Source organism: Hydractinia symbiolongicarpus, chromosome 13 (genome assembly GCF_029227915.1).
Source record: "Hydractinia symbiolongicarpus strain clone_291-10 chromosome 13, HSymV2.1, whole genome shotgun sequence".
Lineage (NCBI taxonomy): Eukaryota > Metazoa > Cnidaria > Hydrozoa > Anthoathecata > Hydractiniidae > Hydractinia > Hydractinia symbiolongicarpus.
Genome location: NC_079887.1, coordinates 18,357,329 through 18,622,960, shown reverse-complemented (window position 1 = coordinate 18,622,960; position 265,632 = coordinate 18,357,329). Strand labels below are relative to the sequence as shown.

The following is a 265,632-nucleotide window of genomic DNA, read 5'->3' as shown; positions in this document are numbered from 1 at the left end:
CGGAGTTCCCCAAGCTGTACAATATTTTCTATCAAATAATAAGAGCTAGTGTGTATTTGCGAGGAGAGCAATAGCGTAACATTTATTTAAGATGCCACTCCGGCAGTTGCGCCATTAAAGAAAAGAGGAAAAAATTTTAGAGTGCACGAGTTCTTTGGGAGCCTAATTAAAGGGACTAATGCACTATGGGGAAAAAAGAAAAGAGGTAAAGGTTGCTGTTAAATGCAGAGGGGTTTAAAGGAGAGGTTTTTGGGGATACATAGCTTAAAACCTTTAGTGTGGTGGAGATATATTGACGACATTTTTATGTTATGGCAACACGGTGAAACTGCCACTATTAAATTTACGGCTGAATACTCCGGCAAAAGCAACAATTTTTTAGATAGAAAGGTCATTAAGCAGGGGAACCAGCTTATCAATGATTTATACACTAAACCAACTGATACGCACCAATACTTGCATGCGTCTTCTTGTCACATTTTTCATTCTTATAAAGCTATTATTGCTGCTGCTGAGGCACAGCATTGCCAGCGTTTAGGCACCCCTGGAAGATCGTGTTTATATTGTAGTGTGTGTATAGTTTTATTTCTGGTGTGTGTTCATAGCCTTAAGTTTTATGTTAAATGTTACACGTCATTAACTTTATGTTACATGTTAGCATTTTAATGTATGTTATTGCTGCCTTGTTCCTCTGTTCTTATGTCTGTTAACGGCCCATTGTCTTACTTGTAAAGTTCTTTTGTTTTTTTATTACTTTTGTTGCGTTTCACATTTTTAGCATATAGTGGATTCATGTGTGTGTGTTGTTACTTAGTATGTGTGTATAGCTTGCGTGTGATGTTGTTTGGTGGTGGTTTGTGAAAGTGGTTTAGTAAGATATTTGATTTTGTTTTTATGTTTCTATATCTATTTTTGTTCGTGCGTTTTTGTTTGCTTTCTTTTTATTATTTGCTCTTTTTGTATTTTTAAGTAAAGTTTTGTGTTTTTATTTAGCGTTTATGGTTTAAAACCTGTTGTTTGTTGCATTAGTCCATTTCCGTTTGAACCTAAGCAATAGTGCCGACTTGTGTGTGTGCGACATTAATAGTAAACTAATATTTAGTCAGACAACGGAGACATACCTTGTGCAAGCATGTCATTTGAAGTTCTGACTCCGAAAAGATCTCGAAAGTTAACCGAAAAGGGTAGACAGTATGAGATTGGCTTACTCCAGGAGAACAGAAAAAGCCAGGAAAAGTCCACTAGACTCCAGATAAGTGAGTTAGAAGTACTTGTAAGGTCGGATGGAGATAAGAAATTGTTTACAGACAAGTTTAATTCTCTAAATAAGCTTTTTGAGAATTTTATGAGCACCCATGCAAAATGTTTGATTCTGATGAACCAGGAAGGTAGAGTTTCTTATCCAGTTTTAGCAGATTCTACACCTTCTTAGTAAAGTTTAAGGCTACATTGACTTACAGTGGCATTAGTTGGTACGATAGTCCAGAGTTGATTCAGATCTTGCATTCAAAGTTGCATATCTACTTGCTAGACAGATGGAACAGACAGGCTCTAAAAGTGAGAAAGACTACTGGCGCAAAGTTGATCTCATTTATGACCCACTCTGTTAAGGGAGGCAAACATAGAGACACAGACATTGTCAGAGAGAACATCTAAGAAAGAAAAGAAGGTATTCCGTTTTTCAGCAACCAAAAGTACTTGTCCATTATGTTCACTGGATCATCACCTTGATGATTGTGTATGTAACACAATCATCAAGGTCATGATTTATGTGTCATCAGCCTGTGCGTAGTACCTGTAAGTTTACACAACAAAACCAACACATGCCTTATTAGACAATGGTAGCCAAGGGTCGTTTATTAGTGAAAGAGGAATGAAGGAACAAGCAGTAGATGGTATTGAGGCGATGGTTTCCATCAAGACAATCAATGGAGAAACGTCGAACAAGTGCAAATTAGTTAATGGTTAATATGCATCAAGTATCAATGGAAGAGAATCAAGGATTAAGTTACCCCCCTGTTCCAGTCAAAATGAACTTCCGGTAGATAAAGAAGAGGTGCCAAGACCAAAAAAAAGATTAAAAAATGGAAGTATCTGGAGGCTATTCAGCGATACCTGCCGCGAGATGGGTATAATATAGAAATTGGGATACTGATTGGTAGAAATTGCCCTCTGACATTAGAACCCAAGGAATTAATTGCGAGTAAAGATTGAGGTTCCTATGCTTATAGGACGAAACTTGGCTGATGTATCATGGATCCCATAGCAGAAGAAAGTCCATCAAGTATGAAATGTAAAAGATAGTTGTGAAAAATATTGCTGACCTAGAGATTGCTTCACACAACTTTTGCATTCCAAGCAAGGTTATAGATCAATCGGTGACTGATATGCTAGTAACAAAGTATCAACTCGACTTCGATGATCATTCTATCATCAATAGCATGTCACAAGAATATTTCATATTTTTACTTTTGGAAAACAATGTCAGCAAGATTGATGGACATTACCAACTGCCTTTGCCCTTTAGAGATAATAATGTAACCTTCGTCAACAATAAGTTCCAGGTACTTCAACGAATGAAATGGTTAAAAAGGAAATTAGTGCAAAGCTCTAAGATGTTAAATGATTACAAAGATTTTATAAAAACACAGTAGTAGTAGGGAGTGAATATAAGTACGTTTTCGCTCCTTCCACACCTTTACCCCCCAAAACCCCGCTTCCACCACTTCCACCACCACCTCCACCCAAAATCGGTAAATCATATGCTGATAATAACACATAATAATATTAAATGCCAATAACCAACACATAATAATAGATACCAGAAATACATGACATCATAAACGCATGCGCAATAGCATATATGCTATTATACAGAAAATGAGTAAAAATTATTCAACTTTCCCAGAAAAATTGTTAGTTGGAATCAAAAAATTATATAATGAATTAAAGAAAAAAAAGATGGAAAAAATTGGTTGAAGAGGATCCTCCAGTGGTAACGTATGTTCCAGATCATTTCAAAACTCAAGAAATGTGCAATGGTGCTGTTCAAAAGAACCCCTGGCTATTCAAGTATACCCCGACAGGTCCAAGACGTGGGATATGTGCACTATGGTGGTTGGAGAGTATCCAGGGATGCTCAGACATGTTCCAGATCATTTCAAGACTCAAGAAATGTGTATCGAGGCCGCAAAGAGGAATCCAAGTACCCTCGCGTATATTCTTGATTGGTTCATGAATCAAGCGATAAATAATGAAATTGATCCCGAAGTACTTGATGCGTACCGATCGAGGAAGAAGGAAAAGTCCATGATTAAGGAAGAAATACTTCCTATTGCGTGGCATCCCGATAGAGTTATAGGCTGGTGCTTCTCGGAAGATGAAAAGGCGGACTTCAAGCTCTTGTGGAGTAAATAAACGATGACTGAGTATTGCGACGAATGCACTTGATAAATATGATAGATGCGAGAAGTGTGGACGGAGGCTAAGCATAAAAGGAAGGATGCTTTGCTGGCAGCACTATATCATGTGGATCACCTATGATGGTGTATATTATTCCTAGTTGGAGTCCAATTTCTATAAATAAAGGGATGTTCAAATTTTGCAATGAATCTGTAGAAACAAGGAATTTTTATAGCGAACCATCTATACTAAGCATAGAGGAGGGTCAAATTGAGAATATTGTAGTTAGCAATCCGATTAATGCTAATAAAGGCAAGGATGAGCGTTTTGTCATTGGTTATGAAGATATAACAAGATATCATCATTGTTAATCATAACACCGAGAGGGTTATATAGCAATGGTGCATCCAAATATGACGATGGATCGTCGCTTACCATGTCATTTGACATACATCAATATCCTGAATGGCTTGAAAAATGTAAGTGTATCCTGGCCAGGATAGAGAAATTATATGGTAGTGAGTTCACGACCTCATCAGTGAAGAATGGTAGATACCTGAACACAAAAATTAAAGAATGGGATGGTAAAATAAACACGTATTTCTATGATCTTCCAGTACCTATGCGACAACCATGTTCCTGTATCTGTATACTAAAAATATCCACCATTTATCGACAGGGATCCAAGCACTATCTGCAGGTCCTACTCGAAGAGTGCAAATACAAGCCGGTACCTGTAACCTTTGGAAGTACGGCTAAAATCTTTGATTTTTTACCATCCAGCAAGCAATCATCCTCATCTAACTGGGGACAAACAAGCCTCAGTCTTTGGTATACGTCAGTTCTGTAGAATGACTCATAGTCACCTTTCATATAGTATTTTTTACTGGGATCGTAGGGTAGACCTAAGAGCTCTTGCAGTTGTCGATGAATTACCACAGTATATCCGTCATTGACCCGGAGCCTGCATAGTCCATTTTTCAGAACAAACAGCTTAATCCTATCCTGTGCCTGACCGTTCAGAATGGCCGCCAAATCCTCTATCCTATACAGGCCGTTCATGATTTCAATCCTAATCTCCCTCTGATTGGGCCCTACTTTACGGATGGTAAAATCACAGTCTTGGTAAAGGTTCAAAAATGTAGGTCGAATGCTGATGGATTTAAGAGCGATCCTCGTATCCTGCCCTAGGTAGTCCTCAAAAATCGTAGGTTTATCTATGTTCGTAATGTATAACTGCTTCATGTTTGTTATAACAAATATGAATATCTATTTGTACAACTCAAGAACAAAATATACCCCTACACATGGGCGTTATCTCGAGAGACTCAAGGGCTCGGACCTTACCCAGCAGGACATTGTTGTTGATGCTCGCGGATCGTTATTTAGGGTAGGGTTCCCTAATATTTTCGTTAACTATGTTTTCCACAGTAATCCTCCGGTCAATACTTGGAGCACTTATCCATTTAGCCTCTGGTCAACGCAGCTAAATTTCGCTGTATTTTGCGCTACATCAGTTTGTGGGATATCAATGCAACACATAAAGTCTCCATTACCCCTTGTTCGCGCTGTTTATCGATTCCATGTCTATTTCCAAATTCAAAAAATATTAGAGGAGCTTGAGGTATCGTTGCCTAAGATGAAATGATTTCGCCATGAATTCTCTATCCCAAGATTATCATCTCTAAACCTATTCCATGTATGTACGGCGTTTGGATCACCGCATAATGGATGTCTCTCGATCATATTAGGATACATCTCCCGTAGGGTGCGGAGTTCATCATTTAAGGATCTACGCTGGCAACGAATAATGTAATGAGGATGTTGGCCCTTTTTTCCACATTCATTAGGATAGTTCTTGTCAATAACACATATCACATTATCATACGGATAACCATTAGGTACGTATCGATCACGAAGCTCCGCATTTTCCAATGTTCGTAGATCGAGCTGCTTCTCTCTCTCACGAAGATCCTCCTAAAGGTTGGTAATGGTTACGTCCCTTTCCTGAAAATCATCGTTGAGTATTGCAAGAGCTTGATGATGCTCTTCGATGGTTTCTTGTAATTTTTCAATCCCTTTCGACGCCAGCATTCTCATAATTTCAAGTGACTTTGGTTTTCTTGAATGTACACAAATCTCTAAAGCATCATCCAAAGAGATGAATACATCGTGAGCATTTTAGTTGCCTTTAGCCCGGCATGGTATGCCGGGTTCTGAGCATTTAGCTTCCTACGCGTCTTCTCCGCTATATTAAGCGCTCTACAGGATGTTCGAATATCAGTAATACCTAAAAATCTCCCCAAATCAGCACGCTTAAACATTGGTTGGCCTTGATTGTTTAATAATATCTCAATGGTAGGCAATGTGTTAAATAATGTAATTGAGGACATTTTTATTATTTACATTAGCCTAACCAGGGACCATATCATTAGGACAGATATAAAAAAATACTTATTATTCTTTTCCCTTTCTAATGCATCCCTTAGCTCTTCGTCAAGAGCTTCCAATTGAGATTCAAGATAGGGTATCCGATCCATTTCTTGGTGGCAGGAAGCCAGCTGATTTTCCAATTCCCACTTTTCCTCATGTAATCTGTTGATAGAAGTCATTTATTTTTAGTTGAAAGTCAAGGCTCCAAATTTCAAGTGTATGTACGCCCAGGCCAGTCCAAAATTTTCTAAGTCCGAGGGTGCTCAAGCCTGATCCAGAGACAGGCATGATTGGATTTTTTCAAGCTGGTCTTAATCGATTCTCAATCCTCTATAAGATTCGTTTCTTCATCAATAATTTTCATATCAGAGCGCTCCGAGGGAAACCACATGAACAACTGCTTTTTCTGTCGGTGGAGATTCTTGGGTAGGGCAGTATAAGACTGCGTTAGCAGCCAGAGACTGTGCTTTCAATTTCTCCCGCTGATAGCTAACTCGAGCAAGGGTTGACGTTCTTATTCATACTCTCGTCGGCTATCATATCATCTATAATGAATAGGCTTTCTTCGCCTGCTAAAAGCCTCGATAGTTGTTCTATCCAGTAAAAGAGTTGATCTCGTGGATCAATAAAGAATACATATTGATCTCTCCAAAGTGAAGATCTTTCCAAGTATGTTGTGTTCCAACGGATGGTGGGGCAGAGTATCACGATTTTAATAAAATGACCCTTGTACTCATTTTCCAAAAGATCGAGGACACGTTGGGTCCTCCCACATGAGGTGGGACCGGTGAATATTGTCGTATGGGGTTCTTTAACGATGTCTAGAGTCATTTATTTTTTATGTATACCACGTGGTATACATGAAATTTGCATGTGCTTATTCTGTAATTTTTCGATTACCCTTGGACATGTTCTCGTCTGCTCACATTGGTTGAGTATTGGTGTAGTGGAACCGTCTCGCCACTTCATCAAGCGACGTAGCAACACCATTTTTCTTATATTGTAGTGGAATTTTATGGTGAATATGCCAATCTCCATAATTGTCCCAATTCATACCTTCAGTGAACTGAACTTCGATATGATCCCTCAGTATAGCCATATTGCACCCAAGGTACTCTTGAGATATGAGCTCTTTGCTCCTATGTAGGGTATGGCTGACCCGACTGCGTACAACATGGGCGGGATGGCCAGGGGGATCATGAATTTTACAGATCGATCTTATCCAACCACATGGGCATATTTGACTGCCTCACAATCTTTACATCTGGATCTTATCTTGTTATGTGGGCATATACCTCCACTTCCACAATCTTTACATATGGATCTTATCTTACTATGTTCGATGCATATTTGATTACCTCCGCAGTCCTTACATTGATATCTTATCCTACCATATTCAATACACCTATTTCGTTCCCTTGACGCCTTCATGCGTCTAGGCATTTGATACATTGTTTTGTCCATTGCCCATTACGCTTGTTGATCTTAAAATTGTTTAATGTAAAAGAGCGATTGCATTTATTGTATTTCTTGGTCCCCATATTGTTTGTGTACACCGCCTGATATACACAAATTTTTCGCTGGACTATTATTCTATTTTGGAGGCATCATGGAACGCTTATACAAGGGTTGTTTTATTGTATAATCGTCACATAAGATCGCTCCTGTCATATCCAGCGAGCTTAAGCCCATCCTCCAGATCCATCTTCGCACCTGGTCGAGAAACGCCTAATGCTTTTTTGGCACCCAGTGCCAAGACGATTGTATATGAAACTAGTCTGACAGACTCCCATAGGCTATCAACAACTTTCTTCTGATATTTTTTGCCGCTCATGCTTTTATTATAGGCTCATCGCATCTTGAAAATGTCAATATCTGCCTTGGGCTCCTGCCTCGCGATTGGTTGATGAACCGCTGGTGGAGGCTGCTGAGTAATCGCGGATTTTTTACGAGTAAAATATAGGATACCTCCAATACATGCGATCGCGAGTAGGCTTCCACTACTGTATATTCCATTTCCTGACTGTATACATCTCACTTCAGAAGAGGTTTTGACTGGAGATTGTACAACACCCTCTTGTTGTCTAAGATCTTCTTTTCTCTTCTTCATCAGTGCGGCCAACTTGTGGCCTTGGGCTACTCTACCAGGATGCTTCACTGGTTCTGTTATTACCATCTCTTCTTGTGGTTGTTCAATACTCATTTCTTTATAAGCTGCGAGACTTATAAAATCTTCCTTTATAATGGAGAGCTTGTACCATTTACCAGTTCCTCCGAATCGGGGGAACCCTGTTTGGACAATTTTGTATGATTAATGGTGTGCGCCGCAACGAGCAAAGGTGCCAGGAATCAACCAAAGGCTGTATATATGAGGATTACAATATCAGTCATGCTCTCCCTGATAATAGGATCGTTTTCTAAATCATGACGGAGGGCTTCAGAACTATCCAGTGGTATAAGTTACCGATATCTTTGCTATATAGCCTAAGGGCGTGAGTTGACAATGCCTTTGCAGTCTTCTCTCCTTTCTCATGGAGTTCCTTTTCGACTACCTCGGCGTGTATTTTCTCAATAACCTCGGTGATGCTTTGTCCAGGAATGTCTCAGTACATTTTTTTCCTAAGAGGTGTGGCTTGGTCTTTCGTATATCCTGCAAAGCCTGGCGTTTATCTATTTTTTGTTCAACAGCTTCTGCTGGTGTATCTACAACATCAAATATCTCCGATAAATTGTGAGCCATGTTTATTAAAGATCTGTATCTGAAATAACTGATAATAATCAAGACATAAGGTAGTAGCACTGCGATCAGTAGTAATAACTCCATTTTGATCTACAGCTTTGTATAAGGGTGGTGCCTCACAACACCTTTAATGCTTATCAGCGCGCATAAGTCGTAATATTTACATCCCAGGCCTCGTGACATGTGGTATGTCCCGCGGTACAACAGCAGCCTGTACTACTGGTTTCTTTATTTCTGCACTGTCGGGTTTACTGGATGGTTCAACCCATATCCAGCGCCCTGGGTGATCACAGTTACCCATACAAAAGGATCGCTCGCAATCTTCTTTCCAAGGCATTTTTTTGTTGTTGTATATACTATCAGTATATACAATTGGGACAATAGTCGTCATTTATAAATCTAAATGCTTTGTGTGTATACGATCCTCTAGCACTACCCTCTTATCGTAGAACGCTGATAGACCCAGCTTGTTTTGTTGATATGTGACCATACCCTGGTTATGTACGCGGAAGCCCACATTTTTAGCGGTATCTAGCTCGCCTTTCAGTGCTTCCATGTACCTTGACCATGTCACCTCATTTTGCCTTTTCGACATTCTTTTGCAGGAAAATTTCGTGCCGTCTTTTCCTTTAACGAAGTAGCATTTCGCGGTCAATGCAATCATCCTCGAACCGATGAATTCTTCTTTGAATAACACTCCAATAACATAGTACCCCAACTAACGCATTCGTTAGTTCAGGTCCTTGTAACAGCTTCTTGTTTAACAAAATTCCTTTTGACGTAGCACTGCAATCGAAAACAACCTTTATTTTGTCTGGTTTCATTGGATGGTAGACACCAAAATGTGGAAAGTACCAACTTTTTTCCTTCCTAAGGATACAATTGATCAGTTGGTGTTGGTCTGGCATAGCCTTTCTCGAAGAGTGTTAGTAGTAGTAGGGAGTGAATATAAGTACGTTTTCGTTCCTTCCACACCTTCACCCCCCAAAACCCCGCTTCCACCACTTCCACCACCACCTCCACCCAAAATCGGTAAACCCGACGTCATACGAAAATAAAATCCGAGAAATACCGATTCCGATAATACGCATGCGCAAAGGCATATATACTATAAATAATAGTATACAGAATATAAGGGAAATTCCCCAATTATCCAATCCTTGACCAAATCAAAAATTTTTCTGGTTGGAATAAAATGTACCTATAATAAAGGGATGATTTTTTTCAAAAAGGCAATCAGTACACTATATGATACAGTATCAGCACCAGTAGCGGCAACTCGCGAAGCTCTCGCTAACCAAATAAGGAACGTGAAGGATACCGTTAGTTACTATTTTAACAAGGTCAGGGATAAATTTTCAGGAACACCAACTCTCCACAATGAGGTTCAACGGGTCACCATCGAAGATGAATACCAAGGAATTGAGGACCTCAAACACATGTTCGGGAAAAAATCTAAGCATGCCACCAATACTGATGTAATTGAGGATATCCATAATATTTTTGATGATGACGCGGAAATGATAGAAGACGGAAACCGCATGAAAATATGGCGATTTAATAATAACCTTAACCAGCCATTGACGGAGGCCATCATGCGAAAAATCACACCACACGTAGACATGCGTGTGAAGGTGGTATACAGCTTTAGCTGCGAAATTTACCGAGATGGTGGAGATGTGGCCAATTACCACAAAAAAAAGAGCTCCGGGTCACTCTCAAGCATGGCTGAAATCAAGGCTTTTATGGATGAATGCGAGATGAAGCGCCTGGATCTGGAAGATGCCGAATTGAGACATCAGGAGCATATGAAGGTAAAACAATATTCAAGCACGCTCAGATCAAGATAATTTTTACGAGAGAACCCCTACTTGGATGTGGACCTTTGCCAGGCTGGCTGCACATCAAGAGGTGCATTTATAGTTTTGACAAGACAGACGAAAGAACTGACAGCCTATGCTTTTGGAGATGCTTGGCCGTTCATTACCGCGAGAATCGAAAGCAACGTGAAAAACATATTACGCAAGAGGCCCTCAAATTAGCCCGCGACTACTACGAGGACCATAATCTAAAGAGCGAGGATGTACGTGCTACGAGGCTCGTGGACTTTGAGGGCATCGCTAAAAGATTTGAAATTAATATCAGAGTCTTCGAACCAAAGACAAACTCCGACAAGACTCCATGTCGTCTCGTCTATGGACAAGCCCAATACAAAAAAGACTTAGACACGATCAATACTGCTATGCTGCAGGGTCATTGTTTCTATATCAAGAAGATGGATGTATTGACGCAGCATTGGGAATGCGAGGTTTGTACACAAAGATTTACCAGATCCGAAAATCTCACACGACACAAGAATAACGAATGCGAAGGCATCAAGACAAAGATCATTTGCAAAGGTGAAAAGATCGAGCGCATGCAGAGTAGCTCTGAAAAGGTATTCTATCCCGATAAGGGTTTCAGTTACGCGGCATGCCAATGGATTGATGCCATGTCAGAGCAAACAGGTAGGCATGTACATCATGCGCTTTGTGGACATGGAGGAGAGCGTGTGATACGCGATGGTAGTAAGGCTGTATACAAGATCGACGGTTATGATCCTCATACAAAGACAGTATACGAATATCACGGCTGTAAATAGCATGGATGCCCATGTCAACCAGAGCAAACCAACGTAGATAAAAATAATTTCAATTGTACCAAATTCACATTCACAAGGATCACATTCGAGAACTCGGTTACAATCTTGTCACTGCATGGGAGTGCGAAAAGCCTCCCAAGGCTAAGAGGTTATTCAAGAAAAAATTCGACCCTATCCCCACTTCATTGTCTTTAATTTCGAGGCTCTCCTGGCACCATTGAACCAGCAGCAAACGTATGATCTAACATATATCTCCGAGCATATACCCGTCAGCGTAGCCATCCACGATAGCTTGCAACAACATGCTACCTTCATCATGAATGAAAAGGTGCTTGTGCAAAAATTTGTCGAGCAAATAGAGCAGAGACAGATACGGATTGTCAAAGAAGTCGAACGTATATATCCCAAGCCGGATAATTTTGATATGCTCACGGAACAAATCCAAAATGCTTGGTACGAATGGGTAAATCAAGTGACAGTGATGGGTTTCAATAGCGGCAAGTACGATATAAATCTGATAAGGCGGTATTTTGTCCAACAGATTGCGGATGATGACAATATTAAAGTGGCGAAAAAAGACAATGATTACATGTTTCTAACCACATCGAGGTTCAAATTCATCGATATAAAAAATATCCTCGCACCAGGCTTGAATTATGAAAAATGGTGGAAATCATTGGAGTGCAATCTCGTGAAGCTAGTGTTTCCGTACTAGTGGCTAACATGCTACGAAAAGTTGAACCATGTGGGCCCAGTAGATCATGAGGCGTTTTATAGCACTCTCAGTGGTAAAAACACACTCTCACCCGAAAATTACCAGACGTTCAGAAATGAGTTTTTTAAAAGCGAATGCGTCACGATGCTGGATTGGTTAGCCGAATACAATATGGCGGACGTAATACCATTTATCGAGGCCGTCGACAAAACCCGCAATACATACTACGAGGATGAAATTGACATTTTGAAAGATGCTGTTAGCAGCCCGGGTGTGTCAATGCGCTACGTTCTGAACAAGTTTCTGCGGTTGAACCCAGATATAAAGCTTTATGCCCCGGGTGATCCCTGTAGGCATAAATGTGAGGCTCGTTGCACCAAAGCCTGATGCGAGCATTGTAAACAGGTTCAAAACGCTTGTACAATATGTACAAAGAACGAGGCCTATGAACTCCTCCAAACAGGCATGGTAGGTGGCCCAGCTATCGTATTTTGTAGGTACCATGAGAGTAATGTGACGGGTATCAGATCGCATATTTATAACGAACCGAAAAAGTGCAAGACTATACTGGGCTATGATGCGAACATGCTCTATCCAAGCACTCTGCTACAAGATTTTCCTTGTGGTAAGGAGAAGTTCATAAAAAGGGCAGACCCTGCTGAAGAATTAGATGATCTGGTGCGAGACATTCTTGATGGATCGCTATTCGGGTTTGCCCAAGTTGACATTAAAGTGCCTACTGAGTTGTACGAAAAATTCAGTGAAATGTCCCCGTTATTTGTGGTTAGAGAGATCGCTGAAGCTGTTGGGAGTGATAAAAGCTGAGAAGATCCTGCTTTGTAATGACCTGCTTAAAAGGTACCTAAATCATGGATTAAAAATTACGGCTTGTTATCAAATACTCAAGTACTCACGTGGTAAACCATTCGCTTGGTTTCCTGAGGAAATAGCGGACGCGCGTCGCAAAGCAGATAAAGATCCTGATAAGCGCATCGCTGGCGATACTGCAAAGCTGAAGGGGAACTCTTTCTATGGAAAAATGATCGAGGATCTGGCGAGACATAACAATGCCACATTTACAAAGGATGAAAAGGTAGTAGATGCAGCAATGAGGAGCCCATACCTGGAGGATCTTGAAGAAATTGGAGATGCGTACGAAGTAAGACGGAGTAAACAAGGCGTTTCAATTAATACAGCGTACCAATGCGGGATATGTGTATATCAATTGGCCAAGCTGCGGATGCTCGAATTTTACTATGACTTCCTGGATAAGTACGTAGATCGACAAAATTACGAGTACCTTTATATGGATACGGACTCCGCGTATTTTGCAATCTCTGGAGATAACTTACGTGATGTTGTTCGTTCTGAATTAATCAAGCAGTACGATGAGGCTGTTAAAAACTGGCTAGTCACCGATAAATATTCAAGCCGCACCGGAGTGTTATTCAAAGAAGAATTCATCGGTTCGAGGATGATTGCATTGACCGCGAAATGCTACTTCGTTGAAGGAAAAGACGGCACGAAATTTTCCTGCAAAAGAATGTCGAAAAGGCAAAATGAGGTGACATGGTCAAGGTACATGGAAGCACTGAAAGGCGAGCTAGATACCGCTAAAAATGTGGGCTTCCGCGTACATAACCAGGGTATGGTCACATATCAACAAAACAAGCTGGGTCTATCAGCGTTCTACGATAAGAGGGTAGTGCTAGAGGATCGTATACACACAAAGCATTTAGATTTATAAATGACGACTATTGTCCCAATTGTATATACTGATAGTATATACAACAACAAAAAAATGCCTTGGAAAGAAGATTGCGAGCGATCCTTTTGTATGGGTAACTGTGATCACCCAGGGCGCTGGATATGGGTTGAACCATCCAGTAAACCCGACAGTGCAGAAATAAAGAAACCAGTAGTACAGGCTGCTGTTGTACCGCGGGACATACCACATGTCACGAGGCCTGGGATGTAAATATTACGACTTATGCGCGCTGATAAGCATTAAAGGTGTTGTGAGGCACCACCCTTATACAAAGCTGTAGATCAAAATGGAGTTATTACTACTGATCGCAGTGCTACTACCTTATGTCTTGATTATTATCAGTTATTTCAGATACAGATCTTTAATAAACATGGCTCACAATTTATCGGAGATATTTGATGTTGTAGATACACCAGCAGAAGCTGTTGAACAAAAAATAGATAAACGCCAGGCTTTGCAGGATATACGAAAGACCAAGCCACACCTCTTAGGAAAAAAATGTACTGAGACATTCCTACTTGAAATGAAGTAAGTAAATAAATACTTCCGCGTGGTCCCACACAACTTTGTCAGCTGGCTTCGTCAGCCGCCGCCACAACAACGACAACAACAGAAGAAAATATAGAACATATATGTATTCAAAACAGGATCAGTTTGAATTTAACAGGTGTTCATACAGCAACACAAAACCAAAAGTTAAGAGATAAAAATTTCGAAAAAACATCTAAGTAGAAAATTTTAAGTTGTACAAAGCTTACAAAAACTCACGTTTGAATCATCTTATGACTTTCATCGTAAATAAACTTTTTAAAATCCAAAAATATTTTTACAGGTTCAGAAGTTTCGTTTAAACTCAAATCCTCCATTTTCTTCTCTCTACCTCTTTTAGTTGTAGCTAGTCTTTCTTTCGTCGAATCCGATAGTCCGTTTGAAACACGGATTTTAACCTTTCCACTCAGTCCAAACGTCCCTTCAATGACACCCTGCTCTCCGGTGGAGAGAGTTACCTTCATGTTTTCAAACAACTTCATATTGGTTTCCTTTTTAAATAATGATTTTACTATTACAGTATAATCGTCCATCATCCGCTCAACAATTCCATCTTTTTGTTTCGTTTTGTAGATTTTTAAAAACGGTAGATACGTTTTCGCGTAATCTTTACTTAAAAACGGCACCTCAATCCGACCATAAAACGCCAAACGACATGTATTTAAATTGATATCAGTATCCAACCGTGAACCAATCAACAGTGAATCTTTCATGCACGTGATAGGTTTATCAAACTCTAATATAACATACTGAAGAAATGATGAAGACTTCGAGTCTACAACACTTGCATTATCGTTTAAACCAAGTTTAAATATATACTCTAAATCCGTATTTAAACACTCTTGGTATTTATCTGCATCGTAAGTTGGTGGCGGGCCGAAAAATTGTAATTTCGCCATTACAGTTTCGTGGCCAACAGTGATGTGGAATTTCGTTTTGTTTATACAACTTCCTTTAAAGTATGGGATTTTATTCACGCGCACCACAGCCCCGTACAAATACACTAAGTACCCAGGGGTACAAACTACACCTCGCTCTAAACGCTTGGGATCGAATTGTGTCACGCAAATTCCAGAGCGGTCTCCTTGGACAATTGTTTTAATCGGCTGACGAAACATCTGCATGGATTTGACTTTCTTGGTCTCCTAAAACAAAAAAAAACAAGAAATAAAAAAAAACAAGAAGACATTCGTCTCCAACCATCAGTGTGGAGCATTATGCTCTGTTCCTTCATACGAATGTTGAACGTATTTTACAGTACAGTAGGCAGACGAAATGTACCTTAGCCAGCCACATTTCGCCTCCCCCTACCCCGTTAGTTTCTACTCAGCTTCGTTTGAACAAGCATTTCTTTCATCTTCGCTAAAAACGGATCGCGACAAATAAGAATTTTTTCGCATTTATGTGCGTAATATCAATAATCGAAAAGGCACCATTAAAAACGTCAACAAAAAAAGATCATGGACAGGCCAGTTTATCTGATTGTCCAATAGACATTTTTCAAAGTTACCATTAACTTTAGCTGAAATAAAAACACAGTTTACATTTCATTGCTACCCGTCATAGCAGAAACAGTCCACCAATCTCTTTTATTTTTTGGAAAACGTTCCTAGGTAAAATCTTAAAATTGGTTTGTTTAAGATTTATACATGGCTAGAGAACGTGGTAATATATTTATCATATTCTCATAGAGCTATATCATGAGCAGCTATCATAAGAAATATAAAGCGGTAAAACGTTAAGGTGTAGTAAGTGCTTCAAAAAAATAGGAAAAGATGGGCAAAGGAATAAGTGTGTAAAAGCAATGTAACACCAATCCGTCCTCGTGGCCTCGTGGTTGCTTATGTATATTCTGGTGATGTCGTGGAGGCTCCGGCCAAAAATTAAAGGCAATGACAACATGAAGTAACACCGCTTGATACCTTATTAACATAAAAACTCCGACACACGTTCATTAAATTACTCCAACCAAATGGATCCGAAAGATGAACCCTCATTATCCGACACCCTCTCTATCGTTACATAACAAATACATATTTTCTCTGTAGATAAGCCATAACCAACGTAATATCGCATAATATTGCATATTAACCTTATAATACTATCCATCGTTACATAACAAAGACATATTTTCTCTATTGTTGAACGTCGTGTGTCGGGTCCACTTAGCCCGGTGCTAAATGGAGTCGTTGCCAAATTAAACGCCATAAACAAATTGAAATCCAAGTTTACGGGACCGAAAAAAAATCAAAATCGTACGATGAGATCGCGAGGCTCAGATAAAACCATACTGTGTTTCACACAGATGAAATAATAAAAATAGTAACATATATCCAAAATAATATGCTAATAAATTACAGTAATTAGTAACAACACCCCCAAGAATTGTATTTGAAAAAAGTAATTCCTCAAAAGTAACTTTCTAGTAAAAGAAATTTTTCTCAGAACAATTTTAATTGCAGAGATTGAACATAAGATGTGCGTGGTGGTATTTTTGTTTATTTGATGAAATATAAATAAATGCAAAATACAACTTCAAAAATTGAGAAGAAATAACAATAAGTAAGCGAGTATGAGTAACAATTTTTGAAAACTCCCTCAACAAAAAAATCTTCATAATAACAGCTACGGTTTTAACTCAATAACCTTATATCAAGTACGAATGTATGCCGGAAGGTTATAAATATTGACAAGGCTAACATAGTTGGCAGAGGGGTCAGAACCCATTCATTTACCTGTTGTTTTGCGAGCTAAATTACGTATATTACACGTCTTGTTTGTTATTGTTGTTAAAAAATATATGTAACCTACCAAAAAGCGATTAATAGTTAAATAGTTCTAACAAGTTACAACTCTTGCTACTTTTATTTGTCTACTTTGTCTTCCTTGCACAGCCACCAAACGTGACTAAAAACACCTGGTATTTTTAGAATTTTCAGCAAGATCTCTAATGCAAAGACAAGCCCCAGGCGGAAACATGGATTTAGATATATTAATGAATAAACAGCATGTAACTTTTGAAAGTAAGAAATAGAAACTGGCTACAAACTAAAACAATACAAAAAATGAGCAATTGCTGTTTCCAGGCTAAATTAAATTATCTGTCTTACTTTAAGTAGGTAATCTAACAAGCAATAATTTACTCTGGAATACAGAGCAACCCCACTTTCTTTTACAACAACCCCCTATTTTGCTCAACCCACCCTTTTTACTGGGAAATTTTTAACCCGTCTATTGTCGCTAAATTTCAGAAAGTCGAAACCCAACTATGGCTAAATAACTTTGTTTCAATAGTTTAGGTATTTAAAGGGGGAATGTCGAAAAGTGTTGTATAGCTACGTAATGCTCGTATTATATCTTTCCTTTATCACTATATACCTTAATCGAAACTTTTAACAATGAGTATTCACACAGATTCTTCCTAGAAAAATAATGCAATAACATTAGGGAACAAAATAACAAAGGGAAATGACTTCTCCCTTTTCTGTCATCAATAATAAAGATGTTGGTATGCAACATCTTTATCCAATCCGGCCTTTTTTGAGCCGTAGCATGGACAAAACGGTAATGTTCAAGTTAGTAATATGGTGGCTTAGTGAATGAAAGACGTGAAAAAGATAAACAAAATAAATATAATCTCGTTATGGGTCCTGTAAACTGCGCTGTTGTTGGTTGTACGAATAATACAAGACATATTGACAAGTGGAAGAAGGAATCTTGTATGATTCACGAAGGAAAGCTGAATGCTGACTGTGAGTGCCCTCAGCCATTTCGAATGTTTTGTTTTCCTGGGGAAGTAAGATACAAAGAGAAACGAAATCAGTGGATAAAGTTAGTGAGACGAGAAAACGATAATAAAACTTTTTGGAAACCTACAAGGTATGATAGAATTTGTAGTGACCATTTTGTTGATAAAATTCCTACAGTTGAAAATCCTAACCCTACGCTTAAATTACAATACGGACTAACAACTTCAACACCAAGAAGAACTCTTTTCAAACAGCCGATACCACTACCAAAAAAAGAGAAAATGTTAGAATCTTTACCATTTTCCTCACCACCCTTGTCTCCAACTGGAAATTTAATGACACCAACAAATGTATTTACATGTTCAACATTTTTAAATCATTCGTACAGCCTTAAACCTGACGAAGAAAAATGCTTATCTTGTGTTGATAAGAATAATTTGATTCAATCAATGTCAAGAAAAATAGAGCGTTTGACACTAAGTAACAAATATTTGAAAAAGCAAGTACGTTTGAAACCAGACAAAGTACCATTTTCGTTCCATCAAATAAAAACAGACGCAAAAATAAATTTCTACACAGGAATTGTGAGCATCCAGGCATTCCATAAAATATTTGAAATTTTGTGGCCATATGTTTCACAAACAACATATTGGAGAGGTGTTGCACATCTAAATGTGGTTTCTACTAAAGTGCGTCGACATTTTAAACCAAACGTATTGAGAAAGCTGTCACACAAAAATGAGTTTCTTCTTACTTTGATGCGATCACGGTTGGGAATATTAAATGAGGACTTAGCTGACCGTTTTGGAATTAGCCAAACAGTTTGTTCAAACACATTCAAAACGTGGATTAGATTAGTGAGTATGACACTCGGAAATGCCTTGGTGAAAAACATTTCTTGATATATTTTGAAATAGTGGCCATAGTTCAGGTTTTTGCCCTTTTTCAATTTTATTTATTTCTGTTTTTACTTCATGTGCTTTTGAACCTGTGATGACGCCTTTCTGAATGCATACCAGGCTTCGTTTTCACTTTGACCATGAGTTAAAATTTCAATTTTCTGTACTACGCTTGGCTAAATTTTCAAAACATATTTCTAAGTATCCTGACATAACTATAACATCATGTACAGTTGTCACATTTTCATGCAATGTATGCGCTTTAACAATTTCACGTACAAAGTCAATTTTGGGTAGTGGTACTGTAGTGTATAAAATACTGTCAGGGTTTGCTAGACCACACGTCACGGCAGCATCAACACGAAACAAAGGCTGTGACATGATTACAGGTTTCCAACATTCCTGCCATACAGGAACAATGTGCTGTCTTTATCACACCATCCTTTTTATTTACACAAACCCAAAGTTTATGAGGAGGGTCACGAAGACACTCTGATGCTCTGCAATCCGCTTTGAGTAGACAAAACTGTGACTCCTCAGAAATAGGATGATACGATACATATCCAAACCAACCATTCTTAAAATAGCTATATGCTTCGGTTGTTTTAGTCATTTAAATCCGTACTGCCAAGTTCACTTGGAAAGAACACTATGAAGTTTTAAAAATGTTTGCATATGTTATCATAGGCCAATTGGTTATTTCATCTTCTTTTGTGATCCAAACATCAATAACTTTGAAGGATCTGGAATGACTTCATTTTCGACAAATAATTTTGATTTTTATTCTTCCCGTAGGGTAACCTCTACTTCAGCAGCCGTAAGAATCGGTTTTACGTTGTTCTCACAAGCCACAAATACTCGAGCAACCAACTCTGACTTATTACCTGTTACTTTCATTCCACGTTGTCTAGATAACTTTTTAATTCTTCGTTTTTCATTTTTTGTATCATGTTGTAATCCATTTTCCGCCTATCTCTCCAGTTAACTGATTTGTTTACAATCAAATTGTCAATGTTAAACTAGATACCAGTCTTTTCTTAACGCGGTATCCATAATGGCAGAATCCTATTCCGGATTGGTGTATTGCTTCTTTATGAAAGTATTCACCCCTCTGTAGGACATTCGTTTAAAGTTTCACTGGTTAAAGTAATAGTTATCCTTGGGATTAAAAGAGGATTTGAAAGCAGGAATAAACAATCGTATAATTTTCCAGATCGTATCGAGCAATTGAATATCGATTTTGTCCGTAATTAAAACCAAAACTTCTAGAGTTAAATGCAAATCCGTTTGTTTAATAATCTTTTAAGCATCACTTAACATGTGAAAGTTGAAAATATGTTGTGTACTATAAAAGTTGAAAATATGTGTACTATAAAAGTTAAAAATATGTGTACTATAAAAGTTAAAATATGTGTACTATAAAAATTGAAAATGGCTTATTACTAACCTTCAGTGCAGGTATCTCGATAGTATCATTTATAGAAACAGAACCAGATAGAACAGTTCCAGTCAAGACTGTACCTTGTCCACGAATTGAAAAACAATGATCAACAGAGAACATAAATGGACCAGTGGTTTTTCTGTTTGGAACATAAGCATGTTCTTTCAAACAGTCAATCAAATTCTGTATACCGATCGATTCACTAGAATCAGATTCTGCACCACCAGTTTTTGCTGCCACAGCAACAACAGGACTGTTGGCAAACCTCGTGTTTTCAAGAGTCTTTAACATTCTTTTTTGCATCTAGAATAAAAACACACAATTAGCCAAAACATTTCTAAGGTTCCTAAAAAAATGTTGCTTAATTTCGAGACACTTAAACAGAGGGTAAAGGGTAGTAATCTATTAAAAGTAAGTCAAGGTAAACGGAAGAAAATTCTCTTAGAAAACTTTTGGTTTTAAAACTTTAACCCTATTCGGTCCGGGGTTTTTCGAACATACTATGACCAATAACTTTTCATAGGATTGTTCAAATTAAATCAAACTTGGCACACTTATAGTACGTCATAAAAGGAACAAAATGGCGCCAATAAACTTTTGCTTGCGTCAGCACATTTTCTGTGACGTCATCAGAAGCTTGAAAATTGTCAAAAATGCCACTATCTGCTTAAAATATAATTACTTTCGTTCTAGAGCGAATTTTTACATTCTGTTTAAAGTTTCTGAAAGCTAAATAAAAGTTATTTAACATATTTTCCGGTTTTTACATGGATCGGATAAAAAATTGCCAAAAATTGCCCGAAAATCCGTTTTTTTCCGATTTTCGGGTGAAATCCGACAAAATCGGGAAATCGGATTAGTCACGTGTTCAAATTATTCAAAATGATTCTTCTTGATGAAATAAAGTTGTGTTGCAAGTTTCAAGTTCTAAGAATAATTCTAACAGGAGTTATTATATTTTCCCCATTATAAGGATTTCATAGAGATTTTTAGGGGTAGTTTCGAGTAATGGCCAATATCAAAGCCTCTGAAAGGTATGGGACCTAAAAAATTAGCATGCAGGTGTCTAATAGATAAATGTTGAAACTCAGTAAGTATCATAGCCATATAACAAAGCAATCAGGAGTTATTAAAAAAAAACCGTCAGGGGGGGCGGAATCCGCCCCCCCCCCCCCCCCCCCCCCCCCCCGGACCGAATAGGGTTAAACCTAGTTGTTTAAAACTTTAAACCTAGTTGTTTGCCCATGCAAATTAATATATGGTAGGATCCAAATGCACAACACATTTCCTTGAAGCGTTATCTTCATAAAAGCACAATAAAAAGGAAAAATTTTTATACTTCAACAGGTATGAAAGGCAGGGGCGATTTACACAATCGCCAAATCAGCGCTCGCCCAAGAAACTTGGATGCCAAATCCGCTTTCTTGAATCTTTACAATTGGGTTTCTGTTTCATTTTGCTATTTAATTTTTGTTGTTGTCTCTCCTTCTGAGGGCTTTGCATAGTTTGGACGATTTTGCGGAGTGTACGAGTACTAATTTAACATTTGGTCCTATTAAAAAATTCAGTCCTACACCTAGCGGGTTCTATCCGGTTCCATTATATATTCTCACTACATAGGGGTTGTTTATATGAGAGGTGGGATGGGACGATTGCCGGGACGGGACATTTGCCGGGACCCCCCTATCATTAATAATTATACTAAAAATTACTTTGTATTCATATAAACAATTTTTGTCCCGGGAAAATTTTGTCCTGTCCCGGCCAAGCGGGACCGATTCTGGCTCAGGCAGGACCGATTCTGCCTCAGGCAGGACCGATCCTGGCTCAGGTGGGACGTTTTTTTCCATATAAACACACACTGATTCATTTGACTATGAAGTTCACTTTGTCCATGACTGCTTAAAAGACTTTACTGAGTTGTTAATTTAATCCTTAAAATTTTAATATAAGGAGAAAGAAAGATTGCTTGCTTCTTATTGATTTCCGCCAGCGAAGGCGGAATCTTTAAAATCGCCTGAGAAGATAGATTGATAGATAGAGACAGCGCGGCTAGGCTGGACGCCCGAAACTTATCCAGGCTAAAGATTTTTTTTCTGAAAACGAAGTTAAAATGAGCTTTAAGCCAATAAGAATCCTAACAGTGCAACAGATTGTTTTATTATCCAATGAACAATACTATATTTTAAAGTTTATATGCTATCAAAAGTTAAAGCTTGTGCAGTGTAGCATAATGAAGATCGTCATTTCTTTCTGTCCAATTTTGCAAGCACGTAGACTAAAGCTATATTCAGCAGAACTAATTAATTATTCATGAATTTTATTTTTTATTTATTGAGTTGTATTTTAACATTGCAGGTTAGTTACAATAATAATTGAGAATATTCAATGATTTGTTTACCCCATAATTCTCCGTTTTCAAGATCAATTTCAAATTTTAAAATCTTTAAGGCTAATGGCGGAAATCTTCAAGCTCCTGGGCTTCCTGTTATAAGCCTTGATTACAAAAAAAAAACCCCGTAGAGTTTTACAGTAACGTATAGGTAAATTGGCCAATACACCCCCCCACACCCCCAGCTATAGCAGTACGTGCATTTTTCGCTTCGCAAAGGATATGTAAATGTTTCGCTCAAAATTTTCCCTAAAGAGAAAATCCTGTATCCGCCCCTGGACGCTATGTTTTGGGATTGTGACACATGCTGATAACGAATTTAATCTAGTGTTATTATATTGTAAGACCAATAAACATTTTAGAAACAGAGAAAATATTGTTAAGAAAATGACGAGTTAATCTATAAAATCTAGGATTACTCAATCTTTAAAAATAATGATATTTACCTTTTCAATAACAGTCTTACGTTGCTTTTCTTCCACCATGTCTACTTTGTTCAAAACAACAACCATCTTTTCACAAAGAATTTCACCAATCACTAAGCATTCAGCAGTTTGTGTTTGCATTCCTTTGGTAATATCAATTACGAGCATCATCATGTCAATTATTTGTGCACCGCCTAAAATAACATTAAGAAATCAAGCTGCCAACAATATTTCATCACTAAATAAATGTTTGACCTGAAACCATCTAAATTAGATTTTGTAATTTTATTTTACTGACACATAAACAGTGACAAAAAATGTAAAGTAGTATGGACTTCCAACCTCGTCCCCAGGCCCATTTTTCTCTTTCTGACAATCTCGGACGGCGAGAAGAAATGACACTGGGCCACACTGGTCAGTTCTGAGATCTGATTGGTTTCTCAAGTTTCCGTTAATTATGAAAATAAATTAAATTAAGCGTAAAAAATTGAATGATAACAGAAAAACAATAATGGCGGTTAAGTTTATGTGCGAAAGGGACGCTGGAATGTTTAATGTTCTGCTGGACTGAATTTATTTTTGTGAAAAATAAAATATTTGGCATTGTTAGTATATATAGCATAACGTGCAAACAAAATTAAATAGCTTTTAGTTGTACTCACAGGCTGTTAAAGTAAGCTTTTGTTTTTTTGCAGTTCAGATCAGGAGGTAGCTACTAGACTAGAAAGGTAGCTATGCTAGCTTTTGTGCACAGGGTATAGTAAAAAACACAATGAAGGTTTCCTTGAAGACGTGTTTAGCAGCTATCTAGCTAGCTCAAATACAACACAAAGTATATACAGGTATACATAACTAATCCTATTTCTCCCGAACAGACCTTCTTTTACACTCTAGCTAATATTCTTTGGAGGCAGAACACACAAACATAAAAAATAAAATCATATGCTGTTGATTTGATTGAAAAAGATTAAAAACTGGATTAAGAGGTTCATACCATTTAATTAACTAAATAGTTATACGCTTAATTAAATCGGTTACAGATTAAATAACAATTGATTTTACAGATTAAAAAAACAATTTTCTTTGACTGCGTGAAATGCAACATCCTATGTTTTATGACTTTTAATCTCTTAGTAAAGCAACAAGCATAAATTTATTGAAAAAAGCCAATTGATTTGACATAGTGGCCATTTAGTTGTAAATGAGTTTCCAGGGACCCGTTTCGTAAAAACCGAAACTGTAATATGATAAAAAAGAAGGATGAAAAAGAAAGATATTGAGTTAAAACTTGTTAGGAGATGCTTTTAGGCTGGTCTGATGGAATTAGCATAAAAAATGATTCTGTAATAGCTATACTTTTCGAATTTAGGCATTCGAAGCAGGGCGATAAGATTTTTTTTAAAGACAATTATAAATTTTGACCTAACAATTGTAAAATTTTTTAGGCAATACAATTTTATTTAGGTGTATATGCACGATACGACAATAACAGACAAAAGGAGCCAGTTATTATATACGTCAAAACAGATATATCTGATCTGTATCTGACTTACACATGGTTACGTTGATGACTCAATACTAGTATAATATATAGCTACACCACGCCACTATAATGCCGGCGTGATAAAGCCTCAACTTAGGTTTATAGAGGTTCACGTCAGCAATAAGTCGCCCGCAAGACAAAAATGGAATTAGAAAGACTGCATGTGTCTAAAAGAATACTAAAAACTTAACTAGCTAGCCTTGTGGAAGAGCGTTCGCTTTCAGTGCGGAAGGTCTTGGGTTCAAACCCCAGCCGAGTCATGTCAGAGACTATAAAAGTGTGAATCTATCCTTTTTCTTTAGCATCCAGCATGAGAATAGGATTGATATCTTAGGCGGTTGTCTAGTTGAGTGATTGCTGTGCTTCAAATGCGCTAGGACCCCCTTCGCAGGATCCTTGTTGATAGCAGTACCAACAGGAACTGAAGAGGCTATCCTAGGTAAATAATTTTAATAATAAAATAATAATAGGCATCTTCAGTAATTCTAATCACAAAACCCTCTGAGAATTCTGTGGCTTGGAAGCTAGCTATAGCTAGGTAAAAGTACTTTCACTTTTAACTATAATATGAAATAAAGATAGCTAAAAACGTGTATAGCTAGCTACCTTGGTTTGCACAACCTTTGTAGCTACTAAAGTACGTCTTTGACCTTTGCTAGCTAGCTAGCTAGCTATAGATGGCTGAAAACTTTAAAATAAATATATATTTAAAATTTCTATGTAGCAAAAAAAAGCGATGGCAGCACTGCAATCAGGTTTTCTCGAAGCAAAAACTCAAAACACTTTAACAACTTGTTTCTGATCCAAGATTGTTTTGCATAAATTATAGCAATACGGTGTTCTCGGCGGTCCGCATGCAATTCTTAACAAAATGACCAAACTATGAATAAATTAAAAATCAGCATGAATCGTGCTGACTTTAACCAGCCTGGCCCAGGGTCATTTCTTTGCGCCGTCTCGAATATCAAAAAAGCGAAAAATTGCCCTGGGAACGAGGTTGATGGACTTCAATTTTGGCCAAATTTATGGCAAAGAGGTACTGTCATCATTAGTATCATTCTCGGCTTAATGTCCATTTTCCATGCTATAGTATGGGTTTTTCATCACATTGATTTACAATCCAGATATTTGCAATACTTAGTTCATTACTTAAAATTTTAAATTTGTTCCTGTTAATTTTTACATGGTTTCGAAATATTTTTTTTTGAAAAGCCTTCAGTCTTTTAATCAACTGTTGCATAAAGCCTGGATCACATCATATAAAATAAACGTTTGTTTTTCTCACAGAAGAAATTTCAGCTTGATAAATTTATATTTCTTCCATTCGTTTTTATAGTTGATAAAATAATGGCAGCCCTGTAGGATATGAGCAAGTTAAAATATAGACTACCTTATCTCCTAACATTTCGCAAAAGTAAATTCATGAAAAGTAATGTAATAAAATTCTTTCTAAAAATCTCCATATGACGAAATGAATTTTTTTAGACATTGCAAAAACAATAAGGGTTCACAAAAACTAATCTTATTAATGAAATGAATTTTTTTAGACATTGCAAAAACAAATGAAGTCAGTATTTGTCGTGCAACAGTTATTCTGAACCTCTATTGCGTTGCTTTGTACAACATTTGTTTCCAAAAAGTCGTAATGGCTATTGTTTTACAACTGTTGTGTGACTGTTATACAACAGTGGCTGCAAAGAGCTCTAAAAGTAGGTACTCTTTTATCATATTTGGTATTTTAAGGTCATGAAGTGTTGTGCATAAAAAGCAACAACTTAGGGATGCCATTGCTGCCTTATTTGGAGTAAAATTGATAAAAAATTGCTTGTTCTCTGGTGGTTACTTCAAAATACTACTGGTTCCTATTTTTAGTAACCTTTTTGAAAACGCAAAAAAATTTTGAAACAAAAAATATGGGCATAGAACTTTTTTCAACAACCATAGTTTCATGCACAATTTTTTATAACCTTTTGCGTAATGTTTTGATGAAAAGAAAGTATAAAATAAAATGATGAGATATCGCGACGATTTTCGCGATCCGCCATGGATGTTTGCTTTCTTTTAAATTGGATCGAGACGGCTTCGCAATGAATCTGTCTCGATATCATTTTCGAAGTTATTGAGGTCTTTAACACTTTCTTATCTCTTGGATTAATAACTTTGCTGTAGCAAACAATTTTTAATACATTGTTTGTTTATAATGTACCCGCTTGGAAAGTACAAACATACCCTTTTTGTACTGTTTTTTATATATATAACTAGATAAATATATTTATATATATATATTATATATATATAAAAAAAACATCGCCTCATATAATCCGCCTGTTGGATAATACAAAAGATTCTCTTGCCTGGTTACTGTTGTTTAATGTTCTATTGATCCTGATTTATTCACTGGACAACCTTAAATGCATAACTAAAGGATGACAAAGACAGATTGAGCCCAGCTGTGTCAAAATCATTTTTTAAAAAATAAAAAATATTTACATGAAAAGCAATTAAAAAAATAAACACTGCAAAAAAAGTTCCTTTCATCAGGCCTGCCTCGTTAATTGCATCTTTACACTTCTTCCAAACTAGAGCTTTCTCTGCAGCAATCATCTGATGTAGTGAAAAAACGTATTTCTCTATTAATCTGAGTCTACTAGTCTCTTATTATTTTTTTCCCTTTGTTCCAGCACAATTGCGTTCTTTTCTTTCTTCTCTTGTGAACAGTTGCTCGGACAAATGTTTTGCAAAGTTTGGAATAGACAACAACTTCCGGTTCAGCATTTGTAATTCAGTGTATAGCTTCGACTTCTATTGATGGGACTCATGCGATGAGTGCGGCCAAAGAAAGATATTTTACCCATCATCCTCTCTTTGTTAAAAACTTGTTCTAGCAGCGACTGTATTTAGGTTTGGTTTTCTTCGATTTTTTCCAATCATTCATTAAAACGTTCCATCACTACATCATGTGCCCGCCCATACAAAACAGAAAATTAATATTTTTATTAAACAAATGTTTTGCGTGGAAACCAAATAAACTAGCGAGAAGGCATTGTTGGTTGTGCGGGTTAAATAAAGCTTTTAGGCGATAGAAATTATTTTATTATAACAAAGATTAAAACTTTAATTTTAATAGAAATGTTTTATTAGATCGCATTTTAAAAGTTTTAAAACGGAAAACGGCAATAGAAATGTTTTTTTTAGATCGCATTTTAAAAGTTTAAAAACGGAAAAAGGTGATAGAAATGTTTTTTTTAGATCGAATTTTGAAAGTTTAAAACGAAAAACGGCGATAGAAATGTTTTTTAGATCGCATTTTAAAAGTTTAAAAACAGAAAACAGCAATAGAAATGTTTTTTAGATCGCATTTTAAAAGTTTAAAAACGGAAAACGGCGATAGAAATGTTTTTTAGATCGCATTTTGAAAGTTTAAAAACGAAGAACGGCGATAGAAAAGATTCATTATATCACATTTTAAAAGTTTAATGACGAAGAGCGGCGATAGAAATGATTTTTTAGAAAGTTAAAGAACGAAGAACGGGGATAGGAAAGCTTCGTTATCAACTCTATCAATGTGACACGGCGAGCCATTGTTTGATAGTTTAATAAAATAAAAGATTTGCGTGGAAACTAAATAGACAGCGAGATGCATTGTTTAAATCTTTTAAGAGATAGAGCTGTTGCGCGCTAAAAAAACAAAGACAATGTTTTTAACAATAAAATGTAGCGTGATACTATAAAACGTCAAAAGTTATATTTTTAGATTTTTTCTTTCTTTGGTATTAAAATTTAATTTATTTTCGAAATCTTATTGAAATCTCGAACGTAGGGTTTTTCCGTTTGCGTTGCTAAAGCTTTTTATAAAAATAACATTTAAAAGTTTCGCATGTTAAAAATATATTTCGACGATAAAGAAATATTACTAAAAGTTTTAAAAGTAGCATTAGTTTTTTTAAAATATTTAGATCATTTGATTTGTTTTTTTTTAAAAGAGCTTGTGTTTTTTAAATATATCAGATTAAAATCGTGTTACTATAATTAGTTTCGTTGTCGTTACATCTGGACTGTACTGTATGTATCATTTATTATTATATAAGAAGGAATAGGCGAAATCAGTCAGCTTATTATTTTATATTATACTTTTGAGAAATTGTTTGCAAAATATTGTTGGCGTAATTATACATACACAGTACCGTTTAAATGTAACTTTACATGTATGCGAGTTTTACGACGTTGTGTAACGATGTCCTGTCTACATAAAGAACCTTTGCATATCTTTTGTTTACACATGAACTTTCTATTGTTATCGTCATGCGCGAGTCATAACAATAAGATTTGATGCATCCTTTTGTTCTTACATGTAACATGCATGCTATTGTTTAAAGTGTTAACGTTCACGAAAGCTATTTAAAGATATATATTTTTTAAAACATGAATGTTGTGTTAAATGTAAAATCATGTTTATGCGTAGAATGTAAAATCAAAGATTTCATACTAAAACTTTTTGTAACAGCTTTGTAACTTGCGCATTGCTATCTGTTTTTTTTATTTCCATTTTGAGAACCCTGTTTCGATACTCATGTGCCTTGATTTTTGTGCATGCAGCTAAAAATAGTAGTTTCGAATACTAGTTTTGGTTTGGTGAATTTGCCATTTTCGTTAATCCCAAGTTTCAGTAATTTTTGTTGTGTTTCGTTTTGTTGCATCGCCGTAGATGGTTAAAAAATGATGGAAACAGCATCGTAGAAAGCAAAAAGATTGCCGTAGATCGTTTAGAAATGATGAAAACAGCATCGTAGAAAGCGAAAAGGTCGCCGTAGATCGTTTAAAAATCATGAAAACGGGATCGTATAAAACGGAATTATCATGAAAACGGGATCGTATAAAACGGAATTGTAGAAATCGAAAAGATCGGCATAGATCATTTAAAAATCATGAAATCGGGATCATAGAAATGATCGTTTCAATTGTATAAATGTTAAACGATGATGGAGATGGTCCCTAAATAAAATATATACAACATTTAGGTTTGTGTAAAAACACGAGATTCTATCAAAGTATCATAATAAATCATATGTGAAAACAAAGGTTAAAGCTTTGTTAAATTTTATATTTTTCTTCCGTTGATCCCTTGACAGCTATAGCAATTAAATACAACAATGAGTTACGCGAAGTTTACATGAGCTAATTAAAGTTCGCATGTGAGACATGAACTCTATTGTTTTCAACATGCAAAAATAGCTCATGTATTTAACAATGGGTTAACAATAACAAAGAAAGTTCTGACGCTACCGAAGGTTCGTGTGAAGGTGATAAAAATATTTCGTGCACATGTAAAGCTAAATTTAAGCGGTACTGTAGGATATATTTGTCATTTACGCGAGCATTTGTTCGCTTATTATTTTACCCGATATGCGAATATAGTTTACATAATTTTCTATATATGTAGCTATAGAGTATAACGATTTTGTTCTGCCCAGATTGCGAAAACGGTCTGTTTACAAACAGGACGGTCGGATTATGTACGCATGGCTTGATTATGTTTTTTTGTCCTGATTATGTCGTGAACGCTGATATAATGGCTGGCTAAGGCAGGCCGTGATTAGCATTTCCTTCGAACTTTTGTGAATAAACCATTGACGAATTATTGTCACATGCAATTTTTGTCTGCAAGATAACACACCATTAAAAACTCGGCATAGCGAAAGAAAAATGTCTCGACGTAATTTTTCTCTGCATGATAAAACACCATTGAAAACTAACTAGATTTTGGGGATGGGTGGGTTCATTTTTATTTTTCGCAGGAATTAAATTCTGGGGATGACCTAAGCTATTCATTTTGCAGGAATTAAGTTTGGTGAAAAATTAACTTGCGAATCCTGAAATTTAGTTTCCACAAAATTTTGTTTCATTTGAGAACAACAACTTTGCCACCAGGGCTATTGCTTGTCACGAATGATATAAAAGCCGGTCGGCCCCAATTATGTTCTATCTATAATAGGTGAGAAATAATATAAAAATGTTGTATATAAGCCGACCCGCCCCTATCATGTTCGTTTTATAAGTCTCAAATAATATTAGACTGTCCTACATAAGTCAGCCTGCCCTGATCATGTTTGTTTTTTAAGCAACAAATGATACTAGACTGTCGTACATAAACCAGCCTGCCCTGATTATGTTCCTTTTATTAGTGCCAAAAAATATTTTTTAACTGTCGTACATAATAAGCTGGCCTCTGTCCTGATTATGTTGCCGTGAATATATATTTTCTGCCCTGTTTTTAACCGGGGCAAGCTGCCGTACATAATCTGGGCAACGTTTATTATCCGGGCAGAACAATTTTGCGTAATACACCTTTTCACAGTGTCGTTTGGTCATACGCAAACTCACGTTGCTATAGTATCCAAATTAAGTATGGCTACCTATGGTAGGTAAACAAAGCTAGCAACAGTCTAAAGTACTGAATAAGTTAGTAGATTTGATGCGATTATACTTGTAAATGCCATGTCAATTAATCGCTGTTCATGCTCCTGTTCTACCATTTATGTTAAAGTTTGTTTTTATTATACACGTTAATGCGCAATATTGGCGATGCTTTTTATCTCCTGAAGAATTAATTGGTTTTCGGCATTAATTTAACGATTCTCTGTATTGGCTCATATTGCGGGCGATAACTAGTTCTCAGTGCATGTTCCACAAAATAAAATTCCCTGGGAAGTAAGTACTAAGCTTATCAAATCTACCAATCAGATGTTTTATACTCGAAAGGGGAGCGCAAAAGTGAAAGCAAAACACTCCGCATAGTAACATTTGCTGAGCGCATGTTTTTTAAAAAATATGAATAAGAATATTAGCTCTGATCATTTCCGTTTGTGGTCTGTAAACTCCTTAAAAAACTTTAAAAAATATTTACAACTATTTTGTTTTTTCAAAAGCTACTGACTGCTACCGCCCTTTGAAACCAAAATTTACCTACCAAAGCTATTTGATCACATGATATATTGTGCGATGATTGATATTTTAAGGAACGGAATAGCGCGGAATATCGACACTGTGAAGAGGTGTATTATCCATTATATATGATATATCGATATAGTGAGCGTAATACGCAAACGTCTGCCATCTCGTATAGTAGTTTTAGAAGAGTTTTTGCTAACTTAGCTTTACTTTAATTTATATACTTGTAGTTTTTCTTTAATCGAAGCTTCTTCTGTGAGAGTTTGACTTTAAAAATACCATGTTTTACCTCGACCGAAAGTGTGGTACCACATACATGACAATATGAACACATTAAGCATTTTTTTAACATTTATACACCTACCTATTATTGTTTTTATCAGCGAAGCATGGCCAGGGCAATCCACTAATGTAAATTGCAGCTCACTAACATCGTAGTTCAGTTCAGAAACTTGAGAGGTTAATTTTTTTGGCAAGTCAACCAGAAATGAGCTAAATCCAAGGTCAAGCGTGATTCCTCTGTCTTTACTCTGTGGATTTTTGTCAAAAGCAGCTGTAGAAGCTGTAGTACTTAGTGCCTTTGACAAGGACGTTTTCCCACTATCCACGTGGCCTAAAACTCCAATGTTAAAATTTAAAATCTTTTGCTTTGTTTCTTGGTCCGCCATCTTTTCACGGGTATCGAATTTTTATAAAAACTTAGCGGCTCTGTTCTGCCCAGATTGCGAAAACGACCTGTTTACAAATGGGACAGCCGGATTATGTATGCATGGTCCGATTATGTTTTTTTTTTGCACTGGTTATGTCGTGGTGACCGGATTATGAACGCTGATATAAAATGGTTGGTCAGGCAGGCTGTGATTGGCATTTTCTTCAAACTTTTGTGAATTAAACATTTTCTGGAAGATAGAACACCCCTAAAAACTAGACATGGCGAAAGAAAAAAGTCTCGACGTAATTCTTAGTATACGAGACGATGCTCGCGATAGTTAAGCCTTGTTCCTAGAACAATATCTTGAGCTTTTCCAGCAGTGATGTATCATCTCCAGATATTCATCAGAGTCTCTTTGATCGCTTTCAGTTGGCTCTGAGTCTTGGAGGAAAGTAAACCGTGCGCTTTTCGTGCTTCTTCCTTCTTATCCTTTAGTTGGTCTAGCTCTTCATTGGCCTTTGCAATGTCTTCATTCCAGATAGCTAGCTGCTCCTCGGATACTCCAGGCGTGTTCTTTCTGTTCACGAGCCTCTTCACCTTGGCTTCCGCTTTATCGATCTCGCCATCGTAAAATATCATCTTACCCTTCAGGTGCTTCCGGTTACCTCGCAATGTTTGAAGCTGGAGGTCGAGCCCTCTTCTTTCACGCTCTTTGAAGGTTCCATCCCCACCAAAGGAAGTATCTTCGATAAGACTCTCCGTCTCGTCTAGAACATTTCCGAGCAGTGGCATCATCTCGATGTCATCGGCCCTTTCCTCAATATGATTCAATTCGCCCATACGTTTCTGAGCCGCTGTCTTACTGCCCCTGTTTGGTGTAGTATAGTCGGTAAACCCCATGGCTCGCATGCGATTCGTCCCCAACCTCCGTTGTATCTCGGCAACGCTCCTCAGTTCACCATTCCTTTTCGTGAGCTCTACACCATCGCAAAGAAGCTGGTTCCCTTTGACCTAAATGTCGTTGTAGTATCTAGCGCTAGGCTGCCCCAGCTCCTCAAGATGCTTGTAAAGGCTATTAGCCTTTGACTTCAGTAGCTCCCCCTTGCCGTGAGAGTCGTGATGTCAGTGAGGCCACCTCGTGAAGGTGTTGCGGGCGTGGTGGTGGACCCGGAAATATCCTCAGGTCTACCGAAAGATTCCTCCTCTTCCCTACGGTCAAGGTCCTCCTACGCCGTGAAATCGTCATCAAATCCAGGATTATCTGTCATTTATTCCACTCTCATAACGCTACTAATAAAGATGTACGGAATTGAGCTAGATCCATATGTATAAGTCGATATACGAGGACTTATACGTGGACATTCCCAATATGAGCATGAATAATGTCATTTGCCCCGGCTCTTTCAAACTCCTCTTTCACCTTGAAATCACGGGGACCAACACGAAGCGCACGATCGTTAACAACATTGGTAAGGCCCTGGTGCGAGACCTTCGCATCACGCTAAACAGCAGAGAAGTACAGAACTTTAGCGACTACAGCACCTTTGCAGTGTACAGGGACCTCTGGTTGCCCAAATTTGAGCGCGAAAACGACTTAGTACTCGAGGGCATTGGCGAGCCGGATGGTGCAACCAGACAACTACAAGTGAAATCTACATTTAAAGATGGAAATGATGAAAGCCATCGCAACACCTTTTGCTTCCCGCTCGGCAAAATGTTCGAGCTGACGAGAGACTTGCCCTTCTATCAAGCGGGCCTGCACGACAGACTACAGTTTGTGCTGCACTTTGCGGCATATAGCGCCGTCATCAAAGATGAAGGCACACCCCGGTCGGGGTCTGGATCTAGTGTGGTAGCGGCTAAACCCGCGGATGCAAGCTACAAAATTACCAACATCGCGCTGGAGTTTGACAAGGTATACCAAGAAAGCCTGGCTAGTGCTATGGTGTCGAGGCTGGCGCTACCATACGAGCGGGTGCTCCGCAGCAAAGTGGTGAAAATGCAAATAGCGGATACTAGTTACAATTTTCTGATTGATACACCGGCAAAGTCGTTAAAAGGTGTGCTATTACTGTTTCAAGACCCCGACAGAGTGAAGACATACTCCGGCATAAATGAGACGTTCTACAACCCCGGGATTGAGTAGGTCGGGATTACCGTGGAAGGCGAACCGAACGAACTATACAGCCACACCATGCTACCCAAGGACCATTTCGGGCAAGTTGCGGGGCTGCTAGGAGGTGCACACTTGACAGAAACAATAGGCCAGTTTTTCAACGAGAGATACGAGCTCTTTATAGACTTTAGAGTATCCAACGATAGCAAGTTGCATGGTTCAGGTAGACCCTTGCAACGACTTAGTGATGGGATCACTTTGCACATGACGAAGGAGGCCGAGGGGACCGGGGATATCACATGTTATGTATACCTCCTGCAAGACGCGCAGTTGAACATTTTGGATGGTAGACTGAAAGATGTAATGTATTAGAAGACCACAATTTTTGTATTTACCATGTTGGATAAATACAAAAAAAATAGGGAAAGCAAGAGCTGTCAAAAGTGTAAAAGGAGTCTTTTATTGGATGCATTCAAGGTGATGAAAAATGGTAAAAAAACAAAACGGTGCATCAAATGTCTAGATTCTGCCAAGACGTCACGCGGTTGTGCAAAGTGCCCTCATGAAAGACAGAGGTCCAGTTTTAAGGAATGTAAGGGCAGCCAAATCTGCCCTCATGAAAAACGGAGGGCTAATTGCAAGGAATGTAAGGGTAACCAATCAGCCCTCATTAAAAACGGAGGGCCTATTGTAAAGAATGCAAGGGCAGCCAAATCTGCCCACATGAAAGGCAGAGGTACCATTGTAAGGAATGCAAGGGCATTCAAATCTGCCCTCATGAAAAACAGAGGGCCCATTGCAAGGAGTGCAAGGGCAGTCAAATCTGCCCTCATATAAAACAGAGGGTCCATTGCAAGGAGTGCAAGGGCAGTCAAACCCGCGCACATGAAAAAAGGAAATACAGGCGCGGTGGGTGTAAGAAGGTCAAACAATAAATGGCTCGAGGATATAATATATTAGAAGACCATAATTTTGTATTTACCATATTGGATAAATACAAAAAAAAATATGGAAAGCAAGAGCTGTCAAAAGTGTAAAAGGAGCATTTTATTGGATGCATTCAGGGTGATGAAAAATGGTAAACAAACAAAATGGTGCATCGTATGCCTCGAAGCTAACAAAGCGTCAAAGAAACACAATAGATGCCGGCATCAAAAGCAAACATCTCGTTGCAAAGACTGTGGGGTGTGGAAATATGCAGCAGGCATGATAGGCGAAGATCCGATTGTAAGGACTGCGAGGGGAGTCAAATATGCAAGCATGAAAAACGGAGATCAAGGTGTAAGGACTGTGGAGGTGGGGGAATATGCAAACCGCATGGCAGGATAAGATCGGAGTGTAAGGACTGCGGAGGTGGTAGTAGATGCGAAGAACATAATAGGCTAAGATTTCAATGCAAAGACTGCAATCCCACCGGCCATCTGGCCTGTTGTTGTACGCAGCCAAACCTTCCGGGCCCTGAAGGAAAACAAGGAACTCGGTTCCCAGGAATATCTTGGATGCAATATCGCTACGCTGCGGGCACATATTGAAGCGCAATTTTCAAAGGGTATGACATGGGCTAATTACGGCAAATGCTGGCACATAGATCATAAGGTGCCGCTACAATACCGAGAAAACGGGGTGGCTCCATCGCTTGTCGAGGTCAGCAGAATACTGCATTATCTTAATACTCAATCCATGTTGGCGAGGGAAAACATTGCAAAAGGCAATCGTTTTATCTCAGAATAAATGGCAACTATCGGTGTTCTTGTTGCAGGTGCCGCAATTAACGCATTGGCATTCAGCGGTTCAAATTACCTATTCTCCAAGCTATCTGGGCATGGTGAAAAGGAACGTAAAAGACATGACAATGCTGTGGAACAGCTGAATGCTGCCCAGGCACAATGGATCCGGGACAGGCAAGCCAAAGTCGATTGGTACAACAAGCAGCGCGAGCTCAAGCGTCAAGCGGGTGAGAGCTTGAAAGAGCTCCATGAAGGCATGAGAGAGTACTATATCGCGACGATCGAAAAGGCTCCAAGGCTCTCGGACTATTATGTACCTTCACAGCAACAGAAGGACGGCGAACTGACGTTCATCGTGGGTCACTGGCTCTACTAGATTTCGCGGTGTACAAGTATGCTTAAGCATTTTGAGATATAATAAATATGTCAAAATCATATATCGTTACCGAGGAAGAAGCGGGGAAATTGAGCCAAATCTATTATACCCTGGAACATCTCTGGACTGGGCGCAAAGCTATCAAACTGCTCGCCAAGCAGAGTAGTCTATCCAAGAAGAGGGTTACTCATTGGCTGACCCGTCAATTTGCTTGGCTCAGACATATTCGAGGCCCCAAGCGTATCGACTACCCACATTTCACCATCACGAGACCCAACGAGATGCATCAGTTTGATTTGCTGTACATGCCGCATGACAAACTCTATGGAAGCACCTATAAATAAATTTTAACAGGTATCGACGTAGCTTCGCGCTACAAAGTGGCTAGGCCCTTGAGAACCAAGAAAGCCAGCGAAGTCGCTGATATGATCCAGGACATTTACAAAGCGGGACCTCTCCGCTATCCAAAGACATTCCAGTGCGACAACGTTAGTGAATTTAAATCAGATGTTACGAAGCTGCTGGAGGGAAAATGGGTCGAATTAAAGCGAACGACTACCAAGCACCACCATATATTAACAGCTTTTGTCGAGGACTTCAACAAGGTGCTCGCGGAGAGACTGATGACTGATCTAACCTCAAGATGCGCAAGAGCTTGCCTCGGACGAAACTAGTACCACATGGGTTAAACACTTGTACACTATCGTCAAAAGCATGAACAATACCAAGTCCGTCATGATCGACATGAAGCCTTTGAAAGCCGTCAAGTGTATGGATTGAACGTATTCTACTAGAGGAACATTTTGAGCCATTAGTGGATATGTGAAACTTTCATCTTCATGTAATTTACAGCGGGCAGAGTATTCTAAGTGGGCAGAATATTCTACGCCACTTAGAATATACGGGCCCCTTTGTTGCTTTTCCAAGCACAACATCAACAATTTCTTTTGTGTATAGATTGAACATACTGTACTAGAGGAACATTTTGAGCCATTAGTGGATATGTGAAAGTTTCATCTTCATGTAATTTGCAGGGGGGGGGGGGGGGGGGCAGAATATCCTAAGGGGGGCATATTGCGCAAACAATTTCTTTTGTGTACGGATTGAACGTACTGTACTAGAGGAAGATTTAAAGCCATTGGTGGATATGTGAAATTTTCATCTTCATGTATTTTCCAGGGGGGGGGGGGGGGGGGGGCAGAATATTCTAAGGGGGGCAGAATATTCTACGCCGCTTAGAATATGCTGCCCCCCCCCTCCCTGGCTGTTTTCCCAGGCATGTTGCACAAACAATTTCTTTTGTGTATGAATTGAACGTACTCCACAAGAGGAACATTTTGAGCCATTAGTGGATATGTGAAAGTTTCGTTTTCATTACTTTTGGCTAAACCCAGTGTACGTAGTAATCACATTTTTTTTTGTTTTTTTCGGTTTGTCTTTTCAGATTCATATTAGTATTGTAGGTTTATCATTCCTTGAAAAAACTTTAGTAGGTGTAGTTTGCTCTCTTCTCTAAGAAAATAGGTTCAAGGTTCTTTGGATTTCGTTTTCGTTGAATTGGAGTGATAAAATCTTTTTCTGAAGCCTTTCTTTTCATCGTTTTACTTTAGTTTTGTTTCTGTAGTTTTTATGGCAATCAGAAAAATATGAATAATCCCTTTCAAGAAAATTGACCTCATTGAATTTATTTAAGACGTTCTGAGCAGCATTTTGTTTTTTCATCTTCAAATTCAGCTCTTTCTTTAATACAGGCAAAAAAATTCTCCATAGAATTCATCCTTGGATTTGCCACAAACTAATTTGAAAATAAAATTAATGGTAAACAGTATGGCTATATGATGAATTCAACATCCTAACATTTAAAATGGTGAATCATAGAAGATCCTCCCGACATATGATACATCTTGATGAGTTGAACTCTGCAGACATTATTCTCTTTTTCACATCTGTTCCACCTTCCATTTTCCACTTATGTTAGTGTTTTTTTTTCAACTTAGTAAAAAGTGTCCTTTTCTGAAAAGGCGATTAAAGTGGCAAATTAAGTATATTGTGCATGAATCTAAAATTCCATCTCATTGACAAAAGATAAAATATTCCATTTTCTTTTTCCCGGATTTATAAACATTTCGTGGTCATAAGTTATGCGGGTTTAAAGTTAGGAGCACTCAAGGATGGAAATACTCCGCTAGCGAAAGAATTGAATTATTGCATAAGGTGTATCTTTTTATCCTATAATGCTCTAGTTCTGAAATTTTGTATACGGTTAGCTGAAGATATTGTTTACATCATAATGTACTATGTCAAAGAACACCCAGTCCTTAAATATGACTTGCAACAAGATCACATAAGCAGGTATTTTTGTTTTTGAAAAACATATCCAAGAGGAAAAAAGAAGTTTCATTCCTTTTGGAGCCATCAAGGATGCTGTAATTCCACAACCTCGATCACAGGACAAGTTGTCTCTTTTTGAATATCGGACGGCGAGACGAACATGGCCCTGGTGGAGGCTGGTCAAAAATCTTTGATTTTCGCAGATTTTTAATTAATGCACTCGTGTCTCGTTTATCAGGAATTTTATACTTCCTAGTCTTTGGTAAGCGAGTTTCAATTTAATTATTAGGGTCTGGATTTTATCGTGATCGATGGAAATAGAACTTTTTAGTGAAGACTGGACCTTGAAGGCTTTAGGTCGTGATGGCTCTAACGTATATTGATATTTTAAAGCGAATATCTTTCGCATTAAATAATTACATTTTTCAGTTTTGCCTGAAACCAAAGCAAGTCATATGTTTGGAAGCTTTGTTAAAGGGGAATGATGTGGTGGCAGTTCTGCCTACTGGATTTGGAGAATCAATTATTTTTCATTTACTTGCTGATCTCTTCCCAGTTAAAAATGAAAAGAATATTGTTTTGGTCATCAGCCCTTTAACTTCCATTATAAATGATCAGGTGAAATACTTGAATGGGATTGGTTTTTCTGCTGCTGTATTGAACTTGGAACAGAGGAAGTTTGAGGCAGATGAGAGCTTGTTTGGAAGTAATGATGCAGTGGAGGACGACCATGATGGTACAAATATTACAATTGATTGTGGTATTAAAAACGGAGATATTAAGATTTTATTTGCCCATCCAGAATCCTTTTTATCTGATCAAGGGCGTTCAATTTTAAAGAGCAAAATTTATCAACAAAATGTGGTAGCTTGCGTGGTTGATGAAGCGCATTGTGTTGAAATGTGGTAAGTAAACTAGCTCTAGCTGGCTATTCAAGAATATAGATTATAAAATTATAAAAAAACTTTGGTGGTTTTTAAAATTCATTTTATAAAATAATAATGAAGTACTGTAGGTATGTATATAGCACATATCATATGAAATATTTAACAAAACTGAATATATACAGTATAAAAATCTGTTATATATATATAGCTATATGTAATATATATATGAAAATATATAATGAAACTAATATAAACGAACATATCTTTTGACAAGTTGATAATATATATCTGTTGGTACATAGTATAATAAATTGCTAATATATTAGCTATACAAAATTTTAAAAAAAACACTCCATTTATATGTTTTAGGGGTGCTGAATTTCGTGAAGATTTTGGAAAATTATGCACACTGAAAGCTCTTTTTCCAAGCACACCCATGATTGCTTTGACAGCAACTGCACCCCCAAGCAAAATAAAAAATTTAAAAGAGAAACTATGTTTCAGTCCTTATTGTAAAAGGTTGTTGTTGCAAATCCAAATAGAAAAAATATATTTTTAAAGAAATTGCCAAGACGCGGAAACAACTTTGGCTTAAGAAGCTATGACGATATTTTAGTTCCCATTGCTAAAGAGTTAAATAAATTACGGGATGATTATCCCATGACAATCATTTACATGAAGCTAAAATATTGTGGCTATGCTTATTCGTTATTTCAGCAAACAGTAACTCCAAATAACACAAAACTATTTTGTCAATTTCATGCTCCTCAAACATCTAGAATGAAGAAAGAAATCTTAGATGAAATTACAAAACAAGATTCGTCTATTAGAGTTGTGTTATCAACCACAGCACTCGGGATGGGTGTTAATGCACCAAAGGTTACTGAAGTTATCCACATAACGCCTCCAGCCAATATTGAATCTTACATGCAAGAAATTGGTAGAGCTGGAAGACGTGGGCAAAACTCAACTGCAACATTGTATTACAATAATGCAGATATTGCTGTTAATAAAAATAATGTTGACGATAGCATGAAGTGCTTCTGCAAAACAGATCTGTGCTTAAGGAAATTTATTCTAAATTTCTTTGGTTTTAAAAAATATGAACAAGATAATTGTTGCTCAAATTGTACAAAGTCTAATTTGCTGATAAAAGAAACAACATTACCTTGCCGTGATTTAGTATCAGAAGATGCTTTTAAATGCTTACAAACTGAGCTGAAAGAAATTATTGAAACTTGGAGACTTTCGCTATTGACTACCCTTGATCAAACTTATGAACTTCCATCTATCAATAAAAATTTGGTTCAAACACTATTGAGTAAACTTCCATTTATAAGATCTAAAAATGATCTGTTATTTGAATATGATGTTTGGGATGATCAATATGCTACCACCATATACGATAAAATAAATAAGTATGCCCCAAAGCATAAATAATTTAGGTATATATATAAATATATATAAACAAACTTTAAAATATATAGTATATAATATTCACTTCTGATAAAACAAACTTGTAAGATTAAAAGCACTCAGTAGACAGAATTTAAAAAAGTTCTACTTTTTCTGGAGGTTTGAATTATCAGCAGTCAATGTTAGCATAAATAATATATATACGTTTATGGAACTCACCTTGATATAACAGATTCTTACTTTATAAAATCCTAGGGAACATATAGCTGTAATTTATGTTTTTCTAACCATTTTTGATGTTCTACAATATTCAAGTAACGTAGTGGGGAACGTTTAATATCAGGAAAACTTTGATGAGCTCTTCCAACAATGTGGCTAAATGGGTGAAGATTAAGCAGGTCGTTTGTCATCTCTTTTTCATCAGATATGGACTCTCGTTTAGAGTGTTGGACCGATGTATCATGAATATTTAGGTTTTGATCATAATTTTCTTTGATTTCTTTTACACCGCTCACAGCCTTGCACACTTTGCTAATGGATTTTATTGTTTTATTTGCTCCCATTCTTTGCACGATGTGTTTTCCTAAACGATTACTGATTTCTTGTGATAGATCATCTTCAATGTTTTGCCCTGCTCCACCTCTCCAATTTGAAAAGTATCCCCATTTGAACTCCTCAGACAATCTAGGTGTCAACAAGCATTCTACTTGTGCAATGCTTACAAACATCTCTATCGCATATTTACTGTATGCACCAAGTGATCGAAATATTGACAACAAAAGCTTTTGATTGATGAGGTTTCTGTCACCATCTCCTTCTTTAGCTGGATCTTTCATCTGAAGGATGAGGACTGTTAAGAAAATGATACACAGACCGTAATTTTTCACTTGATCACCATCTTCAATTGATTTTTGGAGAACAAATTGATCGACAAAATTATCCAGTAAAGTGTTAAAATATTCTTTTTTTACCTCTTTGCTAGCATGCACCAAATTTTTAGGAAAGGGATGTCTTTTTGGTTCATCTTCCAATGTATCCATCTCCAAAAAAGACATTGCTGCTACAACAACATATGCTCTACCAACACTTAAAAACAGATCTTCACTACCTTCGTATGAGTCTAACACTTTACCTGGGGTTGAATTCCTTCTATTCATTTTCTCCCTGAAATACTTCAGTGTTCCTATCTGGTTGACAGAGTTTGCTGAGTAAAGCAGAGCAAATGAATATTGAAGTAAAGATGCCTTACAGTGCCACATTGCAGCTTTGAAAGGGGAACAATGCTCCAACCGGTCTGTTGGTATGTGATTCCCAGCTAATAGGGATTTCGCACCAACGAAACGGACTCGTGTCAGCTGATCACCACTAAACATTATTTTCATGTCCTTCATTGGATCTTCGTTGGTAAACACAGTATGAGAATATGATTGACCTGGCTCAGCTGTGTTTTCAGGTAATGGTGTATTGTCGATAATTGGCATGTCAGTCAGTTTACCAGCCTTTTGGTATATCTCTGCAATCCATTTCTCATATGTTCGCAGGATCTCGACACAATCTGCATACCTTGCTTCATTTGCATCAATGATTGGCATTGAAATTATTGTTGACTTTTGGGACATTTTGTCACTAAATCTGTTGTCAATATGATCTGGGATTACTTTTTTTAAAAATTTAAATTTTGGGAAAAACTCAACCAGAATTCTTCCAATCAGAACCTTTGTTGTCTGTCTGTAACATTCCCATTCTGCCATATTGACAGCAAATTTCTTCCTGTCCATATACCGAATATCTCCAATTGGCTGGTTGTTTGGAAGATGGTCAAAAGGAATTCTGTTTGCGATTAGATTTGTTGCAAAAAGATGGTAATCTTTGTTGTCAACACCCTTTCTTGTCTCCACTAGTACTTTCAGATCCCAGTTATCGCCGCTTCCTCTGAGTGTTGTGTTGTTTTTCACTAAATCAATCGCCTTTTCCATATAGTGGCTTCCAATCAAGTTTAACAGATTTCCTTTCATCTTGTGTGACAGGCATACTCCTAGTTTGTTGAATCTTTCTTGTAACTAGAATATAAGTACCCAACATAGCTTAATTTAGTTGTTCGTTATGTTTACTTATATCCAAAAACATGTTTTAATGAAAAGTTTTAATATATATATATATACATTTAGAATTTTTTGGATAAATTTTCACCTTTCTATAAAAAGCAAAATAAGAACAGAAACTTTTTCTATTAGTCGGAGTTAAAATCTCAAGAGCATTTCCCATTATTTACATCTTACATCTACTGACTTATATATTACCTTTTTGCTGCATCCACCCTCAATGATCAAAACAGTGTTGACTCTCTGATATAAACTAAGTTCATGCCACCGCATTTGCATCAGTATGGAATATATGAAACAAAATTTGTTTTTAGTTTCAAGTACAATATCCTTTTGCCCACACACAGCACTAAGAACATCAACAAGTAATGGATGATTTTCTTTGATCTCAGCCCACAGTTTTTCAATATTAAAATTTTGCATCTCTTCATACCCTTTTTTGTGTAAAATTGATGGTTTTTTTCTTGTGGCAAGTTTTTTACAGGAACTTTTCAAATTATTAATATAATTATTTTTCAAATATGTAGATATAGTTGGACAGTGGTTAATGATTGTATTTGCTACTACCATATTATTATTGGATTTAAGCGCTGTTTCCAGTTTTAATTTTTGCATTGCTGGTATATTGTCTTCGGGAGAAACAATATTGCGTGGTTGCAGTTGTGTGGTAGGAACTTCAGTTAACTCCTTGTTTTCAGCAAAGTTAAGTTGCTTTCTAGATTTTCCTTTTTCGTTCTTTTTCTCACTTTCAATAGTTTGATTTTTCTCGTTATGCGGAGACAATATGCCACGTTTGACAGACACGTTTTGTCGTAACTGAATTTGATTCAGTTGAACATTTTTCCGAAAGTCTGACATTTTCTCGACAAAGGTGACACAAGACTGACATATAACAGTTGGAAGAGCATCCAGTTCCGTTGTTCTTAACCCACATGTTAGACTTATTTTGTTCTCAATGTTTTTGTTTTTTCCAATATTGCTGAATATTTTTATAAACAAAGATTTTTGTTTTAATTTGGCACATAACCTGCAGAAATTTCCATCATTGGAAGTGTTACGAAAGTAAATCTTCTTAGGAGTAGCTGGCTTAGCCATTCTTCTATACCTTGAATAAAAAAAGAAAATTTTTATATTTAGCAATATAGATGTATATATATAAATATATAGATAGCTTTGTGTTTTTATCTTATATATAAGGACGTGGATATTCTGCCGGTACCGGCAGAATAAGTAGGGGTGTTTATTCTGCCGGCAGTAACCAACTACCGGCAGAATAAAGAGAGATAGTCTGCCGGCAGTAACTACCGGCAGAATAAAGGGGGCTATTAATTCTGCCGGCAGTAATCAACTACCGGCAGAATAAAGAGAGATATTAGTCTGCCGGCAGTAATAACGGAAATCACGATAAATACACCAAAAAGGTATTATTTTGCAAAAAGTAAATATAGTACATAATCGTGGCAAAAATACAAAAAAACTCAAAGCAAACAAAACTCCGGTTTTATTCCACGACATGACGGAGACAAAAAAAACGTGTAAAGTGTACCAAACACTACTAAAAACTGTACTATTAAAATTGCAGTATATAAAGATAAAGATCTCCATATACCAAACTTTCTGAATTTTTACAAAATGAAAGTTCTTGAACCAACACAAGTAAGTTAATTAGAACAAAAATAAAAATACATCAGTCGTGTTACCGGTTCATGACTTATACGCATTGACGAGTCGCATAACAATATGTTCTAATCTAGCACAGGTAGTTTTACCAATGTCAAAGCTCTCCTTATAACCGTGATGGACAAAATGTAAAATTTTTTCCTTTGGTTCAGTTTCATCATTGGCATATAACTTATACTCCTTTTCGAATTTCGGAAATGTGTTGAATAATTCTTCCAGCGCGTGGGCGTACTTTTTCCCTTCGTACTTACAAATCGCAAGTAATTTATTGTTATCAGGATCACTTGACTCTTGCACAATATCCATCAAACTTCCGTCATGTGCCATTTTTCTTAACAGCAGCCGCCAATGACAAAACCACCTTTCTAGTTCTTTTTTTCACGTTGTTCTAAGAAGCAGAAGTGACTAATAAATAAAAAATTAAAGCGAGTTAAGTGGCAAAAAAATATGATGCCGGCTATATACCTTCTTCAATTGCTTTTTCCATCTCCTCTTTTCCTAATGGAATATGGTAACATTATTTTGAGAATGTAATGACAAAATAATTATAGATTTCTGTATTATAAACTTTTGTAAAAAAACTTACGTTTTTTCAAAAATTTCTCACAACTAAAGCAAATATTTCCATCTGTGCTATTAAAACAAATGTCGTGGTATCTGACTAAGCACCTTGTACAAGAGCGTGGTTCGACCAACTCTGCTTTACAATTTCCACACAAACTTTCTTTCCGTGATTCAACTGCATCTTTTATGTATTTGCACAGCTTACCATAAGTTTCTTTTAGGCAAAATCTCCTAATTAGTTTTATATCGAATGATTCGTCACTTATGCAATTTGGAAGATCCTGTTCGACCATCCTTCGAAACGCATCTTCGTCTACACTTTCGTTTTCATTTATACAGTCGATAGCAAATTCGGGGCAAAACAAAACAGACAAAATCATTTTAGCCTTTCCTTCTTCGTTCATCTTGTTAAAGTCATAAGTTTGCAAATCACCTAAAATATAAAGCAGATGGAAATTTTTTGTGACATTCAAGTATAAAAAGAAAGAAACTGTTAATAAACGCAATAGATTAGACTAGTCGATGGCCCGTGGAAGAATCCACGGGTCCGCCCATCCTTTTTATACCACTTAAGCGCGTCTCGCTACTTACGGTACGGTACCATTTTGCGTGACAGACAGACGCACACGGGTATTATAATATAGATATTTACTTGAATTATGGTGTTCCTCAGATAGTGTGCCTGTATCTATTATCGAAGAAGCGCAAGATTTTTCTGAAACGCCAGCATCCTAAAAGATTTTGGTAGGTATTAAGAAGTTAGTTGCTTCAAAATTCATGAAAGGTAATAATTAAAAATAAAGAAACGACAAGGTGACATTTATGACATATGACTCACAGGAATAGTTGTCAGATAATTGATTTTCTTAATCTGCATGCCACCAATTCGATTGCTGTTTAGTTTCGACAAAATCCAAGATATGTAATTGTGTGTGTACGTCATACTGCAAGTCAAAAGGTGATAAAACCATTTGCGTATTTGTATCATGTCACCAGGATAAAAATCGAATTCGGCGTCCTTGACTATGTATAAGAAGTACATTACCGCAAATATGCCACAATCCACTCCGTTTCTCTGCCTTGGTAACTTTCGCGAAAAAGAAAACTCAAATCTCTCTGATGTGATTATGCACCAGTCTGGTATGGATTCCGGTATTGGCGTTTCCAAATTGTTATTGAGAATATTATACCAAATGATGTGGTTTATAACATTGATATCTTGCTTGAATTTCGTGTCTGGAACATAACCATACATAGGGTCCAGATAAAGAATATTCTTTTGCACACAATCAATCAAAACCAAGGACCAGTGGTTGGAGTAAAAAGAAGCAGACACGATTAAATCGATATCTTCACAGTCACCAGGCAAAACTGCCTCAAGTGTTGAATCTCTTTTAACGCGTTCGAAAAAGGAAGAAGGCAAAATGAAAATATTTTTCTCTTGAAATACTGTTGATGATATCAGGATAAATAAGCCATCAATAACTTCCCCTAACACCATAGTTCGTGGACTAAGTGACTGTAAGTCGTCAAAGTACAACTTAAATGGAGAGCTAGACGGGGTTAAAACCGTTTTTGACGACATTTGTTGTGTACAAACTGTTTCAAAAGCCATGGAAAAACTGCATGTGCACGAATTTGTGTTGACATTTAAATGCATTTCACCACGAACTTTGAAAACTGTCCCCTCTTTATGAACATTTCCGACATTTTTCATTTCTTTTAATTGGTTCAGCACAAAATTTAAGGCGTAACTTGTTAACAAATTTGAATATTGGTATTGAGGGGTTGAAATATTAAATGGTATTACTTTGCGCTTGAGTAATGTTGATGCAGCTTTGTGATCTCGTTCGTTCCTTAAGGAGTACAAAACCGTGAAAAAACCGTCAATAAAGTCTTCTAACGGACTGTACAACTTAATGACAGATTTGAGTTTGCCATTTAAGCTCTCAAGTCTATTGTTCGTCGTATTTAGGAAGCTATTGACATTAAGGACATCACCTAAAACCCACTCATTCTTTATATCGTGCCAATTCTCTGTAAAGTAGCTTTGAACCATTTCTGGAGCAGCCTTCATAAATAGATCGTATTGTTCACGATATTCACTTTCCGTTTTGCTGTAACACATTTTCTGAAAAAGTTCTTTTAATACCACTTGTTGGCATTCTCGTAAATTAAATGATTGGTTAGAAATTTCACGCTTAAAACTACGTAGTGTGTGAAATAAACAAATCAATAGTTTACAGGTGGGGAAAATTTCTTTAACCACCTTTCTCAATGTCAGATCTTTGTCGGCCATTACGATGCGAGGAATTAACCCATTATTATTTTCTTTAAAAGTGTTTAAAAGCCAAGTAATTGACTCCTCATTTTCAGATACAAGAAGCCCCACAGCAGCAACCTCGGTTCCACCCATGGAATCTTCAACCACCAACAAATAAACAGGAATTTTTAGTTCTGTCAACTTATATGTAGCATCAATGAAAAATATTTCAGCATATGCTGCCGTTACAATTTTCATGAAATCATCTTGAAAGAAAATCCCAATCAAATTTTTTTCTTCATCAGCATGAATGCTAACAGTGCAACCTACAGTAGATTTACAAATTGTTTACAAAGTGAAAATTTTATTGCAATCATGTTTACAGTATCAATTTGTAAGTCAAGAGTTAAACCTCTGTATTTTTAGAAATTCTCTTTCAAAATAGAAGCATGAAGGCTAAAAAAACCCAAAAGAGAAACAAAGAAGACAATAACTGCCCCATAATACAGAGTTGATAAATAAGTAAAACCAACCGTATTTATTTGTTAAAATATCTACAACTGAGTTTAGGTCGTTACGAGTTTTTTCTCTTTTGTTTTCTGCAGCGATGTTGGAAATATCTCGGAGTGTTACAACTTTCCCACATTCTCTCGAGAGTTCCTGCTGCAATAACTTTTTGTTGACATTCATCGAGAGCAGGTACTTAGCCTTTTCCTTGCTTTGGTCTGTGAGACGCCTTTGTTTTGGCAAGTGGTTGAACAACTTCTATGAAAAATATACCATTTAAATGTATTACATTATAACATTAACATTAAAAATCAAATTTATATTAAAAAGATTACTTTTAATTTTATTATGTATATACAGATAATAAATGAAGGCAGCAGGAATTGAACCCGCAACTGCAAGGCAAGAGCCATGCCGTTTTTCCGTTAAACTATACCTTCGAACATAACAATTTTTAAGTTGACTTTGTACATTATTTTTACGTCTTAAGTTATATATGACTGAACACTTTATTATTGTTACTATTATATTATTATTATTATATTATTAGGTTTCAATATTTTATTGTATTTATTATATAGTAGTCATTTATATGTAATTGTCCGTGTACAGCAATGTTTAATCTCTGAAATACGCCACAACAGGGTGGCGAAACGTCATAAAGGTAAATGATGTTTATCATAAAAATTGTACCACTGTGTGTAGCTAGCAGTTACCTGGTTGAGTTCATGATTATGTTTATCAACTATATCTTTTACTTCTAAAGTTTGGCCATCTGCAGATGCCCTAATCTTGATACTAAATGGGCAGTTATTCTTCAGTGTTCTGCAATAAAGAAAAAAGAACAGTAGCTAGCTAGGCTAGGTGAACACAGAGGAACAGAGCTTGCTAAACTAATACTATGCAGAAATTATTTTCAATAAAAAGCTAGAAATAAATAACTTATTGATATCTACTTACTGCGAGGAGCGTTTTCCTGAACTTTCTGAGTGAAATTTACGACCACCATGAACACAAGACAGTTTTAGCTCATAATATTTTAACTCAGGATTTAGTGTTTTCTTTACTCTCCCTTGAGAAGCTTTTATTGTCCGAGAATCTCTAATCCATAAATCTACAAAGTGTGATGCTTTAAAACGTTCTAATTTATTACATAAATCCTTATAGCTCGCAAACTTTTCACCAACAGTAAATGCACCATCAACATCATCCGCCATTACGATTATGTCTGAATGATGTTAAGTACGCGATTTGGCGGGAAATTTACTGCCGGCAGAATAATTTTCTTCCTTAACCAGCCGGTACCGTCCGACTAACGCGTGTTACTATTTCCGCCGGTACCGGCAGAATATACACTCCGTATATATAATCCCTTACCATTTTAAGAGTTAACAGAATTCTTGCAATATGTAAAATCTGTGTAATTAGCATGGAAAATACATCCAATCCTTTATCTGTTTTTGCGTTGATGTAGCTAACTGCGCTTACTTTGTATTCTGATGTTCAGTAGTAATAATAATAATAAATAACTAGTAGCTATCTATCTGTAACTATATATATGTCTACACTTCTTGTTTTATAACTAGCTAGCTCTAGACAATCTCTTGGTCAGTTGCTAATATTAATTTGAGCATAAGTAGCATGTAGTTACATACAAGCACATCTGGACTGAGAGTTAACTAGTTAAAACTAATTGAAGCCATAAAAGTTTCTTGCCAAAATGTATTTTTCAAATATTTTTTTCTGATACAAAACATGTATGCACAGTGTCGGCCATCTTTATTGTTTACAGTTAGTTTCAGCGTGAATATTTCACGGACCGAGTGACGTTTTATCTTTCGCATAATTAGGTGAAATTCTCGACCAATCACGGCTCGGAATAAAACCAGCCTCCTCCAGGGCCTTTTTCGTCAGACCTATCAATAAGCGCAGCGCCGATGAGAGACAAAAAGCCCTGGGAACGAGGTTGGTAATTCCATTTAAAGAGAATGAAGAACAAAAGATTTTCAGATTTACTGTCTTCAATGAAAACCTTATTGCTTTTTTTAATACCAAAATGAGCTTCAACTTGTCTCAAAATCAACTATTACACAAATTTAAAAAAAAATTCTTGAAAACCTAGCTCTGTTAGAGCATTACAGGATGCGTTATTCCATTTTCCCCCTAAAATGCAAGCAATCAAATTTAGAATTTCAGATTACACCGTGCTCGCATTTTACAAGATTTAATATTCTAAACGCCATAGTTTCTCCTGAAATGAAAATTTTGTTGAAAAAGGAGCATAAAAAAAATTCCATCGAAATCAATCAATTTTACATAAATAAATTATTAGAATTATGTTATTACAACTGTATTACTGTTTTATGAAAACACACTAATTCACAAGGCTAAAGATGTTGTGATTATTAAAATCAACCAACATACTGAGTACAATCAATTGTTATTTGCAAATTTGTGAATTTATGGTCAGTGTTTTTGTTGATTTCTGCCATTATAGTATTCATTATGTCTCATCTAAGTATCACACACTAGCAATTGATAAGATCTACCAACGTACCTAGTTTGAAGCTTTAATCACATGTTATTATCGAGTTATTGCAGATTTAAGATACTGGTTTGCGAATTTCCGGTCTGTATTTTACATAATTTAAAACTACTATAACTTGAGAACCGTACATTTTGAACATATAGTTTTTATACATTTTTTGTTCCGATTAAAATTATCTATTTATTCGTATCAAAATGTTTAAAAAATATTGATTTTTTGTTTTGCTGACTGTAAAATTGCTGACGTCATCAATTTCTACTTAGGGGCGTGTCAAAAAATGCCACCACGATTTTTTTTGCATATTTACCACCTTATGAATTCATTTCAATCGAAAGTTTGCTTCTAACAAGTCTGTGCACACGGGATGACAAGTTGACCCCCACTATTTTAGGTGCAAATAAATTACAATACATGGAAAAACAATCTGGCAATACTTATAGAAATAATATTACTGGCAATACTTATAGAAATACTACTGATTGACAGAACAATTTGTGAATTTAAAAAACAACAACAATTTTCTGTAGCTGCAACTGTAACATTCTTACAGGCAATACTTATAGAAATACTACTGATTGACAGAACAATTTGTGAATTTAAAAAACAACAACAATTTTTTGTAGCTGCAACTGTAACATTCTTACAGGCCATAATTTTTAAAAAATCAAGGCTGAAGGGTACTTATGAGTAAGCATGATTTAACCTTGCGTGATTGCAATACTTTTATTACAATTTGTTGAATATATAACATACAGACCAGTATTCAGCCGAAAACCACCAACACAACATACTTAGGATAGCCAAGTCATAATGTTATTTACAGATGTTTAAAAAAAAGATATCCAATAACAAAGAATAAAGTGTATATATATTTTAACAACATTGGTTAAAGCTCCAACTAGCTAACTAGTAGTAACCAATGCTAGTGCTAGTGTAACATATAAAATCCAGACCAATCAACACTAGTAAAAAAATAAAAACCAGCAACTTTAATAAGCCCAATGGGTATAAAATAAATGCCAATTTCTATTTCTTTTACCAAAAGTTTATAATTTGCCCATTTGACAAGGTAATTTGAGAAAAAATAAAGGTAAACAAACTTTTGTGCATCTCTTCGCTGGAAAATTAAAATTGTCTCTAAACTAACCTCGTTTTCATGTTAGTATGTCTATTCCGACTGTGTATTTTGCGGAATGGAAATGGATATTGAAATAGGTCTATTGACAAACAAGAAATCGATATGCACACTTTAATAAAAATGTTAGAGATAATAACGTAACTTAGACTGGATCAAGAAACTGCTTTGCACAGATGGGAAAATCAACGGAAATTCGTAAGCCACTACTTGCAGTTACATCTTTGTTTCAATAAGTCGGCATTTGCCTAAGTAGAATTTTCCAATGTGAAAATTCTGTGTATTTAAAACTAGTTATTGGTCTAAAAGCATTGCATAATTTTATTATAAGCGTTTAATAAGGTTCCTTTGCGCCCAGGATCCGAATTATTGATTTTATCTCCACAGAAGTGTTTGCTGAGGCTCGACTCTCCTTCCATGTGCTTTGCCGAAGTACTATGTTTTTCACGGTAGTCGACATTGCCGCATTTCGCTGATTTTGTTGCTCTCTATATTCCTTTTTTCTCTGCCGTAAAATGTGGTCTCTTCGACCCCCTTGAAACTTAAAAAATTTGTGACGTCAAGAAGAATTTCACCGAAGTCGTCGAAATTTACGGTAATAGAAAGATTGATATTAGGGGATGGGTGCGTTGGAATAATTAACTCTTCCTACAGACTCTGAAAACCTGTTTAAGTTGGCAGTACTATTTAGCCGATGCCGTGTTACCTCTGTGATTTCAGAAATACTTAGGCTAATTTACAAAGTGTTTTCTAAAACGACAGAAGAAGTTGAATAGTATGTCAAAAACCTATAGATTTGGTTTACCCTAATGTATTGGTGCTGTTAACGGTATGCATATGAAAATCAAAAAGGCCAACGTATTATGCTAGCAGAAAAGGTAATTTTACATCAAACTAGTCGGTTGCATTGCAACTTCGGTTTAAATAAAAACACAGGGAACAGCCTGTCGTTACTCGTCCAGCCAAAACAATCGCTCAGCCATTTCATTTGCAGAAAAAGTTTGCAGAAAAATAATAAAATATGTAGCTATACCTAGCTAGCTAACTGCATTTAGCATAAAAATTATATATTGCTTAAGAATATTGTTGTAGCCAAACTGCATTTTTATACTTTCACTTTTTAAGGAGCTAGCTAAATAGCCACAGCCTCAACATAAAAATAAATGTTGGCTAGGATAAAAAGCTCTTATACCATACAGAATAGCAATAAGTGAGGCTCTAGCTAGCTAGTAGCTATAGCTAGCTAATCTTCGTTCCTAGCCAAACATCCTAAAACTGGTGCGTTTAAGATCTGTACGTGGCTAAAAAACGTGACAATATATTTATCCTAACATTGAAAACAAACAGAAAACAAATATTACAAATATATAAGGCTTTTAGAAGATAAAAAAGTCAAACAGGCCTACAAACCTCACACACTGACCACAAACACGACCATTATCAAAATGGCCTTCGTTCCGCGAAGATCTTGGATTCTTTCTGGTCGCGAAAATCTTGGTTTTTTTTTAAAGAATCAGGCGTTGTGAATGGTGTTCCACGCGCGAGCGGTCAAAACAAAGTCAATAAAAATATATCGCATTTGGTATCGGCGCGTAATTTACAAAATTTCGTGTTTCCGTTACGGGACGCATCTTTCGCGGACAGACAGACAAAATACGGCTATTATTAAAGAGACTAGACGTTAGCCCGTGGAAAAATCCACGGGTTCGCCCGTCCTTTTTATACCGCATTGCGCGCGTGTCTTGCTAGTCGCGCAGCTAAGCTACCATTTTGCGTGACAGACAGACGTATACGGGTATTTTAATATAGATATATAGCCAGGAAACCCAGCGTCGAAACGCTGAGTTAAGCCACAAGTAAAGGTGTGATCCGGCATTGAACACTCTGTGGAGCGCTTAATAAGAGCCGTAAACTGTCCCACACGTCAGGTGGAGCGCTTTAGTACAGGTATACAGTATGTCGTTAATCATTTGAAGCGCATACACCATTATAGTGTGCGACTGTAACATATTTTTCAAAAAATAACTTTCCCGCAACGATAACTGATATAAAAACAGAGTTTACAAAGTGTTGTTACTCCATCATAGCAAAAACAATCGGTCAATATTATTTTATTTTGCGGGATAACTTTTTGCGCAAGTTAAAAAATTAATCGTGACACTGAGCTGAACGCTTAGTACAGTTAAACCGTGTTGCACAGGCGTAAATCAAGTTAAGCGAATACACCATTATAGTGTGCGACTGTAACATATTTTTCAAAATATAACTTTCCCGCAACGATAACTGATATAAAAACAGAGTTTACAAAGTGTTGTTACTCCATCATAGCAAAAACAATCGGTCAATATTATTTTATTTTGTGGAAAAGTCTTTTTAAAAGTTAAAAAATTAATCGTGACACTGGGCTGAGCGCTTAGTACAGTTAAACCGTGTTGTACAGCGTATAGTAATAATACCCTTTTGAAAAAAACTTTCTCGCAGACACAGGGCTGAGCGGTTAGTCCAGGCGTGATTCCCAAGAAAGTTTAAAAATTAATTGTCACAGTGGTGGGCTGACCTTAGTATATACAGGTAAACGGTGTTGCACATGCCCATAGGCGTAACAGCCTTTTACAAAAAACAGTCTGTTTTTAACACTGGGCTAACCGCTTAGTACAGTTAAACACAGTTGAACAGGCGCATAAGGCATATTACCCTTTTCCAAAAATGTTCATTGCAACTTTGGTTTAAATAAAAACACAGGGAACAGCCTGTCGTTACTCGTCCAGCCAAAACAATCGCTCAGCCATTTCATTTGCAGAAAAAGTTTGCAGAAAAATAATAAAATATGTAGCTATACCTAGCTAGCTAACTGCATTTAGCATAAAAATTATATATTGCTTAAGAATATTGTTGTAGCCAAACTGCATTTTTATACTTTCACTTTTTAAGGGGCTAGCTAAATAGCCACAGCCTCAACATAAAAATAAATGTTGGCTAGGATAAAAAGCTCTTATACCATACAGAATAGCAATAAGTGAGGCTCTAGCTAGCTAGTAGCTATAGCTAGCTAATCTTCGTTCCTAGCCAAACATCCTAAAACTGGTGCGTTTAAGATCTGTACGTGGCTAAAAAACGTGACAATATATTTATCCTAACATTGAAAACAAACAGAAAACAAATATTACAAATATATAAGGCTTTTAGAAGATAAAAAAGTCAAACAGGCCTACAAACCTCACACACTGACCACAAACACGACCATTATCAAAATGGCCTTCGTTCCGCGAAGATCTTGGATTCTTTCTGGTCGCGAAAATCTTGGTTTTTTTTTAAAGAATCAGGCGTTGTGAATGGTGTTCCACGCGCGAGCGGTCAAAACAAAGTCGGTAAAAATATATCGCATTTGGTAATTTACAAAATTTCGTGTTTCCGTTACGGGACGCGGCTTTCGCGGACACACAGACAGACGGAATACGGCTATTATTAAAGAGATTGTAAATTCTACCTTAAATGAATTGTTTAGAGATGGAACTTGTTAACATGATGGAGGATTGAACACAAGAAGTGACACCAAGAATTATAAGTACGAATGTAAGTCTTATGCAAAAGCAAGGTCTACCATATTGCGTAGAACCTTCTAGAACAAACTAAAAATGCTTAGTCATCACAACATCTAAAATGCCGTGACCGAATATATCAACACCCCCTCTAGAGGTCAAGTTTCTGTCCAAAAAGATATCGTTCGAATTTCTGTAAATAGTGTCTCTTCGAAAGTTTAGTATAGATGTCAGCGATGTTTTCATCTGACGGCACGTGATCCAAATAAATGCGGGAATCACGGTAACAATCGCGAATAAAATGAAAGCGTATATCGATATGCTTCGATTTCGAATGCTTAACAGGATTCTTAACCAAAGACAATGCACCTTGGTTGTCATTCATAAGCATCGGTGTTAACATGGTAAACGGTAATAACTCGCTAACCAATCGACTAAGATAAATAATTTCTTGGCACGCTGCGGACAGTGCCATGTACTCTGCCTCACAAGTTGATAACGCGACAGATGTCTGCTTCTTGGATTTCCAGCTGATAGGCGGTCCAAGCTCGTTTAGGCTAATGTGGTATCCAGTTACACTGCGGCGGTCATTCGTTGATGATGCCCAATCAGCATCACAAAAGGCGTAGATTCTCGGTTGTGCAGATGATGCGGTGAATGTTAATTCATACGCTGTTGTTTTCTTGACGTACTGGAATACATGCTTCAACATTGCCCAGTTAGCAGGTTCAGGACAAGACAATTTTTCTGATAATTTCGTTACAACAAAGGCAAGGTCTGGTCGTGTGCATGACATTGCGTATATCAGACTTCCAACCATTTGACGGTATTTTCGCTGGTTATCGATTTGAAGGTTGGCTTCCATGTAGGCATTAACGTTTTGCTCACCCGGGGTTGATCGTGGTTTGCAGTTATGCATATCAAAAGCTTTCAAGATGTTTTCAAGATAATGTGCTTGAGACATTGTAATACTTCCATTTTGTTGACTAAATTTGATTCCAAGGAAAGTTGATAGAGTTCCAAGGTCCTTCATATGAAACTTCGATGACAATTGACTTTTAATCTCGTTTATGACATCGGTTGAACTACCTGCAATAATAATATCATCTACCCATATCAACAGAAAAATAATCTCACTCTCATTGCGTTTGAAGAAGAGACATGGATCTGCTGCTGATTGTTTAAAACCAAGTTCTATTAGGTAGTCATGAAGTAAGTTGTGCCAGTTTCGACCACTTTGCTTCAGTCCATAGAGCGATTTGTTTAGTTTCCATACTTTCCCTTCGATTTCATACCCGGCCGGCTGTGTAACATATACTTCTTCGTTAAGGGCAGCATGAAGGAAAGCACTCTTCACATCCATCTGGTGTAGGGTAAGGTTTTCTTGCACTGCGACCTGCATGAGTGACCTAACTGTCTCCATGCGTGCGGTTGGTGAAAACGTTTCGACATAATCAACTCCCTCGATCTGGCTAAATCCTTTTGCAACATATCTAGCCTTGTAAATAGGTTGTTCTGGGTCTCCTTTGAGGTTAAATACCCATTTTCCACCGATAACTTTGCGATCTTTTGGTGGGTCTGTCAACGTATAGGTGTCATTGGTTTGAAGTGACTCGATTTGTTCATCCATTGCCGCTTTCCACTTGCATGAGTCATTTCGGTTAATAGCGGTCTGATATGTTTGCGGTGTGTCCATTAAATAACAATAATCTATATAGCTCACATGGTCGTTGTCATCAGAGTTTTCGCTCTGGTCATAATCTGCTAGGTACGATGGTGGCTGTCGCTGTCTTGTCGGGTATCGCGATTCAGATTGCTCTTTCGGTTCTGACTGCTCCACTGACACTTCAGCTGGTTCTGGTACTTCAGCTGTTTGAGGCATGATTTGATCATCGTTTGTTTCTTCGTTTTGAAACTTTTCAGTGAAGGTTACAACTCTATGCTTCATCACGGTGTGGTTATCAGGGTAATAGACAAGATAAGCTGGACTTTCTCGATCATAACCGACAAAATACCCCTTCTTGCATCGTGGGTCCAGCTTTTTCGTGTTAGGAGTGTAAGCATAACATACAGTTCCGAAGACATGGAGTTTGGAAACATCAGGTTTGCGACCGGTAATCAAACTGTATGGTGTACTTTTGATGCGTTGAACATAACAACGGTTTCTGATGTGCGTAGCGGTCATCAATGCATAGGTCCAGAGGTATTTCGGCAACCCCGATTCAATCAGCAATGCACGGGCCATATCAAATAATGTTCTCCAATTACGCTCAGCAGTTCCATTCTGGTGTGGTGAATGTGGAGAAGATAGCTCATGTTTTATGTTGTTTTTCCTGAACAGCGACTTAAACTCGTTAGATATATATTCACCACCATTATCACTCCTCATGCGACTCACATCACCGGTTGGAAATATATCAGCATGGAAATTGAATGATTTGACTTTGCCATATGGGTTAACATCAGCAAGAAATTTTTCGGTCGCTTTCAGTGCATCTGATTTTTCTTTCAAATAATAGGTAAACGAGCACCCAGAGTAGTCATCGGTAAAAATAATAGCGTATCTGAAACCGTCCTTTGCAACAGGATCAACAGGACCTGCAAGGTCTGTGTGAATTAATTCAAACGGTTTGGAGGCACGGGTATCAGCATCTCGGTTACGGGTATCAGTTTTCTTCGCGAGGATGCATGTTTCACAATTGAATTGACTTGAATCAGAAATGGTCATACCTTGAACGACATTTTCAAGTTTTCGAACATCAGCAATGTTGCAGTGGCCGAGTAATTTATGCCACATTTCAAGACTTTCTAATCGATTTCTCCCAACAGATGTTTTACACAGATAGTATAGCCTACCATGTTGATTGATAGGAAATTTTACATTATCATGAGTAGTTAATGTCCCACGGTTACCATCAAAAACTACTTTCGCACCCTTTTTTGTTGCCGACTGGACTGAAAATATATTTTGGGGAAATGAAGGTACAAATAACACATTCTCCATTTTGACATCAGCAATATTCCCATTGTTGTCTTGCAACGAAATTAAAACTGTCCCCTTCTTCTTGGCAAGGTTGTTAGACTTTGAGCCATCTGCTAGCTCAATGTAGTGTTCTTCCGGCTTAAAAGATTCATCGGTATGGATGAAGTTTGCATCTGTGTTAACGATGTGAGTTGTAGCTCCACAATCTACTAAAATTTTCTCACCAATGTCACTGGTTAAATGGATGCTATCACTAATTTTGAAAGCATAAGAATGATCATTTTTTACTTCAGTGTTGTCATTGACAGTTTTAGTCGCATGTTTTTGCTTTCTGCAAACTTTGTCAGTATGCGAAGAGGTCTTACATACCGAACACCACTTTCTATTTTTGGTATTTCTGCATTCAAATGATTTATGTCCTGCTTTACCACAGTTATAACAAATCAATTTACCCGGTGTCTGCCTCTGGTCAACAGTATTCATAACATTGTCGCCAGCCGGTTTCTCGGTACGAGTACGTTCAGTATCCTCAAAATTCTTGAGTGATTGCTTGAACTTCTGAAAGTTCTGAATCAAATGTTCTGATTGAGAGGTTACAGCAATAAATGCTTTATATCTATCTGGCAACCCCTTAACTACCATCGCAACAAGTAGTCCGTCACTAACAATTTCGTCAGCATTTCTAAGTGCATTTGCAGCAGATTCAGCTCTCAAGATGTAATCTGTTATCGGTTCAGTCTCACTTTTCTTTAATGAAGTTAGTTGGGTATACAGGGCTATGATTCTTGGTTTCCCACTTCCAGCATAATGATCCTGGAGAATTTTGAATGCTTTTCTACCGTCGTCACGTGCGTCTCTCATTATAAGTGATATCGAACGTTCATCGAGGAATTGGATCAATTCAGAAAAAGCAGTTTCATTTTCATCAGCAGATATGTCCTCATTGCCAACAAAAACATGTTTCAGTTTGCGTATCTTCATGTATCCAAGAAATTTAACTTCCCACAATTCAAACTTTCTTTCATCTCCATCGAAACTAATATTCTTCCACTGGCTGGTGGCACTGGGCCCATAACCTGTTAACATGATGGAGGATTGAAAACAAGAAGTGACACCAAGAATTATAAGTACGAATGTAAGTCTTATGCAAAAGCAAGGTCTACCATATTGCGTAGAACCTTCTAGAACAAACTAAAAATGCTTAGTCATCACAACATCTAAAATGCCGTGACCGAATATATCAACAAACTATCAAAAAATACGAAAGAACCATTGTCGAAGGTGAGCCTGCAGTACCAGTTTTCATGTTAGGAGACCCAGCATATCCTTTACTACTATTTTTAATGATGAAATTTTCGAAAGAGGGAAGAACTCTAACGAACTTTTTTTGGGTCAACGTTTATCCTCAGCAAGAATAGCTGTCGAGTGCGCATTTGGGCGATTAAAAGCTCGGTTTGGCTCTTTAAGGAGAGAAATGGACATAAATTTTAAGGACTTTCTGTTGTAATTCATTCCTGTTTTTTTCTACTACATAACTTTTGTGAAATTAGACAAGAGGTAGTTAATCCAAATGATGTGCTAGTTGCTCAAAACTACGATGCTGAATTTTAGCCTTTATCAAATCAATGATAACAATGGCGGGTGGTTAAAAAATCAGAATTATCTTTGTTAAATATTTTGAAAAAGTAACAACATAAAATACAACTTGTAAAGTAAAATGTTATAATGTCACTGAAAGTTGAACTAAGTGCGTTCGTTGTCTTCATTCTCTTGGTTTTTGCTTTTCTCTGGGAAGGGTCACCATATACTGCGGAACTGACTGATGATGGCAGCAGGGGGGGGGGTTAAAAGAGGGTCGATATTGTTGGGGGACTCTCCCACTGATTTATTTTTCTTCATGTACTAAAACATGTATTTTGTGACAACAGTATCAAAGTTTTCCGCACAGCCTTTTACCCAAGGTTTGTTTTAAAACAGAAGTCAATAAAGAATTATCTGCTGACTCAGCAATTTTAAAAATTAAACAAAGATTAAACGGCTAATAAAAGGTTACAGATACCTTCACATGAAGAAGTCATTATTACGTGTGGATTTTGCAAGCAATTTATTTTAAAGTATTCATTAAAGTCCCATACTAAAAGAGGAAGAACGAGTCATAACATTGCTGAAATCATTGAAGAATGAAAATAAAATTTCCCGAAGTTTGTACAATAAGCTGAAGCCTATTGGCAGTCAACCACCAGTTCCAGTACGACCAGTCCTATCAATGCCAGACTCTGCCTATTTTAATATTGCAAACCAAGTAGCTTAATGGATTTCTCTAGTCACTGATAAATTTAGATGAGTCAAATGAAACTTAAAAAGGTTTTTTTTACGGTGCCTATGGGGACCTCCTTTAGGGAGTCATTAAGAGCACATTAAAGGAGTCAAAATAAGTGCTCAAATGACTCCTTTTAAGTTGTCATGATTAATGACTCCTTCTTGTTACTCATTTCGACCTATAAATTTAAAACGACTCCTTTGCAAGAGTCAATTTTTCTATGACTTTTTTTATGTACTCCACACAGGCCGTCAATAAGTCCGTAAAGGGTTTCAATGAGTAATAATAGTTCCCGTTACGCGTTCATTGCGTAGAAAAAAACATCAGATATATCATTGGAGTTTTTATTGCCTTGTTAATTCAGGCTTAAAAATGTACATTAATTTATTAATACTAGTCGTCAGCCCGTGGAAAATCCACGGGTTCGCCCGTCCTTTTTATACCGTATTGCGTGCGTCTCGCTACCTGCGCAGCTAAGCTACCATTTTGCGTGACAGACAGACGGATGGACGGACGGACGGACAGACGTATACGGGCATTATAGTATAGATATTGGGAACAAAAAAAAATTAATTATTATCAATAACGAAAAATAAATAAATGTTAGGAACGAAAAATATTAATTATTATCAATAACAAAAAATAAATACTAGGACCGAAAAATATTCAAATTGTATTACACCTATGGTCGTGCGTGGACAAACACTAACTCAGAGAACCTAAATTCGCACAAGCAAATTTCAATTACAAAGCCAACACTCTGAAGATTTGAGGAAGGACGTCTTTGGGTGACAATTTTTAGAAATGTTTTTCGGGAATTTATAATATAAATGTACAAGTAAAAATACTAAACACATAAGTAAAACAGTTACTACAATCTTAAAAATATGCTACATAAATATTTTTTTTTCTTTTTTCCTGTGAATTTTTTTGAAAAGCAGCATAGAGGAATCTCCCCACTATTAAAAATCTAGGGCAGTTCTTAAGATATCAAATTTCAAAAACTGGCATGAGCACATAGGAAATTGACATGTTTTTCACAGGTGTAAATATTTTTTATAATATATTAAAGATAAAAATAGTACTATGCAACTTTTTTGTATACATTAATGCAAGAATAATTTTAGAGTGAAACTTTTCAAGCAGGTTTTTGTGTGGTATGTATATAAAATATACAAGTAGGATGTCATACTCATTGCTTTTTTGCTGAGACGTTGAAAGACAGAGATCGATAGAACGTTCACACGAGCACCAGTGTCTATTTTATACGTAACCATTGTATCATTGGTTAGGAGATCGATTAGCCAGTCTGGATGGTCAGATGCAGTTGGATCGGATATTTCGTTGATGTTGTTCGCTTTCGGAGGTTGGTTCAAGTTCGATTGATCTCAGAAAGAAAAATTGCTCAAGATTTCTAGCTGTAACGTTATTATGTTAACAAACGATGGTTACTACCGGCAAGTTGATGGTTTAGCGATGGGAGCCCCTCCTATCGCAAACGGTTGGATGCACAAATTTGATAAGATCGTAAAAGGGGATGCTAGTCTATTTACAAGATATATGGATAATTATTTGAGAAATATAAAGATGAACCAGATTGAAAACGTGTTACAGAATATCAACAATCTTCATCCATCATTAAAATTTACGGTTGGAAATGAAAGAAACGGTGAATTGCCGTTCTTAGATATGTTAATTACCGTAAACAAAATGGATTGCTAGACTCAACTTGGTATAGCAAAAAGACGGACACAGGTTTATTAATGAACTTCCATGCCTTGGCCCCTGATAAATATAAACGTTCAGTGGTGTCAGGAATGGTACATCAGATAGAGCTTGTAGTACATGGTCATAAATACACGAAAGCTGAAAAGATATTACATGGTTAAGAAAGTTGAAAACTGTTCTTCCTTCCCTGAAACAACCAGTTGATAAGGCCTTTAAAAGTGGTGTGGTCTATGAAATTTGTTGCGATGTAATTCGCGCTATGTCAGTGGCATCTTATCACCCGCATAAAGGAGCATTCAAGAATTTCCAGTCCGGTGGGCTTACATTTTAATAGTTGCGAATGTATGCTATCAATGGAAAATTTAAAATTTTATCGACCTTGAAGTCTCAACGGCACTTATTGATTTTGAAAACTCTTTTTATAAATGACATTAAGCCATCATTAAATACAAAACACGAGTTTAAAAGTCACACTCTTTTGATAAAATTTTAATATAATTTCAATATTTTTTAGTATAGTGAACGTGAAGTGATGTTGTAGATACTTTTGTTTTAATCTGTATTAACTATTATTTTAGATTTTTCCTGATGACGACTGTAAAAGTCGAAATATATCGTTATTGATAAAAATTGTTGGTCACTTTACCAAAAAATATTCATTAAAGCTCTCACACATTTTTCTATCAAGAGAGCTTCTAACAATTTTAGCAGATCTTTTGTAAGTTTGGTGCTTGATGGAACGAACACGTTGAACACCTATGATTCGTGCGTTTTGCGTTCCGTTGAGGGTAGCTCTGGAGACTTATCTTTTGTGTGTTCAACATTTTGATTGCCTCTTTTGCCACGCCAGCCTTTAATTAAGACATTTTATTGTTTCACGCACGTGCCGATTCATTTCTTCTATACCGTATAATTAAAGGGAGTTAAAAAAACATTTCATGGATAGTATATGTTTTAATCACTTTTATGTTATTATATATAACTTGATGTCTACGTTGATTATTGCCAACTTACGCTTTTAGTCTCTGGAATAGCTCACAAGACTATCAGTCTCCGCAGAAAGATTAGCTTTATTATGTTAGTATTGGAATTATTAAAATTACTAAAATATACGAAACATATCTATCGAAAAATATCGTAAATGTTCAGTCAAAAGATGTTTATTTGTTCTTAAACGAGCATGGAAAAACCTAGACGATGGTCCTTGTGATTATATTTCTGCTTTTGTGACAGTGCGCAGGCTTTAGTGTAAAAAGCAGTCAAATAGAAACGGGACTTAAAGAATATTTTTTGTAATAGAGTTTATATATTTTTGCTGGCTATAATTTATGTTTTGCGGGATTTATTTTTACGAATCTTATGTTTTTTTAAAATTTCTTTCTTCTTATTTGTATTTGCATTTGCACTTAACTACAAAATAAGTCGAGCAACATTAATTTCGCAATTTAATAAGCAATAAAATTAAGTAATAAGCCTGTTTCTGGGCTAAAGCCTGGTTTTTACCTTTCTTTATTCCAGATCATTCCTCATCATTAGTTCCGCGCCATCTCCAACTACTGCTTGTTTTAAAAAAATCAATCGTTCTGTAGCTGATTTTCTGGTTATACTCTTTTTATTGCCAACTTAATGTTTCAACTTGGTAAATTCTCGAGATTGCAACATAAGGTTAGTATGATGAAAACATGTATTCTTTACCAGCAACATGACAAATATAATGCATTTCTCATTGGCTATCGAACTGAAACAATAATAAAGTTCCGAATAATAAAATTCGCGATTAATTTCCGATGTCGACGTCCAGTGAAGAAGGGTAAACACAATTTGACAATTAATGAAAAAAAGAATGTCTTGAATTAGGCGTGTTTTCTGGTTTCGATATCGAAAAGTCAACTTTTTTCGATTCGAAGTGTAATTCTTTAATCTACAACCTTTCCATATTCTCTAGAAAACATTTAGAAAACACGTGCAGTTCACTCTATAAATCGTTCTAATTTAAGTCATACCTTCCTACGCAAAATTAAACCCGTAAGATTTCCAAAATTATAATCAAATCAATTTTGTACTCGCAGACTGGATTTTAAATAGAAATCCTTTTTGCGGACCTAAGCCAGCGAGCAAAGCAATTTGAGCCCAAGCGTAGCTATTTGCCATTTTACTCAAGTTCTGATTATGACTTCCGATTAAAAAGTATTTTACCTACTTGTGTGTTTCAAAAAAATGTTCTTTAAAAATCATTTTTATGTTTGTTTTTGCAAATTGAATTAGAAATCGAACGACGGTTAAAAGTTAAAAAATCACGCAAACAAGAAAAACTACAGAGGAAAGTTATAAACGCTCAAAGTATTGTCATCTTGGTAGAGAGAGATAAAAAGAATATAAATAAGGTTATAATTTTTGCGTGTTTTATGGCTCTTGAAATAAGATGGAATACGCTGTCTGTGATTTAAAGAGGGAAAAAGGAGGGATGGATTTAGGTTTGTAACGATGTTATTTTAATTTTTTTAGCTATTTTTAAAAAATAATTAATGTAATTTAACACAATAGAATGCTATTTTTACAGTATTTATTGATGACTGTCAATAGTCAACGCACGCAGTGTTGATGTAGTAGTTTGATGTTGTTGGCGTTATCTAATGAAACGATATTTATCTGTTACGTTGCAGCCAAAAACACAGAAAACGGAAGAAATGTTTCCCTTATTTACAAAACATCGGTGAGAAAAAAGCAATAATGTAGGGAAAACTTTGTATAATTAATATAATAATGCTGTTTAAACTTGCTGTAAAACAAATGCGTTTATAACAAAATTAAAATTTTTATGAAGAAGAGAGGAGAGCACCTACACACCTACTTTAGGGCGAAGCAAAATATGAGAGTTTGGTTTAGTCAGAAATTTTGCCTTACATGTCTTGTTTTTGACGACTGGCCAACTGCACGATAGTAGAAATAACATGTAAGGTAGCTTTTCAATTAAGCAGATGTGACTACGAAGAGGCAGATAATCAAGGCACATATAAATAAAAAGGCGGTGTGTGTTGGTGATGGGAAAAAGCATTATAAATCATTTATTTATCGTAAGCTATGCAAAAAAAACCTGCAATATATTGTTGCCCTACCAAGCGGCATTTCCGATGTTCGCAAGAAAATCGGAAATGGAGTTTCGTTTCGGCTCTGCGAGGGGGAAGGTGTATGGGGAGCATGCGTAGTAGGATAAGGGCGGGGTATAAAAGAAGACTGAATAATACAGTCATTCTGGATTTGACTCAGATGTACGGTAAATTTAACATATATTTGAGTCATGACTCCCGAACAGGGTCCATCGAATTCTTCTGCGTTCAACGAATCCATCAGGCAATCCGAACCAAGAATGATCGAGTTGGCAGCAGCTGCAGCAGCAAAAGTGATGCAACAAGTCGTAGCAAAACAGGATGAAATGCTGGATTGGTTGACATCAAACCTAGAAAGTAAAAGAAAAGAAGAAAACAAAATTTAACAAGAAAGGAAATGAAAAGATGCACGATTACAATCTGGAGGTTTTGGAGAATATGGAAAAGATACAGACACGGTTAGACGATGGGAAAATAAACAAAGCGAAGGAAACACTGGAGACGGCTAAGAGTCTTGGAAAAAAACGAATGAAATTAATTAAACTAGCGGATAGAGAGGATTGGGTAACTCTACAAGAATATTTGACCGATGAGGGGGCCTCTGATACTGACGACGAAAAAGAAATATCGGAAGCTATCAGGAGTGCTAATGCAAAAAGAGAGAAGCGCAAGAGAGAACGAAATCCTTATTCTAGAACCTCTGTCGTTCACGATTACCTTACAATTCACCTCATAGCACTAACAATAACCGCGAGTATACTCAGCAAAGGTTCTCATTTAACAAAAATTCACGAAAACAAAACTTGTTGGTCGTATGGCCGTCAAGGATATTTTTAAATGTATTGCCCATTTTCGAAAAACAATCAAGTAAAAATACCTGACAGGCCTAATTAGAATGTTGATATTATGTGAAATGTGTTGATATTATGTGAAATGTGTTGATATTATGTGAAATGTACGTCTTGATATATAATATATATATTTAAAATTTTTTAGGTCGTAATTGGGAATACGAGAGCCAAGAGAGTGTAGTTGCCGGAAAAATAAAAAAGTGTTTACCTTTTTGGAAAACTGTCCTTTGTGTTGAATGTAGTCGAGAATTGTTATCAGCTACCTTTCAAATTAACTACACCTCCATTATACGCCAAAAACAATGCATCTAACAAGGAACAGAGAATTTGTAGAAGTCTCTACTTCGGATTTGATAAAAACTAATTGTATCAAGAAGTGGCCGAAGCCCCATACTGTGTTAATCCTGTAACTGTGGCAGAATGAGAAAAACCTAGATTGTTTTTAGATTTAAGACATGTCAACGAACATTTAGAATTAAAAAAGGTTCGATTCGAAAATTTAAAAACACTGGATTTTGAACAACATTTGAAAAGCAGATACCATCATGTCAAAATAGCCGCATAATTTAGAAAATATTTAGGCTTTGCTTGGAATTTGGAAGACGGAGTGACAAAATATTTCCAATTCTTAGTTCTTCAATTCAGATTAGCAAGTGGTTGTTACGTTTATACAAAACTTACAAGGCCCTCTGTTAAGAAATGGCGAGGAGAAGGAATAAAATGTGTTGTGTGTCTGGACGATGGTATCCAGGCGACCAAGGTTATGAGCGTGTCTCAAAAATTCTGGAAAAAGTCCAACAAGATCTACTTGCTGTGGGATTTACTCTAAATTTACAAAAATCGAAACTCTATCCATAAAAACAAGCAAAATCGTTAGGTTTTGTAGTCGACACAAACGAAATGGAGCACAGAGTCCCGCAAGAAAAAATAGTGAAAAAATTGCGTTTAATTAATTTTGCGTTATCAAAACAATATTCTAATGCTCATGAAATCTCAAAAATTGCAGGGCATCTAATCTGTTTTATTTACACGTGGGATGTACAAATTTATAGAAACTTGAATTACGTGGTTTCGTTTTTTGGAAATAGATGAATTGACAAAATTTGAGCTGGAATTTTGGCAAAGAAACTTATCTAAAAGTAATGGTTTTGCTATAAAACATAACCCAACTAGGGTGGTTTATTCAGACGCAAGTGGTTTTGGATATGGTGGATACGTTTTACAACGATTAGGTGTTATTGCTAGAGGAAATTTCAACGAATACGAAAAAACACGTAACACGTAAATATTTGCTTGAGTTACTTGGAGATTTCCTACGCAACGAATTTGTTCTGTGGTTCTCTGATAATGTCACTTGGTTAAAATTATTGATGCGGGAAGCACAAAAGTTAATTGCAGCAAATTGCTTTAGACATTTACGACCTTTGTTTAAAATTAAATGTTACTCTTAAACCAACTTGGCTTTCAAAATTAAACGATAATGTTAACTGGAGCATCGATAATGAGTCATTTGGCTATATTTAAAGTATGTTTTGGGAATTCACATGTGATAGATTTGCAGACGAGTTAAATCATAGAGTGAAGAAGTTCAATTGGAAATTTTTATGCCGTAAGTCGAGCGGAATGAATGCTTTTACATTTAACTGGGAAAATGAATTTAATTGGTTGTGCCCTCCTATCAGCCGTATTAGCAATGTGCTGCGTCATTTACAGTTATGCAAAACCAAGGGAGTTTTATTTGTGCCAGAGTGGCGATCGGCATACTATTGGCCTTTATTAACCGGAGACGGTGTTTGTTTTGACACGTGCATAAAACAATGTTTATTAATGGATCCTTATTTTAGTAACAATTGTAAATGTGAATCAGTTTTTAAGGGATTTGCTAGATTTAAATCGTTAGCTTTGTACATCGATTGTTCGAAATAAAACGTTAATTTTTTCAATTATTTCATTGTCAAACTAACGAGCAGCGTAAAATTCAGCGCCTTAAGAAGCGGAGAAGCAATTACCAAAGCACTGGTTATACGTTTATAACGCCAAGGTCGGGCAGGTGATTGACCAGTAATTTAGCTATAAGAGGCAAGAAATAAAGAGTTACATGACGTAAGTTCACGAATGTTGATAACGCCCAAATGTGGCGCCCGCTCAAATGTAGCGGTGACGTGAAATAGCCTGCGGGGCTGAAATATGTTTAACGCCCAAATGTGGTGGAAATGTATTTACATTTTTAGTGTATGTACGGCATACTTGCAAATGACATCTTAATCGATCAACGAGTTTTCGGTATAATCTACAAAACAAGCCGCAAATTTTCCTTGAAATATCGAAATGTGATCAGATAAGAAAAGGAAACATCGTTTATATAAGAGAAACTCGTTACTGCCCTGTATTTTGGGTAAATAAGTATTTGCACGAGACAAATTTAGTTAACGAACCAGATTCGTTCCTTATTTGTCGCCTGGCCAAAACTTCAAAAGGCTACAATGTTCACGGTTAAAAAAGATTATCATACACTAGAACCAGAGAAATATTTATGGAGCAAATACGAGCTTTGCTCAGAGAAGAAGGAAAAATTATGGATTGCATTCTCTTCACTCAGGAGGGGCGACTTCAGCAGCCAATAACATGACATGAGGATCGTTTGATAGGAAAACACGGACAATGGTCGTTAAATTCGAGCAGAGACGGTTATATTAAAGATAATAAAAATAAAAGGTTGTCACAATCATTAGGCTTGTAAAACTCTTTCAAGTTCTTTTTTACTCTGAAACCAATAGAAAAGAATGCTATTTATCAACAAGTGTAAAATGTAAAACGATCTAGCCACGTGTTGCTGCACTAGAAACATTTTCATGCGCATGCCCCCTTAGCTTTATAAATGAGCAGAAAGTTATTCAGAAGGTTGTGATTCGATGAGTTTCTGTACTTTCACCATTTTTTTTACAGCTTAGAAGGAAAAAAGTCGAAACAAGCAGCTGCTTTAAGTTTTAAAAATGTGATGTTTATGTTATCAATTGTAATTTTATAGTTTAGACATCAAGATGAAGACACTCATCTCTGAATTTATAAATCACATACAATTGTTTTTTTCTCCCTTTTTTGCTCGACTAGCGGAAATCACTAAATGCTTTTTAGGGGTTCTAAGCGGCTATAAATAGAGAGGCTAAAGAGTCCTCCCTCAAAAGTGAAAATACAGACATCGTATTGTTTGAAGGAAATTTTGGATGAAAAATAGTCTTAGCTGGCGTCATCAAAGAAACATCTTTCACGCAGTGTTTATTTTACTACGTATACTTTATTCGATTTTGGGTAGAATTTCAAAGCAAAACCGTGCACGTTGTTGCTAGCTATTTGGAAATGAAAATCTTATTAAAAATTATTACGCAAATCAAGTATAGATTTTAATTGGCTGAAATGTTGCTTCCACAAAGTAGTCTGTCCAACTTTTATTCAATCGTCCCGGCGCATACAAAAGCGCGAGTTCAGCGGAATTATTCCGAAAATGCGTATGCGTAGATCAAAAGTTGCGGCGCTTTTAACGACTGGGCGCTATAATACTGCTGTATGAAAATAAGCCTTCCGCAGAAATATATCATTGTAATTTTTGTGTTATTCTCTATAAATATCAAACATTTGTTTTCGGAATTTCCCACTTTCAGTGTTTTAGTGAAACCGCTGTTTAACGCCTTGCATAGACGCCCTGTCCTATTTATAAAATATGTGCAATATTTTAAATTGCTCTCCTCGCTTACTTTCTAATTACAATTTCTCTGGCTAATAAAAGCAACTTCGAGTTCCCATTCTTCACCTGCACATGAAGAGGGCGATGTATCTCGGTTGTTTATGTTTTTCAACGCTTGACTTTAAAAAATTGTAGGTGCAAGATAATTATGTGTTTCCTAGCCCTGTCCAGGATTTGAACCTGGATCTCTCATTTGCATGAGTGTCATAGCCATTAGACCAGCAGGGCATAAATAAATATATATATATACATATACGAAACTTTACAGGTGAATATTATATACACTTAGGAATTTACAGCACACAGCCTAGATAATTAAACTTTTGAGAAATGCTGGTTTGAAACAGTTAATACAAATTGTAAATTGTACCACACATTCAGGTGGAGCGCCTTAGTACAGGTATGCAGTATATCGTAAATCGAGTGAAACACGCACAGCATATGTGATTCGGCGGCAATATATTTTCCAGAAAATAACTGTCCTTCAACTTTAGCTGGAATAAAAACACAATTTACACGTTGCGCCCTGTAATAGCGAAAACATTTTGCCAACCTTTATTTTGCAAGAAATGTTCCCGGTGAATTTTCAAAAGTTTATTTTAATCCTATGTAAACGCAAAGTACATATAGGCGTAACACTCTTTTTCAAGAAAACTTTATCAAGAAAAAAATTTAAATAAAAACACAGGAAAGTACCCCTTGTTAACACCGGGCTCAGCACTTGTTAGATGTAAACCCGGGCTCAGCACTTGTTAGATGTAAACCTTGTTGCAAATACGTATAGCCTTGCCAAAAAAGAATCCAACTTTCATTTAAATAACAACACACAAAAGAACCTGTTGTTACCCTGTGCAGGTAAAACAATCACTCAGCCATTTTATTTTGTGGAAAAGTTTGTATTAAATTTTCAAATAAAAACACAGTTTATAACTATGTAATTATCGGGACATTATTTGTATACATATTGGGAAATTAAATAAGACAAGAAGCCCTGTGGCTTGAAGATTTTCGCCTTAAGCAAACATTTTGGAAAGCAATTATATGCGTTGCGATCGAGGACAGTATTAATTTAAAAGTTTAAAATGCCAAAAAAAATAAAGGAGGTTAAAAACACGAAGAAAAAAGTTGTTTGAAGTCGTCTGTAAAGGTTGTTTTTTCAAATCAGAGAGAGAGAGAGTTTAAGCCTGATTGCATCGTGATCACTGAAATAGACAGTTTTAACGAAGGTCTCGACTTTAAAAGTATTAAAAACATTCTCACGGATATAGACATGGTCAATAAGTAAACCTGATATATGAGTTGGCGAGGTTACGACTTGTTTATATCCAGTAAGAAAATCAGGGAAATAGTTTTCATCGCTAAATGCATTCACATTAAAATCTCCGAGTATAATATCAACAGTTTCATTTCCCAAAAAATATTGAATAAGGTATAATGACTCATCTCTATTGAGGGAATTTTTACGATATAGAAGCAAAACATTAATAGCGTTTTCGTGAAACGTTCTTTTTGTCATTCTAAAAAATATTACACCAGGAATTTTTACAATATCAAACAATTGTATAGTTTCATTATGACCAATTAATAGACTAGAAAATTTGTCCACATTGTTGTTTGGAATTAAAGTAAAGTAATCTAGTTTTGAGTCGCAATGTGAGTTCAATGGTATCTGAGTTTCCGTTAGGCATAATAAATCACTTTCCATGAGAACGCGGTCGGATTTAATATCGTTTTTATGCTTGTTGTAGGATCTTGTATTAAGCAAAGTGACCATAATAGAATTTTCGCTAATTACACCAGTTTCTTTTTGTGTCAATTTTGAATGTTCTCGCATGTAATTGTATTGCTCTGTTGCTTGTGTGTCTGACTTAATGGTTGACTTAGCAAATGTACCCGTTAGGTATAAACCGTCTAAACTTGTGACTCGACTTAATGCAACATAGATTTGTCCTGAGTGAAAGGCTCATTGTTTTAATAAATCAAAACAGACAACAATTTTATCAAACGTTTTTCCTTGAACCTTGTGAACAGTGCAGGCCCATGACAGCATTAGTGGGAATTGCAGTCGTTTCATAGAAGGTGAAGATGGATTATGTTTGTTAAATTTGATTTCTTTCTCTACTCTGTTAATTGGAACAACATTTTCTTGAATAGCATATGGATCTGTTCTCGAAGCTTTAAGTCCAGTATACATGTCAAAATATATTCTTGTTACATTTCCTGAGCTATCGGTTTTCAACCGATGAACAGTACCTATCTGTCCGCTAATGAGTTTATCAGATACATCAATATTTGACGTCAACATGACTTTTGCATGAAGTTTTAACAGAAGGTTTCGCGCAAGTCCACCTGTTTCCATTTGAGTGCGAGAATTAAGATTTTGGACTAATTGCACGGGTATATTTTCTGGAATTTTGTCAATAGCTTCGATATTTATTTCGTCCGATGTTATGCTATTAAGCATTTTTTTGTTCTGCTCAGAGGCGGGTTGATTTTCAGCAAATATATGAATTGCATTTTTGGGGTAATGTGGGTCATTTGGTGAAATAAATTTAGATTTTAGTAAATCTTCGTGTTGCCTTTCTAATTTTCCCACTCTGATATTGTTTAATAATTCAATCAAATGTTGATCATCACGCTGTCCCATAACTTTCGTTAGTTCAGCAATCTTAAAATGCTTCCAGCAATGTGAAAGATTTAATAATGCATCTTTGTATTCTGCGTAAACTGGCTTTGCTTGAATTGGTGGAGGTTGGTAGAAATCGCCACATGCTATAACAGATATTCCTGCAAATGGAATGTCATCTGCGCATCCAAATATTTCGGTTAGCCGTTGATGAGTATGTAAAAGTAGCTTGTTTGAAACCATTGAGATTTCATCTATTACAATAACGCTTAGTTCTGAAGGCTTGTTTCGCAGCATACATTTCTTTTTATCACTTAACTTAGAAATGTGTTTAGTGAAACTTCTATCCGCTGGTATACCTAATGCTGAATGTATTGTTTTTCCCTCTATATTAATGGCAGCAACACCGGTTGGTGCTAAAATGAGAATTTTATCCTTTTCTAAGTTTCCTGCACGATAGGAAAGTGCTTTATTTAGCATGTCAGAAATTGTTGTTATTAAATGGGACTTTCCACAACCTGCACTTCCTGTTAGAAAAATGTGAATTGGCTTAATTTTATGGTGTGCGTTACATGCTAAACCTTTTACGTAAGTTCTAACCCAATCATTTACCACTTCAAAAATTTGCCTTTGTGTTTTATTTAATGTTCGAATCTTTTCATGGAGTTCGTCTTCGGAAATTCCAGGCTCAGTAATAGATGAAAAAGTGTTTCCAAAAACTGGGATGTTTTCGGTTTCACTTCGAATTTCGTCAGTGTCATGGTTGTTTATACTACTAATCTCATCAGTAACATCGTCGTTTTCCTGTTCGGCGAAAGAATCAAGATTATTTACATTTGCGTGAAAATTTATCATTGCTTCTTCAACAAGTTCACCAAATGGTTCGCATATCCTTTTATTTGTATTTATAATTTCTAATACACCGTTTTCCAATAATTTCTCTGAGAAAGTACACGAGTTTTCGCTTAGCAATTCTGCTTCCTGGCGAAAAGGATAAAACATAAAGAGCAAATGATGTGCATATCCTTCTGGATTTTTGTCTCGACTAGGTACACATGGTATCTTAGAACACATTTTTCTTTTCGCAAGTTCAACATTTCTTTTGATGACATCAGAGGTATAATTTTTGGATAAGGAGATTCGACTTGAATCTCAGCTATTATTTCTTTAAGTACTTCTGGTTGCTTGTCATTTTCATCTTCTGGTTTCGGTTTTATTTTCATGGAATAGCTGGACAAGAACTCAGCATAACACATTTGTTCCAACATGGGGTATCTGCCTTTTTTAAATTCTAAATTTGGTCTATCCATGTATCTATCCAACATGTTTCGTTTAAAATTATCCGTACTGTCTGGTGGTAAACTTAAAATTTCTTCTTCCTTACGACAAACCCTGTATCGCTTCTCAGGAATGTTACTATTTGCAAAAACTACAGCTGGAAATGTCTTTCGTAACCATATTTCTGGCATTATGGTAGCTACTGCTTCTTGAACTGACATTTCGCGATGATTTCGATACGCATTTGCATTTGACTTCATCTGTTCAAATAATGAATCACCAGTTTCTAGTGCCTGCGATGCAGCTTTTTTCATTGCCTCTGAAGATTCATTTTCAACTTTCGACAAATAAGCACACATGTAAGAAACTGCTTTATAATAATCAAGAACAGGTTGAATGTCTATGTTAGCTTCCCATGCGTTCAAACCTTCAGTAAAATAATTATTGATAAAACAAGAATCTGGAAGCCTTCGGAAGTGAATTTGAAATCCAGTGTCAGGTGAGATGCTTAGTGCGTTTTCATATTCTTTTTTTGTTATGGCTAAACTTTGAAGGATTTGTTCAATTGTTCCTGGTTGGTTATAATTCGGTTCATCTGGATGAAGAATATTGTTGAATCTTGGATTCAAATTTGAATCTATGTAAGTTTTAACTTTTTCTAGTATAGCCTTTCTTTCTTTTAACCGTGTTTCTCTTTCTTTCTTTGAGATGTTATCAGGTAAAGGCTCAGCAACAATTGTTCGGTCTGTAAAAAACTTGCCGAAAGAGTATCGACAATTCTTGTTTTTATATTTACGACAAGATTTAGAATGAGAATGTGTTTGATATGTCGAAACTAGTTTGTAGAGATCTGGGTTGCTGTCTTTATTAGGAAGCTGACATTTAACTATGTTATCCACAAAGGCAATATATTCTTTTTTGTTATCGCTACGTGCATTAACAACCCATAATAAAGAGTGGATGTGTGGGCTACCTCTAACCTGAAATTCAACTCTAATCGCGTAGTAGTTTACATTACCTAATGGCCCGTTGACAAATATGGTTTTAAAAAACGTCTCAACTCTGTATTGGAAATGTCTTGCTAGAAGAACTGGATTACTGTTAAGAATCTCTGTTCTTTGATAATAATTTAGATCTTCGATTTCTTCTTCAGATATGTCATTACCTTTTAATTTAGTAATGATTTTAACCAGTTCATTCCATCTTAAGTCTGCACAGGACAAAGTCATAAAAAATGTTGGAAGTCCTAGCTGTTTTACCATAGCCAAAACTTCAAAGAGAAATCGTTTCCAATATGCAGGAGTTCCTTTCAACGTGTTCATAAACGTGAAAGCGTCGTCACTGGCTATAAACGATTTAACTCTTTCTTTAAAATTCGCAGACATCATTTCTGCTGTAAGACCATCTGCTTTAATTTTTTGCATAGCGATGTTTATGCGACTATTTAAATTAAGATGTTGAGTCACTGCATGAGCAAAGAATATATAGTCAGTATCAGAGGCAAACTTCTGTCTATAGTTCAGTAATCTTTGGTTGAAATACTTGGTCGGGGAAAGTGGTACTTGTCTTTTCGTGTGATATCCGAATTTAGCTGTTGGAAATAGATAGGGGTGGGAAAGTTCTTCACAATGCTCATCAGAAATTATTGCTATGGGAAATTTGTTCTCTCCTGGAGCAATAACAATATTTCGGTCGTCAATTTGTTCATGTGGAATAGTTGGAACAAAAGACGTTTCTTGGCAAGGCAAGCGATATTCGTTTAACGGGTTTTCATTCTCTTCTTCGCTATTGTCCAGGTAATCTTCAATCTTGGTTTTTACATCACCAATATTATTATTTGTTGTCGATTTTATTGCAAAATCAACGTTCATTTCATTTTCACTTTCCCCAATTTTATGTTCAGATGTAAATTAATCCAGGAAGGTGATATGTTTGTGAGATTAATTTCAATATTTGAGAGGGTTAACCAGTTTCAGATAACAAAGAACTTCCCGAATAACATCTGGCCTTACGGATTCTAAATAAACGTTAGATTTGAAATTCAGTTTTTTCTTTAACGCAACTTGCACTACACCATTATTATCCATTCCTCTTGGTAAGACATTGCTTATTTCATCCGCTTTTATTGGAACATTACATATTGCACCTTTTATTCTAGGACACTGACCTTTAGGCATTATTGCAATTCGTTTAAATAAAATTCTTTTAGATATAATGATTTTTTCTAATCGTCGTAATGTGCTCATTGATTCTGGGAGATCAAACATTTGGAGATTATTAGATACAGCCTGGGAAGGAATTTTTCCTTTAGTAAGTTTTGAATGGCATGTTGCACATATGTATTCTTTGCCGTCAAAACTTTGTACTCTGAAGCGAAAATGCTCTTCTGGAATGGCAGGATAATTGATGTGGCGAAAAAATTTAATTGACAGCTTATATAAAGAACGATTACATATGACACATATATAAAATGGCCCATTCCCAAATGCATTTTTTAAATTGGTTTATTTTTTCATCAAAATCAGGCAGATTGTTAACACGCTTCCGTTTTGTTGCTTTACCTTCCCCTATATGGCGTTTCTTTGCAGTTTTTTGTGCCTGTTGGCCCTGCTCAGTTTCCCGATATTTACCTACGGACTCCCTTTGCTTCACTTGGCCCTGTTCCGTTCTTTTGTATTTACTTTTCGACTCTCTTAGCTTGGATCGACCATTTACTGTATTTTGATATTTGCCTATCGACTCTTTTATCTTAGCGTGTCCCTTTTCTGTTTTCTGATATTTGGCTATTGACTTTTTCATCTTAGCTTGCCCCTGTTTCGTATTCCGATATTTGCTTATCGACTCGCTCAACTTAGCTTGGCCGTGTTCCGTTTTCTGATATTTGCCTATTGAATTTTTTTGTTTCACTCGGCCTCTCTCTGATTGATCTAGTTTTCTTTTTATGCGAATGTTAAGCATAATCTTACCAGTTATCTGTTCAGTTGTGAGTATTTTGAAATATTGAGTTTCAAGACACATTGCTTCGCCAGGGGTGACGTATATTTCGCGTATGTAGTTTTCAACATGTTGCAAAGAATCAAATTTTAAAACGACTGACGTACCCTGTTCAGTTATTTGTCCTAAACTAGTTCGGCTATGAGGATCAAATAAATAAATTTGTGGGTGGTCCCAAACTATAGCAAAACTAACGCCGCTAATAATGCCCAGCATTCCTTGCCCTTTATCGGATTCAGATGAATTATGAAAATTGCGTAATAAAGTGCTATCGTCTGTAATAATATGAGAAACATTTTCTAAACTTTGTATTTGTATGACCTCATTTTCAAGAACCAAACTATTTGGGAGCTCAGTTGCGCTTTGTTTGTGTATCCTAGGTTTGTGTTCCAGTTTGTTCCTTTGTAAAGGATATGATCAAGATCACCTGGATTCCAAAAAGAAACTTTTTTAAGAGCCGACAAAACGATTGCAAACAGGGAATTACACATACATTGTGTACCAGTAAAATTTCCAAGCCTAACATCCTCTTGATGAAAAGATCCCTGTACCGACTTTAGAATAGTGCAAGGCCCGGGATTAGTTTTAACATCAGAAAGTAAAAGTACCATACGGCGACAGCTTTTTTATGCGGGGTTCATATTAGCGATGGTAACGTGTGATCGAAAAAAAAAATCTTAAAAGCTAGAGAAACCTCTGTCATTTTGTAATTTCACCGATAAATTCACTACTAAATTCCTGACACAATGGCGTCATTAGACAAAATTATCACTTTGCTAATAATGGTGACATGCTCAAAAGTTGTAACTGAGGACGTCAAATCATTCATTGAAGAAGAATGCAAAGATTTTGATTCTAATAAAAAAAGCAGTTGGGACCGAGGGACAGTCATGGATGGATGGATGGATGGATGGATGGATGGATGGATGGATGGATGGATGGATGGATGGATGGATGGATGGATGGATGGATGGATGGATGGATGGATGGATGGATGGATGGATGGATGGATGGATGGATGGATGGATGGATGGATGGATGGATGGATGGATGGATGGATGGATGGATGGATGGATGGATGGATGGATGGATGGATGGATGGATGGATGGATGGATGGATGGATGGATGGATGGATGGATGGATGGATGGATGGATGGATGGATGGATGGATGGATGGATGGATGGATGGATGGATGGATGGATGGATGGATGGATGGATGGATGGATGGATGGATGGATGGATGGATGGATGGATGGATGGATGGATGGATGGATGGATGGATGGATGGATGGATGGATGGATGGATGGATGGATGGATGGATGGATGGATGGATGGATGGATGGATGGATGGATGGATGGATGGATGGATGGATGGATGGATGGATGGATGGATGGATGGATGGATGGATGGATGGATGGATGGATGGATGGATGGATGGATGGATGGATGGATGGATGGATGGATGGATGGATGGATGGATGGATGGATGGATGGATGGATGGATGGATGGATGGATGGATGGATGGATGGATGGATGGATGGATGGATGGATGGATGGATGGATGGATGGATGGATGGATGGATGGATGGATGGATGGATGGATGGATGGATGGATGGATGGATGGATGGATGGATGGATGGATGGATGGATGGATGGATGGATGGATGGATGGATGGATGGATGGATGGATGGATGGATGGATGGATGGATGGATGGATGGATGGATGGATGGATGGATGGATGGATGGATGGATGGATGGATGGATGGATGGATGGATGGATGGATGGATGGATGGATGGATGGATGGATGGATGGATGGATGGATGGATGGATGGATGGATGGATGGATGGATGGATGGATGGATGGATGGATGGATGGATGGATGGATGGATGGATGGATGGATGGATGGATGGATGGATGGATGGATGGATGGATGGATGGATGGATGGATGGATGGATGGATGGATGGATGGATGGATGGATGGATGGATGGATGGATGGATGGATGGATGGATGGATGGATGGATGGATGGATGGATGGATGGATGGATGGATGGATGGATGGATGGATGGATGGATGGATGGATGGATGGATGGATGGATGGATGGATGGATGGATGGATGGATGGATGGATGGATGGATGGATGGATGGATGGATGGATGGATGGATGGATGGATGGATGGATGGATGGATGGATGGATGGATGGATGGATGGATGGATGGATGGATGGATGGATGGATGGATGGATGGATGGATGGATGGATGGATGGATGGATGGATGGATGGATGGATGGATGGATGGATCACGCCATTATACTGTGATTCCATTTTTAAATAAGTAGCACCATAAACAAATTATTACAGCCTAAAGATACATCCTCAAATATTTTATCAACAACAACCTTGGACCCTAGTTTTTCTAAAAACTCTTGCACGGGTACAAGTATTTAGAGAGATTACTAACGAAAAAATACATGGCTATATGGTTTCAGGAGAGAGCTTCGACAATTAAGAGAGAGGAACTTTATCCTTCATTGTGAAAAGTTTTGTAGTTGCTTCAATGAGGAAAGATAGATACACTGTTTACGTACATTTGTGTCAAGCACAAAAAAAATTAAAAAACTAAGCGATGATTTTTTTGCTTTGGGTCAAGGTGTTGCTTTTGCCAATTTATTGGAAAGTAATAATTATGTCAATTGCGGCATATAATAATTTGGAAGTAGACCAAATAGAAATTAGACAAGTTGTCAGTGGAGTGGTAGAATCATTAAATTATTCTTTAGAACTTAATTTGCGTAAGTATGATGATCAAGATTTCGTTACACGCAAACTTCAGATGTCACATGTAGATGTTGCTCAAATTGAATCGACCACGTTGCAACAGTCATTATCAGATACTTGGTACGACGAAAGAATTGTATTGTTTATTATGTTGGCTACAACTACATGAATGCATTGCGTATTTATCGCATAGTGGGAACGGGGAATTCTAAAGCCGTGTTTACAAAAGATTGATAGTGTGTGTCTTGATTTTTATAAAGCATCCATACACAAAAAAATGCCTTAGGAGTATTGTTAACAAGAAGTAAAACATTGCTACTTCGTATTTAGAATGTTGTTTTTCCTATTTCAGCTGGTTAGATAACTCGATCGAAGAAGCTTTTTTGATCCAAATAACATGTCATCAAAATAAAAAAAAGTTAGCTTGACATTTTTCATTATGAGAACCGATAAAATAATTCTGAACCTAATCTATTGTATTCTAAGCTAATTGCTAGACATATCTTTTTTATTTATATAATGGAAAAATGAACATGTTGAACATGAACAACATGTTGTATTCTGAAAGTTGACCTGGGACAACTCTAAACACATTAGAACGGTCTGTAAAATTTTAGGTAGCTGATTTTGAAATAAAAAACATCCTTTCTACGTATGTTATTCACGGAAACAAAATAGATAAAAATAAAACGCATTTGCCCTTTCTTTATAATCACATTTCGAGTCCGTAGCAGTTATGGAATTGCGCCAAAACAGTTGTGGTACCATTTTTTGTTAGACAAAGGAAATTAGGGTGATATGTCAGAATTTTTTTCCGTTAGAAGCGTGTGGATTCAGCTGCAATATACCAATATAAGAAACAGGTCAGCAACATTCAATCAACTTGAGATGTTCCTGGGTTCACAAGAACCGACTTGAAACGCCCCTGGAATGAGCATTACTGACCACGTTTCTCACATTAATCTCTATAATAATACGCTAATTTCGTGTGTCTGTCTGTCACTTTTGCAAAGTGGATTACATTCTTCAAAATTTTCTTTAACAAATTCTATAAAACATCGCCTATAAAATTGTTCTGTAATTTACCAAACTTTACCGATAAAATAGTATTGACGTCAAAGGAAAGTTAATTAAGGTTAGTGAAGCCATTACAATGCACTTAAAACTTTGAGGCCAAATAACTTGGAAACGAGGTGGTGACGTCAATGTTTTTCACCGCGTGGGTAACTAGGGACAACCTGGGACCAATTTGGGTAAGTTTTTCAAACCTGGGTCCCCAAATCCGTTTTGGAATGGGTGGGTTGATGACGTCATCAAAAACCTTTAAACCCTAATATCTCTGCAACCGTTTGTCAAAAGTACATAATCCTATACATTTTCTTGATCAGCGTTTCAAGATCTATACGATAGAGGCAACAGGTATACAAATTTCTTAAAAAAATTTATCGGTTTTGACGGGGCCATTGCTGACGTCAGCAAAATCTTTAAATTCTTATATCTCATTAACATCAAAATTTTTATCCTGCTTTAGTGGATTTTTCCACGGGCTTTATCGACTAGTCTTTTATAATTGCAACTTTGAACAAACTTTCTACGTTTTTGGGAAAGATTCCGGCTTAAAACATTGATGTGATCAAGGTTGGTTCGAATTTTGTGAAAAGCCAAGTAGCGCGGTCTCTCGGTCACGTTAAGACTTGGGAAAAACACAAGAAATATTTGCAAACGCTGGTTTGTTTCCTTTTTGTAAAAAAATTACAGTTTCATTAAATGAAAATCAACTACGACTTTACGAGTAAACATCTGAATGAAAAGATGGTGCCGTAACGCCTTCCTTTACCTTTTTTGGGAGATGCAGAGCGTCTTTATAAATATTTTGCTGGATAAGTGTAAATCGTTTAGCGGTATCTGCGCGACAGGAATACGAAAAACCGACAACAACTGGTTCGTAAAACTCATTTTTCTGTCGTAAGCATATGTTATCTGGAACAATTTGATTATGCAAAATCCCTTTGCGATGGATATACAAAATGGCTTCGCTTAAACTTGAAAGCATGCGTTTAATAACCTCCAATTCAAGAACAGCAAAATTTCGCAAATAACTCATTAAAGTTAAGTCAGATTCATAACTTAATACTAAAGCAGAAATTGAATCTGTTGAAGTCAGCCCATGACATAATACGACGTTAAAATGGTATCCGATCAGGGTAAGTATTTTTGTTTCGTAACTGAGGACGGTTAAATCTTTACCATGTGAAAAGTTACCTGACGGTTGTTTTAAAACCACAAATTCACCGTTTTTAAGAGCTGACTTGAATAAATTATATCTGTTCGTTGACGCTATTAACTGACGTCCGGTATTGTTTGGGAAATCAATTATATTTGGTTCTACATTCAATAAAACGTCGTCAACATGACATAGATAATCCGAAAAGTTTGCAGAATCCATCATTAAAACTGTTCTCGACGAAAAGTGAGAATCTAGTTTGATCTTTGCTAGTTGTCTGCTACGCTGCGCAAGGAACCGATTCTTGCATAACCATCTTGCATTCAGGATTCTCTGCTTTCTCAATCTTTTTCTTTCTAAAATCAGCTGTTCCTTTAGATCCTTGTCACGCCTCGATTCAACAACGCTTTCCTAAAAATACAACGAGTATTGTCGTACTTATAACAGTGCAATTATCTCTTTCTGTATTTATATAGAGTTTTTCTCACCTTGGAGGTTGGTGTACGGTATTTTTCACTTATTTGAGCAGTTAACATTTCCACGACTTCATCTTTTGTGTGTGATTTTATTAAATCAGCAACTTGCTTCTAAAATAGTTGATTACATTTTTAAGAAACTGCTCATCTACATTATTAAATTTCATGTACGGAATTTTTTTTATCGTTTAATATCATCGACCTCTAAATTAGTAAAAAATACTTACATCTAAACTTTTTCTCAAACGAGATCTTATACGACAAAGGTACTTTTTACGACCAGAAGAACAATCGTCATCACTCTTGAATGAGCCACAAATTATCTCATTAACTATACTAGATGTTTCCATGCTAAAATGAACATAAATATTTCAAAATTATGTACACGAAACCAGAAGCTCAAAATGTAAATAGGACCAAATTACAATGTAAGCTGCAAATATATATAAGGAAAATAACTTTTTTTTAAATTTATGCAACTTGACCCCTATTTTTAACCTTAAAATTGTAAAATTTACTTAAATATTTCATTAATTAAAGTGAAAAACACAACATCGGCCTCATATTTCTTTCTAAAATCATGAAATACAGGAAAAAATGACCCATTTTAATAGCATAAAAATACCATATTAATATAACGTGTAATTTAAAGATCAATAATTAACAAAACAACTGCAGAACAGGCTCGCTTTTGTACATACGAACGCATATAAATTGTATGTATTGACAGTTGGTGCTACTCATTTCTATTAAAAAATAATAGGTGTAAAAACAATACAAAGTTTGGCAATAATACAGTAACTCAATACATTCTATTGTCGATTTACACAGTCATTGACATATTTCAATGTTTTAGCATATAAATCAATGCCATGGCTTTCTGACTCTGCCATAACATCAACATCGCGTGATAGCAGTTCCTGCTCAGCAACAGTCAAAGGTAACGGATACCGAGTTAAGACATACGAAACGTTAGAAGGTTCCACCAGCTGATTATCGGTGCGAAAAGTGTTGATTAGCTCAGCAACTGTTTCTTCCTCATGCCTTCGATAAATATTGTTCATCGATGTTAAATTACGTTCTGCATTGAAGGTGCTAGCACCATACCAAAGTTGACGGGGTGTTTGGTTTCTTTCTGTTCGAATTTTATGGTTGTTCCATCCTGCTTTCCAATCGTCCAAATCTTTCCTGATTCTTGGTAGGAAAACACGATGTAAACAAGCCATATGCACACTATTAGAGACATCAAGTATTTGACTGTCTTCCATATGTTTAAAAAGCTTGTAATACTTATCAACTACTTTTGTAGCCACATCTCTCCACAAACGCTCTATTCGGATGTTATGTACTGATTTTCCTTGGATAAAGCTTCCTCTATCTCCACCGTTAGCATATTCCATAAACTTACAAACATGTACAAATTCACTTCCTTTATCTGCCCGTACACGACTTGGAATACCATAATTAAGAGCACCTGTCAAGAAATCGTTAAAAGCTGATGTAGCTAGATTATCAGTGTTAATAGTGAGATATGGTATCAGTCTTGAATACCCATCAATGCAGCCATCAATTACAAAGTTCCAACTGTAAAAAGTATAAAAATTTATATTTAACTTTAAAGCAATTTAAAAAAGGGTATCATTTATTTTTAATTATAATATAAAACAATTGTAAAATGGTGTTACTTACATAATAAGCGCATGGCATGTATCAATATGTCAAAGTGAATTTGGAGTCGGAACACTATACTTTCTTCTAGAAATTGTCTGTGCCCATCTTCTGGCAGTGCCAACTGAATCAATTTTGGACAGAAGTTCTGTAACTCTTCTTCTCTGAACAATGACAGGGGGATCTTCAGACCTCAAGAGAGCTAACATTTCCTGAACACCAGAATTAGGAAATCGGGAAGACAAATCATGCAACTTTGAAGACAAATCATCATCAGTTATGTCAGAGTAATGTTGTCTTGGTGTCTGTATTTGGTTGTTACGGATGAAGTTATGCAAGGTGTTTGGATGCATTTTTCCACCAAGTAGTCCCTTCTCTGCAATTGACTTTACGGTAAAACCAAGTGACAAAAAATGGATAACATTTTCCTTTTTAATGTCACAAAATACATTGCCCTTTTTTTTGTTATTTTTTTTTCTGGGCATTTTTTCAACTTCTTTTGAATTGTTACCTTGTATGCTCTTTAAATCCACTTTATGTCTCACAACTTCTATTTCTGATGATATTTGCAAGTATACGTCGTTGCTAATGACAGAATTCAATCTTGTTAGATTTCTTTGTATGTCATCAAGGTGTTTTCGACTTGCGTTTGCATTAGCATCTGTAATATTTTCATCATCTGTAATTCTTTTTATCTGTTGAAGTCCATTATGAATAAAGTCCAATACATTTTGAACAGATGCAACCGCAGATCTCTCTAAACGATTTTGCATAATGTACTTAAATATAATCTAAAAAAATAAAAGCAGATTGTAACCATCTAATTTTAATACAAAAACCTTATTCTTAGAGAATAAAATTGGATTTCAGAAAAAGCTGTTTCAATCTAACACTAAATAAATTTTGTGCTAAATCTTTTTTTAAAACTAATGTGTTGGTATTTCTCATAACTTTATTTCATAATTTTGTGAAAACCTTCACTTTTTGACAATAAAGTACATTTTGCATAAACAACTCTATTTCTCAAATCAGCTGTTGACTTTGAGCAAATTTTGTGACTGATCGCCAAAAACAAACAACAAAAATTCAAATACATTATGTTTTGCAACAAGAAATATACAGAATGTTTGTAAAAATACGTTCTTAAAAATTTACAAAATGCAATAAAAAACAAAATCTTTTTATAAAAATATATACAAAATGCAACAAAATAATCATTTCCTGATTGAAGGTATGATTCTTTAATATCAGACTCTACTCTTCCAACAAGTGGGTATTTTGGGAACGTTGCTGTTATTTGTTCCATGCATAATCCTGACATCACAGCATCACACCACTAGCTAGTCTGACACTATATATTCAATGAGGTGTTTTTGTCATGATACCTCCGACTCCACCAAGGGTTATCGGTCCAGTACACTCTTGAACTGCACGTTGTCCAAGCTTATGAACAGCATTGAGTCTGCTTATAAAATCACCACATCCTGTATCGTAGAACATCGAGTATTGGTGATTATCAATCTTGATTGTTTGTAGCATATAGATTGCTTTATTGTCTTTCTTTTCGTTGATTAACGTTGATTTGTAGCTAGAGCTTTTGGTTGCTTCAACATGGTGTGACAATTTGATATCCTTTGCAAAAGAAGGTAATTCAACTTGATATCGTCTCAAAATACATCTGGTTTTGTAGATGTCGAGTACATCTTGATTTTCTTCGTTGTCCTTGTGTTCTTCACACACAAGAATATGTTTCTTTCTTGGGTACTTACCATGCAAAGGATGCTTACAAATAAAGTCCTTTTGACAATGACCTTCTTTGTGTTTGCCTCTATTCATTTCTGCACCTGGAAAAAGACACTGAAAACAGAGGCCTTTAGATCTCAGCACTGAAAATCGTTTAGCTGGTGACCTATTGACAAAGCGTTCACAAACAAAATACTGTACAATTTCTGTGCCTGCGGGACCATTGGTCATCACATGATCAGATTGATTACAGATAAAACAAGAATTTCTTTCCATTGGAACCAGTTGATCATGAACAATAACCATGTTGGGATTCCAGTTTTTTAAGTAGATAAGTGTTTGTGATCGATGGTCTTCTCTGTAAGATCCACATCCATTATAAGTAAGATCTTGAGTAAAAGCCAATTACACAAAATTCAACCACTAGTAAAATCTGTGCAACACTTTTCTACTACGCTAGAGTTACAGCAAGTGTCAAGCTAGTAAAACTGATAACTGGCACCAACAGTCTTTTGGCCGTATCAACACTTTCACAGCAAGTGGTTAGCTGTTAGGACTGCAATAACCGGATTTGGAAGCCTTAACCGTTCACTTTGTCTACATATAATTATATATCTATAAACTTATACTCAGTGACTGAATAGTAGTTTGAGTTATTTTTTGTTTTGTAAAACCAATAACACACATGCAAAAGTTTATTTTTTGTAAACAGACTAATCGAAAAATTAAAAAGCACACACCTGGACATAAAAGCAAGTTGCTCCAGATTAAGCAAGGTAGCTATAGCTACAACTTAATTTTGTCTAAACAGGCTATTAAACATACCTTCACAACAATCGCCGTTTCATAATGCTTTAGCTCTACACAGTTGCTGGATTTGTTAACTTTCTGACCACTAGGTCCTGATCCCCTGACAAACCTTTCTTCCAAATCGCTTTTATTGAGAGAAAAAACCGTTTTCTTTTTATACAGAAAATTTTTACCTTGGTCGTTTGGTTTTTTTGTTGAAGAGTAATGTCATTATGCATTGAAATTTTGGCCATATAAAGTGATAACGTTCCCCTTTCAATCGCCATCCTGACACCTAACGTATACATCTAAAATGGTACTTTTCATTCACAAAATACCATATTTTTAAGAACCAAAAACGTGTCAGCTTATTCCAGAGGGTTTTGATGACAAGTATTGGTGTAACTATTCTGACCCAACTTAGAACACGGCCCGTCTTAAGACGGGACGGACCATCATTAGACACGGTGGCCCATCTTTTGACATGCCCTGTCAATTTAACATGATATCCTTTTACAACTGTTAATGAATCTGCGTGTAACCAATGCTAAATCGTAATATAAACTTAAAATGATAAAAATGATATTTACTATTACATTATTATAAAGATCTTGAACACATGGTCCACTTAAACTAAATTCCAACAAGGAGTTGCTGAAAACTAGCAGGGAAAACGTCGATTTGTAGGATTGGAAAATAGAATATTATTAAATTTTGCTTGAGACGTTAATGATTCAAATGTCACATTCATTCATAGGAGCAGGTGCAAACTTTCGACATCTGGATCCTCTTATGCATATGGTAGCACTTCGAATGATGCTAAAAAATGATAATCTCCTCTTGACATGACAGGCTACCTCACTTTTAGTTCGGTTCCTTTTGATGGATATCAGTTCTGAAATTTTAGACAAAAATGTTGATGTCTCCCTAGACATCCCACCATTACTCGAGAATACTAGCGATGTAAACGATCCGTATTCGTGTTCTAGAACAGCTTTGTTATACTTTCTTTTCTTTTCCTTTTCCATTGATTGGAACAGCGTGTTCATATTTTGGCTTACATAACTTGGGGCGAAAGGGTGAAATACCCGCACATCAAAAAATGCCCTTTGCAATGGCTGCCAAAATCCTCGCGCGCTTACATCAGCTCGTAACTCTATTGACTTCTCATTTGTGCTTGAGATAATCGGTTCCACAGCTACATTTTTACAAACTTCCGACAACATTTCTGCCCTTAGATCACGTAACTCGTTGTGCCTCAGACTGACTGATTTGCATTGTAAAGCATGTTCAATGGAATTCTTCCTTGAACACACACATATTGAAGGTATTCGTGACATGTTCCAACCATAACGTAAATAAATCGCATCATAAAATTCTCTTTTGTTGAGTGCGAAGTTCTGATTTTTCCTTGGTAATGCAGGTAACCATGCTGAAGCGCCATCACTACATGCTATATCATTGAACTTCATTTGAATGCCGTTCATTCTCGATCTCAGATTTTCGATCAAATGCTTGTGATATTCATGTTTCGTAGTGGGATTAGCATTTCTATCATTAAATATATTGAAATGATTATTTTCCTGATTTACAATTGCATTTTGTAAGTCCACTGTTTTACGCTCTGAACTATGATGTTCTAAATCTGCGATATCAGTTAATATGAGAATGCCTAAACCACCAAGTCTTATAGGAAGTGATATTAACTTTTTTCGTTATCACTACATTCTCTATTTTCACATAATGCTGGTATCCAGCTGTAAAACAATGCCAAAACTCTTTATTAATGGCCGTAAGAACAGTTGATCAGACAAACTGCGTAAATAGGGCTGGAACTCTGAGAAGTGAAGGTGTCGCGCATGGTAGGACAGATGTCAGGTGTGAGCATCGTCAGACCGTTACCCAGCTATCACATCACAAGGTAGATAACACTAGGTTGAGAATGGCTAGTTTAAATGTTGGCACTCTGAGAGGTAGAGCAGGTAAAGTAGTTGAAATGTTAGAACGTAGATCTTTTGATATGTGTTGTGTTCAGGAAGTCAAGCGGAGAGGAGCTTCAGTGAGATATGTGGAAAGTAGGAGGGCAAGGTATAAGCTTCTTTGGATTGGTAATAGTGATGGATATGGAGGAGTTGGCATATTTGTTGCAGAGAAGTGGGTAGAAAAAGTAATAGAGGTTATGCGTGTTAATAGTCGGATTATAGTGATAAAATTTTTGATAGGTAATAGGATTGTCACTTTTCTGTCAGTTTATGCTCCACAGTGTGGAAGATAAAGATACGTTTTATGATGAGTTAACAGCAGTCACATCAGAGTTTGAAGACACTGAACTTGTCATGGTAGTCGGCGACTTTAATGGTCATGTTGGGAAGTCATCTGAAGGTTATAGAGGTGTGCATGGAGGCTATGGATTTGGGAGCAGAAATAAGGAAGGGGAGAGACTGCTTGAGTTTGGAATGGCGACGGACATGGTGGTTTGCGACACATCATTTAGTAAGAGTCAGAGTAGGCTAATAACATATGAGTCAGGTAGTTTTAAGACACAGATAGATTACTTCCTGGTTAGAAAGTCAGACAAGAAAGTGGTGAAGGACGTGAAGGTTATATCGGGGGAAGAGTGTGTTTCCCAGCATAGGTTGCTGGTTTGTGATATTATCTTGAAGAGTGTTAAAGAAGCCAAGGGAAAGTACAGGCCCCGTCGTGAAGTCTGGAAGCTGAAGGAGAAGATTGTAGCAAGACAATTTAGTGCAAAAGTTCAGCAGTTAGCCTACAATAGTCAATGTGATAGTGACAATGTTGAAAGTACTTGGGCTATTTTGAAGAATTGTCTTCTAGAAGCTTCTGATGATATCTGTGGGTGGAGGAAAGGACCAGCTAGACATAGACAGACCTGGTGGTGGAATAATGAGGTTGACCAGTGTATAAAGGAAAAGAGGAAACTTTGGAGAGAGTGGAAGTCAGGGGGGAGTAAAAATATTTACTTAGAACCTAAGCTTTGTGCTCGTACAGCAGTGTATAAGGCAAAATCAGAAGCAGAGAGAAACAGATTTTCAGATGTGTTAAGAAGGGAAGACCAGCGCAATGAGGTATTCAAGATAGCAAAGTAAATGAAGAAGACTAATCAAGATGTTGTAGGTGAGAAGTGTATACGTAATGAATCAAGATGTTGTAGGTAAGAAGTGTATACGTAATGATGAAGGTGTTTTGGCTAGCACAGAGGAGGAGAAAAGGGTAGCTTGGAAGAATTATTATCAGAGGTTGCTTAACACTGAGTTTGATTGGGATGAGGATAATTTGGCTGATGATGATGTTGTAGAAGGGCCAGCTATGCAGATCAAGGCAGAATGGGTAGTGGAGGCTATTAGGAAGTTGAAATTGGCAAGGCTGCAGGAGTATCAGGTATTGTTGCAGAGATGGGTATATTGGAGTTGAGCTTATTACAAGTCTTGCTAATCAGATTATAAAGGATGGAGCTATTCCGAGTGAGTGACAGTCGAGTGTAATAGTGAATTGTTTCAAGGGCAAGGGTGATGCATTAGAAAGAGGTAACTATAGAGGTTTGAAGTTGGTTGATCAAGTAATGAAAGTTATTGAAAGAGTGATTGATAAGTTATTTAGAGAAAGAATTGATATAGATAAGATGTAATTTGGTTTTGTTCCAGGGCGCGGCACTACAGATGCAATAATTTTACTCAGACGGCTTCAGGAAAAGTATTTAGGAAAGAGAAAGAATCTCTATTTTGCCTTTGTAGATTTAGAGAAAGCTTTTGATAGAGTGCCACGTAAAGTTATTTAGTGGGCTATGAGAAACTTAGGTGTGGATGAGTGGCTAGGTACGATGGTACAGTCTATGTACAGCAATGCTAGAAGTGGTGTCAGGATTAACGATTCACTTAGTGATGAATTTAGTGTAAACGTTGGTGTATATCAGCGTTCTGAACTTAGTCCTTTGTTGTTTGTTCTAGTCTTAGTAACGCCAGTCTAAGAGACAGAAAGAGTTCAGATGAGCTAAGAAGCAGGCTAAGTATCCGTAGAATTTAGGATGTTATACAGATAAGAAGATAGAATTGGCTGGGGCACTTGGAAAGAATGGAGGAGGATAATTGGGTAAGAAAGTGTAGAGATTTGATAGTTCCTGGGGCAAAGCCCAGAGGCAGACCGAGAAAGACTTAACAGGAGGTTATAAGGACAGACTTGATACAGAGGAAGTTGAGTTTAGATCTAACACAGTCTAGATCAGATTGTAAGAGGGTCATTAATATACCCCGTCCAACCCATGCTAGCATGGAAAACGGACGTTAAGCCGAGAATGATGAATGATGATGATTAACTTATGTCTGATTACATCTTCAATGGGTTTCAAAAGCCGCTCTACATTACTAATAGTTCTCATGACGTATGTGAATTTATGGACATAAACTGCTGTGAACGCGCAGTAAGCAGACTGCGGGAAGATTTTTGCAATTTTTGAGAGCATAGTTATCTCTGATACCCAAACATGCACCAGATCATTCACGTTTTCTTCTTTGTATATATCACTGCCAATTACAGCCCCAAGATGTCGTTTCCTGTCAATGGTGATGTTGATATTTGTATTAGAGAATATTCTTTCAGCTTCTTTCGGTTTTTCAGGTTTAACTATGATCCATGATTTAAATGAATTTGGGTAATATCCAATGCTTGGGCCTTGAGCTACTACTGAATCCCACCATTTTCTCAAGTCACCAATCTTCCCAGCACCACTCAGATCGTCTGCGTATGCAACATAACGAACATTTTCAGTTTTTATTACAGATAAAAGAGGAAGCGTTGACAGGGCGTAAACTACCATAGATGTGGGGTCACCTTGAGTTGTTCCCTGTTCCGACCAAATTTCTATTCTACCAATGACAAACAAGCGAGCAGATGCAGTATAACAATTGACAACAAATGTCGCTATAACAGGACACGTGATTCGAATGTTGTGAAGCATGACATGTCTATTTAAACTATTAAATGCATTTGATGCATCTACAAGGATTACGGCATCCGTACTTTCATGCTCAAAAACTTTCGCCATAGAATGTACTGCTGCTTCACATCCTGCTTCTTGACCAGCGTAAAGTTGTAAATCACCTGTCGATTTCAATGTGCCGTCTTTCAATGTCCGTACAACAGTTTTTCCTATTATTCGTCTCAAAATTTAGTTTAAATTTAATTCGTCTCAATTAGACGAATTCTAACAAAATTTAATAGATTTTGTTTTAGATTTTGTTTTAGATTAAAGCTTATTTGTTTCTTCTATCATTTTTGTGTTCTGGGACCGAGGTTGCTTTCTTTTTTTAAAAAAAACTATCGAATTCGAATGATAATTTCGAATGATAACTCCTATTTCGAACTTCGAATGATAACTTCCTATATAAATGTCAATTGACGGGCCAGGACCAACTTTTTTTTCCTTTTTTTTTGTATAACAAATAAACTTTTTTATTAACATTAACTGTGTTATACATAAATTAGGTTGTTATCTCACATAAATAAAATACTAGATGTTTTTTTTTTTTTTCTTACTCCATCACTCTTGATGAATTGTCGCGTTGTTAGCGAGTTCAAATTCTTCTATGTTATTGTCCGCATTTCTCGGTGATCTTGATCCTCGAATGCATCTCAATGTTGATCTTATGAGCGAAAAGCTGATTTTCGTTCTTATGACATTGGTTGCGACCGAATTTGAAATGCTGCGTTTTTCTGCAATCATATCAGCTAACCGATTGTAGAAGGCTTTGCATTCTTTTGCCATTGCACCATTCGCAGCGAACACCAGTGGTGTGAACGTATCATTCTCGATTTGCAACACCCGTTCGTTGTACTGTCGCTTCTTCTCTCTTTCGTTCATCTGAAAGCATCTCTCATTTTCTGAACGCCTGTACCTCTGAGCGTGTAGGTTAAAACCCTTACGTCAAAGAATACTCTTTGGCAAGGCGTCCAGAAACCGAGAGCACCAGGACCAACTTGCGACATGGCGTTAAAAGGTGTTTGCAAAGATCAAGACCTTGTATTTAACGTAAACTAAGCTAGAGTAGTACACCCGCATAAGTACAGTTTAGGTTTTCGACGGTCAAAACCCTATTAAAAAACGCTGCTTTTAGACCCCTTAAAAAAGCTGTGACGTCACAGATTTCATCATGCCTCAAAAGTCACGTGACATCATGACGGCACTCGACAAAACTGCTGACATCATGACGGCACTCGACAAAAACTGCTAACATCAACAAATCTGTTTGAGTAGGGAAATTCCCTACTCAAATTGCGACCGTTGTTAGTTGAAGTCTGAATGTACGTATAATAAATGTTAAACAACAAGACACCGCAAGATTGGTACACACTTTTTATACTTTTAACGTTTTTTGTAGGTGTGGGAGCTGTCCTAGCCCTCACCTCTACCGCGCTTGTGATAGTTGCCCTAGCCCTCACCTCTACCGAACTTGTGCTGAAAGATATGAAAGAAGAAGAAGAGTGCGGGAGGGTTATTAACGCTATAGTAAAGAGAATTGACGATCTAGAAGAAATGGTGCGCAAAAAACTAAATAAAATTGTTGCGAGAAAAACAAACGTATTACTGGTATAATAAATGTCAAGCAACGACCGAAGACCTAAAATGACAGCGTTAGATTGGTACACACATTTTATAATGGTAACTTTTTTGAGAGAACTATTCTCTACCGTAAAGAAAAGTGAGAAAGAAGAAGAGTGTGAGAGTGATATCAACGCTCTAGTAGAGATAATTAAAGAACTAGAAGAAACAAATGGACAAACTGCGACAAGAAGCTAAAGTCTTAGGTCTCAAAGGGTACTCTACGTTGAAGTGAGTAGACCTTGTTAAAGCTATACGGAAAGTCAAGTATAAGGATGCGTCGACACAAACGGGCACTGCGAGCCTGTGTTAAAATTGCATGGCAGAAAAATCTTGAACAATATTTGAGGGATCTCGCTCAGCGACATGTCGTACATGATGGCGACTTGCTCATAGATCAAGATACAGGAGAAGTAATCGTCTAGTATGTTGACCAACATATTAGACTTTGTAAGCAGGTGGAGACTCTAAGTAGCGCTGGCATACTGCGCAGATTGCAGTTTTTTAAAAATTTCATCTTTAGCTTCTTGCCTGCCTTGTGCTAGCAACTCTGCGCGTTCATTGTCGTTGATGGATTTCACAGCCTTTTTCATTCGTTGTCGAATCTGCTCCTTGAGCACCATAATAGCGCTGTTTTTCCTGCATGATCCATGTAAACTCGTAGTCTGAAATTATACCATCTTGGATCGCCCTGGAAATCTTATCGTATACAGTGTCTAGTTTTGATTCAGCTAGGAGTTTGATGCACTCATGTTTGTGCACCTTATACTGTATCCGTTTGAAAGCATTCTTCAAACCTACTTGGCCTATGCCCACTGCAAGAGCCGCGGCTTCAAGACCAATTGCTATAGGGGCTGCGAATCCAGTTGCAAGCGTGGCAATACCTGCTGCGGAGGTGATGACTGTAACAGCAATCATACCATGATCAGCATAGCGAAGCCCCATCCCCCAAAGCTTGAACTTTTTGCAGAGTTTTTCTCTCTCTTTGATCTCAGACCGCAGGTACTGCTTGATTTCTTCGATCTTTTTTAGTCTGTAGACCTGACTTTCTTCAGGCTCATGCTCAGGCGCACTTGGCAAAGTTGGGTAAAGCTTATCAGCCATTTATTCTAGGAGTAAATGCATCGTAATTCCGACGAACGAAACATTTTTTTCATGATGATGCTCGTCCGTCAGCATGAACTCCAGTCTGTCTGTTGAGCCTTTCAAAGGAAGGTAGATTAGACTGTCAAAATTCCAAGTTAACATGTCTCCCCATGCGTTTAATTCTTTCGTTGGAAGCAAAGCAAGAATTTTTGATTTCTTCCTATCCAGCAGGCAGTCATCCTCATCTAACTGAGGGCAAACGAGTCTCAATCTTTGGTACACGTCAGTTTTGTAGTAGCTGTCATAGTCGCCTTTGGTAAAATACTTTTTGCAGGGTCGTAGGGTAGCCCCATAACACTTGAATGGCTCCGTGCCTCTCATCAACAGTATCTTTAAATTCCACATCTATTACCACATGCGGCGTGAAGTAGATGGTGATTTCATGAAGGTACTCATGCCATACGATGACGTCTTTTCTCAATATGAGAACCCCTACTCTACATCTGGATATGCCCAGATTTGTCGTAAAAATGGTGCCGACCCAAATGCCCAATACAAGTTTAAGGCTCTTATGTCCTCGCTCACAAATGGTAGATGGTGGCCGCAAGTAGATGGTGATTGGGCCAAGTTTATCATGCCTACGAGCCAAGGCCTGACATCGGAAGGTCTGACGAAGCTTAGCGAGAGTATTCGTGTTTACGTGATTTTACTACTAGGGTCCCAAGCTGATGCCAAGGCATCCCTTATAGGTTCGGATGCTGACAATTTCACAGCGAGACAGATACTACTACAGAAATTCGAAGCTATGGTACAACGTGAGGAGAACGTAGGTCATGATATCACCGAGTTTCAAAAGGTGCTTCAATATGCCAGGACCTCAGTGAATTTTGCCGTGATGCACCACGTGTACATGCTACCATCCGATATGAACCTGCGTATTGGTAAAATTGTGGGGTATAACAACAACATCTTGATTGCGTCGGCGAGTGCGATGATTGACATAAGGCTAGACCTAAACAACAAACCCACACAGCCTCGGTTTTTAAAACGGGTCAGGTCACCACCTGGGCAAGAAATATCGAGGGGTGCCCTAAAATCTGAAAAGATACCTCAGTCAGGTCTAGGAGATGGAAACCCTCACGAGGACACCAAGGCCACCTTGGTTACTGCTGGAGTATTATCGATCCTAATGTACATTTGGTTAAAGAAATATTAGTGCTTCGCGGGAGCACCAATATTTACGATAGTTGGGAAGGGTGGCAAACCCTTCCCAACGTAGACCACAACAAAAGCGACGGCAGCAGCGATTGTCATGTAGAGGTGTTTGGCTGCGTATTCAACAACTTTTGCAGCCAATCTGAAAAAGAACGAGACAACCGTACCAATAATCCCTGGTAGCGCCGCACCTGCCTTACCTGCTAGGTATTTCAAAAATTTTCCAAGCCTTTCCAGCTGTTTTGGCAAAAAACCCTTCCCTGCGGCACTTCCCCCTGCGCCTGTTGCGGAACCTCCACCTGCAACTGCGAGTACGATGGTGGAAATCAGTAAACCAACAGCCGAGACGATGCTAGCTATAGTAACACCTTGCTCGTTGAATAAGATTCTAAGCTTTTCAGCCAGAGATTTATCGCCTTCTGCGATTTTCATCAGCGTTTCCTTAATAGATTTCAGTTGGCTCTGAATGTCAGATGATAGTAAACCGTGTGCTTCTCGTACTGCTTCCTTTTGATCTTGGAGTCGTTCTAGATCTTCCCTAGCCTTTCCAAGGTCTTCGTTCCAGATAGTTTGCTGTTCCTCTGATACTCCAGGTGTAGCTTTCTTCGTCTCAAGCCTTTTTACCTTGGCTTCTGCTTTGGCGATCTCGCTGTCGTAGAAGATCATCTTGTTTTTTAAGTGCTTTAGGTTACCCCTTAGTGTTTGAATCTCGAGGTTGAGCCCTCTTCTTTCACGCTATGTGAAGGCTTCGCTGGCGCCAAAAGGAGTCTCTTCTATCAGGCTTTCCGTTTCATCAAGGACGTTCTCGAGCAGCGGCATCATTTCGATATCATCGGCCTTCTGTTCAACATGAACAATCTCGTTAAGGAGTTTCTGAGCCATTGCTTTACTGCCTTTGTTTGGTGTAGTATAGTCGGTAAACCCCAATTCTCGCAAGCGATTTGTACCTAATCTCCTCTGTATCTCGGCAACGCTCCTCAATTTACCATTCCTTTTAGTGATCTCTATGCCATCGAAAAGAAGCTGGTTTCCTTGTGCCTCAAACTCGTTATAAAATCTCGCGATTGGCTGCCCCAGCTCCTCAGCAAGGTGTTCGTAAAGATCGTCGACCTTTGATTTTAGTAGCTCTTCCCTCTGTCTTGTCGTGGTGTCTCTTGCGGAGACGGTAGGCGATTGACCCTGATCTGGCGTTATTGTGGAGCTGGCATCAGGCCTACTGAAATCCTCGTCTGGAATTTTTTCCTCTGACGTAAAGTCGTCTCCTTCGTATATTGGATTAATCGGCATTTATTTCAGCTAAAAATAAACATGAGTAACATATTCGGAACTAAGCTCGATCCCTACGCGGAGATTAAAACAATGATGGCTATGAAAGGGAAGAAGCAGCGTGTAAAAGTAAGTCATGTCCCTAGTACGATTAACCAGAACGAGGACTTGTATGTAGACATACCAACATGGGCCAGAACGACGTAATTTTTCCATTCAGTATCAAACTCCTCTTTGATCTTGAATTAACGGGTACCAATACCAAGCTTACAATTGTAAGCAATATCGGCAAAGCCCTGGTACAAAATCTTAGAATCGGCCTGAACGGTAACGAGGTGCAAAATATTAGCGACTACAGGGTGCTCGCTACCTACAAGGACCTATGGTTGCCCAAGCTTCATCGGGAAAACAACTTGATCCTAAAGGGGATCAACCCCAATAATGGTACAATCCGCGCCTTACAGATCAAAGCGACTAATCATGTAGGCACGGATGAGGAAAAAGCGATCGTCGCAGCATACGGCAACACCTTTTGCATCCCTATCGGTAAAATGTTCGAACTCACGAGGAATCTGCCCTTTTACCAACCAGGCTTACACGATAGGCTCCAGTTTGTAATACATTTTGCATCATATGGTGACGTTATAAAGGATGCCGGTACGGTGTCTTCAGGAAGCACGGCAGCTAAGCCTGCAGGCAGTGCGTACAAGATCACTAATATCGCACTAGAGTTTGACAAGGTTAATAACGAGGGTCTCGCGAGCGCTATGATGTCACAGTATAGTCGTTTGGCGCTTCCCTATGAAAGGGTACTCTGTAGCAAGGTCGTCACGATAAAAAGGCTGATACCAGCTACAATTTGCAAATTGATACTCCAGCAAAAAGTTTAAAAGGCGTCTTATTATTGTTCGTAGATCCGGGGAAAGTAATGGCTTACTCGGGCGCTAACGAGGTCTTCTACAACCCCAAGATTGAAAAAATCTCGATCACTGTCGAGGGTGAGCCTAATGAGCTCTACACGCACGCGATGCTCCCGAAAGATCACCTCGAGCAGATCGTAAACTTATTCGGTAGCCACGATTCAAAGGTGACAATTGGGCAGTTTTTTACTGAGAGATACGCCCTGTTTGTTGATTTCCGAGAATCACCTGATAACAGTCTCCACGGTTCCGGAAGGCCATTACAGAGATTGTCAGACGGTATAACATTGCATATGACAAAGAAGGCAGACGGAACAACGGGGGATATTAAATACTACGTTTTCCTACTTCAAGATGCTCAGCTGAACATCTTAGATGGGCGTTTTCACAGTGTCGAATATTAAAATAAAGATGGCAAGCATATTAGTACTCGCAGGTGGGGCTATAATCAATGCTCTAGCATTCTCGGGGAGTAACTATCTGTTCAGTAAGCCGTCAGGCCATGGTGAGGCCGAGCGTAAAAAGCATGATAAGGCAATTGAAAAACTTCAAGCAGCTCAGCAGCAGTGGATAAGAGATCGGCAGGCAAAGATCGATTGGTATAACCATCAACGAGAGCTGAAAAGGCAAGCTGGAGAGAGCTTGAAGGAGCTCGATGAAGGTATGAGGGAGTACTATATCGCAACGATCGAGAAGGCTCCTAAGTTATCCGACTTCTACACGCCCAGCAAACAGCAACAGGACGGTGAGCTAACGTTCATCGTTGGATCCTTAGCCCTCCTTGGTTTTGCAGTGTACAAATGGAGGTAATCGACATGTAATAAACATGTCGAAACATATCATTACTCCAGAAGAAGCGAAAAAATTAAGCAGTATTTACTATACCCCTGAAAATTTATGGACTGGTCGAAAGGCTGTTAAATTGCTCGCTGAGCAGAGCGGACTATCTAAAAAGAAAGTCGTACACTGGCTATCTTGCCAGTTGCTCTGGCTCAGACATATCAAGGGGCCCAAGCGCATCAACTACCCATATTTTACCATTAAAAAACCTAATGAAATGCACCAATTTGACTTGCTCTACATGCCTCATGACAAAGTCTACAGCAACGTGTACAAATATATCCTCACAGGGATCGATGTAGCCTCGCGCTACAAGGTAGCTAGACCATTGAGAACGAAGAAAGCCAGCGAAGTCGCTGACATGATCAAGGACATTTACAAAGCAGGACCTTTGCGCTATCCGAAGATCTTCCAGTGCGACAACGGTAGTGAGTTCAAGTCAGACGTAACAAAGCTGTTAGAAGCAAAAGACGTCGAGATTAAGCGCGCAACCACCAAATATCATCATACGTTCACAGCCTTTGTCGAGTCCTATAACAAGGTGCTCGCTGAGAGACTTTTCAAGTCCCAGGATGCACAAGAGTTGGTCACTGATGAGACCAGTACCACATGGGTGAAACTTCTGTACACTATCGTCAAAAGCATGAACAATACCAAAACTGCCATGATCGGTATGAAACCCAACAAGGCAATCAAGCTAGATGAAGTCCCACTTACAAAGGACCCGCGGCCTGAAGAAAAGCCGTTACCTGAGGACGGTCTTTACTTGTACCTGCTGCAGCCGGGGGAAGAGCATGGTGATGCTAAAAGACGTGCAACAGACGCTTGGTGGAGCAAAAAGACGTATAAGCTCGATCGCATCGAGCAGAACAGCCGTGTGCTATATTACTTGCAAGATGGGCCTGATCGAAGCTTTGTGGCAGAGGAGTTGATGCTGGTGCCGGAAGATGTTGAAGTACCTCCGGAGCATGTAAAAGAATGGTAAATTTCACGATCCATTAGTTCCCCGCTACGGGGGACTTGCTCAGTTGGCATTGTATAAGCGTAGTTAATGTGAACCTGTGGCTCACATTAATACAAAAAATGTTCGGTATCCCTGGAGGAGACTAATATCTAGTATATAGTATTTTAAAGAGTACGTCTAATGGTTCATTCTCTAAATTTTTATTCGGATCCCACAAATATAGTAAAGGGGGCTCTGTATAGAACGGATATCCGTACACGATACCTCGAATAACATCAGGCTCGATATCAAGATCGATGTCAACTAAACGTCTATCTTCAATAGGAAATTTGAGTATTTCACTTATTTTATTCAAATCAGCCAGATCCGAGAGCTTTAACTCAGGATCCTTAATGACCTCGTAGCAGAGCATGCCCCACTTGTTTCTTTTAATATTTACAATATGCAAATCCCGGTCTTCAATATCAACCTCGATCCCCTCATCTTCCTCCTCACAGGGAATTGTTGCCCACGGCTTTTCACCCGATGCTACTCTGTCTAGAAGCTCGTCATCATCTGGATATACAAACCCCTCATAGTATGCACCACCCCTAAATCTAAAATTTTCCAGACAAGTGGGACAGTAACCAGTGGTAGATTCTGCCTTTATGAAGCATCTCAGCACGGGTACCTTAATACTATAATTTTTTTTGTTGACCCTGTACATAGGTTTCCATTTTTTTTCTTAAAGTGTTAACTATCTTTTAACACTTGAAGTGGTCACGAAAGCTTCGTCCATAGCCTGGGTGTATAATATCAGGGCTTCGCCCGTCTCCGCAGGAGCACGGGTTACAAAAAAATCCTAGATCTCGGCAAGCTCCATCAATCTCTGATGTGTATAATTACGACCTAATCGAAAGTGCCTTGGACGTTCGGGATTTACTTCGATGCATCCACGCTCTCGGAGCCAGTTGTAATGTACAATGGCATTTGGAGTTTCTGCAAGAACGACGAGTTGACCGTTGGGATGATCTGTTAACTTGTTGCTAATTTTTTGCTCTACATAGCCTTGTTGCCCACATATAGCGACATACAGATATTCATCGTTGTTATTCTTTTGGATTATAACCATCCCGTTATCCTTTCTAGGGTCTTCAAGGTGAGGAACAGCTCGCTGTCGTAGCTCTGTGATTACTTGCGCTTGTACGGCTATCGTTCGATCTCTGTCGTCAACATCTTCCTCTAGGGTAAAAATTTGACGATCCTTGTCCTCTAAATCGTCGCTGAGCAGAGCCAGCGCCGCTTGATTTTCTTCTACAATTTCAGCAAGCTTGCGGACCTCTCGAGGTAAAACCTCTTCAACAACCCAATCCAAAAATGGTTCTGCTTCAGGTCTACCGCACCTCAAGAGGAAGCAATAAAGGCCTGGTTTTGTCAGTAAAACTGTATCTTGCTGGGGGTGGACAGATCTGTCCACCCTCTGGAGCTCAACAACAGCGTCACCTTTCCGTATTTTGTACTTGTTGGGAACAAGTCTCTGAATAGCTTTTACTCCCGCTTCTCGCTTATAGGCCGCGGCTCTCCAAACATCGGAGGCTACGATGCATTGACCTTTATCCTGAACAAAGAATGATCGGACTTGCTTTCCTTCAAAATAATCAACCACAAGAGACATTTTGCTTGTGAGTTTTTGGAATTCCCGGGATCATGTTGCATGGACGGTGCTCTTGATTTTGAAACAACATGTGCTAGTTAATGTGAACCTGTGGCTCACATTAATACTTACTTCGTCCCCAGGGCACCATCTAATAGGACGAAGCCGTCGTGCTATCTATAAGTGCTCGTAGTCTACCTCGAATATCGGGGTCTCTTGTATTGCTTTCCATCCACTTGAGTCCCTCGAGAGAGATGAAGATATCGTGGGGATTGCCGTTGTTATTCCTGAGCTGGTTGCGGGTTTGTTTAAAACGGGCTGGAAGGGATCTGAAAAGACGATTTATCTCCATATTTTTCATTTTGTAGTTTTAAAATAATTCCAACCAGATTGCTTGGGACAGAACTCAAAAAATTTTCCAAGTCCTGGGGTGCTTAAATCTGATCCAAAGGCAAGCGTGCTTGGACTTTTTCAGCTCAGCCTTGATAGTCTCCCAGTCGTTGATCATGTTTGTTTCCTCGTCGACGAGTTTCATGTCTGATCGTTCGTGGGGGTACCACATAAACAACTGCTTTTTTTGCCTTCGAAGGTTCTTCGGGATGGCCGTGTAGCTTGCAGTGAGTAGCCAGAGACTGTGTTTGCGATGTCAAGCAAGGGCTGTCGCTTTTTATCGTGATCCTCGTTGGATATCATATCGTCAACGATAAACAACGTCTCTTCGCCCGCCAGCAATGACGACAGTTTTTGAATCCATTTGAACAGCTGCTCCTTGGGCTCCACCAGAAACACGTAGTCATCCCTCCATAGCGAGGATCTCTCTTGATAGGTCTTGTTCCAGCGGATTGTAGGGCATAGAATAACAATGTTGTCGAAATGGTGCTTGTACTCGTTCTCAATCAAAGCCAGGACACGCTGCGTCTTGCCACAGCTTGTCGGTCCAGTAAAGATTGCTGTATGCGGTTCTTTGACAATGTCCATTTTATTCTGAGGGTATTGCAGCGCTTTGTGTTTGTCTTGGACAGACATAAACCTTGTAGACTTACATAGGCTTTGGTACGATAGATGCCGGAATCCACCCCTTTGCTACCACAAATTCCCGCGAGCCTCGACCCGCTGAAAAGTAAGCAAACATCTTCAGCACGTCGCTGGTATCCATCTTGGTGCTGGGGCTAGAGATTCCCAGAAATTTCTTCCCGGTTATGGCGTAGGTGAACGTAAAGCCTAGATCCACGACTGTTTCATAGATCATGTCGATAATTTCTTTCTCCCGAGGGGTAACACTCATTTATTATAGGTTATCGCATCTTGAAAATGTCAATATGACGCCCTTGCTCCTGCGGAGCCGCTAGGCGATCGCGTTGCTTTTGTGTGTGCTGCTGAGACGGCCCTTCCGCTGACATGGGCGCACGTACTCCTGTGGAGACGCTAGGCTTTTCAGGAGGCTTCTTACGTATGTAATAGACTGCCACGCAAGCGGCAAGTACGGCAGCGAGACCTCCAGCGACATAGAGATATGCACTGAACTTGTGAGGACCTGCGATAAGTTCCTGACCCTCTTGCGAAGTACTTTTGCCCAAGTTCTTCTGTAAGTCAGCCTTGTTCTTGCGATTCCATTCAGCAAGTCTCTTGCCAGCAGCAACACGACCCTCATTCTTCTTGGTTATGACTTGGTTAGATTGCTCCTCACTCATTTATTTAATTGGAAAAATAGTAGTTTTAAACGACCGAAGGCACGTTTGGGCTAAATATCTGACTGCTCCCCATTTCTTTTACATCAAGACGGCTAGATCTTTATCATACATCTGGAGGCCTTCAAACCGTTTCTGCCAGCGTATCTTATCGCGTTCTTATACGAGGTCCTCACTAAATTACACGCCTGTGGTGGAAAGCGATCAGCTCCTGGTGTCAGGATTACCCAACCGCGTGAGCAGGAGTCACCGTAAATGCTGCACCAAGCTGTGTACCGTGCTCTTGTTCTACCCATTTTCCCCTTGCTTATACGATCAATAATTTCACGATTGCTCATATGAAACTTCGAAAGACTGTTTCCCATCTTTTTCTTGCTGTTCGTCATCTCGCTTTTCATCTGTCTTGGACTTCACGGAGAGCTGAGTGTGATTAATAGTATGAGCAGCAATCAATAGTGGCGCTAGATATTTTCCAAAGGCAGAGTACACAAGGATCCCCAAATCTGCCATGGAGTCTTTAATGATGGGGTCTTCTTCGATGTCTTTTCTAAGTCCTTTGACAGAGTCGATTTTGACGTAATTTCCCACAGCGTTAGCGTACAGGTTGATAGCATGCGTAGAGAGTGCTTTGGCGGTTTTTTCTCCCTTATCTTGGAGCTCTCGTTGAACATAGTCGGCGTACGCTTTTTCGATCGCCTCCTCAGGAGCTTTGTCGACAAATCCTTCGGTACATTTTTTGGGTAAGAGATGCGATTTCCCTTGCCTTATCGCATCCTTCAAGGCCCGGCGATTGTCTGCCGGTTTTTCTTTGGCTTGAAAGGCTTCTGCTGGTGTGTCATCAAATATAGCTGTAATCTCACTCATCTTTATTAATACCCTTCTATAGCGCAAAAAGTAGAGCACGATGAAGACGTACGGAAGAATTATTGCTACGGTGAGGGCTATGTCGTTCATCATTTTTTATTTTTCAAAACAAAACTCTCGCAAGGGAACCCTCTAGGTTTTTGTTGTTTTTGTTGTTGTTTGAACCCAGAGGGTTTTTGATTCTGTGAGACTCAAAGCCTTTGGTTCACCATATCCGAGGTGTTTTTCAGTGCTGTCCTGCTTTGCAGGCCTAGCGTGTACTTGCTCTTTATACTCTATACAGAATGTCGTGCTTGTACTACGCATTAACGAGACCCACCTTTTTAAGACTTTCAGAGGCCGTTCCTGCACTGACATTTAACCGGCATTTTGGCACAATTTTTCCCGTCGTGGCACAGTGTGGGAGAAGCCGGGGCGAGACGGCCGCTTCCAGTTAGGACGTGCTCTCGCTCGCGCACTCCTACCCTTCCGCCAGGATCTAAGCCTGCTCCCACAATTTTACTATAATTCGAGCTTCATATATAAGCTATTCAGTATCACCTTGAGTACTACCTGTGTGAAAATTTACGCATCACCGGTTAGCTCGTTTGCACATCATACAGAAAACCTCTTGCTTATTCAAAAATGTTTATCATTTTTGAATGGATGAGGCAAATGAGTTTTATCTTGTTTCTACCGCTTCATACTGAAGAGGAGTGACTCGAAGTTGCGAGAGAAAAAAGAAACACAAATATTTTTTCAACGCGACCTTTACCCAGATATATATCGATCGCCCTTGCTTTGATTATCCTCGGTCCACAAGGGTTGCATGTTGGTATAGTGGAGCCTTGCTAATTGCACCTCCTCGCTGAGGTATTCTCCGTTCTCTCTGTATTTTAGTGGCACCTTGTGATCAAACTGCCACTGCCCTCGGTTTCCACAGCACATCCCATCTTTGAATTGATCCTGGATATGACCGATAAATGTGCAGATACCGCACCCCAGGTAATCCGTAGAGGCTATCTCCCTATCATACATTAGAGCCTTGTGAATTCTATTTAGAATGAGGTTATACTGATAAGCAGGGTGATCGCATATGGAGCATCCGTGTCTATGTTTTTTATGCGGGCATTTGCTACGTTCCCGTGACGCCTTGACAATTTTGCGGCATTTGATGCACTGTTTTGTTCGCTGGCTTTTGTTTTGGATTTTTAAGTTGTCTAGTGGTTGATTTCGTTTACATTTTGTACACCTTTTACCTTCCATTTGTTGTTGCTTTTTGTGAAGTGGTACTTCACAAAAATCCGGACAGGGAAACCTCACTATTCACAACTCTAGCGGTACTGTGTGGATGCCATCCTCGAGTACCTTCCGCTTATCATAAAACGCCGAGAGGCCCAGCTTGTTTTGTTCGTACGTAACCATCCCCTGTTTGTTCACCCGGAAACCTACGTTTTTGGCTATGTCAATAGAGCCATTCATCGCGTTCTTATACCTTCTTTGACATACCCTTACAGGAGAATTTTGTGCCCTCTTTATCTTCGATGAAATAAGACTTGATTGAGTCAGCAATCATCCTAAACCCGATAAATTCCGGTTTGAATATCCCTCCTGTTCGACTTGAGTACTTATCAGTGACGAGCCAGTTTTTCACGTCTTTGTCGTACTCGTCAAGCAGTTCAGGGCGAACGACATCTCGTAACTCTTCTCCAGAGATGGCAAAATACGCGCTATCTGTATCCATATACACGTACTCAAAGTCTCGACGATCCACGTACTTATCCAAAAAATCGTAATAAAACTCAAGCATGCGCAATTTGGCCAGCTGGTACACCGCAATGCCGCACTGGTACGCTCTGTCGATATGCACCTTTTTCTTTCCTTCTCGGATCTCGTAAGCATCACCTATCTCTTCAAGATCTTCAAGGTATGGTGATCTCATCGCTTCATCCACCTTCTTTTCATCTCTCGTAAAGGTGGTGTTCGCGTGCCTCGCTTGGTCCTCGATCATTTTTCCATAGAACGAGTTCCCTTTCAGCTTGGCCGTATCTCCAGCCAGACGCTTGTCAGGATCCTTATCGGCTTGTCTTCGTGCATCAGCAATTTCTTCTGGAAACCACGCAAACGGTTTACCTCGCTTATATTTGATAAATTGGTGAAACGCTGTCACCTTTAGGCCATGGTCAAGGTACCACTTTAGCACCGAAGTGTACAGCAAGATCTTTTCAGCTTTCATCAACCCTAGGAGCTTACGTGTGCCTGAAATACGTTTGCGCCCTGTTGCTTTTAGGTACTCGTGCATGTGCTCGGGGACTTGATCGTCGGGTATCTCCTTGACCACAAATAGCGGAGCCTTCTCGTTGAATTTGTCATACAGTTTCAGAGGGACCTCGATGTCGACCTGCGCACAACCAAAGAGGGATCCATTTTGCATACCTTCTATCAACAGTCTGATGTTGTGCTCAGCCGTGGGTGGGTTGATCTTGATCAGCTTCTCCTTCCCACAAGGAAAGTAGTTCATCAACGTACTCGGGTACAGTATGTTCGCGTCAAGCCCCAAAACAGTTTTGCACTTCCGTGGCTCCTGGTAGATGTGGGATCTGATACCCGTCACGTCTCTCTCGTGGTACCTACAGAACACGATGGCAGGCCCTCCCACCATCCCCGTTTGAAGCAGTTCATACGCCTCATTCTTCGTGCACTCAGTGCAAGCCTTTTGCACCTTTTTGCACGCCTTGCACTTCTTGTTGAAGCATTCTTCATTACACTTATGCTTACAAGGCTCTCCTGGAGCGTATAGCTCTAGCTTTTGATTCAGTCGTAGAGACTTGTTCAAGACGTAGCGCATCGATACACCTGGTATGCGCACTGCGTCTTTTAAAATGTCTATCTCGTCGTCGTAGTACTGCAACCTTGTCTTGTCCACAGCTTCGATGAAAGGTTCCACGTCGGCTAAAGTGTACTCACACAACCAGTCCATCATGGTGACGAAGCCTCGCTTGTAAAACTCTGCACGGAATGTTTCGTACTCATCAAGAGAGAGGGTGTTTTTCCCAATAAGACTGCTATAGAAGTTCTTGTGCTTCACGGGGCCGACGTGGTTTAGCTTGTCATAGCTCGTCAGCCACTCGTAGGGGAACACCAGCTTTTCGAGCTTGCAATCCAGAGACTTCCACCATAGGTCATAGCTCATAACAGGAGAGAGAAAATTTTTGATATCGAGAAATTTGAACCTCGAGGTCGTAAAGAACATGTAGTTGTTGTCTTTCTTCGCCACGTTGATCTTTTCGCTATCGTCTTTGGCAATTTGATCGACAAAGTACCGCTTGATCATGTTCAGGTCATAATTGCCACTGTTGAAGCCGATCACGGCCACTTGGTTTACCCACTCGTTCTATGCCTTCTGAGTCTTATCTGGAAGCATGTCAAAATCATCGGGTCTCGGGTACATTCTCTCCACCTCTTTCACGATGAGGGCGTGTCTCTTTTCAAGCTGCTCCACAAATCGTTTAACCAAGATCTTGGGATCATCGTGCTCCAGGAACGTTGGATCTCCGTTCAGACTATCGTGAATAGCGATGCTGACCGGCACATGCTCCGATATATACATCAGGTCTGCTGTTTGCCGCCGGTGTAAAGGTGCTGGGAGGGCCTCGAAATCAAACACGATGTAGTGAGGGTAGGGTCGAAATTCTTTCTTAAAGTACCCCTTGGCTTTGGGTGGGCTCTCACACTCCCACACGGCTTCGAGGTTGTAGCCAAGTATTCGGATGCCTTCCTCCTTTGATTTGGTGGCCGTATATCGATTTTTGTTTGTTCCTTGGCAGGGGCATCCGTGCCACTTGCAGCCGTGGTACTTGTAGACTGTCCTGGTCTGAGGTTCATAGCCGTCTACCTTGTAGTCCTCATTTTCTTTCTCCCCGTAGCGAATCACGCGTTCTCCCCCATGCCCACAGAGTGCGTGATAAATGTGTCTTCCAGTTTCCCTCGACATGTGCTCGAGCCATTTACAAGCGTCATAGCTCAAGCCCTCACCGTAAAAGACCTTCTCTGACTTGCTAGGCATGCGCTTGACCTTATTGCCTTTGCAGATAATAGTCGGCTTTTTTCCTTCACATATCTTCTTATGTCTCGTAAGATCTCCGCTGCTTGTAAACATTTGCTTGCAGGCTTCGCATTCCCATCTCTGTCGTGCTAGTACGTCTAAATCCTTGATGTAGAAACAGTGTCCATCCAGCATACCAAGGTTGATTGTGTCTAAATCTTTTTTGTATTGATTCTGACCGTACACGAGTCTCCATGGCGCTTTCTCAGAGTTGGTCTTGGGTTCAATGACTCTGATGTTGATCTTGAAACGCTTCGTTATGCCCTCGAAGTCAACAAGCTTCGTAGCACGTACTTCTTCCCGCTTTAGTTTAGGATTCTCGTAGTACTCGCGTGCTATTGCGAAAGCTGGTCTCGTGACACGTTTCTCGCGCTGCTCTCTTTCTCCACGGTAGTGTACGGCAAGACATCTCCAGACACACAAATTGTCGGTTCTCTCATCCTCCTTGTCAAAGCTGTAGATGCACCTCTTCTTTCGCAACCAGTCTGGTAAAGGTCCACAGCCTAACAGGGGCTCCCTTGTGGAGATGATCTTGATCTGCACATGCTGGAAGACAATTTTCCCTTCGTACGATCCTGGGGTCTCGATTGTTCTTTCTGGTGGTAAGTACGCCTTCCCCCAAAACTCATGATCTCCTAGATCTAAACGCTGCATTTCGCATTTTTCGATAAAGGCTTCGATGTCAGCTAGGCTCGTAAGCGATCCCTCGCTTCCCTTGGTCTTGTGATACGGAGCCGTGCCACCTCCTGCTTCGTATATGGTGCAAGCAAAACTGTAGACTACCTTGACTCTCATGTCTATGTAGGGCCCAATTCTTCGTATGATGGCCTCCGCCAGTGGCTGATTAAGGTTCTTGTTGAACCGCCATGTCTTGACACGATTTCCGTCTTCCAACATCTGTGTGTCATTTTCATCAAAAATATGCTGAATGTCTTCGACTCCTTCGGATCGGTTTTTCTTTTGTGGGAACATGTGCTTGATGTCTTCGACTCCGCTGTATTCGTATGGTATGTCTCCAGCATCGTAAAAGTCCTCTCGCGCTTCTCTCTCGATTTCATCGTGCAGCGTTGCCCTTCCAGCAATTTGCTCCCTCGCCCTGTTATAATAATACCTAACAGTATCTCGCACGCTCTGTAGTCGACCTGCAAGAGCATCGCGAGTTGCTGCTACTGGCGTTGAGACAGCGCTATATAATTTACTAATTGCATTCTTGAACCAACTCATTTCTTTTATTATAAGTACATTCAGACTTCAACTAACAGCGGAAATTATGTATCTTTTATGAATTATGAAGGTATTATGCAGTATCATGCAGTATTATGTGATATTACGTTGGTTATGGATTATTAACAGAAAAAATATGTATTTGTTACGCAGCGACAGAGAGTATTATGAAGGTATTATGCAGCATTATGCGATATTACGTTGGTATGGCCATCAACAGAAAAATTATGTATCTTTTATGGATTATGAAGGTATTATGCAGTATTATGCGATATTACGTTGGTATGACCATCGACAGAAAAAATATGTATTTGTTATATAGAGAGGATGTCGGATAATGCGGTTTCATTTGTCGGGTCCATTTGGTTGGAGAAGTATGACTGAACGTCTGTCGGACTTTTAATATCGATAAAGTATGAAGGGTGCTAGTTATGTTGTACGTCGTGTGTCGGGACCACTTAGCCCGGTGCTAAATGAAGTCATTGCCAATAAAAGACTGGGCATAAAAAGAAACATTCGAACGCGGCAAACAACATCAAAACAAACACGGGCAATCCAGACAGGAGTCAAAACAAAGAAAATCGTTGACGAAAGCATTGTGAAATGCAAAGGAAAAGCAGAGGTATTTACCATGTTATTAAGTTAAAAATTACTATCATGAAAAATAAAACAAAGTCGTGTTTCTCTTTCCAAAAACTTAATCACGGATAAGAAAAATACTTCCATTAGCAAAATATGTTGTTATGTTTCAAACAATGCAAAAATTTCGAAATTCTTAATTTTTATATCATAGAACATGGTGGTAGACCTATTGTTCCGATTTTTGGTTGTCGAAAACGTCAACGCCAAGCTGTTTACGCTGATCCACTAGATCTACGAAGTAACGATGATGATGATGTTATTTTCTTTACCAACAGTATACCCTATCCCGAGCAAGAAATTACAGCCAAATCCAAGGGGAAATTTATTTACAACCCATCTGATAGAAGAACAGAAAATCATTTAATAAATAATAATAGTAAAAACGAGTTCCATTTTCCGGCTAAGAAGAACCAAATGACAGAAAGAGAGAAGTTTTCATATCAGCCACAACATAATAAATTGCCGTTACTTCCTCCTCCCTCAAGAAATAGAAATAATACATTGCAAAAATTCTCCTCAAACAGGTACATTAATTTTTAGATAAAGAAATGTCCTAATAATGTTGGATTTCTGACCATAAAAAAAATATAACCATGATTTTTTACATGTACCATTGTCTACATAGGAATTCTTGTTGGAACTTCAAAACACCAGAACACATCCAAACAAACATCACAACAGGCAAGGTTTGGGAAAATTTATTTACTGGAGAATTTTTTACAAAGTTTGAGAATTTTAGCCACATTCATGAAAGACTGATTGGCTAAACAAAACCATGCAAAGTTATAAAACAAGACTTATAATGAAATATATTATGTGATCAATGAGGATCCTGCGAAGGGGGTTCCATTTGAGCAGAACGCGTTCAAGTACAACAGCCGCTCAACTAGAAAGCCGCCTAATATGTCAATCATATTCTCTTGTGACTTTATTAAAATATGTGACTTTACTAAAAATTTTTATGAAAAGTACAGACCTTCCTTTAATAAAATTAGTAAGCACGTACCTTTGATAAGATTTTTCTTCTATTGCCATGGTGCATTACACGTGCATGCATCCTTAAGTTTAGGGTCGGTTTCGATTGCCATAAAAAGCAGTTGAGCAGTTGTACAACAGTCGAATAGTTGTACAAAAGTTGCTGTTACAACTTTATTGGAAACACATGTCGAAAAAGTAGAATATCATTAATGAAAAGGGTTTTTTTCAGATCAATAAACCAATACCAGCAACCAACGATAAAAAATGCGTATTAAAAAAAAGAACAACCATGGTGACCAGAGTCATAACATCGTCAATACAAGGAATAGAATTGTGGAGAGATTTAAGCGACAAAGCTTTGTTGATGTTTGAAATATTCGGTAATTATATATAAGGCTGATTTCCACTCAACAAAAGCTGAACAAGTGGGCAGAAAAACATACGCTGTGATGCAATGTGTCTGAATTTAGCCAGGAGGATAAAAATAGAGATTAATTTCGATCTTCCTAGGTAAAGCCTATCGTCATCAGCAGCCATGTTTGTGTACATTTATTTTTTACGCTCCCACAGAATATTTGAAATGGAAACAAGAAAATTAATCGGTTTGAGCACTCACACAATCCAAACTTATAAATCAACCAAAATATCGCCATGAAAATTTGTCGATGCAAGAAAAAGAACTTGTACAGGAATATGAAATAAACTTCATAAGATAAACAATTTTAATACACTATAATAAATACAACATTTTTTCCTTATTATAACTGTACGTTGTATTAGAAATAAATGAGCAGCAAAAACTTCTTTTCATTTCATGCATTCTTGCATTGGGCATTATGGCCTAAATTTTTTCTTGTATAAATTTGTGTGATGGAAGGGTACATATTGTAAAATATTCAAATAGCTTGTAAAACGACAAAAGTTAATTTCAACATTTATAATTGTTAACGCAAAGGCAAAACTTACTTTTGAAAAAAAGATAATAGTTAAATTTAATTTCAGTGTTGCATTTAAAAAATCTAAAAATAAGGAATTTAAGCTATCCATATAGCTTAAATTCCTTTTTTTGGACTTCTACAAAATGCTTGAGCAAGCACGAAAAAGCAGGTGTAAATCAAAACTTGTTAATAGCTATATAGAATCTCAAAGTATAGCTATATATACATATTTTTGGTTCCAATACTTCTAAATTTAGCTAAATAAGTCAGCATGATTCTCTGGTGTTATTTTAACTTCACATCATATTTCCAAATGTATCAAGAGATAATCAATACACATGGCAACATTGTTCTTCTTTTTCATCGTTTTTCACACAAGAACTTTCAAAGCTCCTTAATTGGTTAAAAGTTACAATCACCTACGCCTTTTAGTTTCTCCTTTGAAATAGTTTAACAATAAATTCCATAGTATCGATTACACTTTGTAAGCTTTATTGATTAAAACAAGGTTCTGTAAACATTCTTGGTACAGAGAATGTAATACACTATTCGACAAAAAACAGATTGTGTACACTTTATTTGACAAAAAACAAATTGTGGAAACCAATGTTCCTAGCTAGCAATCCAACACATCACCATTTCTTCTCCTAAAACAAAAAAAACACATACTTGGCCAGAAGCTGTAAAGCAGCTAGCTACCTAATAAACTCTTAGAAAAAAATATTGGAGTCTGCGAAAAAAATGTTTTGTTAATGTTTTCTAAATGGGAATTTATTGTATTGTTGCTCAAACACAGTTATTTGATATGCATTCAGGGAAACTGCTAACTAAGGATCCCAAAAATGGTGGAAAACGAATGATGTAATTCGCCAAATTAGAATTCAATGATTTTGTATTTGTTAGATTAGGCATTCTTCATCCAAATAGGCTGGATTATTCTGCTAATTAGGAGTAGTACGTCCAATAAGCAGTGTTCGCTTAGGGGTCGTCTACAAATTTCGTATGGTATTTTATACGAATATATACGAATTTAATTGCTTTTAATTCGTATAAAAATCGTATAAAATTCTTATAGTGTTAAATAGTTATACGATTTTTAAAAAATTTAATACGAATTTTATACGATTTTCATACGAATTGTCATACGAATTATACTCTTTTATTTATACGAATTTTCATACGAATTATATTTTTCGTTTTTAAACCTTTAAAATGCGATCTAAAAAAACATTTCTATCGCCGTTTTTCGTTTTTAAACTTTTAAAATGCGATCTAAAAAACATTTCTATCGCCGCATTTCGTTTTTAAACTTTTAAAATGCGATCTAAAAGAACATTACTATCGCCGCTTTTCGTTTTTAAACTTTTAAAATGCAATCTAAAGAAACATTTCTATCGCCGCTTTTTAGTTTTAAAACTTTTAAAATGCGATCTAAAAAAATATTTCTATCGCCGCTTTTTGTTTTTAAACTTTTAAAATGCGATCTAAAAGAACATTTCTATCGCCGCTTTTCGTTTTTAAACTTTTAAAATGCGATCTAAAAAGCATTTCTATCACCGTTTTTTAGTTTTAAAACTTTTAAAATGCGATCTAAAAAAATATTTCTATCGCCGCTTTTCGTTTTTAAACTTTTAAAATGCGATCTAAAAGAACATTTCTATCGCCGCTTTTCGTTTTTAAACTTTTAAAATGCGATCTAAAAAACATTTCTATCGCCGTTTTTCGTTTATAAACTTTTAAAATGCGATCTAAAAGAACATTTCTATCGCCGTTTTTCGTTTATAAACTTTTAAAATGGGATTTAAAAAAACAGTTCTATCGCCGTTTTTCGTTTTAAAACTTTTAAAATGCGATCTAAAAAAACATTTCTATCGCCGTTTTTCAACTTTCAAAATGCGATCTAAAAAAGCTTTTCTATGAAAATTAAAGTTTCAATCTTTGTTAAAATATAATAATTTCTATCGCTTAAAAGCTTTATTTAACCCGCGCAACCAACAATGCCTTCTCGCTAGTTTATTTAGTTTCCACGCAAAACCTTTGTTTAATAAAACTATTAAACAATGGCTTCTCGTGTCACATTGATAGAGTTGATAACATTTGCAATTATGCTATTGGAAATAGTTAACACTATTTAACAATAGTTACGCGCAGTTATAATAAGCTATTTTTCTTCAATAATCCCTTGTTTATTACGCGCAAGTTAATGACTTACAAGACTCGCAAGATAATTATTAAAATCAAAAGACAAACAACTACCGCCTCCGAGAAAAAGGTGTGAAACTTGAGCGTACGCGTAAGCTTACATCTGGACTGTATTATATACGATTTTTTTTAAAAAAAACCATACGCATCTAATTATAAAAACTCAAACGAATTTTATTTTAAAACTCATATACGAATTTAATACAATGTCAAACGATTTTCTTTTTTTTAAAACCATACGCATCTAATTAAAATCTCATACGCATTTTTTGTTAAACTCGTACGAATTTAACTCATACGAATTTAATTTAAAACTTATACAAATTTAATTTAAAACTCATACGTACTTTTTTAACTCATACGAATTTAATTTAAAACTCATACGAATTTAATTTAAAACTCATACGAATTTAATTAAAAACTCGTACGAATTTTATACGAATTTAGAAAAATTTCATACGAATTTAATTACTGTATGGCAAAAGAAAATTCGTATAGCATATACGAATTTTTTTGATACGAATTGCTACGAATTTTGTAGATGACCCCTTAGTTAGTTTTCCCCTCTGGCTGATACAGTGGGTTCAATCAGACGCTCTCCCCTGTGCTCGCAGGTCAAGCATTAACTGTTTTTTTTTAAAAAAATTTTTACAGTATAGTAAGCTATAGCTAGTTAACTCAAAAAGTCAACAACATCTAGCTAGCTAGCTATAGCAGAGCTATGCAGGCTATTGGATATATAGTTCACAAACACTCTGTAGCTATATTCTAGCTAGCTACTAGTCAAAAATACAAAAAAATTTCCCTTGTTTAACAAAATATGTGTTAACAATATTTATTTGCTACTGTAACTGGCTCTACGGAAAAAGTTGTATTTGTGCCATTATTTGTCGATTTTTGAACAAAATCTGGCCTCGTAGTAAACGATACTTCGCTAGTCAATGCAAATAAAAAAGTTTCGGGAACGTTAGTTCAGGGGAATAAAAAATTATGCTAAGAGCTTCACATATGAACGCATCAGCACAAATGCTCCATTTTTCGGAGACGCCGAAGAAAGGTCAAACGAAACGCACATTCCTGCGGATTGTGTCAGTAAGAAGTAATCTTCTGCTCAGAGGAAAGCATCCGCCACGCCCGCTCAGTTTTCGTTAAATGGAAATCGGCCTTTAGTTCTTAAATTGTATAGTCCAGGAACTACCTGATCTTTTGATGTCATTTTCCTCAGAAGGTTTGATAGTCTCAATCTATTGTTTTTCAGGTCAGTAATTAAAATTGCTTTGTCAGACAGAGTTTTTAGGGTTCCTCTAGGTTCCAGGGACAAAAATTATCACTCAAAAAGACCCTAATCTTCAACCTCGTTCCCATGGCCTGTAGCGTGTTTTTGATATGAGGATGAAACGCGTACGAGGCCCTGGTACAACAGACTTACTTAACCAATGAGATTGTGTGTACAGCTTTTTGAAATTATGTTAAAAAGATAATGCAGAAGTTTTTTTGCAAGCACAGCATTTTTTTATCAACAACAAATATGGTGATGAGCATTACGAAGATTTTTATAGTTACTTGTTTGTGAAGAAAATATTTATTAATTCACGTTATTTTTGACTTTCCTTGCATCGTTTACAAGTTTATCGAAGCTGTTCAAAAATTTTAAACATTACTTTTGTTTTCTCACTGATGGTGAAAAAAGGCAGCTGACAACTCAAGTGGATATAGGTGAATATTTATCATAGCACATCCGTATTTCATTCTCAACAGAGAATACTTTACCCCGATCAGACCTCTGATCATGACGGGCGAGTATAATGCGTGTAAGTCATATTGAAGAAGAACTACTTTGTTCAACACTAACATACTGCCAAGCAGTGAGCGGGATTCGATCCACGGTCCCCAGAACTGGGAGCCGCAGACGAAACCACTACACTACGTGCGGCAATATGTTAGTGATGTACTCAGATGTTTATCCGGATGGTGTGTATACATATAGGTGAATATTTATCATAGCACATCCGTATTTCATTCTCAACAGAGAATGCTTCACCCTGATCAGACCTCTGATCATGACGGGCGAGTATAGTATAGTATAATGTATTCTGACAATAATTTCAGGTTACAACAACCTCTAGGGTCAGCTCATAATAAATAGATAAAAAAAAACAGAAAATAAAAATAATTAAATAATAAACTCCCTGGACAAGAATGGAAGCTCGGTAAAGAACATGGATAAGATTTGAATAAACCTTATAGCAGCTACCTAAAAGCAATTGAACAAGGAGGCTTCTCAGTCAATTTGAGTAAATACTTTTACACTGCGATTTCGAATACATCTGTGTACCAGGCATGAAATACTATGATTTTAAATTTTTAATACTTTTTAAAATGTAATTGGTAAAATATTTAACTTTGCTTTAGATTATAAATAAAATTTGAAAAGAGTATGATAATAATGAAATTAGTGAAGTTAATTTAAAAAAAAAAAAAAAAATTGTTTAAACACCCCATTCACAAAGACACTCCTCCCTATCTAATATATGAAATTAGTAATATCCAGATCATAATAATATAATTGGTCTTTATCAGACCATAATTTGTCTAGCTTCATTTTAAATTGATTCACTGTGTTACATGACACTGTGTCCTCAGGTAAAGAATTCCATAAAGTCATTACACGATTCGTGAATGAGAACTTTCGCAAATCCAAGTTACAGCTTCTTTTAAAAAGTGCTTTATCGTGTCCTCTGGTGTTAGACAAAAGTATAATGCGTATAGAGTATAATGCGTGTAAGTCATATTGAAGAAGAACTACTTTGTTCATCACTAACATACTGCCCCCGCTCACTGCTTGGCAGTATGTTAGTGATGAACAAAGTAGTTCTTCTTCAATATAACTCAAATGGCATCGTGCGATCAAAGTAACAGGTACTTCTCACCTTTTATTTGTGACACAATACTTTTAAAAAACTTCTCATATGCTAAAAAGTAAAGAAAAACTTGGTGCAAATGTAACTGTAGTGTGTATGCTGAGTACCTGGCTAGATGCTTTTGGTTTGAAGATGCACAAACAATTACAACAATGACAAGTAAACACGTGTTAACGATATCTTTTAACAAACTTGTAACAAATTAGGAAATAAAGTATAGCTAGTGTTAAACAAAAAGAAATAAATACAAAAAATCACAAGTAAATATATATTTTTGTTTTGAGGCAACAAGAAAGAAAATATCACACAACATAAATTATGGTGGATGTGCTGAATGTAGGCTGTGTGCTGAAACTTACATAAACGGTTTAGTCAACTTTTCAGAAGTATTGGCACCTAGAAACAGCTTACGAAAAAATACAAGATGTTGTGGGTATCGCAATTTTGCAAACTGATAATATTAATGATATAATCTGTCGTAAATGTAAAAGACAATTCAAGATTTTCTGCCAGAATGCACAAATAAGCTTTTAGAAAAATTGCCGTGTGAAGAGCGTTATATCATCACCTAAAGCTCCTTAACGTTATTTTGTTTCAAACACCTAGTGCTGATATTATGCCCAGCATAATATAATCTTGCCTATGCTTACAGCCTTCATCGACGCAATTGCTAGGGGTTGTTATGTTTTTAATGTATGTGTTTGTTTAATACATTTTTTATTGTAAATTTGTAAATTGTCCACAAAACCTTAATCCACTGATCAATTCATATTTTTTACTTTTACAAAAAACCTTTTTGAGGGGTCTGACTTGGACATGAACCCAAATTTGATGTTAGACTTGTATTTTTTGTATTCATAGGTGTAAGTGGGAAATTAAGGACCTGAGAAATTTCAGCCATGAGGCTCATGACATGAAAACAAACCATTTTTATGGTGCTATGTTAGTAGTCTGACACGACCTAGGAACCCAAATTTTATGTTAGATTTTGTATTTTTGTTATCACAGAAGATAGTAGTACTACTACAGCCTACTATTAGGGTCTTTTGAGTGTTATATTTTGGTCCCTGGAACCTAGAGGAACCCTAAAAACTCTGACAAAGCAATTTTAATTACTGACCTGAAAAACAATAGATTGAGAGTATCAAACCTTTTGAGGAAAATGACATAAAAAGATCCGTTGGTAGCTCCCGGACTAGTATGGTCTCTTTTTAATTTCGCGCCCCCCAATTTGCTCACATATTGCTCCGAAATATTTCGCGCATAGTATTTTTTTGTCGCCAGCATTATGTTTTTTTAGGTGTACTTGATTCGACCATACCATATCACGCAGCAGATGCAGAGAAAATGTTCACCTTGAAAAACAATACAGCCAATATTAGGTGAGTTTATATGTCAAGATCGATTTTAAATCAATGCTTTTAAGTAACTACATACTAATTTAATTTTGTTCCATTTTTAGGTGTAAATTTTGGGAAATAGTAAGTTTTCAAAGTCTTTCTTTACTTATTTATTTGATCGTTTAATTGTTACACGACGTTAGCACATTTCCACTATTTACTTATTCGTAAGGAATAAGTAAATGCAAACAATTCTATAGTTTTACTCCACATTTCACATTTTATATTTCATTCTTCTTGATTTGGTCAGAAGGTTATTCCAAAAATGAAATCTACATTTACCTCGAACAGGCGTATAAAGAAAAAAACAATTATCAGAGTAACTACTTAAGTTGCAGTTTGTTCTGCAAGAACTTTTTATGTTCACTGTGCCTCTTTAAAGGAGAGGCGAACTGCGCTGCGGCATGGCTGCTTGATAAAAGTTCACGATGCCGGTGTTGATTTTGAAGATCAGACCGACTGGCTTGTTTTGCTCCATTAAAGGTTCTCACTATTATTCGATTTTACGTGTAACAGCTATTATGGTACGAAAGAAGTCTTGAACAAACATTAAGAATGTTTGTATATTAAAAATATTCGTAAAGTAATAAAAATTTGATGTTTTTTGCATAAACATCAGTGAATTTTCACCTGAAAACTTTGAGAAACGACAACACAGTAGAGCCAAAGGATAAATCAGTCTGTTATAGATACAGTATACTCTCGTTAGATCAGACCTCGGATAAGTAGGACGCCCCCTATATAGTACACTTTTTTGCTCCCTTGAACTTGCGAAACCTTTTCAAGCAAAAAACTACGCTTAAATCGGACCCTGGATAAGTAGGACACTCGCTAAGTATTACACTTTCTTTGGCCCCTTGTAGCAAAAACTCCGCTTAAGTAGGACTGGATGTCCTATGCAATCATTTCATCAGAGGAAGGTGATAATCTAGTTGCAGCTCCTGTTTTGGAGAAACCAACCACATCTCAATTACTTGATGCCATTGACATCGTGATGAACTACTCTATGACGATTGATACGGCTGTACTAAAATCGTTAACGGTCAAAGTTTCCAGATTGGTGGGAAATGAAGTAACAGCTCATTCTAGGTAAGGAGGTTAAAAGAGAGGTTTAAACCCCCTTGCTCTAAGCAATTTGTCTTGTTTTGAATGCAATATAAAAAGTAAACCCGAATATCATTGTGTCTTGTTTATAAGCTGTGTTTAGTGAGTCCTCTAGATTGAGTTTTACAAAAATTTTGAAATTATCTCGATAACTAAGACAAATTGAGCCATTTTATGAAAATCTTACTTACAAGGAGATTCGATTAAGTAGGACGTTTCTTCTAGCTCCATTGAGCGACCTACTTAACGAACGAGAGTATACTGTACCAGTTTTGAATTATTTATAATTGAGTATTTTTACACAATTGCCAAATGGGTAGCTAAATTAAAAACAATAGAATATCTTTCTTTCTATTGTGATAGCGACAAAATAATTGAACAAGAGAAAGTTGAAGTCCAAAACGGGAAAAATGTTGAATAACATGTAAAGAACAATTTTTATTTTTGTACAAATCTGTGATAAATATCTGGCTACATTACATACAAGTATTCATTTTTTGAACATTTATTTTCTACTTAGACACTAAAAAGTTCGAGTTATCCGAAGAAATTAACTTCAGGGGGAACTTAGACACTAAAAAGTTCGAGTTATCCGAAGAAATTAACTTCAGGGGGACCAAAAAGTGGTTCGAGAATACGAATGTTCGAGTTTCCGGGGTTCGAGTTAACGAGCAGTTTTTATAAGGAAGTATTAAGAAACGTCCAAGGGACCGTAGAAAACAGTATGAGCTAATAAAAGTTTCAGTTAACCGGTGTTCGAGTTACCCGGAGTCCACTGTCCTAGTGGGCACAACAACGTTATTTTAACTTTAAATTAACGTCCATTCGTAACGTTAGAATAACGTTAAAAGAAGGGATCTTGGAAACAAATTTGACGTCAAAATTAAACGTTAAAATAACGTTATCAAAAACGTTATTTAAACGTTCATATAACGTTGTATTAACGTACGTTAAATAAACGTTAATATAACCTTTTCGTTTGCGACGTTATTTTAACGTTATCATTACGTTGAATCACTCTCCAAAGTTCGTATGCGACGTTACTTGCAAAACTTTACTTTAGGAAATAAAGGAGTCTATGAAAAAACAATTCTGAAAAAAAATATATTATCTTTAAATATATGCAAAACATATATTTAAACAAGAAGCCCAGGGGCTTAAAGATTTCCGCCATTAGCCTAAAAGATTTTAAAATTTGAAGTTGATCTTGAAAACGGAGAATTATGGGGTAAACAAATTATTGAGTATTCTCAATTATTATTGTAACTAACCTGCAATGTTAAAATACAACTCAATAAATAAAAAATAAAATTAATGAATAATTAATTACGCTCTGCTGAATATAGCTTTAGTCTACGTGCTTGCAAAATAGTACAGAAAGAAATGACGTAACATCAAAGATGGCGCATTATAAGACGATCTTCATTATGCTACACTGCACGAGCTTTAACTTTCGATAGCATATAAAGTTTAAAATAAAGTATTGTTCATTGGATAATAAAACAATCTGTTGCACTGTTAGGATTCTTATTGGCTTAAAACTCATTTTAGCCTCGTTCTCAGAAAAAAATATTTAGCCTGGGTAAGTTTCGGGCGTCCAGCCTAGCTGCGCTCTCTCTATCTCTCTATCTATCTCCTCAGGCGATTTTAAAGATTCCGCCTTCGCTGACGGAAATCAAAAATGCTTTCAAATATGCATATAAAATATGGTTAAAAATTATCTTGAAATGGTCATAAAAATATGATTAAATAATGTCTTTAAATATGTACATAAAATGTCTGTATTTACTGTTGTTTCCGACCCCATTTGCTCGATCTGCTCTATTTTAATGTGCGTCATGATCACCGATTATAGTTCAATTCGATTACCATACTGTAAGCTGTTAGCCATAAGCCTATAAACAAATGTAATCTATATTTAGTTGACAACATGTCAAGAAACATAATAAACTCACTAGCAAAGCTTTTTTCGGCTAAAATTTAATAAGGATATTGATAGAAGAGGGTATTTAACACTTATTGGCAAGGGTATGTGCTTAACCACGGAAATGTTCCATCGAAATGTGCAAAAACGTTTCCTAAAACCTTTCATTGTTACCGCGAATAATGACTTGAAGTTACAAAAAGATGGCAGTATGGTGCATCTTAAGTTTTTCTTCTATCTCGTTGAGTTTTTCGACAGTTTCTACTATATCTATTTTTACTGCATTATCTTCATTTCAATTTGATTGATTGTTTTTATGAAGTAATAATTGTTCAATTTTGACAATCTTGAAAGTACTTTCATCTTGAACTCTAGGTGAAAAGGAAGAAGATTTGACTGATACAGTACACACAAAAGCACATCTAACACTTGACCTGAGCATGTACCATTATTTTCTTAAAAAACCTGCAACTATAGAAAAAATGGTATTAAATTTACATTAGAAAAAAACAGGGTATATTCTAAAAAATATGGTCATAATAAGACACAAAACTTTTTCATATCCAACAACATCCTCATCCCAACACAAAGGGATAAGAAATGGATAAACGTACGATCATCTAACACACTACGCAAAGCAAAAGGACCTGTATAAAGTAAAAATTGACGCAATTCAGTTGTTTTCCAACGTTTTAAATCTGCCAAACTTCTTGGTAAAGGAAATGAGGTACTTCATTTACTTTACTGTCATAACTTAGGTAAACAAAAACAATTTTGCACTAAGAAAATACATACAAAAGATAGATAAATACACAAATTAATGCAAACAAATAATATCCAAATTCTTACTTACAGATAATGAACTGAAATGTGTGTGTGCAGACAACTTCGCAATTCGTTGTGATAAGAAGTTCGTTAGCTCTTGCGCGCCAATTTATGTCGTGGCCACACTAGCCATGTAAAATTTATAATTACCTTTTGAACAAACCTCCAAGTGCGATTGGCCATAATTAAAATTTTGCGCTCCATCGAATGTATTATTTGTCTCTCGAAGAGAAAATCTTTAACTACCTGAAATGGCCCCTATGGGATTTCGTTTAGAGACAATTATAGTTTGTGTATGAGTTGTCCCTTGTGGTGCGCTAATGTCATTGTGTGTGTTAGTCGTGCGTATCGTAGCTGTGCAGTAATTGTTATGTTTTTGTGTCACTTTTGTGTATAAAAAGAGTTGTATTTCTGTGTAAAACAGTTGCTTAGCGTTGTGAACAGCGAGAACAGTTTACTACGGATTTTGAGGATTTGTACTTTATTATTGGAAAGAAACTGTTGAATCTTACAAAATTCTGTCTTTTTATGTGAACCGAACAACAACGCGCAGTAACATAGTAGTAAACTTGCTGTAGTAGTGGTTCGAGAAAATTTATACGTGGTACAGGACGTGATAAGAAGAATTTACTCTCGACAAAAAGATGATCATCAAAGAAAGCAAAAAGATATTTCGGTGAGCAAATACAACAATTTTCTTTTAGTTTATCCGAAACAGAAGTCAGCGACTAAAACATCCTTCGTTTTTATTTCACGCCTGGTCACCAAACCCCTGACGTCACCTTATCTCCATCATATCCACATTTCGACGTGCTGTAATCTTGGTATTCCCGTCGTCCTGTGCTGTAGTGAGGCAATTTGTTTGTCTCGTGTTCTTCAACCAACGTTCATTTGGTTCTTCTTGGTTCAAGCTGCTGTAGTCTTGGTGACGTTATCTCCGTCATATCCACATTTCGACGTGCTGCAATCTTGGTATTCCCGTCGTTCTGTGCTGTAGTGAGGCAATTTGTTTGTCTCGTGTTCTTCAACCAACGTTCATTTGGTTCTGCTTGGTTCAAGCTGCTGTAGTCTTGGTGACGTTATCTCCGTCATATCCACATTTCGACGTGCTGCAATCTTGGTATTCCCGTCGTCCTGTGCTGTAGTGAGGCAATTTGTTTGTCTCGTGTTCTTCAACCAACGTTCATTTGGTTCTGCTTGGTTCAAGCTGCTGTAGTCTTGGTGACGTTATCTCCGTCATATCCACATTTCGACGTGCTGCAATCTTGGTATTCCCGTCGTCCTGTGATGTAGTGAGGCAATTTGTCTGTCTCGTGTTCTCCAACCAACGTTCATTTAGTTCTGATTGGTTCAAGCTGCTGTAGTCTTGGTGACGTTATCTCCGTCATATCCACATTTCGACGTGCTGCAATCTTGGTATTCCCGTCGTCCTGTGCTGTAGTGAGGCAATTTGTTTGTCTCGTGTTCTTCAACCAACGTTCATTTGGTTTTGCTTGGTTCAAGCTGCTGTAGTCTTGGTGACGTTATCTCCGTCATATCCACATTTCGACGTGCTGCAATCTTGGTATTCCCGTCGTCCTGTGCTGTTGTGAGGCAATTCTTTGTCTCGTGTTCTCCAACCAACGTTCATTTGGTTCTGCTTGGTTCAAGCTGCTGTAGTCTTGGTGACGTTATTTCCGTCATATCATGTCTTATTCAGATACTCTCCCACTTGCTCGGACCAAGAAAATGACTAGCAAGGGAAAGGAATATATATTCCTTGAAGGAATCATTCAAGCGAAAGGTGCTCCTTGAGATTGATCGACTGATTGCAGAAATGGATATTGCCTTATCGGATGAAAATTATGCCTTCATCTTTAACAACGTGGACATCCTTGGCGTAAAACTGTCTGAATTTAAAGCTTACAGCCATGAATGTATGGCATTAGCGAATTCAGAAGAACTGAAGGAAGATTTAAATGCAGAATTGACTAGACTTGAGGATAGGGTTCGACTCTTTCAGCATCATTGTAATGATTGGCTAAAAAGAAATGAATGGGCGTGGAACCAGTATGAAAAATCAAAGCTTCACGCTGACGAAAACACAAATGCTCTGTTGAGAGATGACGCTCTTGGATTCACAACTTCTAAATCATAAGTTCCCCGTTGTTGATCGGGCAACTACCAGCCTAAAAGCTGATGTTATTATTCACCCGAAGTCAGTTGGAAAGTCGCATAGATCGCACGGATCGCCCTCGACACGTTCGAAAGAGACAAGATCTTCAGGTCGTTCGCAAGTATCTTCCTTGCGTAGTCGTGCTGCGGATCAAAAGGCTGAGTTAGCGCAACTGAAGACAAAGGCGTCATTTTTAGAAGCAAAACTGGAAGCTGAAGCAAGCATGAAAAGATTGGAGCTTAAAGAGCAGTTTGCTTTGGCAGAAGCAAAACTCAGCATATATTAAGAAGCCAAGGACGAAGATGAAAAAAGTCATTTCTCAAGACCATTGGACACGGATGATGAACAAATCCGCTCATATGCGAAGTGCCAATCTTGGGTGAATCATGGTTGTATAGGTGTCATTGGCTCCGGTTATGAAGGCGCTAGAAGTCATCCAAAGTTGGTAAAGAAAATTCCCAAATTTCTTCCTGATGTGCTACAAAACACCGCGCAATCGCAAGTGGTCGATAATTCAGTTGATGTTAACAAAGACTGGAACATTAACAATGAGCAGGAATCTCCAAACCCATTTGGAAATAACACAGAAAGGGTGTTATGCGAATTACTGCTACAGCAAAGTGCATCAGACATCAAAATTGACCCATTTGATGGAAATGTGCTTGACTTCCAATACTTCATGACCACATTTGAAGCAGTTGTTGAGACCAAGATCAAAAGTAATAAAGGTCGATTGACTCGCCTGATCAATTACACAACTGGTGAGCCAAAAGAATTGATCAAAAGCTGTATATATGATACATCAGAACATTGCTACTCAAGAGCAAAGGATCTTCTGAAGAAAACCTACGGTGATCAATTCAGAATTGCAAATGCCTACAGAAAGGAGCTCAGAGAATGGCCCACTCTCCGTGCTGGTGATTCTGAAGCGTTCAGAAAGTTCTATACGTTCCTCATAAAATGCTACGGTGGTTTGGAGAGACAAATAAAAAGCGAACTAAACTCTCCAGAAGTCCTCAGACAACTTCAATCAAAGCTCCCACAAGCCTTGCAACAAAGATGGAATCGGACGGTTCTCAACGTCCGTCGGAAAAACCATCACGAAGCGGAGCTGAGGGATTTTGTTGACTTCATGGAGCAAGAGACAACGCTTGAAAATGATCCCCTCTACTCTAGAGAAGCCATCAGTGAATTGAAGAATAAAAAGGATAATGACGTGAAAAACAAGAAAGATCCACCCAAACTTAAAACAAACCTGACGGGCGTCACCAGAGATGTCTCTACTGTTCGAACAAACATAAATTGGAAGATTGTCGAAAAATAATGAAAATAGACGTAGAGGAAAGAAACAAATTTGTTTGGGAGAAGAAGCTTTGTTTCGCGTGTTTGGAACCAATTACCAGCAATCACCAAGCAAGAAATTGCGAAAACAAATTGTCTTGCAAGACGTGCAAAAAGAGGCACCCAACGATTTTGCATGGTTTCATCCGACCAAAGAGGACCAACAAGAACGACAAGGAAAATAAGAGGAGCCTGAAATCTCAAATGCATTTGCAAGAACGAAGAAATCTGTTTGTTGCAAGACAGATAACAACGTAGAAATCATCAGCATGTCTGTAGTGCCTGTGGTGTTGTCGCATCCAAAGTCTGCTGAGTCAATCACCACCTATGCTATGTTGGATAATTGCAGTCAGGGTACGTTCATAACCGATGAAATCGTTCATCGCTTGAATTTAACCGGTATTTCGTCGACGATCGTCGTGAACACTCTCACAAGCGAGAGTCGTGAAGATTCTTCTCTAATAACCGGCTTGATGGTAGAGCCCATTACACGAGATTTCAAAGTAACAATACAGAGTTGTTACAGACATCTTCCAATAGATCCCATGGAAATACCTACTCGCGAGAAAGTTGCTGAATGGCCTCATTTGCGACATATAAAGCATTCCTTTCACAAATACGATCCTGGAATACCGATTGGTTTGCTTATTGGAGCCAATTGCCCACAAGCGCTAGAACCGATAAAGGTAATTCCATCCGATGGAAATGGACCATATGGGTTAAAAACAAGGTTGGAATGGAGTCTTGTCGGACCTGTGCTTCGTCGCAAAGGGGAGAAGCAGAAAATTCGATGCAACAGAATTGCTGTGAAAGATTCCTCCACTGACAAAGTTGCTGCACTTCACCTAATTCAACAAGATGAATTACGGGATGTAACAATTGAGGGGATGCTGAAAAGAATGTACGATGCTGATTTTTCAGAAATGAACGCATTCAAGAATATTAAAAGTGATTACGTATCCATTCACGACCAAAAATTTTTATCACTAATGGAAAAGGAAGTAAAATTTGTAAATGGAAAATATCAACTCCCGCTGCCTTTAATAAACCAACTTCCATTTCCAAATAATAAATGTCAGGCCTTGGCAAGGCTGAAATGGATCAAGAAGAAGCTTGAAAGTAATTCGATCTTCAAAGAGGATTACCTCACGTTCATGAACAACCTGACGACCCAAGGTTTCGCGGAGATGGTTCCAGAGCAGGAAGTTGAAAGGGAACCTGGTCATGTGTGGTATATTCCCCACCATGGAGTTTATCATCCGCGTAAGCCTGGGAAGATCAGAGTAGTATTTGATTGTACTGCTACATACAAAGGCGTCTCCCTGAACGGACGACTCATGCAAGGCCCAGATATGACAAATCTGCTAGTTGGAATTCTGTGTAGATTCCGGTTGGAACCAGTAGCGTTTATGGCGGATATCGAGTCCATGTTCTATCAGGTTAAGGTGCCGCCGAATCAACGGGATTATTTGCGATACCTTTGGTGGCCTGATGGGGATACCTCTAAAGATTTGGTAGATCATCGCATGACTGTCCATATATGCGGTGGAAATTCCTCCCCAAGTTGTTCCAACTATGCCCTGAAAAGAAGTGGAACAGACAACGAAAGTGAATTTGGTGAGGAGGCTGTGAAAGTTATTATGAAGGATTTTTATGTCGACGATCTTTTGAAATCCGTGAAAAGTATCGAAGAAGCCATCAAAATCATCAAATCAACGATACAAATTTGCAGCAAAGGTGGCTTCCGCCTCACAAAGTTCATATCAAATAGCAGAGAGGTTATCAATTCCATTTCTACTGAAGAACGCGCAAAGAACATAAGTCCCTGGACTTGAAAAACGAATCGCTGCCGATCGAAAGGGCCCTCGGTGTTCATTGGTCGATAGAGGACGACAAACTAGGTTTTCGCATAACCATGCAAGACAAACCTCTGTCGAAGAGAGGGGTGTTGGCTACCATAAGCTCAATTTATGACCCGCTTGGATTAGCAGCGCCGTTCTTGTTGAAGGGTAGAAAAATTATGCAAAATCTTTGCAAAGAAAAAACATCATGGGACGAAGAGATCTCTGAACCTCTTCGAAGCGCTTGGGAAAGATGGCGATTAGATATCGTCCTTCTTGAAAAACTGGAAGTTAACCGATGCGTCAAGCCACTTCATTTCAAAGAGATCGAGTCAACGTCCCTCCATCATTTTTCAGACGCATCCAATGAAGGTTACGGAACTGCTACGTATCTTCGCATCAGAGATGTAGAAGGAAACGTTAACTGCTGCTTACTCCTTGAAAAATCGAGAGTAGCTCCAATAAAGATGGTTTCAATACCAAGGTTGGAGTTGACAGCAGCAACTGTGGGCGTAAAGGTCGGAGTAATGTTGAAGCAAGAAATGCCTGTCGTAGACTACGAATGTTATTGGACAGACAGCAACGTAGTACTGGGTTATATTAATAACGAATTAAGACGTTTTCATATTTTTGTGGCAAATAGAATTCAACAAATTCAAGAAAATACTTCGTTGGATCAATGGAATTACGTTCCTTCCCATGAAAACCCAGCCGATGATGCCTCGAGAGGCATAAGTTTGAAACATGTAGAGAAGAGTAGTAGATGGTTCAAGGGACCTCAGTTTCTCTGGGAAGAAAGGGAAGCATGGCCAGCTGCCTACGATCCAGCGAAAAACAGTGTCACTGATGATCCCGAATTTAAACGTAGCGTTTCAGTATTTGTTTCAGCAACTGATTCTGGAATCTTATGTACATTCGAGAGAAGAATTTCCAGGCTACAGAAATGCATACGGGTCATGGCCTTGGTCGGTCGATTTATCGACATTCTGAAGATGAAAATAAAAGCCCCAAGTCATGGGATGACAAGAAGAAGCCAGAAGGCGAGTCCCCCAATGCTGTGCGTTGAAGATCTTCAACGAGCCGAAAAATGTTTAATAAAATTAGTACAACAACAACACTTTGCCTCTGAAATTAAAGCTCTTGCTTCAAAGGAATGGAGACAAGATCGACGAAACGACAAAATTAAGAAGTGCTTTGAAAGAATGCAGCAAATTATACAAATTGAGTCCTTTCATTGACGATGATGGAATTCTCAGAGTTGGTGGAAGATTTTGCAACATGGATGAAGCGTATCAATTCAAATATCCTGCTTTTCTTCCCAAAGAAAGTTGGTTTTCCGAACTTGTGCTCCGATGGTGCCACGAAAACACTCACCATTCGGGGAGAGGAATAACATTGCAAGAAATTCGGCAACGTGGATATTGGATCATACACATCAACTCAGCAGTACGACAGTTGATTCATCATTGTGTACGATGTAGAATATTAAGGGGAAGAGCTGGCCAGCAAGTCATGGCAGATTTACCCAAAGATCGAGTAGACGCATGCCCACCTTTCACATACTGCGCAGTGGATCTCTTTGGGCCATTGGTCATAAAACCATATCGAAAGCTTGTAAAAAGATATGGCTGCCTCTTTACCTGTTTGGCGAGCAGAGCCGTCCATATTAAAGTTGTCAACACCTTGGAAACTGACTCCTTCATTCTAGCTTTGCGACGGTTTGTTGCTAGAAGAGGAAACATTCGAACGATGAGAAGCGACAACGGCACTAACTTTGTCGGCACCAAGACCGAGTTCATAAAGGCATTAAAACAAATGGACAATGCGAAAGTTAAACAATTCCTTAAAAGTGTTGGTTGTGATTGGATTCTCTGGAAGAGGAATACACCTGCTGCTTCGCACATGGGTGGAGTATGGGAGCGCCAGATTCGATCTGTGCGCGCAATATTAAAAGATCTTTTCAATCATAATGGCTCGCGTTTGAGTGAAGAATCGCGGCACACTATTTTAACAGAAGCAGAAAGTATCGTTAACTCTAGACCTTTATGCGTCGAAGCAATCAGCGATGCAAACAGTGCAACACCAATTTCACCACTTGCTCTTCTAACGATAAAATCAAAGGTAGTTTTACCGCCTCCTGGTAATTTTGAAGAAGCGTCGTTATATTGCAGGAAACAGTGAAAAAGAGCTCAGTATGTGTTGGATATGTTCTGGAGACGATGGAAATGCGAATATCTGTGTTCACTACAGACACGAACAAAGTGGAATAAAAACGAACGAAATTTTGCTGCCGGTGATATAGTGATGGTGCAAAATGAGGATTGTGAAAGAGGACGGTGGCCACTGGCAAGAGTGGTGGCTGTAAAAACGGGTGCAGATGGAAAGGTTCGGAGTTGTAGCGTGAAGCTTGGTAGCCGTGCTGGTACAATATTGGATCGACCAATCACGAAATTGATACAATTGTTAGAATATCGAATCCCCGACGAGGAGCCACAATTTTCAAGATGAACTTGAGGGGAGCCAGATGAAATGGCCCCTATGGGATTTCGTTTAGAGACAATTATAGTTTGTGTGTATGAGTTGTCCCTTGTGGTGCGCTAATGTCATTGTGTGTGTTAGTCGTGCGTATCGTAGCTGTGCAGTAATTGTTATGTTTTTGTGTCACTTTTGTGTATAAAAAGAGTTGTATTTCTGTGTAAAACAGTTGCTTAGCGTTGTGAACAGCGAGAACAGTTTACTACGGATTTTGAGGATTTGTACTTTATTATTGGAAAGAAACTGTTGAATCTTACAAAATTCTGTCTTTTTATGTGAACCGAACAACAACGCGCAGTAACACTACCCTTAATTTAATTTTCACTGTAAGTGACTGTTAATGTCACGACGGGAAAATTTCCGTGACAAAAAGTTCTTTTTGTGATAATTTTTTATATGATTTTACCAGTCGGAGATGTTAGCTTAGGTCAAAGATGCTAGCTGACCGGTAGCTGTCATTCAACGTACTGTACAAAACATCACGCAAACGTTATTACAACGGTTATATAACGTTACATTTTCACGCTCAGATTAAAGTTTGACGCCGTCTTTCAACGCCGTTTGTTGTCTTTCAACGCAAACGTCTTTATAACGTTCCTTAACGTTAGTATTACGCCGTTTTGAACGTTACTTTAACGTTGAAGCAACGTTACCAACTTGGTGCTCGGTTTGAAATTGGTCGCCGTCTTTCAACGCCGGTCGTTGTCATTCAACCCAAACTTTATTTTAACGTTGATATGCGTTAAATTTAAACTGTTTTAAAACGTTGCAACAGTAACGTTATCTTAACGTTAAAGCAACGTTTATTTTAAAGTTATTTAACTAGCCCTTAATTTGCAAATGCTTTATCAAATTTGAAACGTTATTTTAACGTTGGAATAACGTCATGGGTTTGAGACGACAACGTTAATATAACGTTACAATTTGGGTATATAACGTTACAACCAAAATATAACGTTTTTTTAACGTTTTAATAACGTTATGTGCTCACTGGGGTATTTGTTATAGTAGTTTTCTTAGTAGATTTTAGGAGTTAGAAATCTTTATATATTTTTTCTCTCGCCTAAAATTTAGTTTCTGGCTACCACAAAATAATTGTTTGTTCGCCTTTCCTTTACATCTAACAACAGATTATAGACAAAGTAATTATCAGTGAAATTAGTAAGAAACTGTAAAACTTGAAATCTTGCTTCCGTAACGGTTTGTAATATTAAAACATTTATTTTGCAGAAGTCACATCTTTGGGAGCCATTCAATAATTACGTAACGTCTGAGGGGTGTCGGTATGAACCTTTTTTGTTACGAACTGTTACGAAAATTTAAGTGGGGAAGGAGAAAAATTTTATGTACTACGGATATTTTTAGTTATTTTAGTGTATGATTTACATTCCTGAATTTGTTTCTTGCCTCTTTGCTTACGCAAAAATGACATCCCGTGTGCTGAATAAATGGCCCTGTTATATCTTTTTCTCATATTAGAGCACTAGTTTGCCTGATTATCCGTTACATGAAGGTTTTTGTTAGTATAGGAAATGAATAGATAGGGTCTTAAGATTCGAAATATCACGTAACAAGGGGGTGGCTGAGTTGTACTAGATTTGTAAAGATGCGTTGAAGGGTGGGCGAGTGGTAAAAAATCGCACATTTAGGTGTTACGTAATTATTGTATGACCCTATTAGATACCTGTCAAAGATACATTTTAATTTTCACTTCTGGTGGCATTTAACATAATTTCTGAAGTTTTATGTATTACCTTGATTTTTTCAACCATAGTTAAATGTTGACGGCGTTAGACAACTAAATAACTATAGACTATAATAATCGTTGTGGCAACTGTTAAAAATCGCTTTTTTTTCTTTCTCTTTTTAGGATCGACGATTGCCGAAGATAGGTAGAGGAACAAGAATAAGGTTTAGATATTATTTTAGACGTGTATAAATATTAATTCGTAACTGTTTGTGCGTAATATTAACTAATGGTTGTTCAGGTATACGGGGTAACTATATCTAGCAAGAGTTCTGAGAACACTTAACCTGCCACGAAACACAAACACAAACTTTTAAAACCCTGAGCTATTACAATTCGGATGCAAGTCATTTTGTTGTAATGCGGTTGGACTTTATTGTTAAAAAGATGCACAAACTTACACAATATTTGTAAAATTGTCTTTCTTTAGATGTGTGGGAAAATTAAATGATAGTTATTTCCATTGTGTATCTTTACGTGTTGCAAATACAACTGAACTGAGAATACTACCCACGTTGCTACAGAAGTCTGATCACGTATTACATGATGAGATTTTAACTGACAGAGAGATGTAAATCGTAAATTCTATTATTGTTAGCGCTTTTTTGTCTGGTTCTGTAAACGCTCCGTTATATCAAGTGCGAGTACAGTACCGGAAATGAGATTACTTTAAACTTCAATTTCGCTTCAAGATAGTAAATATAAGGTAGAACATGAAATTTTCTACGTAATTGTTTGTAAAAAGTAGTACGATTTATATGGTTTTCTTTTCTTATTCTGCATTGTTAATTATTGTTGCTGTGACCATTTCTTTCCGGAATCCTGGTTCTCGAATACAGAAAGTTTTAACTGTGACGGATATTAATTTCTACCAATGTTATTTAATCGTCGCATTTTGAAAATGTGAAATAAATTGTTTCTTTGATGTTACATCTGTTAACGTTAATTGTGTTATGGTTTGAATGATGATTTGTCAAGTCGCATTGTTGCAAAGTCTTATCTCCATTAGACAAAATAATGATGATAAAATTATCGTCAGACAATCATATAAGCCTTGTGGAGACGAGTCTTAACGAAATTGCAGCTAAATTTAAAAAATCTATGAAATTCAGAACAGAAAAAATATGTAAAGCTGATAGCTTAAATTGTTTAATCCAGATCTTTTTCATGTGTTATTTGTTGTTGTAGTTATTTTTGCTATTGCTGTTGTGTTGTTATAGCAAGTTTTGCAAGAGTTTCCAAACATTTAGCTTAATAAGTATTCAATATGCCTGAATCTTGTTATCCTGTTTTATGTTGAGTTATATTTTTAGCTAAGCGTAGTTATAATTGTAAATACATCAAGATAAAGTTCTCGTTTGAAAAACTTAAACGGTAGTCCGCGATTATTACGTAAAAGCGAAATTAACAGGGAAAATCCAACGGAAAGCTCCTCACAACTCTTACACGCCTCTACTATACCCAATAATGAAATACCATCAATGCTGAATAATTTTTATCCCTAAAAACAAAAAATATGTTTTATGAAAGCATGTTTTTTCGTAAAGTTGTTTATGTCGACAACTAGTAGTGTTAAAAATGAGCGAGGAAAATTATGCAAGCTCGTCTAAATCAGGGCCAGGTAAAATAAAGAAAGGAGGAAAAAGTATTTATTGCTGTATTCCAAACTGGGTAGGGGGTTTTAAAACAACGACAACGAAAAAACAGGAATATCCTATATTATAATACGCTTGAGTGAGTGACTATATGAGTTCACGGTACTAAAATCACGGGTCACTTTCTCACAGCTCACGCATTTTCTCCCCAAAGGAGAAAAAGGATTTTTCTGCCTTCATCAGCAAATTTCCTATCCATCTCCCTTACCCACTCTTCAAACAACACACTATCCATCCAACTCTTGCATTAATTTCTATAGCGACATGGTAAAAATCTGATGTTCTTGAAGCACCGTGGCTTTTTAGACTTGCCAATGACAAACATCGGTAGTTTTTCTCCAATGGCATTAGCTGCTGCCAAGCCAGTAATGCATATTTTACTTAACCAGAGCATTTTTCAGATTTAAGTTGATACGTTTTATTTGGAAGGCATTCGTAAAAAAATCCAAATTCATCAGCATTATAAATGTTTTGAAGCTCGTAGTTTGACGAAAGTGTAGGGATAGAAGTTTGCCAACACCCATTAATCAAACTGATTTTGATTCTCCTGATATGGTCTTGAAAGATATGTGGTTTCTTTCCTTCCGACGTCGTAGCCAAAGATCTGATGCCTGAACATTTTCAACGTTTAATTCTTTGGCGAATACAATTGCTTTCTCTTGAAGCATGGCTGCAGATATTGGGACATTTTGACTTCGCATGCTTTGAAACCAAATTAGAACAGCCTTGTATACTAATTTAATGGTACCTGTTCTCAACTTTTGTCGTTTTACATTGGTTCCTTTTTCTAGCACATCTATAAGTTTTTCTTTATTCTTGACCCACGTTGACAAAGTGTTTTTCAGTACATCATATTTTGGTGCAGCATCTTTAATACTCATCCCTTTTTGCAAATCCTTTAAGGCCTGACATTTTTCACGCAAACTTTTGTGGTTGTTTTTACGTTTTCCAGCGATCAACATCTTTAAACGTGAATAGCAAACGAAAATACAAACAGCTGAATACAAAGTATTTGATTTGATTCTAAAGTATTTTAAAAATCGAACGTTTTGAACGTTCGATTTGATTCTAAAGCATTTTTAAAACTAGTCGATAAGGCCCGTGGAAAAATCCACTAAGGCAGGATAAAAATTTTGATGACGTCAGCAACTCATCCATTAAAAAAATTTAGAATTTTGTTTTCACATTGCCTCTATTGTGGAGAGCTTAAAGGGCTGATCAGGAAAATTTATATGATCATGTGCTTTTGATGATCGGTTATTGAGATAGGAGGGTTTAAAAATTTTGCTGACGTCAGGAGTGACCCGTGAAGACAAAAACTTTTTTTGAGAGATTTGTATTCCTGCTGCCTTCATTGTATAGATCTTGAAACGCTGATCAAGAAAATGTATAGGATCATGTATTTGTGACAAACGGTTGTAGAGATATTAGGGTTTGAAGGTTTTTTGATGACGTCATCAACCCGTCCACTCCGAAACGGATTTGGGGACCCAGGTTTGGAAAATTTACCCAAATTGGTCCTGGTGGTGGCCCCTAGCTACCCACCCGGTGAAAAATCATTGACGTCACAACTCGTTTCCAAGTTATTTGGCCTCCAAGTTTTAAGTGCATTGTAATGGCTTCATTAATTTAATATAGGTATTGACGTTAAAGTAGTGTTATTGACGTTGCGCCGTAACGTCATGAAATTTAACATTTGAGACATGCTTTCTTCGGCAACTTCAAAGGAAATTTCGACAACTTTAAAGAAAAATGACGATATCTACTATGACCGTCACATACACTCCGTATTATTATAATAGACTAGTCGATGGCGCGTGGAAAAATCCACGGGTCCGCCCATCCTTTTTATACCACTTAAGCGCGTCTCGCGTTTGGCTTAACCTGGTGTCGAAACGCCGAGGTAAGCCAAAGTCAAGGTGTGACCTGATGTTGAACACTTTGTGGAGCGCTTAATAAACTGTGCCACATGATCAGGTGGAGCGCTTTAGTACAGGTATACAGTATATATGTCGTAAATTAAGTAAAGCGCATACACCATTATAGTCTTGCGACTGTAACATTTTTTTCAAAAAATATTCCCCCAGAAATAAAAACACAGTTTACAAACAACAGTCGGTACCCCATCACAGCAAAAACAATCAGTCAATATTATTTTATTTTGCAGAATAAGTTTTGTGAAAGTTAAAAGATTTATCGTGACACTGGGCTAAGCGCTTACTACAGTTAAACCGTGTTGCACAGGCGTATAGGAATAATACGCCTTTGGAAAAAACATTCTCACTGACTCTGTTTAAAAAAAACACAACAGAGCTGAGCGGTTAGTCCAGGTAAACATTGTTGCACATTCATACAGACGTGATTACCGAGAAAGTTTAAAAATGAATTGTCACATAAGGTTGACCCCTTAGTACAGGTAAACCACGTTGTACATGGCGCATAGGCGTAACAGCCTTTACCAAACACAACAGTCTGTTGTTAACCCTGGAATAACCGCTTAGTATAATTAAGCAGAGTTGAACAGGCGTATAGGCGTAATACCCCTTTCCAAAAAACTTCATTGCAAATTCGGTTTTAATGAAAACACAGGGAACAGCCTTTCATTAACAGCCTTTCCGTGACCTCAATCGCCGAAAACGGCGATTGAGGTCACGGGGGTAATTATTATTAAAAATGGCGTATCAAAACAATACATTCATTTTATCACTAAATTTATTTTTCTTACTTATGGTAATAAAATAAAGCAATTCAATTAATTAGAGAAATAAATTAATTTTTGGAATTTATTTTAATCAGTAATTTGATTTGCAATTAAACAACCCCCTGTTTTCTAAAAATCGCGGAAAGATCAAAGGAATATCGGTAACCCTTTTGAACAGACAGACAGACGGAATACGGCTATTATTATAGAGACTAGTCGATAAGACCCGTGGAGAAATCCATTGAGGCAGGATAAAAATGAGAAAGAAGCGCCATTTAAATTTTGATGACGGCAACAACCCATCTACAAAAAAATTAGTACCTTGTTTTCATGTTTCCTCCATTGTGTAGGGCTTACACTGCTGATCGAGAAAATGTATATCGTGTGGTGTTGATGAGGCGAGTAAGGAAATATAAGGGTTTAAAATTTTGCTGACGTCAGCATTGGCCCGTCAAAACCCCCAAATTTTTTTTTAGAAATTTATATACCTGTTGCCTTCATCGTATATATCTTAAAACGCTGATCAGGAAAATGTATAGGGTCAGGTACTTTTGACAAACGGTTGCAGAGATATCAAGGTTTAAAGGTTTTTTGATGACGTCATCAACCCGTCCATTCCGAAACGGATTCGGGGATCCAGGTTTGGGAAACTTACCCAAATTGGTCCCAGGTAGTCCCTAGTTATCCACGCAGATTTTCATCCGTTTCCAAGTTATTTAGCCTTAAATTTAAAAGTGCAATGCAATGGCTTCACTAATCTTAATATACTTTCCTTTGACGTCAATATTGCTCTAACGTCAAAGTTTGATAATTTACGTTTTATAGACTTTATCAAAGAAATTTTATCCACTTTGCAAAAGTGACAGACAGACAGAACTGGCGTATTATTATATAGATCAAACGTTTTGGAAATCAAACACACACACATTGCGTAGGCGTACACATATATTTTCACTCTGCCATGGAATTATCCAACCTTTCTATAGAAGAAGAACTGCCAATTATGTTACTCAAGGAATATAAATTGTGTTCCCATGTAAAAGGTTATCATGCTTATATGACAATATGGGAACCGAACCGAAGAAGGACTCCTTGAAACTCGATTGGAACCCAAAAAAAATGAATTCGACAAATATGCGGTTGCATTTACCCAGAACAGCGTCGTGGTTGGACATTTAACAAAAGGAAAGACTGGTCGTTTCGCAAAAACAGTCTCATTCTTTCTTTGTGTAAGCAAAGACAACAGCTGCAAAGTTAAAGTGACAGGAAAAAGAGTGAACATAGGCGATGAGCAAGGCCTCCAAATTCCTTGTAAACTGTAATTGATAAATTGAAAGAAATTTTGCCACCATTGATACAATAAAAATGAAAACGTTTTTTTTTTATTTTCCCGTAAGATTTTATTTATCGATGCACAAAAGTTCGAATTAATGTAGCCTTGGGAGTAAAAAATTTTTAAATTAGCAAAATGTTCGAATTATCGGAGTTCCAATTAAGCAGCTCAAAATATAAGGCTTAATTAAACTAAGCTCAAGGGATTTGGCAATTTGTTCAAAATAACGGAAAGTTCGAATTAAGCGGCATTCGGATTAAGGGACGTCTACCAAAAAACCAAACAGTTGCTGTCGAGTATAAAAAGTTGGCATTAGTTAGAAATATTTTTACAAAGAAGAAAAATGTACGATGATATAGCGTCACTACAAAACTTCTCAATTTGCGTCTTCGCCAAGGACACCATGTTCCACTATCACAACACCAGTACAAGATCCACCTCTTCTGCCGTCTGTAAGCAAGGGTTACAGTACGGACCCATGGTCTGCGTCTTGGCTTCCTTAAACTTGACCTTTTGGATTGCACTATGAATATGCGGCATACCTTATCAGGGGAAAAAAAGTCGACTAAATTTTTTGCAAGTGACTTAATTTTTCCCCGACCAAAATTTTCCCCGATTATTTTTCCCCGACTAGTACTTTTACCCGATTTTTTTAAACCCGACTAAGAATTTACCCCGACTTTTTTCTTTTATCCTAAACTTTTTTTCCCATTGTTACCACCTTAATAAATTGCGAGGAAGGTTACAAAAAAGGATCGGGGACATAAAAAACATAATGGAAACAAAAAATGTTTTGGACTAGATTTTTATACTTATTCTCGTAGTTGTTTTTGTATGAAAAACATGCATAAATAAATAAATAAAAATTGATTCAAATTCCCTTGTGAGGTTATCTACAGGAATATCAAACATTAGTCGGGAAAAAGTGACTTATTTGAAAAATTAGTTGGGGAAAAGTGAATTATTTTTCAAAAGTGACTTAATTTTTCCCCTACAAAATTTTCCCCTGAAATTTTTTTCCCCGATAAGGTATGCACAATAGATAAGTTTTCCTTTTGTGTGAAATTGAGATCGTTCAAACTGCTTTACAAGCATTTAGGAACAGTTCTAAGAGCACCGAAAATAGCAGGTACAAACGATAACGTATAACCTTGGTACATTAACTGCATATTCCGTATTAAGGACTGTATATGTTCTCTTTCTCGCATATCGTTGACGTAACGTTTACATCAGCCAGGCAGCTTATTGCGATAATTTTGCATGTTTTACGTTGTATATCCCACTCGATTATATCATGTTTATTGTGTTTCACCTTTGTCGCTGTCTTTACCGGTGCGTTTTTCCATAGAGACATAATAGAAGGGTTCTACCAATACTCTTTACATCCTTCTTTGTGCATAAACTCGTTTTCGTTGTATTTTACCTTCGCATTAAGGTCTTCCTTCTTACATAATTCCGTATAGACAGTTGCTGTAATAATTCGACGTTCACTTTGTAGAGACGTCATCGGTTGTTGTGTTTAGGTTGCAAACCACCTTTTGTATCACGGCGGTATTGATCAACCTCAGACTTCACGCTACCATCCAGCTTGTTCGGTGGTTATTGTTTCGAACTTCGTTCGCGGAACGCTTTCGGCAACCGGCAGTGCACAAGATAAATAAACGATATCGTAGAGTACAGACGCTAAGAAGGCAGCTGAGAAAGCAGAATGCAATACGACAAATACGTGGTCGAAAAGTGAGAAAATGACAGTCTTTTTTTTAACGATCTTTCTTGTATTTTTGATTATGTTAGTAACTAAAGTTTTCTTTTGTTCATTGTATAGGTAATCGAACTTGCCAAGCCAAGAGAATCTCATGTTTGATTATACATTTCCACAAATTTGTTTTCTATCTGTATGATCCACAAAACATTCGATTAGTGACTACACTTGATGTATCGCAAAGGCGATTATAAGATCAACTGAATATCCGAATTTATTGAATTTATATATGTACTTAATTCACTGTTAATGTTACGCAAGATCACTGTCCAAATCGCCATCTTAAAAAAATCACGAGAAAGCCAAAATTTTGAAGCGACTTCGTAGCTTCAATTAGCACTGTAGACCAATAAACGCTACTTTGGGGCTATTTCGGACCGGCCAGCTATAAACTGCGGACCCGCCCCAAAAATGAGCACCACAGAAAACGATGTACCCGATCAGTCGAACGCGAAAAGGGAACGCACACAAGCTAAAAGAACTTACACAAGACAAGTTAACAACTTACGAAAATCTCTTGAAAATAATGCTATTCTCGCCACTATTAAAAATAGATTTTCAGATCTCAGACAAGCTTGGATAGTGGTGCAGGAGAAGCATGATCAATTTGTTTCGATCTTGGCATCGGAACAGCAAGAAACGGAAGATAATTGGATAGAGGAACTAAATAACGTCTATTGTGAATTGGAAGAAAAAACTAATTGGTTTATTCAGAAATCAGAGGCTGAGGAACACGCAAAAAAGGAGTTAGAACGTGACAAAGAAAGGGAGCTAACGCTGAAATTACGAATGGAGTTTGAATTGACCAGACTGTCAGAATGCATGGACTCTATGGCAAAACTTTTGGTGTCAAGAAGCAGCGACCACACTGAGGATAAATTTGTGATAATGAAGGAGGTAGAGAATACGGTAAATCAAAGGATGAAAGTTTGTGAAGAAGTGCAACAAGAATACATGTCGACATTAAAAGATGAGGAAACAACCCGAGAAGAGAGTGAGCGCTTCCTTGATGCATGGAGACGCTGTAATGAACTTCGATCAGAGGCCCGTGTTTTCCTTGGGGGCATAGGCAACAAACACATGCTTCTTCGTCAGGATTGCGTTTGGAGAGACTAAAATTTTAATCATTTAGCGGGAACTTAAGAAAGTATCCTAAATTCAAAAGCGATTTTGTCAAATATATACTCCCCGCATACAAGACCGATCAAGCTGAGTTTGTTCTAAAATCTTACTTAAATGATAACGTTAAAGAACAGGTCAAGTCGTTAGATGACATCAATGAAATTTGGGCGCGATTAGACAAGAAATATGGCGATAAAGGTAAGCATGTCGACGCAATATAGGCAGACATTAAAGAAATGTCGAAGTGTGAGGATTCCGATGTGGAGAGCACTTTAAACCTGATTAACACCGTTTAGAGAGCACACAGAGAACTTGCACGACTGGGAAGGGAACAAGAGATAAACAACGCTACTATTGTTTCGGTTATTGAGGAAAGGCTATCGGATGAAGTCCAGAAGGAGTGGATAAAAACAGCGACTGGAGAACAGAGGGTAGAGATATCGCGAAACAAATTCCCAGCACTATTGAAATTACTCTTAACGTATCGCGAGAGAATTGAATACAAGTGCTCCAATATCACATCATGTGATGAATTTCGCGGAAATGTTAATCTAAGCGACTCTTGAGATCCCCGAAATAGCCTTGAGAATACATCGAAGCAGCGCTGCTGGTTGCACCAAGTTAACGGGGACCATCCTATCTGGCGATGCAGACTCTTTTAAAGCAAATCTCCGGAAGAAAGAGTTGATCTAACCAAAAAGTATAACTGTTTTTATAATTGTTTTGCATGTCTTGAAGTAGGACATGTGGCTAACAATTGCAAGAGAGGATTCAAATGTCGCGAAGAGGAGTGTGGATTGCCCCATCACCAACTTCTACATGAAGCGCACGCTTCTGGAGCTGTATTTCATGGTCGCTCATTCGCTCAAAAAAGAGAGGTCATTCTTCAAGTCCAGGAAGTAACATGTTACAGTAGAGGCAGTAACAAAAATAAAATAAATGTCCTGTGGGATGGAGGAAGCACTATTTCACTAATTACTTTCGACGCAGCCAGAAGACTAAATTTGAGCGGAAGGAGTACAAGACTGGAGATAACAAAAGTCGGTGGAGAAGTTTCTCTTATCGAATCTATGAAATACAATGTTACGCGCATTGATGAGAACAATCGGCATGTTCGATTTAATGTCTTAGGGATTGACGTTATTTCTAATGACATTGCTGGATTGCACACGAATGACAATCCTGAACTGACAGCAGACATTCCACATACCAGTATTAACAGACCGCAAGTTGGAGGTCGTATAGATTGTCTCATTGGATACGACTACGCGGCTTTCCATCCAGTGCCGATAAAAGTTGCAGGACATTTACTTGTACTTCAGAATAGATTTGGCCGCCTAGTAGGTTGTTGCCAGCCAGTGAGAAAAGGTGTATTTAATAAAAGAGTGGAAAATGCACAGGTCTGCCATGTTCAAGGGCATCTAAACAAATTCTTTTCTATTGAAAGCTTAGGAATTCAGTGTACACCTAGATGTGTTTCTTGCAAATGTGGAAACTGTCATCCAGGGGGAAAGGATATGACACTGAAGGAAGAGAGAGAATACAGGCTAATTGAAGATAACTTAAAATATGATAAAACCGAGAAAAAGTGGGAGGCGGCTTATCCATGGATAAAGAACCCCCATGAACTTCCAAACAATAGATCGGTTGTGCTAGCAAGGTTACAGTCAACCGAAAAACGCTTACTAAAGAACTTAGAACATGCTGATACTTACAATCGACAGATTCAAGACATGATTAAAAGGGGAGCTTCCAGAATAGTCAGTACGGAAGAATTGAATCAGTATCGCGGACCAATTCATTACATTTCTCACCATGCCGTCCTTAAGCCGGATTCTAAAAGTACACCGTGTAGAATTGTATTTAACAGCAGTGCCAACTTCCACGGCCATGTCCTCAACGAATATTATGCTAAAGGCCCAGATATGCTGAACACGTTGCTGGGGGTCTTGCTGAGATTCAGAGAAAATCGTGTAGCCCTTCTTGGCGATATATCAAAAATGTTTCACGCTATAAAAATACCAGTTCGTGATCAGATGACACACTTGTTCTTATGGCGAGATCTTCAGACAGATAAAGAACCAAACACGTATGCGATGACAGCTGTAAATTCTGGAGACAAACCTTCCGCGACTATGGCTATGGTCGCCCTACGAAAGACGGCAGAAAAGCAAAGGCAGAACTACCCCATAGCGTGTAAAGCAATTATAGACAACAGTTACATGGAAGACATCACAGACAACGTTGATAACGCAGAGGAAGCAATTCAGCGAACTCGGGAGATCGATATCATTCTTGCAACGGGTGGTTTTAAGATTAAGGAATGGACGATATCTGGGTTAGAGAAACCAGGTAGTAATGGAACTCATCCAATTGGTAAATTAGATAATGAGGATACGGAGAAAGTGCTTAGAATGAAATGGCAATTTAAAGTTGACCACTTACTTTTTGATATCAACAAGTAAAGTCAACGCCTCTACCGATTCCAACAGACTTCAAAGCCATTAAGATTCACAAGAAGAGAGATATTATCAATGAGAGATATTATGAATGGCGTGAATTCTTTCAAGTGCTACCTGAATTACAAAGGATTTCTTACCCGCGAGCCATCAAACCGAAGAAAGCTGTTGGAGAACCTACATTAGTCATATTTTCTGATGCATCTGGAACAGCATATGGTGCCGTGGCTTACGCCAGATGGGAACTGATTGACGGGTCATTTGGAAGTAGAATCATTGTGGCTAAGAATCGAGTCGCACCTATAAGGATAATTGACATTGTGCGCTTGGAGTTAATTGCTGCTGTTTTAAGTAAGCGCATCAGATGCTTTATCGAAAAGGAGACTAAATTGAAGTTCTCAAAAGTGTATCACATAGTTGATAGTGAAATAGTCAAAGCGATGATCTCGAAGGAAAGTTATGGTTTCAACACATTTGCTGCAAACAGAATTGGCGAAATACAACACTCTACCAGTCCATCAGAATGGTTTTGGGTGAAGGGATCTCTAAACATAGCTGATTGGATCACCAGGGGAAAACATCCAAAAGATCTCAAAAGGGAAAGCATTTGGCAGACCAGACCACGATTTTTGTCTCGATGCGTTGATAACTGGCCCGTTCAAAGTACCACCACCATAAAAGAATTACCAGAATGTCCAAAGATTTCTTTTGTCGCTGTGTCCGATGGTCAGTGTGTAGAAACTTTAGCTGAGAGGATCGATATTGAGCGCTTCAGCAAACTCGAGCTACTTAGAAATACGACATCAAGAATCCTAAGATTATACAAAAGATTCCTGTCGACCAACCAAGGTAGAGAAATAGGCAAAGGCGAGCTGACAATAGAGGACCGGCAATATGCAGACAATTTTTGGATCAAGGAAGCTCAGAGAACTATCGAGGACGAAGTTAAGAAGGGAAAGTATATTAAGCTGTGTCCGAAGTATGAAGATGAAATTCTGGTGGTGGGTGGTCGGACAGAGCGATGGATGGAGGCGACGTGGAACAAGCAAAAGATCATCCTTTTACCAGCAAATCACAGGCTATCCTATCTTATTGCCCCAACAGAGCATAAGTTGAGTGGACACTTGGGGATATCAGCGGCGATATCAAGAATTAGGTCGCACTACTGGATCATTGGAGTGAGAGCCTTAGTGAAAGGAATACTGTCGCAATGTGTTATCTGTATAAGGAAACGCAAGGAAAAGAGTCTTCAAGTCATGAGTAGCCTCCCTGTTGAGAGACTTCGCCCGTCGCCACCGTTTAGTTCAACCAGTTTGGATTTCTTTGGACCATACCTCATTCGTGGCGAAGTTCAAAAACGAGTCAGAGGAAAGTGTTATGGTGTAATAATGACATGTATGGTGTCAAGAGCAGTTTACATCGATTTAAGCCACGACTACTCGACAGATGCTTTTCTTCAAGTGCTACGACGATTTTCTAGTTTACGGGGTTGGCCGCGCAGGATTTACAGCGATCCAGCTTCCCAGCTTGTGGGGGCATCTAACGAACTAAAGACTGCAATTCAAGGTATGAGCCAGTCGTCGATTCAGCGATATGGTCTAAAATACAACACGACGTGGAGGTTTTCTCCAGCCGATGGCCCATGGTTCAATGGTGTGACAGAAGCTTTAGTGAAATCAGTGAAACGAGTACTAAATGCAACAATCGGAGAGCAAATTATGACGTTTAGCGAACTACAAACCGTCATGTTTGAAGTGGCCCAAATTGTTAATCAACGGCCAATCGGTTCACACCCAACGACACCGGATGGCTCTTATCTATGCCCCAACGATCTTATTTTAGGGCGGGCTTCTAACAAATCGCCGCAAGGGCCATTTAAAGAAAGAATTAGCAACAAACATAGGCTCGACTTTATTGAAGCTGTAGTTAACTCATTTTGGAAGAAGTGGTCCCGCGATGTTTTCCCCAACATGATCATGCAACCCAAATGGCATCTTGCGAGGCGTAACGTGCAAAAAGATGACGTTGTACTTATCCAGGACAGTAACGCTATCCGAGGAGAATGGAAAATGGGAGTGGTCACAGAGACACATCCTGGAGACGACGGAAAGGTGAGACGTGTAACTGTATCTTACAAAAACATTCGCAACGAGAACGACGCTAACAGCTACGGAGGTATTCGATATACGAGAATAGAACGACCAGTTCAAAGACTAATAGTGCTTATTCCGGCCGAAGAGAGACAAACTATAGGCTGAGTATATTGTGGTGGGGAGTGTTTCGAACTTCGTTCGCGGAACGCTTTCGGCAACCGGCAGTGCACAAGATAAACAAACGATATCGTAGAGTACGGACGCCAATAAGGCAACTGAGAAAGCAGAATGCAATACGACAATTACGACAAATTTTTTTTAACTATCTTTCTTGTATTTTTGATTATGTTAGTAACTAAAGGTTTATTTTGTTCATTGTATAGGTAATCGAACTTGCCAAGCCAAGAGAATCTCATGTTTGATTATACATTTCCACAAATTTTCTATCTGTATGATTCACAAAACAGTTATAATGTTATAATCATCATCCTGAATATTTATACAGGATGAAGCCACTTCAGTGTTGGAAACACTGTTATTAATGTGGGTCCTGTGTTCTGAATGTATACGTTAGGTATTCACCGGTAGCCTACCCAATTTCCCTCACATGGCAAGGTTGACCCGTAGCTGTGGTACACTTGCTAAACATGCCCGCGCTGTGGACCGAACCACGGACCTTATGATTAAGAAGCAAACGCCATAACCACTAGGCCACCCGCCACTAATAATAATAATAATAATAATAATAATAATAATAATAATAATAATAATAATAATAATAATAATAATAATAATAATAATAACATGGATTGTTGATTTTCGGATAGATTTGCATCATTTTCGGATATATTTGCATCGTTTGACGGCAACCGGATAGAATTGCATCGCTGTAGGATAGATTTGCATCGCTATCGGATAGATTTGCATCGTTGTCGGATAGACTTTCATCGCTATAGGATAGAATTGCATCTCTTACGGCTGCCGTACAATTTTTAACAATTTAACTATTTAAAGATGGCAACTTAAGGCGGTGAGAAAATGACTGGTGTGAATGTAAGAACTGTTAGTTAGCTATTTTAAATAAAAAGGTAATTAATGTGATAGTTTTAGTTTCTTAAGAAGATATATTGTCTTTTGTGTAGTTACCTGGTTAGTCAGTTGCATTCATTTAGTTCCTAGCTAGCCAGTAGCTAAACTCTTAAGCAGTTAAGCATCAAGAACTTGATGTTTTTTTTATGTTCACATAAGGGGGGCACAAAAGTTTTGTTTTTATTTTGAAACAGATCACTCAAAGGAAATTTGATTATAAAATAAATTGGTGGAGACAACCAAGATCTCGACAAGGCTGATTTGAATTCCAGCGTGACGTTTTTGTTTACTTTTCAGCGGTACTCTGGCATTTGCGTGGCAGGAAAAAATGAAATATATTTGAATTCATCTAAACTCTTAAAAATGCATTCATGTGATGAAATGGACTGATAATTAATTTGCTTTACCTAGCCTCTTCATCTTTTTTTCAGCCACGTAGATGCCAGGGTCGAAAGAGCTGAAATGTAAACAACAGAATTCATCTAGAGGATTTTTTAACCAATGGTAAGATCTCAGCTAAACAAGCCAGCTCACCGTCATGAAAAGAATGTCACACAAAGGATTTAGTCGTTTCCTCAGTCAGTTGATTTTTAAAATGTATATAGATATATAAATGAAAATCATATGTTAGCTAGCTATTATTGTAAAGATCCAATGTAAAGTGATATATAGTGTTTATGGAAGAGAAGGGGTGAAGATTTGTCTGCAGTTTTTTTAATTCTTTTTAGATGTTTACATCCAATATATTGTCTAATATTATTTTGTGTCACTATCAAAATGATAGCTATTGCTAAACTTGTTCTGCCTTTATTGTGATTGTGTTTGTTGGGCAAAGTTTTACATGTTTTGCTACTCGATTAGTGTTATTATGTGTCAAGCATAGCTAATGTGTATAGCCTTTTAAAGCCGCATTTAACTGTGATTTTATTTTCTTGGTATAACTGTATAAGGTTTGTATTGAATTTTATATTCAATTCGTTTCATGTCCGCAAACTTATATTTTGTTTTGTGTTAGTACATTCTCAAAAATGTCAACTAAACTTACATGAATTAAGCTTTTTTCACGCTAGCACAATGCCTTTAACTCAGGACATTAAATGTCAATGATAAATGGCAGATTCTGTCATATTTACACAATTTGTTGCATATAATAATTGTAAACAATTACTAGTTTTGATTAAAGGTCATTATTATTAGCACATTTTTGCGGGGAAAAGTTTGGAAATAACACAGTATTAGTATTTGCAAGTGACTAAATTAATATTTTTTAAGAATATTTATTACGACGACTGCAGTCATTTGTTACTGTACTTAGGTGTGTTTACATCCAGGTTTTTAAACCCACAGTAGAATTTCACTTCTGTCTTTCAGACAAAAGAAAAAAAAAATATACAATGTGGCTCCTATCTTAAACCTTTAAGGCTATTTTCCACATAAAGGAAACAAAACGGACAAAAAGATTTTCCGTTCACGTGATGTAAAGATTTTAAGTACGCTTACTTCTCCGTTTCGTGCTGCGGAAAATTTTCTTGAAGTGGAAAATAGGCTTTATAATGCTTTTCAGTATGAGTCTTGTTGATTCTTAAATTTACTTTTTCAAATTTTTCGATTTTTGCGACTTACCAGTTAAAAGTATTCTTATCTGCATGTTTTTTAAAAACGTGTTTCTTATAAGGAAGCATGTAGCTTTTGTTAAAGGGAACGCGAGGTATAAAATGATGTTGGACTTTTATAGTGTTAAAAAACACTTTATCAGTAGTTTTAAAAATTTAAAGACTTGTTAACCAACTTTTTAAGCTCTTTAATAAAGTCCAACATCATTTTGTACCTCAAATTAATAATAATACACAAATAATACTCACGTATATCGTTATATCACACTGTAGGCTTGACATTTAATGTTATCGGAATTGTGGCTTGTTTAGACATATATTTTACTTACGTTGACTGTTAAAATCTCATTGGACACTGGACATGATTTGACTATTCTAAAATAATTAAAAATTGACGAAATGCTATCGCTTTTGGACTAGGCTCAAAATCCGAAATTTTAGGAATATTTTAAGAATAATGTGTTTTGTGAAATTCGAATAGTTCGAAATTTCACTTTTTTGTTGCTTATACATTGGTTTTTATTGGTCTTTTCATCATTTTTTCAGTCATGTTTTACATGTTCTTTGTTTATATTTTCTATCTACTGAAATTCCGGCGCATGTGCAAAAAAACTTTTGTAAACATTGGAAACTCCTTAAAGTGCATGTTTTTTATAAGAATGCTGATCCTGAAGGAAGCCTTTTAATGTTTTCAACTTCTCCAATTTAAAGCCTCAAAATTTTCTCAAATTGCTCTTAATTTTACTGTTATTATGCCTTAAATGTTCTTAAAATGTACTAAAATTTATGTTCTTATAAACTTGGTTCTTTCATGGTCAAACCGTGAAATTTCATATCATAATTAGTTTTTTTTATCTATCTTTTCGTTTATGCAGTTCACTATATATTAAGAACACTTATCAGATACATGTTACTTATACCTGTTACATACATATGTTCTGTTCTGTTTTTATATTTTACAAGCATTATAGTTTCCCAATAAAAAGTTTGGTGCTTGCCGGTTATTTCCCAACCAGAGGGCCAGGGTCAGGATTAGGGTAAGAACCTTATTGGGAGGTTTAACGGAGAACTTTAACATGACATAAAAATGAGATTTCATACGGGATTTCATTCACATATGCGCCCCTCTAAAATTCATAATTGTAAATAAGCACCCGGGCGCTTAATCCAGTACTTACGGTATATAAAGGCGTGTATTCATTACGCACATTCTTGCCAAATGCTTAGTTCTCATATCTTTCAGAACTTTATTATAATTATTTTTAGGTAAAGGATTATGCAGCACCTCGACGATGACCCACCTACACTCTTGTCCGATGGCGAAGGATTAACTCAGTATTTATCGATCCTGTAATTGGTATATTATATGTACTTCTTTAAAAAAATGTTGATTTCTAAAGCCACTGGGATAATTTCTTTGGTTGCTTTTCTAAATTTATGCCTTAACCCTACTGAGTATCCGGTAAATGACGAGGAAGGAGGTTTGCATAAAGTACCTATGGTAATTTCAAATTGTGTTCCGAATTATTTGCTCAATTGTTAGAACTTCGTGACTAACTGTTGATCACGTTAGGACTTATCACACATTGCCTAAAAACACCATAGTAAACTCTCTAAAATTTAAAATGCTATAAATTCTTATCAAGGGTCATATCTCACAAAGTGAATAGTAGACTTCAGCTTCATTTCAAGCATGGTTTTTAATTCTCACGTGACAGGCGTCACCCGTACCAATTTTTAAGAATTACCACCCAACCCGAGAAGTTACGATGGTAGAACATGCCACCCCTCCTGTTCGCGACTTCGCTAGCCCACCTATAACCCAGTCCGAATAGGGTTAACTCCAATCGGTCAGGCAGGGGAAGCGGATTCCGCACTCCCGGGCGGTTATTTTTAATAACTTTTTTATGATATACAGTATGGCTATAATACATATGGAGTTCAATATTTTTCTATTATACACCTGCGTGCCAGATTTTTTGGTCCCATATCTCTCAGAGGTTGTGATATTGGCTATTACTCGAAACTACCCCTAAAAATCTCTATGAAATCCTCATAGTCGGGAAAATTAGTGACTCTTTTTAGGATTATCCTTAGTACTTGAAACTTACAACACAACTTTGTAACATCAACTAGAATCCCTCTGTTGTTCTTCTTACGGTTTAAATGTCAATTTATTCAACTGAACATTGCGAAAGCATAAAACTATAGCATTGAATGTAGCAATTGTCTTTGTTTCTTTCCCGTGTGTGTATATATATATTTGCCTCAACTCGCGAACAAGTAATATACAAACATTAACAAAATAAAATTTAACAGTCAGCAAGTTTAAGAGTTCGCTTGCAATTGTCTTTAAAACGTAATTTCGGTCGACCAGCTTTTCGGCTACCTTTAGCCAGCTCACCATAGAATACCCTTTTCACCGTCCGTGAGTCATCCATTCGACAGATGTGGCCGAGCCACCTTAGTCGCCTTTTCGCTAAAGGAATCTCAATGTCTTCGCAACGCGTTCTGTTCAGAAATTCTTCATTACTGATGAAGTCATCCCATTTGATTTTCATAATGGCTCTGAGATGACGTTGCTAAAGATTTCCAAGTTTTTTTATTTCGTGGGAATACAATGTCCATGTGTCATTTCCGTAGAGAAGTATGGGTAGACAGTGATTTTTGCCACAGTTGTCAAATTTCGTTTTTTAAAAACACGTTGCTTAAGTCGACCGTAGACACACGAAGCAGCTTGCATACGCGCAGTTATCTCGTCTTTCAATAAAAAGTCTATTTCTGGACCCAAGCACATGACTTCGGTCTTTCTCCATTAATTCGCAGTCCAAAACGCTTTGAAGTTTCATTGTATGCTGAGAGTAAAGTCTGCAAACCGTAATCCGTATCGCTTAGGATTGCTATATCATCAGGGTATTGACCTTCTCTTATATATTCAAAGAAAGCTTTAGTGTTCGCTTTTAGTTTTTTTAAGTTAAAAATAATCCCATCAGTACGAAAATGAATCAAAACAGAATGTCCGTGTTTGATATCTGTAAAGGCAATCCACAGTGTAATCGCTGCATAAATTCCATAAAGCGTTGGAGCTAACTTGCAGTCTTGCTTAACGCCGCAGTTATAGATAAAAAGGTTTGATAGTTTGCATCAATTATAACACGCGCTTTAACGTCTGAATATGATTGAAAAATAGCCGGACCGAAGAGGGTTTTAAATAAAATGTAAACTTTTTCAACATTTAGGACATGGTATATTTGCAAGAAGAGATTACAGGAAAAAAGATGCACTTCTCAGTTATCGCGGCACCTTGTTGAATGCTGATGAGGCACATGAAGTAGCTAAAGTTTGCAAGATGTAGATGGAAATTTCATGGTTTACTTACGAAATTGATGCTACTAGAACAGATTACCTTGTTAGATATGTCAATGACTCACCATCGTCCTATGCAAATTGCAAGAGGATCCTAAAGTTTACTGCCTCAATACCACACCTTTTCGCCAAAAAGGATATTCCTTTGAACATAAAATCAAGGTATGACTATGGCGAATCCAAATGGAAATTAGCCTGGAGAAAAGGGACAGAATATCTTAAATCATTTGACTAGTTACCAATCCCATGGCTGTCAAAGGTCCACGTTACAAACGTAACGCCGTCGTCGGTGACCTCCATAGAGCCAAACGTATCAGCTCAAATGTTGACCAAGAAGTCGATAACATCAAGACGAAATACAAAAAGGCTGATTTTCCTCCGCGCTATGTCAACAGCATCATACGGCAGTTTTACGAAGACTAAAGCGTCAAACCCAGAGTCCTTTTTAATTCCACCTGGTTTGTTTGATGAAAAAGAAGATAAGGTATTTTTACTTTTTGAAATACATTTCTGTGAGAAAAATGAACAGCTTTCAAAAACTTTCCTTAAAAAGTTTAACGTCTACACTAATTCGCGGTTCCATGTGTCAATTAAACAGCTGACAAAATTTACAAGAACATTGTTCCCTTTAAATCCTCTCACCCTGCGTGCAAAATATACGTGCGTATGCGGTGTCACATATGTAGGTGAAACAAAAAGGAATGTGGAACAAAGATGGAACGAACACCGCCTTCCTCACAAATCAGAACCAACCAACCATCTCGTAGAGAACCCCCCACACACTTTTACATAGGTTATTAGTCATGCTTCATTGAATGATAGAGAGAGAAAGAACTTAAAAGCTCTTATCATAGCCATTAAGAGACCATTTTTCAATGAACAATTACATTTCCAAATGTTATGTTTTTTTGGTTTTGGGATTACTTAGTAATTACTTGTTTTAACACCTTTCTTTTATATGTACATCCTTTTTTTATATAATCAATTTTCTAGATTTCTTTTTATCTGTTTACTTCTGTATTTTTCCTTTCACTTGTATATTTATTGTACTGAAGACGGACATAGTCCGAAAAGCTTCCGCTTATCTCTTTGATAATAGCCGTATTTTGTCTGTCTCTGCGCAAGATGGCACCTCAAGTAGCGAGACCCGCCGAAAATCCCCGCGGCCCTGCAGCTTTATTTCGAATCCCCGGCAGACCCCGTTTTTTTACCGGCCTTGCTTTGCCGCTCAATGTAATAAACCAATCACGAGGCCCCATTTTCACTAATGACCAATCCAAATGCTTCGCGGCCTCAACATGCCGACGGGAGGAAACATGCTACCCCTACGAAGGCCATTTTGGTTTGGAAGTGATGGTGTGAAGTTTGTAGGTTTCCTTTCAATCCTCCTTATATCTTCTGAGTACTTTTTATCCTATAGGATTATTTAGTTTGTTTTCACATGTTAAGGTGAATATTTCATCACGTTTTCTAGCTACGTATAAATCTTAAACAAACCAATTTTAAGTTTTTGGCTAGCTACAAAACGTACATTTTGAGGCAGCTAGCTATAGCTAGCTTTATTTATTCCTATTCTTTTAAAGTTTTTATTCAGTTTGGTATATTATTATTTATTTTTATGTTGAAGTTGGGTCTACCTATCTAGCTCCTTTTAGCTCTACCTCTGGCTAAGAAGTGAAAGTAGCTAAATGCAGTTATAGGCAGCTACCAATTTTATTACTGCTATGAAAGCTTATGCTGAAAAATAAAATTGCTGAGTATATATTTTTTTAACTGAACTTGATAACGACAGGCGGTTTCCTGATTTTTTTTAAACTGAAGTCGCGATAAAGTTTTTTTAAAAATGGTGTTATGCCTATACTCATGTGCGACACAGTCTAGATGTACTAAGCGCTTAGTCCGGTGGTAACAACGGGCTGTTTCCTGTGTTTCTGTTTAACCGAAGTTGTGATAACGTTTTTTACAGAAAAAAAGTACACACTGTTTACCTATACTAAGCGCTCAGCTTAACATTTTTTTGAACTTTTCCCGGGAACATTCCCTGAAAAATAAAGAAGGTTGGCCAGCTGCTTTCGCTATGATGGGGTAACATTGAATTGTAATCTGGGTTTTTATTTTACCTAAGCTGTCGAAAGTTATTTTTTGAATAGTATATTACACCGGAAACACCATAAAGTTGTGTGCACTTCACTTGATTTTCTACACACTATATGGCTGTACTAAAGCGCTTTACTTGAATGTGTGGCACAGTTGACGGTTCTTATTAATCACTCAATTTGGTGTTTAACGCTGGGTAACACAGCTACTTGTGGCTTAACCCGGCATAGAGTGTATTCTGTGTTGTGTAAACCAAAGCTTCAATAGTTTTTTTGAATAGGGTCTTAAGCCTAAACGCATGTGTCGCACGATTTACCTGTACTAAGTGCTCAGTCCAGTGTCACAATTAATTTGTTAACCTTTACTGAAACTTATTTCGCAAAATAAAATAAAATTGACCAATTGTTTTTCCTATGACGGGGTAACAAATGGTTGTAAATTGTGTTTTTATTTTAGCTAAAGTTACAGTAGAGTTGTATTTTCAAAAATACACTACAGCCGAAACACTATAGTGTTGTGTGTGCTTTACTCGATTAACGACATACTGCGTACCTGTACTAAAGCGCTCCACCCGACCGTGTAGTACAGTTTACGGCTCTTATTAAGCGCTCCACATAGTGTTCAATAGCGGGTCACACCTTGACTTGTGGCTTACCGCGGCGTTTCGACGCCGGGTTTCCCGGCTAGTCTCTTTAATAATAGCCGTTTTTTGTCTGTGTGTCCGCGAAAGACGCGTCCGAAATTTTCAAAATGCGCACAAATATTAAATGCAATATATTTTTATCCACTTTGTTGCGACGGGTAAATTTAAAGGACGGGGGAACCCGTGGATTTTTCCACGTGATAACGACTATCTCTGTAATAATCGCCGTCGTTTGTCTGTCTGGCTGCGAAAGACGCGTCCTGTTACGGAAACACGAAATGCGATATATAAAGGATGGGCGGCCCCGTGGATTTTCCACGGGTTAACGACTGGTACTATAAAAATCCTAGAATGGTTTTTTAACATTTATTTTCACTAAGACAATGAATTTTTTCAAGCAAAAACGAAATCAACTTTTATTGGCTGATTGAGATTTGCTGCTTTACTGAATAAACAGATCGAAGCAGCAAGTGAACATGCTGTCACATTTAGAGATATGGTACAAGGTGGCATGTCAAATGACAAAAACAAATTAAAGAAATTCTAGATGAGATTGCGCAAAACACATCGATGACAAGTGAAGAGACTCCGTTGGATGCATCTGAAACGGTACAATATATAAAGGGTGACGTAGCCAACGACGAATTAAGGCACATAAACGTTGTTAAAGCTGACATTTCTTTCAAAACCATTCTTCTTTCGCATGAAATTTTGAAACATTGGCGCAATCCCTTAAAATATAAATGTTACTATTACTTTTCCATAATTTAAATACAAAAACATGACATACGTAGGTTATCTAAAATTTACCAGTGAAACCATTGTTGACATGTATCACACATTATCATATTGGAGTAGTTGCTTGTTGTACATATGCTGCAACTCCACGTCCCTTTCAATATCTCCACTAAACAAAAATATGCTGATCGTTAAGAACTAATGAACAGTATTGATGAAATAATGACACAAAACTCACGTACTTGCATCCGTAATAATTTCCCAACAATTTTCATCGAAATAAGCTTGCAGATCATTGATGTTTACGTTTATCAACATAGGATTTGGAAAATTATCTGCATCCATATCCAAAGAAGACTTCGTGACGTTTTAAGCATCGAGTTGATGCAGCTACGCCGCAAACATGACATTTGTACTCATTAAGGTTCGCTTGGTTCTTCGTTCCACTTTTTACAGCGTTTTTAGTTTTATTCTTTGTATCGCTTATTGAATCATTCCCATTTGTAGAAAACCAGTCCAGTTCCTTTTCAACACATGTTTCAACCTCTTTTGCCTTGTGCAGCTGCATGACAATTTCCACAGAGTTTTCATTATATTTTCCTAAGTTTGAAGATTCGTAATAAAATATATCTGTAGCCATGGCTTTGGCTTTCTTCAGATTTTGATGCCAGCGTTTTAGGCTAGTTAGTGGTGGTATGAAATTGCTACTTAATGGGTTTGCACAATTCTCGTTACTTTTACTGTGCATAAGTTTTTCACTCATTGGCTCCCTTATTTTAGGCTTGACGCATTCGAATGCTTGAAGTCGAGTAAAGTTCATTAATTCTTTATGGTTAAGATGCCTTGAATTATGTTGAGAATCCTATAAATTATGAAATCGTGTGTTGATTTTAATTTGACTCCCCTGTTTCGCTGTTTAATAATTAATATTATGAAAAAAATCGTTGTACTCCTACTGAGCTTTTAAATTTAAAGACAATTTAATGTGATTTTAAATAGGCATTTTATTTATACAAAGAATTAATAGTCTCTAACCATGTTTATTTCTTTGATTTTGGAAAATGAATTCCAGGCGATTGTCGCAGTAAATAAAATAAATATAATAAATTTTTTTCTGATAAAAAAGTTTCTATTAATGATAAAAACACGTGCTCTTTGGAACTTTCCCGAGGAGATTAAATGTAAACAAACACCTGAATATCTTTCCCGCATTATTAAATGCGGAGTAGTGTAAATATATACACACATATATACACACGCTATCAGTCAAGTACTATATGATAAATATGTTTTGGTATAGTATTTTTGGTCGGAGCAGCTGCGGTATTTAACGGCATGTTCTCACCACCTCAAGTTGCCATCTTTAAATTGTTAAATTGTTAAAAATTGTACGGCGGCCGTAAGAGATGCAATTCTATCCTATAGCGATGCAAATCTATCCGACAACGATGCAAATCTATCCGATAGCGATGCAAATCTATCCTACAGCGATGCAAATCTATCCGATAGCGATGCATTTCTATCCGGTTGCCGTCAGACGATACAAATCTATCCGAAAATGATGTAAATCTATCCGAAAATCAACAATCCATGTTATTATTATTATTATTATTATTATTATTATTATTATTATTATTATTATTATTATTATTATTATTATTATTATTATTATTATTATTATTATTATTATTATTATTATTATTATTATTATTATTATTATTATTATTATTATTATTATTATTATTATTATTATTATTATTATTATTATTATTATTATTATTATTATTATTATTATTATTATTATTATTATTATTATTATTATTATTATTATTATTATTATTATTATTATTATTATTATTAGGGAAGATATACGTGGCGTCGTGATTCTGTACATCTTAGTCAAGTGGGAAATGTCACTGTGTATGCAGATGTTCCAGGCTTTCTAAACCCATCAACCCTGTTCGAATCTGCTAGACCAGACATTGTCTTCGTGAAGGACAACACCTATCATATTATCGAGTTGACGATTTGTTTCGAGAGCAATTTGGTGAAATCACATGAATATAAAAGGAGAATGCACGAATGCATACAGGATTATGTGATTGATAAGAACTTCGACGTCGTACTTTACCCTGGAATTTAGTTCCGTGGGGTTCGTTCCTCCTTCGATGAAGAAGCTTAATAGCTTTTTGAGACAAAACAAAATAGACGTAAGTAGAATGATTTTAAAATGCAGCGAAGTTGCTTGCAGATGTTCCTATTATGTATTTAATAGACGAAACAAGAGCTGGTTGGAAATGCCAATAATGAAGTTTGTGTAATGTATGTTTATCTGCTGCCCTTTTTAATAGCGAACACAGCAGAATTTAAATTTCTAGTTGTATCTAGATAAATTAACAAAATATTCAACTGTCAAGGTCTAGATAGCAAAATAAAACAAATGCAGATCGCAGACGACTTCCTACAACATGATCTATCAATTAGGATGGTACAAGAAATCATCAACGGACAACAAAACGCTTCACCTATATAACTCTGGAAACGAGTCGAAATCACGAAATGGGACTGGAATCATTCCTAAACCAAACATTGACGTCGTTTTTAAACCAATCTTAGATAGAATTTGCATGTTAACAATAAAAAAATGCTAATAATGTTACATGTAACTATATTAGCTCTTATGCTCCATCGCTAGAAAGAACAATGAAGAAACCTTATGAAACAACTAACACATGTTTCAAACACAAACCAAGTCATCGCACCACAGGGAAATCACCTGTAACCGCTCAAAATAATCTCTATCCTTATAATGGGGAAAATATAATAACTCTTGTTAGGGTTATCGTTAGAACTTGAAACTTTGTTTCATCGAAAAGAATCATTTTGCCTGTTTTGGACACGTAATTAATCAAATTTCCCGATTTTTTCGGATCTCTCCCCCCCTCCCCCGGTCATAATATGTTCTAAAAACCCCGGACCGAATAGGGTTAAAGGAATATTCAACAAAAATGAAACAACAGTAAGAAAACCAATAACACCAACCCCAATGACAAATAAATTTACAAAAAAAGACATAAAATCAGCTACGAAAGTAATCACCAAAGCCCTGGCAAAGATAACAACAATGGTGATCTAATCAAAGACCCACCAGACATAATATACGAGAACATAGAAAATATCTTCAATAACATTGCAGAGACAGGCGAACACCCAAACGAAATAGATCATGGTTTAATCCGAGCACTACAAAAACCGGGAAAACCAAAGGGACCGCCTTCCAACTTGAGACCAATCATACTACTATCTGTTCTGAGAAAAATTCTAGCAATGTGTTTAATAAAGCGCATTGGAACAAGACTAGACGACAAAATTCCAATCAACCAAACTGCATACAGCAAAAGTCGATCAACAACTGAACACGTATTTACCACCAAACTGATAATTGATAGAACAATAACATCAAAACACGAAACTGTATACCTTATTCTTCTAGATATGAACCCTAACGTCAAATGTTAATAAACGACCTTAACCCTATTTGGGCCGAGATTTTTCGAACATACTATGACCGGGGGAGAATCCGCCCCTCCTGAATAACTTCTCATAGGGTTGTTCAAATTGAATCAAACTTGGCACACTTATAGTACGTCATATAATTAACAAAATGGCAGCAATAAGTTTTTGTTTGCGTCAGCACATCTTCTGTGATGTCATCAGAAGCTTGAAATTTGTTAAAAATGACACTATGTAATTAAAATTTAATTACTTTTGTTCCAGATGGAATTTTTGCATTCTGTTTGAAAATGCTGAAAGCTAAATAAAAGTTGTTTAACATATTTTTCGGTCTTTACGTGGATCGCATAACAAATTGCCAAAAATTTCCCGAAAATCCGGTTTTTTCCGATTTTCGGGTAAAATCTGACGAAATCGGGAAATCGGACTAATCACGTGTCCAAATTGTACAAAATGATTCTTCTTAATAAAACAAAGTTGTGTTGCAAGTTTCAGGTACTTATGTATTGACTAAGGATAATCCTAAGAGGAGTTATTAAATCTTACCCATTATAAGGGTTTCATAGAGATTTTTAGGGGTAGTTTCGAGTAATGGCTAATATCAAAGCCTCTGAAAGGTATGCGACCTAAAAATTTGCCATGCAGGTGTCTAATAGATAAATATTGAAACTCAATATGCTTCATAGCCATATAACATAGCAATAAGGAGTTATTTAAAGAAAACCGTCAGGGAGGGGGGGGGGGGGCGGAATCCGCCCCCCCCCTCCCCGACCGAATAGGGTTAACACCGTTATCAATAAAGACGAATTAGATCTAGTTCAAATTCTCTTAAATGTGAAATTAACAGCAAAATGCGGTCAATACATAAGCGAATATATTTTAACCGATACTGGTGCACCACAAAATGATTGTGCTAGTGCAAATGAATTTACCTTTCATCTAGCAAAATCACTCGAATCAGACATCAATAATTATACACCACCAATACACGTTAAACTACAGCAATAAACAAAAAGTTAACTGCCAGAAAAATTAAGATTAAAAGGGTTACAAATAAATGAAGACAAAACAGAGGAATATAAAATCAGTAACAAGAACTGCGACGACAAATGAAAAAAATACAAATTACTAGTGTCACTATTAGATACAAATAACGACATCAATAGGAGAAAACAGCTTTCTATAACATCTGCAAAATTAAAACACATCTTTATTAGTAAAAGAATAACCATCATCACAAAAATATCTGCTTTACAAAAATACGTTGAACCTATCTTCCTCACATTTCATTGCACACACAGATATAGTCCATTCGTTAAAGTATAAAAAAAACACTGGCTTGGAAAAAAATGATATAGAGCTGAAATTTGGCGCACTTACTCCCTTTAATATGTAGATTAGCAGAAAAAAAAGCCCCATCGATAGCATTTGTAGAGAATGAGACATGCGGCATTTTTAAAAATGGTGGAGAAACGAAAGTTGGTCAACTCGAAAACCAGTCAATTTTCACACCAACTCTTCTAAATCATTTTTTTTAAAGTCATGGATTTCTTTAATAGTTGTCATCTTAAAAAAGTAAAAATATGTATACAAATATGTAAAATCAAAATGCATCAAATATATCAAAAATGTTTCTATTCTCTTCTTCATTTTCCAAATCATCTTCGACGTTACTATCACCATCGCATACAAAATTAATAAGACAAAGGTTTGCTTTTTTGCTGAAATGACTCCTTATAAGAGATTTGCCTGAAGAATTATAGAGAGCGGACCTCTTTATTTTCACATGTTTCACCGTGACATTCTCCACAAGACTACAGACACTAAACCCCCTGCTGGGACAGCAGGTGTTTAAGTCAAAGTGATGAAGTCCATTAAGTTAAATCAAATATTATGTTATTGGCAGGTTCTTTTGAAATCGGTTCATTGCTGGGTCCACTAATTAACTTCGCATTTCGAAATATTGACTGGTGCGTTGGTGACTGGCATTTGACATATGTGAATGTTCCTTCTCTTTTTATATCTTTTCTTTTTGGGTGCATGGCAGTGATTGTACTGACATTTCTGCATGATTTGCCTGACACAAGACAAAGTTTGAAAAATAAAGACACAAAACCATGCTATATCGCTATGCACACACGAGAAATTAGTGGGCAATGCAAGACTCGTTATGAATTATTTCAGAAAGGATACATAGATGTCGTTTTAATAATGTTGTTGTCATCGTTTGAAATGTTTTGTTTAATGAAATCTTATATCTGGTTTCCGCTTTTATTTGTCGAGGCTGACCATTACACCATCAGAGAAATGATTATTGATTGGTCGATGTTTCTTTCAACAAATCTAAAAATTACAGAATGGATCGTTTATTGCCCACTTTAAGCACTTTTTCAAAAGGGAACTATCATCACTGCATTAAATCGCAATCCTCAGTCTGTCGCTACAGTTGTATATCCAGGCTGGTAACATAACCTGCATGCTGTTTAGCTGCTTTATGCTGAAAATTTGAGCTGAGGTTTGCTAACTTTTTTAAGGGTAACTTGCAACAGAATTTAAAAATAATCACTTCGTGGCTTTTGAGATAGGAAGAGATATTTCATGAAATTCTTTCGCATGTTCCAATTATTAACAAATGGGAAAGTGTGTTACACAACCGAGACACGCATTTTATTTAGACTTTATCTGACGTATTTCAATCATGAGAATTCGTCCACGTATCTTTGTCGAAATTGGTGTGCATTCATAAATCGTTTATCGGCGTCTCCGAAGCCGGCTAAAATCAGGAACTCTAGAACTATGATAATAGTGAAAAAGGTTTTTGGCTCCATTTCATGAAACCGATGGATGCCACATACAACAACCTCGTCCCCAGGGCATCTTGTATCTTTTCTGACCCCGTGACGGCGATACGAACATGGCCCTGCAGGAGGCTGGTCCAATATGAAACCTAAATTGGCGCGGATATGTCAAATAATTAATGCGTCATACAAAACATTTTGGCGAGGCGGCGAGTCTGTGACCAACAGGAGGAAGCTGTTCGTATTAAAATGGCGGAGGAGGTGTATCAGCAGTATCAAGTTTTTTTAAAAGTGAAAAATTTAATAAAAAGCATTACTAAGCAATGAGAGTATAAAATAAGACATCATAAAGTAATACTGCTTACATGACAATATTTCAACAGCTAGGAATGTTTAATAAAGCTAGAAAAGTAGCTAGCTAGCACACTATACCTAGCAAACTATCAAGATAAGAACAAAAGAAAGAAACTCAACTTGTTTCCAAGTGGCCAGGTTTAATTTGCAGCTTTTTGCAAAGAATGACGTTCCATAAAATTGTAGCCCATGTCCTTTACAGACAAAATAATTTTGCACAAAATATCGAAAATGTTTTTTTTACAAAATATATATACATTACGTTTTAAATTATATCAGGTTGTTATTAGTGGGCATGTTTTATTACCTTATATGCTTTGGTTACCATAAATAGTATAAAAAGCCAGTAGGTTAACCGTAGTAGCCATTTTGTCATTTACTGCACATTTACCCGGCCTAATTCATGAAAATTTAAAGTGCAATAACTTCGGTAAAAAAATAAAGTTATTGACTTGAAACTTGTTAAGGAGTAGTTTTAAACCAATCTGATATAATATAATTTTACACGAGGCATAAAAAATTTACAAAGCCATTTTGAGGAAGAGAAAAAGGTAGGAAGATTTTCTTAAACTGATTCTTGCTGGGCCTTTTATAACACGCTATGAAGAAATTTCAGAAAATCGAGTGCTCAATCAGGCATATGGTTAAATCCAGAATGTACTGAAGATGGTGGTAGATATTTAACAGCTCACCACTGTGGTTTATTATCTCAAGAGTTTTAATACAAATTACAAAGCAGTGAACTTAAAAAATAACAAAAAAAGTCTAAACCGAGTATATAGTTTATATAGAGCGTCCCGTAACTTCAGTAAAAATTAAAATATTGACTTGAGATTTGGTATGATATGGTTTTAGATTGGTTTGATGAAATTGAGCCAAAAAATCGTTCTATTATCATCACACTTTCTGAGTTTCAGAATTTAGCCCTTTTCAGAGACTCCGATAAGCCGTTTTGACAGCATAACAATTTTGACCAAGATACAGATTCAGAAAACTTTAAAAGCTATTCTAACCTCAGAAATAGGTCAGATAAGATTCAACCTAAAATTATGCCAGTAAACAAAAAATTTAGTTGCAAGGAATATCTCTTTGCTGATATCTTTTTGTGATAGGATGCTCTTATAAGAATACTGAATTAATCTTCACGGTTAGCTAGTTTGGAATTTTGAATATTTTCCAAGCAGAATGATAACAATAAATAGATATATATATATATCAATAAAAAATCGATTTTTGAACAGCAGCAGAAATTTGATGAGCTCTAAAAAGCGCGAATTTATGAAAATAATTTTGGTCCAAAATCCCCAAAATAATTTCCTCAAAAAATTATTCCCGAAACATTTTTTTCTTAAGGTAGCAATACTTTGCTGTTGGTAAAGTCGTATACCAATTCTTTCTAAACTATTAAGGCAGTGGATTAAATCGAGAAAACAGATCACACGTAGACTTGTCGATTTCAATTTTTAAACCAGCATAATGCTCTTGATAAAATTTTTGGATTATTTATGTTTTAAACAGAAAAAAACTTGTTTTTGTATATCTGTGTGTGTAAATTAAATGTGAACTTGTTGAGTAAAGAATAAAAAAGCTGCAAGGCGTTTTAAAAACATGTCATTAAGAAAAGAAAAAGCAGAATTTATCAGTAATGGGTGGCTTTTTGAAAATGTTAAGGCCACAAATGTAAAAGAAAAAAAATACTTCTGAAGTAAATACTTTTCTGAAGCTTTTTTTACCCAATATAACTGCAAGCAGTGAGTCCATCATATAAGAATTCAGTTTCAGTTAAACATTGTTTAAATACAGCAAAATCTTTGTCATCATATAAAAGCAGTAATGCAGACACAGATATGAACTCACCATAAATAAGAATTCTAAAGTTCAGCCAAAATGAATAAAAAATGTAAATGTTAATATGAATTTTAGTCAGGCACGTAGAATGATACGAACATTTGAAAATTATGTAGCCATATTTGCACCTTAGACAACCAACGAAGTGCTATGTTCAGATGGGCAAATCATTTACTACTTTCCAAGTTTCCCCTAGCTACAAGTTTTGCAACCCAGTGCTTGCTATTCAACCAATTCAGTGAAATACACATAACTAAATTGCTTGAATTTCTTCAAGTAAACAACAGCCTAAATAACATTATTGTATATTTATACATTTACACAAAACAATCAAGGGCAATATGCGAGAAGTTTGTGTGTAGCAATGAGAGGAATCAAAACAAACTAGCCACACGTATCTGCGACGTAAAACGCCGATCTCGCTTACCTCTGCAAGGTTATATATAAAACTTTGGTACATTGAGACAAATCTCATTAAATATTACACAAAGAAATACTGTGCATTGGAGGGTCACGTGACGAAACCTCCTCCAGGGCCATGTTCGTATCGCCGTCCGGGGGTCAGAAAAGATACAAGATGCCCTGGGGACGAGGTTGCACATACAAAACAATATAATTTGCCTTGCCTCTGTTATTTCTGGTCGTGAAAACGAATGTATCATATCAAGTAAGATTTGTACTAATCTAGTATTCTTCCACAGTGAATAGTTAAACATTGCATGTTGTAATTTGCGTCTTTTTTAAAGTTGTTGCTGTAAACGTTACTGAAAAAGAAAGCACAGAAATGATAAAAAATGCTTAAAAAAAGGTATTTTGTTATTTTTTACACTTTTTTCTTCTCAATTCAATTAATTTGATTTTGATATCTGCTTTGTTTTAAAAGAATAGAATCCTTCTGTGAATCCTAAATATGCTATGGTTGATCATGACAACGCGAAATCTCAAGTTTCCAAGACGTCTTCTCCGACATACAGACATTCCTATTTTCATAGGGAGCAAGCTTGGAGTAGGAAGGAGAATTAGTCCGTTTATTCTGTATGTGTAAAGTTAGTATGATTCAATCACGTTCCAGGTGCATGTAGTCTCTTTTTTATCCATATTGTGGAAAAAAAAAAACAGGCTGCCTATGATTATTATAGCAAAAGGAATGCGAAATTTTGAAGACGTCTTTCCACTATTTCGTGAACATCCTTACGTCACATTAGGCCAAGGATTATTTACACCACAAGTAGATGAAAGTAATGATTTTGTCAACACTAGTTATATGTCTGGAGAAAATGACAAGGATGTGATAGAAACAGGAAGTTCGCGAGATGTGGATAAAGAAATTCCGATGCTGAAGGAGTTGCCAAGAAGATTTTCAAATTTTAAATCTAAACAAGGAACCGCGGTCGGTTTGAAATCACACAAACATTTTATCGTACGCGTTCCGGCCAATAATAGAAGCATGTGTCGCTAGGATACCAATCTGGATATTAATGGAAAAAATAATTAGCTGTATCCAGTTGTATCGGTTGTGTGTGCATGTAAATTCTGTATTAGGGACGGATTAACAAAATTAGGCATATCGGAAAAGTGGGACTCGAGACCCGGGAACCCTGGCTGGGACTCTGACTCAGGACATGGTATTTTGGAGCTTGGGCTCGGGATTCGAGACTTGAGACTCAATATTTACAAATGTTTAAAAGTCAGACCAAAAGAAATACCGAAAGTCCACAACGTTTTTCTCTAATAAAAAAAGCCCTATTTAAGCTCTGATAAAACTATCTACAATATAAGCTCTGATAAAAAATATAGATCAAAAAACAAAATTTAAAAAATCGTCAAAGGAGGATAGGAAACATTATGCTCAAAATTAAAGTTGTTAGGGGTTAAGTATAATACACACTGTAATGCGAAGAATAAAAACTCGATGAAGTGAAAGATAACAAAAAGAGATCAGGTGGAAGTCTGTTAATAATTCGGACACTTTCAAAAAAATAACAATAGATATATACATGTAGAAAATATACATGTTTTTTATAAGAACACTCAACTTGAAGGACATGCCTAGGGAGCGTAGTATGCTTTTGAGGTGATATGGCAGCCGCCACATGTCTGATGGTATGTATGGGTGGTTTGATAGCTGCCACATGTCTGATAGTATGCTTTGGGGTGGTTTGATAGCCCTCTCCGTGTGAATAGGTCTGTTATTTAAATCAAGCCGGATACCAATGATTGCATTGGCGGGCGCGATCAAAATGTTGTTGTTACACCCTTCAATTTTGCCTATCCTCAGATTCATGTCTGAGGGCAACATGTAGACGCCATGCATAACCGCAAAATTCACCGGAGTTCGTGCATATTGCAACACCTTCTGAAATTCGGTGATGTAGTGGCTTACATTCTCCTGACGTTGTACCATGGCTTCAAATTTTTGCAATAGGATTTGCCTGGCCGTGTAGTTGTCCGCACCGGACCCGACTAAGATGCTTTGGCCCCTGCTTGCGATCCTAGCAATAAGACCACGTAAACCCTGATACTCTCGCTTAGCTTGGTCAGCCCTTTGGATGTCAAACCCTGAATTGTTGGCATGATGAATTTGGCCCAATTGCCATCAACCATAGGCCGCCATTCCCCGTTGGTGAGTGACGACATAACGGCATTGAATTTGTAGAAGGCATCAGGGTCTGCGCCATTCTCGCGCGACATACTTGGGCATATCCAGAGGAGGAGTAGGGGTTTTCGTACTGTACAAAACCATCGTCATACGGCATGGGTACTTTCATTCTGGCAAGAATACGACGCATGTGGTTGTACACGTGAAACTTAAAAATGGAGTTGATAAGGGGTACGGAGCCGTCATGTGCTTGGCACAGATGCCTAACGCGGTAGTTGCGCAATGGGTAGCGAAGTTTTCCCTGGATATTCCAATAGTCCAGCGCCTGTCCTGCCCACCCCAGTTGAACGGGGTCATCAAGGTAGGTTGTTGGAACTTTGATGGCATACTTGGTAAACTCAGGGAATACTACAGAGAAATGTGATTCTGTAGACACGTAGAGGTCCTGATGTTCCAAGTTGTTTACACCAAGTGGAAATTCTCCCTCGTTGCTTTTGTACTTTGCCTTGGCGTTGTATGAGTATATGTTCAACCTTTCTTAAACAAAGGATGAAACAACTCTACATCACTGCAATTGAAAAACCTACGGTTTTCGAGGACTATTTGGGACAGGATACGAGGATAGCTCTGAAATCCATCAGTATTAGACCTGCATGGCTTAACCTGTATAGCAATAACGACTTTACGATCCGGAAAGTCGGGCCTGATCAGAGAGTAACGAGGATTGATATTATGAACAGCTTGTACAAGATCGAGGATATCGCGACTATTGTCAATAGCCAGGTGGAGGACAAGATTAAACTGTTTGTCCTGAAAAATGGACTCTGCAGGCTCCGTGTCAGCGATTGCTATACGGTGGTGATTAACAGACCATTGCAAGAGCTTTTGGGCCTACCCTACGACCCTGCAAAAAAGTACTACACGAGCGGTGACCACGATGCATACTATAGGACTGATGTTTACCATAGATTAAGACTCGTTTGTCCGCAGTTGGATAAAGACGACTGCATGCTTGATGGCAAAAAGTCTAAAATTCTAGCCCTGCCTCCCACCAAAGAGCTAAACGCTTGGGGGGATATGTTAACCTGGAGTTTTGATACCACTGTTTACCTTCCACTGAAGGGCTCTACGGATCGTTTAGAGTTCATGCTAACGGACGTCTATCAACATGAGAAGAACGTTACGTTCACTGGTCTAACTATGTGCATCCTCATAGAATAAGGATGAGCGATATAGCTAAACTGTACCCAAATTTACCGAGTGCACCTGCGCAAGGCTCTGATATGCAGGATGAGAGCCAGGTCTTTGGGCTTAAAAATATTTAGGAAATTGAGGTATATTTACAAAATGAAATTAAGGAGCGGAACAGGCTTGCCAAGAAGTTTAAAATGCATAATACGTGGGTACGCTTTTGCGAACACGGACTGCTTGGTATAAGCGTGATAATAAGCGTTGGGGCTTGGCATTGGAGCTATAGCCTCCGTCCTAGGAGTCCCCTTGGCCATTGCAATGGGAGGGCTGACTATTGCAGCCGGGATAGGTCAAGCAGGTCTTAGAAACGCTTCAAAAAGGCTCGGGGTTAAGAGCAAGAAGCTTGAAGGTATCAGGCTCCTCGCGGAAAGTAAATTAAACTCTATCGTCGACCTGATCAGCAAGGCAATGGAAAACGATGTGATTAGTGACTACGAGTACAGCCTGATTAGCCATGAAAAGGAAAAATATATGCTATTGAAAGAACAGATGCGGCAGCAGTTCTCCAGAATCGTGAATGCCATCGACGAACAGGAGAAAGCCCAGTTATTTGCCAAGGGCAGGGAAGAGGGAAAAAATGATGTTATAAAAAAATCTTCAGTCTGTGCAGTATGCAAGCGCTACTTAGAGTTTCCGCCTGAGTATAAACCCTAATTTATATATACATTTTATAGGCCTTGTAGACCTATAAAATATATGTTTTTTTAATCCTCACTCAGCAACCATTCCTTCTTAAAGTCCTTATACCGGCATTCTGTGATGTGTACCTGAGGGTAGTGGTTTTTAAATAGCCAGGATGGCACTGGCTTGGCACGGTTCATAATAGGGTACCGGCATACCATGGAATTTAGTTATGATTGCATCTTTGTAATACTTAAGCTTGGCGTTCACATATCGATCCTTTTTCACAGGCTCTGTCGTCAATTGCTCAGAGATTAACTCCTCGGTTTTGTTCCATATTTGTCGATACTTTGCAATCCAATCGGGGTACTCCTCGAAATCGAGACTCATTGCCGGTACTGTATTGGCGTTATACCGGATACCCCATGTGGGGACCAGATTTTTGGTGTTTTTACCCTGAGGGCTACCACAAGGTACCGTGTATGGTATCCTACTATAAACCGTTGATCCTTACCCCCATTAGCAGGAATGGGATCCGACACTGTCAGGTAGTCCGCGTTGATATCGTTTATATCAGTAAAGGTAGCAGCAAATGAGTAGAATAGCTTGGGTTTGACAAGCTCATTTTCAAATTGTAGCATCTTGTTTATTGTATATTTCGAACGACTGCAGAGAATTGCATGTCATTGTACACGCGCAGCCACCCCCATTATACGTGATATATTCATGCTAGCAGTACCAGCACTACATTTTACCCTTTACCACAAAACTACGCCCGCAGGTACATCTATCATACTCGTCAAGTACCCTTTCACAGTTTTCACACTGCTCCATTTATATTATGATTCTAAGGCATTAAGGCGATCCCATAGGTCTTGAATCCTCTGCTTATTATACTTCTCCCTCTCTGATTCTTGTACCATGGCCAACGCCATTAGCGGCAGGGAGATACCAATACCGGCTATAAATGTCATGGCTAGTACCGTTCCAAAGCTATTGAATTTTGATTGACAGTTAATGCACATTTTATTAGTAATAGTATCTTACAACCATGTTGTAAGATAACGTTTCAAACCATCCCTAAAAATTCCATTTGCGTCAAGTCGCCTCTAGTCTGGGGCAGGCCTTCTACGATGAGGCCCTGTTGCACATGTCTTGTGTCTTGAACCAATCTGGTACATACTCGAGCGCGCCGGGATTCTTTTCAACAGCCTTGTTACACATGCCTTGCGTCTTGAACTTGTCGGGGACATATTTGAGCACCAGCCCGTAATTTTCAGCGGCCTTGTTGCACATGCCCTGCGTTTTGAATTGATCCGGCACGCGCCTGAGCGCATGGGGATTTTTTTCAACAGCCTCATTACACATGCCTCGCCTCGACGACCTTTTTGGGACATACTTGAATAGGTAGGGATACTTTTCAACGACCCTATTGCACATGTCCTGCGTCTTGAACCTATCCGGGACATATTTGAGTAGATGGGGCTTTGTTGCACAACGGCTTTGTTGCACATGTCTTGCGTCTTGGCATGGTCCGGAATACTGTGAAACCAACTCATCTTTATCTATATTATAATGCCCGTATACGTCTGTCCGTCCGTCCGTCTGTCTGTCACGCAAAATGGTAGCTTAGCTGCGACGGGCGAACCCGTGGATTGTCCACGGGCTAACGACTAGTTATATACATATTTCAACAAAGTCTGAAAATTACAGAGTTATTCACCTCTTTACTGCGCATGCGTTGATTTATAGGGAATTCCCCTTTTCTACTCAATTTTGTATGATAGGGACTTAACCTTGATATGCATGACTAAGCATGATGGGGATTTTTTCATGCATATCAATAGATTTTTGTGCAATGAGGCGTGACGAAAAGTTGTGACGTCACAAGCAAAATTCTGTATGATATTTTTTTATGAGAGTTTGACCGTGTTTTTTAAAAAGTATATTTATATTCCATCCCTACACTAGCTTTATTCACAATACACACATCTTTAAAATTTAGGCTACGCATTGTTTCAAACTTTTATATGATACTTACGCACCATTTTTGTGATTTTAAATGTTTTATCGGGTGCGATACGACTTTCGAACCTAGGTTACAAAACCCATTGTCATGCTAATTTTTACTTTCACTGACTAAGCCTGGTTAAGTCGATTGGAAAATGATGATTTTCTAGCGCTTTTCTGTTGGTAAACAAAAAAGTGGTTTAAAAGTAAACATTCCGGGTAAAATAAAATTTGTTCAACTAAAATCCTGCTCAAATTTTTATTTTTGCTACGTATTTTAGAAACCCCAATCCATTTTTGAAAAACTACTCTTTTTGGCGACAAAAACCTCCTGATTTGGAAAGTGTAGTGTACTAACAGCTGGTCTGCTTCTCTCCGGGCTTTTTAGAACTCCCACAAAGACCGGCCTAAATACAGTAAAAATTCCCAAATGCCCTTCCTTTACTGCTTTCGTTAGTAACAAACTTTTATTTTCAAAAAGCCTTATATTAATATTTAGTGAATTTCTTGACATAATATTGATTTACTCCATTTGAGGTTCGTACTTACGCAATTAGTTAGAACAGTTTGCGCCTCTTCCTACAAACATTCACGCTTCAAAGCGTCTATGTTTTCCTGAAAGTATTCATATATAGCCCTTATGAATTTGGCGATATTTTTCCTGTTTTTGCCGTTTTTTCGTTTTTGTGGGTTTGCCGCACTGTTAAAATTATATATTTTTATCCAAAACATTAATAATAATAAAAAAATGCACTAAATAAACGAAATAGTTATGTCGTTTCTATTTTCACTACGATTCTTAGTGTGTATAACTGCACAGTACAGAAAATAATCTATAAACTTAAAAAAACGTTACAATATATTGAAAAAGAAACACGTAAAAGAACGGCTTCACATAAAACCTTGTCTTCAGGTCTTCCTTTTGCTTTTGAAAATATGGAAAGGGTCTGTATTTTCAAAAGCGAAAAGAGGCCAGGGGAACGAGCTTTCTTTACAAGAAAGGTACATTTAATCACTTCACAAACTTTGAGACAATGGTTTTTTTTGCAACAACTTTATTGAGAAACATCCTTTGTTTGTGTTTAATCGATGTTTCCAGAGTTTCTCTGAAGAAAAGTTAACTTTATTTATTGATTTGCCATCACAATCAGTAATTTTTGGATACTTTTTCGATTTAGAAAGTTTAGCTTTCCTCTCCGTCCACCTGTTGTTCTGCACCTGTAAATCATTCCTACGTCAGGTTAGCGAAAATTGCCGCCTAACAATAAAAATAATAACATTTCTGCTAAAATACAATTCGGCCTATTAATCAGAATAATAACATTTCTGCTAAAATATTCCGCCTAGTAAAGAACTGCTGCAAACGTCACTTACAAAATCAAATATTACAATTTTAGAAAGTATTAGCATTTCTAAAATGTTTATGAAAAATAGACATATAAAACTTTTTGTGAAGCCTGGATATAGAAGAAACCTGCGGAGAATCACTCAAACTTGATAGAGAACATTAATTATTTTCTCATCCGACAGATCTTGTTAGAACGTTGCCATGCAACAACACGATTACCTCTATCACAGAAACGATTTGTTGCTAATTATAAAAATTAATTAAGCGTGTGAAAGATTTTTAAGTAAAACTGCTTTTAAAAAACTACAGTAGAAGCATGTCGCATGCTAGCAAAACGTACGATGAAGTTTGGAGAAATATTCGACAATCGAGACTCATTGTGTTTATAATTCAAGAGTTCTTATGTGGGATTGAGTATAGCGTAACATTTCTTACAACATGGTTTTATGTCAAATCGGTTGTAAGTAATAAAGTCCTTGAAAAAGTACTTTACACAATAATTTCGTCATGCTATTTACTTATGACAATTCTGACAACGTTTATTTACTACCGATATCTACGGAAAAATGTTAAACTACGTTATACATACACATTAATAAACATTTGCGCAATAGTTGGAAATGTTTTGTTCACTTTCAATTTCGCTCCAGCAATTTTGGTAATTGGACGATTTATTGCTGGGTCAGCAGGGGGTTTAGTTCCAATTGCGTTTGGTGAGATAAGTCAAAGTGATGAAGTCCAAGTTAAATCAAATATTATGTTATTGGCAGGTTCTTTTGAAATCGGTTCATTGCTGGGTCCACTAATTAACTTCGCATTTCGAAATATTGACTGGTGCGTTGGTGACTGGCATTTGACATATGTGAATGTTCCTTCTCTTTTTATATCTTTTCTTTTTGGGTGCATGGCAGTGATTGTACTGACATTTCTGCATGATTTGCCTGACACAAGACAAAGTTTGAAAAATAAAGACACAAAACCATGCTATGTCGCTATGCACACACGAGAAATTAGTGCGCAATGCAAGACTCGTTATGAATTATTTCAGAAAGGATACATAGATGTCGTTGTAATAATGTTGTTGTCATCGTTTGAAATGTTTTGTTTAATGAAATCTTATATCTGGTTTCCGCTTTTATTTGTCGAGGCTGACCATTACACCATCAGAGAAATGAGTTTAGTCTATGTTCTTGCCGCAGCTATTGGGTTGGTGTTGCTGGTTATTTTGTGTTGGCGCGAAGTAACACTATTAATGTCCTTTATCCTTATCAATGTTTCCCTTTTATCCATAATTGCGTTGGAATATCTATCTGTTTTGCTTAAGTTTGGACATTTTCAGAGCACCACGTTTGTTATGGCTTGGATTTTATATGCACTTATAATTGCAGTTGTTGTTATTCTGCAAAATATCATTTCAGCAAGTGTCCTTACGCAAATGGCTTCTTCAGAGAAATGCTCAGCTGTCAATGGAACACGGATAACCTTATCACGCGCAGGCGCTTTGCTGGCACTACTAACCGCTGTTGCGTTATATACGGTAATGGAGTATGTTGCACTTACCGTATCTATCGTATGTTCTATATTTTTGTTTATACTTTTTATACGCAGGAAGGAATTTTTGTCTCATAGGATAATAATTGCTTAAATACAGTTGGAATATATATCCCAAAATGTATTTTTTAGCTTTTTACTTATACACAAAAATTGTTTACACCGCAGAAGTGAAACTCTTCTTTTTTGATGAGCAGTAAAGTAAGACTAACGCGACACTCAAAAGTGAGAACACATCCATCAAACATTAAGGCAGATACAAACAGTGTGTTTGAATGTGGTTTTTACTCTTGGGGTCTCCTTTTTAAAAAAAGATTAATAAACTAAATGTAATACCTGGTTTTAAATTCTTACTGATGGATAACTGCAATACGCCGGACACTAGAAAATGCAACTCACTCGAAAATTACACAAAAGCACATAGTTCACTTGCCAACAATTTTTAGGCAGTTACACCTTAAATGAAAAGTTTTTTATTAATTACACTTTTGTGTCTGAAGAATCAATTGACAAAAACATAAAATTGCAACAAAGTGAGGTAAAAAACATCTGCCAACCTTTTTTCTAGCTTCTTAGCATTCGTCAAATAAGGCGTCATTATAAGGTTGGGAACAGACAAGGAAACAGGTTATTGCGATATCATGGGTGAATATTCTCAGTCAGTCAGTGGATCAGGCTACCTCCAACCTCATTTCAACTCTCTGTAATTCGTCTTGACGCCTATTCGTTAATTTGATTGTCAATCCAGTCATATTAAAATGGAAAAACTAACTACGTGCATATCCAGTATCATAGCACTTGTAGATATGGCGATAGCTTCAACGTAAGCCAGTAGTTAAAATCTAAGAGAAGGAAGCCGTTAGTCCTACTTTAAAATTATACAGGCTCCACCTCACAATAAGGTACATATACCTATTTTATACTATATTATCAGTTTGAAAAAACAAAAAATAATTATCATGAATCAAATATCAAAAAATAATTTTGAGTTCACTTCCCCTTTGAAAAGGAAAGTACTAATGATATATACTCACAAAATCTTTCGATTAACTATGTATCACCCACACGTGATGTCATGTCAACTACCGCTCCATAGCTTCTTGAACATTGATTTATCTGTTTTTGTTGATTATTGTATTTATTTAATTGATCATTCTAGGATTCGAAACAATGCAAATGTTAAGTTTTATGGAGATGCAACGCAAATGTCAAATAAAAAGTTTTCTAACAACTCAATCAAAAAAATTGATAATAATATAAAAATATGATTGATATGTTTTTTGTATAACTTTAAATAACAATGACGATAATGAAGATGTAGAATATTATGTGGAAATTTAAGTGTTCCATTGCTAAGAGAAAAAGTTAGGAAATATTTGCCACACATTCAGCGAAATAGCCTTTTGAGCGAGTAATCACGATCAAATTTGTCAAAGGCGAAATTTGTTTTCAAAAGTTATTAGGAGATACACAATACTTTTTTACACAATAGTTGAATAGGATTTTTTGAATTCGACAACTTCTTTGGTTGTATATTTTTGATACAATTTTAAAAAAAATGATTTTTTTTCGCATATTTGTTTGTCTTTGCTGACGTCAGCAAAATTTTTTAAACTCTTATATCTCCTTAGGCGTTCATCGAAAATATGATCCTATGCATTATTTTGATCAGCGTTTCAGCCTCTACACATTACAGGCAACAAATAAACTAAATTTTGCTAATTTTCTTTTGTATCTGCACTGTTGACGTCAGCAAAAAATCTAAATCAGCCTATTTTCCATTGTCGTTTTGCCTAAGTGGATTTTTCCACGGGCCTTATCGACTATTTTTGAATTTCCGCGCCCGAAGGCGTAGGAAATTCTTTAAAACCGTCGTTTTTTTCTTTCGGAGCATTTTTTGAGAAAAAATCGACCCTGGGATTTCACGTTGTTCCGTCACAGATGTAAACTTCGTACCCAAGCTCCTTAACTACTGGGAAGTCTAGTATTGACGCTTCAGGCCAAAATTGGTATTTTGTTTTCGACAAAATTTGGCACAGTTAACAAAAAAAGTATGCTGAACATAATGGTGACATAATAATTTTGATTTTTGTCACCTACATGTCATTTTAGGCCAAAATTGGTCCAAAAATTAGAACTACTTTATTTTCAACAAAATTTGGAACAGTTAACAAATAAAGTATGCTGAACATGATGGTGACATCAAAATTTTGATTTCTTCTTACCTAAATGTCATTTCAGACCAAAATTGGTCCAAAAATTAAAACTACTTTATTTTTAACAAAATTTGGCACAGTAAACAAATAAAGTATGCTGAAAATGATGATGGTACAAAAGTTTGATTTTTTGTTACCTAAATGTCATTTCAGGTCAAAATTTATCCAAAAATTAAAACTGCTTTATTTTCGACAAAAATTGACACAGTTAATAAAAAAAGTATGCTGAAAATGATGGTCACATCAAAATTTTGATTTTTTGTCAACTAATGCCGTTTAAGACCATAAACGTTTCAATCGCAAGACTTTCAACCATGAATGATAGGCTGTATTTTTTGTTAGCAATTTCTTTTAAAATGTGAGTTTATTATGACACGTTTCGTTTTGTTTGCGTTTGTTGTAAGATATAATGTCACTGGTGTGCTTTATCTTCAGAGGTTCATGCACCAAACCCCTTCGAATGTTTGGCACAATAACACAACGAATTAGCAGGTTTTCATCAAATATTTTGGTAGCGCGCGGAAATTCTTAGAGCCCCACAGGGCTTCTTGTTATTTTTTTATTTTTTTATAACAGGTTATTTGTAAACGAGTTTACATTGCCGTGCATATATTTACAATTTGAGACAGGTCTATTTTGTAAGTTGTTCCCATATCTCTTTGTTTTTGCTATTCCAAGTGCTTATCTTATATTAAATTATAACAGATTTTATTTCAGCATATGTGGATATACACGTTATATGGCTTCCAAACCTTTAGAACATGTTGAGAATATTTAAGGCTTTGTCAATATCGAGAAGTACTAAAATTCTCCTTTAAACTTCATAAATGATAAAATAAGAGGAAAATTATGAAGAATAAAAGAATAATTTTGATGCTTCAAATTGTAAAAGGAAAGAACATTTGAGGGCGTCCTTCAAGTTGAGTGTTCTTATAAAAAACATGTATATTTTCTACATGTATATATCTATTGTTATTTTTTTGAAAGTGTCCGAATTATTAACAGACTTCCACCTGATCTCTTTTTGTTATCTTTCACTTCATCGAGTTTTTATTCTTCGCATTACAGTGTGTATTATACTTAACCCCTAACAACTTTAATTTTGAGCATAATGTTTCCTATCCTCCTTTGACGATTTTTTAAATTTTGTTTTTTGATCTATATTTTTTATCAGAGCTTATATTGTAGATAGTTTTATCAGAGCTTAAATAGGGCTTTTTTTATTAGAGAAAAACGTTGTGGACTTTCGGTATTTCTTTTGGTCTGACTTTTAAACATTTGTAAATATTGAGTCTCAAGTCTCGAATCCCGAGCCCAAGCTCCAAAATACCATGTCCTGAGTCAGAGTCCCAGCCAGGGTTCCCGGGTCTCGAGTCCCACTTTTCCGATATGCCTAATTTTGTTAATCCGTCCCTAATACAGAATTTACATGCACACACAACCGATACAACTGGATACAGCTAATTATTTTTTCCATTAATATCCAGATTGGTATCTTAGCGACACATGCTTCTATTATTGGCCGGAACGCGTACGATAAAATGTTTGTGTGATTTCAAACCGACCGCGGTTCCTTGTTTAGATTTAAAATTTGAAAATCTTCTTGGCAACTCCTTCAGCATCGGAATTTCTTTATCCACATCTTGCGAACTTCCTGTTTCTATCACATCTTTGTCATTTTCTACAGACATATAACTAGTGTTGACAAAATCATTACTTTCATCTACTTGTGGTGTAAATAATCCTTGGCCTAATGTGACGTAAGGATGTTCACGAAATAGTGGAAAGACGTCTTCAAAATTTCGCATTCCTTTTGCTATAATAATCATAGGCAGCCTGTTTTTTTTTTTTCCACAATATGGATAAAAAAGAGACTACATGCACCTGGAACGTGATTGAATCATACTAACTTTACACATACAGAATAAACGGACTAATTCTCCTTCCTACTCCAAGCTTGCTCCCTATGAAAATAGGAATGTCTGTATGTCGGAGAAGACGTCTTGGAAACTTGAGATTTCGCGTTGTCATGATCAACCATAGCATATTTAGGATTCACAGAAGGATTCTATTCTTTTAAAACAAAGCAGATATCAAAATCAAATTAATTGAATTGAGAAGAAAAAAGTGTAAAAAATAACAAAATACCTTTTTTTAAGCATTTTTTATCATTTCTGTGCTTTCTTTTTCAGTAACGTTTACAGCAACAACTTTAAAAAAGACGCAAATTACAACATGCAATGTTTAACTATTCACTGTGGAAGAATACTAGATTAGTACAAATCTTACTTGATATGATACATTCGTTTTCACGACCAGAAATAACAGAGGCAAGGCAAATTATATTGTTTTGTATGTGCAACCTCGTCCCCAGGGCATCTTGTATCTTTTCTGACCCCCGGACGGCGATACGAACATGGCCCTGGAGGAGGTTTCGTCACGTGACCCTCCAATACACAGTATTTCTTTGTGTAATATTTAATGAGATTTGTCTCAATGTACCAAAGTTTTATATATAACCTTGCAGAGGTAAGCGAGATCGGCGTTTTACGTCGCAGATACGTGTGGCTAGTTTGTTTTGATTCCTCTCATTGCTACACACAAACTTCTCGCATATTGCCCTTGATTGTTTTGTGTAAATGTATAAATATACAATAATGTTATTTAGGCTGTTGTTTACTTGAAGAAATTCAAGCAATTTAGTTATGTGTATTTCACTGAATTGGTTGAATAGCAAGCACTGGGTTGCAAAACTTGTAGCTAGGGGAAACTTGGAAAGTAGTAAACTAGTATAGAAAGTGTTGCGGAGAGGTTGCCAAGGCAAAGGCATTAAGTACAACTCAAAAGATTACCTATTATACTCAATATAGCTAATATCATATACTTATGAATACCTGCTTGTTGTAGATGCAAGATAATTATATTTTTCCTAGCCCTGTCCAGGATTTGAACCTGGATCTCTCATTTGCATGAGTGTCATAGCCATTAGACCAACAGGGCATGAATATATATATATATGAAAAACTTTACATGTGCATCTTATATATCCTAACTTCGGTTCAAACAAACAGACAGTTAACAAGCTGTTGTAATCCTACGCACCTAAAACAATTTTACTTTGTGGAAAATTTTGTAACATTTAAAAATAAAAATACAGTTTATAACCTGTTTTTACCCTCTTAAAGCAAAAAAAAACTGCAATATTTTATGGGAAAAGTTTCTGTGAAAGATCAAAAATTAATTGTGACATCTGATAGGCGTAACACATTTTCCCAAAAAACTTTCTTGCAACTTCGGTTTAAAAAAACACAGCGGAAACAGCCTGTTGTTATCATGTCCAGCTAAAAATCAAACAGCAGTATATGTTTATTTTGCAAACAAGTTTTCATGACGGTAGGATAAAAAGCTCTTATCCAAAACTGAAAAAAACATATACATATCGTGAAAAAGAAATAATGAATACATTTGCAGATATTCAATACATGTCGACGATTGAACGAGAACCGCTATTCAGAATTTAAAAAGCCTCAGTAATAACAAATGTTGATGTTGTAAAAATATCCCGATATATATATATATATATTGAAATAATTTTCGCTTTTGCAACTTAAGCCGCACTGATGTATGCTCAGCGGCAGGGTTAAAAAAGTTTATTTCCTGACGTGTGTACAATATATATAGCTAGCTACAACCGTCCACGAAAATATAGCTCTCTATTCCCCCTTAATGTTAAGAACTGCCCATTTGTGGCTAAGCAACATAAACAATTACACGTGACATACCTGTATATATATAAACATTTACTATCTGCAAAATATCTAGCTGGCTATGTTTTGCCATTTTGTGGACGATTGTAGCTAGAACAAGCTGTATGATGGGACATTCCTACAGAGTAGAATTATCTCACTCACTGTGCAGTATATAGCTATGTATAATAGCTAGCTAGATAGAGGGATAGGTAGAAAATCAGTCTCAAACAATTTTTCTATGCTAGCTATGTTGCTGATTTTATGCCAGCAAAAATAGCAATTTATTGCTAGCTACAAGGGTAGTTCTATCCCAGCTAAGTAGTTAATTTTCTGCAAGCTTTGTAGCTAGTTTTATGCTAGCTATATTGCATTATTTGTTTGTTTTTATGCTAGCTAACTCTTACAGTAGCTAGGTAGCTAAATGCTATCTAAGTTCTATTATTATTCTATCTAAATCTGCAGTTTTAAGCTAGCTAGCTTTTGGTGTGAGTGAGAATAAGAATGGGTTCATTACATGTAAAAAATAGTGATATACAAGCGAGCTAAACATACCCTTTCTTCATTTTCTTGAACAAGCCCTTCCTCCTTGGAAGATGCTTTATCCAAAATGCGATTCCGTGGTTTTAAATTTAAATTATTATTAGAATTACGTCATTTAAATATGACGTATTGTTGCGTAATACCGAAATGCATTGGGTGCGCATTTAGCAGAAGTTTGCGGAAAAAACCTGGACGCACACGCACGTGTTTTTGAGATTTTGTATACCGTTGAAATTTTCAACTAAAAAAAAACCTTTCGAACTGTAATCATCGTTCAATAATCGAAATAAATAAAACGAATAATTAAAATCTAGATGGTAAGTTGTCAAAGTTTTTTTTTTATTATTCTTGGATATTATAAAGAAAAAATAAAAGCTAGAAATAAATCAAAATCGAAAATTTTTTTCCGGATACTTTTTGGTACGAAGTCTGTCCTGGCTGATAGCTGCACGGTTTGTTTGGGTGACGAAAACAACTATCCGTCATGTACTTGCTTGGATTGGCGTAAAACCTTGTTGCCCTGTAGCACATCCTATCCGTCATTAGTGGCAATGTCGCAGATGTATCCTGGAAATCTTTATCGTCGCGATACACTTTATCTCCTTTTTTCATCTTGGATCATGAAGTACGATTTTATTGACATTAATGATGTCGAAACCGAGTCCGTTTTAATTAATTCTATTCCTAACATATGTTTCCCAAATAGGTTTAAGGCCTCGTGTTGCAGAGAAATTTAAACCAAATCAAGAGCTTGTCATTCATAGTGTATGATAATGATGCACTAGACCACCTTTATGAAACCTTGACTCAGGCTTTAAATGATCTATCATTTCATGCTCCCAAGGACGACAATTTGGTTGTGGAAAGACCAAAACTTATAGGATCAACATATTTAAGTAAAAAATTCCAACCTCTCCCAAAACAAAAAAAATCGGCGTTTTCGGGAAGAGTCGGTTTGGCTGATGAAAAAAAAAGTTTTCATCCATAATCAACATTGTCTCTAAAAAAGAAGAAAATCTTGCGACGTCTGTGGTTGAAGAGTTCCCTGAATACGATCCATCTTTCATTTATGATGTACCAACGGAGCAGGAGCAGTTTAATGACACTGCTGCTCAATTACCAATAAAATCTGGGTAAATCGGGGATCTGGGTAATAAGTGCGTCTAAAGGAAGCCATATTTAATGCCGAAGTATTTTAAAGAGTAGTTAATTTTAAAATTTTAAACCACGGAATGGCATTTTGGATAAAGCATCTTCCTTCCTCCTTCGGCTGCGATATAGCTAGCTTAGATTAACGGAAGTTTGAGTTTGAGGCGCTATGTTATCCGAGAAAAAGTCACGTGATATTAGTTAAAGTGACTAAATATCACGTGGCTAAAGGTACCTTAATCTGAACTGGAAATCCCCGTTAGGCCATCTTTAAAAGTAACAAAAGCACTCCATCACCGTGCCTTTGATGTTGTCTCGCTGAATCATAAATTTACGGGAAAAATGACCACAGTAAGCTACTGGGCAACCCAGTCGAAAAACGTCCTACGAAAATTTAAATTTTGATGTATACGTGCGGAAATCCTATACACTCTCCTCCGTCCCTTATATTTGGCTTATTTAATGAGGAAATGGGCTCCGCTACGCTCCGTGCGCTGGCGCGCACTCCGCTTCTCTCCGCAATGATTTGCCCATCTGAACATAGCACTTCGTTGGTTGTCTAAGGTGCAAATATGGCTACATAATTTTCAAATGTTCGTATCATTCTACGTGCCTGACTAAAATTCAGATTAACATTTACATTTTTTATTCATTTTGGCTGAACTTTAGAATTCTTATTTATGGTGAGTTCATATCTGTGTCTGCATTACTGCTTTTATATGATGACAAAGATTTTGCTGTATTTAAACAATGTTTAACTGAAACTGAATTCTTATATGATGGACTCACTGCTTGCAGTTATATTGGGTAAAAAAAGCTTCAGAAAAGTATTTACTTCAGAAGTATTTTTTTTCTTTTACATTTGTGGCCTTAACATTTTCAAAAAGCCACCCATTACTGATAAATTCTGCTTTTTCTTTTCTTAATGACATGTTTTTAAAACGCCTTGCAGCTTTTTTATTCTTTACTCAACAAGTTCACATTTAATTTGCACACACAGATATACAAAAACAAGTTTTTTTCTGTTTAAAACATAAATAATCCAAAAATTTTATCAAGAGCATTATGCTGGTTTAAAAATTGAAATCGACAAGTCTACGTGTGATCTGTTTTCTCGATTTAATCCACTGCCTTAATAGTTTAGAAAGAATTGGTATACGACTTTACCAACAGCAAAGTATTGCTACCTTAAGAAAAAAATGTTTCGGGAATAATTTTTTGAGGAAATTATTTTGGGGATTTTGGACCAAAATTATTTTCATAAATTCGCGCTTTTTAGAGCTCATCAAATTTCTGCTGCTGTTCAAAAATCGATTTTTTATTGATATATATATATATCTATTTATTGTTATCATTCTGCTTGGAAAATATTCAAAATTCCAAACTAGCTAACCGTGAAGATTAATTCAGTATTCTTATAAGAGCATCCTATCACAAAAAGATATCAGCAAAGAGATATTCCTTGCAACTAAATTTTTTGTTTACTGGCATAATTTTAGGTTGAATCTTATCTGACCTATTTCTGAGGTTAGAATAGCTTTTAAAGTTTTCTGAATCTGTATCTTGGTCAAAATTGTTATGCTGTCAAAACGGCTTATCGGAGTCTCTGAAAAGGGCTAAATTCTGAAACTCAGAAAGTGTGATGATAATAGAACGATTTTTTGGCTCAATTTCATCAAACCAATCTAAAACCATATCATACCAAATCTCAAGTCAATATTTTAATTTTTACTGAAGTTACGGGACGCTCTATATAAACTATATACTCGGTTTAGACTTTTTTTGTTATTTTTTAAGTTCACTGCTTTGTAATTTGTATTAAAACTCTTGAGATAATAAACCACAGTGGTGAGCTGTTAAATATCTACCACCATCTTCAGTACATTCTGGATTTAACCATATGCCTGATTGAGCACTCGATTTTCTGAAATTTCTTCATAGCGTGTTATAAAAGGCCCAGCAAGAATCAGTTTAAGAAAATCTTCCTACCTTTTTCTCTTCCTCAAAATGGCTTTGTAAATTTTTTATGCCTCGTGTAAAATTATATTATATCAGATTGGTTTAAAACTACTCCTTAACAAGTTTCAAGTCAATAACTTTATTTTTTTACCGAAGTTATTGCACTTTAAATTTTCATGAATTAGGCCGGGTAAATGTGCAGTAAATGACAAAATGGCTACTACGGTTAACCTACTGGCTTTTTATACTATTTATGGTAACCAAAGCATATAAGGTAATAAAACATGCCCACTAATAACAACCTGATATAATTTAAAACGTAATGTATATATATTTTGTAAAAAAAACATTTTCGATATTTTGTGCAAAATTATTTTGTCTGTAAAGGACATGGGCTACAATTTTATGGAACGTCATTCTTTGCAAAAAGCTGCAAATTAAACCTGGCCACTTGGAAACAAGTTGAGTTTCTTTCTTTTGTTCTTATCTTGATAGTTTGCTAGGTATAGTGTGCTAGCTAGCTACTTTTCTAGCTTTATTAAACATTCCTAGCTGTTGAAATATTGTCATGTAAGCAGTATTACTTTATGATGTCTTATTTTATACTCTCATTGCTTAGTAATGCTTTTTATTAAATTTTTCACTTTTAAAAAAACTTGATACTGCTGATACACCTCCTCCGCCATTTTAATACGAACAGCTTCCTCCTGTTGGTCACAGACTCGCCGCCTCGCCAAAATGTTTTGTATGACGCATTAATTATTTGACATATCCGCGCCAATTTAGGTTTCATATTGGACCAGCCTCCTGCAGGGCCATGTTCGTATCGCCGTCACGGGGTCAGAAAAGATACAAGATGCCCTGGGGACGAGGTTGTTGTATGTGGCATCCATCGGTTTCATGAAATGGAGCCAAAAACCTTTTTCACTATTATCATAGTTCTAGAGTTCCTGATTTTAGCCGGCTTCGGAGACGCCGATAAACGATTTATGAATGCACACCAATTTCGACAAAGATACGTGGACGAATTCTCATGATTGAAATACGTCAGATAAAGTGCGTCAGATAAATAAAATGCGTGTCTCGGTTGTGTAACACGCTTTCCCATTTGTTAATATTTTGAACATGCGAAAGAATTTCATGAAATATCTCTTCCTATCTCAAAAGCCACGAAATGATCATTTTTAAATTCTGTTGCAAGATACCCTTAAAAATACCCTTTTCAGCATAAAGCAGCTAAACAGCATGCAGGTTATGTTACCAGCCTGGATATACAACTGTAGCGACAGACTGAGGATTGCGATTTAATGCAGTGACGATAGTTAGCTAGAGTAGGGCATGAATTTAATCCGATTTTAGGTTTTCGACGGTCAAACCCCTATCAAAAAACGCTGCTTTTAGACGCCTTAAAACAGCTGTGACGTCACAGATTTCATCATGCCTGAAATGAGTAATCACAGATTTTATCATGCCTCAAATGAGTAATCACAGATTTCATCATGCCTCAAATGAGTAATCACAGATTTCATCATGCCTCAAATGAGTAATCACGTGACATCAACAAAATCTGTTTGAGTAGGGCAATTCCCCTGACCAACTCTGAAAAGGCACCCTGGAGACTCGTGTATGGTCAAAATCAATACAAAAAAGATTTAGACACGATCAAACTTGTTATGTTGGATTGGCACTGTTTTTACATTAAAAAGATAGATGTTTTAACGCAACACTGGAAGTGCATGGTCTGCAAACAGCGATTCACGCAAGTCTGTCATCTCACAAGGCACACAAAGGAAGAGTGTGAAGGAAAAAAGCCGACTATCATCTGCAAAGGCGAGAAGGTCAACCGCATGCCTAGCAAGTCAGAGAAGGTCTTTTACGGTGAGGGCTTCAGCTATGACGCTTGTAAATGGATCGAGCACATATCGAGGGAAAGGCACATCCATCACGCGCTGTGTGGGCATGGAGGAAAACGTGTGATTCGCTACGGGGAGAAAGAAAATTAGGTCTACAAGGTAGACGGCTATGAACCTCAGACCAGGACGGTCTATGAGTACCACGGTTGCAAGTGGCACGGATGCCCCTGCCAAGGAACAGCAAACATAAACAGATATAAGACCACCAAGTCTAAGGAGGAAGGCATCCGAAAACTTAGTTACAACCTTGTGACAGTGTGGGAGTGCGAGAGCCCAACCAAAGCCAAGAGGTACTTTAAGAAAGAATTTCGACCCTATCCTCACTACATCGTGTTTGATTTCGAGGCCCTCTTGCTCCTTCTGAATCAGCAACAAACATCCGATCTAACATACATCTCAGAGCATGTACCAGTCAGCGTCGCCATTCACGATAGTCTGAACGGAGATCCAACGTTCCTTGTGCACGATAATCCAAAGATCTTGGTTGAACAATTTGTGGAGCAGCTCGAAAAAAGACACGCCCTCATCGTGAAAGATGTGGAGAGAATGTATCCAAGACCTGATGATTTTGACATGCTTCCAGACAAGACTCAGAAGGCATGGAACGAGTGGGTAAACCAAGTGGTCGTGATAGGTTTCAACAGTGGCAATTATGACCTGAACATGATCAAGCGGTACTTTGTCGATCACATTACCAAAGACGATAGCAAAAAGATCAAAGTGGCGAAGAAAGACAACGACTACATGTTCCTCACGACCTCGAGGTTCAAATTTATCGATATCAAAAATTTTATAGCTCCTGGCATGAGCTACGACGAGTGGTGCAAATCTCTGGATTGCAAACTCAAAAAGCTCGTGCTCCCATACGAGTGGCTGACGAGCTATGACGAGCTAACCCACGTCGGACCCGTGGCGTACGAACACTTCTAAAGCAGTCTTATTGGGAAAAACACCCTTTCTCTTGATGAGTACGAAACATTCCGTGCAGAGTTTTACAAGCGAGGCTGCGTCACCATGATGGACTGGTTGCGCGAGTACAATCTAGCCGACGTGGAACCCTTCATCGAAGCCGTGGACAAGACAAGGTTGCAGTACTACGACGACGAGATAGACATTTTTAAAGATGCGGTAAGCATTCCAGGTGTGTCGATGCGCTACGTTTTGAACAAGTCTCTACGACTGAACCCAAAGTTAGAGCTCTACGCCCCAAGGGAGCCGTGTAAACACAAGTGTAATAAAGACTGCTACCAAAGGTCTTGCAAGGTGTGTAAAAAGGTGCAAAAGGCTTGCACTGAGTGCACGAAGAATGAAGCCTACGAGCTCTTGCAGACGGGTATGGTGGGAGGGCCTACCATCGTGTTCTGTAGGTACCACGAGAGAGACGTGACAGGTATCAGATCCCACATCTATGGTCCAAACAGTAAAAAGTGCAAAACCATTCTTGGCTATGATGCGAATATACTGTACCCGAGTACGTTGATGCAAGACTTTCCTTGTGGGAAGGAGAAGCTGATCAAGATCAAAACACCGACAGCGAAACACAATCTCGAGCTACTAACACAAGGTGTGCAAAAGGAGCTGTATGAGAAATTCAGTGAGATGCCTCCACTGTTTGTCCTGAAAGAGATACCCGACGATCAAATCCCTGAGCACATGCAAGAGTACCTAAAAGCAACAGGGCGAAAGCGTGTTTCAGGTACGCGTAAGCTTCTAGGCTTGATGAAAGATAAAAAGATCTTGCTGTACACTCCGGTGCTAAAGTGGTACCTTGACCATGGCCTGAAAGTGACTGCTTTTCACCAGTTCATCAAGTACACTCGAGATAATCCAGTTGCATGGTTTCCGAAAGAGATTGCGGATGCACGACGACAAGCGGATAAAGACCCTGACAAGCGTATTGCAGGAGATACAGCCAAGTTGAAGGGGAACTCATTCTATGGAAAAATGATCGAAGATCTAGCGAGGCACGCTAATACTACGTTTACCAGAGATGAAAAGAAGGTGGATGCAGCAATGAGATCGCCGTACCTTGAAGACCTTGAAGAGACAGGAGTTGCGTACGAGATCAGAAAAGGAAAGAAAAAGGTGCATATCGACAGAGCATACCAGTGCGGCATTGCGGTGTACCAGCTGGCCAAATTGCGCATGTTGGAATTTTACTACGACTTCATTGACAAGTACGTGGATCGTCGAGACTTTGAATACATTTACATGGATACAGATTCCGCCTACTTTGCCATCAGCGGAGAGTGTTTGCGAGATGTCGGTCGCACTGAACTGCTTGACGAGTACGACAAAGACGTAAAAAACTGGCTCGTCACTGATAAGTACTCGAGTCAAACAGGAGAGATATTCAAACTAGAATTTATAGGTTTTAGAATGATAGCTTTGACAGCAAAGTGTTACTTTGTGGAAGGGAAGAAAGACACAAAATTCTCCTGTAAGGGCATGTCGAAGAAGCAGAACGCTATGACATGGGAGAGGTATAATAACGCGTTGAATGGTTCTATTGACACTGCGAAAAACGTAGGTTTCCGACTGCGCAACCAGGGGATGGTTACGTACGAACAAAACAAGCTGGGCCTCTCGGCGTTTTATGATAAGCGGAAGGTACTCGAGGATGGTATCCACACAGTACCGCTAGAGTGAATAGTGAGGTTTCCCTGTCCGGATTTTTGTGAAGTACCACTTCACAAAAAGCAACAACAAATGGAAGGTAAAAGGTGTACAAAATGTAAACGAAATAAACCACTAGACAACTTCAAAATCCAAAACAAAAGCCAGCGAACAAAATAGTGCATCAAATGCCGCAATATTGTCAAGGCGTCACGGGAACGTAGCAAATGCCCGCATAAAAAACATAGACACGGATGCTCCATATGCGATCACCCTGCTTATCAGTATAACCTCATTCTAAATAAAATTCACAAGGCTCTAATGTATGATAGGGAGATCTCTACGGAGTACCTGGGGTGCGGTATCTGCACATTTATCGGTCATATCCAGGATCAATTCAAAGATGGGATGTGCTGTGGAAACCGAGGGCAGTGGCAGTTTGATCACAAGGTGCCACTAAAATACAGAGAGAACGGAGAATACCCCAGCGAGGAGGTGCAATTAGCAAGGCTCCACTATACCAACATGCAACCCTTGTGGACCGAGGATAATCAAAGCAAGGGCGATCGATATATATCTGGGTAAAGGTCGCGTTGAAAAAATATTTGTGTTTTTTTTTTCTCTCGCAACTTCGAGTCACTCCTCTTCAGTATGAAGCGGTAGAAACAAGATAAAACTCATTTGCCTCATCCATTCAAAAATGATAAACATTTTTGAATAAGCAAGAGGTTTTCTGTATGATGTGCAAACGAGCTAACCGGTGATGCGTGAATTTTCACACAGGTAGTACTCAAGGTGATACTGAATAGCTTATATACGAAGCTCGAATTATAGTAAAATTGTGGGAGCAGGCTTAGATCCTGGCGGAAGGGTAGGAGTGCGCGAGCGAGAGCACGTCCTAACTGGAAGCGGCCGTCTCGCCCCGGCTTCTCCCACACTGTGCCACGACGGGAAAAATTGTGCCAAAATGCCGGTTAAATGTCAGTGCAGGAACGGCCTCTGAAAGTCTTAAAAAGGTGGGTCTCGTTAATGCGTAGTACAAGCACGACATTCTGTATAGAGTATAAAGAGCAAGTACACGCTAGGCCTGTAAAGCAGGACAGCACTGAAAAACACCTCGGATATGGTGAACCAAAGGCTTTGAGTCTCACAGAATCAAAAACCCTCTGGGTTCAAACAACAACAAAAACAACAAAAACCTAGAGGGTTCCCTTGCGAGAGTTTTGTTTTGAAAAATAAAAAATGATGAACGACATAGCCCTCACCGTAGCAATAATTCTTCCGTACGTCTTCATCGTGCTCTACTTTTTGCGCTATAGAAGGGTATTAATAAAGATGAGTGAGATTACAGCTATATTTGATGACACACCAGCAGAAGCCTTTCAAGCCAAAGAAAAACCGGCAGACAATCGCCGGGCCTTGAAGGATGCGATAAGGCAAGGGAAATCGCATCTCTTACCCAAAAAATGTACCGAAGGATTTGTCGACAAAGCTCCTGAGGAGGCGATCGAAAAAGCGTACGCCGACTATGTTCAACGAGAGCTCCAAGATAAGGGAGAAAAAACCGCCAAAGCACTCTCTACGCATGCTATCAACCTGTACGCTAACGCTGTGGGAAATTACGTCAAAATCGACTCTGTCAAAGGACTTAGAAAAGACATCGAAGAGGACCCCATCATTAAAGACTCCATGGCAGATTTGGGGATCCTTGTGTACTCTGCCTTTGGAAAATATCTAGCGCCACTATTGATTGCTGCTCATACTATTAATCACACTCAGCTCTCCGTGAAGTCCAAGACAGATGAAAAGCGAGATGACGAACAGCAAGAAAAAGATGGGAAACAGTCTTTCGAAGTTTCATATGAGCAATCGTGAAATTATTGATCGTATAAGCAAGGGGAAAATGGGTAGAACAAGAGCACGGTACACAGCTTGGTGCAGCATTTACGGTGACTCCTGCTCACGCGGTTGGGTAATCCTGACACCAGGAGCTGATCGCTTTCCACCACAGGCGTGTAATTTAGTGAGGACCTCGTATAAGAACGCGATAAGATACGCTGGCAGAAACGGTTTGAAGGCCTCCAGATGTATGATCAAGATCTAGCCGTCTTGATGTAAAAGAAATGGGGAGCAGTCAGATATTTAGCCCAAACGTGCCTACGGTCGTTTAAAACTACTATTTTTCCAATTAAATAAATGAGTGAGGAGCAATCTAACCAAGTCATAACCAAGAAGAATGAGGGTCGTGTTGCTGCTGGCAAGAGACTTGCTGAATGATAGCACGACGGCTTCGTCCTATTAGATGGTGCCCTGGGGACGAGGTAAGTATTAATGTGAGCCACAGGTTCACATTAACTAGCACATGTTGTTTCAAAATCAAGAGCACCGTCCATGCAACATGATCCCGGGAATTCCAAAAACTCACAAGCAACATGTCTCTTGTGGTTGATTATTTTGAAGGAAAGCAAGTCCGATCATTCTTTGTTCAGGATAAAGGTCAATGCATCGTAGCCTCCGATGTTTGGAGAGCGCGGGCTATAAGCGGGAAGCGGGAGTAAAAGCTATTCAGAGACTTGTTCCCAACAAGTACAAAATACGGAAAGGTGACGCTGTTGTTGAGCTCCAGAGGGTGGACAGATCTGTCCACCCCCAGCAAGATACAGTTTTACTGACGGAACCAGGCCTTTATTGCTTCCTCTTAAGGTGCGGTAGACCTGAAGCAGAACCATTTTTGGATTGGGTTGTTGAAGAGGTTTTACCTCGAGAGGTCCGCAAGCTTGCTGAAATTGTAGAAGAAAATCAAGCGGCGCTGGCTCTGCTCAGCGACGATTTAGAGGACAAAGGTCGTCAAATTTTTACCCTAGAGGAAGATGTTGACGACAGAGATCGAACGATAGCCGTACAAGCGCAAGTAATCACAGAGCTACGACAGCGAGCTGTTCCTCACCTTGAAAACCCTAGAAGGGATAACGGGATGGTTATAATCCAAAAGAATAACAACTATGAATATCCGTATGTCGCTATATGTGGGCAACAAGGCTATGTAGCGCAAAAGATTCGCAACAAGTTAACAGATCATCCCAACGGTTAACTCATCGTTCTTGCAGAAACTCCAAATGCCATTGTACATTACAACTGGCTCCGAGAGCGTGGATGCATCGAAGTAAATCCCGAACGTCCAAGGCACTTTCGATTAGGTCGTAATTATACACATCAGAGATTGATGGAGCTTGCCGAGATCTAGGATTTTTTTGTAACCCGTGCTCCTGCGGAGACGGGCGAAGCCCTGATATCATACACCAAGGCTATGGACGAAGCTTTCGTGACCACTTCAAGTGTTAAAAGATAGTTAACACTTTAAGAAAAAAAATGGAAACCAATGTACAGGGTCAACAAAAAAACTATTATAGTATTAAGGTACCCGTGCTGAGATGCTGCATAAAGGCAGAATCTACCACTGGTTACTGTCCCACTTGTCTGGAAAATTTTAGATTTAGGGGTGGTGCATACTATGAGGGGTTTGTATATCCAGATGATGACGAGCTTCTAGACAGAGTAGCATCGGGTGAAAAGCCGTGGGCAACAATTCCCTGTGTGGAGGAAGATGAGGGGATCAAGGTTGATATTGAAGACCGGGATTTGCATATTGTAAATATTAAAAGAAACAAGTGGGGCATGCTCTGCTACAAGGTCATTAAGGATCCTGAGTTAAAGCTCTCGGATCTGGCTGATTTGAATAAAATAAGTGAAATACTCAAATTTCCTATTGAAGATAGACGTTTAGTTGACATCGATCTTGATATCGAGCCTGATGTTATTCGAGGTATCATGTACGGATATCTGTTCTATACAGAGCCCCCTTTACTATATTTGTGGGATCCGAATAAAAATTTAGAGAATGAACCATTAGACGTACTCTTGAAAATACTATATACTAGATATTAGCCTCCTCCAGGGATACCGAACATTTTTTGTATTAATGTGAGCCACAGGTTCACATTAACTACGCTTATACAATGCCAACTGAGCAAGTCCCCCGTAGCGGGGAACTAATGGATCGTGAAATTTACCATTCTTTTACATGCTCCGGAGGTACTTCAACATCTTCCGGCACCAGCATCAACTCCTCTGCCACAAAGCTTCGATCAGGCCCATCTTGCAAGTAATATAGCACACGGCTGTTCTGCTCGATGCGATCGAGCCTATACGCCTTTTTGCTCTACCAAGCGTCCGTTGCACGTCTTTTAGCATCACCATGCTCTTCCCCCGGCTGCAGCAGGTACAAGTAAAGACCGTCCTCAGGTAACGGCTTTTCTTCAGGCCGCGGGTCTTTCGTAAGTGGGACTTCATCTAGCTTGATTGCCTTGTTGGGTTTCATACCGATCATGGCAGTTTTGGTATTGTTCATGCTTTTGACGATAGTGTAGAAATGTTTCACCCATGTGGTACTGGTCTCATCAGTGACCAACTCTTGTGCATCCTGGGACTTGAAAAGTCTCTCAGCGAGCACCTTGTTATAGGACTCGACAAAGGCTGTGAACGTATGATGATATTTGGTGGTTGCGCGCTTAATCTCGACGTCTTTTGCTTCTAACAGCTTTGTTACGTCTGACTTGAACTCACTACCGTTGTCGCACTGGAAGATCTTCGGATAGCGTAAAGGTCCTGCTTTGTAAATGTCCTTGATCATGTCAGCGACTTCGCTGGCTTTCTTCGTTCTCAATGGTCTAGCTACCTTGTAGCGCGAGGCTACATCGATCCCTGTGAGGATATATTTGTACACGTTGCTGTAGACTTTGTCATGAGGCATGTAGAGCAAGTCAAATTGGTGCATTTCATTATGTTTTTTAATGGTAAAATGTGGGTAGTTGATGCGCTTGGGCCCCTTGATATGTCTGAGCCAGAGCAACTGACAAGATAGCCAGTGTACGACTTTCTTTTTAGGTAGTCCGCTCTGCTCAGCGAGCAATTTAACAGCCTTTCGACCAGTCCATAAATTTTCAGGGGTATAGTAAATACTGCTTAATTTTTTCGCTTCTTCTGGAGTAATGATATGTTTCGACATGTTTATTACATGTCGATTACCTCCATTTGTACACTGCAAAACCAAGGAGGGCTAAGGATCCAACGATGAACGTTAGCTCACCGTCCTGTTGCTGTTTGCTGGGCGTGTAGAAGTCGGATAACTTAGGAGCCTTCTCGATCGTTGCGATATAGTACTCCCTCATACCTTCATCGAGCTCCTTCAAGCTCTCTCCAGCTTGCCTTTTCAGCTCTCGTTGATGGTTATACCAATCGATCTTTGCCTGCCGATCTCTTATCCACTGCTGCTGAGCTGCTTGAAGTTTTTCAATTGCCTTATCATGCTTTTTACGCTCGGCCTCACCATGGCCTGACGGCTTACTGAACAGATAGTTACTCCCCGAGAATGCTAGAGCATTGATTATAGCCCCACCCGCGAGTACTAATATGCTTGCCATCTTTATTTTAATATTCGACACTGTGAAAACGCCCATCTAAGATGTTCAGCTGAGCATCTTGAAGTAGGAAACCGTAGCATTTAATATCCCCCGTTGTTCCGTCTGCCTTCTTTGTCATATGCAAGGTTATACCGTCTGACAATCTCTGTAATGGCCTTCCGGAACCGTGGAGACTGTTATCAGGTGATTCTCGGAAATCAACAAACAGGGCGTATCTCTCAGTAAAAAACTGCCCAATTGTCACCTTTGAATCGTGGCTACCGAATAAGTTTACGATCTGCTCGAGGTGATCTTTCGGGAGCATCGCGTGCGTGTAGAGCTCATTAGGCTCACCCTCGACAGTGATCGAGATTTTTTCAATCTTGGGGTTGTAGAAGACCTCGTTAGCGCCCGAGTAAGCCTTTACTTTCCCCGGATCTACGAACAGTAATAAGACGCCTTTTAAACTTTTTGCTGGAATATCAATTTGCAAATTGTAGCTGGTATCAGCCTTTTTTATCGTGACGACCTTGCTACAGAGTACCCTTTCATAGGGAAGCGCCAAACGACTATACTGTGACATCATAGCGCTCGCGAGACCCTCGTTATTAACCTTGTCAAACTCTAGTGCGATATTAGTGATCTTGTACGCACTGTCTGCAGGCTTAGCTGCCGTGCTTCCTGAAGACACCGTACCGGCATCCTTTATAACGTCACCATATGATGCAAAATGTATTACAAACTGAAGCCTATCGTGTAAGCCTGGTTGGTAAAAGGGCAGATTCCTCGTGAGTTCGAACATTTTACCGATAGGGATGCAAAAGGTGTTGCCGTAGGCTGCGACGATCGCTTTTTCCTCATCCGTGCCTACATGATCAGTCGCTTTGATCTGTAAGGCGCGGCTTGTACCATCATTGGGGTTGATCCCCTCTAGGATCAAGTTGTTTTCCTGAAGAAGCTTGGGCAACCATAGGTCCTTGTAGGTAGCGAGCACCCTGTAGTCGCTAATATTTTGCACCTCGTTACCGTTCAGGCTGATTCTAAGATTTTGTACCAGGGCTTTGCCGATATTGCTTACAATTGTACGCTTGGTATTGGTACCCGTTAATTCAAGATCAAAGAGGAGTTTGATGCTAGATGGAAAAATTACGTCGTTCTGGTCCATGTTGGTATGTCTACATACAAGTCCTCGTTCTGATTAATCGTACTAGGGACATGACTTACTTTTACACGTTGCTTCTTCCCCTTCATAGCCATCATTGTTTTAATCTCCGCGTAGGGATCGAGCTTAGTTCCGAATATGTTACTCATGTTCATGATTAGCTGAAATAAATGCCGATTAATCCAATATACGAAGGAGACGACTTTACGTCAGAGGAAAAAATTCCAGACGAGGATTTCAGTAGGTCTGGTGCCAGATCCACGATAACGCCAGATCAGGGTCAATCGCCTACCGTCTCCGCAAGAGACACCACGACAAGACAGAGGGAAGAGCTACTAAAATCAAAGGTCGACGATCTTTACGAACACCTTGCTGAGGAGCTGGGGCAGCCAATCGCGAGATTTTATAACGAGTTTGAGGCACAAGGAAACCAGCTTCTTTTCGATGGCATAGAGATCACTAAAAGGAATGGTAAATTGAAGAGCGTTGCCGAGATACAGAAGAGATTAGGTACAAATCGCTTGCGAGAATTGGGGTTTACCGACTATACTACACCAAACAAAGGCAGTAAAGCAATGGCTCAGAAACTCCTTAACGAGATTGTTCATGTTGAACAGAAGGCCGATGATATCGAAATGATGCCGCTGCTCGAGAACGTCCTTGATGAAACGGAAAGCCTGATAGAAGAGACTCCTTTTGGCGCCAGCGAAGCCTTCACATAGCGTGAAAGAAGAGGGCTCAACCTCGAGATTCAAACACTAAGGGGTAACCTATAGCACTTAAAAAACAAGATGATCTTCTACGACAGCGAGATCGCCAAAGCAGAAGCCAAGGTAAAAAGGCTTGAGACGAAGAAAGCTACACCTGGAGTATCAGAGGAACAGCAAACTATCTGGAACGAAGACCTTGGAAAGGCTAGAGAAGATCTAGAACGACTCCAAGATCAAAAGGAAGCAGTACGAGAAGCACACGGTTTACTATCATCTGACATTCAGAGCCAACTGAAATCTATTAAGGAAACGCAGATGAAAATCGCAGAAGGCGATAAATCTCTGGCTGAAAAGCTTAGAATCTTATTCAAGGAGCAAGGTGTTACTATAGCTAGCATCGTCTCGGCTGTTGGTTTACTGATTTCCACCATCGTACTCGCAGTTACAGGTGGAGGTTCAGCAACAGGCGCAGGAGGGAGTGCCGCAGGGAAGGGTTTTTTGCAAAAACAGCTGGAAAGGCTTGGAAAATTTTTGAAATACCTAGCAGGTAAGGCAGGTGCGGCGCTACCAGGGATTACTGGTACGGTTGTCTCGTTCTTTTTCAGATTGGCTGCAAAAGTTGTTAAATACGCAGCCAAACACCTCTACATGACAAACGCTGCTGCCGTCGCTTTTGTTGTGGTCTACGTTGGGAAGGGTTTGCCACCCTTCCCAACTATCGTAAATATTGGTGCTCCCGCGGAGCACTAATATTTCTTTAACTAAATGTACATTAGGATCGATAATACTCCAGCAGTAACCAAGGTGGCCTTGGTGCCCTCGTGAGGGTTTCCATCTCCTAGACCTGACTGAGGTATCTTTTCAGATTTTAGGGCACCCCTCGATATCTCTTGCCCAGGTGGTGACCTGACCCGTTTTAAAAACCGAGGCTGTGTGGGTTTGTTGTTTAGGTCTAGCCTTATGCCAATCATCGCACTCGCCGGCGCAATCAAGATGTTGTTGTTATACCCCACAATTTTACCAATACGCAGGTTCATATCGGATGGTAGCATGTACACGTGGTGCATCACGGCAAAATTCACTGGGGTCCTGGCATATTGAAGCACCTTTTGAAACTCGGTGATATCATGACCTACGTTCTCCTCACGTTGTACCATAGCTTCGAATTTCTGTAGTAGTATCTGTCTCGCTGTGAAATTGTCAGCATCCGAACCTATAAGGGATGCCTTGGCATCAGCTTGGGACCCTAGTAGTAAAATCACGTAAACACGAATACTCTCGCTAAGCTTCGTCAGACCTTCCGATGTCAGGCCTTGGCTCGTAGGAATGATAAACTTGGCCCAATCACCATCTACTTGCGGCCACCATCTACCATTTGTGAGCGAGGACATGAGAGCCTTAAACTTGTATTGGGCATTGGGGTCGGCACCATATTCACGACAAATCTGGGCATATCCAGATGTAGAGTAGGGGTTCTCGTATTGAGAAAAGTTGTCATCGTATGGCATGGGTACCTTCATTTTCGCTAGGATACGCCGCATGTGGTAATAGACGTAGAATTTAAAGATACTGTTGATTAGAGGCACGGAGCCATTGAAGTGTTTGGCGGATATACCCAGGGCGGTGCTAGCGCAATGACAAGCGAAATTAACTTGTATATTCCAGTAGCCAAGGGCTTGACCAGTCCAATTTACACTTACGGGGTCGTTCAACAGGTTAGTGGGGACTTTTATGGGATATTTTGTGAAAATCGAGAAGGTCACGAGAATGTGCGATTCTGTAGAAACGTAGAGGTCTTGATGCTCTAGATTAATTACACCGAGAGGCCATTCGCCTCTATTGGACTTGTATTTTGCTTTGTGGTTATAGCTATAAATGTTCATGTTTCTTTAAAGAAAGAAACATGAGACAGCTGTATGTCACGGATATAGAGAAGCCTACGATTTTTAACGATTACCTAGGTCAGGATACGAGAATTGCCCTGAAATCGATAAGTATCAGGCCTGTCTGGCTGAACCTTTACTCCAACAATGATTTTGTCATTCGTAGGGCAGGGCCTGATCAAACAGAGACTAGAATTGAAATTATGAACGGTTTGTACAAGATTGAAGATATCGCGGCCATCGTCAACAGTCAATCACAGGACAAGATCAAGTTGTTTGTATTAAAGAACGGACTATGCAGGCTTAGGGTTAGTGACGGGTATACTGTGGTAATCCATCGAAAACTGCAGGAGCTTATGGGGCTACCCTACAACCCTGCAAAAAGTATTTTACCAAAGGCGACTATGACAGCTACTACAAAACTGACGTGTACCAAAGATTGAGACTCGTTTGCCCTCAGTTAGATGAGGATGACTGCCTGCTGGATAGGAAGAAATCAAAAATTCTTGCTTTGCTTCCCACGAAAGAATCAAACGCATGGGGAGACATGTTAACTTGGAATTTTGACAGTCCAATCTACCTTCCTTTGAAAGGCTCAACAGACAGACTGGAGTTCATGCTGACGGACGAGCATCATCATGAAAAAAATGTTTCGTTCGTCGGAATTACGATGCATTTACTCCTAGAATAAATGGCTGATAAGCTTTACCCAACTTTGCCGCCAAGTGCGCCTGAGCATGAGCCTGAAGAAAGTCAGATCTACAGACAAAAAAAGATCGAAGAAATCAAGCAGTACCGGCGGTCTGACATTAAAGAGAGAGAAAAACTCTACAAAAAGTTCAAGCTTTGGGGGTTGGGGCTTCGCTATGCTGATCATGGTATGATTGCTGTTACAGTCATCACCTCCGCAGCAGGTATTGCCACGCTTGCAACTGGATTCGGAGCCCCTATAGCAATTGGTCTTGAAGCCGCGGCTCTTGCAGTGGGCATAGGCCAAGTAGGTTTAAAGAATGCTTCCAAACGGATACAGTATAAGGTGCACAAACATGAGTGCATTAAACTCCTAGTTGAATCAAAACTAGACACTGTATACGATAAGATTTCCAGGGCGATCCAAGATGGTATAATTTCAGACTACGAGTTTACATGGATCATGCAGGAAAAACAGCGCTATATGGTGCTCAAGGAGCAGATTCGACAACGAATGAAAAAGGCTGTGAAATCCATCAACGACAATGAACGCGCAGAGTTGCTAGCACAAGGCAGGCAAGAAGCTAAAGATGAAATTTTTAAAAAACTGCAATCTGCGCAGTATGCCAGCGCTACTTAGAGTCTCCACCTGCTTACAAAGTCTAATATGTTGGTCAACATACTAGACGATTACTTCTTCTGTATCTTGATCTATGAGCAAGTCGCCATCATGTACGACATGTCGCTGAGCGAGATCCCTCAAATATTGTTTAAGATTTTTCTGTCATGCAATTTTAACACAAGGCTCGCAGTACGGTCCGCCCGTTTGTGTCGACGCATCCTTATACTTGACTTTCCGTATAGCTTCAACAAGGTCTACTCGCTTCAACGTAGAGTACCCTTTGAGACCTAAGACTTTAGGTTCTTGTCGCAGTTTGTCCATTTGTTTATGTGAACAGCGCCAGGCTTTCGTTATTTTTGTGACTGTCTCCAGTCACAAAAGATTACTTTTTAGTCTTCCACTTCCACAAGGTCGTAATCATAGTAAAATTGACCAGGATTCTTCGTAAATTGTTTCCTTCCCAGTGATTTGATGAACATCTGACCTGTTCGACCTATCAAAGCTTCTCTCAGTACACTCGTTGCCCATGCTTGAAATCGTTCACCATCGTAATCGATCAATGTGATGACAGTTGCATCACCTTTTTTAGTCTTGATCTCTTCAACATACTCAATTTTGAAGATTATTCCAGTGGGAACATCACGCCACTTCATAATGCTCTCTGATTTCAAGGCATCAAATTGTTCTGCAGATAGGAAAGGCATCTCTTTATTATATATTTTTAAACCTCAACCAGGATCAAAATACTGGACATTACTTTTATAATTTAGATATCTCGCGCTTTTCTTCCTCATCTAAACACCAATTCCAATATCGATCCGGATGCCACGCCACTGGCATTACCTCATTCCATATTTTTACATAAAAATTGCGCTTGTGATGATGTCGCAGCAATTCATCATGAATGACATCAAAACCACGCAGCAATACAACAATCTCGATGTGACCGTTTTCAGCTGCAAGTCTCATGGCCCCATTAAAGTATGTCGCACCCCACTCTTTGCACAGCTTAACAATCTCGATGTGACCATTTTCAGCTGCATTTTCTAAAGCAAAATCAAAGTATGTCGCACCCCACTCTTTGAACATCTTAACAATCTCTATGTGACCATTGAAAGCTGCAAGGCTCATGGTCCAATCAAAATCTGTCGCACCCCACCCTTTGACCAGTTTAACAATCTCTATGTGACCATTGAAAGCTGCATTATTATTAGCCCAATTAAAATTCGTTGCACCCCATTCTTTGCACAGTTTAACAATCTCGATGTGACCATTGAGAGCTGCACTTTCTAGAGCCAAATCAAAGTCCGTCACACCCCAATCTTTGGACAGCTTAACAATCTCTATGTGACCATATTTAGCTGCAATTTTCATGGCCCAATAAAAGTCTGTCACACACCACTCTTTGAACATCTTAACAATCTCAATGTGACCATTTTCAGCTGGAAGTTCCATGATTGTATTCTTGAACCAACCCATTTCTTTTATTTATTATAGATAGGTTCCAACCAACAGTGGTCGCAATTTGAGTAGGGAATTTCCCTATTCAAACATATTGATGTCAGCAGTTTTTATCGTGTGCCGTCATGATGTCACGTGTTTACTCATTTGAGGCATGATGAAATCTGTGATTACTCATTTGAGGTATGATGAAATCTGTTATTACTCATTTGAGGTATGATAAAATCTGTGACGTCACAGCTGTTTTTAGGGGTCTAAAAGCAGCGATTTTTAATAGGGGTTTGACCGTCGAAAACCTAAAACCGGATTAAATTCATCCCCTACTCTAGCTTAGTTCCCTTTTGAAAAAGTGCTTAAAGTGGGCAATAAACGATCCATTCTGTAATTTTTAGATTTGTTGAAAGAAACATCGACCAATCAATTTTTTTAAAATTGTATCAAAAATATACAACCAAAGAAGTTGTCGAATTCAAAAAATCCTATTCAACTATTGTGTAAAAAAGTATTGTGTATCTCCTAATAACTTTTAAAAGCAAATTTCGCCTTTGACAAATTTGATCGTGATTACTCGCTCAAAAAGCTATTTCGCTGAATGTGTGGCAAATATTTCCTAACTTTTTCTCTTAGCAATGGAACACTTAAATTTCCACATAATATTCTACATCTTCATTATCGTCATTGTTATTTAAAGTTATACAAAAAACATATCAATCATATTTTTATATTATTTTCATCTTTTTTGATTGGGTTGTTAGAAAACTTTTTATTTGACATTTGCGTTGCATCTCTATAAAACTTAACATTTGCATTGTTTCGAATCCTAGAATGATCAATTAAATAAATACAATAATCAACAAAAACAGATAAATCAATGTTCAAGAAGCTATGGAGCGGTAGTTGACATGACATCACGTCTGGGTGATACATAGTTAATCGAAAGATTTTGTGAGTATATATCATTAGTACTTTCCTTTTCAAAGGCGAAGTGAACTCAAAATTATTTTTTGATATTTGATTCATGATAATTATTTTTTGTTTTTTCAAACTGATAATATAGTATAAAATAGGTATATGTACCTTATTGTGAGGTGGAGCCTGTATAATTTTAAAGTAGGACTAACGGCTTCCTTCTCTTAGATTTTAACTACCGGCTTACGTTGAAGCTATCGCCATATCTATAAGTGCTATGATACTGGATATGCACGTAGTTAGTTTTTCCATTTTAATATGACTGGATTGACAATCAAATTAACGAATAGGCGTCAAGACGAATTACAGAGAGTTGAAATGAGGTTGGAGGTAGCCTGATCCACTGACTGACTGAGAATATTCACCCATGATGTCGCAATAACCTGTTTCCTTGTCTGTTCCCAACCTTATAATGACGCCTTATTTGACGAATGCTAAGAAGCTAGAAAAAAGATTGGCAGATGTTTTTTACCTCACTTTGTTGCAATTTTATATTTTTGTCAATTGATTCTTCAGACACAAAAGTGTAATTAATAAAAAACTTTTCATTTAAGGTGTAACTGCTTAAAAATTGTTGGCAAGTGAACTATGTGCTTTTGTGTAATTTTCGAGTGAGTTGCATTTTCTAGTGTCCGGCTTATTGCAGTTATCCATCAGTAAGAATTTAAAACCAGGTCTTACATTTAGTTTATTAATCTTTTTTTAAAAAGGAGACCCCAAAAGTAAAAACCACATTCAAACACACTGTTTGTATCTGCCTTAATGTTTGATGGATGTGTTCTCACTTTTGAGTGTCGCGTTAGTCTTACTTTACTGCTCATTAAAAAAGAAGAGTTTCACTTCTGCGGTGTAAACAATTTTTGTGTATAAGTAAAAAGCTAAAAAATACATTTTGGGATATGTATTCCAACTGTATTTAAGCAATTATTATCCTATGAGACAAAAATTCCTTCCTGCGTATAAAAAAAATAAACAAAAATATAGAACATACGATAGATACGGTAAGTGCAACATACTCCATTACCGTATATAACACAACAGCGGTTAGTAGTGTCAGCAAAGCGCCTGCGCGTGATAAGGTTATCCGTGTTCCATTGACAGCTGAGCATTTCTCTGAAGAAGCCATTTGCGTAAGGACACTTGCTGAAATGATATTTTGCAGAATAACAACAACTGCAATTATAAGTGCATATAAAATCCAAGCCATAACAAACGTGGTGCTCTGAAAATGTCCAAACTTAAGCAAAACAGATAGATATTCCAACGCAATTATGGATAAAAGGGAAACATTGATAAGGATAAAGGACATCAATAGTGTTACTTCGCGCCAACACAAAATAACCAGCAACACCAACCCAATAGCTGCGGCAAGAACATAGACTAAACTCATTTCTCTGATGGTGTAACGGTCAGCCTCGACAAATAAAAGCGGAAACCAGATATAAGATTTCATTAAACAAAACATTTCAAACGATGACAACAACATTATTAAAACGACATCTATGTATCCTTTCTGAAATAATTCATAACGAGTCTTGCATTGCCCACTAATTTCTCGTGTGTGCATAGCGACATAGCATGGTTTTGTGTCTTTATTTTTCAAACTTTGTCTTGTGTCAGGCAAATCATGCAGAAATGTCAGTACAATCACTGCCATGCACCCAAAAAGAAAAGATATAAAAAGAGAAGGAACATTCACATATGTCAAATGCCAGTCACCAACGCACCAGTCAATATTTCGAAATGCGAAGTTAATTAGTGGACCCAGCAATGAACCGATTTCAAAAGAACCTGCCAATAACATAATATTTGATTTAACTTAATGGACTTCATCACTTTGACTTAAACACCTGCTGTCCCAGCAGGGGGTTTAGTGTCTGTAGTCTTGTGGAGAATGTCACGGTGAAACATGTGAAAATAAAGAGGTCCGCTCTCTATAATTCTTCAGGCAAATCTCTTATAAGGAGTCATTTCAGCAAAAAAGCAAACCTTTGTCTTATTAATTTTGTATGCGATGGTGATAGTAACGTCGAAGATGATTTGGAAAATGAAGAAGAGAATAGAAACATTTTTGATATATTTGATGCATTTTGATTTTACATATTTGTATACATATTTTTACTTTTTTAAGATGACAACTATTAAAGAAATCCATGACTTTAAAAAAAATGATTTAGAAGAGTTGGTGTGAAAATTGACTGGTTTTCGAGTTGACCAACTTTCGTTTCTCCACCATTTTTAAAAATGCCGCATGTCTCATTCTCTACAAATGCTATCGATGGGGCTTTTTTTTCTGCTAATCTACATATTAAAGGGAGTAAGTGCGCCAAATTTCAGCTCTATATCATTTTTTTCCAAGCCAGTGTTTTTTTTATACTTTAACGAATGGACTATATCTGTGTGTGCAATGAAATGTGAGGAAGATAGGTTCAACGTATTTTTGTAAAGCAGATATTTTTGTGATGATGGTTATTCTTTTACTAATAAAGATGTGTTTTAATTTTGCAGATGTTATAGAAAGCTGTTTTCTCCTATTGATGTCGTTATTTGTATCTAATAGTGACACTAGTAATTTGTATTTTTTTCATTTGTCGTCGCAGTTCTTGTTACTGATTTTATATTCCTCTGTTTTGTCTTCATTTATTTGTAACCCTTTTAATCTTAATTTTTCTGGCAGTTAACTTTTTGTTTATTGCTGTAGTTTAACGTGTATTGGTGGTGTATAATTATTGATGTCTGATTCGAGTGATTTTGCTAGATGAAAGGTAAATTCATTTGCACTAGCACAATCATTTTGTGGTGCACCAGTATCGGTTAAAATATATTCGCTTATGTATTGACCGCATTTTGCTGTTAATTTCACATTTAAGAGAATTTGAACTAGATCTAATTCGTCTTTATTGATAACGGTGTTAACCCTATTCGGTCGGGGAGGGGGGGCGGATTCCGCCCCCCCCCCCCCCCCTCCCTGACGGTTTTCTTTAAATAACTCCTTATTGCTATGTTATATGGCTATGAAGCATATTGAGTTTCAATATTTATCTATTAGACACCTGCATGGCAAATTTTTAGGTCGCATACCTTTCAGAGGCTTTGATATTAGCCATTACTCGAAACTACCCCTAAAAATCTCTATGAAACCCTTATAATGGGTAAGATTTAATAACTCCTCTTAGGATTATCCTTAGTCAATACATAAGTACCTGAAACTTGCAACACAACTTTGTTTTATTAAGAAGAATCATTTTGTACAATTTGGACACGTGATTAGTCCGATTTCCCGATTTCGTCAGATTTTACCCGAAAATCGGAAAAAACCGGATTTTCGGGAAATTTTTGGCAATTTGTTATGCGATCCACGTAAAGACCGAAAAATATGTTAAACAACTTTTATTTAGCGTTCAGCATTTTCAAACAGAATGCAAAAATTCCATCTGGAACAAAAGTAATTAAATTTTAATCACATAGTGTCATTTTTAACAAATTTCAAGCTTCTGATGACATCACAGAAGATGTGCTGACGCAAACAAAAACTTATTGCTGCCATTTTGTTAATTATATGACGTACTATAAGTGTGCCAAGTTTGATTCAATTTGAACAACCCTATGAGAAGTTATTCAGGAGGGGCGGATTCTCCCCCGGTCATAGTATGTTCGAAAAATCTCGGCCCAAATAGGGTTAAGGTCGTTTATTAACATTTGACGTTAGGGTTCATATCTAGAAGAATAAGGTATACAGTTTCGTGTTTTGATGTTATTGTTCTATCAGTTATCAGTTTGGTGGTAAATACGTGTTCAGTTGTTGATCGACTTTTGCTGTATGCAGTTTGGTTGATTGGAATTTTGTCGTCTAGTCTTGATCCAATGCGCTTTATTAAACACATTGCTAGAATTTTTCTCAGAACAGATAGTAGTATGATTGGTCTCAAGTTGGAAGGCGGTCCCTTTGGTTTTCCCGGTTTTTGTAGTGCTCGGATTAAACCATGATCTATTTCGTTTGGGTGTTCGCCTGTCTCTGCAATGTTATTGAAGATATTTTCTATGTTCTCGTATATTATGTCTGGTGGGTCTTTGATTAGATCACCATTGTTGTTATCTTTGCCAGGGCTTTGGTGATTACTTTCGTAGCTGATTTTATGTCTTTTTTTGTAAATTTATTTGTCATTGGGGTTGGTGTTATTGGTTTTCTTACTGTTGTTTCATTTTTGTTGAATATTCCTTTAACCCTATTCGGTCCGGGGTTTTTAGAACATATTATGACCGGGGGAGGGGGGGAGAGATCCGAAAAAATCGGGAAATTTGATTAATTACGTGTCCAAAACAGGCAAAATGATTCTTTTCGATGAAACAAAGTTTCAAGTTCTAACGATAACCCTAACAAGAGTTATTATATTTTCCCCATTATAAGGATAGAGATTATTTTGAGCGGTTACAGGTGATTTCCCTGTGGTGCGATGACTTGGTTTGTGTTTGAAACATGTGTTAGTTGTTTCATAAGGTTTCTTCATTGTTCTTTCTAGCGATGGAGCATAAGAGCTAATATAGTTACATGTAACATTATTAGCATTTTTTTATTGTTAACATGCAAATTCTATCTAAGATTGGTTTAAAAACGACGTCAATGTTTGGTTTAGGAATGATTCCAGTCCCATTTCGTGATTTCGACTCGTTTCCAGAGTTATATAGGTGAAGCGTTTTGTTGTCCGTTGATGATTTCTTGTACCATCCTAATTGATAGATCATGTTGTAGGAAGTCGTCTGCGATCTGCATTTGTTTTATTTTGCTATCTAGACCTTGACAGTTGAATATTTTGTTAATTTATCTAGATACAACTAGAAATTTAAATTCTGCTGTGTTCGCTATTAAAAAGGGCAGCAGATAAACATACATTACACAAACTTCATTATTGGCATTTCCAACCAGCTCTTGTTTCGTCTATTAAATACATAATAGGAACATCTGCAAGCAACTTCGCTGCATTTTAAAATCATTCTACTTACGTCTATTTTGTTTTGTCTCAAAAAGCTATTAAGCTTCTTCATCGAAGGAGGAACGAACCCCACGGAACTAAATTCCAGGGTAAAGTACGACGTCGAAGTTCTTATCAATCACATAATCCTGTATGCATTCGTGCATTCTCCTTTTATATTCATGTGATTTCACCAAATTGCTCTCGAAACAAATCGTCAACTCGATAATATGATAGGTGTTGTCCTTCACGAAGACAATGTCTGGTCTAGCAGATTCGAACAGGGTTGATGGGTTTAGAAAGCCTGGAACATCTGCATACACAGTGACATTTCCCACTTGACTAAGATGTACAGAATCACGACGCCACGTATATCTTCCCTAATAATAATAATAATAATAATAATAATAATAATATTAATAATATTAATAATAATAATAATAATAATAATAATAATAATAATAATAATAATAATAATAATAATAATAATAATAATAATAATAATAATAATAATAATAATAATAATAATAATAATAATAATAATAATAATAATAATAATAATAATAATAATAATAATAATAATAATAATAATAATAATAATAATAATAATAATAATAATAATAATAATAATAATAATAATAATAATAATAATAATAATAATAATAATAATAATAATAATAATAATAATAATAATAATAATAATAATAATAATAATAATAATAATAATAATAATAATAATAATAATAATAATAATAATAATAATAATAATAATAATAATTATATTTATTGAATAGTACTATTCTATCATGAAATTTAAATTGCCATAATTTTCTTTCTATTTGATTAAAAGTGGTAACCTTTCATATATGGTGTACTTATAAGTTGTTTATTTCATATACCAAGGGAATTTGTCTAAAATTTATTTAAACGCTAAAAAATTAATACTATGTTAGAATAGTACTACTACATTAAATTGGCAATAAATTCTTACCCATAATCCCTTTCACGCTCAGATTATATTTTTTGGGGTAAGTTTTAAATGTCCTTTAACACTACAATAAAGATTTGGAGTCTCTTTTGTTTTATTGTTATTATTTTTCAATTTGCCGAAAATTCAAGTAAAACAAATCTCAGCTTACTCGATGCTCAAAATCACGGAAGCAAGTTTCAACATTTCAGCGAAAATTCTTCCTACGTTGAAATATAGTAAAATAATTAAAAAATAATGTTGGAAATAGAAGTAACATGACTGCAGCTGTATAATGATAAACTTTTTTTTATATTATTTTTCCTTACAGGTACCTGCTGCGACGCATTTATCTCTAATGTTAGAATAATACTACTCAAAAAATCGAAAGTTTGTACAGTAATATTTCTCTGTTAAGCTATGCAATGGAGGTGCAGCTTATTTTGCAGATGAGTTCAGAGACAGGAGAATAATCGACAATCGCAGTTACAATGCCACGTGACCAGCTAGCGCTATTTTGCGGCTACGTTTTCTATCTCAGTTATAAAAATTTGTACCCTTTTTTGTTACAGAACCCTGTTTGAAGACAACGTGATTTTGTTATTTAGAACTAACTATAAATGACTATTTCTTAAGAAAAAAGTCTTCATTCAATCAAGTAAGCATTCAGAACAGTTTTTAAGTATTCGCATGGCTGTTTGTGTCATTTCAGTCAGTTTTGGGATTAACACTATTCGGTTCGCTCCCTGACTAACCCCTCCCCCCACTCTTTCCCCCTCTTCTTTTTGCAATGTAGCATAGCTATGATACTTTTTGAGTTCTCGTATTTATCTATTAGACACCTGCCTACCAAATATTTAGGTTACATACCTCCCAGAGCCTTAGATATTGGCCATTTTTGGACACTAGCCCCTAAATTTTTTTGAGATCCTCAAGATCCGTAAAATAAAATAACTTTCGCTAGGATGATACTTGAAACTTGTGACTAACAACATAACTTTATTTTATTAACAAAAATCATTCTAGAAAGTTTTCACACGTGGTTAACAGGATTTTTGCGGATTTTACCCAAAAATCAGGAAAAATTGCATTTTCGGGCAATACGAAATATGAAAAAACGGAAGATATGTTGTTAAGCAGCTTTCATTTGGCTGTCAGAAACTTCAAACAGAATGTTAAAATTTCGATCTAGTGATTTATTTCTAAGCAGAAATGATATTACTTCAAAGAAAGAAACTTTAGCGAAAGAAATTTCGCGATTTGTGGCCCCAATCGTGAAAGTTTATTCCCGCAAAATATGTTGACACAGCCTATTCGCGAAAGTTAATCCTCACGAATTTTTTTGCTGTGTAGCTAATTTCTTTTGTAGAAACATGTACTTCACTGAAAGACAAGAAACAAAAATAGGACAAATGCTGTCGACACCACCGCCTATCGCAAAAGGTAATTCTTACGAAAAAATTATAGAAATGACAGATCGCGAAATTTTTTCCCGCGAAAATAATTGAAGGGTGTCATTCGCTAAAGTTTTTTCCCTTGATTTTGCGTTTTTTGACTCGCGCACTTGGTATAAATTATGTCTGTCATATGAAAATTAAAATCCATGCCTTAAATGATTGCTATCAGTATTACTTCTTGCTGACGTCAGCATATTTTTAAAAAGAAGATCTATTGTTCGACAGATATTTTTATCAAGATTTGTTTAAAATTATTCAAATAAAGTATTATTTTGATACTTTAATGACATTCAACTATTTAATCACTATTTATCGATTTACTCAGGTGCCAGACAAAACGTCCGAAAAGGTTGATTCAATTTTTTAATGAGATATTTCGTGTATTTTTGGTCGTAAATGGGTGTGACTGCAGAAAAACATTAACGCCCCAGGGCGTTTTTTAACCTTGAATTCCAAAATGAAAAAAATGAGCTACTAAGAAATTCAGGGTTGTTGGGTTAGCTAATCCTTAAGTATGCTAGGTAGAGCTTGCATTGACGTAAGATAAATGGAAAGGTGATACGATATGTATGTTTTGTATGTTCAACGATTCTGTTTAATATGCATTGAAAAATACAAAGTGATCTCCTTTACTAAAGTTGTGAAGTTCTTAGCACTCGGTTCCTTTCGCCTAAAATGCATGGCAAAATCAAATGTGTGTAAAAAAGTGTATCCAAAAAGACGTCGAAACATCGTACAAAGAATTTATTATAAATTGTCTGTGCAGGAAAGGTGTCATCCTCTGTTTAAACACATTAGATATTATAGACATACTTTGATCTAAACACTGAAGCCGACGATAACGCCAACGATGTAAGTGATGTAGATTTTCACCGTACCAAACATTCTGGAAGAGAAATAATAGAAGTAGATCCTGAACATCACGATAACTTCGATGACACCTTATCCGACAGCGAGGTCGAGGCGAAAAAATCCAATACATGAAGAAAGATGTTTTCAAGTAGTGACATTAAAGAGTTGCAAGCAAATGTGCTAAAATAATAAGATTTAGGCCAATTACAGAGTATAGAGTTTTAGAAAGCTTGGAAGGTTCCGAATTGCTGGAAAAATACTCATTTGCTCAACCGCGTACAAGACTTACTTACGAAAGGAAACAATAAGTTCTTTCCACATTTAGGTCCAGTTCAGTTTGCGTCACATACTATTCAAATAGTAACGATTAAGAACTAATGCTTTTTATGTTTACCCCTGTTTAAAAAATATTTTGTTTTAGTGGCTTTGTGGTACAAATAAATTTTTGTTGCAGCAACGCTTATTTATTTCATTAACCGTTATGATTGAATTTCTAATTATCTTTTCAATTCTAAACCCAAAACCCCAATACTGTCCATATGCTCTTAACGTACTTTATTAATATTATAGGGCTGGTGTTAATTACGTGGTGTGGCTATTATTTTTACTTGTAAATAGACAAACCAATTCTCTCTTTCTAAAAAAACATTTTTTTTAGAAAAACAAGTTGGTTTATCAGACTAAAAAAAGAGAAATGTGCACCGCTAACCCTTTCTTCTATGCAATTCATTTGTCTGTCGCATCGTTTTTCGCCATTTTCCCACCAAATAACGAAGTTTATTCTCCGTGAAAAAGTACATAAATCCCGAAAAAATCACAAGCAATTCATCCAATAAAGAGCCTACAACTGCTATGTTTAAAAACAAAATTTTTTTTTCAAACAGTGTTCCTGTGACAAACTAATACCTGAATAAGTACAATGGTCTATTAGAACAACACATCACAATTCAAGATAGGTGACACTTATATAGGTCTGTTGTGATCATAATTTGTGAAAAAAAGAAAAATGATTTTTAAACTTTGCTGAAAGCGGTACTTAGGTCACAAAAAAGGAGTTTTTAATGCCATCATCATGTTCGGCATACTTTTTTTTTGCTGTGCTTATCTTTGTCTAAAAAATCATTTTCAATTATTTCGACCAATTAGTGCTTAAAGCGATACTTAGGTGAAAAAAACACATTTTTTTGTTTACTATTCCAAATTATGTCGACAGCAGACATTAATTCAGATCCAGAAACAATTCAGGGCACAATTTTGTACTTCACAATCTGTCAAAGTTACCCTTTTGAAATGGATGACGGAGAGGTCTTATTATCACAACAGGTTAGAATAATACTACTTTATGTTAGAATAGTCCTGCTGATAGAATAATACTACTCCGTTAGAATAGTACTACTAAAAGGTAGAATAGTACTACTATGTTAGAATAGTACTACTAATGTTAGAATAGTACTACTAATAAAATAATAATAATAATAATAATAATAATAATAATAATAATAATAATAATAATAATAATAATAATAATAATAATAATAATAATAATAATAATAATAATAATAATAATAATAATAATAATAATAATAATAATAATAATAATAATAATAATAACATGGATTGTTGATTTTCGGATAGATTTACATCATTTTCGGATAGATTTGTATCGTCTGACGGCAACCGGATAGAAATGCATCGCTATCGGATAGATTTGCATCGCTGTAGGATAGATTTGCATCGCTATCGGATAGATTTGCATCGTTGTCGGATAGATTTGCATCGCTATAGGATAGAATTGCATCTCTTACGGCCGCCGTACAATTTTTAACAATTTAACAATTTAAAGATGGCAACTTGAGGTGGTGAGAACATGCCGTTAAATACCGCAGCTGCTCCGACCAAAAATACTATACCAAAACATATTTATCATATAGTACTTGACTGATAGCGTGTGTATATATGTCTCTATAATAATAGCCGTAGTCTGTCTGTCTCTGCGCGTACCCCCCGCTGAGTTAGAAAATGATGTTACGGAAACACGAATATCAAATGCGATATCTTTTTATCCACTTTGTTGCGACGGGTAAATATAAAGGACGGGCGAAACCGTGGATATTTCCACGGGTAACGACTAGTGTGTATATATTTACACTACTCCGCATTTAATAATGCGGGAAAGATATTCAGGTGTTTGTTTACATTTAATCTCCTCGGGAAAGTTCCAAAGAGCACGTGTTTTTATCATTAATAGAAACTTTTTTATCAGAAAAAAATTTATTATATTTATTTTATTTACTGCGACAATCGCCTGGAATTCATTTTCCAAAATCAAAGAAATAAACATGGTTAGAGACTATTAATTCTTTGTATAAATAAAATGCCTATTTAAAATCACATTAAATTGTCTTTAAATTTAAAAGCTCAGTAGGAGTACAACGATTTTTTTCATAATATTAATTATTAAACAGCGAAACAGGGGAGTCAAATTAAAATCAACACACGATTTCATTATTTATAGGATTCTCAACATAATTCAAGGCATCTTAACCATAAAGAATTAATGAACTTTACTCGACTTCAAGCATTCGAATGCGTCAAGCCTAAAATAAGGGAGCCAATGAGTGAAAAACTTATGCACAGTAAAAGTAACGAGAATTGTGCAAACCCATTAAGTAGCAATTTCATACCACCACTAACTAGCCTAAAACGCTGGCATCAAAATCTGAAGAAAGCCAAAGCCATGGCTACAGATATATTTTATTACGAATCTTCAAACTTAGGAAAATATAATGAAAACTCTGTGGAAATTGTCATGCAGCTGCACAAGGCAAAAGAGGTTGAAACATGTGTTGAAAAGGAACTGGACTGGTTTTCTACAAATGGGAATGATTCAATAAGCGATACAAAGAATAAAACTAAAAACGCTGTAAAAAGTGGAACGAAGAACCAAGCGAACCTTAATGAGTACAAATGTCATGTTTGCGGCGTAGCTGCATCAACTCGATGCTTAAAACGTCACGAAGTCTTCTTTGGATATGGATGCACATAATTTTCCAAATCCTATGTTGATAAACGTAAACATCAATGATCTGCAAGCTTATTTCGATGAAAATTGTTGGGAAATTATTACGGATGCAAGTACGTGAGTTTTGTGTCATTATTTCATCAATACTGTTCATTAGTTCTTAACGATCAGCATATTTTTGTTTAGTGGAGATATTGAAAGGGACGTGGAGTTGCAGCATATGTACAACAAGCAACTACTCCAATATGATAATGTGTGATACATGTCAACAATGGTTTCACTGGTAAATTTTAGATAACCTACGTATGTCATGTTTTTGTATTTAAATTATGGAAAAGTAATAGTAACATTTATATTTTAAGGGATTGCGCCAATGTTTCAAAATTTCATGCGAAAGAAGAATGGTTTTGAAAGAAATGTCAGCAAAGAAAATGAAAAACTATACTTCTTACTTTAATTTGTTTTATTATATTTGGTAATATTTAGTTATGTTTTACTCATATTTTACTCAGGATAGACTTTGCATCAATTTGTTAAATTTCATAAATCACAGTATTCAGTTTACCAAATTTCATTATTGTATCACTATGGTGAAAAACACCTTGAAAATTGTGAAGTTATTGTGTGATTTTCCAAATCGCTACAATGAAATATAGGATGGATTTGCATAATTCTTCCTAAATTTAAGAATAGGTGTGTTATACTCACTTCATTGCCATATTTTACCAAAATACTGGCTAATAGGATACATTTGCATCGTTTTGTTAGATTTTTTAATTCACGATATACAAACTCGGTTGACTGTGAAATTTTATAATTTTTTTTGCATTAGTATATGATAGCACAGATTTGCATTGTTTTTATTATTTGATAATTCATGTTACTTAGTTGATTATGTTATTTTACCGATCCTGTGTAATGATAGGATAGATTTGCATCGTTTTGTTAAATTGGAAAATTTGTGATACTCAGTTGATTGTGATATTTTTATATTTTTTGTCTAATAATAGGATAGATTTCCATCGTTTTGTTAAAATGGAAAATTCGTGATACTCAGTTGATTGTTATATTTTTATATTTTTTTTGATGTAATAATAGGATAGATTTGCATCGTTTTGTTAAATTCAATAATTCATGATACTCAGTTGATTGTGATAAATGATATACTATTTTTTGATGTAATAATAGGATAGATTTGCATCGTTTTGTTAAATTCAATAATTCATGATACTCAGTTGATTGTGATATTTGATATCCTAGTTTTTGATGTATATAATAATAGGATAGATTTTCATCGTTTTGGTAAATTCAAAAGTTTGTGATACTCAGTTGATTGTGTTATTTTACCGATTTCCTGTGTAATGTTAGGATAGATTTGCATCGTTTTTTTAAATTTGAAAATTTGTGATACTCAGTTGATTGTGATATTTTTATATTTTTTTGTCTAGTAATAGGATAGATTTGCATCGTTTTATTAAATTCGATAATTCATGATACTCAGTTGATTGTGATATTTGATATACTAGTTCTTGGTGTAATAATACGATAGATTTGCATCGTTTTCTTAAATCTAATAATTTGTTATGTAAATAGGTGATATATTTTTTTTCTTACATTTAAAGGTAACTAGATGGTCTTAGAAAATGTGGCTCCTATCTTAAACCTTTAAGGCTATTTTCCACATAAAGGAGACTTTCCGCATAACAAAACGGACAAAAAGATTTTCTGTTCACGTGATGTAAACATTTTAAGTATGCTTTGTTAATTGATTCTTACCTTGATGAGGTAACTTGAAGGCTTCACCAGTCACTAATACTATTGTATTGGTTACCGAAAGATAACAACAGAATTAACACAAATCGCAATATCAACATTGCCACCAGGAACACAATTTTAAAGCCAACACAAATAGAATATCAAATTGCATGCTACAACTGTTTGTCACAATCAACATGACAAACAAATTAAAATCATCAAAAAAAAACACAACGGTAATCACTACAATTAATTATTGTAGAGATATTTTGGATGTCTCCAAAACCTCAAGCAACTTGTTTGGAGACGCTCCATGTTTTGTCAAGCAGTCAGCTAATTGGTGTTTTCCTTCAACCCACTTGACAGTAATCTCATCTTGTTCCACCATCTGCTTCAATCTGGCTATATCAACTGGCAGTCTCAAATCCTTTGTGACATTTGTCGTTTTCAAGGTTTCAAATAATGACTTGTTGTCGATAATACAAGTGATCTTTGGAACCTTCGTCAACTTGCAGATTTGCTGTATGACATTGGCCAAGTAAAAACTAGCATCAGCTCCTTCACTCAGAGCAAGTGTTTCCGAAGCAATTGGGCTTTTGGTTACCCTTTGTAGTTTCTTTGATTGCCAGCAGATTGGTATAACTTCGCTTAGGTGTTTCACAAATATGATGAATGCACCTTGTGATGATCCACACTTCAAACTGGCATGAGTTGCATATGTGTAGCAAATAATTTCACAATTTTTCATATTTGCAATTTTGGCAATGGTTATTGCAACATGCTTTCTCCTAATTTTTCGAATAATCTTGTTGGCATCTTTCAAATTTTGAACTGTAGGTTCCTTGCCATAATTAGACGTTTGGCAACTATCATAAGCCACATCAGGGCGGGTTTGTCCGGCCACCCAAGCAATTTGGCCACTCAACGATCTCAGCATGGTCTTTTCCTTGCTAGTCAATTTTCGTTCATTGTTAACATCATTTTCAATATTAACAGTTATCAAAGAGTCTATATAGCTCACTTGATTAATCTTAATTTTGCTTTTAAATTGATCCACATCTAAACCTAGGTACTTGAAGGTTGAGCTCGATTGCGTACTGATTTTGAACGTTTCGAAAAGTTTAAAAATAACATCTTTGTGGAAAGCTGGACTACCACCATACACAAAGTCATCAACATGGCAAACAAGAATTCCAGTGATTTGCTTGCCTCTATACCAGTAAAACACAGCAGGATCGTAGGTACACGTTTCACCACCAAGTTTCAACATTTCACTTCTCACTCGTTTGTACCATGCTCTAGATGCATCGTTTAACCCATACAAACATCTCTTTAGTTTCCACACTGTTCCCAATGACAATGTGTCTTTTGGTGGTTGTAGAAACAGTTCTCTTTCAATAGCATCTCCCTGAAGAAAAGCTGCAGTGATATCAAGTGAATTGATCTGCCAATCATTGCTAACTATGATAGCATTAGCAAGTCGAAGAGTTTGTTTGCCACAAGTTGGAGAATCTGTTTTCAACGAATGTGAATTTTCCTCAAAGCCTCTAGCCACCAATCTAGCTTTCACAACCCTTTTTTCACCTTTAAATTTCTCAGTTATGACCCATTTGCTTGATACAGTTGTTTGACCAGTGTCTGGAACGTCTTCGAAGACATCATTTTCTTTTAAATTCTGCAATTCTCTCTCCTTTGCATCAACTACTTCCTGTGAAAACATTTCACACATATAGACGGGGAATTCCGGACTTTCCAGCTTGACCCATTTGGACACATCATTTCAATTGATGCTTTTTGGCTTTCTATCACCATCATTAGGCACATTAACCCACTTCTTTTAGGTTGTGCTGAGAGAACTCTTGCACGATACCATCTTCCATTTAGATTGTATTTGATGTATGATTTTGCTTTTAGTTTCGATTCAACTTTCTTGGATTCTGTAGCTGGTCTTCTAAAAATGTCACTTGTACAACCACTACCTTCGTCTTCTTTAGTTTTATTATTGTTATGAGTATCCCTGTTTTCCTCAACTTCATTTTCACTTGTGCCAGAATCTTCTTGGTGATTTCCGTCTACATTTCTAGCTTGTTCTTGATGATATTGCTCTACATCTTCAGAATCATCATAAACATCTATCACATTCTTATCAGCCGTGTCATCATCATCATCATCATCATCATCATCATCATTATCATAATCATCACCATCACAATCATCATCATCATCATTATCACAATCATTGACACTATCGTTCATATCATACAACTTATTCAAATGGCCTTCCTTCCTCTTGACATGATCTGACTTGAATTCACTAACTTTATAATTTTGGCTATGTTTCATCAACTGACATGGATGCACCATCTTGTCCCAAAACCACACCTGGACCTTTCCAACCCTTGGTGTTTTTGCGCTTGTAGAAGACTTTTTCCCCATTCAAATACGTCTCATCAGAATATGTTCTAACATTATGTCTAAGCGCTCTTTTAATTCTCTCACTGGATTCTGCTTTAATGAAATTCTCGCTTGCCCTATGCAGAGCAGATAGATTTTTTTTCACTATTTCACTTGACGTAGTTGGCTCCAATGCTGGTAAATGATCTGTCAGAATAGTGGGTGTGTTCACATTATGGCCAAATACCAATTGGTTCAGATGAGATTACTGTCAAGTGGGTTGAAGTAAAACACCAATTAGCTGACTGCTTGACAAAACATGGAGCGTCTCCAAGTCTTTCCTTGTGTTTTAAGATTCAATAAAACTTCTGTAATATCGCAAGTAGAATCTCGTGTATGGTTGTATCGTATATTTCCCCTATTGTCCAATGTCGTCCTGGAATTTGTACATCGAATCCGTTCCTGGACAACAGATGAAAGCATTTTACCACAATGAACACACCTAAATAGACAGCTAGCATTATTTGATGAATAAACACTACTGTAAGTTTCAGAGAACAAGTCTTTAATCTTCTTACAAAATAATTTACTCTTGAATTTATCCTTGTTGTCTTTCACTTGTTCAAGTTGATGTTGATCAAATGTGTAAGCAATTCTGGTTACCAGTATATCATTAATGCAACTCATGTTGCATGGACTAGCAATAATAGCAGACAGGTTGTGGTGACAATAATTGATGCAGTGTTGCACCAACTGATCCATCTTTAAGAAATCTGATGAGATGAGTATTGAGACCGCGTTTTGAGCATCTAGTTCTGGTAGTTGTTCTTCTTTATCCCTTTTTACATATCTTATCAACCAATCAAATATTTTAATGTCACAATGGACAGAAATGTCAACATCTTCCCATTTCTCTGTGTCAGCTGATAAATAATCTTGAAAATACTTCATTTCTCCCAACAGCAAGTCCCTGGGACATGTGAAATCTTTCTTTAAGTTTTTAGTTTCATCACAAACATGAATTGTGATTTCCATTCTTTTATGTTAATTTTTTCAGATAGTTAGCTGGCTCCTTCTAAATTCAAATTAATCTTGTTTCATAACGACCAATCTCTTGATGAGGTAACTTGAAGGTTTCACCAGTCTCTAATACTATTGTATTGGTTACTGAAAGATAACAACAGAATTAACACAAATCGCAATATCAACATGCTTACTTCTCCGTTTCGTGCCGCGGAAAATTTTCTTGAAGTGGAAAATAGCCTTTATAATGCTTTTCAGTATGAGTCTTGTTGATTCTTAAATTTACTTTTTCAAATTTTTCGATTTTTGCGACTTACCAGTTAAAAGTATTCTTATCTGCATGTTTTTTGAAAACGAGTTTCTTATAAGGAGGCATGTAGCTTTTGTTAAAGGGAACGCGAGGTATATAATGATGTTGGACTTTTATAGTGTTAAAAAAAGTAGTTTTAAAAATTTAAAGACTTGTTAACCAACTTTTTAAGCTCTTTAATAAAGTACAACATCATTTTTTACCTCAAATTTCCTTCGGTTAGGTGTGATACTTAGTTGATTGTGATATTAATATCATGGTACTGATTCACACTATTTTGTACATTTTATGTTATTTATTTATTTATTTATTTATTTATTTATTTTATTTCACGAATGTTTTACAAGGATGGCCATTTCAGACATTATAAAGTCTGTTATCAACATGGGTCCTTGGAATAAATAGGATAAAAAAAAAATATTAGTAACAATAAAACAAGAAAATGTAAATGTACAATAAAAACGGTGAGTATAAAATATATAAACTGCAAAAAACACACAGACAAAAGGCTAAAAATCAAAATACCACACTAGAAAATGAGTTGATCAAGACGAAAAACAAAAAACAAACAAAAAGCCATAAAAAGGACTAAATACGCAGATAATATTCTCTCAGTTGCGACTTAAAAATATTGTATGATTCACATTTTCTAATGTCCAACGGGAGTGTATTGTAAATTTGTGCTCCAGTGTAACAGAAAGATCCACGAGCATATTCCAAACGAAGATTAGGTAATTTCAAGCTATTTCTGTTGTTACGTGTGTTTCTTGTGTGGTTTTTTTTTGTGAAGTAATTTTTAAAATTTTCACACACATCGTTGTCCAAGCAACGGCGAATGAAATTACAAGCTCGCATTTCTATCATATTGACAGTATCAGGTGGTGTCAAGAATTGATTTCCAATAATTGAAGTTGCTCGTCTATGTAAAGATTGGAGTTTGAGTAGTTGTGTCTGAGAATTCTTAAGGTGAACAAATCCGCAATATGTTAATACTGGTTAAATCATTGTTTGAAAAATTGCCAATGCAGCTTTATCTGTAATCAGCGATATTTATACGTGGATGTCACCCTCACAGTTTGGTAGCCGTAAGTTACGTTTAATGAGCTGTTTTGTTTAGAGAGGTTATTTTTCGAACCAAATAATATTGCTTTAAAATTAATTCATTTTCCAAACACCATGCAAGTACACAATTCATGTCGGATGAAAGACGGGTTTCTATGATCTCTAAGTCCTTACCAGCAACAAATAAAACAGTATCGTCTGCATATTTGACTACTTCAGAGTGTTTCACTACGGTACAAAGATCATTGAAAAACATAATAAATAGTAGTGGGCCCAAAATTGACCCTTGTGGTACTCCACTATTGACTGGATGTTCATCAGACAAAGAATTTTTGTATTGAACTTGCTGAAATCTACCAAACAAATAGTCTGTGAACCACTCATGTTCGTCTCCAACAATTCCAAAACTGCTTAATTTTGACAGTAGTTCACCATGACTTAACATGTCGAATGCTTTTGTGAGGTCTAAAAATACGGCACCGACCATTTTGCCATCGTTAACCTTCAATTTCACAGTGTCGATAAAGATTGTTGCAGCCAGTTCAGTTGAGCGACGAGGCCTGAAACCGAACTGGTTGTTGTTTATTAAATTGTTACTTTCCAGATATGCAGTCAATTGTTCATGCACAACTTTTTCAATCACCTTGGATATAGCTGGAATAACAGATATTGGTCTATAGTTATTAACAGATGACTTTGCTCCAGATTTGAAAAGTGGTAACACTTTGGTGCGTTTCCAGTCACTTGGAAAAGTTGAAGTTTCAAAAGACATGTTAATAATATATGTCAGTGGTGAAGCGATTACCTCCATGCAGTCTTTGAGTAACCAGGATGGTAGATCATCTAGCCCAACAGACTTTTTACGTTTTAATGATTGTAGATGTTTCATGGTTTCATTAACAGTGATTGGTTTAAGTCGAAATTTTGGGTTAGATTTACTCGGTATTTCTTTATGATATTTCCAGACGAAGTTTGTCAACACAAAAGCAGATCTTTTAAGTGAATTTACAACATTAGAAAGAAATCTACAAAACGCATTAGCAATAGAATGTTGATCGGTTACCAATTTCTCGTCGATTTGTATAGTAGTATTCACTTGAGAGTTCGATCTAAGTGGAAATACTTTTTTTATCGACCGCCAGAAGGGTTCTGGATTTCCGGTGTTCTCCTCAAATAACTGTCGCTGATACGTATTCTTTGCTTTACGAACTTTATTATTAACCTTGTTTCTTATTTTTTTATAAGCGGTGATATCTGCTTCTGATTTGGTTTTACGCGATTTTCGTAACAAATTGTCGCGTGAGTTCATCTCCTTCTTGAGATCAACAGTCATCCAATCACATGGCTTACCGCGAACTTTTTTACGAACTAATGGAGCCATGGAATCGTAGGTGCGATATATAATTCCCTTTAACAAAGACCATGCTTTATTGACGTTCGTTGAATTATAAACATCTTGAAAATTCTGTGATGAAAGTGTTTGACAAAATTTATCTTTGTCATAATTTCGATAGTTTCGACAATTTATTGGTTTTGCTAACGAAACGGGTGTGATGTTGTTTTCTAATACAACATATAAGGTCATGGTCACTAAAAGAAATGGGGATGACTTTGGTATCCGCTATAACTGTGCAATTAGTTGTAGCGATAATGTCGATAAGAGTTTGTGACGTTTCCGCTATTCGGGTTGGTGATTTAATGACTTGTTTAAAACCGTGTAACGTTAAAGCTGTCTTAATCCCAACATGATCGTTCTTTTTCAGAAAATCGACATTAAGGTCCCCTAAGATTATAACTTCTTTGATACCGTCTAATTTTAATGACAGTACATCAGATAGAAGAGATGAAAAATCTTTATTAAGATACTTTGAATTATCCGGGGGTCTATAAATTACGGGAAGTAAATACGATTTCGCATTTTTTGGACATATTTCTAACCAAATACCTTCAATTTCATTTATTTCTAGATCGAGTCGCCTTTTATAAATAATATGATCAGCAACATAAAATGCTACTCCGCCTCCTTTTCCAAATTTACGAGAATTTTGTATAAATGTGTATCCATTAATTGCAAACATGTCCTCCGGTTCATCTCCCGTATGTATTTCCGTAAGAGAAAAAATGTCGATTTTTCTGTTGTTTATAAGAATGTTCGAAATCTCAGCAAAATTTGCCCATAGACCTCTAACGTTCAGGTGAAACATATTCATACCCTTTGCATTAGTAAATTCACGGATTTCATCTGTGGCATTAGGTCCAGGACACTTTTCAACATCACCGCTTAAAAGCAACAACACAAACAACCATCTGCTTCGTCTAGAGAAATATACTCCGGTTTTGTTAAGACTTGTAAAAAAGCACGATTCAATGTTACAAATACCACTACTCTCGACAATATCCATACCACTTTTAAAATAAAGCGAATAACTTTCATTTGAGCATAAGTAAAAACGTTTTTGCAGCAATAATACAACAAATAATAGAGCAGCCACAAACGCTGCTGCTTTCTGTGCTGCCAATTTGACGTTATTATACGACTATGAAAATTTGTTTGTTTCTTTTTTCAAAAAGCTGTGATTAGGGTCAAATTCTTTTTGCAAAGCAATTGCAGCAGGTTCGACTCCTGTGCCAGACGTTATCTGTATGTAAGTTGATCGGTGATAAAGTGACACATTATCTGGTAGTCACACACTTGTTTTACAAAAAGCTCGGGAGGGGGAATAATACACAAATAATACTCACGTATATCGTTATATCACACTGTAGCTTGACATTTAATGTTATCAGAATTGTGGCTTGTTTAGACATATATTTTACTTACGTTGACTGTTAAAATCTCATTGGACACTGGACACGATTTGACTATTCAAAAATAATTAAAAATTAAGGAATGCTAGCGCTTTTGGACTAGGTTCAAAATCCGAAATTTTAGAAATATTTTAAGAATAATGTGTTTTGTGAAATTCGAATAGTTCGAAATTTCACTTTTTTGTTGCTTTTACATTGGTTTTTATTGGTCTTTTCCTCATTTTTTCATTCATGTTTTACATGTTCTTTGTTTATATTTTCTATCTACTGAAATTCTGGCGCATATGAAAAAAAACTTTTGTAAACATCGGAAACTCATTAAGGTACATGTTTTTTATAAGAATGCTGATCCTGAAGGAAGCCTTTTAATGTTTTCAACTTCTCCAATTTAAAGCCTCAAAATTTTCTCAAATTGCTCTTAATTTTACTGTTATTTTGCCTTGAATGTTCTTAAAATGTTCTAAAATTTATGTTCTTATAAACTTGGTTCTTTCATGGTCAAACCGTGAAATTTCATATCATAATTAGTTTTTTTTATCTATCTTTTCGTTTATGCAGTTCACTATATATTAAGAACACTTATCAGATAAATGTTACTTATACCTGTTACATACATATGTTCTGTTCTGTTTTTATATTTTACAAGAATTATAGTTTCCCAATAAAAAAGTTTGGTGCTTGTCGGTTATTTCCCAACCAGAGGGCCAGGGTCAGGATTAGGGTAAGAACCTTATTGGGAGGATTAACAGAGAACTTTAACATGACATAAAAACGAGATTTCATGCGGAATTTCATTCACATATGCGCCCCTCTAAAATTCATATTTGTAAATAAGCACCCGGGCGCTTAAACCAGTATTTACGGTATATAAAGGCGTGTATTCATTACGCACATTCTTGCCAAATGCTTAGTTCTCATATCTTTCAGAACTTCAGTTTTAGGTATTTCTTGAAACTACCCCTCAAATCACTATAATAATTTTGTCTGTCAAATAGGTCTCATTGTAGCTTTATTTTTTAGTAATAACCGACAACAGGTGTTAACAGGCGGACTAAATCGCACGAGATTTAGATGCGGGAAGTATGTGCGACAGCGAATTCTCGTTGATTTTTCTACGAGCTAACGACTAGTTTCTAAAATAATAGCCATATTTCGTCAGTTCAAAATTGTTGCGCTGCAACATTAATATAACAGGCGAAAATCCGAAGAACCAACGAACTCGATCTTTATAATAATGACAGATCTCGCTATTTCATACCGAGTGCTGCCGTGTAAAACCTGATCCAAGTTGAAATCCGATCCGGAAAATTCTCCGAGGAGGCGGAATCAGCCAACAAAGATTTCGCCCAAAAGATAATAAAGACAACTCGCGCTAAATCACATGAACATTTAACGTTCGAAGGCCCTGTATATGTATATTTACATTTTAATTCTTTTTAGGTAAAGGATTATGCAGCACCTCGACCATGACCGACCTACACTATTGTCTGATGGCGAAGGATTAACTCAGTATTTATCGATTCTGTAATTGGTATAATATATGTACTTCTTTAAAAAAATGTTGATTTCTAAAGCCACTGGGATAATTTCTTTGGTTGCTTTTCTAAATTTATGCCTTAACCCTACTGAGTATGCGGGAAATGACGGGGAAGAAGGTTTGTATAAAGTACCGGTGGTAATTTCAAATTGTGTTCCGACTTATTTGCTCAATTGTTAGATAACTTCGTGACTAACTGTTGATCACGTTAGGACTTATCACACATTGCCTAAAATCACCATAGTAAACTCTCTAAAATTTAAATTGCTATAAATTCTCATCAAGGGTCATATCTCACAAAGTGAATAGTGGACTTCAGCTTCATTTCAAGCATGGTTTTTAATTCTCACGTGACAGGCGTCACCCGTACTAATTTTTAAGAATTACCACCCAACCCGAGAAGTTACGATGGTAGAACATGCCACCCCTCCTGTTCGCGACTTCGCTAGCCCACCTATAACCCAGTCCGAATAGGGTTAACCCCAATCGGTCAGGCAGGGGGGGGGGCGGATTCCGCACTCCCGGGCGGTTATTTTTAATAACTTTTTTATGATATACAGTATGGCTATAATACATATGGAGTTCAATATTTTTTTATTATACACCTGTGTGCCAGATTTTTTGGTCCCATATCTCTCAGAGGTTGTGACATTGGCTATTACTCGAAACTACCCCTAAAAATCTCTATAAAATCCTCATAGTCGGGAAAATTAATAACTCTTGTTAGGATTATCCTTAGAACTTGAAACTTGCAACACAACTTTGTAACATCGACTAGAATCCCTCTGTTATTGTTTTTACGGTTTAAATGTCAATTTATTCAACTGAACATTGCGAAAGCATAAAACTATAGTATTGAATGTAACAATTGTCTTTGTTTCTTTCCCGTGTGTATATATATATTTGCCTCAACTCGCGAAATAGTAATATACAAACATTAACAAAATAATGTTTAACAGTCAGCAAGTTTAAGAGTTCGCTTGCAATTGTCTTTGAAACGTAATTTCGGTCGACCAGCTTTTCGGCTACCTTGCGCCAGCTCACCGTGGAATACCCTTTTTACCGTCCGTGAGTAATCCATTCGACAGATGTGGCCGAGCCACCTTTGTCACCTTTCCGCTAAAAGAATCTCAATGTCTTCGCAACGCGTTCTGTTCAGAAATTTTTCATTACTGATGAAGTCATCCCATTTGATTTTCATAATGGCTCTGAGATGACGTTGCTAAAGATTTCCAAGTTTTTTTATTTCGTGGGAATACAATGTCCATGTGTCATTTCCGTAGAGAAGTATGGGTAGACAGTGATTTTTGCCACAGTTGTCAAATTTCGTTTTTTATAAACACGTTGCTTAAGTCGACCGTAGGCACACGAAGCAGCTTGCATACGCGCAGTTATCCCGTCTTTCAAAGAAAATTCCTCGCTGACAAGGCTCCCGAGTTATTTAAAGCGGTCAACATTTGCTAATTTTGGATTGTCAGTAAAAATTCTATTTCTGGACCCAAGCACATGACTTCGGTCTTTTTCCCATTAATTCGCAGTCCAAAACACTTTCGTTGTATGCTGAGAGTAAAGTCTGCAAACCGTAAGCCGTATCGCTTAGGATAGCTATATCATCAGGGTATTGAGCATCTCTGATATATTCAAAGAAAGCTCTAGTGTTCGCTTTTAGTCTTTTTAAGTTAAAAATAATCCCATCAGTTCGAAAACGAATCAAAACAGAATGTCCGTGTTTGATATCTTTAAAGGCAATCCACAGTGTAATCGCTGCATAAATTCCATAAAGCGTTAGAGCTAACTTGCACTCGTGCTTAACGCCGCAGTTATAGATAAAAAGCATTGATAGTTTGCATCAATTATAACACGCGCTTTAACGTCTGAATATGTTTGAAAATACCCGGACCGGGTTTTAAATAAAATGTAAACTTTTTTAACGTTTAGGACATGGTATATTTGCAAGAAGAGATTACAGGAAAAAAGATGCACTTCTCAGTTATCGCGGCACCTTGTTGAATGCTGATGAGACACATGAAGTAGCTAAAATTTACAAGATGTAGATGGAAATTTCATGGTTTACTTACGAAATTGATGCTACTAGAACAGATTACCTTGTTAGATATGTCAATGACTCACCATCGTCCTATGCAAATTGCAAGAAGATCCTAAAGTTTACTGACTCAATACCACACCTTTTCGCCAAAAAGGATGTTCCTTTGAACACAAAATTAAGGTATGACTATGGCGAATCCAAATGGAAATTAGCCTGGAGAAAAGGGACAGAATATCTTAAACCATTTGACTAGTTACCGATCCCATGGCCGTCAAAGGTCCCGAAACGTTACAAACGTAACGCCGTCGTCGGTGACCTCCATAGAGCCAAACGTATCAGCTCAAATTTTGACTAAGAACATCAAGACGAAATACAAAAAGGCTGATTTCCCTCCGCGCTATGTCAACAGCATCATACGACAGTTCTACTTCAGCTAGCTCTCTGATTAGATTTATTTAACTAAAAAAAAATAATTAAAGATCATCAATAGCAAAAAGCTACCCTTTAAAAAACAAGAATGTCTGTTGTTGCCCGACTGTACGCGTGTACGCGTTCGGGTCTCCAGCACTTATCACAGCCAAGGTGCCATTTATAGTGCTAGCATCAACCAATCAGTGCAACCCTTCCATTGCATAATGTTCTATTTATATTGCTGCGGATAGTAACTTCCCCCGTGTGCTGACCGTCTTATTTATAAACATCTCGTTTTCGCAATCTGAGCAGAACGGGGCCGCCGTTGCTGCCTTATCTGGATAGATAGATGTGCATATTTTACATGGCTAGCCTCACAAATATCAAGGGATATACCCTGTCTATTATTTCCAGGAGGGGCCATGGCGTAGATGGAGAGTCCTAGAGTATTTAATGCTCATTTTGAGCTACGCAGACCCAATTAGAACCCGCGCTCTACTAGACAACTCCCGGCAACATCTAACGGCCCACACAGTGTGCCATCTTCCCAATTTCCCTCAGATGGCTTGGGTTAACCCGGGGCTATGGTAACATTCACTCGCCCATGTTGAATCGCCGTCAAGAGGAATCGAACCCCGGTCTCCCGCACAGAGTACGAGAGCTATAACCACTAATCTACGGAGCCACGATCTGGAGGAAATTGATAATAACTGCTAGTTCTCTGATATTAACAGCTGGTTCTCTAGTGGTTACTTCAAAATTCTGGTGGTTCTCTGGTGGTTACTTCAAAATACTGGTGGTTCTCTGGTGGTTACTTCGAAATACTGCTGTTTCCTACTTTTAGTATCTACGGGATTTTCCACAGGCTAACGACTTGTGTTTCTTTAAATATAATTTAAATATATTTTTAAGAATGCAAAAAACCATAAACATATACAAAAAAATAAAAAAAATAAAAACTATTTCCCCTTTTTTTTTCTTGAATCAACAATGGTTTAAATTACATAAAGCAGCACAAGTACGGACAATGTCATACCTATATATCTCAATGCTTCATCAATGTGATGAAGCATTGAGATATATAGGTATGACAGTCAAGAGAATCCTGAATGTCTTTAATTCTGCGAATTGCTCTTTCCACATGAATCCTGAGGTTTGCCACTGTTTTTGTCTTACTGCATTCTGCAAATGTCATCTGAGATTTCGTGCACCAGGTGGTACAACAAGTCGACAATGTTGCATCATTAATTTCTTTGTAATCTGGAATCCTCGGTCAGCCATGACTTTGTCACCATACTCCAATAATTCAAGGAAGCCACTGTCATTACAAATGAATTTGTCTGAAGCCCTTCCATCATAGCAAGAAGATAAATATATAGGTTATGTAACCTGTTGGTGAAATGCCAACAAGGAATTTAATGGTAATATGGTGTTTATAATGTGTTCATATCCCACTTGGTTTGAAATGTATATACAAGAAATAATTTCTCATGTTTGATATTTCTGCAGTGTAAGAAACTGTTATTCTGTGGTACCATCGTAATTTGCGGGTACTTCTAACGAACTTATGGTCAAGATTGTGTGAAGTTTTACACTGTAAAGAGCACAACTATCTTGATACGGCTAATTATCACTTCTCCCTGCCTGACTAAATGGAGCTAAACACAGTTTAGCTCATGTTAATTGCAGTTCCCAATACTTGATAGTTGCTATGCAGATGCATCATTAAGGGTAGACAAGGTTGTCTTGCTCACCCAAGGCATCTTTATCCCAATTAAGCAAATCAAAGCTATGTGTCATAACTTGAAGCAACTTTTTTGTTGTTGATACTTTAGAGTTGGGGACTAAAGGTTTGGGTATAGTACGTCCATATTAGGAGGTTCTAAGTTAGCCAATCAACAATCCAGGGGCCCTATAAATAGGAGGGAGTTACTCTGATTTAGCTTCTCACCAGTAGTAGCAATAACTTGCTTAACTGAAATAATTTTAAGCTAGCTCCACGTTTTCAAGAAGCTTCTATCACTGCAACCTACTAATATCATCAACTCCATCTTTTGGCTTCAATTACTATAATGGCAGCGCATCCAATGACAACCAATGACTCTAGCAAATTTTGGATCATGTACCTCTGGTATCAGGAGAAACCTTCAGATATTTCTTCAGGACAGATATTGCATGTAGCCAGGTCGGTTTGTTTCATTTTATATATTATATCATGTTAGGAGCCCAGAAACTGTCACTTTTTAACCACCCTAGAGCCATTATGGCTTTTATACAGCCAACCTTGTAGCCAGGTTGCCATTATGATAACTCGTTATGTTATGTATAGTGTTGTTTATGTTCATTCACCGCGATAGACGATCATGATACGATCCTGCTCTATATAGTAAATTGTATCTGCGTGAAAATTTGGCCTCGTGTTTTCCCTTTTTAATCTTATAATAGACTATACCTAGCTAGCCAGAAAAACTTCCTTTTTCCACATCCAGAAAAACATTTGCAGGCTTGTTTTCGTAAGTTATTGGTGAATATAATAGCTTTGGGGCCAATATTCAGGCTATAAATTTGGAGAAACTAGATTCTGTAAAGGACATGCAAACGGTATCTATTACTAATAAAATTTTTGATATTTAATCTATTTGAAACATTTAATCACATGAAAAGGAGAAAGATAGAGAAATAAGCAACAACAACAACACAAACTGCATTGTAAATAGGCTTTATTTGTATTATTAGATCATAGTACACCATAAACAACAACAGATAAATAAAAATAAAATAGCAAAATTATATCATGCTTTTGCACAAGTAAAGGCCGCTATATAAAATTTGGTTTTTACGCAGCAATAGCTAATTAAAAACAACACAACCTACCACAACAAGTGAATGACCACTGATTTAGCACAACATTCAGTCAAAAATATGTAGCCCTTATTGGCTAAGACTCTAAAATGCTGAACACTGAGAAATTTCATTGAGTCATACTGACTAGGTTCAGGTAGTCATTACTGAAATACGACCTATGATAGTCAAAAAGTGGTATTGTGACTATCTTAACGTAGTCACTGCACGTTGAGAAAAAATGACTCCCTTCAACGTAGTCATTTTGACTACATTAAATAGTCAATAAAGTTAGTCGAAGAAAGACTACCTTTATATCGTCATTATTACTACCTAATGGTCGTCAAAGGTAGTCATTTTGACTACATTAGATAGTCAATAAAGTGAGTCATAGAAAGCTGAAAATTTATTTTATTATTATTTATTTATTTATTTATTTTTTTTTGGGGGGGGGGGGGATTTGGGATTTTAACCTCCTAGATTGGTAAAAAAGCATAGCATAAATCTATCAAATCTTAACCATGGTCGACAAAAATTTTGGAGGGGACATGCGCCCCCCTCGCCCAGTAGACCGTTACGACCTTAACCGCAGCTCAAGTTTTGCGAAGCTAATTTATTTGTTCACTGAAAAAGAAGGGTCATTCCACAAACAGGCCGCATCACAAGGGTTAACTGCGAATTTTGAAAATTAAAAATGCCCATTTAACCATCTGAACGTGATGTTTGGTTGAAACTTCGTCCAATACTCTGAGCACTCTGAACTCTCACCCAGTTCTCCGTTAGTATACATATATCAGTACATATATATTGATATCGGGCGTTTATAAAATTTCCGCACTAACTTGTGAGCGTTTGGCCTCAAGATACTCTCAAAATAACACTGGGGCCATTTCTTGTGCACTGAAAGAAAAAGGGCCGGGGATGAAGTTTTCCCGGTAATTCGAACAATGGCGCACGCTATTCATTGGATGAAATTAGCATGTGACAACTCGTTTTCCCAATATAGTTTTGATTGATTGCAAAGATAGATCAAAATAAGCGAGACAAAACAATAATCAAATTTTGCCGGGATTTTTCTGCAAAAATGTCAACCTCGTCCCCAGGACCTGATAGGCTTTTCATATTTAGACGGCCTGAACAAGGCTGTTCAAATAAAAAAAGCCTAACAGGCCCTGGGGACGATGTTGCAAATTTGTTAGAGCAGTTTTGTAGATTTGTTGATCTTCCGATTTGGTATGGATTTGGATAATTATTATTTTAATTACTTTAGTATTTTTTAAACATCTGTATTGCATGGGCATATCTTTTATAAGTTGCGTACAAAGTTATTGCATGTTTTATTCCCCCTTGTCACTTGTTTTGATATTAGCTAGCTAGGTTCTCCTGGTGGAATTTTTCCATACCTATAGCTAGCTCTAGCTAGTAGTGTAGTAGTAGTAAAATTTATTTATCAATAAGTCAGGTACAATGTAAAACTAAATAAATAAATAATAATAAATATTTTGTTACAAAATGACTAATTGATAGGAGACACCTATTAGTCAAAGACTATTCTGAAGGAGGCCACCAGTGTTTAATAATTAATGTCCTAAATATTTACCAATAAAAAACAAGTAAAACATTTGATAAATTAGGCAATGTAATTACTTAGAAAGATGCTATTTTGAACAAAATATCATTGAACATAGGGCTTCGTTATATTATTCTTTGACATAAATTCTGTGTTTTTATGAGTTCTCGTATGTTTCCAAGCAAGATATAAATACAACATTTTTGTGTGCATATATATATATATATATATAACAAGCGTACCAAGTACCTTAATTTCTTTTTCATTAAAGAGTGCTCAATAAGATAATAGAGCAAATACAGTGTGTAAAATGAAAAAAACAACTTCGTTTGGAACTCAAAGTTTCATGCGTTCGTTGAACACAATCTTCAGCCAACTGACTAAAAAATTTACAAAGTTAACGTTTAATATTCAATATCATGTTCTCACGTATATGCAATGACTTCATTTGACGTCAGTCATTAGTGTCAAAACTGGCCAACAAGAATTTGTTTTGGTGTCTACATTTTGATATAAGTTCACTTTTCTGGTTCAAAAGGTTGTTTCCTTTAAAGGTTAAAATTTCATATTTTTCGTTAAGGCAGAGGTTACAGTTTTTTGAATTGGGTTTATACGGGGAACATTTTTTGATGATTTTCCATCGAATTTTTGGTGTTTCTTTGTTCTTCTTCAATCGCCATACTTCTTTTGATAAGGCTGTATCATTCATGTATCGTTCTGTGTTGAATGATTTCTTATGGTTTGCGTAACGTTTTTTAAATGCCACTTCGCTAATGCCAATATAATTTGCCTCATACCGTGGATTTTCTTCAGACATCAAATTAGCTTGGTAAACAATGCATGGTGTTAGGCATTGGTGGTTTAAGGGACATAGTTCTTTTTTGATGCAGTTGCAGTTGTGTTCTTTTTGGGAAGGTTTGGTGTTAATAATGTTTTTATTATGGGCATCTATGTGTTGTTTCATGTTAGGCACGCAACTGTAGCTTACTTTAACATTGTTTCGGTTAAATATTTTGTGATACTTGTGTTTTCGAGTAAAATGTTTGTCGATTAGCGATAAAAATTGCTTTGCGATTCTTGTTTTAACATTTACGCTGTAGGGGGGATTAAACCAAATTATATTTCTTTTTCTGTTTTTTTTGTTATTGTTTTTTTGTTTGTTTGTGTATGTAAGTTTTTTGGAATAACCTGAGTTTTTGAGCGCTTGTTCGTAGTAAGGTGTAGATTGGTAAAATATTTTTTCGTTTGCAGACAGTAGTGAAAGTCGTTCTTCTAAGGCTATTGGAACTTGTTTAATAATTGAAGGTGGATGGTTAGATTCTACGTTTATGTAACTGGTTTCGTCATTAGGTTTACGGTAAGGTTTATAGGTTCCGTTGTTTAAGTTGAAGGTACAATCCAAATAGTTTACAATTTTCATGTTACTCTGGATTGTTATTGATAATCCACATTCTTTAAATGTTTTTTGGATGTCTTTCTTAATTTTCTCTAGTTGTGGTCCACTTTTCTGCTTAAACACGGCTAATCCATCGTCTCTATACAAACCAATATCGCTTTTTTTGTATTTCTTAGCTACAAGATTTAGTATGTACGTTCCTACAAGTTCACAGGTTTCGGCACCATCATATGCGCCCATTGTAACGTCAAATAAACCACTGTTCGATTTAATCCATGTGTCATTACCGTTAAACAATAAAGATTTTTTTGAATGTTTTATGATTTCTTCATCTTTTTTAGAGATTTTGACAATTGTCTTGGCAAACGTTAATGCTTTATTAAGTGTTGTTTCATTAATAGAAGGATAAAAATCCTTAACGTCAAACATTAAGAATTTATGTTTGTCTTTATTTTCAATTTTGTTAAACCATTCTATAACATTTTCTGTACATTTCCATTGGTTTACATGTAGAGATGTCACCAATTTCTTGTTAATGGTTTCAAGGATTTTCTTGCTTATACGTCCAAGTTCATTTTTCGCCGGATTAATTAACCGTACAGTCGGGTTATTTTCAAAATTCTCTTTGTGATCTTTTAAAGTAATAAAACAGTTAGTTTTAGAATTTATTTTTAATCTGTCGATAACATTGTCTCCTTTTAGAATAACTTTGCCTTTGTTTATGACCTGCTTGTGAATATTGCTGTTTGTTTTTTTGTAGGCTGATGTAATGGAATTTGTAATTAATTTATTGTAGTCTTCATTGGTTAGCCTATACATGTTTGAAGTTTTATCTGCGGCTGTTAGTGTTTTATTTGACCCACGGATTTCTTTCAAATCATTGTTTAGTCTATCTTGGAAGTTGTTACTTACGTACTGGAACTTAACGTTTTTGATCATCTCTAGTAAGTCGTTTTCAAAAGGTATCAATTCTTTGACTTGTGGCGGGCATTTTAAAGTTTTTAGTCCATATATATTAGTTTTTATCGGGTCTTCTACTTCAGATTTTTTTGTTTCAAAAAATATCGCTTTCCAACGCATTCGTTTTATAAACAATTCGACTTTTTCCGTGAGTTGCATTAAATATCTTCTTTTTGATGGTATTGGTATATTTTTAGTCGAGTAATTGAGGTTGATTTTCTCCATTTCTTGAGTGAATAAAAGCAAAGTGCTCAACAACAAAGGAGCGAATATAACAAGCGTACCAAGTACCTTAATTTCTTTTTCATTAAAGAGTGCTCAATAAGATAATAGAGCAAATACAGTGTGTAAAATGAAAAAAACAACTTCGTTTGGAACTCAAAGTTTCATGCGTTCGTTGAACACAATCTTCAGCCAACTGACTAAAAAATTTACAAAGTTAACGTTTAATATTCAATATCATGTTCTCACGTATATGCAATGACTTCATTTGACGTCAGTCATTAGTGTCAAAACTGGCCAACAAGAATTTGTTTTGGTGTCTACATTTTGATATAAGTTCACTTTTCTGGTTCAAAAGGTTGTTTCCTTTAAAGGTTAAAATTTCATATTTTTCGTTAAGGCAGAGGTTACAGTTTTTTGAATTGGGTTTATACGGGGAACATTTTTTGATGATTTTCCATCGAATTTTTGGTGTTTCTTTGTTCTTCTTCAATCGCCATACTTCTTTTGATAAGGCTGTATCATTCATGTATCGTTCTGTGTTGAATGATTTCTTATGGTTTGCGTAACGTTTTTTAAATGCCACTTCGCTAATGCCAATATAATTTGCCTCATACCGTGGATTTTCTTCAGACATCAAATTAGCTTGGTAAACAATGCATGGTGTTAGGCATTGGTGGTTTAAGGGACATAGTTCTTTTTTGATGCAGTTGCAGTTGTGTTCTTTTTGGGAAGGTTTGGTGTTAATAATGTTTTTATTATGGGCATCTATGTGTTGTTTCATGTTAGGCACGCAACTGTAGCTTACTTTAACATTGTTTCGGTTAAATATTTTGTGATACTTGTGTTTTCGAGTAAAATGTTTGTCGATTAGCGATAAAAATTGCTTTGCGATTCTTGTTTTAACATTTACGCTGTAGGGGGGATTAAACCAAATTATATTTCTTTTTCTGTTTTTTTTGTTATTGTTTTTTTGTTTGTTTGTGTATGTAAGTTTTTTGGAATAACCTGAGTTTTTGAGCGCTTGTTCGTAGTAAGGTGTAGATTGGTAAAATATTTTTTCGTTTGCAGACAGTAGTGAAAGTCGTTCTTCTAAGGCTATTGGAACTTGTTTAATAATTGAAGGTGGATGGTTAGATTCTACGTTTATGTAACTGGTTTCGTCATTAGGTTTACGGTAAGGTTTATAGGTTCCGTTGTTTAAGTTGAAGGTACAATCCAAATAGTTTACAATTTTCATGTTACTCTGGATTGTTATTGATAATCCACATTCTTTAAATGTTTTTTGGATGTCTTTCTTAATTTTCTCTAGTTGTGGTCCACTTTTCTGCTTAAACACGGCTAATCCATCGTCTCTATACAAACCAATATCGCTTTTTTTGTATTTCTTAGCTACAAGATTTAGTATGTACGTTCCTACAAGTTCACAGGTTTCGGCACCATCATATGCGCCCATTGTAACGTCAAATAAACCACTGTTCGATTTAATCCATGTGTCATTACCGTTAAACAATAAAGATTTTTTTGAATGTTTTATGATTTCTTCATCTTTTTTAGAGATTTTGACAATTGTCTTGGCAAACGTTAATGCTTTATTAAGTGTTGTTTCATTAATAGAAGGATAAAAATCCTTAACGTCAAACATTAAGAATTTATGTTTGTCTTTATTTTCAATTTTGTTAAACCATTCTATAACATTTTCTGTACATTTCCATTGGTTTACATGTAGAGATGTCACCAATTTCTTGTTAATGGTTTCAAGGATTTTCTTGCTTATACGTCCAAGTTCATTTTTCGCCGGATTAATTAACCGTACAGTCGGGTTATTTTCAAAATTCTCTTTGTGATCTTTTAAAGTAATAAAACAGTTAGTTTTAGAATTTATTTTTAATCTGTCGATAACATTGTCTCCTTTTAGAATAACTTTGCCTTTGTTTATGACCTGCTTGTGAATATTGCTGTTTGTTTTTTTGTAGGCTGATGTAATGGAATTTGTAATTAATTTATTGTAGTCTTCATTGGTTAGCCTATACATGTTTGAAGTTTTATCTGCGGCTGTTAGTGTTTTATTTGACCCACGGATTTCTTTCAAATCATTGTTTAGTCTATCTTGGAAGTTGTTACTTACGTACTGGAACTTAACGTTTTTGATCATCTCTAGTAAGTCGTTTTCAAAAGGTATCAATTCTTTGACTTGTGGCGGGCATTTTAAAGTTTTTAGTCCATATATATTAGTTTTTATCGGGTCTTCTACTTCAGATTTTTTTGTTTCAAAAAATATCGCTTTCCAACGCATTCGTTTTATAAACAATTCGACTTTTTCCGTGAGTTGCATTAAATATCTTCTTTTTGATGGTATTGGTATATTTTTAGTCGAGTAATTGAGGTTGATTTTCTCCATTTCTTGAGTGAATAAAAGCAAAGTGCTCAACAACAAAGGAGCGAATATAACAAGCGTACCAAGTACCTTAATTTCTTTTTCATTAAAGAGTGCTCAATAAGATAATAGAGCAAATACAGTGTGTAAAATGAAAAAAACAACTTCGTTTGGAACTCAAAGTTTCATGCGTTCGTTGAACACAATCTTCAGCCAACTGACTAAAAAATTTACAAAGTTAACGTTTAATATTCAATATCATGTTCTCACGTATATGCAATGACTTCATTTGACGTCAGTCATTAGTGTCAAAACTGGCCAACAAGAATTTGTTTTGGTGTCTACATTTTGATATAAGTTCACTTTTCTGGTTCAAAAGGTTGTTTCCTTTAAAGGTTAAAATTTCATATTTTTCGTTAAGGCAGAGGTTACAGTTTTTTGAATTGGGTTTATACGGGGAACATTTTTTGATGATTTTCCATCGAATTTTTGGTGTTTCTTTGTTCTTCTTCAATCGCCATACTTCTTTTGATAAGGCTGTATCATTCATGTATCGTTCTGTGTTGAATGATTTCTTATGGTTTGCGTAACGTTTTTTAAATGCCACTTCGCTAATGCCAATATAATTTGCCTCATACCGTGGATTTTCTTCAGACATCAAATTAGCTTGGTAAACAATGCATGGTGTTAGGCATTGGTGGTTTAAGGGACATAGTTCTTTTTTGATGCAGTTGCAGTTGTGTTCTTTTTGGGAAGGTTTGGTGTTAATAATGTTTTTATTATGGGCATCTATGTGTTGTTTCATGTTAGGCACGCAACTGTAGCTTACTTTAACATTGTTTCGGTTAAATATTTTGTGATACTTGTGTTTTCGAGTAAAATGTTTGTCGATTAGCGATAAAAATTGCTTTGCGATTCTTGTTTTAACATTTACGCTGTAGGGGGGATTAAACCAAATTATATTTCTTTTTCTGTTTTTTTTGTTATTGTTTTTTTGTTTGTTTGTGTATGTAAGTTTTTTGGAATAACCTGAGTTTTTGAGCGCTTGTTCGTAGTAAGGTGTAGATTGGTAAAATATTTTTTCGTTTGCAGACAGTAGTGAAAGTCGTTCTTCTAAGGCTATTGGAACTTGTTTAATAATTGAAGGTGGATGGTTAGATTCTACGTTTATGTAACTGGTTTCGTCATTAGGTTTACGGTAAGGTTTATAGGTTCCGTTGTTTAAGTTGAAGGTACAATCCAAATAGTTTACAATTTTCATGTTACTCTGGATTGTTATTGATAATCCACATTCTTTAAATGTTTTTTGGATGTCTTTCTTAATTTTCTCTAGTTGTGGTCCACTTTTCTGCTTAAACACGGCTAATCCATCGTCTCTATACAAACCAATATCGCTTTTTTTGTATTTCTTAGCTACAAGATTTAGTATGTACGTTCCTACAAGTTCACAGGTTTCGGCACCATCATATGCGCCCATTGTAACGTCAAATAAACCACTGTTCGATTTAATCCATGTGTCATTACCGTTAAACAATAAAGATTTTTTTGAATGTTTTATGATTTCTTCATCTTTTTTAGAGATTTTGACAATTGTCTTGGCAAACGTTAATGCTTTATTAAGTGTTGTTTCATTAATAGAAGGATAAAAATCCTTAACGTCAAACATTAAGAATTTATGTTTGTCTTTATTTTCAATTTTGTTAAACCATTCTATAACATTTTCTGTACATTTCCATTGGTTTACATGTAGAGATGTCACCAATTTCTTGTTAATGGTTTCAAGGATTTTCTTGCTTATACGTCCAAGTTCATTTTTCGCCGGATTAATTAACCGTACAGTCGGGTTATTTTCAAAATTCTCTTTGTGATCTTTTAAAGTAATAAAACAGTTAGTTTTAGAATTTATTTTTAATCTGTCGATAACATTGTCTCCTTTTAGAATAACTTTGCCTTTGTTTATGACCTGCTTGTGAATATTGCTGTTTGTTTTTTTGTAGGCTGATGTAATGGAATTTGTAATTAATTTATTGTAGTCTTCATTGGTTAGCCTATACATGTTTGAAGTTTTATCTGCGGCTGTTAGTGTTTTATTTGACCCACGGATTTCTTTCAAATCATTGTTTAGTCTATCTTGGAAGTTGTTACTTACGTACTGGAACTTAACGTTTTTGATCATCTCTAGTAAGTCGTTTTCAAAAGGTATCAATTCTTTGACTTGTGGCGGGCATTTTAAAGTTTTTAGTCCATATATATTAGTTTTTATCGGGTCTTCTACTTCAGATTTTTTTGTTTCAAAAAATATCGCTTTCCAACGCATTCGTTTTATAAACAATTCGACTTTTTCCGTGAGTTGCATTAAATATCTTCTTTTTGATGGTATTGGTATATTTTTAGTCGAGTAATTGAGGTTGATTTTCTCCATTTCTTGAGTGAATAAAAGCAAAGTGCTCAACAACAAAGGAGCGAATATAACAAGCGTACCAAGTACCTTAATTTCTTTTTCATTAAAGAGTGCTCAATAAGATAATAGAGCAAATACAGTGTGTAAAATGAAAAAAACAACTTCGTTTGGAACTCAAAGTTTCATGCGTTCGTTGAACACAATCTTCAGCCAACTGACTAAAAAATTTACAAAGTTAACGTTTAATATTCAATATCATGTTCTCACGTATATGCAATGACTTCATTTGACGTCAGTCATTAGTGTCAAAACTGGCCAACAAGAATTTGTTTTGGTGTCTACATTTTGATATAAGTTCACTTTTCTGGTTCAAAAGGTTGTTTCCTTTAAAGGTTAAAATTTCATATTTTTCGTTAAGGCAGAGGTTACAGTTTTTTGAATTGGGTTTATACGGGGAACATTTTTTGATGATTTTCCATCGAATTTTTGGTGTTTCTTTGTTCTTCTTCAATCGCCATACTTCTTTTGATAAGGCTGTATCATTCATGTATCGTTCTGTGTTGAATGATTTCTTATGGTTTGCGTAACGTTTTTTAAATGCCACTTCGCTAATGCCAATATAATTTGCCTCATACCGTGGATTTTCTTCAGACATCAAATTAGCTTGGTAAACAATGCATGGTGTTAGGCATTGGTGGTTTAAGGGACATAGTTCTTTTTTGATGCAGTTGCAGTTGTGTTCTTTTTGGGAAGGTTTGGTGTTAATAATGTTTTTATTATGGGCATCTATGTGTTGTTTCATGTTAGGCACGCAACTGTAGCTTACTTTAACATTGTTTCGGTTAAATATTTTGTGATACTTGTGTTTTCGAGTAAAATGTTTGTCGATTAGCGATAAAAATTGCTTTGCGATTCTTGTTTTAACATTTACGCTGTAGGGGGGATTAAACCAAATTATATTTCTTTTTCTGTTTTTTTTGTTATTGTTTTTTTGTTTGTTTGTGTATGTAAGTTTTTTGGAATAACCTGAGTTTTTGAGCGCTTGTTCGTAGTAAGGTGTAGATTGGTAAAATATTTTTTCGTTTGCAGACAGTAGTGAAAGTCGTTCTTCTAAGGCTATTGGAACTTGTTTAATAATTGAAGGTGGATGGTTAGATTCTACGTTTATGTAACTGGTTTCGTCATTAGGTTTACGGTAAGGTTTATAGGTTCCGTTGTTTAAGTTGAAGGTACAATCCAAATAGTTTACAATTTTCATGTTACTCTGGATTGTTATTGATAATCCACATTCTTTAAATGTTTTTTGGATGTCTTTCTTAATTTTCTCTAGTTGTGGTCCACTTTTCTGCTTAAACACGGCTAATCCATCGTCTCTATACAAACCAATATCGCTTTTTTTGTATTTCTTAGCTACAAGATTTAGTATGTACGTTCCTACAAGTTCACAGGTTTCGGCACCATCATATGCGCCCATTGTAACGTCAAATAAACCACTGTTCGATTTAATCCATGTGTCATTACCGTTAAACAATAAAGATTTTTTTGAATGTTTTATGATTTCTTCATCTTTTTTAGAGATTTTGACAATTGTCTTGGCAAACGTTAATGCTTTATTAAGTGTTGTTTCATTAATAGAAGGATAAAAATCCTTAACGTCAAACATTAAGAATTTATGTTTGTCTTTATTTTCAATTTTGTTAAACCATTCTATAACATTTTCTGTACATTTCCATTGGTTTACATGTAGAGATGTCACCAATTTCTTGTTAATGGTTGAATTTCTTGTTAATGGTTGAATGGCTGAAGATTGTGTTCAACGAACGCATGAAACTTTGAGTTCCAAACGAAGTTGTTTTTTTCATTTTACACACTATATATATATATATATATATATATATATATATATATATATATATATATATATATATATATATATATATATATATATATATATATATATATATATATATATATATATATATATATATATATATATATATATATATATATATATATATATATATATATATATATATATATATATATATATATATATATATATATATATATATATATATATATATATATATATATATATGTTTTTGTAATTTTGAAACTGAAAAATATTATGTTTTATAGAAGCAAACAGAAAAATGAAATACAATTGTCAATTTTGTGAGCACACTTCAGTTTGTTTTAAGTGGCTTATTAAACATATGTGGGATTTCCATTCATTATCTCAAAAGTTTGCTGTTGTTTGTGGCGTTTCCAGTTGCATAAAAAAATTCAGAAATGAGAAAAGTTTTCTGAGACATCTGAAATTAAAACATGGAAACTTTTACCTTAATCATATGAAAAGGTATACAACTGATTTTCCTGAAGCAGTGGGTACTTCAAAGCAGACTGAAGATGATGTAAATTATGAGACACTCATCAACAAAGATGCTAATGAGGTTGAATTGGATGATACCTGTTTTGATGATGTATCTGAATGTTCACCACTGTCACTTGATTTCGATTCAATCATTGCTGATATACTAGTCGAACTCAGAGAAAGGTATTATGTAACTCAAAACGCTGTTTCATTCATTTGTGAAAAAGTGTGCAATATTCTTCGCATTGATAGAGAAGTGCACAAAAAGCAAATTGTTAATTCACTATATGATAATCCTGGACCCTTAATTCATGAAGAGACAAAAATATTTCTTGATTGTGAAAGTCCTTTCAAAAAATCGCTTGATAGATTCCGAAATGGGACAGTCTTGACTAACTTTGTTGCAAAAAAGCCTGAGTATGTGGCCCCCAGTGAAGTTTTTCTTGGTTACAGTGACAGTGGTTCAAAAGAAACCATGCAAGAGATAGATAGATCTATCTCTTGCATTTTCAAGACATTGAAAAGTATGTTATGCCATGAAGATGTATTGGGTGAAGTTTTACAGCCGGTGACAGTGGAATGTCAGAATGGAAGATTGAATCGCTTTTCTGATGGATCATTGCATCAAGCTAATTCCCTATTTTCTCATAAGCCAAATGCACTACAAATAGTCTTATATCATGATGATTTCCAAGTTGCCAACCCTCTTGGGAATAAAACACATAAATGTAAAGTTTCAGGATTTTATTTAATATTGGGAAATTTAAAACCAGAGCACCGATCAAGATTGAAAGACATTCAGCTAGCTTTGTTGTGTAATGCATCGTTAGTGAAAAAATATGGATATAAGACAGTATTACATGGTGACCACTGTCCTGGAATGTCCTGGAATGTCCTGGAATTTAGTTTTTGTCCTGGGATGTCCTGGAATGTCCTGGACTTTCCTTCTTTTTTAGAGATTGTCCTGGAATGTCCTGGAATTTAGTTTGAAGGCTGCATATTTAATTTTTAAGGATAATCAAATTCTTTTTTTTAGGCTTTCTTGCTTGATTTCTAGTTTTATCATTGGTTTAGTATTTATCTACCATGGTATATCTATGTTATATTTCACTTGACCTTACCTAACAATTGAGTTTCTTATAGTTTACTTTTTATTTCTGTTTAGAATTAGACTAAAAGAGATTACTAATGATATAATAATGCCAAGGAAATCAAAATCTTTAGACGACTGGCTAAAAGATCCGAATTACAAGAGCTGGCTTTCCAAAAAAAATGAAGGCTTTGGAAGATGTAAATACTGCTCGAAAGATATTTGCGTCACAAATATGGGCGAAGCAGCTATCAAAAGTCATAAAAAAAGTAAAAAACACAATGAAAGAGAACCTGTTAATTCTTCTGTTCTCCCTTTTGTTACCGGTAACCAAAATGTAACAGATTCTTCCAAGCTAACGTACTCTTCTGAGCCAACATCCTCTTCTGAGCCAACATCCTCTGATAAAGCAAGTTTCTCAACTAAACCCTGTCAAGGTACTTTAGATTCCATGTTTGAGAGAGATCAAATATTATTTGCAGAAATCCGCTGGGCTATAAAGGTGGTCCAGGCTAACTTTTCCCAACGCTCTTGTGATGGACTCAGTGAACTATTTCATGTGATGTTTCCTGACAGCCAAATAGCAGAAAAATTTTCTTGCGGAAGAACCAAATGTCAGAAACAAAAATTTATCCACTGCCTTATTGTGGTCACAGGTGGTGTGAGAATGAAAACTGTGCAAATCGAGCAGACACCATATGGCCTGAATTTGTGAAGTTCATCAAACATCTAGATGGTCTTATAAAGTCCAGACAGCCACAGGGGAAATCATTTGCAGTTCTTCAAAAAGCAGTTAAAGATCCCTTGATGCCTACAAAACTCAAGTTGGTAGAGTTCATCGCTTCAAAGCTTAACAAATTTCTGAGAGGCTTTCAAACGGATCAACCAATGGTTCCATTCCTATGTGATGTCCTTAAGGATCTTCTTACTTCAATTATGAAAATGTTTATTCTAACAGGTAAGTTCACGAAGATCTGGTACAATATACAACAACAGAAGCTATAAATGACAGATACTATGAAAGACAACTCACTAATACTATTTATTTAAAGGATAGAACGAGACAGATCTACAGTACGTCTACAATAACATCTACATCTACTTATGACTACATTGACTTGTGTAAAAGTTACTGTACTGGACTGGTAAATGCCGTTTGCTTATCCTTTATATATTACACTTTTCTTATTTTGCTTGAGAATTGATTATTTATTTAACACCGATCTTTCCTTACCATTTTTGATTTTTTGATTGATACCTTCAGATACCATCAAAAAGGCTGATACAACAATGAAACTTTTAAAGATCGATGTCTCGGATAAGAACATACATAAGCCCTCTGAAACGATTGATGTTGGTATGGGTGCACAACTCCACATCTCACAATTTCGGAGAAGCGGTGATTTTAAAGGAAGTTCCCTTCGAAACTTTCATCAAGAAACTGTTCTGTTCTTATCCAGTGTGACCAGTCACATGGTAGAGAAATGCCCCCTGAAACACATGATCATTCGATGCTGCAGTTCAATCAATCCCAACAGGCTGGCCATTAGGGATGAAAGAGAAGTTTCAAAGTTAAGATTTTCCAAGATGTTAGAAAAGCTAACTTCTTTAGGGCAAGTCACCCCTAAAGTTGCTGATGATGCTAAAGAACAGTTCTCAAAGCTCATTAATGATGTTGTACCTGAACACCAGGAAAAGTTTCTCTCATTTGAAAAGTTTGATCAAAGGCTAGATACATTCTTTGCCCAGTTTCTAAAAACAAAAGGTTTTGAGTCTTTATGGAGTATTTTTAAGCTCGTATTCTGCCTGAGTCACGGACAATCTGCTATTGAACGAGGCTTCAAAGCAAATAAAGAATTCATTAAAGAGAACCAGTCAGAATGTTCGCTGAAATCATTAAGAATTCTGCACGATCACATGATTGCAAAAGAAGTGCGAGCACACAACATTCCAATTACAAGGGAATTAGTTAAGTCTGTCAAGTGTGCAAGATCGCGTTATGTTGAAATTAAAAATGAAAAGAAGAAGTTAAAAGTGGATTCTGGAAAAGCATTGAAACGAAAGGTTATTTCAACTGAAATTAAAGAAGTGCAAAGGAAAAAACAATTCCTCCAAACCAGTATAAACACTCTCATTAAAGATGCTGATGAATTGGCATTGAAAGCACACACAAATGCTGACTTTCAAATCCTCGGACGATCAAACGATTTACGAATGTTAGCCAACACCAAGAAAGAACAATTTGACGAGTTGGTTCAGATGGAGCAAGCATTAATACTTCGAAAGGATTCCATTGTTTGATTGGAAAAGTATTTTGTAGTCTTATGTTGCTATTCTGTTATTGGGGTTAATTTTTGTTTGGCTAGCTAGTGTTTATTTTAGTTCAGAGATTGAATTCTTATGTTGTTACAGCTTTTAGTTTTAAGCTCAAAGAAATACATGACTTTACTTTATTTGTTGTCCTGGAATGTTCTGGAATTTTTTATTTTTTTTCAATTTTGTCCTGAAATGTCCTGGATTTTAATTTAAAATGTCCTGGAAAAAAAGGTAAAATGTCCTGGAATGTCCTGGAATTTGAAAGTTTTTTTTGAGTGGTCACCATGTATTAAATCCCTGCATTGAAGACATCAAGAAGTTAGAAGAATTTGGAATTGAGATTGAATTTGATCAATCTTTGATAAAGTTTTTTGGATCTCTTTCGATGCTTGTAGCAGATAACCTTGCTGCCCATGCTATTGGCGGATATTATCAGAACTTTTCCACTGTGGAAAGATTTTGTCGCGTATGTAATCGTGTGAAGTCAAGAATTTGTGATATGACTTGCCATGATATTTTGAGAACCAAGGAGGCATACGATGCACAAGTACTGGAAGTAGAAAAAAATCCAGAACTGACAAAATTGTATGGTATCAAGGAAAGGTCAGTTCTGAACCAATTAAAATATTTTCATATAAGTACTGGTTGTCCTGGAGATATTGCACATGATATTTTTGAGGATTTTGCTGTGGATTTTGTTTCAATGCTGGTTGTTATTTTTTTGAAAGATAAATTGTTAACAATACCACACATCAACAAAAAGATAAATGAATTTCCATATGCAGAAGTTGATAAAAGTAACAAGCCTCAGATATTGAAAGATCGACCTTTAACCCAATTAAGATTTAAACAAACAGCATGTGAAATGTGGAACTTGCTTCGCTTGTTTCCATTAATGATTGGCAATGATATATATCGTGATAATGCTGCATGGATGTGCTTCATTCATTTTCTAGATATAGTTGAAAGGCTGTGTGCACCATCTTTTAATGAGGAAGAGTTATGTAAACTTGAGGAAAAAATCAAATTTTTTTTCCAACCATTTCTTACAATATTTCCAGATGACTCAATCAAACCTAAAGCACATTTTATCACTCACTATCCAATGAATATTCGTCTATTTGGTCCTCTTGTGAAGACGTTGCGGTTCGAATCGAATAATGGCTACTTGAAGTCTTGTGTAGCTGCATCACGAAATACAATAAATTTATGCTAATCTATGGCTGTACACCACCAAATGCTGATGTATTTAGAACATAAAGAAGATTTTTATTTTTCATCAGCTATAGAAGTCGTTGGATTAAAGGAAGTTCTGGTGTCCTCGTTACCAGAGAAGTTTTTTGATTTAATAAATAAAAAGTGTTCGATTTTTGGTGAGTCTATCAGTGAGGCGCGTGGCGTTACTCATCAGGGCCAAAATTACTACAGTGGAGATGCTGTAGTTTTATCATGTTTTGCTGGCAAGGTCGAATTTGGTGAGATTATATCTGTTTTTATTGTACATGATATACCCTATCTTATGTGCAACAAGTTGGAAGTATTATCTTTTGCTAAACATTTCAATTCATTTTCCATGAAAAGAATTCCTGATGTGTATGCGTTAGTCAGGGTTGATGATTTGCATGATTACCACCCTCTGGGTATTTATCATTTGGAGCAAATGTTTATACCTCTTCATCACTACATTCAATGCACCAAATAATATATAATAATCTACAACTTTTTTGTTATGTTGTATATAAAATGTTAAGATAATAGTTTAAAAATGTTAGAAGAAAGAGAGTATGCTTAATAATACTGTGTTCCTACTTTTTTTGGAGTAAATTGAAAAGGTGTTTTTTGTTTGTTAGTTTTACTATTGACATTTTGTGACTTTGGTTAAAGTAATTAAAATTCACTATTTTGCAACCTTTTCCTTGTGTCAGATATTGACATCTTTGTGGTCATACTGTTTTTTGACCAGTATCTCTATTGAAAATCTGTATCTTAACATTATTGTTATTTATAGTGCATAAAAATGGTGTTATTTGACACAGAAATAATCTTGTTGGTTGAATATTTGAACATGAGAAAACGTATTAAAGTTTTTGATACTGATGACTTAAAAGAATTAATTGAAACAGCCTTTTCTGCCAGTCCGGTGAAGCTTCCCCAAGAATACCTTGTGCAATGTTTTGACAGTGAAATCCAAGATTATTTAGATCTTGATGACGAAAAGGTCCTGGAAGTAAACAACAAAATAAAGATTCTCCCAGTTTATGATGTTTCGTTAAATGAGTCTTTGTCACGCTCGTTTAACGAACCATGTGCAGCACAGCCTGACATGAACAAGGAAAATGATGAATCTAGCAGTAAAAATGAAAAATTGGTAAAGGAACCTGACGAAAATGTTGAAAAATTATCTACTTTTAGTTGTGGTAGCTCTTCCAATACTAAGCCATGGCCACATCCATTTATAATTAAAGATAAAATGGTTCGGCCATCCACACTCAAACTTCTGCAACAGAAAGTGAAACTAACTACTGCAGATGTGACATCTCTATTCTCTTCGATCTTGGATGAAGTGATTGAATATACATAGTAAGATCTTTCAGTTGTTAATATTTTTAGGTGTTTTCCTTCATATTAATTGCCACTTTTTTTTTCAATATAAGCACTCCAGTAGGTATACGTGCAAGCAGTCAGTTGGTATAATTTACAGAAATTTTCATCTAAACGTCTATTTCTGGTAAAATGGGGTATGCATGTGGTGAAACTCACACACAGTGTTCTGCATGTGCATTAGCGTGTGCTGTTTCAGTCTAATAAAATTTGTAGTTTTACGGATGCTATCAGTAGCAGGCATCAAAGATTTTTGAGTGTGCACTTGCTATTGCACACGTCTCCTGAAACAGACTGCAAGGATATAAAAATGCTGTTTAACATTGGTCAATATTTTTAGCTATCCAACACCATGGCAATACATGGAACTAACAATGGCGATTTTGGTGAAGTGGCCTCATCTGATGAATGCATATCCAACAGAATTGGATGCTAAGGTAATGTTCTAACATGTTAGTCTCCTTTGAATCCTTGGTGTAAACTTAATTATCAGCGTTTGCTAAAGTGTAAGCACTGCATCAATCCACGTTTAAATTTAAGTGACTCGTGTACCTCTCAAGTGAATGACTGATTATCTGAATTCAGCTCTGGTTTATAATATGTTGCATGGCCTACATGTGAGATAATAATGATGGTAGCAGCGTACCCATAATGTTTTAAAATTTATACCTTTTAGTGGGCATGGAAAAAAAAACTGAGAGAATTTTTCCGTAATACTAGAAAGCGGAAATGTGGACAGCTTCCTGAAATAATCTTAATGAAAAGCAAGTTTTCTAAGCAACCAAAAAAAGATGCTGCTCATGAAATTAAAGGAGCTGTTAGAAGCAGCAATGTCTGGGGTGTTAAAAACCACCTACCAGCTTGTGATCCAGGAGAAGATGATGAACCATGGAGATGCATAGACGAACCCCGAACCCTTGTCAAGCAGTATAATGTGCATCATTATAACAGAAAGATGTCAGTATTACAGGTTGCTATGAATAAAACATTTTCATGGCGGAGGAAATTGATTATTGAAGATGGGTGTAGTGTAGCGGAATTATTTGATAAGTTCCCCCTGTTAAAAGAACCTCGACAGGTAAAAAGCATTCAAGTTACAGATTTATATTATATTTTCATCGCCTGAACCATGTAAGATTTATAAGAATGTTATATTTTTGGCTCGATATGGGAATACTGTTATTTCTAACAATCGGATCTATTGTTTTTAGCAAATATTTGAGCCTCATATTCTTATATTCTATCATATTCTTTAACTGAGTTGGATGTTGACCTCTGTTTTCAACAGCATTTATCTAAAAATGCAGCAAAAATCATCAGATTGCAACCTCCTAAGCTACATATTGATCCTAATTTGATGGAGACAATTAGTTGTGAAGCTACATGTGATGGTGAGATGCACTTTTTTGTTCCTTTTTACCAATTTGGAAATAGTCTGGCAATCCCTTAATGAGAATTCATGTGAAACAACAGTGTTTTCGAGAACATTGCAAAGTATATTGGCTACATCTTTTTTTTTTTTTTTTTGTAAGATTCGAACCATTAGCTTGGGTTTTTCTTTTAGAGAAATATCAAATGTCCATGGTACTGCTGCCTCATCTTTTGAGAGAAGATGCATCCAACTTGTTCCAAAATTTTGGCAAAAAGACCTTTGTCCAAATATGTGCTACTGGTCATGTTCCTACGTTATCAGATGTGTTTAGGACGGGTGCAACATATCGTGTCGTGATCGATGGTAATGAGACGGATGCGACTGACAGCCTCATTATGGCTTTCGAAGTAGTGTTCGCCCTACATTACTTGTTTAACCTGGCTTATCCTACATGCTTAGAAGCCTTTTTCAGTTTTATTCAGAAACATATTATAAAATTAAAGGTTGGTACAGCACCCAATTCAAAAGCGCTGAAGCTAATTTCTAAGTTAAACGAAATATAATATTTTTTGGTTTTTATCTTTCACCTTAACTCTGTTTATGCAAAAACGAATCACACTTGCTTTATTACGTTGTGTAGATCTGGAGCATTCTTAAATGTCTAAATATTGCTGCGTCAGTTTATGGTTTGTATATGATGTTTCTTCCAGGAAAACATCGTTTGACATACTTTTTCTGAAAGCCATATACCTAAGCTACTTCGTGGTGCCAATAGAAATTTATCTCTCTACGCGTGGTTGTCATTAATTTCGTTCAGTTTGAAATTCTGATCAAACATCATTTGAGATTTTCTTAAAACTCTCCGTGTCAAAATAGGGTTTTTTAGGTTGTATTTTGCAGACCAGAATATCCAAAAAAACAAACAACTCGTGTGGTCCCCCTGTAAATTTTTTCATAAGAAAATCTTATACAATTGGATAGATCTCGAAGTGAAGATGAAAAAATGGTATATCTAAAATTAACTTGTTGCATTATCGGGATAATAAAGTCTGTTTAATAAATGGCCAAAAGGGCTAATTAGTAAAATTGTTCCAAAAGTATTTATTGCAGATTAATATATAGATTATTATATTAGTGTATATTATTTATTTTTCAATTATGCCGTAGATAATTTTTATATTAAGGATACATGAAACATATTACCCATGTTGAGAAGAGTGTCTATATTTCCTAAACTGCGAAATAAAAGTATATATTTTCTGAAAGCCACATAAATTTCCTATCGAATAGTGTTATTTTTGTCATAAAATAATAAACTGGGAAAACGTAAAAAATTATCGAACACATTTTTCGAGTTGCCAACTCTCGAGTCTAAAAGGCACAGGCATTTAAAGCTTATCGCAAAAAATCACACCATTTAAATCTACTCCAATTGAGTACTAAAATAGTGTCTGGGTTTGGCTTTTTAGGGTCTAGTTCTGAATTTATATCGAAAAGTTGCTTTTCGAGCTTCTCTGTTGTTCTTTTTACCTTCACACTGTGAAAATATCTTAACAATTTATTTTTAAGAAAAAAACAGACATTTAAAATAAATATTCTATGAATTATAAGCTTTCCAATGATATAAAAATCAAAAAATTGACGAAAATAACGATTTTGGTGTTTCATGTATCCTTAAAATTGTATCATATTCCATGAAAGATTCCTATTTTTATGCATGTATATAATATATTTATTTTTTAATTATTCCGAAGAAACTTTTAACATTAACATTGTAACTTCTTTATTCTATGAAAGATTCCTATTTTTATGCATATATTTTTTCTTTCAATGTTATACTTTACTAGAAAAAACTTTTACCAATGTATTCTTTTCACCAACTTTAGGTAAGGTAGTCATAAACTAGGTAAAGACAGTCATTTGGACTAGGTAAAGACAGTCATTAGGACTAGGTAACAGCAGTCATTAGGACTAGGTAACGGTAGTCTTTTACAAAAGACTCACCACGGTAGTAGAAATTACTACTTGACCTGAGTATATTCGACTTACTAAAGGTTGTCAACCTGACTCACGAAAGATCGTCATTTACGAATGACTACCTAACGTCGTAATTCTTACTCACAATTGCGTATAATTTTGACTCTCTAAAAAGAGTAAATCTGACTCACGAAAGGTAGTAATAAAAACTCATGAAAGGTAGTCCCGATAGGCACTGTAAAAAGACTACCTTTCGGTATTCAATTTTACTACCTTGCATCTCTCGCGATAAACACTAACTACTTGAAATTTTTAACAAAACAAATCATTTAAAAACAGATATCATTAACTACATTTACACATTTTGTGTCAATCAGGATAGCGCTGTATATGTATATATGCTAAGTCATTTCGTTATGTTGGTAGAACCACAAACATTTTCCATGCCTGTCAGCATAACTTCTTTAGTGAAATGTGAAAAACTTTCGTCATTTCACCCATTAATTAAAACCATGCTTTTTTCCTAATATTTTAATAATTAAAATAGTTCCCAGGAATTATTTTGATATAAGATTAGAGCTTTTAAACCAATCATCATCAAGTCTTGTCGAAGTCATTCTCCCAAAACTAGTCACGACTAGTGTTCTCGTCTGTGGCCTTGTGGCATTTTAAGAAGTCGTTTAAAAAGTGTCTATTGCCAGAAGCTTTGAATCTACAAAGCAAACATACAAGTTGTCATGCAGCTATTCGATTTATTGTATTGCTATCAAATCACTTGTAGGTAGCTACCCCAAGACAACACAGGAACTTTGAGTTTAAGACAGGCCTTTTTAGAGTTGTTGAAAGTGAAACTATAAACAGTTTTATGCTCAAACTTGCTAGCACAGCAATAGAAAGTTCAAGAATCAATGGAATAAAAAATAAACAGATGTACCTGAAAACGTTGTCATTATAAAGTTAATGCTATAATTTTGTTAACTCAAAAAAAAAAGTCTGTTGATTTTGCCAAACTGCTTTCTTCTGCAATTCCAGGCGACACAGAGAATAAATGTTTTCCAGTCATGTTTCTTTTTAGCAACATTGCTCAATTTCATTCCGCAATCATATATTCAAGCCTTCCATTCACTTGCTGCAAGTCAATACAAAACTTTCTTAGCCTTTAGACATGTTAAATCCTACCCTATCCAACCGACCGGCTACCGGGAGGCAATAACAATAGGTAGAGTAAATTAATTTCAATCTTTCTTTACTGTAAATTTCGACGACTTCGGCGGGATTCTTCTTGACGTCACATATTCTTTGTTTTACAAGAGTCCAGAAGTCCACACTTCGGCGCGATTCTTCTTGGCGTCAAAATTATTTGTTTGTTTGAGAGGGTCAAAAGTCCACACTTCGGCTGCCGCCGAAGTCGACTATTTTACGGCAGAAGACAAGGAATCGCGCAACAATCGGAAAAAAGCGGCAATGTAGTTAAACTACCGTGAAACCAGAGAGTTGAGCCTCGTGAAACACTCCTGAGTAGTTTAGATAAAAATTTTAACTCGACTCCTGGGCGCAAGGAACCTTTTTAAACGCCAATAATAAAATTATGCGTTGCTTCCAACCGATTACTAGTTTAGATCGACATGATCTTCTCATTGGCAATTTCTACTTAGGCAATCCTACCTCACTTTAAGTTGGATTTTTTAATTTTTTTTTTCTTGCAATATGTGTCCAGTCTTTAGGATCAATTTTATAAACATTTTACATAGCCGTATTTTGAATGATACCCAAAATTGTTCGATCAGGCTATATCTTTTGTGCCATTTGGAAATCTGGAAATGCTTTTATTGTCAGTGCCCTTAACTTAGAATGTTTGGGCGTATAAATATGGTTAGGATTTCGATTTTATGTATTCCCTTTATATTAGGCATTTAAACACGTGTCATTGTAGAGTGATTCAGTACAGTACAGTTTGAGTGTAATCTACCGCGTACACGCTAATATCACACCTTTGCGTGGAGGACGGCAGTCGTTTGCCTTTTGTTATAATTAAATCCCTTGAGCGTTTTGCGAGTTTATATTTGCGTGTTAAAAAACAATGCGCTCGCGAAGAAATATCGGAGCAATTATATTTTTTTTTAATAGCGAGATGCATTGTGTAAATGTATTGCTATTCCCTTTAGCGTGAAGTAATTAAATAATAAAAGTCTTTCGCGAAGTTTTATAATACATTGCGCGAGAATGTATTGTTGATTTAATTACTTAAAAAATTCCAGCGCGTTTAATCTAAGAAACATTCGAGAAGCATTGTTCACAACTATTAAATGCCGCTTTTCGTTTATAAACTTTTAAAATGCGATCTAAAAAAAAAACAACATTTCTATCGCCTATTTTCGATTTTAAACTTTTAGGATGAAAAAGTTACTGTGGGAATTGGGTTTTAAACCTTAAAAATTTCCAGGGAGAAATTTGAAAACTATTGAATGACAAAATACCAGAAGTTTATCTTCAAATTTTTAATTTTGTTAATGTAAAGGTAATCCACATGAAAAAAGTTTCCGATGTTTTTTATGAAGAAATCTTCCATATTAGCCATTATACATTTGCCTTAGAGTGATTAATAAATAAGGTTAGGCTTCTATTTTCAGAACTGCCATTTACATTTAACATCAAAGCATCCAAAACAGCTCCATTTAGGAAAGGTGTCACAATTCGTTGTGCTATGATTGAACACAAATTTTGCTCAGTAAAAGCTTTAAGAAATTACCCGTTATTTCGGGGGGCTAAGGCTGGCCCATTGTTTGTTTTATCAAATGGGGTTTTATTACCCGAATTGTAAAAGGCTAATTTATAGGCACTTGCATGTAGTTTCTTTTTCATGTCTATTTGTTAAGCCTGTTATGGCATGTTGAATTATCTCGTCGTAGTTCTCGTCAAAAATATTGCCTCATAGATAATGAATTTTCATTTGGGGAATTTGGGGGTGCTGGGCTGCCCTGGGCAGCCACAAAGTGTAGAGATGTGCGTGTACCCCTGGAAGAGTATGGTGAATTAAGTACAGGTGCGAGGAGACGAACGACGGTGCACCACGCGAGCAGGACAGATGACTGGGGAAATAACAGCAGGGGGGATGCGGCGCTGACAGTCAGAGGTGGTGTACCAAGAGGTTAATAACAGGTGTGAAATGCAAAAGAAGCTAGAGCTCATAAAGAGTAGGTTCTTGTGAGGTATGATAGAGGAAATGGAATCACAGGAGGGAAGCTCCGGATGTGATTGAGAGATTAGTTAAGCCAGAAAACACTACTAGGAGAAGAGCTCCGGATGTAGTGGAGAAGAGCGAACACTACTAGGAGAAGAGCTCCGGATGTAGTGGAGAAGAGCGAATTTATTGGGAACACGCACGTGAGCTTGAGACAATATCTTCTCTTCAGCCTAGCATCCTCACCCGATTCCGCCAAATTATCCTCAGTTTATTCTTACAAAATTGAAATAAATTTTCTACTCCAAGTTTGTGTTTTTATTGGGAACTACAGCAATTAAATGGAGCTAAACACAGTTTAGCTCATGTTAATTGCAGTTCCCAATACTTGATAGTTGCTATGCAGATGCATCATTAAGGGTAGACAAGGTTGTCTTGCTCACCCAAGGCATCTTTATCCCAATTAAGCAAATCAAAGCTATGTGTCATAACTTGAAGCAACTTTTTTGTTGTTGATACTTTAGAGTTGGGGACTAAAGGTTTGGGTATAGTACGTCATATTAGGAGGTTCTAAGTTAGCCAATCAACAATCCAGGGGCCCTATAAATAGGAGGGAGTTACTCCGATTTAGCTTCTCACCAGTAGTAGCAATAACTTGCTTAACTGAAATAATTTTCCCACCCACCCACCCATATATTTGGTTAATTTTATTTTATTTTGCTCTTTATGTGACACACCTGCATCATCGCCACACTATGTTGGAACGATAACGGACTATCTACAATCGAACTGGTTCATCGAGGCTACATAACGTCGTCGAGCGTAAAGAAATGTCCAATTGCTTTAGCTACACGGTTTCCTTGAATTGGCGTAGTTTGGCTTAGTACGACCAACAAGGTTTTAGTCCAGTGGTGGAAGCAATTGGCAACTTCACTCAATTATGTCAATGTGTTAAATTTAACTGGTGGGGGTGCTGGGCTGCCCTGGGCAGCCACAAAGTGTAGATATGTGCGTGTACCCCTGGAAGAGTATGGTGAATTAAGTACAGGTGCAAGGAGACGAACGATGGTGCACCACGCGAGCAGGACAGATGACTGGGGAAATAACAGCAGGGGGATTGTAGTGAAATATTCAGCACCCCCGATTTATTCGGCACCCCCTTGGGTTTTAAAGTATGTCTTTAAGAACCGGCTATTTTTCCGTTATTTCTCTCTTATTCTTACTTGGATTACTAGGCAGCACCCTTAAAAGCGTTGTCTGATGCTTCTCTTTGCAATTTGGGAAGTGGTGGGACATAATTTATGCATTCATACCCGACTCAAGTCGCTCTTAAAGAGTTAAGAGACAGTTAATGTCTCAGTATGGGAGGGGGTGCCAAATAATTCAGCCTTTCGCACCTGAATTATATGGCACCCCCCAAAATTTTCGGCAAATGATGAAGTCATAAAAATTGGATGAGCGCCACTTAATTCATGCATCCATGACCGATTTATAAGTCACTTTTAAAGCGCTAAGAGACATTTGAGGTCTCTATATGAAAGGGGGTGCCAAATAATTCAGCCCTTCGCGCCTGAATTATATGGCACCCCCCCCCCCCCCAAGACTTTCGGCAAATGATGAATTTCATGAAAATTGGATTAACGCCACTTAATTCATGCATCCATGCCCGATTTATAAGGCACTTTCAAAGAGTTAAGAACAGTTAATGTCTCAATATGGGAGGGGGTGCCAAATAATTCAGCCTTTCCTACCTGAATTATATGGCACCCCCAAAGACTTTTGGCAAATGATGAAGTTCGTAAAATTTGGATGAACGCCACTTAATTCATGCATCCACACCCGATTTATAAGTCACTTTTAAATCGCTAAGAGACATTTGAAGTCTCTATATGGAAGGGGGTGCCAAATAATTCAGCCTTTCGTACCTGAATTATATGGCACCCCCCAAGACTTTTGACAAGTGGTGAATTTCATGAAAATTGGATTAACGCCACTTAATTCATGCATCCACACCCGATTTGTAAGTCACTTTTAAAGCCCTAAGAGACATTTGAAGTCTCTATATGGAAGGGGGTGCCAAATAATTCAGCCTTTCGCGCCTGAATTATATGGCACTCCCCCCTCCCCCCCCCCACAAGATTTTCGGCAAATGATGAATTTCATGAAAATTGGATGAACGCCACTTAATTCATGCATCCATGACCGATTTATAAGTCACTTTTAAAGCCCTAAGAGACATTTGAAGTCTCTATATAGAAGGGGGTGCCAAATAATTCAGCCCTTCGTACCTGAATTATATGGCACCCCCCATAATTTTTGGCAAATGATGAATTTCATGAAAATTGGATGAACGCCACTTAGTTCATGCATCCATGACCGATTTATAAGGCACTCTTAAAGAGTTAAGAGATAGTTAATGTCTCAATATGGGATGGGGTGCGAAATACTTTAGCATTTCGTACCTGAATTATTTGGCACCCCACCAAGATTTTTCGGCAAATGATGAAGTCATAAAAATTGGATAAGCGCCATTATTCATGCATTGATACCCGATTTATAACTCGCTCTTAAAGTGTTAAGAGACAGTTAATGTGTCAATATGGGAGGGGGTGCCAAATAATTCAGCGTTTTGTACCTGAATTATATGGCACCCCCCATAATTTTTGACAAGTGGTGAAGTCATAAAATTTGGATAAGCGCCATTATTCATGCATCGATACTCGATTTATAAGTCACCTTAAAAGCGTTAAGAAATAGTTAATGTCTTAATATGGGAGGGGGTGCTAAATAATTCAGCCCTTCGTACCTGAATTATATGGCACCCCCCAAGATTTTCGTCATATGATGAAGTCATAAAAATTGGATGAGCGCTACTTAATTCATGCATACATGCCCGATTTATAAGACACACCTGAATTATATGGCAGCCGGTAGGATTTTCTGCAGATGATGAAGATTATAAAAATTGGATCAGTGTCATTTAATTCAGGATTCTGTCTTGAATTATGTTGCACCAGCAACGGCGTTGACACATTTTCGTCGTTATAAATTATGAGAGTGTGTCATATAAGTCTGTATAGTGTGATTGATTTTTGCGTTTGATATTTACATCATCTGGGAGAAGGTAAAATCTGCTCATTTTTACTTTCTTTATAAGACTAGTCGTTAGCCCGTGGAGATATCCACGGGTTCCCCCGTCCTTTTTATACCGCATTGCGTGCGTCTCGCTAGTTACGCAGGGAAGTTACCATTTTGCGTGACAGACAGACAGGCGTATACGGGTGTTATAATATATACAATTGTAGGATTCTAATTATTTGTTACTTTTTTAATAGCGTGAATAAAACTTTTTTGTAAGAGAAAATTTAACTTTGGAGATGTTTATCTTAGAACTTTAGTAATTTTTGATTTGTAAAGGCTTAAAGGCTTAATCTTTAAGTAACAATAAAAGTTTGACTTTTTCCTCAAAAAATTATTTTTTAAGTTTGCGTTGATCACACAACTTCATTTTTTCAGAGTTTTGTTGCATTAATAAAACAAGGAGAACAGTAAGATTTAATTGTATTTGATAAGCAGAATGGACAAGACTTTTCAAAATCAAAAGTTTCCAATATTAAGTATTAAATAATAGATTATACCGTAAAATTACATAAACTTCAGCACACTCAACTCTTTCCCATAAAACAAAACAAGTTAAATATTGTATGTTGCATAAATGTTAAACATAAATATTAATAATTATGCAATAAAAATACCAAATATGCTACTTTGAATTTTACTTATGCTTCCTGAAAAAGAGGAGGTACATTATATTTCAGGCATAAACACTTGAAATTCACTTCCTATATTAGTTTATAGTAGTATTTCGTTTAAATTATGGTTTCTTTAGACAAAACAGGCCATATTTTTAAACAGATTTATAGTGATAATATAGTCACAGAATATATAAAAAGAGTTAATGATTTTACAATTTTTTTTTTTTTTTAAATCTACGCCTTTTTGTTTGAAAGTTTTAAACTGGGCTTGAGAAATGCTTACTTTCATTGGATTTAGTACTTCTTTATACTAAATCCTCTGCCCAAGCATTTTTTATCAACATGTAAATGCATATTTGTTTTTTTTCTTTTTTTCATCCGGCGCTTTTTCCCTCTAATTAGGCGCAACTTCGTCGTCATCAAGCACATGTCAGAGTTTGCAAAGTTGCCACCACACCCTGCACATTTACGCATGTAACTATTTGTTGGTTTTATTATAAACCATCCATCGTCAACTTCTGTATCATTCTTCTAAAGATAAGATTATGAAGTTAGACAGCAATCCTTTATATGCACAAATTTGATCCAGAAGAAATTTGCTTCTTTGCTCAAGATGTGATGTTAATGAACCTAAGCGATCGTGAGAAATATTTGCTAATTATATTTTCCACTTATCTTCCATAGAAACATACCTTGGCTGCATGCGACTTCTTCATTCTAAATATAATTCAAAAAATATGTTTTGTTGTATTGATCTGTGTTCAATAGCTAATAGTTTCCCTATCTGTAACGGGGAAAAATATCTTAAAATCAAAAGTAAAATCAAAGTTTTTAAGGTTGATACGATGCAAGTCTTTATAAGAACAACTGAACTAAACGAGCCAACAGATTTATTTCCCGGCTTGACGCAAAGTCTTTAATAAGTGTTTACAGCAGAGGTTTTAATGATTAGGATTTGTTACATGAACTGTGTGAGTATTATAAGGCTGAGTTCTTTCGTTAGGAGTATGTAATAATGACCTTCTCATGTGTTGCAACGAGAACGAAAGATATACCTTGCTTTATATAGCACTTAATTCTGGCATCCAAACTTGTCCTATTTGTAGCTGAATGTCAACTAGTGATTTTTCCTTATATAATATGGTAGTGGGGGCCACTATGTCCCTCTTGTGCACAGACTTGCTAGAAGCAATTTTATGATTAAAATGAGTTAATTGATAGGTTAAGATTAAAAAGAATGCAATGATAACATAACTACTATACAGTGATTTCCTAAAGTGTTTTATTTGCTATAGACGATGAACTACTGATTTAATAGTACCGTTATCAATATCATCAAGTCGTATCTCTTCGGTGGGTATGATGGTTGGTTCAGGAGCTAAGATTGAAAAGAATACAATGATAACATAACTACTAACATTTTATAGTTGCTTATAGTCCAGTCCCAATAAGTGAGTACTGTTATTATGTGTAAGAGTCTCGTTTTGACAAGAAATGTGTTATTCGTAATGTGAAGTGACCTTACAAAAGACAACCACAAGTTTCCCCTTTCCTCTTTCTGCTTTTCTCTCTCCTTTTCTTCCTCCTATCTGTTAATTTTATTTAAAATATGCGTTGCGTTACAAGCCTACCTTCAGCAATTTTTTTCAAATGCTTTGGGTAATGGCTGTGTTTTTCATTTTTTTAGTTTGATGTTTCCATGTGGTGTGACTGACTCAACAATAAACGGACCTTTAAATCTGGGTTTGAGGCCTTTTCTTTTTGTTTGATCTGCCAAAATATCCATTGCATCTTCTTTAAAATCCCTTTTGACAGCCGTTGCTCTAATACGCTTATCATAAACGTTTATTTTGCTTTTCTTGAGCAACTTCTATGTTCTAAATATGGAATAATTAGTAATATTTATTAAATATTTAGCAAAAAAACGAACTCTTTGCATGAACCAGTGGATGTTAACTAATTTAAAGAAATAAAATAAACGGAAGTCGAGTTAAGTTAAAGTTACAGGATAAACCTTGGCGATGGGAGAAGCTTTCGAATGTCTACCTTGCAAGCGCCTTTTTATTAACGCATTGTGTCTTTGATAATAAAAAAGTTGTATTTCTACTTAACGGACACACATTCTTTTTGCAGATAATTTATGTGCTTATCTCATGGCAAGTCTCATAAATGGGCTTAAAACGGGTGTGTCTACACATATTGTAGGATAAAAAACGTATGAAAATGTGTGAAGGCCATAATAGTTTTTCCTTTATTCCCTTTATTATTAAAAAATACATAGGCTTATACACGGGTGGGTTAATATGCAGGTGGGCTTATCAGTGAAAAAATACGGATTTGGGTTTGAGGATTAAAAAATCGTTCGATTAAGGCGGGGGCAAACCAGTCCAACATTTCATCCAACATTTTTTTCCCACGTTGGATGAAATGTTGGATAAAAAAATGCATGTTGGATGAAGCAAAGTTTTAGGTTTGTGGGACTGCTTTTAAAAACATTCGGACGATAAAGAGTTCATTCATTCCTGGAAAACAAAATGACGGACGGAAGGAATTCTTCAGTGCTGCTTATGTTGCTGAATGAACTCGTCGATTCAGACGATGAAAAACCAACCCGCGGAAAAACAAGAGAGTGTACAAAGAGGAGGGAACAAAATAGATATTTTAGTAATATCAGATTTAGGGAATATCAGATTTAGGGAAGTGTTTCGGATGGATGTGGGGGGTTTCGATTTCCTCCTTAATGAAATATTCCATCTGATATCATCAACGTTCGAAATTCGCGGGATTTTTATATGTTGGATGAAAAGTACCATCAAACCAATCCAACATGAAAATTCACGCAACTCAGATAGAGAATTCCTTTGATCTTGCCGAAAATGTTGGATGAAATGTTTGACGGCGATCAAACTACATCCAACATCGTCCAACACGATTCTTTTCTTCTTTTTTAAAAATTTCAAAATTTTGAAGTGACTCTTAGCGAAATGATTAAATTATTCGCGGTTCGAATAAGCAGCAAGATCATCTGCCATTGTTTCTACCTAGTTTTTACAAATTACAAAAGTTCGACGTTTTTAGCGTTCAAAGAAACAAATGTATGCTATAATCTACCCTTAAGCACTATGGTAACGTTAAAATTAACATGACCTACAAAAGTAAAGTAAAAAAAAAACGTACACACTAAACGAATTTTATTATTAACATGCTATAAATACGATATACTTACTCTTCTTACAAGTTTAGTAGCTTTCTTGATATTAGCAACAGCTAAATTCATTGCAGCTTCGACAGCTTCAGAAGAAGGTAAGCCATCCAAAACTATACTCTAGTATATTTTGAAAGTAACACACAATTAAATTTAGCTCGCGAAGACCGAAGGTATATATAGGTAGAGGGTATATGTTTCTCAAAATAGCTACAATACTTCTTTCGTTAACTTCACACCAATCTCCTCTTTATATTTGAGCCTATCGCGCTTATAAAGGCAGTGCACAGGGAAAGATATTCGTACCTCATTGAAATCCTCCTTAAATTTTGGTGGTCGTCCACCAAACATAACTTCGAACGGCGAAACCTTCGTAGAGTTTTGCCGTTTCGTTCTCATAGAGAAGAGACAGACGTCAAGATAATAAGCCCAGTCTGCCCCTGTTACACTGACCAGTTTTTTCAATTTTCTAAATAGAAAATGGAGAAGCTCTTCCACCAAATGCTATTCAGGGGGATGAAGCCAGACTAGATATTGCAGCTAGAAGTTTTTGGAAACGTGGTCAAAGAAAATTCTTTGATGTAAGGTTTTTCAACCCGTTCGCTTCAAGCCATGTAAATCAGAATCTTTAGAAGGTAATTTGCAACAATGAAAAAGAGAAGAAACAAAAATACAACCAACGAGTGATTGAAATAGAGACGGCTCATTTACTCCTTTGGTGTTTTCGAGTCATGGTGGTTGTAGTCGTGAGACAGAACGATTCATTAAAGAACTTTCGTTGAAGTTAGCGCGTAGACAAGGAACGGAAGAAGGTGTTGTGATGAGCTAGTTACAAACGAAAATATCATTCACGCTATTGAAATCAGCAATCTTGTGTATAGGAGGATCGAGAACTTTGAAAAGGAATGCCATGCCAACTGATCCATCAAACATATCCTTATATCCCAATCAGTTGGTAGAATTGACGTGCGAACGAGAACGCAACATACCGTTGAATATTTTATTTTTACTTTTTGTTTTTGTTTTTGGCTAAAGCATAATTTGTATACTATATTATATAATAAAAAATAATAATAAAAAATAGATAAGCATGCGAAATTTGTTACGGCACTCAAATGCAAGGGGTAACAAATAGAAAACAAAGAATCTACCTTTTTAAAGTTTGTGTTTTCATCCTGTCCGTTTCACTGTGGATGATAAACCGCTGTTTTCCTCCTTTGAATTCGTACATAAATTTCGTCGTTTAACTAAATAAGGATTAAATATGAGGATCATGGAAACAACGGAACAAATTTTGTAAACAATACTAACTTTTATATTTTCAGATTCTTACCTTGTTGTTAAATTCACTCCCATTATCTGAGAGTATGGCTTTTAGTATACCAAATGTGGTTAAAACTCTTAGCATGCTAATGGTCACTGTTTCAGCATTCTTATTTGGCAATGCGTATGCAAGAGGCCATTTTGACAAAAAATCTGTGCAAATATGTACTTGTTTCCTCGTTTGGTTTCTTGCAATTACCTAACAAAGTCTATACCCATCAATTTCCACACCTGGCTCGTCTAAATAATAACATTAATACACAAAGCAACATCAATTTCTTTTTGTAGAAAAGACTAAAAGAAAAAATCGAACCTTAGCATGCGTCATTTCCTTTCTTAATGATGGCAATGACCCATGTTGTTGGCAAGTGGCACATCGTTTAACCTACGAAAGAAAAGGATATATTACTCAGTCAAAAGTACTGAAAACTAGGGAAAGTATAACCTTTGCAAGGTTAATTCACTTTTACAAAAAAGGTGATTTTATAATTTTGATCACAACATCCCACGCTTTTTTGTAAATATAAAACTTACCCAAGATTTTATATTACCGCACATCCCAGACCAGTAATACTTTTTTTCTTATTTTGTCGACGGTTTTTATTTCACGCGAATGACCACCTATCGAGCTAGTGTGAGATTCTATAAATATTTGCCTCTTTTTTTCTTTTGATGTCACGACTTCTGCGAAACATTTCTGTAGACACACCATAACTTGTCTAACAACCCTTCCTGTTTTATAAAGCGGAATTAGAAAAGGTGAAAATATGCATTGTAAATTCTTTATTGGACGCTCTCTATCGAATTAGGAAAATGTGTTTCATACATATTTTTCTAATTGCGTGCATCCAGAAAAAGCGAGTGATAATTGTAAATAAAACGCCATACGATTCATTGTGCATATCGCTACTTCTCTGTTTGAGCTCCGTGATTCTTAAAAAATCGATATTGTAGGCCTGAAACAATTCTTAACATGACTTTCAAATTACTGTTCAAAAAATGTGATACACAGTGTTTTTTATGAGAAACTAACTAGTTTCCCGCCAAAAATTGGTTTTTTTTAACATGTTGAACATCAACAATGAATACACCTGATTACATTAACCAGCGCAATAAACATATCAACAATGAACCTTACAAACTTCCCAAGCGAGGAATATCTTAAATATCTCTTATAAAATATGCTTAGACCAAGGTGTTCAATTTCGCCATATTAAATGAGTTTATTAATACTGCACAAGCGACGCTTATTTTTATTTCAATATAAAAAAAACTACTTAGCCTCAAGAACCTCTAAATCTTAAGAAAATTATAAGAAAATCCATAACCTGAGCGTGTTAAGATTAAATTTTGGAGACCTTGATATTTACATTTATAGTTATTAAATCACCATAATTTCAACACACAACACAATCGAGTTTCTTATTCCAGTTAGATATGCATCCTAACAAAGTTTTATCCTAAAAATAACAAAAAAAGTCTTTTTTCTTGATGATGCAATAAACTTACATGTTATTTTTAACCAACCCTCTGCACTTCTGTGCAGAGTTTTTTTTTCATTAAGAGCGTTTCATAAGGAGGTGAGAATGGTGCCTGGTATTTTCAGGACGTTTTCAGACTGCAAAATATATTCTTTCTGTTAATAACATTGTTTCAATTGACTTTTGTTTCATATTTTTTTTGGATTTCTTTTGTTCAAAAAGTGCTGGAAATAAAAGCTTATGGTAGAAGTGTTTGAGATCAACTATTGATGCTATGGCGTTTATCCTAATTCGATAATTTTAATTATTATTATTATTCGCGCCTTTTGAAAGAAATAACAAAAACTGATGGAGAAGAGAAGAAGAATACTTTTTAAAATTTAAGTTGATTTTTAGTTTATTGACCATTTTCCCCGCGTTTTAGTTTGAATTAGCAAAGCGACTTATAATAAAAATACGATTGTTAAATTTAAATTCTGAAGGCCGAAGCTGGATGGTTTTATTTTTTCTGCTGAAATTGTTGTATTATGTTCTTAACTGTTTTAAAATCTATTTACAAGAGGAGCCTTTTTCTCAAGTAAATATGTATTGCATATAAAAAGGGCATAGCTGATCAAATGAATTTGTTATTTAACTTTGTCAAATTTGACTAGAAAAAGGATAGCGTGTAGTGCATAATACTTTGATGCCTAAAGTGGATCATTTCAGGGAACATGACTTGTGCAAAGTAGCTTCATAACAGATGCATGAAAAAACGGTCGGTAAATGAAAACGACGGGCAAATTCTCGTAGATTGTCTCACGAGCTAACGACTAGTCCGAATACAACATGTTGAAATATAATGCGAATAGACGAATAATACGGTACTGAATTATATGGCTACACATAGGGCGTTGACCGACACCTCCTAACAGACACATAACCCCTCAACACCGAAAGGGGTGCCATATAATTCAGGTCTTCGTATCTGAATTATATGGCACCCCTTTATTGGTGCAAGCAAAATCATTTTAAAACTCTCAATGGCGAAGATACTTGTTTGTTTGTTTGTTTGTTTGTTTGTTTGTTTGTTTGTCTAACGGTCAAATGCTTCAAAAATGGTCATTCGGAGTGTCAAACTATGCCAGTGTCAAACGATGAAACTCTGGCTCAGGCGAGCGTAGAAATCCGCATAGATTTTCTGATAGGAGCAGTTTATCCTAGCGCATTGGGACCAGAGGAGTTCGTTTTAAGATGATGCAGCTTAAACAAAATTAGCGTAAAATAACTTGACGTTGATTCGAGTTGTCATCAGTTTTTTGTCGTAGATCAAGTTGAACGAACGCAACATCGATAATATGTTACAACACATGTACGATTTCGAGAGAAGTGATTGCAACTTCCAAGATTTGTTGTTAGTATGTTGTTGGTCAGACAAATTTATTTACGAACACAATACAAAAACGACCAAAACCTTTATCTCTTCAGAAGTACTGGTTTTGGGTTGGCTCAAGAAGATGATACACAACGAACAATGCATAAATCTATAATTCCAGACGTCAATGTTCGCTCGTCCGATCAAGCACAAAATTTAGCTCAATCAAATGATCGAGAAATAAAGTTCCGTCTTATAAAAAACGATTTAACGAATGGAGTGCGAAGCAACACTAATGAAGAAGCCTTGCAGAACCTTTTTTTACAACAAGGAGCATTAGAAGTACATCCGGATTATTTCGATGGCAACGTTCTGGAATTTGAATACTTCATAACGACCATCGAAGAGATGGTGGAGAGCGCATCTAAGATCCACGTAAATGTTACACGAGACTGATAAACTATACACTTGCAAAGCACACGAGCTGATCCTAATGAATTCATCCAGAAGTACTTACAAGAAAAACTCGTTTTAACATCCTCAAATAGAGTTTAGTTGAGTAGGCTATCTTTTGTTATGTTTTGGGGGCAGAAACAAAAAAAAATGCTAACGATTGGAACTTATTCAACCCCTTTTTATATTCAAAAAAGAAATTACACATTTCACATAGCCCTAACGATACAAGCTACATATTTTTAAAATATAATTATTTAGTCTAGCAGCTAAGATCAGAATTGGTTAAAAGATCAAAATATTTTTGCTTGTTTGTTGTCCAGAGGTGCGAAAAATGATGAACGGATTTGGAAATCACAAAATTTCCCTTCACAAAGCACGTGGAAATTGAACGATTAATTAATTAATCAGCTTATTTGGTGCGAAGAAAGTCCACACAGCAGGTAAGTGATACTCCTGCGCCCCTGGCTGGCAGAATAAAATATTTTCTATACAACTGGGAACATCTGACCAAGGATCAAAACATGTTATCAATTGTGAGAGGGTACAAATACCTTTCTGCAGCAATCTTATCGGGTAAAGTTGCCTCTAAATAGGTCAGGCTCACTAATTTTCACAAAATTTCGATATCTGTACTAGGAACGATAAATTTAAGAGTAATAGTGTTCTTGGACAACATGTTGTTAATAGGGAAAACATGGGACGAGTTAGTAATGACCAGAAACACATTGATTTATGTTTTACAAAATCTGGGGTTTGTGATAAACCAAAAGAAATCTCAATTGCAACCAACCCAACAGAAAAAGTTTCTAGGGTTAGTGATAGATTCTGTGGACATGACATTGACTCTTCCAGAAGAAAAAAGTGTCCTTCTACTTCCGTCATCAGAGACAACTATTCTAAAATTAGTTTTCACAATACAAGCTATTTTATCGGCGTGATTACAACATCGCTATCTGCAAAGGCAACAAATACTGAGTCTAACCAAATTTAAATCATCAGGACGCAAACGGACATAAATGATTCAGAAGTGGAAGAATATTTTTGGGTATGCTGTTCCCCCACTTTGTTTCAGCAAACTTCTAGCCAAAGTCAAAAGAGAACATCTCGAATTTTGATAATAACATCCGCATGGCAAAGTCAGTCACGGTATTCAGTTCTTTTACAAGTATCAATGAGGGATCCAGCCATCCTCTAATACTAAAACCTCAGCTGCTGTTGGCAGCATGGTCAGTTTCGGGGAAGTAATGGTAGCAGAAGGCTCACTTGCACCAGTGTCATTTCCATACCAGTAACCTATCACCCAAGAGATTGTTCTTTTTTAACTGAGGTGTTCAACACACATTCCCTAAGCCAAGATATGTTTTCAATTCGGATAAAATCAGTAGCATATATTGAATTTAGAAGAAAGTGTTTTTTACTACAGAAGTCAAAAACACTTCACCTTTATGCGGAACATTTAGGATCGAAGATTTGCCAACGTTCCAAAACTCTAAATTGAAGTAATCTTGAAAGATGTGTAGTTCTGTTCTGTCTTGTTTATTCTCAATAGTATGAGAAGTACCGCTTTAAGACCCTGGGAGAGGTTATTTTTATGTACATACTATTAGAAAGATTTTGTTACGTTATTAGACTTTTTTCAAAATAGTTATTGCATTGCTTCTTCTATTGTTCTAATTTCGTCCATCGTTTAAATACAGAGAGCGCAGCTTCATAGAAACACAATAGCATGGTAAGAGACCTCTCTAAAACAGACATCCTATAAAGCGAAAAATTCGGACATCAGCAGACATTATATTCACTTCTCTCTTACTATTTTACTGCAAATTTTCGTTTAGAGTAACAGCTATTTCAAATTTTAGCATGTAAATGCCTTTTTCTTGACTTGTCAAGCAATGTCCCTGCTGCTACACAATGAGGAAAGCTGTGAAAGGATTGCAAAAGCGCAAAACAATATGATTTTTTTAATTAAATGTCTTTTGAGAGGATAACTTCCTAACAGGAACAAAAAAGTATTAGTTTTACCAAGGTTCTACGTACAAATGGTGTTATATTTTTAATTTCCTCAAAAAATTATTTTTTAACTAAACCCTGAGAGTTACTGCCACAAACCAGGAGAAAAAATGTGAAAAAAAATTCTATGTACATCAAATTTAGGGTCTCTCTTTATTTTACTTTCCCGTCGCTGGATCTAACTTTTAACCCAACCCATTTTCTTTGCAATTAATTTAGGATTGATTTACAATATTGTAAGTTGTAGTTCAGCATTGAACAGTTTTAATTTTGCACACCATGTTGTTCTTCCACTTGAACTACCACCTTGTAAAGATGGATTGGATTCGAACCAATAGCTTTCATGGCTTTAAAACAACAGAAACAGTTTTAAACTACATGGAATAGGCAATTAAATTATATTCCGGAAGGACACTGGGAAATATAAATTTTAGGTCACCCTGAACAAATTTGAACCAAACAGAAAATAACCTCCACAAATCAAAAACCATCATGGGTTTTGTAGTATTCTATCGAAAAATTGTGAAGCTGCTAAATTTTTGAAATTTAAACTCAACATGAGGAAAGGAGTAATACATTTTGTGTTTTTATTATAGTTCTAAAGGTATTCTTTTCAAAATCATAGCAAGTTTTTTTACCTTCTGTAGCTTACAAATTTGGTAAACACATCAACTTGCAAATTCTACATTACTGGTAGGCTGCAGAGAAGGGCACAAAATTGATACTTTTAAAGATGGAAGCATAGTACATGTTGTACAGTAGTTCGACATGGGCGGTAAGCCAGCAAGGTCTTGATTGTTTAGAAAGGAATGATATGAAATTAGTTGCATGGATGTGTAACGCCAGTTTTAGAGACAGAAAGAGTTCAGATGAGCCAAGAAAAAGGCTAGGTATGCATAGCATTAAAGATATTATCCAAATAAGAGGATCGAGTTGGATGGGGCATTAGGAAAGAATGGAGTAGGATAATTGGGTAAGAAAGTTTGGAAATTTATTAGTTCTTGGAACAAAGCCCATAGGTAGACCAAGAAAGGCTGGACAGGAGGTAATAAGGAGAGACTTGATGAAGAGAAATGAGATCTAACGCCAGCAGAGAAAACCGACATTAAGCCAAGAATGATGATGATGATAGTTTAGGAAAGCAGAATTTAAAAAGGATTACTCACACTAATCCATCATTACATCTAAATACATGGACATGCTGATTCAGCAACAATTAGCACATTCTAAGAGTGTAGATCTAACTAAATTACTTAATATCTTTAGTCCAAAGTCTGCTGTGAACTATGGCAAATGAACTTTGACAAGTTTAAATTGTGCAAATATGGATAAA

At 36.7% G+C, this 265,632-nt stretch overlaps 17 protein-coding genes across 18 annotated transcripts; 12 read left to right on the top strand and 5 right to left on the bottom strand.

The window, feature by feature from the left end:
* Positions 1-14,319: 14,319 nt before the first annotated feature.
* Positions 14,320-32,379, bottom strand: LOC130624334 (selenocysteine-specific elongation factor-like). Its single transcript, XM_057439921.1, has 4 exons — positions 32,010-32,379; positions 23,176-23,348; positions 20,344-20,640; positions 14,320-15,393 (listed from the first exon to the last, which is right to left on the bottom strand). The coding sequence occupies exons 1-4, from the start codon at positions 32,311-32,313 to the stop codon at positions 14,464-14,466; spliced, it is 1,704 nt and encodes a 567-aa protein (XP_057295904.1). The 5' UTR covers positions 32,314-32,379; the 3' UTR covers positions 14,320-14,463.
* Positions 32,380-38,928: 6,549 nt separating this feature from the next.
* Positions 38,929-40,293, top strand: LOC130622896 (ATP-dependent DNA helicase RecQ-like). Its single transcript, XM_057438357.1, has 2 exons — positions 38,929-39,752; positions 40,104-40,293. The coding sequence occupies exons 1-2, from the start codon at positions 39,211-39,213 to the stop codon at positions 40,291-40,293; spliced, it is 732 nt and encodes a 243-aa protein (XP_057294340.1). The 5' UTR covers positions 38,929-39,210.
* Positions 40,294-40,394: 101 nt separating this feature from the next.
* On the top strand, positions 40,395-41,174 carry LOC130623159 (uncharacterized). Its single transcript, XM_057438647.1, has one exon. It carries the CDS (start codon positions 40,395-40,397, stop codon positions 41,172-41,174), a length of 780 nt encoding a protein of 259 aa, XP_057294630.1.
* A 30,557-nt stretch (positions 41,175-71,731) lies between these two features.
* LOC130623158 (uncharacterized) lies at positions 71,732-75,994 on the bottom strand. The gene is made up of 5 exons (XM_057438646.1): positions 74,343-75,994; positions 73,956-74,261; positions 72,226-73,737; positions 71,918-72,147; positions 71,732-71,736 (listed from the first exon to the last, which is right to left on the bottom strand). The coding sequence occupies exons 1-5, from the start codon at positions 75,992-75,994 to the stop codon at positions 71,732-71,734; spliced, it is 3,705 nt and encodes a 1,234-aa protein (XP_057294629.1).
* A 12,594-nt stretch (positions 75,995-88,588) lies between these two features.
* Positions 88,589-90,110, top strand: LOC130624086 (uncharacterized). Its single transcript, XM_057439653.1, has 2 exons — positions 88,589-89,945; positions 89,983-90,110. The coding sequence occupies exon 1, from the start codon at positions 89,063-89,065 to the stop codon at positions 89,915-89,917; it is 855 nt and encodes a 284-aa protein (XP_057295636.1). The 5' UTR covers positions 88,589-89,062; the 3' UTR covers positions 89,918-89,945; positions 89,983-90,110.
* Positions 90,111-97,662: 7,552 nt separating this feature from the next.
* Positions 97,663-193,809, top strand: LOC130623829 (uncharacterized). Its single transcript, XM_057439357.1, has 2 exons — positions 97,663-98,077; positions 192,233-193,809. The coding sequence occupies exon 2, from the start codon at positions 193,258-193,260 to the stop codon at positions 193,807-193,809; it is 552 nt and encodes a 183-aa protein (XP_057295340.1). The 5' UTR covers positions 97,663-98,077; positions 192,233-193,257.
* On the bottom strand, positions 105,205-107,212 carry LOC130623157 (uncharacterized). Its single transcript, XM_057438645.1, has 3 exons — positions 105,633-107,212; positions 105,388-105,455; positions 105,205-105,338 (listed from the first exon to the last, which is right to left on the bottom strand). The coding sequence occupies exons 1-3, from the start codon at positions 107,210-107,212 to the stop codon at positions 105,205-105,207; spliced, it is 1,782 nt and encodes a 593-aa protein (XP_057294628.1).
* Positions 109,710-133,036, top strand: LOC130623827 (spermatogenesis-associated protein 22-like). The gene is made up of 8 exons (XM_057439356.1): positions 109,710-109,829; positions 110,001-110,373; positions 110,475-110,535; positions 111,057-111,207; positions 118,189-118,270; positions 118,351-118,369; positions 131,884-131,924; positions 132,191-133,036. The coding sequence occupies exons 1-8, from the start codon at positions 109,811-109,813 to the stop codon at positions 132,333-132,335; spliced, it is 891 nt and encodes a 296-aa protein (XP_057295339.1). The 5' UTR covers positions 109,710-109,810; the 3' UTR covers positions 132,336-133,036.
* LOC130623155 (uncharacterized) lies at positions 140,520-145,050 on the top strand. Its single transcript, XM_057438644.1, has 4 exons — positions 140,520-140,531; positions 140,630-140,814; positions 140,998-142,709; positions 142,796-145,050. Exons 1-4 carry the CDS (start codon positions 140,520-140,522, stop codon positions 145,048-145,050), a joined length of 4,164 nt encoding a protein of 1,387 aa, XP_057294627.1.
* On the top strand, positions 150,837-158,653 carry LOC130623830 (uncharacterized). Its single transcript, XM_057439358.1, has 2 exons — positions 150,837-152,320; positions 156,293-158,653. Exons 1-2 carry the CDS (start codon positions 152,234-152,236, stop codon positions 156,572-156,574), a joined length of 369 nt encoding a protein of 122 aa, XP_057295341.1. The 5' UTR covers positions 150,837-152,233; the 3' UTR covers positions 156,575-158,653.
* LOC130623154 (uncharacterized) lies at positions 184,865-187,669 on the top strand. The gene is made up of 4 exons (XM_057438643.1): positions 184,865-186,460; positions 186,674-187,047; positions 187,289-187,405; positions 187,504-187,669. The coding sequence occupies exons 1-4, from the start codon at positions 184,865-184,867 to the stop codon at positions 187,667-187,669; spliced, it is 2,253 nt and encodes a 750-aa protein (XP_057294626.1).
* A 3,942-nt stretch (positions 193,810-197,751) lies between the features above and the next one.
* On the bottom strand, positions 197,752-198,471 carry LOC130623153 (uncharacterized). The gene is made up of 2 exons (XM_057438642.1): positions 198,021-198,471; positions 197,752-197,948 (listed from the first exon to the last, which is right to left on the bottom strand). Exons 1-2 carry the CDS (start codon positions 198,469-198,471, stop codon positions 197,752-197,754), a joined length of 648 nt encoding a protein of 215 aa, XP_057294625.1.
* Positions 198,472-215,920: 17,449 nt separating this feature from the next.
* On the bottom strand, positions 215,921-219,636 carry LOC130623152 (uncharacterized). Its single transcript, XM_057438640.1, has 6 exons — positions 218,949-219,636; positions 217,308-218,824; positions 216,769-217,132; positions 216,517-216,563; positions 216,057-216,084; positions 215,921-216,006 (listed from the first exon to the last, which is right to left on the bottom strand). The coding sequence occupies exons 1-6, from the start codon at positions 219,634-219,636 to the stop codon at positions 215,921-215,923; spliced, it is 2,730 nt and encodes a 909-aa protein (XP_057294623.1).
* An 18,265-nt stretch (positions 219,637-237,901) lies between these two features.
* LOC130623619 (uncharacterized) lies at positions 237,902-239,163 on the top strand. Its single transcript, XM_057439120.1, has one exon. It carries the CDS (start codon positions 237,958-237,960, stop codon positions 239,161-239,163), a length of 1,206 nt encoding a protein of 401 aa, XP_057295103.1. The 5' UTR covers positions 237,902-237,957.
* A 707-nt stretch (positions 239,164-239,870) lies between these two features.
* On the top strand, positions 239,871-241,721 carry LOC130623618 (uncharacterized). Its single transcript, XM_057439119.1, has 2 exons — positions 239,871-240,226; positions 240,533-241,721. Exons 1-2 carry the CDS (start codon positions 239,881-239,883, stop codon positions 241,567-241,569), a joined length of 1,383 nt encoding a protein of 460 aa, XP_057295102.1. The 5' UTR covers positions 239,871-239,880; the 3' UTR covers positions 241,570-241,721.
* Positions 241,722-241,969: 248 nt separating this feature from the next.
* On the top strand, positions 241,970-242,800 carry LOC130623151 (uncharacterized). Its single transcript, XM_057438639.1, has one exon. It carries the CDS (start codon positions 241,970-241,972, stop codon positions 242,798-242,800), a length of 831 nt encoding a protein of 276 aa, XP_057294622.1.
* A 680-nt stretch (positions 242,801-243,480) lies between these two features.
* LOC130623620 (uncharacterized) lies at positions 243,481-245,534 on the top strand. Of its 2 annotated transcripts, XM_057439122.1 has the most exons (4): positions 243,481-244,164; positions 244,526-244,622; positions 244,862-245,263; positions 245,397-245,534. In XM_057439122.1, the coding sequence occupies exons 1-4, from the start codon at positions 243,602-243,604 to the stop codon at positions 245,439-245,441; spliced, it is 1,107 nt and encodes a 368-aa protein (XP_057295105.1). In that variant the 5' UTR covers positions 243,481-243,601; the 3' UTR covers positions 245,442-245,534. The 2 variants fall into 2 exon arrangements, with proteins under 2 accessions (XP_057295105.1, XP_057295104.1); XM_057439121.1 differs by lacking the exon at positions 245,397-245,534 and having other exon boundaries at positions 244,862-245,311.
* The last annotated feature ends 20,098 nt before the right edge of the window (positions 245,535-265,632 follow it).

Excerpts from the sequence above, each read along its gene's own strand:
- LOC130623155 (XM_057438644.1), top strand. Across the intron at positions 140,815-140,997 it reads CTATTGAAATTACTCTTAAC|CAAATCTCCGGAAGAAAGAG; the intron begins GTATCGCGAGAG and ends ACTCTTTTAAAG. Across the intron at positions 142,710-142,795 it reads TAATGGAACTCATCCAATTG|TAAAGTCAACGCCTCTACCG; the intron begins GTAAATTAGATA and ends GATATCAACAAG.
- LOC130624334 (XM_057439921.1), bottom strand. The coding sequence starts at position 32,313 with ATGGCGGACCAAGAAACAAAGCAAAAGATTTTAAATTTTAACATTGGA. Across the intron at positions 23,349-32,009 it reads GCTGATAAAAACAATAATAG|GCGGTGCACAAATAATTGAC; the intron begins GTAGGTGTATAA and ends ATGTTATTTTAG. Across the intron at positions 15,394-20,343 it reads TCGAGATACCTGCACTGAAG|GAGACCAAGAAAGTCAAATC; the intron begins GTTAGTAATAAG and ends TTTTTGTTTTAG.
- LOC130623619 (XM_057439120.1), top strand. The coding sequence starts at position 237,958 with ATGAAATACAATTGTCAATTTTGTGAGCACACTTCAGTTTGTTTTAAG.
- LOC130623827 (XM_057439356.1), top strand. Across the intron at positions 110,374-110,474 it reads CAAAAATTCTCCTCAAACAG|GAATTCTTGTTGGAACTTCA; the intron begins GTACATTAATTT and ends TTGTCTACATAG. Across the intron at positions 110,536-111,056 it reads CAAACATCACAACAGGCAAG|ATCAATAAACCAATACCAGC; the intron begins GTTTGGGAAAAT and ends GGTTTTTTTCAG.
- LOC130622896 (XM_057438357.1), top strand. The coding sequence starts at position 39,211 with ATGGCTCTAACGTATATTGATATTTTAAAGCGAATATCTTTCGCATTA. Across the intron at positions 39,753-40,103 it reads GCGCATTGTGTTGAAATGTG|GGGTGCTGAATTTCGTGAAG; the intron begins GTAAGTAAACTA and ends TATATGTTTTAG.
- LOC130623157 (XM_057438645.1), bottom strand. The coding sequence starts at position 107,212 with ATGATCAAGCGGTACTTTGTCGATCAAATTGCCAAAGACGATAGCGAA. Across the intron at positions 105,456-105,632 it reads GTGGATCGTCGAGACTTTGA|GATGATTGCTGACTCAATCA; the intron begins GTACGTGTATAT and ends TATCGGGTTTAG. Across the intron at positions 105,339-105,387 it reads CACAAAATTCTCCTGTAAGG|CCAAAAACGTAGGTTTCCGG; the intron begins GTATGTCAAAGA and ends CTATTGACATAG.
- LOC130623159 (XM_057438647.1), top strand. The coding sequence starts at position 40,395 with ATGACAATCATTTACATGAAGCTAAAATATTGTGGCTATGCTTATTCG.
- LOC130623830 (XM_057439358.1), top strand. The coding sequence starts at position 152,234 with ATGCTTCGCGGCCTCAACATGCCGACGGGAGGAAACATGCTACCCCTA. Across the intron at positions 152,321-156,292 it reads GAAGTGATGGTGTGAAGTTT|GGAAGATATACGTGGCGTCG; the intron begins GTAGGTTTCCTT and ends TATTATTATTAG.
- LOC130623151 (XM_057438639.1), top strand. The coding sequence starts at position 241,970 with ATGCTTGTAGCAGATAACCTTGCTGCCCATGCTATTGGCGGATATTAT.
- LOC130623154 (XM_057438643.1), top strand. The coding sequence starts at position 184,865 with ATGATGGACTGGTTGCGCGAGTACAATCTAGCCGACGTGGAACCCTTC. Across the intron at positions 186,461-186,673 it reads CGTTTTATGATAAGCGGAAG|GCGTCACGGGAACGTAGCAA; the intron begins GTACTCGAGGAT and ends AATATTGTCAAG. Across the intron at positions 187,048-187,288 it reads GGCGATCGATATATATCTGG|CTCGAATTATAGTAAAATTG; the intron begins GTAAAGGTCGCG and ends TTATATACGAAG.
- LOC130624086 (XM_057439653.1), top strand. The coding sequence starts at position 89,063 with ATGCTCCACAGTGTGGAAGATAAAGATACGTTTTATGATGAGTTAACA.
- LOC130623618 (XM_057439119.1), top strand. The coding sequence starts at position 239,881 with ATGTCAGAAACAAAAATTTATCCACTGCCTTATTGTGGTCACAGGTGG. Across the intron at positions 240,227-240,532 it reads GAAAATGTTTATTCTAACAG|ATACCATCAAAAAGGCTGAT; the intron begins GTAAGTTCACGA and ends TGATACCTTCAG.
- LOC130623620 (XM_057439121.1), top strand. The coding sequence starts at position 243,602 with ATGGTGTTATTTGACACAGAAATAATCTTGTTGGTTGAATATTTGAAC. Across the intron at positions 244,165-244,525 it reads GAAGTGATTGAATATACATA|CTATCCAACACCATGGCAAT; the intron begins GTAAGATCTTTC and ends CAATATTTTTAG. Across the intron at positions 244,623-244,861 it reads CAACAGAATTGGATGCTAAG|TGGGCATGGAAAAAAAAACT; the intron begins GTAATGTTCTAA and ends TATACCTTTTAG.
- LOC130623158 (XM_057438646.1), bottom strand. The coding sequence starts at position 75,994 with ATGAACGTTGATTTTGCAATAAAATCGACAACAAATAATAATATTGGT. Across the intron at positions 74,262-74,342 it reads TATCGAAATCATCGCGAAAT|TAACATTCCTGAGAAGCGAT; the intron begins GTCAGTTCAAGA and ends TTTTGCAAATAG. Across the intron at positions 72,148-72,225 it reads CACAAGGTTCAAGGAAAAAC|TCGAGTCACAAGTTTAGACG; the intron begins GTTTGATAAAAT and ends TGTTGCATTAAG.
- LOC130623153 (XM_057438642.1), bottom strand. The coding sequence starts at position 198,471 with ATGGGTTGGTTCAAGAATACAATCATGGAACTTCCAGCTGAAAATGGT. Across the intron at positions 197,949-198,020 it reads AGAAAATGCAGCTGAAAATG|CTGAAAACGGTCACATCGAG; the intron begins GTCACATCGAGA and ends TGAGACTTGCAG.
- LOC130623152 (XM_057438640.1), bottom strand. The coding sequence starts at position 219,636 with ATGGATATTGTCGAGAGTAGTGGTATTTGTAACATTGAATCGTGCTTT. Across the intron at positions 217,133-217,307 it reads TTTTAAAGCAATATTATTTG|AATTCTCAGACACAACTACT; the intron begins GTTCGAAAAATA and ends GTTCACCTTAAG. Across the intron at positions 216,085-216,516 it reads TGTCTGAAATGGCCATCCTT|AAAATTTTCCGCGGCACGAA; the intron begins GTAAAACATTCG and ends TTCCACTTCAAG.
- LOC130623829 (XM_057439357.1), top strand. The coding sequence starts at position 193,258 with ATGCCGATTAATCCAATATACGAAGGAGACGACTTTACGTCAGAGGAA.